Source organism: Vigna umbellata, chromosome 1 (assembly GCF_029865625.1).
Source record: "Vigna umbellata cultivar VRB3 chromosome 1, Vumbellata_1.0, whole genome shotgun sequence".
Taxonomy (NCBI): Eukaryota; Viridiplantae; Streptophyta; class Magnoliopsida; order Fabales; family Fabaceae; genus Vigna; species Vigna umbellata.
In genome coordinates, this window is record NC_142165.1 from 43364586 (window position 1) to 43649369 (window position 284784).

General features: G+C 31.9%; 31 protein-coding genes, 2 non-coding genes and 1 pseudogene across 49 annotated transcripts; 21 read left to right on the forward strand and 13 right to left on the reverse strand.

Moving 5' to 3' along the window:
- Positions 1 to 6869: 6869 nt before the first annotated feature.
- Positions 6870 to 16410, forward strand: LOC148205454 (Peptidase M1 family protein). Its single transcript, XM_088103259.1, has 32 exons — positions 6870 to 7051; positions 7787 to 7867; positions 7982 to 8026; positions 8191 to 8331; positions 8421 to 8496; positions 8624 to 8700; positions 9012 to 9125; positions 9253 to 9327; positions 9426 to 9533; positions 9620 to 9832; positions 9947 to 10008; positions 10145 to 10172; positions 10259 to 10345; positions 10697 to 10722; positions 10942 to 11005; positions 11110 to 11190; positions 11359 to 11406; positions 11529 to 11547; positions 11710 to 11714; positions 11813 to 11824; positions 11905 to 11961; positions 12052 to 12161; positions 12238 to 12318; positions 12439 to 12622; positions 14208 to 14356; positions 14443 to 14581; positions 14679 to 14825; positions 14924 to 15005; positions 15081 to 15256; positions 15510 to 15737; positions 15849 to 15920; positions 16018 to 16410. The coding sequence occupies exons 1-32, from the start codon at positions 6974 to 6976 to the stop codon at positions 16096 to 16098; spliced, it is 2946 nt and encodes a 981-aa protein (XP_087959385.1). The 5' UTR covers positions 6870 to 6973; the 3' UTR covers positions 16099 to 16410.
- Positions 16411 to 22484: 6074 nt separating this feature from the next.
- LOC124821567 (hydroxyproline-rich glycoprotein family protein) lies at positions 22485 to 25146 on the forward strand. The gene is made up of 2 exons (XM_047293474.2): positions 22485 to 22828; positions 23589 to 25146. The coding sequence occupies exons 1-2, from the start codon at positions 22718 to 22720 to the stop codon at positions 24843 to 24845; spliced, it is 1368 nt and encodes a 455-aa protein (XP_047149430.1). The 5' UTR covers positions 22485 to 22717; the 3' UTR covers positions 24846 to 25146.
- Positions 25147 to 30153: 5007 nt separating this feature from the next.
- Positions 30154 to 32164, forward strand: LOC148205455 (BTB/POZ domain-containing protein At5g41330-like). The gene has a single exon (XM_088103260.1). The coding sequence runs from the start codon at positions 30490 to 30492 to the stop codon at positions 31864 to 31866; it is 1377 nt and encodes a 458-aa protein (XP_087959386.1). The 5' UTR covers positions 30154 to 30489; the 3' UTR covers positions 31867 to 32164.
- Positions 32165 to 53129: 20965 nt separating this feature from the next.
- Positions 53130 to 55260, forward strand: CYP86A7 (cytochrome P450, family 86, subfamily A, polypeptide 7). The gene has a single exon (XM_047304310.2). The coding sequence runs from the start codon at positions 53537 to 53539 to the stop codon at positions 55118 to 55120; it is 1584 nt and encodes a 527-aa protein (XP_047160266.1). The 5' UTR covers positions 53130 to 53536; the 3' UTR covers positions 55121 to 55260.
- A 16703-nt stretch (positions 55261 to 71963) lies between these two features.
- On the forward strand, positions 71964 to 80646 carry YDA (Protein kinase superfamily protein). The gene is made up of 13 exons (XM_047304311.2): positions 71964 to 72131; positions 72222 to 72352; positions 73515 to 74225; positions 74325 to 75047; positions 75487 to 75574; positions 75801 to 75863; positions 76122 to 76282; positions 77036 to 77111; positions 77612 to 77671; positions 77762 to 77869; positions 78021 to 78257; positions 78369 to 78460; positions 78761 to 80646. Exons 3-13 carry the CDS (start codon positions 73666 to 73668, stop codon positions 80262 to 80264), a joined length of 3672 nt encoding a protein of 1223 aa, XP_047160267.1. The 5' UTR covers positions 71964 to 72131; positions 72222 to 72352; positions 73515 to 73665; the 3' UTR covers positions 80265 to 80646.
- Positions 80647 to 81350: 704 nt separating this feature from the next.
- On the reverse strand, positions 81351 to 84329 carry LOC148205456 (NAD(P)-binding Rossmann-fold superfamily protein). The gene is made up of 8 exons (XM_088103261.1): positions 84164 to 84329; positions 83395 to 83626; positions 83028 to 83107; positions 82716 to 82869; positions 82479 to 82557; positions 82198 to 82282; positions 81846 to 81892; positions 81351 to 81736 (listed from the first exon to the last, which is right to left on the reverse strand). The coding sequence occupies exons 1-8, from the start codon at positions 84267 to 84269 to the stop codon at positions 81572 to 81574; spliced, it is 948 nt and encodes a 315-aa protein (XP_087959387.1). The 5' UTR covers positions 84270 to 84329; the 3' UTR covers positions 81351 to 81571.
- Positions 84330 to 87111: 2782 nt separating this feature from the next.
- Positions 87112 to 88593, reverse strand: LOC124830556 (putative aquaporin PIP1-2). The gene is made up of 4 exons (XM_047304316.2): positions 88157 to 88593; positions 87723 to 88021; positions 87488 to 87628; positions 87112 to 87406 (listed from the first exon to the last, which is right to left on the reverse strand). Exons 1-4 carry the CDS (start codon positions 88482 to 88484, stop codon positions 87311 to 87313), a joined length of 864 nt encoding a protein of 287 aa, XP_047160272.1. The 5' UTR covers positions 88485 to 88593; the 3' UTR covers positions 87112 to 87310.
- An 8226-nt stretch (positions 88594 to 96819) lies between these two features.
- On the reverse strand, positions 96820 to 100738 carry MURE (ALBINO OR PALE-GREEN 13). Its single transcript, XM_047304324.2, has 5 exons — positions 98903 to 100738; positions 98571 to 98687; positions 98306 to 98481; positions 97233 to 97378; positions 96820 to 97098 (listed from the first exon to the last, which is right to left on the reverse strand). The coding sequence occupies exons 1-5, from the start codon at positions 100713 to 100715 to the stop codon at positions 97080 to 97082; spliced, it is 2271 nt and encodes a 756-aa protein (XP_047160280.2). The 5' UTR covers positions 100716 to 100738; the 3' UTR covers positions 96820 to 97079.
- Positions 100739 to 100884: 146 nt separating this feature from the next.
- On the forward strand, positions 100885 to 105369 carry LOC124830560 (uncharacterized). Of its 4 annotated transcripts, none has more exons than XM_088103262.1 (7): positions 100885 to 101623; positions 102058 to 102249; positions 102415 to 102488; positions 103172 to 104177; positions 104269 to 104345; positions 104454 to 104637; positions 104727 to 105369. In XM_088103262.1, the coding sequence occupies exons 2-7, from the start codon at positions 102120 to 102122 to the stop codon at positions 105290 to 105292; spliced, it is 2037 nt and encodes a 678-aa protein (XP_087959388.1). In that variant the 5' UTR covers positions 100885 to 101623; positions 102058 to 102119; the 3' UTR covers positions 105293 to 105369. The 4 variants fall into 4 exon arrangements, with proteins under 4 accessions (XP_087959388.1, XP_047160273.2, XP_087959389.1 ...); XM_047304317.2 differs by having other exon boundaries at positions 104272 to 104345; XM_088103263.1 differs by having other exon boundaries at positions 102421 to 102488.
- A 2157-nt stretch (positions 105370 to 107526) lies between these two features.
- On the reverse strand, positions 107527 to 110591 carry LOC124830562 (GMP synthase (glutamine-hydrolyzing), putative / glutamine amidotransferase). The gene is made up of 5 exons (XM_047304321.2): positions 109825 to 110591; positions 108912 to 109538; positions 108689 to 108820; positions 108420 to 108595; positions 107527 to 107905 (listed from the first exon to the last, which is right to left on the reverse strand). Exons 1-5 carry the CDS (start codon positions 110368 to 110370, stop codon positions 107782 to 107784), a joined length of 1605 nt encoding a protein of 534 aa, XP_047160277.1. The 5' UTR covers positions 110371 to 110591; the 3' UTR covers positions 107527 to 107781.
- Positions 110592 to 111585: 994 nt separating this feature from the next.
- Positions 111586 to 113916, forward strand: LOC124830564 (pre-mRNA-splicing factor ATP-dependent RNA helicase DEAH1 pseudogene; annotated as a pseudogene).
- A 4561-nt stretch (positions 113917 to 118477) lies between these two features.
- On the reverse strand, positions 118478 to 122828 carry EGL3 (basic helix-loop-helix (bHLH) DNA-binding superfamily protein). Its single transcript, XM_047304323.2, has 8 exons — positions 122193 to 122828; positions 121590 to 121844; positions 121354 to 121450; positions 121167 to 121181; positions 120727 to 120783; positions 119786 to 120631; positions 119265 to 119705; positions 118478 to 119145 (listed from the first exon to the last, which is right to left on the reverse strand). Exons 1-8 carry the CDS (start codon positions 122288 to 122290, stop codon positions 119074 to 119076), a joined length of 1881 nt encoding a protein of 626 aa, XP_047160279.1. The 5' UTR covers positions 122291 to 122828; the 3' UTR covers positions 118478 to 119073.
- Positions 122829 to 127329: 4501 nt separating this feature from the next.
- Positions 127330 to 129014, reverse strand: LOC124830566 (uncharacterized). Of its 2 annotated transcripts, none has more exons than XR_015783264.1 (5): positions 128620 to 129014; positions 128485 to 128533; positions 128028 to 128324; positions 127846 to 127938; positions 127330 to 127711 (listed from the first exon to the last, which is right to left on the reverse strand). XR_015783264.1 is itself a non-coding variant. In XM_088103265.1 (5 exons), the coding sequence occupies exons 1-4, from the start codon at positions 128912 to 128914 to the stop codon at positions 127872 to 127874; spliced, it is 456 nt and encodes a 151-aa protein (XP_087959391.1). In that variant the 5' UTR covers positions 128915 to 129009; the 3' UTR covers positions 127330 to 127711; positions 127846 to 127871. The 2 variants fall into 2 exon arrangements, 1 of the variants encoding a protein (XP_087959391.1); XM_088103265.1 differs by having other exon boundaries at positions 128280 to 128324; positions 128620 to 129009.
- Positions 129015 to 134253: 5239 nt separating this feature from the next.
- Positions 134254 to 143167, forward strand: LOC124835150 (P-loop nucleoside triphosphate hydrolases superfamily protein with CH (Calponin Homology) domain-containing protein). Of its 2 annotated transcripts, none has more exons than XM_047310039.2 (22): positions 134254 to 134634; positions 135099 to 135205; positions 135309 to 135466; positions 135639 to 135737; positions 136111 to 136306; positions 136508 to 136632; positions 136813 to 136896; positions 137016 to 137099; positions 137195 to 137287; positions 137388 to 137417; positions 138746 to 139099; positions 139180 to 139261; positions 139349 to 139444; positions 139549 to 139728; positions 139813 to 139919; positions 139997 to 140175; positions 140448 to 140612; positions 140702 to 140955; positions 141083 to 141246; positions 141470 to 142029; positions 142587 to 142693; positions 142826 to 143167. In XM_047310039.2, the coding sequence occupies exons 2-22, from the start codon at positions 135139 to 135141 to the stop codon at positions 142885 to 142887; spliced, it is 3246 nt and encodes a 1081-aa protein (XP_047165995.1). In that variant the 5' UTR covers positions 134254 to 134634; positions 135099 to 135138; the 3' UTR covers positions 142888 to 143167. The 2 variants fall into 2 exon arrangements, with proteins under 2 accessions (XP_047165995.1, XP_047165997.1); XM_047310041.2 differs by having other exon boundaries at positions 134255 to 134634; positions 135099 to 135184.
- Positions 143168 to 144136: 969 nt separating this feature from the next.
- On the forward strand, positions 144137 to 144210 carry TRNAV-CAC (transfer RNA valine (anticodon CAC)). Its single transcript has one exon. It is a non-coding gene; the product is annotated as a tRNA-Val (tRNA).
- Positions 144211 to 144389: 179 nt separating this feature from the next.
- On the forward strand, positions 144390 to 149062 carry LOC124835162 (Mitochondrial substrate carrier family protein). Of its 2 annotated transcripts, XM_088103266.1 has the most exons (10): positions 144392 to 144549; positions 144655 to 144701; positions 145099 to 146384; positions 146522 to 146640; positions 147029 to 147153; positions 147390 to 147489; positions 147842 to 147907; positions 147995 to 148078; positions 148348 to 148433; positions 148586 to 149062. In XM_088103266.1, exons 3-10 carry the CDS (start codon positions 145163 to 145165, stop codon positions 148746 to 148748), a joined length of 1965 nt encoding a protein of 654 aa, XP_087959392.1. In that variant the 5' UTR covers positions 144392 to 144549; positions 144655 to 144701; positions 145099 to 145162; the 3' UTR covers positions 148749 to 149062. The 2 variants fall into 2 exon arrangements, 1 of the variants encoding a protein (XP_087959392.1); XR_015783265.1 differs by lacking the exon at positions 148586 to 149062 and having other exon boundaries at positions 144390 to 144549; positions 144655 to 146384; positions 147999 to 148078.
- Positions 149063 to 150210: 1148 nt separating this feature from the next.
- Positions 150211 to 155178, reverse strand: LOC124835166 (bromo-adjacent domain protein, putative (DUF3527)). Of its 2 annotated transcripts, none has more exons than XM_047310059.2 (3): positions 154569 to 155178; positions 151926 to 153765; positions 150211 to 151018 (listed from the first exon to the last, which is right to left on the reverse strand). In XM_047310059.2, exons 2-3 carry the CDS (start codon positions 153747 to 153749, stop codon positions 150692 to 150694), a joined length of 2151 nt encoding a protein of 716 aa, XP_047166015.2. In that variant the 5' UTR covers positions 153750 to 153765; positions 154569 to 155178; the 3' UTR covers positions 150211 to 150691. The 2 variants fall into 2 exon arrangements, with proteins under 2 accessions (XP_047166015.2, XP_047166016.2); XM_047310060.2 differs by lacking the exon at positions 154569 to 155178 and adding an exon at positions 153912 to 154518.
- A 3753-nt stretch (positions 155179 to 158931) lies between these two features.
- On the reverse strand, positions 158932 to 166496 carry LOC124835164 (bromo-adjacent homology (BAH) domain-containing protein). 3 transcript variants are annotated; one of them, XM_088103268.1, is made up of 8 exons: positions 165986 to 166492; positions 165378 to 165440; positions 164047 to 164817; positions 163768 to 163902; positions 161389 to 161472; positions 159690 to 159749; positions 159513 to 159599; positions 158932 to 159420 (listed from the first exon to the last, which is right to left on the reverse strand). In XM_088103268.1, the coding sequence occupies exons 1-8, from the start codon at positions 166349 to 166351 to the stop codon at positions 159139 to 159141; spliced, it is 1848 nt and encodes a 615-aa protein (XP_087959394.1). In that variant the 5' UTR covers positions 166352 to 166492; the 3' UTR covers positions 158932 to 159138. The 3 variants fall into 3 exon arrangements, with proteins under 3 accessions (XP_087959394.1, XP_087959395.1, XP_087959393.1); XM_088103269.1 differs by having other exon boundaries at positions 164047 to 164802; positions 165986 to 166491; XM_088103267.1 differs by having other exon boundaries at positions 163768 to 164802; positions 165986 to 166496.
- A 5262-nt stretch (positions 166497 to 171758) lies between these two features.
- Positions 171759 to 173614, forward strand: LOC124835163 (Haloacid dehalogenase-like hydrolase (HAD) superfamily protein). The gene is made up of 2 exons (XM_047310057.2): positions 171759 to 171916; positions 172113 to 173614. Exon 2 carries the CDS (start codon positions 172319 to 172321, stop codon positions 173453 to 173455), a length of 1137 nt encoding a protein of 378 aa, XP_047166013.1. The 5' UTR covers positions 171759 to 171916; positions 172113 to 172318; the 3' UTR covers positions 173456 to 173614.
- A 6225-nt stretch (positions 173615 to 179839) lies between these two features.
- On the forward strand, positions 179840 to 187518 carry GSH1 (glutamate-cysteine ligase). The gene is made up of 15 exons (XM_047310048.2): positions 179840 to 180369; positions 181280 to 181430; positions 181561 to 181668; positions 181923 to 182015; positions 183044 to 183127; positions 183260 to 183328; positions 183406 to 183476; positions 183562 to 183630; positions 184734 to 184827; positions 184970 to 185059; positions 185154 to 185234; positions 186018 to 186110; positions 186683 to 186763; positions 186841 to 186910; positions 187150 to 187518. The coding sequence occupies exons 1-15, from the start codon at positions 180086 to 180088 to the stop codon at positions 187236 to 187238; spliced, it is 1527 nt and encodes a 508-aa protein (XP_047166004.2). The 5' UTR covers positions 179840 to 180085; the 3' UTR covers positions 187239 to 187518.
- A 2143-nt stretch (positions 187519 to 189661) lies between these two features.
- Positions 189662 to 191968, forward strand: LOC124835153 (tubulin beta-1 chain). Its single transcript, XM_088103271.1, has 3 exons — positions 189662 to 190076; positions 190524 to 190793; positions 191065 to 191968. The coding sequence occupies exons 1-3, from the start codon at positions 189683 to 189685 to the stop codon at positions 191739 to 191741; spliced, it is 1341 nt and encodes a 446-aa protein (XP_087959397.1). The 5' UTR covers positions 189662 to 189682; the 3' UTR covers positions 191742 to 191968.
- Positions 191969 to 192309: 341 nt separating this feature from the next.
- TRNAC-GCA (transfer RNA cysteine (anticodon GCA)) lies at positions 192310 to 192381 on the forward strand. Its single transcript has one exon. It is a non-coding gene; the product is annotated as a tRNA-Cys (tRNA).
- Positions 192382 to 192668: 287 nt separating this feature from the next.
- Positions 192669 to 205683, reverse strand: LOC124835155 (serine/threonine-protein kinase BSK7-like). 3 transcript variants are annotated; one of them, XM_088103273.1, is made up of 12 exons: positions 205583 to 205683; positions 205316 to 205380; positions 204794 to 204888; positions 204489 to 204712; positions 202537 to 202672; positions 202113 to 202246; positions 201473 to 201578; positions 200511 to 200596; positions 199361 to 199549; positions 195711 to 195863; positions 194508 to 194621; positions 192669 to 193411 (listed from the first exon to the last, which is right to left on the reverse strand). In XM_088103273.1, the coding sequence occupies exons 3-12, from the start codon at positions 204879 to 204881 to the stop codon at positions 193169 to 193171; spliced, it is 1473 nt and encodes a 490-aa protein (XP_087959399.1). In that variant the 5' UTR covers positions 204882 to 204888; positions 205316 to 205380; positions 205583 to 205683; the 3' UTR covers positions 192669 to 193168. The 3 variants fall into 3 exon arrangements, with proteins under 3 accessions (XP_087959399.1, XP_087959398.1, XP_087959400.1); XM_088103272.1 differs by having other exon boundaries at positions 205316 to 205372; positions 205583 to 205662; XM_088103274.1 differs by having other exon boundaries at positions 205316 to 205433; positions 205583 to 205598.
- Positions 205684 to 209046: 3363 nt separating this feature from the next.
- Positions 209047 to 213626, forward strand: LOC124835158 (AT-hook motif nuclear-localized protein 5-like). Its single transcript, XM_047310050.2, has 5 exons — positions 209047 to 210178; positions 210904 to 210971; positions 211538 to 211669; positions 211765 to 211923; positions 213110 to 213626. The coding sequence occupies exons 1-5, from the start codon at positions 209707 to 209709 to the stop codon at positions 213347 to 213349; spliced, it is 1071 nt and encodes a 356-aa protein (XP_047166006.1). The 5' UTR covers positions 209047 to 209706; the 3' UTR covers positions 213350 to 213626.
- A 979-nt stretch (positions 213627 to 214605) lies between these two features.
- LOC124835169 (putative glutathione peroxidase 8) lies at positions 214606 to 217600 on the reverse strand. 3 transcript variants are annotated; one of them, XM_047310065.2, is made up of 6 exons: positions 216372 to 217600; positions 216052 to 216128; positions 215862 to 215923; positions 215550 to 215668; positions 215001 to 215168; positions 214606 to 214911 (listed from the first exon to the last, which is right to left on the reverse strand). In XM_047310065.2, exons 1-6 carry the CDS (start codon positions 216423 to 216425, stop codon positions 214876 to 214878), a joined length of 516 nt encoding a protein of 171 aa, XP_047166021.1. In that variant the 5' UTR covers positions 216426 to 217600; the 3' UTR covers positions 214606 to 214875. The 3 variants fall into 3 exon arrangements, with proteins under 3 accessions (XP_047166021.1, XP_087959404.1, XP_047166019.1); XM_088103278.1 differs by having other exon boundaries at positions 215001 to 215120; positions 216052 to 216131; XM_047310063.2 differs by having other exon boundaries at positions 216052 to 216131.
- Positions 217601 to 217742: 142 nt separating this feature from the next.
- On the reverse strand, positions 217743 to 219832 carry LOC124835156 (putative phospholipid hydroperoxide glutathione peroxidase). 2 transcript variants are annotated; one of them, XM_047310049.2, is made up of 6 exons: positions 219508 to 219827; positions 219344 to 219420; positions 219096 to 219157; positions 218736 to 218854; positions 218047 to 218214; positions 217743 to 217956 (listed from the first exon to the last, which is right to left on the reverse strand). In XM_047310049.2, the coding sequence occupies exons 1-6, from the start codon at positions 219757 to 219759 to the stop codon at positions 217927 to 217929; spliced, it is 708 nt and encodes a 235-aa protein (XP_047166005.1). In that variant the 5' UTR covers positions 219760 to 219827; the 3' UTR covers positions 217743 to 217926. The 2 variants fall into 2 exon arrangements, with proteins under 2 accessions (XP_047166005.1, XP_087959403.1); XM_088103277.1 differs by lacking the exon at positions 217743 to 217956 and having other exon boundaries at positions 217984 to 218214; positions 219508 to 219832.
- Positions 219833 to 220784: 952 nt separating this feature from the next.
- Positions 220785 to 223770, forward strand: LOC124835165 (glutathione S-transferase T1-like). Of its 2 annotated transcripts, XM_088103276.1 has the most exons (8): positions 220785 to 220903; positions 220991 to 221064; positions 221153 to 221213; positions 221375 to 221428; positions 221945 to 222024; positions 222600 to 222805; positions 223145 to 223384; positions 223471 to 223770. In XM_088103276.1, the coding sequence occupies exons 1-7, from the start codon at positions 220839 to 220841 to the stop codon at positions 223355 to 223357; spliced, it is 753 nt and encodes a 250-aa protein (XP_087959402.1). In that variant the 5' UTR covers positions 220785 to 220838; the 3' UTR covers positions 223358 to 223384; positions 223471 to 223770. The 2 variants fall into 2 exon arrangements, with proteins under 2 accessions (XP_087959402.1, XP_087959401.1); XM_088103275.1 differs by having other exon boundaries at positions 223145 to 223770.
- A 469-nt stretch (positions 223771 to 224239) lies between these two features.
- On the forward strand, positions 224240 to 227196 carry LOC124835149 (glutathione S-transferase T1-like). Its single transcript, XM_047310038.2, has 7 exons — positions 224240 to 224583; positions 224704 to 224777; positions 225371 to 225431; positions 225620 to 225673; positions 226139 to 226218; positions 226419 to 226624; positions 226771 to 227196. The coding sequence occupies exons 1-7, from the start codon at positions 224510 to 224512 to the stop codon at positions 226981 to 226983; spliced, it is 762 nt and encodes a 253-aa protein (XP_047165994.2). The 5' UTR covers positions 224240 to 224509; the 3' UTR covers positions 226984 to 227196.
- A 194-nt stretch (positions 227197 to 227390) lies between these two features.
- LOC124835147 (putative copper-transporting ATPase HMA5) lies at positions 227391 to 236318 on the reverse strand. Its single transcript, XM_088103279.1, has 6 exons — positions 235966 to 236318; positions 229944 to 231335; positions 229195 to 229449; positions 228890 to 229012; positions 228331 to 228807; positions 227391 to 228003 (listed from the first exon to the last, which is right to left on the reverse strand). The coding sequence occupies exons 1-6, from the start codon at positions 236254 to 236256 to the stop codon at positions 227587 to 227589; spliced, it is 2955 nt and encodes a 984-aa protein (XP_087959405.1). The 5' UTR covers positions 236257 to 236318; the 3' UTR covers positions 227391 to 227586.
- Positions 236319 to 244541: 8223 nt separating this feature from the next.
- On the forward strand, positions 244542 to 247377 carry SR (serine racemase). 2 transcript variants are annotated; one of them, XM_047310061.2, is made up of 7 exons: positions 244542 to 244665; positions 245236 to 245426; positions 245583 to 245669; positions 245746 to 245976; positions 246522 to 246595; positions 246696 to 246882; positions 247035 to 247377. In XM_047310061.2, exons 2-7 carry the CDS (start codon positions 245251 to 245253, stop codon positions 247285 to 247287), a joined length of 1008 nt encoding a protein of 335 aa, XP_047166017.1. In that variant the 5' UTR covers positions 244542 to 244665; positions 245236 to 245250; the 3' UTR covers positions 247288 to 247377. The 2 variants fall into 2 exon arrangements, with proteins under 2 accessions (XP_047166017.1, XP_087959406.1); XM_088103280.1 differs by having other exon boundaries at positions 244569 to 244665; positions 245132 to 245426.
- A 252-nt stretch (positions 247378 to 247629) lies between these two features.
- On the forward strand, positions 247630 to 250085 carry LOC124835159 (actin-depolymerizing factor 7-like). The gene is made up of 3 exons (XM_047310052.2): positions 247630 to 248611; positions 249111 to 249370; positions 249546 to 250085. Exons 1-3 carry the CDS (start codon positions 248609 to 248611, stop codon positions 249694 to 249696), a joined length of 414 nt encoding a protein of 137 aa, XP_047166008.1. The 5' UTR covers positions 247630 to 248608; the 3' UTR covers positions 249697 to 250085.
- Positions 250086 to 252103: 2018 nt separating this feature from the next.
- Positions 252104 to 255203, forward strand: LOC124835151 (RNA-binding NOB1-like protein). Its single transcript, XM_047310043.2, has 5 exons — positions 252104 to 252504; positions 252641 to 253778; positions 254004 to 254172; positions 254584 to 254703; positions 254843 to 255203. The coding sequence occupies exons 1-5, from the start codon at positions 252186 to 252188 to the stop codon at positions 254990 to 254992; spliced, it is 1896 nt and encodes a 631-aa protein (XP_047165999.2). The 5' UTR covers positions 252104 to 252185; the 3' UTR covers positions 254993 to 255203.
- A 1394-nt stretch (positions 255204 to 256597) lies between these two features.
- On the reverse strand, positions 256598 to 260746 carry LOC148205457 (putative LRR receptor-like serine/threonine-protein kinase At1g63430). Its single transcript, XM_088103281.1, has 13 exons — positions 260122 to 260746; positions 259735 to 259873; positions 259495 to 259566; positions 259223 to 259366; positions 258995 to 259144; positions 258782 to 258898; positions 258639 to 258703; positions 258225 to 258476; positions 257935 to 258140; positions 257697 to 257832; positions 257463 to 257620; positions 257170 to 257385; positions 256598 to 257079 (listed from the first exon to the last, which is right to left on the reverse strand). Exons 1-13 carry the CDS (start codon positions 260207 to 260209, stop codon positions 256834 to 256836), a joined length of 1989 nt encoding a protein of 662 aa, XP_087959407.1. The 5' UTR covers positions 260210 to 260746; the 3' UTR covers positions 256598 to 256833.
- A 9589-nt stretch (positions 260747 to 270335) lies between these two features.
- On the forward strand, positions 270336 to 271464 carry LOC124848358 (protein LURP-one-related 4). The gene is made up of 3 exons (XM_047326013.2): positions 270336 to 270626; positions 270761 to 270982; positions 271102 to 271464. Exons 1-3 carry the CDS (start codon positions 270396 to 270398, stop codon positions 271234 to 271236), a joined length of 588 nt encoding a protein of 195 aa, XP_047181969.1. The 5' UTR covers positions 270336 to 270395; the 3' UTR covers positions 271237 to 271464.
- Positions 271465 to 284784: the final 13320 nt, after the last annotated feature.

The following is a 284784-nucleotide window of genomic DNA, read 5'->3' on the forward strand; positions in this document are numbered from 1 at the left end:
GTTGGCTGTTCCTTCTTTCCAAAAGCATCATAGATTTAGGACTTGTTTAAATAATAAATTAATTTAAGGCTAATTTAATTGATGAATTAATGTTTATTGCATAAGTATTTGTGTACAAGTTTACAATAGAATAAGAATTCGAATTAAACTTTTTCTTTTATATAAGTTATAAGTAAAAGGTTACCTAAAGTCTGGGCTTAGATCAGTATCTCAATAAATACGTATAAAAAAGTTAAATAAGATTTTTTTTCCCATGAATTAACTTTAATTTATCAATACTTCATGGAAGTTCTTTTCATTTTCTTCAAAGAATTTTAAACTTGTAAATAAATTAATTTTTATTTATATGAAAATGTACTTTATTTATACTGCATCAATAACTATTAGTTGATAAAAACTTTCAAATAAAGTGATGTGGTAATTATTTCATAAATCGCTGAAAACATTGAAAAAATAAGATGGGTAAGGAAATAAGTTAGCCCATTCAAGACCAGGTATATTTTAAATATTTTGAATAAGTGAGTTCTATAAAATATATAGTTACTTTTTTATATCAAGTCATAGGGGCATATGTGTATCAAAAAAATTGTCAAGATTTACTTCTGTATTTAACGGGGAAACATTTCCGATAATTATTATTTATATTTTTATTAAATAAAAAGTACACATATTTAATTGCTTGAAAATATAAAATAAAAAATTAATTAACAATGTCATTTGTTTCTTTACTTTCAATATATACAAAATAATTTTTAAACATAAATATGTGTGAGAAGAATTAAGAAAATAGGTGAATGATCGGAGCAGCAGAAAAGGACAGTGTGGTATTGACTTACAGCAAATTTGATTAGGGCATTTCAACATCACTCCAAAACGCTCTTTTTAAGGGATGGCGATGGGAAGCATATGCCCCCATGTGAGACCATTAACAAAACTTTGTCGTTTTAACGGCTCCCATTCAGACACATTCTGCTAACTAAAAGACAAAAATAGTTTGAATTTTAGGGCACTTCAAATTCTTAGCATCAAAAGCTGTGTCCCCACAATCTTTTATGTGTGCCAGAAAGGAAGGGCACAATTTCATCATTAATGGACCCAACACACTCAAACCAAATCATCTTCTTCACAACATCAATCATCTTCATTGCTTTTCAAAATGAAAACCAGTTTAAAATACTAACGGTACTGGCATACCAGTTCAATTATGTGCTAAATGTAGTTTATCTTTTATTTTTGTAATTACCCATTTTTCAATGTATATATACAACATTTATTAAGTATGAATATATTTATTCAATAAAATAAAATATTAAGATTGATTGATTTACATGATGATAACATAATAACATATTTTCTCAGAATTGTTTGGACATGCTTTTTCATACTTTAGTTATTATAAATAATGCACTATTTAGTTACAGTTATTTTCTCTTAAACTTAATTCTTTTTTCATAATTTTTTATAAATCAAAACTGATTTATAGATAAGTTAAACAAAATTTTAAATTTACACGTGTGTGTAAAAAACAATATAAAATAGAGTAGATTAATTTTTTTTCTATTTTTTAGTGGTTTAATATTTTGAAATACATGAATAAAAAATAATCTAAAGTGAATCTTTATTTAGTTATGATGATTGTGATATGTTTAAATTTGTTATACGATGTTTGTGTAAATAATTAGATTATTATGCGAAAACTAAAACTATGAGTAGTCTTGAGTTAAGAATTTTTGCATTACTTAAAACTATTAATATATTGAATTGAATTTTTACATTAAGTGGAAATTGTATCTCTGAAACTTATTGGTTACAATAGGATTAGGATTGTCCAATTTACTCTACCTGAGGTCTGTTTTGAATTAAAATAACACATTTTGAACTAAGAAAGGGGTTGAATTACTTGGATAGGCAAATTGGATAATATATTCTAGTTAAATCATAATCAGATTTACTAATATGGGTTAGACAATGTCATATAATCGTTAAGCGTAAAGCAAAAAAGTGAAGTAAGTTCTAATGGTTAGAATGTAGATCGTTAGGCACTCACTTGACAATGAGTTTTAATTGTCTAGGGCGATTGTGTTACTTTGGGTTGGACGCTCACTTGAAAATAAGCTTTAGAGGAGTGGTTGTTATGTCCAATGGAGGTCGCTGAGGGCCATCTAAAATTAAATTATAGGGAGCTCTAAAGACTCAAGGGAATGGGTGCCAAGGAGGTTTGATCAGGTGTTGCTCTTTGAATTAGATAATTTACACAATTTAGATTATCTTAATCATGTTTAATGTGTTGATTTATTGATATAAATGAATGAAATAATATGAAAAGTACGATGCATGCATGTATGTGTAGAAATTTCCAAGGAGGAAGTATCATGCTGATATTGAGTTTAAGGGTGTATTGAATGATGATTCTAAAGTTTGTTATAGAATCCAACTCACATAAAGAAATATATCTAGTTGTGAGACTATAGTAAGTTTTGGTATGAAAGAGTATCATTCTAACAAGTCATAGTGAATTAATCTTGTTATAGTGATGAGGACACATGTCTGAATTATTTGGGAGAGTAGATCCTAGGTAGTATTACAAAAAATATACTAAGTATTCACAAGACGGATGTACAATCTATGATTCTACTTAATACACGTGTCTTATAAATATAGAATCAAGTGTCAATAGGTCATTGTGGATATTGTCTTGTAAACATTTAATTGTTAATTAAAAATATTTTATTATTGTATTAATGAAAATTAATTTCATTATGATATGATAAACTTTTATTACTATGAATTATTACAATTACACTAACTTATCCTTTTTTTTGTTTAATCTATAATTTTTTAATTGTATGATACGTAGAGTAAAAAATGATACATATAAGAATAGTAAACAATAGAGAGATTGTTAGTAGATACTTTAAAACTTTAGTTTTTCCATATTATATATATATATATATATATATATATATATATATATATATATATATATAATAAACATATATTTTGATCCAGTCCTATCTGTAAATACTTTCATTCTGAAGAATACTTTTTAAATTCTATTTTAGAAATATTGAAAGTTTATATAATATGTAAATAAATTTAATAGTTATGCTTAATATCTTAACTGTTCTTATTAGTAGAATTATACGTTGTTGTATTTGCATGAAAAGGAAAAAAATAAGTTTATTTTACCGTTTGAGTGTAAAATATTTCTAAGAGTGGTTGTTTTAGATAATCAGCAGCATATTAAAATTAGAATTGAAATTATTCTAACTACTTGATTTATATTTTGCAAATTTATATCATGGATGATACTGTGTTAGTATTTTTAGATTCGTGGTTTACATATAGTGTAATGTGTCGGCATTTGGAATATATTTAGTATGTGATGTGAAAAAATGATGATAACATATGAGTGCCTAAAAGTTGCATGAGATTAATTAATATGAAGATTATTTGATGCAATGTTATTTGTCACAATATGGATAAGGAATTACCATAATTACTTCTAAGCAACCCTTTGAGTGAATAAATACTGAAATCAAATGTTAATATTTGATAAACTTGTCTTGCGAATAGTTACGATAACGTTTAATCTTATATAAAGTGATAATTTTTTTTATAGTTATAATATTAATTATTACGTTTGAAATTTTAGATCACTTACCAATCCTTTTTTATATATTAATTGTATTGGATTGTTAGAAGTCATGCATTAATGAGTGTGCAAGCACAGGATGGTTTTAAAGACCAACATAAACTCTCTCTCTATATATATAATGGATGAATCTTTTAATAAGTGATTTTGAGATATTACTATTTAGTTACGTATATATATTGTTTTATATTTATATACCTATATATGTCATATTTTATATTAAAAGTTTCATAACATTTTGAAGGAAGTGTTATTAATATGAGGAATTTTTTACAAATTAATTAATATATAAATAAATAATTTTAATTTATGAAAATTAGAATATGATTTTATTTTTCTAAAAAACCTTACAAAGAGACTCGTCCAAAATATGATTTATATTTTATCAATCATTATAGGTTTTGAAGCTTAATAATATCATAATTTGACTTGGACGTTGACCAAACAATGTTGGGGTCAAAGATATGATGGGACATGTTTGTTGGGAGTGTTTCATACATTGAGTCAACATACTTTTTGTGTTAATGGCCATACAATGAAATATGTTCATAAAGAATTGAGTTAACGAGGAAAAGAACTATTGAAAAAGCCAAGAAAAACCATTTCACATCTTTTGTGACACATAAGCGCGAATCACTGCTGAATTCACGTTATGAAACTAAAAAAGTTAGTCTCACAACTTTTTTCGTCAACAGGTGAAAGTAACACAAAGTAAAGGGAACATCATTAATGTTTTATAGAGATAAAACCCGTTTTTTAATGAAGATGTCGAAATAAATATGGACACTTACATATGCTTTGGGCCTTATACAACATGTAGTTTTTCTTGATGGAGTTTGTGTTTTAACACATCTACATTGTGATAAAATTAAATTACTGTTATATAACATTTCTTTCTTCGGATGGACTCAAAAACAAAACCTTATTTTAAGAAATTTATACGTATTACCACTTATATCAATTATCAAGAAACAACTGTTAATATAACACGCTAGTTTATATTAGAAAAATCAAATTCAAATAAATTATGTTTACTTTTTACTAAATAACTTTGCTTAATTCTTAATGCAATCATTTTATATTTTGCTTTGAACTTTTGTGTCATTGAATTATTTTAAATCTGCACAAGCATTTTAAAAAGAGAAAGTCTCGTTATTTTTGTTTGACAGTGCATTTTCAGGATCTGTTTTTATTTATTTTATCATCTCAGAAAGAAAAACTTTGAAAATTTTTATTTTTTAATATAATCTATAATTCTGTTCTATACCAGTCATGGAGTTCCTCGGATTTTTTTCCCTTCTTTTCCCTTTTATTGCAATGCATGTTGCAAAGCTGAGGACTATTGGGCTATATGATACATATTGGGACATTTCTTCCTGCACCCACCTTTTGTCTTCATGCATCCCCTAACTTTAAAATTCCACTTTTGCCCTTATGAAATATTATTAAAATAAAGAAGAATTATAAGAAGATGTATAACTTTGTTTTATGACTTTCGTAGTTCTCCAATAAGGTGTGGCGGTTGGGAGTGTTTAGTGTTTGGGTTTTTTAAATTTAAATTCAGATTTGATAATTCAAAATGCATTATCAAATCTGAAAGTATATATATCGGATTCAGCAATCTAGAAATTTGAAGTTGAAATTTTATTTTAAAAAACTCATGCAAGAAGGTATCACATGTATTTTGAAAATCTTGTTCTAAAAATTTTAATTTAAAAGGTTCAAACCAAAATTATTTTTATATGTTTCAAAAACCCATTCTATAAATCTTATTTTAAAAGTTTTTTTATGAAAATAATGCTATAAATTTTTTGAAAAACTTATTTTGAAAGATTTCCAGAACAAGTAATTTTAAAAGTTATTTTTACAAAAATAAAATAAAATAATAGTTTTAAGAATTATGTTTTTTATTATCGGCATTTTAATATAAAGCTTAAAGTTGCACGAAGAAAAAACCCGGTTTCAAAGTACGACCACGAGGTTAATCTTAATAAAGCTTATTAATGGACAACAAGAAATGAAAAAAACAAAACTAAATGCCAATGACTTAACACGTAAACATCAATTATGCACACGTATTATTTAATATATTTGATCATTTAAAGATAATTTTATTAATATACAAACAAACAAACACAAGAGAAAGTTATTTTTCCTGAAAATAAAGTACAAAAAAAGTATGCGACAGAACTCAAAATAAATAAAAATATATTTTTTAGTTAGATAAATAAAATAAAAATATTACTTTTGGTTAAAACTGTCTACTGTTTCCTTCTATAAAAAAATAATATTATTTGTTAAAATTATGTAAATATTTTTATTTACAATTTAATAATCTTGTTTACAAAATATTAGTTTTTGTTTTTTTTTTCTAATTTGCATGTTTAAAAAAACGCAGCACCAACAATATGTTCACAAGAATAAATAGTATGGATATAAAATAATAATAAAATCCTGAATGAAATTCAGTTTAACATTGCGAACAAAACGGAAGCAAGTTACGTTATTCACAATGATTAAATTTAAATTTACAAAAAAGTTTCGAAAAAAACTCACAATAACAACTGTATATTATTATTATAAATTAGAATAACAACAGCATATCAACCGTTTCACAAGCTCATTAAGTTAATACAATATACAATATACAATATCAATACAAGTTTGAAAAAAATAATAATACAACAGCATACTATTAATTAACATTATTAAGGAAATCAGCATACTATTTAATTTAAGAGAAAAACAAACACTGTTAAAAATTATTTTACTAGTAAAAAAATGGTAACCAATGAAAGCGAAGCAACACCAATTAACATTATAATGTAAATAAATCTATACTTTACTTCTTCTCAGAGCTTATCCATCGAGTATATATTCTAATTACATTTGATACGATTAAGTTTTCAATTAATTAATTAAATTCGAATAAAAATAATAAATAATTACTTCAATATCTTCCGTTCTCTATTTATTCTTGTTCCATCGATCTTGTTTCTTCGTCGTTCATTGCACTTTCATCGCAGAACTGGTGAGGTGAAGCTCAAACATCATCGTTTCTGCAATTGAGCCATATTTATTTATTTATTTATTTATTTTTATTTACTCAAGATATTTCGCATCAGTTTATCCAATCACTTTACGTGGTTTTGTTATTTTTGTTTTTGAATTCTGATGTCCATAATTCAAAATCACCCCTTCTTATCCCCATCCGCTTATAAGAACGAGAAATCACGGTGATCTAGGGTTTAAAAGGGTTGTCTTTTTTGTTTTTGTTTTTGTGGAAATTCATAACTCTCAATTAGGGGTTCGCGATAAATGGCACGGTTGGTTCTGCCATCGAAGAGATTGTCTCTTTCGAGGAACACTCTACTGGGTTTGATCTCCCCTGCTCCTGTGATTATCCATACATACACCTTTTAACTTTGTTTTTTGTTCTGATTCTACGTATCCGTCACCACCATGCCTCCATGTGCAATTCTTGTTTCTGGAATAACGAAAATCTTTCAGAGAAATGGATTTTTGGTCGTAGGAACTTGTGTTGTTTCTCCTGTCGTATTATCATTATTATTATTATTATTATTATTATTATTATTTTTAACTCAATATAGAAGACTCTTTGTTATACGTATGGCAGTTGTTACGCAAACTTTTTTTTTTCGTGCGTGCTTTGTTTATTTCCTACACTTGTTCACTTTTTTCATTACTCCAATCCCTGAATGACATGATGTCTTTTTTAGCCTGCATTTTTGAAAGTTGGATTTGATGTTGAGTAGTTTCTGAACTCGAGTTATAGCTTCTAGTGTACCTGCACGTATCAAATGCTAAGTGAATATAAATAATCATATCTTATTACAAATGGGTTAAACAAATTAAGTCATGTTAGTTTTTTAAGAAGTTATGTAAAAATTAAAATACTTTAAATTTTGACTATACACGAAGGTTGTCTTATCTGATTTTGCTCTTACTGTTCTTCTTAATGACTTTCTTACTTGATAAATTCTCCCTGTATGGAGATTTCTTGTCTGTGTTTTATTTTTTAAAAAATTTCAATTGAGAATAACACGTTGAATGTTGCAATATTGCTTACTCCTCTGTGGATTATGATGATTATTACCACCTTCTTTGCAGCTTCAGCTTAATTGCGGTGTTGGTTATTTTCAGAATACAGCAAAAAGGAGCATCCGTTACAAGCATTGCGTTGCTTCGGAGGTTTCTTTCCTTCTTTTTGCAGCTCCATACACTATGAAAAGTATCTTTAAAAAAAAATAATGCTCTCATTTAATGTTTCATGTGAATGTAATACTGTTGACATGGATTTTGCAGGTTAATTTCCAAAAGAAGTATTCCCCATTATATACTTCATTACCAGTAAGTTTAATTTGTGTTGGAACTTCCTTCTTTTGTAGTTTATTTAGTTGCATTTTTAAAGATGTTTGTTTTTACCGTATGTCTATGGATTCTTTCGGACTCAACGTTGATGTACAATCTGCTTATTTGGTTACCTGATCTTGTTTGTTCTTATTCTGTTTCAGAGGGTCAAGCAAGTAAGTAAGAGGCTAATTTGTGCTGTTGCCACAGAGGATTTACCAAAGCAAGTTGAAGAATCTAATATGGAGACACCAAAGGAAATATTCTTAAAGGATTATAAGAGGCCTGATTACTACTTTGACAATGTAAGTTTACAGGAGTTTTCATTCATGTTGTTGCTACTTTTAAAATTTTATTGATTCCTTTGTTCATGTGTTGCATGTAACTATTACAGGTGGATCTAGAATTTTCCTTGGGAGAGGAGAAGACAATAGTTAGTTCTAAAATATCTGTGTATCCTCGCATTGAAGGTAGATAATTATGTTTCCTTGTGACGAACTTGTATCTTGTTGAATCTACCGAGTTATTCTGTCCAAGTAATTTACCAGTTTTCATATTTATTTAACTCACTCCTAATTGCTCTATTTTGTGCACCAGGTTCTTCCTCCCCTCTAGTTTTAGATGGAGAAGATGTATCTTTAGTTTCAGTTCAGCTGAATGGAAAGGCTTTGAAGGTATATGTTGTGTGTGTGTGTACACAATCACCTGCTGACTTTCAATGCCATCTTGCAAGTTTTTCAGACACTGAAATTCATATGATTACAGCTGATTTTAATTTTGTGTAATGAACGTCACATTTATGCTTCCTTGTTAAAACCTTAGTTGTTTTTCACTTCCGGAAAAACTTTATATTTGTGCTTCCTAGTCAAAACCATAGTTTTTACTTTCAGAAACATTTTGTATTGGTAGTTATGTTATGGGTTGGGTTTAGATTGTTGTGTTACTCTTGTAACTTTGTTAATAATTCTGTTTCATTCATCTGTAGGAGGAAGATTATCATTTGGATGCACGGCATCTCACAATCCTATCACCTCCTAGTGGTAAATATGATCTTGAAATTGTCACTAAGATCTGTCCACAGAAAAATACATCATTAGAGGTTAATGAAAATTCTCCTTGTTGTATGGTTTATTTCTTTATTTCATTGCTATTTTTCCTCTTTTATCACCATAATTTGGGGCTTGAGGGGAGGAAGCTGTGTTGACTATGAATTTGATTTCCTGTAGGGACTTTACAAATCATCTGGGAATTTCTGTACTCAATGTGAGGCTGAAGGTTTCCGTAAAATTACATTTTATCAGGTTGTCATCTTAAGGCAATCAATATGATAAACTGTTTGTATATTAACTCATAAAATTAAGTTTTTCACATGAAACTAATGGATTCTACCTTCCAACAGGATCGACCTGACATAATGGCAAAATATACCGTTCGAATTGAGGCTGATAAATCGCTGTATCCAGTGTTGTTGTCTAATGGAAACCTGGTTGAGCATGGTGACCTAGAGGTAATGTTATCTTGTAATGCATAGCTGTGGAGGCTATCTAGACTGTTAGTATACTGTTTATGGACAATATTTATGCTACACGGCAGGGCGGGAGGCATTACACTGTTTGGGTGGACCCCTTCAAGAAACCTTGTTACCTGTTTGCCTTAGTTGCCGGACAATTAGAGAGCAGAGATGACATATTTACTACCCGTTCAGGGCGGAATGTGGTCCTTAGGATATGGACACCTAAAGAAGATGTCCCTAAGACTGCACATGCTATGTATGCTCTGAAAGCAGCTATGAAGTGGGATGAAGATGTATGTCCTTGTTTAGTTTTAAATCATTTAATCAGATGGTCTACTTATGGTCACAATATACATTGTTTGGAATACTGAAGAATTTTTCTGTCTTGTCATATGCTTTCTGAACAGGTTTTTGGACTTGAATATGACCTGGATCTCTTCAATGTTGTTGCTGTCCCAGATTTTAACATGTAATTTCCATCTACCAGTTTTTAAGATTTCAATGATGTGACCCTGCCTACATTGTATATAATGAGATAAGATGAGATAGCATGAAATGTTAGAGTGCAGAAAAGTAATATGGTATACTTGTTTTGTGTTGGACAGGGGAGCAATGGAGAACAAGAGCTTGAATGTTAGACCCCTACTTGTCAGCTTTTCTTTGTTGGTCATCTGTGTTCTCTTCTGACATTTACATAATTTTTTTCTTCTTATCATCAGATTTTCAATTCAAAGCTTGTATTGGCCTCTCCAGAGACTGCTACTGATGCAGATTATGCTGCAATATTGGGGGTTATTGGACATGAGGTTTGTAACTATTAGATATTATAATTTTTGAAGAGTTACTTTTCCAAATATAATTTTCTTGATGGTGTCCAGAGCTTATTTCTTAATTGTGACTAGAGCTTATTTCTAAAACTATTAGATATTATAATTTTTGAAGAGTTACTTTTCCAAATGTAATTTTCTTGATGGTGTCCAGAGCTTATTTCTTAATTGTGACTAGAGCTTATTTCTAAAACTATTAGATATTATAATTTTTGAAGAGTTACTTTTCTAAAACTAATTTTATTAATTGTGTGCATAGTTTATCTTGTAATTGTGACTATAGAATATTTCTTAATTATGACTGGAGCTTATCTGCTGTCTATTTTGCAGTATTTCCACAACTGGACTGGCAACAGGTGGTGTTATCCACTATAGATCTTGTTATCCTTTCTTGTTATTTTTATGCTCTTTTTATTCCCATTCATAGAATGTCCCAAAACTTTTTCCTGCTAAGTTCTATTTCAATTTATTGTAATCCTGGGTTTTTTCAGCACATTTGTCTATTATATGTTTATTTCTTTTCATTGCCATGGGTGTGTAACACTTGAATTAAGCATTTCATTTAATAATATCAGAGTGACTTGTCGAGACTGGTTCCAGCTTAGCCTGAAAGAAGGTCTCACTGTTTTTCGGGATCAGGCAAGCCTCCATTCCCCAGTTTCCCATGTTTCGATTTAGACAATGCAATGCTTTTCTTCTGTTAGATTTTTTTTTTCTCAATGCAATGTATTGATAATTGGCAGGAATTTTCATCTGATATGGGAAGTCGAACTGTAAAGCGAATTGCTGATGTTTCTAATCTTAGAAATTACCAGTTTCCACAGGTTACTTTTTCCTTTTGTGTATGATTATTTCTGAGTTCTACAGCGACGTTTTTCTGACTGTTCCTCTCATTTTATCTATATAATTTATCTTATTTACTATTCTTTTAATGTTAAATACCATGATGTCAGGTGTAGTATGTATTCTGATATTTTTAACTAATTTTTCAGGATGCCGGTCCCATGGCCCATCCAGTGCGACCACATTCTTATATCAAGGTTAGAATATGGAAATCATTTCCCCTCATCTTTTGTCTCCAAAAATATATTTTGCCCTCATTCCCCTTACTATACGTGCTTTTAAGTATGTGTTCATATTTTTTTTTTCTCTATGTTGACAGATGGACAACTTCTACACAGGCATGCCATATTTTCAGAACTTAAATAATTGAGACAATATCGTATTTGAAAATTTTACTATATTATGTAATAATTTGTTGTGCTCTACTGATTTATCTATCATTTTGCCAACACATGTGGACTAATTTCTGATGTGGCCCTATTGTCTATGTCAAAATATAGTTACGGTATGTTTCAGATTCTTTGGTTGACACTTTTTTGTCTCTATTTTTTCTTTCTTATTAAGCTATTGAATTGTTTATAATGGTGTCGTTCTTTTCTGCAGGTCTATGAAAAGGTTTGACCATAATCACTACAGTTTTTAGTCCCTCTACATCCTTCTGTGTGGCATTTTGTTCTTATGATCCTATGTAACAGGGGGCTGAAGTTGTCAGAATGTACAAAACCTTATTAGGAAGTCAAGGGTTCCGAAAAGTAAGAATGTTTATCTAATGCCTATATCAACCGTGTTACCTGCTATGTCTTAATTTAAAGTTCAACTCTTACAAACTCCGCATATTTCAGGGCATGGATCTTTATTTCAAGAGACATGATGGTCATGCTGTAACATGTGAAGATTTTTTCTTTGCCATGCGGGATGCAAATGATGCTGATTTTGCAAATTTCTCGTTATGGTGTGTATTTATGGCATCATTTTTTCCTCACTGCTATCTTATACTAGTTTGTATTAACTTACGAGCAAATGTTCAGGTATTCTCAAGCTGGGACCCCTGTTGTCAAAGTAAGCACTTCTTATAATTCAGAAGCACATACTTTTTCTTTGAAGATTAGGTACACAAACAAAACTTCAACTTTTGGTTTCTCCTTTTTGATTGAGTGATTTAAAGGTATACCAGCCTTGGATTTTATTTGTGGTTGTCTTTAGTATGTTTGATGAGGACATTTTTGCAGCCAAGAGATACCACCTACTCCAGGACAAGCGGTTAAGGAACCCATGTTCATTCCTGTTGCAGTGGGTTTGCTTGATTCCACCGGCAAGGACCTTCCTCTTTTAAATCTTTATCACAACGGGACTCTGCAATCTGTTTCAAACAATGTTCAACCAGTCTGCACTACAGTCCTTAGAGTCACCAAGGTTATATTTATAACTTCTGTCTCGTGTTTATTTGAACTTTGTAAGTCATTTTTTAAAACCAGACCTGCACGAAACTAGTTTAGACACTGGTCCAAGGATTAATGATTTAACAGTGGTAGAATCAGTATTAATTAAATAGTCATTGAAATAATATTAAATGAGTACAAGAAATTTGTAACAACAAAATCTAAATAAAACATCATTATGCAGTCTTAAGATTCAAAGTATATATAAAACTCCAAATGAAATATATCATGATAGTTAAGTTTAAATTTTAATAAAATACATCAATGGCCAGTTATAATAACCCAGTTTACATGTAGAATACAAAATAAAATGACAGATTAATATAAATGAGTAAAAGTAAATTAATTTTATAAAATTGATATAGTAATTTATACCTAGTTGTAATCTTCTTCAAAACATATATTAAATTAAAAATTGAAAGAAAATTAAGTCGTTTTTCTTTATGTTTAAAACATATGATATTAAATTAAAAATCATCTCAAAAACGTTCCAACTTGTTCTCAGAACTGGTTGGCTGGTTCTCAAAATCATCCGTATTTTTCTGAGTTCATGGACTGGTTACCTGGCTGGTTTCCAATCACACTGGCCAAACTGTGGTTTTAAGGTAACTATACCTGTCAGGCAGGTTTTTGACATGTACTCTGTAGCAGGTGGATAATATACAATTGCAATTGCCACCCTTCTTCTCTTTCCTCTCTTCAAGGGAAATAAGTACTGTTTGAAGGTGACTTCATTGGTTACTACAATCTTGAACTTCTTTAAGGTTGAGGAAGTTCTAATGATTTGCATTATTCTTAATTTTACACCTGTCAGAATTTTTTTAATTTCAGAATATGTAGGTTTATTCCGTCCAGAACTGAAATATTAAAGCAATTTTCAGTGGAGTTTCCCTGGAAATCCTACCCATTGCAAACTGTTTTAGGATGGGAATGTTGGGGATGGAAGTTGTGGCTTGGTTTACGTCACCGGAAATATTTTCTACTTTATAGTCTTTGATGGACTCCACATTTTTCAAAATTTTCTGTATCTATATTATCAGTTTTTTTTGCTACCCTAAAAAGGCTTATGAAAATATATTTCAAGCTAACAATTTTTTCCCAAAAGTGAGTCAAATCAGTCAATGAGTCCAAGCACTGACCTTTTTCCTCTTTTAATGAACAAATTCATTTGTCCAGTCATCTCCTCCTCGTGCCAAATTGTAGCGTTCTCATCGTTCTTCCATTCTTTAAAATTTACAAATGTTTTTATCCTGCGTTTTCTCCACTGAAGTTTTCTGGATCCATTACCTTGTTTAGTTAAATTATGAACATATAGTTATTATGACAACAGATATACTACAAAGTAAAAGTGTCATTTGTTTCATTACATAGTACGTGCATACATGTTAAATAACTGGGTTGAAGAAAAATGGCACTGAAATTGTAATAATGGATATATCTACCTAATATTGTTGCATAACTTATGTCCCAGTAGCCGTAGGTTTTTGTTGAAATGCGGAGCATGGGTAAGCTTTTTGATATTCGTGACTAACTGATAATTTTATTTGTATCTGGTGTAGAAAGAGGAAGAATTTATATTCACTGATATATTTGAGAAGCCTGTTCCTTCTTTGTTAAGGGGATACAGTGCTCCTGTTCGTCTGGAATCTGATCTCACTGAGAGCGACCTGTTTTTCCTGCTAGCTAATGATTCTGATGAATTCAACCGGTTTGTCTCCTCTGAAGTTGCAATTTATTCTTTTTTATTTGATAGCTCGATGGGAATTTGTTAAATGGCTGATTCAAATGATTCAGTTGGGAAGCTGGACAAGTTTTGGCACGGAAGTTGATGCTTAACTTGGTGGATGATTTTCAACATAACAAACCATTGGTTTTGAATCCCAACTTTGTTGTTGGGTTCAAACGTATTCTATGTGACTTAAGTCTGGACAAAGTATGCTTAGCACAATATTTTCTTTGTAATATTCTTTGTTGATTGGTTTTTGTCATATTATTTCACTAATTGAACTTTATGCTCTTTTATCATCTAGGAATTTGTGGCAAAGGCAATAACTCTGCCCGGGGTAGGAGAAATAATGGACATGATGGATGTTGCAGATCCAGATGCTGTTCATGCTGTTCGTACTTTCATCAGGAAACAGCTAGCCAGTGAACTGAGATCAGAGTTCCACACAACAGTATGACTTGCTGTCTGAAGCAGTCTAGAATTTTAAAATATTTTTCTTCATTCTACGAATCTCCCCAATAACAGCTATGGTTATTTACCTTTTTACAGGTATTATATAATAGGAGCTCAGAAGATTATGTCTTTGATCACCCAAACTTGGCCAGGCGTGCTCTGAAGAATATTGCTCTTGGTATACATTTCTCTTGCTACATACTAGTTTACAGTTACATGGATGATTGCAGCAAGATCATTTTCTTTTTTGTAGCTTATCTTGGATGCCTCGAGGAACAAGAATTCACCGAGCTTGCAATTCAAGAGTACAAAACTGCCACTAACATGACTGAACAATTCGCCGCTTTGGTTGCCATAGCCCAGACACCCGGTAAAACCCGTGATGATTTTCTAGCTGATTTTTACGGAAAGTGGAAGCATGATTTCTTGGTAAATATCTCGATCGTTATGACTATTTTTGGAATTAAGTTTTTGTTTTCTCCATTCGTTGGCTATCTCCTATGTGTGTTATAAACCTTAACGTCCTGGCTGGATTAAACTTAAGATGCTAACGATTTTCATACCAACCATTATTTGCGAAAGGCATAGTGCTTTCTTCATTAACATCTGTTTTTACCTATCTACTATACAATCTCTCAAGTTATATGTGTGCATATGTCTCTCAAGTTGCTTACCTTTCCAGGTGGTGAACAAATGGTTTGCTCTGCAATCATCGTCTGATATTCCTGGTAATGTCGAGAATGTGCGGAAACTGCTAGACCACCCAGCATTTGACCTGCGCAATCCCAACAAAGTGTACTCTCTCATTGGAGGTTTCTGTGGGTCTCCGGTGAACTTTCACGCGAAGGATGGATCAGGCTACAAGTTTTTGGGAGAAATTGTGCTGCTACTAGACAAGCTAAATCCTCAGGTCATTTCACATTATCCTTCTTTTTAAGTTACATATTAGTTCGTTTGTGTGTATTATTGCTTCATGATCCTTATGTTGTATTTGACAATTTATTGGTTTGGAGGAATGCAGGTTGCCTCAAGAATGGTGTCAGCCTTCTCAAGATGGAAGCGTTATGACGAAAGCAGACAAAGTCTTGCGAAGGTAATAAACTTTTATTATTTTTTCACATTAGCTCATCTTCTCTTTTTATTGAATTGTCTCTGTATTAGCTTTGGTGAAAAAATATGGCGTTTTTCAGGCTCAATTGGAGAATATCGTGTCTAGTAATGGACTGTCGGAGAATGTGTATGAGATAGCCTCGAAAAGCTTAGCTGTTTGAGTGTGACTGACACGAAGAAAACAGCCAAGCTATCTTTTAGACGGTTATGGTGTATTTGTGGCGAAAGCAATTGTTACAACGATCTCTATCCTGTGCAAGCTTTGGCGCAACAACGGGCGCTTCTCTTTTTGCATGCACCTCTTAACTTGGGATGACCTCTAATATCGATTTTCATAGGACTTTAGTGCTTTACGCCATAATAAAATGTGAACTAATTGATCTTGGTACTTAAAAACGATTGTTTGGATATGATTATACCGTCTTTTTACTTTTTGATTATATTGATAATTTTATTAGAAAATATTGGTGCGACTGATTGTGTGTTATTTGTTTCTTCAAACTATTTTAAAAACGGAAGTCTGAAAAAACACTGCATTTTGCATTATTTTTTTACCAATGTACGACTGCAATAACACCATTTGTACCTTCCTTCTAACCTGATCCTATATTTCAGACCTAATTTGAGTACATAGGATGTACGACAAACATTTATAAAAGATAGATGCTTGGTTTGTGTACATAAGTGTATTAGTTAGCTGTATACGTTGTCGCATTCTGATATCTGTAATCGACTTTAACTGTGAGAAAGTCAAAACAGTTAGTTTTTTTAATATCTACATCTCCATCTAAGTATCTTCTCTCCATAAATAAGACTGGTGGCTGAAAGCAAATTACGACATTTGTCGCCATTACTGGCATACATTTAGAGAAATTGTCATTCTTGAAGTTTTACTCACTCTCCATAACATAAAATTTGATAAAACTATCAAGTCAGATGAGAACTGAAATTTGATAGCTAATAATTGAAATTTGTTGAACTAGCTTATTATATTAGTAAAATTACCAAGTAGCTGATAAAATAAAATATTAAAATAGTATGCTAATGTCAACTTTTATATAATTTGAATTTATTGCTGAATATATATCTTGGAAGTATTTATAATTCTAGTTCTAATGAATTTCATTTTTTTTTAATTTTTACAGTCAAAGATAAAATAGAATAAAAAGTATTGTATGCTTAGGTGGATATCATACTTTCATACGGATAGATACTTCGTATGAATATCATAGTTACCCCAAAAAGATACTTTTATTGTATTAGTCAATATAATAATTGTAATATAAAATTACCATAAAACTAATTATTATCTATCATTATCAATTTTAACAATTTCTATCTTATATTTAAAATTTACTTATTTTAGTAAAAATAAAAAATTAATATAATTAAAGGTAATAAAAAATACAGAGTTAGAATCTAGTGTTTAAAAAAAATATTATTTAATATCTTTATATGAACCTTGTATATCAACCATTCCTGCTAAGTTTAAACAAATTTGTCAGCTACTAAATAAAGATATAAATGTTATGCTAAATATAGCTTTAAAGACCACTTTTGAATAAGTATGGAGAAAATGATAAGATTGAAATTTGTTAAAATTGTGAGAAGATAGTGACACTTAACAGTATTTATTAGAGCTATTTTGGTCATATTAAACAATTTAGTATTTTCCTATGTTACAAATTGTGTTTATATTACTATTTATACAATTTATTTATTTTATATAAATTTTTTTACATATATCTTCGAGTTAGATGAGTTTGTATTACTTCTAGAATTTGCCCGTATTAAAATTGGTATTTCTAAAAAAAATCAATATTTTTAATATTCTACCCTTAATAAATACTTAGACTAGGATAATTAAATATCAATATGGTTAATTGGAGAATAATAAATTTATCGTTAGCACCAAATTTCATTAATTAACACATAATACGTTATGTAAATTGTCATTGTTTCACTCAATCCTATAAATTAACTAGTTTACACACTACTAAAAAAAAGCTAATGAGCTTAATCCAAACAATTCTTTGAAGAAATTTACTCTGTGAAACACTTTCAAGAATGTTGTTCTGCATTAATATTATACAGAAGAATAACTGCTTTGTAATCTTAATTAAGCGTAATTAAAAATTTGAGACTATATTTTCGGCTTCTTAATTGTATAATAAATTAGCTAGGAAAGGTTTATGGTTGTATTGTATGAAAATGGTATTTGTAATTGTTTGGATTTGTATAAGTCAAAGAAAAAAGGTGGGGTCATAAAGAAAATTAAGTAGCACAATGATAAAATTGATATCTGTCCAATGATGAAAAAGGTGTCCCCATTTATCTAACAAGATTGCTATCTAAACTTAGATTAATTATAGCCTCAAAAAGTCTTCAGTTTAATTGTTATTTCAGTTGCCCTAAGACACAAGCAAAAGGGAAAAGAATCTATCTATGACTTTTATTATTATTCCTACCCCACTCTTTTCAACCTTTCTTCCTCATATCATACCAACAACTACTACCAACACCAATTCAAGCAATAAAAAAAATTAATTAATTAATTACATTTAGACTATAATCACATGCTGGCAAAATGACAATCACCATGTTTCATGGCATCAAAACATGACAACCTAGGCAACATAGCCCTTCACAATTTTCTTCTTATAGTGTATTGTCTTATAATCCAATTATAGGAACTGATAATTTACCCGGAATAGGATGAAAAAGGAAGGTAAAATACTTTCATTTCCTTTAACTATTTCTTTTTCTTCAAGAAAAGACAAAAGAAAAGAAAAAGAGTAGTGATGGATAAATGTAGGAGTATTTTATTCTCATTCTTAAAATAAATATTTATTCTCATTTTTGTTTTCATAGTGATGGTTTATGATATTTTTGTCTTATCCCTATTATAATTGAGAATTGAGAATGAGTATATTTGTATCCATGTTCATAGTCGTCTATTCAATATTTCAAATATTAATTAAATACTTTTCTTTTATAAAATAAAAATTACAAGAAATAAAATATAATATTATAAATGTTTATTATCAAAATTATATGAAGAAAAATATAATTATATAATATCTAATAAGAGTATCAAATATTAGTGTGATATAAAGATCATATAATTATAAAAAATAAATAAAAATGATTAAAATTGTGTCTTAAAATAATTTACACAAACTAATAATAATAAAAAATTAATATAAGTTTGCTAAATTACTTAATAAATCATAAATAATTTAGTAATTTAAAATAAAAATATAAAAACAAAAACTAGTATTGACATGAGAATGGTAGAAGTGTTGAAGTGGTTTAATCTGATTCATATAAGTTGACTTACAACTAATTAAACTAAAAATGAGTCTGTTTAACTAATTTCTTTTTATGAATCAAAATTTTTATGATCAAGCTAAATTCATTACACCTTGGTGATTTAATAAGTTTGACTCACTTAAATATATTTTATTATTTCTTTATATTTTATATATTTATTGGACTACCATCAAACTAAATAGACTTGACCTACTTTTCTTTTACAACAATATAATCAAATTGTTTATTTATTTTACTAAATACTATTATAAATTTATTAATTAAAAATTATAATATTAACTTATATAATTTAACAAACAAATAAATTAAATATTTAAACAGTTTAAATATAGGGCATACCTATTACAAAAATTAAAATGTAAATAAATTTTTTATAATGTTTATGATTAAATATATATTTATATTTACATAATTTAAACAACTTTTTAACATAGGGAATACCTGATCCCTTTTAACTAATACAAGTGCTAACAAACACTTTATTTTCACTAAAATAATTAAGATGCAAAATAAATTAATTATATCTTTAATAAGCCTATTTCCTAACTAATATAAACTCACCCATCATACTAATTTTCCAAAGATATTAAAAGAGGTTTTACTTAAATGTAGATAACAAATATGTACATGAATCAAATACAAATAAATCAAATACAAATATAATCAATGGAGAAATATTAAAATGGTTAAATTAAAATTTGATGAGACCTGTGAGATAATTTATAAATTATATACTTGGTTTTATAATCACGCTAATTTATCTTTTTTTAGTGTTTGATTGTGATTTATCTACCTACAATGATTGTGTGTTATATATGAGTAGAAGATAGTGTAGATAGAAGGGACGTGAAACAATGAAAGATTATTGATTCTATGTTAGTGAATATTTGTTGTATAGATAAATTATTTTTGTATTTTATAGATCTTATGTGTTAAAGTAATGAAAATGTAGGATTTTTTGTTTTAAAAACGATATCTACACTTAAATGCAGATGTTTTCAGTACCCTCTAATCAATTTCCTAATTAAAAAAGTATATTGTCTTGTTAAAAATAAATTGTACCTATCTGATCCAATAAACATGCTAAAGAATGAGATGGAACAAGATTCAATAACTCTCATTATCTTGGGTTAGTCCCAAAATATATCTATTAGAGAAATATTCCTATATTAACGGTAATCGTAACCAATTTTGTCAATTTGATATTATTGTTATTATTTATGATAAGATATCATGTCATTATTATTAGCTATTTGAAGTAAGTGTTTATTTTACTCATTTTTTATGTCACTTTACCCATTTTATAACATAAGCTCAATACCTAAAAATCTTATAAATACATATAATATTCTGTAGAGAATACTCAATCATTCTCATACGCATTCACAATATCTGAATTTTGTTACTGAATTAAAGAGTCTTTTACAGATAAATATTCTTTCGTGTTTCAATCCTAAGGAAAATATGTCAAAAACTTTAAAATCACAAAGATCTTGCAACATGTCAAAAAGGTCCATGTTTAGGATCTATAAAAACAAAAATTGATTAAGAAAATTATTTATAGTGATGCTTAAAATAAATATATTTTAAAAAAATATTTTTTGCAAAAGATATATATTTTAAATTATTCAAATAATTTTATTTTCATTATAATTTTTTAATTAGACTCCTTGTTCACAGGGAGAAATTCTATTTCTGAAGAGTTGAATTCTTAACAATAAATAGTATCACATAATTTTGTTATAAGAAAGTTGAACTCTTGATGAAGTTTATTTTGAAAAAGAAAAAATCTAAAACGAAGTGCAGAACATGTAGACATAGGGTAATAATTAAAAAGCTTAGGATTACTTTTGGGAGGCAAAAAACAAAAGCAATCACATGTCATAGCTTTGCCTTTTCGTTACAAACCTAGTAGTGACCACACTGTTTCTCAAACCATTTCACTTTATTTACTTATATAATTCGAGCATTTTTCTTTTGGATAAGCTCTAATTTTTTCTTTTTATACATCAAATAAATTGATTATTTAAGTTTTCTGTTATCCATGTGAGTTTAATATTTAATATTCATAAACATGACACGTTAGAGATCTGATTTTTCTTCCCGTTGGTTTTGTCAAACATAAAGATGAAAATTAAAAAGAAAATAAATAAAAAATCATTACTCGTGGCAACACAAGAGTGGAGTGAAAAGACTACAGTTCTAGAAATTATCCTTTTAGCTAAAAACCCACTTTCCAAAACGGGGGAGTTGTTTCATGCTTTGTATTTTCCAAGCATGTTAGTTCAACCACACACCCAAATTTCAACCTCGTAGACAACTCAAATTCACATAAAATACCTTTTTTTCATGCATTTCCTAAAGACAAAACACCAACATATTCACAGCTAAAATATTTCTTATCTTTTCAAAATATCAACTTTTCTTAACACTTGTATAACCCATATTAACTTAAGAAAATTAAAGAATTTGTCTCCTAGATAAACTAATTTATTATGCTCTACTCTATCTAACTTCAACCCAACTATTTTTGATGAAAAATACTCTTGTATCGGTATCAAAATAGCCACCGAAAACTTGACCCCATATTTCTGATGAGAGAATTAAAGAAAGACTAAAAGGGTACGCTAATGATGATATAAAAAAGGCTTAACGAAGAAAAAGAGAATGAAAAGATTTGAGTTAGGATCATAAAGATGTTTAGGGCCTGAATTTGAGGGAGAATAATTAATAATATTATCCCATCGTGAAATGAGTGATAAATAAATAAATAAAAAAATGGAGATTGAGCATTCGTGCAAGTAATTTGAAAGTGGTGGCTGGGCTGGTAAAAGAGGGAAAAGGGAGAAGAAGATTGGGCCCACACGAGCTATGGTGGTCCCACATTGGTAAGCTGGGCCCACAGAGGTGAGTGGGATGGTGCTGCGCACGAAACCAAAGTCATCCAGAAAATGGGTGTGCACACGTGCACTCCCGCTAACGTAAACAACCACTCCTCTCTCTCTCTCTCTCTCTCTCCATCAACAACACCAATTATTTATTTATATTTAACAAATAATAAAATCAGTTTCTACAATTAACCCATATTAGGTGATACTTTTGAATTACTTATTGAATTTATTTGCATGTATAAAATTATATAAGAAAATGTGAAGGGTAGTTTGGTAAAAAAGAAAAAGAAGCATAAATAAAAAAGCAAGAACTGGGTCTTCGTTAATCACATGAGGAGTAAGTCATTGCCGTGTTTGACCTCAACTCATAACAGCGTTGTACTCATACACGACACAAATACACGCCAACGCAACTCACGCCTCAACACAACACCACACCACAACACATAAACTCAGATTTGATTCTCCACTATCATATCATAACCCCTTCGTCTCTCATGCTTCCAACGCCCTTCTTTTCTCACCCCAACATTTTTCTCATCGCTCACAGACAGACATGAGAGGGATTCGTGCGACTGATGCTGACAACACTTTCGACACTATTAACGCTGCTGCTTTTGCCATAGCCTCTGCTTCCCACGACCGCCTTTCTCAACCTCCTACCCAGGTATTCCCATCTTTCTCTTTTTTTTTTCACACTTCTTTCGCTTTCGATCATTTTCATTCTTTTTGCCATACCCTTCTGCTTCTCTGGGCTCCTTTTTCTTCAGGTTTGCTATGGCTTCGGTTTTTTGTTGAACGGCAAGCTGTTTGGATGAGTGTATTTTATAATTGATTGATCTTTTTTCCGAAAGAAGAGATCTTTTTTTTTTTCCTTTCCCCTTGTGCACGAGCAAATAAAGTAGCAAACTTTTCGTTTTCGAGAGAGTAAGGTCGTGCAGAAGAAAAAATAATAATAATTGAACAATGTTCGGATTTTCCTGTGCTTGGTCTTTGCCTTCTGTAATACCAAAGCGTGTGAAGTTGGAACTCCTCGGTTTTTCTCACTGTGAATGCTTTTGGTTGATATCAGTCGTTTTCTTGACGAGTTAGTACTGATACTTTGGAATAGTTTTTGTTTTGTTTTTAATTGTGGAAGTCTTCTATCTGGAAGCGGAGTTTTTTACTTGCACAGTTTAGAGAAATGAAAAAAATAAAAATAACAAAATAAGTTATGAATTGAAAATTCAGTATGATTGTTTGGCTTTCTCGTTTTCTTTTGGTATTTTTCAATAACGGGATTAATGAACACCGAAATTATTTGGGAGGATCGAAATCCTGTCACTTTTATTTACTGAATGAATTTCCAATTGATGGTGTTTGCCCTGATTTATACGTATGAGAGTTGTTTGATTCCTTACGTTTAATTGAGGTATTTTTGGTTGCAGAAGAAAGGATGGGGAAGCTGGTTGAGCAAAATTGGGTGTTTTGGATATCAAAGAAACAGAAAGCGCATTGGACATGCGATCCTTGTTCCAGAAACAGCCACCAATGGAGCTGATCCTGCCGGAGCTGTCAGTTCAACACAAGCAGCAAGCATAACACTCCCCTTCGCCGCCCCTCCGTCATCTCCGGTATCTTTCTTTCAATCAGAACCTCCCTCAACCGCACACTCACCGGTTGGTAAAATCTCCCACACTTGTATCTCTGCCAGCATGTACTCTCCTGGTGGTCCTGCTTCGATCTTTGCCATTGGCCCTTTTGCTCATGAAACCCAATTAGTATCACCACCTGTTTTCTCGGCTTCATCCACCGCTCCTTTCACCCCACCTCCCGAATCTGTCCACTTGACCACCCCTTCTTCGCCGGAGGTTCCATTTGCTCAGCTTCTTGACCCCAACAACAGGAATTCCGACACCTTTCACCGCTTCCAAATATCTCACTACGACTTCCAGTCCTATCAGTTTCACCCCGGAAGTCCAGTTGGTCAACTCATATCACCCAGATCCGCCATCTCTGCCTCCGGCGCCTCATCGCCGCTCCCTGACTCTGAAATTAATGCCACTCTCTCCCATATTCTTGATTTCCAAAGACCAGACCCTCCCAAGCTTCTCGGCATTGATAAACTTTCTGCTTATGAAAACAGGAAGTCAAACCAAGGTTCCGGCTCGCTCACCCCTGATGCTGCAAGGTCCACAGCTCAACCCGGTTTTCTTTCAAATCATTGGGTTTCTGAGATCAAAATGTCCCCACGTCCAAGCAACAATCGGGTTAATGAGATCAGTATAAATCATAGAGTTTCATTTGATATATCTGCCCAGAAAGTCTTGGAATCTCTGGAAAACAACCCAGCAGCATCGGCGTGGACTAAGGTCGTGTCGAAATTGAAAAACGATTCTCCAACAGCAGCAGAAAAAGAAGATAATTTTGGAGAAACCGGGTCCAACGAGAAACAAGTCCTTGCTGAAACTCACAGTGATCAACCGCTGGAAACTAATTTGAGTGGAGATGATGCAAGAGTTCACGAGAAGGATCAGTCTTTAACTTGTGCTAAAGAATTCAATTTTGATAAAGCAGATGGAGGGGATTCTCTTGCTCCCAATATAGTTGCTGACTGGTGGGCTAATGAGAAAGTTGCAGGGAAGGAGAGAGGGGCCACCAAAGATTGGACCTTTTTCCCAATGATTCAACCTGGTGTCAGCTAACCATTAAAGACTCACACAATGATTCACGAATTTGGCATTGGTTTTTTATTTTGTGCCATGATATGCTTGACAGAACCCAACAGCACACACACATGCTAGATTGAATCATAGTAAATTAAGATTTGCAAGTCTAACACAGTGATGGGGTTCTTTTTTGAATCTAATGGCCCCGAAAAAAATAATGGTAGTTTGCTTAATATATGTTGTAGTTTTTACCAAGTTTGTGTTAGAAATAGCTGTACATTTTTAGCATATGTACCCTCTACGATTATATATATGTAATATAGTTGACTAATGATCATGATTGTTGGATTGTATGAATACACCAAACTTGAAACATTGGTCCAAGGTTAAAATTCGTGCGTGGGAATTCAACCTTCTAGTTAACTGGAACCTTGAAAAGTGGATGTTCATGAGAGACCTTTCACTTTCCAACGTCATCAAATGTTGGTAACATTTGTATTGTTATTAGATTTCAGACAGATTGTAAAAATTCAGCATAGTTAAATACAGGATTAACTCTGATCGAACTGATTAAAAATTGGAAGATGGATTCCCTCATTTGGACTATGATGTTCTTGAGTAAAAGACACGTTTCCTAAAATAAACAGAATCTTTGTTTGGTTTCCTTCAAAACTGAGACTTGTATATTACTCTCTCGAATGGACTAATTGTTAAATTTATTAACTTCATTGGACCTCAAGAGAATTTATTTCCCACAATAGATCACTTCACTCTGTTCATGTAGGGAATTCCTTTTCTGAGAGACGAATTCTGATGAAGAAATTTATCTGTGTTGTGCATTTTGCTGCAACTAGAACTCGGCTTCATGGGAGACCAATTCTAAGTAGCTGTTTTCTTTTAAGAAATTAAATAATTTTAAGAAAATGTTTCTTTATTAAATTTTTTTAATTGTATATTGATTTATTAAAAATAATTTATTATAAATTTGAAATTTCGATGTAACATTGAAATTAAAAAATATATTTAATTTAATATTTATAAATATGTTAGGAATAAAAGATTCGAAGAATAAAAATAATAAATAAGATAATTTGAATATATTTTAATTCTGGTAATCGGAAAATTATGATAATAATATTACTGAAATTATGGGTGTTTTTTTTGTAAAATTAAATTTGAGAGATGTATATTTATTTGATTAAAATAATTTATCTAAAAAATTTGGTCAAATAAATTAGAAAAATAAAATTAAATAATGATATGATTGTAGGTGAAATTATTTGAAAAGTGTCAGAACCATTAAAAACGCACCCAAAACCCCTCTGAACGGACGCCAGATGTCAAGCAATGAGATTCAAAAATCAGATAGTGGAATGCAGGTGTCAGTAGTTGAGCGGATGTCCGTTTTAAACAAAACTGAGTTTTTGGAAAGTTGCGTCACACTCTCTGCATGCACATTCTTCTCCAAAACCCTGATCTTTCAAATTCTCCTCCTTCTCTCTAAAAAGTTCTTCCTTCTTCCTACCGAAACTCACCATTTCTCTACTCCGATCTCCGTTCAGGCACTGTAGGAGCACTCTCGGCGACCCAAGCTTCAATTTGAACCGAACAGTTTCGAGTTCTGAAACTGGTAAGTTTCCTTGTCCTTAGCCATTCGTTCTCTGGTACATGCAAACGAAGTACCGGTTGCATGTTGTTATCCTGTCTGAACCACTTTTGGTTTTTGGCTGTTTGGTTAGTTTAAAAAGTGGTGGAACGTAAGGGTAGAAGGAATTTCAGTCACGCAAAACGTATTCTGTCTTTAGGACGTTCGTTCACGCTCAGAGGTAAGGGAAGCTTATCTAATTTAATTGTATGTTCGTTGCTCGTTCGTTGATAATGAATGTATGTTGCTGAGTGGTTGAATGTATATGAAGTATGAATGCTGATATGATTGTTTATGTGGAATATGATTAATTAATATGATATGGATTGTACGAAGTATGCAAATTGATTATGATATGAATTTATAAAGTTATGAAATTATGTATTGAGAAATGAGTTGAAGATAAATGAGTTCTGGATATGAATTTCCCTATGATAGTGTACGTTCGTCATTGAACGGTCATTGACCGTTCGGTAATATTAGTAACCTTGGTTAAAATTGGATTCTTTCATTTGGAAAGAATCCTAATTGAGGACGAGCGCCTTCGTGTGGTAATACTATGCTTGAGCGTTCGGCCAAGCGTAGTTGCATCTGAGTATTTGGTGATAAACTTAAATTTTGTAAATATATGTATTTGTATATTTTAGTTATTTTAAACACAATTCCAATAGTATCTTAGTATATTTATTAATCTTTCTATTATAAGTTTAGTAGTGCTCGGTCTCACCAACTCTCGAAATGAGTAGTGCTCGGTCTTATACCAAGCGCTTGTACTCGTTTATGGTTTTATCTATCTTGATGAAATAGCATTCGTCCAACTTCAGTAGAATTTCCCTTTACCGTGTTCGGTCATTGACTGGCATTAGGTTTATGTATGTGAATTCTTCTAAAGTGTGGTTCTTTAAACGTCTTGACGTGTCTACATTCATTGGTTCCGGCCTAGAGCCTCAGTACTTGATATGTTCTTTGAGTGTTGGTTTGAGCTCACTAGAGTCAGTTCATTTAACTGATTCATGTTGTAAGTAACGTTCGTCATATATTATATAATTATACTCGGTTTCTTCCTCAATCTGACAGTAACCCTCTCGGTCTTATTCTATTCTGGAACGGAAGACTTCTCTATTTCGTTCCTAGTGTTCATCCTCGTTCTGAGTGAGGACTGAACGTTCGATATTTGATGTTCTTAAAATCGGTGAACAAAGATGAAATTAAAATGATGGATAATGAAAGATGAAGAGAATATGAGATAGATGAAATATTGTGGATTTTGAACGAGCGTTCCGGAGAGAAACGACTCATGAATGAATATTGGAATTTGTAAAGTATGAATGTGGTAATGCTAAGCTAGCGGTTCATCCTGATGTTGCGTGAGTACTCGTCCTCACGTAGAGGAGGGTAGGTCATGTGTGGGAACGGCAGAAGGTCCTAGTCCTTAGGGGTACTTTGGACAGATAAGACTAACCTCGGGTGGCAGCTGTTGAGGGCATCCCAGTTACTACATCACCTGGGTGCACGAACGTCGTAGCTACACAGATTTCATACAGTCCGGACAGTCAGTCTAGTAGTAGGCCTTGCTTGAAACGTATGTTGAAATGTATCTTATGTGTTTGAATGTGAGAAATGTATGTTTTTACTTGAATTAAATTACATAAGCTTACCATGTGTTTTTCCTATGTTGTCTGGTTTTGTACGTCCGTCCTTGTCGTTGCAATGATCATCCGTGTGGATGTGAGCAGAAGGAGACGAGCTGCTGGAAGAGGCACTGGAAGAAGAAAATTTGGTAGAAGTAGAAGTGAAGACCGAACAGTAGGACGTCCGGTCAGTAGTTTAGTTTAATTGTAAGGTGGTCGATCGATCACCTTCTCCCTTTCGTTTTGTATGATCGTCCGATGTTTTTTTTTGTAAATCGTTCGGTCAAAATTTCTTATCTTGCACAGTTTAAGTTTGTAGCTCTTTGTAAGGCCATTTGGCCATAACCGTACGTTCTCTTTAGTGTAAGACTGATTTGTATTATTATTAAATGTGATTATTCTATTATATAGTTTTAAACTGTATTTTTGGGATGTTACAAAAAGAAATCCGATGCAAAGTTAAGAAATTAAGAATATGATTATGTAAAACATTTTAGAAAGAAATATGATTATTTCTCTCTTCTTCTTCACTCCTTGATGACTTTTTTTCTTTTCTCATCAAAGACACTCACAACTTTTATTTCTATGTCTCCTACTTTGTCCCATCCTAAAAATCTTATGAAAAAGTTGCCTAATTTTAAATTATATAATGGGATGGCAACCCATAATTAAATATACTATTTTTTTTTTCAATTAAGTCAAAGTGAGTCTAGGTGAACCATGTGACATAAATAACTTCTAACAAACTATTGGGATAATGGATTTTAAAACTAAGTTTAAGATGTTTTTAATTGAAATACCAAAATTATAATGAGATTGGTGTTAAAAAAAATTGTTTGTACCATACCCAGTAGTCTCACATCGTTTAGAATCGAGGTCAAGCATAGTTTAAATACTTTTTTCTCTATCCATCTTTCGAGACGTCTTTTAAAAATAAAACTATGACAAACAATACTCCAAAATAGACAATACTTGGATATATAGATAAGTCTTCCACTAAGGATGACCAATCATTCTTATGCCTCTACCGATAATACTTTTTTACTTTCTGAAATACCTTTTAAGGATAAAATCATAATTGAAATTTCAATCTCTAAATCGAACAACATCTCATATATATATATATATATATATATATATATATATATATATATATATATATTAATTGATTCTAATAATCACTCAACTAACTTTACATCATAATAAGAGTTATATTAATTTGAATTTAAAGTTGTATATGCCTTGTTTTAAACTGGATTTGGTTTGATTGTACACAAAATTAAAATCAAATACACTACCACTTAGGTTCATTTGAATTGTGAAGGGAGTATAACGAGGAACAGTAAAAGGCCCAGCACATTCTTCCTCACAGGCCTAAGTGAGCAACTTCAGGTCCAGTTCAGACAAAACTTACCTTTTTCCTAGATGTTTCCATCTTCTAGTTCTGGTGTGCACGCCTGACCATCACATCTTTTATCTTTTTGAAAATCACAAATACATTTTTATATTTAAAAGGTCAATCCTAGACTGAGCAAAGTATCGATACTTTTTTTTACAGAAGCAAGGTATCAAAACATAACATTATATTAAACGTGTCTTTTTATTAGTTTTGTATACATTAAAAAAACATTTCTTCACTAAGGACCCAGTTGCTTTCAAACATAAATAACATATCTAGAAATTAAACTGACTAACCAATATTGGAAACAAGGTTGATCTTTTGTTTCTGTATCTTCTTACTAATCTCCGAGCCATAAGGTCGTAAAAATTCGATCTGCTGACTAAAACTAGTTTGATGGAAAATCTTTAAACATTATATTTATTAGTTTATCAATAATGTTAGGTGGTCAAATAGTCAAACAAACTCTCCTTCGTAAAACAAACTTAAAAATAGTCGAAATCCTAAGGGCACCAAATTTGACCCAGCCGTTGAAATTTAAAAAAACGTGCAACAACGGCCAGTAGTAGAGTAGAAAGATCCTGGCCGCAGTTCTCTGAATATATTACCTTTATTATAGTCTCTCGTCAAAATCCAAACGGTCCATGTTGGGCGGCGAAAGATAGCAATAATATAATGTTTTCATCTAAAAAGAAAGTGTAAGAAAAACACGTTGGCAATGATGCAATGCAATTATGCAAATCTAGAAGAGTGGACAATCTTTGATTGACCCACCCCGAGACTTTTGGGCATTTCTCCTTCTAGAGTCCCACCCGATCCTATACTTAAGCCACACCAAAAGCCACCATTTCTCTTGTGTCAACCATCATAATATATATATATATAACCCCTCATTTTTCTCCATCTACCAAACATCCTCGTTCCATTTCCTAACTCCAATAACACCACAAACTCCTCTTCTCTCTTTCATTCTACGTTATTCGCATCAAAACAACAGCAACAAAAATGCCACCTTTTGCAGGTTCTGAACCAGCTGGCTTCCCCAAGCCCGATTCCAACATAGTTTCCATCGACGTCGGAGGCCAACTCTTCCAAACCACCAAACAGACACTAACCTCGGCTGGTCCCAAAACCTTCTTCTCCAGAATTGCGGAGTCTTCAGGAATCTACGCGCCCTTCATAGACAGAGACCCGGAAATCTTTTCGCTCCTTCTCTCTCTCCTCCGCACCGGAAACCTTCCCTCAAAGGCCAAAGCTTTCGATCTCCAAGACCTAATTATTGAGTCCAAATTCTACGGCATCGAAAGCCTCCTCATCAATTCCCTCTCTAACCCTTCTCAATTGGAACCCTTCAACCTCCAAAAATCCCTCCTATTGCCCCTCAACGGCCGCGACTCCCCCTCCGCCCTCGCCGCCGACGCAGCCTGCGGTGCCCTCCACGTCGCGCACGGCAGCAAGATCACCTCCTTCGACTGGTCCCTCCGCCGCAAGGCCACCGTCCTCACCCACTTCACAGCCGTCGACTCCCTCCTGGCGCTCTCACCAACACTGGTTGCCGCCGGCGCCAACGACTTCTCCGGCCTCCAGATCCTGGACCTCGAGAACGGCCGCGTCAAGGAAACCCTAAACTGGGAAAACGTCACCAAATCCGGGTCCACCGTCCAAGCCATCGGATCCTCCTCGGAAAACATGTTCGTCAGCTTCGAATCCTCGCGCCGAAACTCCAATTCCATAATGGTTTACGATTTGCATTCTCTAACCCCCGTCACCGAGATCGGTCACAACGAAATCTTCGGCGCAGACATCGATTCGGCAATTCCCGCGACGAAGTTGCAGTGGATTGAGGGTTACAATCTGTTGATGGCCTCTGGGTCCCACAGCGGTCCCTCCGGCGTTTCCGGTAACATACGGTTGTGGGATGTTCGATCCGGAAACGTTGTGTGGGAAATTTCTGAGAAGGTGGATTGTTTCGCTGACGTGGCGGTTTGCGATCCGTTGTCGGTAATTTTTAAGGTTGGGGTGAATTCGGGCGAAGCTTCTTACGTGGACATGCGGAATTTGAGCACCGAGAGCGCGTGGGTTTGTCTTGGGGATAAAAGAAAGGTTACGAACAGTGGGAAAAAGGAAGGGATTGGGTCGAAAATCGAAACGCAGGGGAATCAAGTGTTTTGCACCAAGGGTGGTGACGTGGAGCTCTGGTCTGAGGTTATCATGGGTGGTGGCAATGGTGGAAGGATATTCAAGAAGAACTTGATGGGTAGAATGAGGGACATGGGTGGTGCAAAGATCACAAATTTGGCCTTTGGAGGAAGCACCATGTTCTTGACCAGAAAGGATCAACAATGTGTTGAGGTCTGGCAGAGTTCTTCCAGGGAATTTTGATGCTCAATCCACTTTCTTTCTATTCTTTTCTTTCTTCGATATTCAATTTAGTCTAGTTACATTCAAAAGAGAAGAGAAAGATTTTTTTTTTTTTTTTTTTAATTTATTGGTGAAAAAATATTGTAAATAAACCCTGCCTTGTACATTCTTCATGTTTGGTGAGATGCCTACCACCTACCAATTTGACAAATTGTGTCAATTATTTCTATGTTTGTTTGACATTTCTATTTTGTAAAGTATTCAAGATTGGTTTAGTGAGCGACATATATCAATAGAGCCGTCTACGATGATTGATTCATGTGCCTTACTTTTGATATTCTCTAATTCTCTGTGGTCAGTTTTTGTTTAGGAAACTATCAATTCCAAGATAGTTTGGTCATACATTTTAGAGTGTGTATTTCAAAATATAAAATATTATATTTTTAGTTTAGAATGTATATATATTTTAGAATGTATAATCTTTTATGAAATGCAAACTAAAATTATGGAACTACAGAAAGAAATGGCCTTGTAAACATAAAATGAGGGAATTGGGTCTTTTCACTTCAAGACCCATGTCCAAATATTGGTTAATACTATTCTATAAAAACGAAAATTGGATATATTTACAGAAATATGTATATATATTAGAAATAGTAATTGATTTTTATCGAATAGACTGAAATTATATCTTTTCGTGGAATTTACGTGAACTATAAAATATATGCTGAAAAAAATTGTGTATAGTTATATGACTTCAAATCTTGCACCAAAAAAACACTAATAATTAGTTCATTGTTTTGTGTATTATTATATTTTCGGAGAAAAAAAATATAAGCAAAAAGAGAAGGTATAAAATCCTTGTCGCGAAATTAAGTCTTTAGAGATGAAACATTATAGAAGTTTAAGGAGCAAACATAAAAATTGAAGTTCGTTGAAACACTATCTAGTATTCAATTTTGTTTTAAATATTTATAGACATGTATTATGTAAAACAATATATAATTGAATTCAAAATAAAATAAGTGTCTCTTCTTAAATTTAGAATTTACTTATATGACCTATCAATTTTTCATGTTACTAAGAGCTTTCTTAATTTTACAAAAAAATGATATATACTGTCTTAGAACTCTGCCAAAATAAAATAAGTTATGTCATGTAATATTTTTTGGTAAACGGTAATTAATAATAATCTAGAAATAACTGAAACCTATAAAAACCAGAAAAAAATGGAAATAAGATAAAAAAAAAGATCAAAACTATAAAAAAAAAAACACGGGAACAACAGAAAATGAATACTGGTTGGTATGTATCATAATGTTTAAAAATCTCAATCTTTTATATAGTGTTTAAGTTTTGTCTCGTTGAGAAAGATTGATAAATAACTTTTGGTTACAAATTAATTATAAAGAAAATAAATAAACTGATTTCTTCATAAATATTATCATGTGTGACTTCTAAAATTACAATGGAAAATTATAAAGAAAGAATATTAAAAACAGGCATACTAAAAAAATGTATTTAACGAAAACTATTATCCTATCTACAAAGTAATTTCGCGTCCGAATGCACACGTTTGAATATACTAAGTAGTAAACAATGTAATATATGAAGTAAAAATATTTTTAACATTTAATGCATCTACACATTATGGATTAATTTCAAAACTTTTAATAAAATACATAATTTTATATTACTTTATTCAGGCGCTCAATTATTTAAACTTATTGGTTTAAAACTTTTTCTTGATTGTAGTATACATCAGAAAAAAAAATACTTTTTATTTCTTTCGTATTATTTATTTCTAATATATTCAAAATTAGAGAACAGTAAATGATGCAAAAAAAAGTGCATATTAAAATTATATGGAAAAGTTTTAAGGATGTAGAAATATATTTTTTATGAGAAATAGGTTAAAGAGGGATGGTTAGGCGTTATTTATCAAAAGTGATTTGGGCTTTTATTTTATTGAATTTTGGGCTCTGAATGATGAAACAAAACCCGAGAATGGGAGTAGGTTTAATAAAATAAGGGTGCCAATAGAAAGGGTAAGAATAAGATAATGTTGATTGTTTTACTCTTCACCTCCATGATGAATGCACTTCCAATTTTTCTTTTTAATTTTCAAACTCTTCCTGCAATTCAAAAATCCCTACACCTCATCTTTTGTGTTTTACTGATTTTTAAAAAACTTTTTCTTCGTTAAATTTCAAAAATCCAATAAATACTTTTTTATTTTTTTATCAAATTTTAAAATTTGATAAGATTTTTCATTTTGTTTATCGTATTTTGAAATTCGATAAAATATTTAAAAATATCTTTTGAAATTTAATAAGAGATGTGAAGTTATTTTTGAAAATTGAAAGTGATACGATGAAATAATTAAAAGTGTAGGTGAAACAACAGATAATATTTGTATGTAAATTTTTGCATGCTTAATAATTTTTTTTTAAACCGAAATGAATTGTTAAATGGTTGTACGAGATTGACATTAAATACTACACTTTTAGATTTGACGAAACAATTTTATTTTTTACCTTTCTTATATAATGATTTTAATTATTTTTTGGGACAAAATGTGTAATAATCTGAAAAGGGATTCATAAGAAATATATTATATTTTGAGTAATCATTGAGAATTTTTTACCTTTCTTACATAATGATTTTTCGTATGTTTTCTAAAATATCCAACAAACAGAGAATGTGTTAAATTGTTAGGCTATTGTCATTCCTAAAACAACCGCAGTAAAGTTTTTATTTTTTTTATTTTTAATATTGAATATTTTGATTTGTCTTGATATTTTGTGTATTAATATATCTGTGTCACTGCACCAAGGATTAGTGGCAATTGTCATGTCATTTAAGGGATGACGGAACAATCATTCTATTTCTTTTTATAAAATTTATTTCTATAACTCATAAAATAGATAAAAGACTAATTGTGTTGTACTAAAAAATGACACTGTAATGAAATTCTTTACTGACGTGATAAATAATATTATTAATTGATGTTGAAAAGCTACAAATGTTGACGGATCAGAACTTTATTAACTAAGATCAATTAAAATATTAATTAGGAAATTCAAAACAAAAATTAAGGATATGTTAAATAGAGCCTATTAATTGAGTTATTAAAATGATCACAACCACTTGGTGAACCCATGTTTAGATTTCTATAAATCATCTTAAAATAATATTGGTTCAAAAAATCATTAAACGATAGTAAGTAGTAAAAGATGTTACTTTTTAAGATATTATTAGAGTGAATTTTTGTAATCTAAATTATTTTTATATATTTTTGAAGTTTTAAAACTAATTGTTTATTGCTTTTTTCACTGTTAGAATTCAAGATTCAGGAGAAATTGTGTATAGATTAAGATTAAGATTGTTCGATAAGGTAAATTTTCACTTTCCTATAATTGGTTATATCGTTTTTTTTTTAGTTTGTGGAGTTTTATCCTGTATATTATATCAATTAATTAAAAAAAACTTTTTAGTAATTTGAATAAGTGGAAGTGTTAATTATATAGATTAAAGTTTATACTTTAAAGTTTACAAGTGTTATTTTTTAACAAATCATTTTAAAGTAAGGAAATTCAATATAGTGAATTGGTTACATACGTGAAATATTATAAGTTTGATTGGAGTTTTTATGAATTGGGGTCATCGGGAGTATTGATGATTAGTTTGGGTTTATTTTATTTTTATTTTTAATGTAAAACACTTTATTTCAGTGTTTAAAATATTTAAAAGGACTATGTACGTTAAATATTGGTTATGTGTCAATTATGATGTTTTGTATGTATATCTTAAGATATCAAATATGATGTTTGCAGACGATAGAAGAAAAATACTAATAACTAACATTTGTTGATCAAACAAAAATAAAAACCTTCTTTATTTAATAGAGATGAAACGATAGAAGAAAATCTATTTTTATCACCTTTATTATTAATAACATTTCCTATTTTATTCATAAAAATTAAATTTGATTATTCTAATATCTCTACCGTAATCATAAATTATATCCTTTTAGGAAAGGTATTTTGTTGATTTCATGATAATTGAGTTTTGTTACTTGTAATAACCCATAATACATTTAAACTAAAAGATAAAAATATTATATATTTAAAACGACATTAACTTTCATTCTTTTTAGGAATTTGAGGATAAGGTAAAATTTATTCTTGTGGATTTGACAATCATCTCAATATAATTTTTAACTAACTCTTTATAAAAAGTTAGTGGATAATTTTTTTTATTTAATTTGGAATGTTAATTTGGCTATACGCTACATAAAGAAACAAATGAACTAAAAAAAGGTAAGTCGAAATTAATGAGTTAGGAAAACATCTATCCTCATGTGTTCACTTGTAGCTGTGTGGCATAGAAAGAATGAATAATCAATCTCAATTTAGGTGAAGCATCTTTTACGAGGTCTATGTCTTGCTAGCATGGTACATAGTGCTTGTGCAATAGAGGATGATAGTTAAAATAGAATAATGATATTTTGATAACATTTTTTTGACACCATTTTAACATTGTTTATGTGTCATTTTGTGATTGGTCTAAAATTACTCCACAATTAATAATAATAATCATCAACATCAACATAAACCAATCACAGAACGACACATGTTAAAAAAGGGACAACACACACATACACATAGATATCTCCACAGTGATAAAATATTATCTGCTTTGAGCCAAGCCCTCACAGATTTACTGTTGGTATCACTCCAGAATATCTCTTATCAATGGAGGTATATTATGTGTATATAAACTCATATTCATCTCTTATTTTATCCGATGTGAGACTTTGTTTGTACGCAACACAAGTATCATTATCCGTTAAAATATGGACTAATTAAAGGTGAACTTTGCAATTGTCTTAAATTTACTTACATAAAATTAAAACATTTTTCAATCCTTCTTTGAAAAGGGTGTGCACATGCAAAAATGATACGGCCTTGAACTTAACTGAGATATTGAAAGAAGGAGACCTCTAAAATAAAAATAGTTAAAAAGTAGAAGTAGAATTTTATAAAGTATCTCAATTATTTTATTTAAAAAGTAGAATTATAAATAGAAAAATTAAGCATTTGTTTAAAATGCATGTGTTTATTTTGAGTCGTTTTTTAATAATTAAAAATCTGGGAGCATTAATTTGATTAAAAAGAATGGTAAAGTGCATAGAGTGTAGTAGCTATGGAGAGTGGAGACCAATGCATGTGGCTTTCATCTCTGCTTTTCTTTGCTGTCTAAAGCCTCCACCAAAGTCGTGTATGGGTCCGTAAGACATTAATCTAATTGTGCTCTTGTAATTTCTGGGTCCAACTATCCAATAATAATAATAATAATAAATCCGAAGTTGTTGGGAATTACTGTATGAGTAGTGAAAACATTAAGTATAACAAGAATAATGTAACATGATTGTTCCTTATTCTTTCATTGTCAAATGTCGTGGACTTTTAAAGAGAGGTAAAAAACAACTAAACAAAATTCAAACGCTCTTCAAAACTGAAACGACAATTTCTGGGCATCTCTCACCCTCTAACTGCTCCCATCACTGTACTTTAATGCATTATCCATTGTCAAACTTAAATGGTTAGGTTTGGTTACTGTATTATGAAAAATTTTAAAACCTAATATACAAAGTTTTTGTGTCTGAGAAAATAATGTGGGCATGCAGCAAACACCGTCCTAAAATACAAGGTAGTAGTTTGGTTGGGTGGGCCCAGATTGTGAAAACTCTCAATCTTGTCCATAACAACCTAAACACCATTATTTTGGCCTTCCCATTAATGCTACATTGCTATTCAGCGCAAAGAATTTATTACTAAATGTAGTGATTTTTATTCACAATCACAAACAGGGCATTCACTGCATAGCCACTTATAACCATTTTATCGGCAACCGTTGCTGTATATTTAATTTTTCCAGCTTCTTAATTCTCACAAAACTCCATAATCCCTGTCTACGTCTTCCTAGTACAATGAACTTCTGATTTAACCCCATACAACAACCAAAATAACTTGTTAACTTTATTTTATTCACTTTTAAGCTTACAAATAAGCTCATAGCTTCATCTATTCCATTTGCAATTTCTTTTTTTCATTATACCAATTTAAAGATTGTAACCTATTTTTTATTATTAGAAATTATGTTTGATAATCACATGTAAATTAATTATATATTATAACACCAGTGTAAAATAAGGTTTCAACGTCTCGCTTTCAATATTAGAATATAAACGTTAAAAATGACTGGTAACACTCTTATAAATAGGTGTTCGATTTAGACATCAAAATTTATTCTTTTTCGACTCATGCTCATTAGACGTCAAAATTCTCAAATTTCGACGTCATATTGGATAATTTTCACAAAAAGCTTTGGCGCTAAGGTGAAAATGTATTTATGTATGACGTCAAATGTCTTAGTTTCATACATCAAAAAGTTATAAGACGTTAGAATATTACTTTTTAGACGTTATATATTAGTGAATTCATAAAAAATTTGGACAGGAGCTTAAAAATTCATTCACTTTATCTTTGCTCTAAACCCTCTTCTGTGCTCAAACCCTTCTTGGACGAAGCTTTTGACGACCAACGTATGTAATCTTTCTTTCATTTATACAAATGTAAATGCACGTTGATTAACTACTTTAGGTATGATTTTCTTTCCTTTTGACTAATTGGTTTCGTGCACAAGTACTCTTTGAAGCATAGGCGTGTTCTCCTTTCTTCCTCACTGATGACAACACTTTATTTCGGTGAATCCCCCTTCAACAAGGTTAATTTTCAATTTTAAGAAGGTTGAACTTGTTGGTATAATTGATATTGATTTTGTTGAACTTGTTTGTTGTTCATACGAAGTATACATCCAAACTTAGGATAAAATTGAGAGTATATTTAAAACAACTCCAAATGACTTGAAATATGTTCAAAGCACCACAATATCATTAAAAGCCCCCACAAAAAAGTTTTAGACCAAAATTCAAAGTCTAAATATGTAAAATATTTTTGCAAAGTTTGGAAAAAATAAAATAAATTAACGAAAAATAAAAAATAGTCTTTTTTGAAAATCTAGAAGGAACAATTGGCTCTACATAATTGAAAATTTTTTTCTACCCCAAATACATCTATAATACTACCAAATCGATCAACCAAAGCAAAAATTATGGTCATTTAAAAAACTGTCGCAATTGATTTTTCAAATAAGTTTTAAACTTCACACAAACCCAAAATTAGGACTCCTCGATCTTTTCCCCCTAAAATAAGGGTTCTAAGGAATCATAAAAAGAAATTACAACCAAAAAGTTTCACTATACCTATCAAAACCAAAAATCACAAGCTAATAATCAATATACACTATTATTAACTATATCATTAACTTGTGATAACTTTTATTTATAGTTCATATAAATTGTGAATGTTTTGGATATATAAAATGCTAAAGTTGTCCTACATTCACTAGTTTTTTGCTTTTCAAGTTTGATAAAGTTGTAAAAATGAATAACAGTTTATTAAAAAAAACAAAGTTGATTAATGTCACAAAATGACAACAAAAGACGTTGAATGACGTCGAAACATATTCGACATTATTCAACAATTTGTTTTGCTTTTTAATGTCAATTAATGTCTCTCACTATGACATTAGTATTTTTCTAAACATTAAAAAATAACATACGCTCAAAACCTTTTATTCTTGTACTAGTGTAAGTGTATAATTTGATTTCAATAACATTATACTTTTAAGATAAGACATTTCATATCTAATAATCCAAACAAGATAATCCAAAGTATATTTTAAATACACTATCCACTCTACCTTTAGCTTTCTTACAATAAGAACAAACATAATTAAAATGATGGAAAAGTATTATATTTCATTATTAATTTAAATTGATCTTAATTTTTTTAATCACTCGACTTAATTTAATAGTAGTATTTTTTTTCTTGTAAAATGAATGTTAATAAAATAAATTAGAACTGTACACAAATTAAATTATTTTAAAAATATATTTATTCTTTAAATACATGTATCTTTATGAAATGTTATCAACAAATGAAATTTAAATATTATTTTGAGTTTTATATATTAATCACTTTATAATTAATTAATCTTAAATTTAAATTAATATTTAGTTTTATAACAATTAAATCAATAATATTTTTGATTTGTAACTTATTACATTTTGTAATTAATTTAAAGAATTCCCTATTACATCAATAAAATTTATTATAAAATTTTTCATTCTTTGTAGTTAATTTCCCTTAATATAAAGAATATCACTTCTCGCTCTCTTTCTCCCTCCTTTTCTTATCTTTTCATTCCCACCACGGTTTACTGAATATGCATTATGAAAAAAAACATGGATATATATATATATATATATATATATATATATATATATATATATATATATATATATATTTGTAGAAAGTAATTGTGGAGACTAAATACCTTTGATATGACAAAAATGCATAAGAAGTGTTAGCTGAAAATGAATATAAATAATGGGTTGAGATGGATGAGGACATAGGAATATGTTAAATCTCTCACTATTATTTTCCTTACTTGTTAGCTTTATACATTTATACATTTCTAGGTGGCAAATATAAATCCCTATTATTTTAGATTTTAAATGACGTTGGAAAAAATATATATGTCAAGCATTTTTAGTGGAGTAAAAAAAAGTAACAACTTAGTTTGACCTGTGTATTTAAATGAAATTTAAACCCATAATTTTGATTTCATTATTTCGATTAGATTTCATTCAATTTTCAATTCGCATTTATAATTAATAATGTTCGAGAATAAAAATAATATATCAATACTTATATATATAAACACGTTTAATTTTTATTAATAATATAAGGGTTTGTAAAATTAATAAAGGGGTCTTTGGGCCTTATGTGGGACAGTCAGACTCATCAGATCAAAGGTACATGACCTTAGCAAGAATCTTTCTCCTAAGTCAGTTTGTTCTGCTTTCTCTCTAAAATACCACCCTCGTTCAATTTTTGAATAAGTGGTGCTCAAATGTTCACCGCGTCAGTGGCTCCGTAACGGATCGAACGAGTTCTTGTTCCAACCGGTAAGTCACATTCTCTTTTTCTCCACCGTTTCTAGCACCTAGGGCATTGCTATTTTACTAAATGCATGCCACTAAGAGTGTTCTATTTCAAATTTGTGGTAATTTCTAGCCTAAAAAGCTAATTCTATCACCATTGGGTGATTTATAGGATGTCTTTGAATTTTGCTGTGAGGAGCACTATTTAGATCATCCCTGTCAAGTAAACTGTGAAGTTTTCGAGGTAAGGGGAGCTAATTATTTTTGTATGAATTTATTTTATACAAAATATATGCAGGTTGAATGTTGAACTAGTGTGTTCTTGTGAAGCTATTCTGCGATGGTAATTTTTATTGGATAATTATAACTGAAAATGTGGAATTGTGCTTAAATAATTTATGCTTTGGTGTTGAACTGGTACATGTGGCAATTATGTTTGTAAGTGTCTCTCTTGAAATTAATCTGTTTTGGTTGAAATTGTTCTGGTTGGAGGGTTTGGAGTAAAGGCTCTGTGATACAATATATATGGGCAGTTATTGTTTAAGGCTAGTGTGAGGGGAAGGGTGATATATATAATTGGGCATTTGATGTCTAGAATAGGACAGTTTTAATAACTTAGATAATTAAATCATAACTTGTTAAAAGCCTTTCTTTGTTGGTAGGATAGAGGGGACTTAAAAACCAGAGTTGGCACATCCCTGATCATAGAGCAGTCCTGGCCTGGTCGAGTACGTTGTGACTAGTCATATGTGCTAGCGTCGAATGTGAGTCTCCGGTGACCAATCGGGAGAAAGTAAGATCTCTAATATGATGAAAATTAGACAAGTAGTTTACCAAATAAGAATCATGATACATATATATATATATATATATATATATATATATATATATATATATATATATATATAAATTGTTATAAATTGTTATCATAATATATATATATATATATATATGAACATAAACTTGTGCATGGAGGGATCTCACTCATTTTTCTTCTTCTATTTGGATTGATTGATGTTGTTTGACTGCCAGGATGTATGTATGGTGTTGTTGAGTGGTTGTAAAGCATATGAATGTCAACTACAATGATGTAATTGAGTATGAAGTGGACATCTCAGAGAGATAATTGAAAGTGATGTGTGGGGTGTTGTTGTTGTTTTGTATAACTGTATGGAGCTTTGAACTGGTATGTCTATCCCTACACTCGAAGCACTGTTCATGCTCAAATAGAGGAGAGCAGTGTAAGTGGTGAGAGTAGAGGGAGTTTCTCGTCAATAGTCTTAGAGTTTAGACATAGACAGATGGGGGATTTACATTGCATAGTGTTGGGGAGTGTCAACTGAACTATGCAATGAGTCGTGTGAGTGGTTGAGTCATGGTTTAAAGTGGTATGCCTTGATTGTTCTTTATATGTAGCTAAGCACAATGATATTTATTGATTGAACTATATGATTACTATTTATTTATCTAGCTCACCCTTGCTTCTTTGTTGTGTGCTGCTTGTGTATGTTTTCCTTTGCTATGATTATCCACTTGGATGGGAGCAGATGTTGCTGAGGAGGTTCTCTTGGAGCAAGAGTTGGAGGATGTTGATGATGCAGTATAGTATTTTTAGGATTTCTAAATTTAAGTCGGTGTTATTTTGCAGTACTTTAAACTGTTTAAGTTTTAAGTTTTGTCCTTTTGTGGATGACTGTAATATCACTACTGAACTACTATTCTATTCTACTCTGACTGTTCTCTTTATTGGAATGTGGACGATTCTCTTTACTGGAATGTGGACGCCCATGTTATATATGTTATATATTGTGGTTATTATATATTTGGGATGCCACAAATAACAAATTTACAACATAAATTAATATAATAAATATAACAAAATCACATACATTTAAATTATTATTTTTTTATCAAACCTTAAACTCATGATAATTGAATTAAAATTAAAATTTTAAAAATATTATTATTATCACAAGAGAGGTATAAGATAAATAAGTTACAATTAAAACTTAATTACAAAAAAAGTAAAGAAATTTCATTTTATATTTGTTTAAAAACGATAAGTTAAAAAAAACATTTAGAAATTTTGATGAATGAATTTTTGAATAAACTGATGCGACAGATCTATATACAGGAAAGGAAGATCGGTAGCAATGAAGGGTTAATGAATGAAATACAATAACATTCAGTCAAATCAGTTTAAAAAGAAGTTGAATATAAAACACAATTTTCAAAATGGTTTTAGATACCATGTGTTTTAAAAAATTAAAAGTATCATAAGGTATTTTTTTAGTTAAACATATTTTTGTCTGTTAGTGATTTTTTTTTTAAATTTGATTTAATTTAACCTTTTAACTTAAAAAGATATATAAATTTAGCTTTTTCAACTAAAATTTATTAAGTTTATTTACGTTTGTCATCTAAAATTGAAGCAGAAATATGTAAATCACCATAAACAATTTAAATGTTTTTATCAAATACATTTAAAATATTAAATAAGTTTAACAAATTTTGATTAAAACGATTAAATTTATCAATTTTTAAAGTTAAAAAATTGAATTGAACCAAAATTTCAAAAGAAAACTAATTACAAATTCTCTTCTTAAACAAGTAGTTGTGGTTGTTAGTTTATTGGGTTGAGGTAGTATGAAGTTTTTAGTTGTGATAAAACTTTGTAAGAAAAAAGGGGTTTGTTGGAATAAGAAGGAAGGACACATTGCCTGAAGTTCCACAGAGATGAAGATACAGTGTGAAAAATTTATTTCGAATATTAGTAGACCATGTAAATTGTTATTCTTAAGGTATCTTAGAAATGTTTTGAATGTTTGATAAGGAGTTAAGGTTGTACTTATATTTATTGTGGTTTTCTTTACCCATGAATTTTCTTTGATATTGCAGGAGGAGATGTCCATCATGTGGTAATCCTATACTTTTTGGTATTCTTTTTTATCTCTTTTCTGTTTTATATAAATGTTGAAATAATCTTATTTTTTTCTTTTCAATATATTTGTTGTTAAAAAAAAGTTATCTAATAAATAATGTAATATAATTATAAATTAAATTTGGCATCATATCTATTTTCAAATTTAATGTTGAGTCTCCTTTTTCTATCTGCTACCTTGCAATCTAGATTACTTCTATCGTCTTTTTTTCTTTCTTATGCGCTAAAAACCACACTATTCCTTCTACTTTTTTCTCGTCTCTATTAAAAGATATATTATTTTTGTTGCTTACTCTTTTTTACTTTGCCCTCAAAATCGTCATTGTAATTTCATATTCTGTTTCTCGTCACTATGTTTTCTCCACACTTTGTCAATGATTTTCAAGCGGAATACAATTTTCAATAATTATTTGTCACTTGCATTGATGTATTAGTTGATAAAGAAATAATAAGATAAATTTAAGCTGTTATACAACTATATTATACAACTATATTATATATTATGATTAGATAAATGGAAGATTGATATCATATTAATTATTTTCATAATACCTATGTTAACCGTCTTTTGGTGAATAGAAACATTTGTATATTTTTGGTTCGTAAGTCGGAAATAAGGCGACATAATGCTTAACCAACTTGAGTCCAATGACCCTTCGCTTCCATACATGTCAGCTTCGGTCTGGGGGTTGTGGTTCGTGTGTCAGCTTGCAATATTAGTTACGAGGAGTGGATCATTTAGCATGTCTTCTTAGTTTCCAAATACACTCATCACTGGTTTGCTTACTCAAGCGAACCTCACAAAGGCATTACCGCCATGTTGTTCCTCTCTTTTCCGTTTTTTTTTCTATTTTCTTTTTTAGAATTTAGGTGAAGTGAAAGTTGGAATTGAAGGTGAAAAGTTAGTGGTAAGGTTGAAAAGAAGAACGTAGGGTGTTATGATGGGGAGATGGCGTAAAGATGTGAGACATTGATGGTTTGGAAGATGAATTTATGATGTGTTAGCCAAAGACCGTCCGAGTGTCGATCGTAGGTTACTTTGAGTCATTCTTAATCAAGTAGGTCAAGATCAAAGGCCAATCAAGACAGCCAAGGTGAAATGTTAGTCGGATTGACCAAGATCGAACGTCAATCGAGCTAGAATAAGTCGCAAATTGACTTGAATCGGTCTAAATCGATAATCAATCTGATTTGGTCCGTGGGATTGAGTCAATCTCGACCGAAGGTAGACTTATGTCAACCCTATTTATCCTTGGCTGACTGGATCAAGATTGAAATATCGGTTTGAGTAATTCCAGATTGAGGGTTGACTTGAGTCGTACCTGTGGAGGGTCTGCCAGAGTCATCCCCGGTTAAGGGTCAACCCAAGTCATTCCAGACCAATAAGTGCACTCAAGTCAGTAAGCTCCAATGGCCTTAATATTGAGTGTTGGTTTTCACCGTTGAATGCTTTAAAATTAGAAAGCTTCAGGGGATTGCCAACATTGAGTGCTAGTTTGGACATTGAGCGCTCCCTTGATCGTGAGTCTCTATGCATACTAGCGCTGATTGTGCCCTAGTATCGCTAAGCGCCAGCCTGTATTGTGTTATGATTTGGTGTTTTTCAACATATATGCTTTTTGTGATCTTTTGATTTATATCATGTCATTATTGGTGTGATTCGATATTGAAATGGTACGATTGATGGTGATGTGGGGACTCTCGAGAAAGGAAATCCTATTTGATGTAATTAAGTAATGTTTGCATTAATGTAAGAAGTTAGTACTAAAGGTTTATCCTGTACTCTAGAAACCATTCAGACTCATAAAATGTGTTATGTGGTGAGAATGGCTTAGTCTAGGAGCTTTACCTTGGTAAAGGAAGTGAAATGACTAACCTTGTGTGTGGTTGTAGGGTGAAACCCATTTACCGCTCTATAGAGCAATAAAGGCCACTACACGTGCAAACACCAACAAGAATGATTATATGACATTGTGTGATGTGGTGTGTTTGAATTGTTGAATTAAAATTTTATTATATATATATATATATATATATATATATATATATATATGGTTTGCTAATTTATGTAACTTCTTAAAGTGTACTAAATTTTAGTTAACAAGAAAATTTCTATTTATAAAAAAAGACATATTTTAAACACAGAGGTATTTTAATAATTTTTATTTTAATTTAAAATAAAAAAAATCTGAAATTATTTAAATTTTTTTAACCTTATGTCAGACCTCGTTAAACGCACCCAAAACCCTCCTGTCAGAATCATTAAAACGCACCCAAAATCCCTCTGAACGGACGTCAGGTGTCAAGCAACGAGGATCAGAAATCAGATAATGGGATGCAGGTGTCAGAAGAAGAGCGGACGCTCGTTTTGACGTGGGAAGAAAATGATTTTCTGAAATTTCCGTCCCACTCTCTTCTGAATGCACCCTTCTTCCCAGACTCTGAACTTCTCAATTTCTCCTCCTTCTCTCTAAAAGTTCTTCCTTCTCTCTACTAAAACTCATCAATTCTTTACTCCGATCTCCGTTCAGGCACCGTAGGAATACTCCCGGCGTCCCAAGCTTCAAATTGAACTGAACAGTTTCGAGTTCTAAAACTGGTAAGTTTTCTTGTCTTTAGCCGTCCGTTCTCTAGAACATGCAACTTAAGTTCTGGTTGCATGTTGTCATCTTGCCTGAACCAATCCTGGTTTCTGTTATTTGTTTTAGTTTGAAGAGTTGGTTGAGCGTTGAGGGTAGAAGAAATTGTAGTCAGGCAAACCATACTTCTGCCTCTAGGACGATCGTTCACGCTAGAGGTAAGGGAAGCTTATCTAATTTAATTGTATGTTCGTTTATACGTTCATTGATAATGAATGCATGTTGCTGAGTGGTTGAATGTATATAAAGTATGAATGCTGATATGCTTGCTTATATGGAATATGATTATTTACTATGATATGGATTGTATGAAGTATGAAAATTGATTATGATATGAATTTATAAAGTTATGAAATTATGTATTAAGACATAAGTTGAAGAAAAATGAGTCCTGGATATGAAATTTCCTTTGATAGTGTACGTTCGTCATTGAACGGTCATTGACCGTTCGGTAATACTAGTAACCTTGGTTAAAATTGGATCCTTTCATTTGGAAAGAATCCTAGTTGAGGACGAGCGTCTTCGTGTGGTAATACTATGCTTGAGCGTTCATCCAAGCGTAGTTGTATCTGAGTATTCTGTGATAAACTTAAATTTTGTAAATATATGTATTTGTATATTTTAGTTATTCTTAAACACTATTCGAATAATATCTTATTATATTTATTAATCTTTCTATTATAAGTTTAGTAGTGCTCGGTCTTACACCAAATGCTCGTACTGAGTATTGTTCGGTCTTACACCAAGCGCTCGTACTATTTTCTTTTATAATATATTTCGATGAAAATAACGTTCGTCCAACTTCCATAGATTTTTCTCTCCACCGTGCTCAGTCATTGACTGGCATTCAGTTTTCGTGATGCTAAACTTAAATAAGCTAATTTTTCATAAGCGTTTGGGTCCCTAAGGTGAATCCTTCTAAGTATTATTCTCTGAATGTCTTGAGGTGTCTACACCCATTGATTCCGGCTTAGTGCCTTAGTGCTTGACACGGTCCTTTTCGGTGTTCAGTTGGAACTCTCAAGAGTCAGTTCATCTAATTGGCTCACTTGGTATATAACGTTCGTTCTAGTCGTTCTTGTGATATATAGTTGTAGTCGGTTTCTTTCTCAAACTGACAGTGACCTCTTGGTCTTATCCTATTCTGGAACTAGAGACTTCACTGTCTCGTTCCCAGTGTTCGTCCTCGTTCTGAGTGAGGATTGAACGTTCGGTATCTGGTGTCCTTGAAAATCTTTAAACAAAGATGAAACTAAGATGATTGATAATGAAAGATGAAGAGAATATGAAATGAATGAAATGTGTTGGATTATGAACGAGCGTTCTGGGGAGGAACGACTCATGAATGAATATTGGAATTTGTAAAGTATGAATGTGGTTATGCTAAGCTAGCGGTTCATCCTGATGTTCCGTGAGTACTCGTCCTCACGTAAAGGAGGGTAGGTCATGTGTGGGAACGGCAGGAGGTCCTAGTCCTTAGGGGTACTTTGGACAGATAGGACTAACCTCGGGGTGGCAGCTGATGAGGACATTCCAGTTACTACATCACCCGGGTGCACGAACGTCGTAGCTACACAGATTTCATATTGTCCGGACAGTCAGTCTAGTAATAGGCCTTGCTTGAAACGTATGTTGAAATGTATTTGATGTGTTTGAATATGCGAAATGTATGTGTATACTTGAATTAAATTACATAAGCTTACCCTGTATTTCCTGTGTTGTTTGGTTTTGTACGTCCGTCCTTGTCGTTGCAATGATCATCTGTGTGGATATGAGCAGAAGGAGACGAGCTGCTGGAAGAGGCGCTGGAAGAGGCGCTGGAAGAAGAAAATTTGGTAGAAGTAGAAGTTAAGACCGAACAATAGAATGTTCGGTTAGTAATTTAGTTTTCGTAGTAAGGTGGTCGTTCGATCACCCTCTCTTTTGATTATATTTGACCGTTCGGTAGTTCCTTTTGTAAACCGTTCGGTCAGACTTGTACTGCTGTATAGTTTAATTGTAACTCTTTATGTAAGGCCGTTCGGCCATAACCGTGCGCCCTTTTTAATTTTAAGACTGATCTGAATTATTATTAAATGTAATCATTCTATCATATAGTTTATCTGTATTTTTGGGATGTTACACCTTATAACTTAAAATTCATAATATACGAGAGTATTTTTTTTTAACTAAAATTTGATACACTTTAAAAAATTATATAAGTTAACAAATAAATATATATATATATATATATAATTTTTTTACAAATTAATTTATTCTTCTATGTGGTTTTGTTTTTTTCTTTTATCATCATTATCTTATTTGGTATAAGCAAAAGGATGATGAAGGTTAGAAAAATCTCTAAAGAATAAGAAACCAACTATTGGAGTTATTGGAGTTATGGATGTTTTAGAAATATAAATGGTTACTTTCTATATAGGCTTTTGTTAGTTTAATGTAATTATATAAATATCATATTTCTTGTGTCCTTAGAAAATTGTATTAATATTATTTATAATTTAGATTATCTATTTTTAATATTATTATGAAATAACTTATTTTATTAATTTTATGTTACTTAGATATTATATATTAAATTTGTGTGATTATAATTAATTTAGTTAAAAATATATTATTTACAACAAGAAGTTTAAATTTCACTTATATTAAAAAAAGTAGATATCTATAATGCATAAAGCGTTTATTTGTTCAACTAAATTTAAATATAACAAGCACTCTTTTAAAAATCAAAGTTCAAGAGACACGTGCCCAGAGTTAACGGAATATAGCATTCCATGGTAATAGATGTGCTTTTTGGGGCAAATAAATGTTTCTGTCGGTTATCTTAATTTCAACACAATCACGTGAGACCAAGGAAACTAAAATTTTAGACTCTGCAAAGGCGAAAAATAATGGATTATGTCACATGAAATATTTAATTTTTTTAAGTAAAAAATATCATCCTTTTAATATCTTTAAAAAATAAAATAAAAATTCAATCATTTAACCACACTAATTCAGTATCCATAATTTTTTTTAACAAAAAAAAAAGCCCACATATACTTCATGACAACTGGTACAATCTTCCACATTTTTGTTAACCCAAAATAATGCATTAATAGTTTTCTCAACCAATATTATTCACTTTTATTTCCTTCATTAAATGCTAGAATTAAAGGCTAAGCAACACTTTATAGAATTAGTGGGTGAGAACTTTCCTTCAAGAAAGACTATCAATTTATTAATTTATTTTGGTATAACAATAGTAACACATTGTTTGAATCTAATATGTGGACTACATGTTTTGATGTCTATGCAAGTGTGATGTTGATTTATTTTTCAAATTAAAATATAAATTTTCCTTTGTCCTTAACTAGTAGGATTTTTTTTAAAGAGTATTCCTTTTTTATAAAACTTATTTGTAATTATCTCTGTACTAACTATATGTTTTACTAAAATAATTTAAATTATTTCAGTAAAAAATAATAAATGTTACAAATTCTCTCTTTTTCTCTCTTATAGAAAATGAAAATTGACGAATTTAATTTTCAAAATTAAAACCCTCATCACTATTATTATCTATCCGTGCATTAATTATTTAAAGGTAATTTAAAAATTATTACAATTACAAATAAATATATCGTTATTGGTTAAATTAATTAAGTTTGTTAATACATGTAAATGTCGCGATGTGTTATATTTATGGATTATTAGGTGATATTATTATTATTATTATTATTATAAAATTATGGTGCTTTTAGCTAATAGCATGAATTGAAAATGTGTGATTAATAATTAAATCGTTGAAATTAACATCATAGTTAGTTGTGAAGGTCCATACTTATTAATTGTAAAGAACTTTGTTGCCAATATAATAGAAATGTTTTTAATGCATCTTAAGTTTACTGTTAGAATTATTAATATTTTTTAGGATTTTGTGAGACTTACAAGATTTATTGGTTGTGCTTTTTTTCATAAAAAGTTTATTTAAAAAATCAAACAAAATGTAAAAGATTATAGTAACAATTGTATTTTTTATATATTTATGTTACCCAAATAGAATAGTTAACACTATTATAGTGAGTTAAACATTGTTTTGTGAGTCGCAGGTAATGTTTAATAAACTTATTAAAGATTCTACAACGAATATACGTCAAACGTAAAAGTTTATTTGTTTTCTTTTTTTCTAAATTCTTTATATGTTGAAATTATAAAAGTTATTATTATTCTTGAGCATTCTCATGAAGTTAGTTTTAGACATATTTAGTTGGAGAATGATTGCGTTGTGTTATATAAGGCTTTTTTTTCTTTCTATTTCTTAATTTGTTGTTTGGTCTCTTAGAGGAAAATAAAGAATAAGTTCGAAAATATGTAAAAGAATTTAAATAATTGTTCAGTTAATTTGACTTCATTATCATTAGAAAATAAAATTCATTATAAATAATACATTATTATATTATTTATATAATTGCTTATGATTTTTTCCGTAAACTTTATCTTCAGAGTCTTTAGCTTTATTTTTAAGAAAGTTTGCTTTGTGCATACATTTGTTAAGTTGCCTATTATTTTTTTTTTCTATTTTTTAATAACTATTTTTAATGTAATGTCAAATTGTATGTTTTGATATGTCAGCTAACTAAAATGCCCTCGTAAACAATAATATCTAAAATAGAATTTATAATAAAAACGTTAGTATGAATGCATTGTTATTTGTTTTTTAAATGGAAAAACGTTTACATTAAGGATTGTATTTTTGAAAATAGAGATATAGTTTGGCTTCTTTCTTCTACCATTAGCAAGTAATGAGCATGTGCTATAAAGAAATTTGTGCTCATTTTATTTATAGATCGAAAGAGAGGGGGAGGGCCCTGCTTGTACAAAAATTAAATAAAAAAATAAAAAACAATAAAAATTCTTAATAAAATCAAATTGTTAACTAATATCTTATATCAGTTTAACTGTTTTTTCTTTCATAATAATTATAATAGCTAATCCTTTAATCATCAGATAAGAAAATAGTGTATGGTAAGACATAAGAAGGTGTGTAATAGAAATAATTTGATCTAATAATTAAATAAGAAGGTGTGTAATAGTAATAATTAAATACTCACATATTTCTCAATTTTCATAAAATTCCCGCATTCCTTTCTATTTGTCTTGAATTTGAAAATATATATTTTTTATTTCTCTTGTTTAGAATTTTAATAAGACATTTTAGGTTTCTTTTGTATTAAACTTCAGAGATATGGATAAAAGAGAAAACTATAGAATAAAAAAATGATTATATTTATTGATTCGTGCAAAATAACATTAAAAGATGCATAAAAAAGATACAGAGAAACATTTTTTTGTGGAAGTTGTATAAGATTATTCAAGACTTAAATCTAAAACTCTTGTGGTGATGTGCTGTTATAATATATGTCCTCTCACACAACCAAGAGTAGCATGGTAAAAATAGGCTTGACCTAATTTTTGAAAGTTTCATAGAAGAGGTCAAACTAAACTAAAAAAATTGTAACCTAAAATAGACCGAACATTGTTCTGAAATCCGTTAAAAGAAAGGTATAACTAATACTTAGATCCTATCTCACTTTACTTTTTCTTAAAATTAATTTCAAAGCATCACACCTCAACCAACCATAGTAATAAATTGATACTTTGATTGCTATAGATAACTGATCTTATTTGCAATAATTTTTTTTTCAATAATTATTATTTGTGATTTATCTTCCATAAGACGAGGGATGTAATCTACACTAACATTTTCTTAATAATCACCGTATAGAAATGTACTCTGACATTTTAAAATAAATAAAGTAATACCATTTTAGTATATATTATAAGTCATTCTATCCTTTTGAGAACTGTACTCAAGAGACCGAGTCCAGTTTTTTTACGTAATTTATTGTACTATGCCCTAGAATGTTTTCAAAATACATTATCTTTTGTATATTAAAGTAAAGAAGGTTTTTAATATACTTGAAAACATAAAAAATCCATATACATCAATGTGTTTTAAAAACACAATGGAGGGTAGCAAAAAAAGCTTAACATGACCTGCATATTACAGCACCGTGACGAAGGAGCAGAGATGCATTCAAACTTCCCTAAGAGTATATATATCGATGATCTTGTCAAACATTCAAGAGGATTAATGTAACATAAAGAAAGAGAGGTGTTATAACGTAATATTTTAAAACAATAAAAAAGTGAGAATAACAAAAACAAGGATTGTTCGTGTAATTTCTCAAACGTAGAAGGATAGAAAGTGTAGTTTATTCCAATATGTAGACACTGTTTTGGTATATATCGGAGCATAGATAGGAAATATATGAAAAGGGAAAAAATGAAGAAAAATAATAGAGATAATAAGTGATATATATGAGAAAAAGAAAAAGTAAATTTAAAGCGAGTAGTTTTGTTAATTTCTTAGATTGCGTAGCAAATGTGAAGCTAATAAGAGGTGTATTTTTTGTTAGGGAAAATGATAAAAAAGCGTATTAAAAAAGAAAAGTTAATAAAAAAAAAGAAAAAAACCATAAAAAGAATCCTATAGGAGTAGTGAAAAAAGGAAAAGAAAGAAAGAAGTGTGTTAAGTGTTAATAAACTCAACGACCTCGGTGGGCATTAATGAGGGTGGATTGAGAAGGCAATGGAGTCTACGGGTGAGGGAAGAAAATGAAGGATGAGAGATTGAAAAGATCAACTACAGCCAGCATCTCCACTCCTTATTAATTGTCCCACTTTCAACTTCACTACTATAAAACACTTTTTTCTCTCCTTCACCTTTCCCTCACACACAAACGTCTCTCTCATCTTCTTCTTCAACCCTTCTTCTTCTTCCCTCACACCCACTGTTCTTCATATTGCATGGAACACAGTTTCTGAATATCCCTCACTTCACTACACACCTTTCCTTTGCTTACATTGAACTCGTATATACATACACATGCATGCATTTCAAGGGTCTCCGGTGAAAGAGGGTGAGAATAGAAGATTAGAAGAATAGAATAAAGGTGGTTTTTTTATTTTTTGGGAGGAGGGTCCCTCGTTCACATGGAGGCATCGACGGCTTTAATGTTCCTATCTGCAATAGCGGCCTATTTAATATGGTTCACCTTCGTAACTCGCTCCCTCAAAGGTCCACGTGTCTGGCCCCTATTAGGCAGCCTCCCCGGTCTCATCCAACATGCCAACCGCATGCATGACTGGATTGCTGACAACCTACGCGCCTGCGGCGGCACCTACCAAACCTGCATCTGCGCCCTCCCCTTCCTCGCACGCAAACAGTGCCTCGTCACTGTCACCTGCGACCCCAAGAACCTCGAGCACATCCTCAAGCTCCGCTTCGACAACTACCCCAAGGGCCCCACCTGGCAGTCGGCCTTCCATGATTTGCTCGGTCAGGGCATCTTCAACTCCGACGGTGACACCTGGCTCTTTCAGCGCAAAACAGCAGCGCTCGAATTCACCACGCGCACCCTGCGCCAGGCCATGGCGCGTTGGGTCAACCGAGCCATTAAGCACAGGTTCTGTCCCATCCTGGCCGCGGCTCAGCAAGAGAACAAATCGGTGGATCTCCAAGACCTCTTGCTTCGCCTCACTTTCGACAACATATGCGGCTTGGCTTTCGGGCAGGACCCTCAGACTCTGGCCGTTGGGCTCCCTGACAACGCTTTCTCTATTTCCTTTGACAGCGCCACCGAAGCCACTTTACAACGCTTCATTCTGCCGGAGATTCTTTGGAAGCTCAAGCGATGGCTCCGCCTCGGCATGGAAGTGAGCCTTAGCCGAAGCCTCAAACACATCGACCAGTATCTCTCCAGCATCATCAAGAACCGTAAACTCGAACTCGTCAACGGCACTGGCTCCCACCACGACGACCTCTTGTCTCGTTTCATGAGGAAAAAGGAAATCTACTCGGACGAGTTCCTCCAGCACGTGGCACTCAACTTCATCCTGGCCGGACGCGATACGTCATCGGTGGCCCTCAGCTGGTTCTTCTGGCTCTGTATCAAGAATCCGCACGTGGAGGAAAACATCCTTCGAGAACTCTGCACTGTTCTGCTCTCCACTCGTGGAGAAGATATCTCAACCTGGCTGGAAGAACCTCTCGTGTTCGACGAGGTAGACCGTCTCGTCTATCTCAAAGCTGCCTTGTCCGAGACCCTGCGACTTTACCCTTCCGTCCCCGAAGACTCCAAACATGTGGTTGAGGACGATGTTCTCCCCAACGGAACTTTCGTTCCGGCGGGGTCCTCCGTGACGTATTCGATTTACTCCGTTGGGAGGATGAAGTTCGTATGGGGAGAGGATTGCCTCGAGTTCAAGCCAGAGCGGTGGCTCTCTCCCGAAGGAGACAGAATTCAGGTTCAAGACTCTTATAAGTTTGTTTCCTTCAATGCGGGACCGAGGCTTTGTTTGGGGAAGGACCTGGCTTACTTGCAGATGAAGTCCATCGCGGCGGCGGTGCTGCTCCGCCACCGCCTCGCAGTCGCGGCGGGCCACCGCGTGGAGCAGAAGATGTCGCTCACGCTCTTCATGAAGTACGGTCTGAAGGTGAACGTGTGCCCTAGGGATCTGAAACCGGTGCTGGAAAAGATAAAAAAGACCGAGGGTGTCGATGTCGGTCAAAAGTGACTTTCATTTGCTTAATTAAACAGATATATACATCATCAGTTTAAATAAAGCAATAATTACGCTTTATAATATAAGAATTTTATATTATTATCATTATTATTACTACTTAATATCGAATGATGATGTGTCGTTTCGTTTCATTTGTGTTGATTAGCTTAATTTACCCTTTCTGTTATATAGATAGAATTTCCCTTTCCTCATAAGCTTCATTTCTCATTTCATCTTGTACGATTTTGATAAAAAAAAGTTAATGCTGCGCTGCCTAAACCAATGTTAATTTGCTCTGTAATTTACAGTACTATAATCTGTTCGTAAATATTAAAGGTTTTTCGGTGATACCAATGTACTTTTTGCTTACCTTTGATGGTAGCGTACTTGCGTAATTAAAGACTTATGTAGTCTTTGTCACGATATATAGTTCGTAACTGCACATTTCTAGAACTGGGATGTCTGGATTTGTGGCGATGCTTGCTTGTGATGCATATACTGTTTTTTCAACTACAAAACAGACAAAGTTATAGGATTGCACGTGAGTTGGTATACTAAGGTTTGGTGTAAAGCAGAAAAACGGTGCACTTTAGTTGCATTTAATTACAATTTTTGCTTAGATTTTGTTCTTGTTTGTATCCCTCGAATGTAAAGTCCCAAAACCAAAAATCTAATATACATTATACATACATATCACAATTATAATAAATATAAACATGTTTAATAAACCAAAAATAGAGCAAGTAATTATAAATACCTAAATTTTACAAACCAATAATATATCCACATACACAATATTTAAATTCTTTAAATCAAGAATTCTCCTTTAGTACTAATTCAAAGCACTACAATAACATGTTGCTCTCACAATCACAAATCTATCTATTGATCTCCCTGTCGCCTCCACTTAAGGCTCCATAAATAGATTAAATTAGATTAGAAAACTTTTGAAAGACATGTCTTCTCTCATAATTTAACTATCTCTTAGTTAAATAATCATTTTTCATTTATTATATGCAATGAAATCTTGGACAACCCACTTCATGATATACAAATTGAGTTAATAATCAATATCATTATGTACATTTACCTACACAGTTATATAAATTTTGTCACACAGAAAATGTTATAACACGTTATATTAAAGCGATATTTCTTAGAAAAGAAAATTAGTTAATCAGTCTCATTTATCACCCAAATGTTTATATTTTTTACGTTCTTTTGATACTTTAGTGACATTGTTATAAAAAGGATAAATTTTCAGTATTTATTTCTCACTAGAACTACTACTTATATGCTTGAACATAGAGCAACTACTCGGTCAAATAACAATATTAAATATCATTGTTTGAGTGCTGTTTAAGAGACAAATCCATCACTTCAACGAGATGTGCATAAGAATATAATTCAAAAAAGTTAGTCAATTAAAAAAAATTAAACATGTCAATTCAACCCAACATCATATTAAATTTAGTTCTAACACCAAAAAAATAATCTAATTGGTTTAAATTGTCTACTTCTACTCAAACCTAATATTAAATATTAGAATTGAACATTAATAGACAACCAAATTAATCAATTGTCAATCCAAAAGAAAATAATCACTTGAACTAAATTGATATTCTTCCTATTATATAATACTTTATTAACTCGAAACCAAAATAATAACTATCATCTCTAATTATATAATTTAAAAAATTGCTGAAAGCAAATCAAGTTAATTAAATTACAGTAATTCATTTTAACTTGAAATTACTTATTTTTAAGTAATTTTTAAAAAGAGGAAATTGTAAAAGATATCCTAAGTTTTTTCTTAAAAAAATTGATTAAAAAAAATAAAATACATCATTAAAAATCTATATCGACATAAATTTATCTTTTTACATCAAATGATACATGTGGCAATAAATCATAAATGCAAACAAAAGAAAAACACGACTTGAGAACCTGGGATAAAAGATTTACTCAAACGAAAAGTATGACATTATAAGTTTTATCTGATTTTTATCACCTTCTAAATAATGGTTTCGAAAGAGAAAAGAAATGATAACCTAATTTCTCAAAAACTTTAAGATAAATAGATTTTTAAATTTAGAAAAAGATTTTCTTCAAATAAAAAATAATTGTAAATAACCTCATAACTTAAAATAATTAAAATATTTATTCTTTATTTATTTTAAACTTTCTGGTTCATATTTATAAAAATATGACATTACATCAATATAAACATATTTTTCATCAAATTTGTTTATGATTTAGTTTCCGAATTAAATATAATTCAAATAAAATTATTAATTTGACATTATCAATTAGTTAATAATTACTTATTTAAATTGAAACTTGATGAATTGCATTTAGTTTGTTTTTGGATTTTTCTCAATTTAATTTTATTCAGCACTTAAAGAATGTACTGGGTTGAATAAGATGCATGAGTAGTATAAAATGTTGACACGTGTTCAGTTTATTAATGAAAAGAAAAAATATTGACTCAGTTAAAGATATAGACAACTTTAGAAATTTAGTTTTTAACCTTTTGAATTCATTCATTTTAATTTTTACAAAAAGTATTACTAAATGTTTATGTTCTTTTAGAGAAATATTTTTAGTTTAATCATGTTGGTATTTTATTTTATTTTTATGGAAAAGCAATGAATCAAACCGATTCAAATTGATATTAATACTATTTGTTTAGTTTGTATTGGCTAAAAATAAAATAAAAACTACAACCTAATAAATTCAATTTAGTTATAATATGTTATTTCAAACATATGTGTACGCCTACGATAAATGTTACTTCAAACAATGGTGTTTTTTTTTTCAAATACGAGAATGAGTATTTCTAGTTGGAAATGTTAATGTTTGGAAATAAATGATTGTCAACTTTGTGCATAATGATAAAGATGAGTTACCGTTATCTTTAGCAGCATTCCACTTATGTTGTACTTATCCCTTGTTTGCATCACAGCATGGAAGGAGCAAACATGGATATTTGCAGAAAGACATTGATCTCTCTTTGTTTATATATATATATATATATATATATATATATATATATATATATATATATATATATATATATATATATATATATATATAAAATAAAAGAATATGTTGAATGTGGATATGATCCGTCATATCTTCACATAGTTCATTACTTAATATTTTATTCATTATTTATGTTTTAATAATCATAATGATAAATGTATTAAAATATACTAAAATAATAAATAAAAAAATGAATATTTTAATAATTAAAAGATAATCTCAATTTCTTACACATTTTAACTTTCATTTAATCTAAACAATAATTTTCATTTTCTCTTTGTAATCTTCCACTTTCCACCTGATCCAAACAATTCGGGAGTCTTCCTAAATGTGTTTCTTTCAATAAATTTGTGTATGTTTAAACTAGGGAATGGAAATTCGAGAAGAGAAAAAAAAAATATTGTGGGTATGTCAAGTTTTTAAAATATTTTTCAGGTCATCCATATCATAACATTATTAGTAGCGTCATATTTTTGTATCGGTATCGATAAAAGAAAATATTGTAAAAGCAAATTCTTTAAAGAATATATTATATATTAATATTTCAAAAAATTTGAGAGCATATATAAATGTACATTTCTAAAACAAGTACGGTGTCATGTTCCACCATGTTCGCGTATCACTATCATCAATTAATATTTTTAATATTTTCTCATAGTATGTTACAAATATTAAATAAAATGAAGCTTATATTTTTCTTAATTTGGAACGTATTTATCCAACTTGTACATATTCTGAACACCAAACTGAGTATGAAATCAAGTTTTAATATTAAATAATCCATTTGCCTTGTTACAATTAAAAAAAAACTATAATCTTTGATTTTATTAACTATTTTATGATTTTAGTTTTTGTAAATTGTTATTTGTTAAGGATTTATTATACTATTTTATTTATTTGCTCTAAACTCGATTTCACATTAACAGATTCTTAGTTGTAAGAATTGGTTGAGAAACTGTTGATGAAAATTGAGAGCAGAAAAGCTTCCTATAACATGAACATTTGAAAAGAAATGCAATGGACGTGTTCCTATAACATGAACATGGTTGATGTCATTGAGATGAGTTGTTCAAAGAAGATATTGTGAAGCAAATCAACACAGTGTTTGTTATCTTCAGAAAGCATAAATAAATCTTACCCTAACTAGATGGTTTAGGTTACCATAACTGCTCACAAGCCCTAAAAATCTCAGAAAGTGATTCAACACTTTGATATATTGGATCATATACACTCTATCTATCACATTTCCAATAATGGAATATATATATATATTATAAACGTAATTAAGATATTGTCAAATGGTGTCATTTGATGTGTTAATATTATATATATATTTTTTAATTTTTTCTAACTTGCAAGGTTTTTTCACAAGAGTAAATAAATTATAGGATTTGATGCTTTTGGTTTCCAAGACTCTTAACTAAATTTGTGTTTGTGATTATGTATTAGCGAATTCTAAGGCTACAAAACATTATGTATGTTTTTTCGTGAAGAAAATGTGATGTCGCTTCATAATTTCATAAGAGTGTAAATCAATTTTATCTAAAACTAAACCAATCTAATGAAATATTATATGAAAGTACAAATATTATATGAAAGTACAAATACTTCTTGGTTAAAGAAAATTAAGGGTTTAAATGTAGCTTTTTTTTCTCACATTTAAGTAATATTGTTTTTTTTTAAAGAAAACAATCTTGTAAGACTAGATGACTCGATATTTTTTCATTATTTTTCCTTTTTCTTTCTTGTTTTTTCTTATGATTTCTCACACCCCTCTCTCTCTCTCTCTCTCTTATGAAATTTATTTATTTTTTTTTTTGCCATGAAAAATATCCTATTAACAAAAAGGTAACTGAATATGGAGATTTATATCTTATCAAAATTTGATTTGAAGTGATTTTCTTTCTAAAACTTTTCTACTTAATCATTTGATTTTATTAATAAATATTCCAAAGCTTTATATATGTTTTGTTAATAGAAAAATGTTATTTTCTTAACCAATGACATTCCCTTAGGTTTTTAGACGTTTGCTATTTTTTTAACAAAATTTTTGCTATTACATGAAACACGAAAAATTGTCAACAGGAAAAATTATTTGAATTTGATTCTAAATTACGAAGTGCTGTTAATACCAGAAATGATTGGTTTTATATTTTGAATTTTTTGAATTGGATTATTAACGAATGTGTTTTCATTTATTTTAAACAATTTATTGTTTAGATGGTTAATTTGAGTGATACTTTTTATTCCCATAATAAATTTGATAATTTCACTTAGCGGATGAAAATTCCCTCAACTAATTTCAACGTCAAAACAATAAAATAATTTTTTACTCAGAGAATTACGTCTAATTTAAAAAAAAAATTGTTTTGTTTTAAATGTATGTTTGATTTGAGTTATATGATTTGAAATTATTATAAACGTTTGTGCATATTTATTTAAACACGAGTGTTGAAATGACTTCAACCATTTCATTATTATATTGTGAAATGATGATACATATTTGGAATGTGGTGTCGAGTTCATTTGTTGTTTGAAATTATCTTTCTTTTACTTTTAGCTCACATAAACGAAGATAGTAATAAAAAATTAAGGAAGAGTTCTTGTATCAATGTTACACATGCTTAATTGTATGATTATGGATAAAGTTTTAAAATTTAGAAAGATACACTTAATATAAATATATTAAATTGTCTCTCTTTAGTAAGATACACTTAATATAAATATATTAAATATAATATAGATATCACGTCTTAATACGGCATCCAAAAGTTGATGGTATTGATTCTAGTTCATCTTACTTCCCAACAAGCCACTATAAAATACGGCATTTATTACGTCTAATCATCTCCACAAATTGCGTCACAAGCTCTGCATTTATATAGACCATCCAAGCCATTTTCAAACCAAATAAATAAAATACTATATTCCTCGTATAAATATTTTATTTATTTATTTACTATTTGTAATCTGTGTATTATGAAATGTGTACACAAGTAATTAAAAAAGGAATAATCTGAAGAATCAACTATAATATAAATTGATGTTGTTTTGATTTCATTATGAGATTTTATGTTTAATTACTTTATATTTTAAATTTTTTTTTTTTTTTATTCTAGTATTGGTTAGATTTAAACTTCATTTTTTAAAAACAATTAAATGTGTTCGGTAATCTTATTTTAATTATAAAAGAAACAGTTTGTTAAGTGGTCCATAGCCTTCATGGATTTTGGGGTTGTGATTTAGCGAAAATATTTAACTGCAGACTAACTGTGTCTACTATTTTTAGTGCAGATTCTTGTAGATACATCTTATATGCACATTTTTACTTAGTATAATAATACTTTAAAAACATTTTTTTACATTTTAAATAATTTATTTATCTTTCTGTAATTGGTTTAGGTTGGTGTTTATGATTATTATGATGGATTGTGAAGTAATTTTGGATCAATCAAAGAATAACACGTAAATAATGTTAAAATATTGTGAAAAAAATGTTATCAAAGTATCATTATCCTTCTACTTATTATCATATATTAATTACAAAGAGGTATTCTTTTGGAACATATTTCAAAAACATTAACTTTTATGATAAAATAAAAAAATGAAACAAACTTCTTCATTTCATTTTCTTTTAGTTTTTTTCTGATCAAAAAGTGTTTTTTAGCACAAAATAATTCATTAAAACATGTCACCCAATATAAGTGAACAGTCAAAATGATCAAACCCTCACCAACATATATTGCACAACTATTGTTGTTTTACAAAGAATATGAATTTAATAATATTATTGGTGCTGTATCATGCTGTTAATTAGAATTTCATGTTAATAAATTGTTTGATACATTTATTTTTTTCTTTTAAGCTCTTCAACATTCAATATTGTATTATTAAAAGGAAAAACTAAATGGTATATAATTGTTTTCCGTGAAACAGCTTAGACGTGGTTGTTGGATCTTCTCACTAACACAAAATCAGTGGAGTGTTTTATCCTACACCTTCAACATCTCATTTGTACCTTCAAAAATTTCATTTTTAACTTTCTGACATCCTGCACTTTCAACATTTTTATAAACTTCATTTTTAACTTTCTTTTTTTCTTATTAAAGACATTTTAATAAATATTCTTTTACTTTTTTCTCCTTCTCATTAAAGACACTCTACACCACCTTAATAATAATTCTAATTTAATTTAAAATTTAAATATTATTTAATATAATTTTATATTTTAATAATTATTAAAATATGATTTATATTATAATAACAGCTATATTAAATAATAAAAATAAAATAAAAATAAAATAATAATAATAATAATATAAAATTTAACTTAATATATTCAAATATATTAAATTACATTAAAATATTAAAATAAATTAAACAATTATTAAATTATAAATAAATAAAATAAATTTCAAAAACTTGTTATCGAAAATCAGTTTTGTTTTTTATTTAAAATTTAATCAATATTTAATTTAATTAAAAATTATAGCATTATTTATTATATTTTTATATTTTAATAATTATTAAAATATAATTTATATTTTTATAATATTTTTATCAAAAAATAAAAATAATAACAACTAAAATAAGAGTAAAAATAATGAAAATAAAAATAATATTAAAAATCAAATTTAATATATTTAAACATACTAAATTATATTAAAATATTAGATTAAATTAAATAATTATTAAAATTTAAATAAAAATAAAAATAATTATTAAAATTTATTTATCGGATATATCCGATCATAAATTTATCGGATTTCTATATCCGAGTAACATATGTTTTTAAAATTTTGTTTTTTATTTAAATTTTAATAATTATTTAATTTAATTTAATGTTTTGATACAATTTAATATATTTAAATATATTAAATGTGATTTTTAATATTATTTTTATTTCATGGTTACTCTTATTTTTATTTTTTAATAAAACTATTATAAAAATATAAATCATATTTTAATAATTATTAAAAAATAAAAATATAAAATAATATTATAATTTTTAATTAAATTAAATTTTGATTAAATTTTAAATAAAAAACAAAACTGATTTTGGTATGTGATAAACAAATTTTTAAAATTTTTTGTTTTTATTTAAAATTTAATAATTATTTAACTTATTTTAATATTTTAATATAATTTAATATATTTGAATATATTAAATCAAATTTTATACTATTTTTTTTAATATTACTATTATTATAATATAAATCATATTTTAATAATTATTAAAATATAAAATTATATTAAATAATACTTAAATTTTAAATTAAATTATATTATTATTAAGGTGGTGTAGAATGTCTTACTAAAGAGAATAAAATAAAATGATATTTATTAAAGTTTCTTTAATAGGAAAGAGATGAAAATAAAAAAATATTTATTAAATTGGGAATGAAACTTTTAAAAAAGTTGGATGTGCAGGATAAAATGTTGAAAGTGTAAGATGAAACACTCAAACCAGTGTTACAAAAATTGAGTTGGGCCTGCAAGGCTATTCAACCATCTCTTTCTTTTCATATCCTACCTTACTTTCCAACTATTATTATTACTATTATTACTTCTATTAATATTTTTGCTTTTTAATTTATTTTAAATATTTAATAATAATAACATTAATAATAATAAACATAATCATAATCATAATCATAACTATAACCATAATCATAATCATAACGATAACTATAACCATAATCTTAATAATAGCAATAACCATAACTATAACAATATTTAGTTTAATATAATATTTTAATTAATATATATTAATATTTTAATACTTTAAAATATTATTTATTAAACTATAACAAGTAAAAGACGTTTAATTTTTTTAAAAAAAAAGTAAAAGAGTTATAAAAATGAATATTAGATTTAGAAATTCGTTAGAAGTTTTATTGAATTTTGATATATAGTGATCTTTTAATTGAATTTTGAAATTTAATTAAAAATTCAACAAATTTTAAAATTTTGTAATTTTTTTAATCGAATTTTAAAATTTAATTAGTTATGATATAAGATGATTTCTAATTGGATTTCAAAATCCATTAACTTTGTTTATGGGTTTGACCTTCAATTTGTTTTCAAAGTTTTCAAAATGCAACAAAATCAAACTACACAAACTTATACATATGATAAAGATAAACACGACCACTAGCAGGACCACCAACAAAATTCAACCAACAGGAACACGAAGAGTAATAGGAGATCATGAGGACCACCACAATCAAGAACAACGAAGGAAACCAGAAAATGAAGGAACTTAACTTAAGAGTGTGGAGTTCCATAAATATATTAAATGAAGAATTAAATTATATATATATATATATTTTTTCATTTCATGAAGGATAAAATGATATATTTGGAGGTGTATGAAGAAGTGTTAGAGATGCAGAGATGGAGAAGCAACACGTAATTCAATTAGCCATTAATCACCCAATTTTGTCTAGAAAATATATAATGTTTTGGTGGCACTTTCTTCAGGTCCATAATTTCTCCATGCACCCATAATTAAAAAAAACATTATAATGTCTTTAATTCCTTTATTATTTTTTAATTTGAGCTTTCATGAGTATTAAATGAACATTGTAGTTTATATGATTTAGAAAACAAAGTTATGTTTTTAAAACGGTTCATGATTATAAGGTTGATAACTCCATAAAATAATTGTTACAAATTAAAAGTATCAATATTGTCAATATTATGTAGATCACTTTGATTGATGTTTTTTTTTCAAAGTTTTTGAAGTTTTTATTTTATTTTATATTTATAACTTTTTTTTCTTAATTTATGTTAAACGAAATTATTTTTAAGTTATAAAATGTTAAGTTAGTCAAATCTAATTAAGATAACAACGAGATGTACTCATTTAAGTTTAGGTTAAATTTTTTCTTATTAGTGTTAAGTCAAGTCGAGTTGGTCTAGGTCTAATTTGAGTCAAGTAAGTCAAGCCAAGTTGGTCGAACCTAGGTCAAGTAATGTTGGTCTGATGCAAAGTCAAGTTGAACTTAGACCGAGCTGAGATGACTTGAACCTTGGTTAAGCCAAGTCGTTTTGGACTAGTTGAGCCAAGTTGGGTCGAGTCCATATTTTAGTTGAGTGTAGACAAGTTCATATTCTTTTAGGTTCAGGTCAACCCACTTAGTTGGATCGATGAAGACTAGGTAGGGCCTAACTCGATGAATATTAGGTTTGGGTCAAGTTGAGACTATTTGAGCCTATGTCGAGTCGATTTGGCCCAAGTGAGCTAAATCTAGCAAAGTCGGTCTAGGTCAAGGTCGAGATGAGTTGATGAAAGCATAATTCGAGCGAAGTTAGTCCTAGATTAATCAAGTTAAGCCACATTTAGTGTAGTAAGGAAGGATCCACTTTCATCTAAGTTGGGGAAGATCCACATTAGTCGAGTTGAATTATGCCTAAGAATCCTAAATTGATCTAGACTAGGCCAATCCTAACTTGATGAAGTCCAAGTCAAGTTGGGTTGAGTCGAGACTGTCTGAGTCCAGGTTGAAATAAGTCGACCTAGGCACATTATAGTTAAGTCGACCCAAGCCGAGGTTGGGTTGAGTTGAGGTGGATTAATAATATTTAAGGTTAACAAAGTTGGATTAGACTCAGGTGGGTCCTATTCCAATCAAGACCAGGTCGGGCCTAACCTATTTTAACACCAAGTCAACTCAAGTTTAGGTCAAATTGAATTGGTCTTTGTCCAAGTTGAACCAAGTTTGTCTCATCATAAATCGAGCTGAGTTAAGCGTAGATTAAGTTGAGTTGGTATGGATTAATGTCATTTGAGGTTAATAAAGTTGGGCTAAACTCAGGTGGGACCTATTCCAATCAAGACTAGGTCAGGCCTAACCTATTTAAGACCAAGTCAAGTTAAGTCTAGGTCAAATTGAATTAGTCTTTGCCCATGTTGAACCAAGTTTGTTTCATCATAAATCGGGCTGAATCGACCTAGGTAGAAGTCGAGTCGAGTTGACTTAAGCTCCATCGAGTCATCTTGGTTCGAGCGAGGCAAGTTGACTCAAGTCCAAGTCAAACCAAGTCTAGTTTACGATGAATTTAGGTTAAGTTGGACCCATGTGGACCAAGAGAAATGTGGTTAGGTTTGACCAAATCAAGTAAAATAAGATCAGGTTTGGCCAAGTTGAGTTAGGTCGAGACATTTGGTCAGGATCATGTCAAAATAAGTTTGATCGAATCTATATCAGGTTGAGCAAAGTCTACCCAAACTATGGACGAATCCAAAAGTTCAAGAAAGGAAGTCAAAAGGAAATAACAATTAATAAAAAAAATAAATCATAATACATAAATACATGATACTTTGTATTTAAGTTATGCACGTTGTTCCTTCATGTCATAAAATTTATTAATGATAAAATTTGTATCAAACTTCTCAACAATCATTCTCTCAAAGTAGGTAATAAAAAATCAACTAAAAATTCATCTTTCATCTTGTTTCTTAGTCTATTTTTCACAATCTTCATAACTGAAAAAGATCTCCTAGTTGTAGCAGTTGAAACAAGGTCAAATATTTCACTGTTTTGACCAATCTTTAACAAAACTCAATTTTTTTTATAGATTTCTCATTTTAGAATGAAATGGAACATCAAGGTCATGATGTTAAGCTTGTACTCTTAGATGCACTTTTTTAGTTTTGTATAATCACTCGGATAAAATTTCATTGTCAATTCACAAATTTTCTCTACATTGAATGATATCTAAAGCCCTTTTGGATCTAAAGTTGCACTGAAAGTAAGTAACTCCACCATATTATCACAAAATCTACTATTAAGCTCCTGTAATTAGTATCAAGTGTAGCAATAACAAATTAATACAATAATAATGTTCAACTATAATGTTATCAACATTTTTTCAAGCTCGACCTCTTTTAGGAATATACAAGGTAGTTATCTCAAGAATATATGACTTTTAGAATAAGAAAAGTTTTAAATTCTTACTTTTTTATGTGACTTTTTTTTTAAATTAAGTAATCCGATTACTCTAATAAAATTCTATAATTTCATTTTATGTCCAAATGTGTTACCAAACAACATATTTTGTTATAAAGCAATATTTTTTTTTGGTATTATTTTTCCTCTTAATATGTCTTATCCAAACACAAGGTTGTCCTTTTTTTATTATTCTTTTTACATGTTATTCTACTATGTTATTAACTTAAAATACTAAATTGGAAAGCAATTAAGAGGTTGAGAGAAAAGGAAAAGTAAACACAAAAAAACAGAGAGAACTTATTCATTAAAAGGCTATCTCCATTTACAACGTCTTCATTTATTCTTCCTCTTTTTGTTTAATTCCATGTTATTCAATACTATGAATAGGTAAATTTGTATTCATTAGGACTAAATATGATCACTAAACTTTTTTATATAATTTGATTATATTTATATGTAGTTTTATATTTTTCTTTTTCATAGATGATGTTTAATCTTTATGATTATTGATTATTATTGTAATATCCAAAAAATAATAACAATTTATACAATTGGACCTTGATCCTCAAGATTAATGATATATCATCACTTGGTTTAATTACTCTCTAAGTTTATTGACCTTACCGAGTTCATATTACTACAACCACATATGTCTTCTTTTGTCCATGTATTATCATATAATCATTATAGAATGATAAAACCAACCAAACATAAAACAAGAAAAAACAAGTATAATGCACAAAAAAACATAAAGTAAGGGAATTAATATTTTTTTTTATGTTGAAGTCCAAATTTGTGTGTGATTTATGTAAATTAATGAACTAAATGGTTTATTAATTGGCTTGTAATTTGTGATGCATTAACTGAATTGGTTGATAACTTATACATATGTGTTTCTAAAATTGTGAAATGTGATATGGGCTTTATGATGATTTGTTTGAGTATAATATGAAATCTTGAAGTGTAATGTTATCAAATTGGTTTAGTGATGTTAATTGAAGATGTTTTGAGTAAAAATACACTTATTCAAGAATTGAAGAAGCAAAAATTTCCTCAATGCCAAAACATTAACAAAATTGAGTACTCAACGTCCTGGAGCTAAGATATTCCTTGACAAAGTTGTGCTCAACGCTAGTACAACACCACTCAAAGCTTTATCAATTGATAGAAAGTACGTTTTGTGATTTCAAGTGAACTTAGACCTGATCAATTACTCAAATTGGTACTTCTTTCGTAGTGAATTGGTTCAAAAGAGTTTTTACACATTAAAACTGGTACCAATTTATTCAATTGTTCAGATTCTAAGTTCCTTAGTCACACAAACACAAACAACAATCAAACACAAAACAATCATCCAAATCATACAAATTAATTAAGTCATACACATAAGTCAAATTCATCATAAGCAAAACATGAAATTTATCAAACTCCCGCACCAAAGTAACTTAGCTTCCCTTAATTTTGACAAGTATACAAACAACTTAAAATCCTTATAACACTCCCAAACGCATAGGAAACCTTATTTGTCCAGGAACAACATAAGCATGATCAGGATATGTCATCAAAATCATATATCAATAGAAAAACTTATAGATGACTCTAAAGAAACATGCAAACAAAATTTTACCCACTATAAAGGAATAACCAATTTGAATATAAGAAAATATAGGAAACTAACTTACATAAACTAAAAGATTGATCTGTCAAAAATTGAGAATTCAGTATAATGACCACTAAAACGGTTCTTAATATTCAAATAAATAAACAAGAAGTTAAATAATTTAGAGAGGGAAAAGAGTTTTAGTGAAAAAATTATTAAAAGATACATATTTTTAACTAATAAAATTTGTTTATAAAAGAACTCTATTTATACTTTAAATTTTTAATATTAATATAATTAAATCTTCTAATTTTACACTATTAATTTTAAAAAAATAGTTTTCTAAATTCTTACACGTCATTAATATACAGAAAGATTTTTCTAATACATTTATAAAAAAATAATTTTTTTAATTTAAATTAGAGACTATATAATATATAAATAATTGTTACGTTGCTTAATAAATATTTGTTCAGCACAGTTAATTTATTTCTTATTTATAACTATTTTTTGTTTCAAGTCTTTTCATGTTAATTGAAGATAGAAAATTTCAAAATAACCAGATTTAGTGGTTAAATATTACTGTTAATTTCACATCACAAAGATGCATTTCTTATTTATAACTATTTTTTTTTCAAGTCTTTTTAAATTCATGTTAATTGAAGATGGAAAATTTCAAAACAAAATCCAATAACCAGATTTAATCGTTAGATATTAAAAGCATCTTAGTTTTGCTATCAATTTAAATCGATCAATTTAAATACTTTAAAAGCTCAGTCACACTGCCACATATAAATCTTCATTTTCCAATGCAGTGGAAATTTAATGCTATCTTTTAAAAAATTGTATTCTCGAAGTCAGTTTAAATTCAAATTAGCTATACAGTTACTATTACTATTATTATTATTATTATTATTATTATGAATAATGTTATAAAAAATAGATTATTTAATATAAATGATTTGTTATAATATTTTTTTATAGTTTAATTGTAACGTTTACTTAAATAATTTTAATTATAATTTTATTTAGTAAGAATTTTTATTTTATTTTTGAAAATGGTGTTTATAAAATATTTAAATATTAAGACGTGTTTTGAAATGAAAGATTATTGTGTGATTGTTTTTCGCCATGATAAAATTGTTGTTCCTTTTTAAAAACCTTTTAAAGTATTTTGTAGGGTGATATTATTAACAGAAAACAAACAAAAGCTTTACAATATTACCTTTAGAAGAAAAAGACAAAATCCAATGAAAAATGAGAAGATAAAATGTTTCATTAAACAATTCTATTACGAGAATAAAATGAAATATATAAAAATAGAATAAAATATTTTTTCTAATAATATAAAAATATTCTGATCTAGTTTTTAGAATATTTTTTTTTGTTATTTTTTGTGTGTGTTATTTTAATATTTGGAAGTAAAGAAAATGTTAAAAAAATGGAAAATAAGAAAATCTTACCATAGTGAAACAATAAAAATTACAAATTTGTGTTTTTTTTATTGATCCATCCCAGCTAAACAAAACAAAGAAATAAAAATATGTTAGCAAATGACTTTTCCTATAAAGAGGCAATGACAATAAATCATGCAAAAGTTAATATTGTGTTTTGGTGTATAAAACTCAAATCATGTGAGATTTTTTTTTTAACTTTTTAATTTGAATTTGCTATAAATTTGAATTAAGATGCACATTATAACACAATAATAGAGTGAATATAATTAGTTAATTATATATAAACTGTATTAATTACTTGTAGTTACTTTACAGTAAATATAAATTATCAATAAGATAAATTCATTTTATCCCTGTCTACTTTGGGGAAAAAATATGATTAACATGTTACTTAACTAAGTGAAAGTTAATTAAATTAAAAATTGAGATGTTGAATCACATTAATATCAAGAATAGTTCACCTAAATGGCTAACAAATTCTATGAACTAAGTCATTTATCATTTTTAAGATTTCTCAATTAGTTAAAAAAAGAATTCTATATATAACAATACAAACAGTATTGTATAAACTAATTATAGGGGTGAAATGAATTAATTAATTTATTTGGTAACATTAATATTACCATTAATGTAATATATATTATAAATACTTTAAATTCTTTTGTTCTATTTTTCATCCTATTATTAACCTATGAAACTTCATTTAAAAGTATTTTTATAGTAAAAAAAGTGCAACTTATCATTTGAAGAGATTGCATAAAAGGTTAACATTAATGCATATAAAAATCAAATTTTAAAATGGTGCTCATAGAAGGAATTAAAAGCAATAAACAGAGAAATACATTGAACACTATTGTCATGTTAATATTTAAATATATTAAATATTAAATATTCATTAAATATTACTACTTATTAGTATGCTTCAACATTAATTAATATATTGAATATATTATGCTCAATATTGAATAATATAACTATTAAAGATTAAATATATTCAGTGTATTAGTATTCCATAATTATAATATTATTTTAATATTTTAGTACGAAACGTTGTTATTATATTATAAAAAATACTCTGAATATTTGTTGTATAATTTTTAGTGTACGCGTGCTTTTAATATTTAGGAAGAATCCAGTTTTACCTTTCCAAGAAAAAAAATCATTTTAATTTTAAATTTGTTCAAGAAATGCTATTTTAATCTCTCAAAAATTTACCATTTAAAAACTAGAAACAGTTTTGGAAAATCTTTTTGGTTATGTTTAAAGATCAAAAAATAATTTTAAAAATTTGAGAAAATAAAAATAATCAACACACTTTTACATTTTCTTTATTTTTTTAATTTCATTTGGATTTAAAACATTGTTTACATGTTTAAAAAAGGAAAAAAAAGTGAGAGTATTCAAAAGGAATTAAAAGAGAAAAGGAAAAAAAAAGAAGGAAAAAATCCTCTTAATCAGTAGGTCACAGATAATATTAAATAAATAATTGATTATGCATAAGTTGCCGTTAAATACTGCCGAATAAAGATTCGGTGTGTTAGGATACAATATAATACCATGATAGCGCCTAATGCCGGATACCCCAACCGTAAGATGGCACCATATGTAATTCATCTTTCGAGTGTATCTATATCAGAGTATTTAACGGTGAGATAGCTACTAGGAGGTGGTTCCCACAAGTTTATGCACAGTATTGAATCATTTAATAAAGTTTTAAAAATTAATAAATCATTAATTATTATTATTATTTAATTAGTTTCTCACACTGCACTTACGTTTGGACAATAACACTAAACTGAAAGTACCTTGTTTTGTGCCTGTTTTTCGCTCTTATTCTTGCAAGTTCCCATGGCTTTTCTCTGACTCTTTAACTTCGCCTTACTGTGTCTGTGATGAACGGACACCTCGAGGTTCTTATTTTCGGCAAATGTCGATGCTCTGGCACTGAAGAAACGTATCACTGAGTAAGTGTAGGGTTACAGTGTTTCGTTCTTTGTTTAATTTATTGTGCTGGTTTGAATAATTTGTGTGTTTTGAAACCTATCATTGTGCAGAATCGTTTGCATGTTTCTTTCTGGAATTTGAACTAGTTGAGCTTCGGTTGCTATTTTCTGTCTAGGAATTGGAGCTCATTCTCGTTTGGTGTTGGTTTGTTGCTGATTAGTTGCTGCTGGTGGCATTGCTGGTGCGTGCGATTTTGAGTCAATTTCTTTGTGAATAGCATTGTGTATGTTGTCATTTTACAGTTGGTTGAACTAGTGGATCTGATTGAAGGACACTACGGCTCTGTCACTGGTTCTTTTCGATTCATTGGGCTGATTTTATGTTCATGTGCAATGTTGTTTGTCAGTTGTGTCCGTTCAGAGTTTAATTATGATATCTGGTTTGAATACAAAACTGAAAGAGAGAGAATGAATGAAATGTACTTGATAAACTCTGTCTGTGTGCTGGCTAGTTTGTTCTTAAGAAAGAAAAGATTGATAAATTGATGATTGTATCTAAGAAACTGGTATGTGGCTTTTGTTGACATAAACTTAAGTAAATTTTGATGAAGATACCTAGGTTTTTTTGTTATTAATCATGAATGTCATTAATTCATGCAATTTTTACCATTTTTATGAATTTACATATATATTATACATTATATAAACTGTATAAATTATTTTAAATTGTGGCTGTTCTGCAATCCTGTTAAAGTATTTTAGGGTCTGGTATCTGAGAACCACTATCCAGAATTTAAAACACGGGGTCAATTATACCTAATTGAACCTTGTCTAGTGGTTTCATGTGATCCATGTAGACAACCTCACAGTGGAATAAGACTTTTGTTGCTGCTGCTGCTGCACCTTGCCTAATTATAGAACTCAGTTGCTACACTATCTTCATTACTTCATTGTCAGTGGTTCACTTTTTTTAAGTTCTGAGTATATAATGATACAACTGTCTTCATAGAACAAGTTAGGGCCGTGGCTTCTGGTTTTTTTAGGGACACTTTGGCACTCTATGACAAATTTACAACTCAGTAGAACTTAATTGATCCGATACTTGTGTTGTCTTCAATTTCCTAAAATCATCATATTATCATCTCGCCTTCTAATTTTCAACCTGACAATGTTCCTGGGTTCCTTGAATTTCAGTTTGGAATGTGAAAGCATCTGTAATGTATGTTGTCATGTAATAGGTTTCAGCAAGTGCCACAGACTACTACAACATAGATCAAAATATTTTCAAAATAGATTATCAATTACCTGTTCTCATTTACTTCTGTAAAGCCTTTTGGTGTGGATGATTTATTTTTTTAAATGTTTATTTTTTGAGAACGAACTAAGATTGGAAGTCTTTTACAGATTGTTATGGTGTGACACTTCAGAGGAACCCCAATTGAGTTAATTGTATTACAAACATTTGTGCTGTAATGCTAAATGTGAATTTACACCCAGAATTTGCAAATAGCTTCTGCCCTGCCCCTCTGCGTGTTTGGCAAGCTTTTCCTAAGACATGCGGTCGTGGTGGGGAAAGTCTTCTTCCAAAGAGGCGAAAAGGAAGGAAAACAAGGAAAGTATTATTCACACCATACAGCGGAAATTAAAGAATGCTTCCGAAGAGAAATGCAATAATAAATCTGAAAGATCAAGGAGATATCGTGATGATGCCATCTCCAAAAAGGGATCTAGATCTCTTGTACCTTCAAGATCACCATCACCCTCTACACATGTATCCCGATGTCAAAGTTTTGCAGAAAGGCCTCTCTCTCAACCACTTCCATTACCAGGGTCACATCTTTCGGATGCCATTGGTGCAAATGCTGGGGTTATTTTAACATCAAAACTTGATAGAGCCATAAACTCAAAGCCATCTCTATATTTTCCCCTTCCAATACCTGGTTTTGTTTCAAACAAGGAAGACGCTACTGATATGGAAGGAGAAATAGCCACTGCATCTGTTTCTAGTGAAAGCTCAGTTGATAGTGGCAACTCATTTGATTCGCCGCATTTTGTTAGCCCTCTGGCTTCTGATTGTGAAAATGGAAACCGAGCAACCATTAATAGTTCTTTCAGGTTATTTTGTTTCCTTCTAGATACATTTATTTTAAATTCTTTCCGTTTATTTACCTTTTCTTTTTGTTTGTTACTAAATTTATTTCTATTTTCCTGAAGTCTGGTGCACAAGAACCAACCACTTATTACTATACAAAGAAACTCAAGAACATTCTCAAAACCAAGTCCTCAGTTGTGCAATAATAAGCCATTGTCTACCTCACCAAGAGGGGTTCCATTATATCTGCAAAATCTGCAAGTGGCTCGCCCAGGTGGTTTGTGTAGTGCTCCAGGTAGTTCAATATCAAGTCCTAGAAATCCAACGGGAGCTTTTGGTCCTGAACAAATGTTGAACTCTGAATTACAGACAAGAAAGCCTTATCCAGATATAGCTTCTGGGCACTCCTATAGTCTGGTTTCAGGCCGTAATTCTAGCCATATTTCAGTTGGTGGGGATCTTTCGGGACAGATGATTTTGCCTCAAAACAGGTGTAGCCCTGAGTGTTCTCCAATAGTTAGTCCCAGAATGACAAGCCCTGGTCCCAGTTCCAGGATACAGAGTGGTACTGTGACCCCTCTGCATCCCAAAGCTGGAGGAACTGCAGCAGAAGCACATACAAGACGCCTTGACGATGTGAAGCAAAAGAATCATCAGTTACCACTTCCTCCAATAACAGTTACTAAGCCGTGTCCATTTTCTCCAACCTATTCTGCATCAACAACTCCTTCAGCCCCTCGTAGTCCTGCCGGATCAGAAACTTCGATAAGCACAGGTTCGCGCTGGAAAAAAGGACAGTTGCTTGGAAGGGGAACATTTGGACATGTATATCTTGGTTTTAACAGGTCCGTATCAAGTGTATGAATTTTTATTTTTATTTTTGTGTTCACCTTCTCTTTAAATTATGACACGTGGTACATATGGTCGTTTTTTCCGTATTTTGTTTTTGTAATAAAAATTTGGGAGTAATATGTAAAATTTGGGTAGGGCGTAAGTACCAAGGGAGGAGTAGTACAGCGGTACCAACTTACCCAGGTGCCTGCCAGATGTATTCTGCTGTTGGACCAATAATCACTGTATGCGTCATTCAGGAATTCTTAATCAAGCAGATTGTGTTTGAATATGCATTTCTCCACTTTTTACATCACCCTCATTCGTTAATATGTCAGCACTGGTCCTGTTTGAAAGTTGATATTCGTTGTTGTTCATGCTTTGTGTTTTTTTCTGCATTAAATTCTTTCAACTCTTTAATTGTGACGTAGTTCAACTTTTGATGTTCTATAGAGAAAGTGGTGAGATGTGTGCGATGAAGGAGGTAACCCTTTTTTCAGATGATGCTAAATCAAGGGAAAGTGCACAGCAACTTGGCCAAGTAAGCGTTCTTTCGTAGATTCGGTGTAATACCCTTCTATGATCCATTTTGCATGTCTTATACTTGCCTTTCCTTTGGAATGGTTAAAATTATGACGTAAGGAAAAAATTATTTCCTTTCCTCAGTTGTGCTTACTTGTTTAAACAGTTGAACAAGGTGTAATTGTGAATTAATGACATTTTATAATCATAGCGATGAATATTCACATACGTGATGGCATTTGCAGGAAATTGCAATGCTTAGTCGGTTGCGGCATCCAAATATTGTTCAGTATTATGGATCTGAGACGGTATTTATTGAATCTTTGACTTTATACAGTAAATGATTTCACTTTCGGAATCTGCTTGCATAAATCAAGACTTCCACGTTTGCACAAATCAGTTGTTGTAATTGCTTGTATGTTTTGAGAAACACGATTAAATTTCTTCTTAACTGCAATTGCAGCTACTACTGTAATTTAGTGCTTCACATGCTGTCAAACTATTGACTATCAATTGTCAAGTTCCGAATGCATTTACTGCTTTATGAAAATTTTATGCCTAAACAGATCGATGACAGACTTTATGTATACTTGGAGTATGTCTCCGGTGGGTCAATCTATAAGCTGGTTAAGGAATATGGCCAGTTAGGTGAAATTGCAATTCGCAATTATACTCGACAAATTTTGTTAGGCCTCGCATATTTACACGCCAAGAACACTGTTCACAGGTGAGTTTTATACATATTGTACTTGAAGTCTTCTCATATAATTTTCAATCATTGTAGTCAATAGCTCACTGTAGCGGAGTAGCTCGGCAGAGTGGACTTGAGCTGCTATGGGATTGAAATAGAATAGCGGTTTTCAAATAGCAGTTGTTGCAGCCGCTAGTGTCTTTTCATGTTCTATAGTGGCGCACCCGTGATAAAAACCCATTTTACCTGAGCTTAGATTTTTGGGGTAAAACTGTTATTTCTTTCCTATTTTCTAGTTCATTTTTTGCTTTAGAAAGTAATAGGGTTTGAAATCCTTCTTCCTTGACCATTCCATAAAAAAGTTACCTTTGTTTTAGTATTTGTTCCTTCACACTTTATGGCAATGTCGTTTATGTCTCCCGCTCTTTCTTCTCATTTTTCATTCTACTAATTTGTTATTTTTCTATTAATTTATTGTATGCATAAAACTCCAAATAAAATTATAAAGAAATTCATGATAAGTAACAGGTCAGAAGATTGCACATCAATCTAGGAAGCAGTATAGTAATAAATAAATAAAATGACATGAATTTCTTTATTTAGTTTATATTATTAATTTTAAAAACATCTACCTTACAGCTAGCCCGCCCGCTATAGTGTTTTCAAAGGTGGCTACTATGCGCCAGTCTCCTAGACTAATAACTGCGGTTTCAATTCGTATCTATTGTTTTAATTATGTTATGATCTGTGAAATGATTTCCCCTGGTCTGATCACTAAATTCTGATCAGGGACATTAAGGGAGCAAACATATTGGTGGACCCTAATGGGCGGATAAAATTGGCAGATTTTGGGATGGCAAAGCATGTAAGAGCATTTAAATGTTTTATTGTGCAACATCTATGACTTTGTAAGAGCATTTAAATGTTTTATTGCGCAGAAGCATTTAAATGTTTTATTGCGCAGACTTGAGCTTATCATTTCATCACAATGGGTTTTACTAGCCAGGCCAACCTACTTAATGTGCCATGTTTGGTAGGTTGGGTTTACACATTGGAACCTATCAAGTGCAAGGACCCGCCTCTCATAATCAGTGGCTTTTGATAGGTTGAGTTGACCCATCTAGTGCAAGATCCACACCCTAAACTCATCCCATTCACTATATTGGAAAAATGTGTTTTAATTTTTTTATTTATTTAGGTGACTTGGCCTATCAAAAACCTAACCCATCATAAAATGAGTGCACTAACTTTCCTAACTGTTCCAAAAAATAGGGGCCCACCTATCCTGCCCCGTTCATTTGGCGGGAGGGCAACCTGCTTTGCCATCTTTCTAACTTGATATTTCCTATCTTGAATGGTTTGCAGATAAGTGGTCCATCTTGTCCATTTTCTTTCAAAGGAAGTCCTTACTGGATGGCACCTGAGGTCAGGATGATTTCTTGATTCATGTAAACTTTTGTCACTGGTCTTATGGTGTAGTCTATACTTATCCGTGTTACTGCCTTAAATATGTAGGTTATAAAAAATTCAAATGGTTGTAATCTTGCGGTTGATATATGGAGTCTGGGATGCACTGTTTTGGAGATGGCGACAACAAAACCTCCTTGGAGCCAATATGAAGGGGTGAGTTTGTAGACAGACTAAAAGCATCTTGAATCATTTGAAATGTATTTTCGGACACAAAGGATTCTTGGTTGGAAACTTGGAGCACATGCTTGTCTAGGAACATTGATTGCTTAACTTGTTTCTGTTGTTTTACACCACATATTTCAAGGTTGCTGCTATGTTTAAGATTGGGAACAGCAAGGAACTTCCGACAATTCCAGATCATCTTTCAGAAGATGGAAAAGATTTTGTAAGGCTTTGTTTGCAAAGGAATCCTCAAAATCGTCCCTCGGCTGCTCAACTTCTAGAGCATTCATTTGTTAAAAATGCTATGCTGGAAAGATCTATTTTATCTGCCGCTCCTTCAGAAGATCCTACTGCTATAATAAATGCAGTGAGATCTCTGGTATGTCATTTCATACAATCATCTTTTGTCAAGCTGCATTACTTTTTTCAGTTTGTGCATGGCTACGTTGTCTGTTAGTTCTTACGATTCGTCGCTTTTAATTTCTTTTAGGTCGTTGGACCTGCAAAACGTAATTCATGCTTAGACTCAGAAGTAGCCGGGACCAATCCGCCTAGAAACTTGAAAGCGGGTTCTGGATCAAGGTCTCTTTCAAACTCAAATGGCACACCCTTAAGCATGGGAAAGATCACGATAAAAAATACAACAGTCTTCTTTGTGCATATGAATATTTGTAGCTGTACATGTATTCAAAAGCTAGGAACCTGCATAACTTTAGCACTTATTTTAGGCAAGTAGCTTTATAGTTAAGTTGACAAGGAAAGGTGGTGGATAAAGACTCTGATGCCATATTGGTCGAATTTATGCTCTTTTTATTTATTTTATTTTACGTACTTTGATTTGAAAGAGAAGGTACTAACTTTTTTTGTGCCCTTTGTTTCCAGTGATCCTCATACACCAAGAGAGATCTCTTGTCCCATCTCTCCCTCTTTTCCTTATAAATCATTGCATACAAGTGGAAGGATGTCGCCTCCAATATCTAGCCCTCGTACTGCATCAGGCTCATCTTCGCCCCTAACCAGTGGCGGCGGTGCTATTCCATATCATCAGACAAAACAATCAATAATCTCCCATGAAGTTTCGGGGATGATACAAAAGTCCCATCATGGTGTTATTCCAATATCTAGCCCTCGTACTGCATCTGGCTCATCTTCTCCCCTAACCAGTAGCGGCGGTGCTATTCCATATCATCAGACAAAGCAATCAATAATCTCTCATGAAGTTTCGGGTATGATCCAAAAGTCCCATCATGGTGTTATTCCAATATCTAGCCCTCGTACTGCGTCTGGCACATCTTCACCACTAACCAGTGGCGGTGGTGCAATTCCATTTCATCAGTCAAAGCAACAACTATTCTCACATGAAGTTGTGGGTATGAGCCAAAAGTCTCAGAATGGTGCCATTCCAATTTCTAGCCCTCGTACTGCATCTAGCTCTTCTTCACCACTAACCGGCGGTGGAGGCGCTGATCCATTTCATCAGACAAAGCAACCACTATTCTCACACGAAGTTTTGAGTACGATCCAAAAGTCTCAGAATGGTGCTATTCCAATATCTGGCCCTCGTACTGCATCCGGCACATATTCGCCACTAACCAGCGGTGGAGGCGCTGTTCCATTTCATCAGACAAAGCATCCACTATTCTCACATGAAGTTTCCGGTGTGATTCAAAGGTCTCAGAATGGTTGTGTTCCAATATCTAGCCCTCCAACTCCATCTGGCTCATCTTCGCCACTAACCTGTGGGGGAGGAGCTATTCCGTTTCATCAGACAAAGCAGCCACTGTTCTCACATGAAGTTGTGGGTATGACACAAAAGTCTCAGAATGGTGCCATTCCAATATCTAGCCCTCGTACTGCGTCTGGCTCATCTTCACCACTGACCAGTGGCGGCGGTGCTATTCCATTTCATCAGACAAAGCCACAACTATTCTCAAATGAACTTGTGGGTATGATCCAAAAGTCTCTGGATGGTGCTATTCCAACGGCTAGCCATCGTACTGCATCTGGCTCATCGCCTCTGACCAGTGGTGGCAGTGCTATTCCATATCTTCAGACAAGGCAATCACAAATATCACATGAAGTTGTTGGCATGAACCAAAATCCTCAGCATGGTTTGTATTCATTTGGAAATACCCCTCGTCAGGGTTCTCAGCATGCGCAGTTTGGGAGAAACTTGCAAACTACACATGCTTGCCGGGATGTAGGTTCATCTAACAATAATCATTCTAGGAGGGCTGTCCAGGGAGACCCAATAGAATTTCGCGATGGGAAATCATATTTGGCTGATTGCGTGTCACAACAGCTGTTGAGGGATTATGTACGGCTACATGCATGCCTGGATCGTAAACCCGATCCCCCAAATCCTGATCGCGCGAATGGCTTATGATCTGCATTCAGTGCTCAGATGATAGGCATTAAAATTTTGAAGGTTAGAGCATTCGGTTAGTGTAATAGCATAATCATGTAGTGCATTTGGGTAAATCGTAAATCTCAATTTTGTTCGGAGTTCAAAATCGAATACCGTCTGAAGTCTGCGTCTCCTTGGAGGCGCAACATTCAGTCTTAGCCTTGCGTTAAAACATTTTTTGACCCTCTTAAGGAAATGTAAATTACTAACGTAAGTGCTGTCATTTCGCGTTTTATCATCATCCTAGGCCTAGCTGAAAATGGTGGTGGACGCCAAAGCGTATATAAACAGATGCCTATTGTAAATATTGGAGAAAAACGTTATATATTTATTTAACAGTTTCCTCCTGTAATTGTTTGTCTCTTCGTTGGTTGGTTTCTTCAACTCATTTGGCGTTATATCTACACTGAATTTTATCAGCATATGCCTGCTTAACTACCGAAAATTGCTCTGCGGGCTTAACTGCCGAAAACGTCGCAGCAACTTAAATTTTACTTGTAATAGCAATTTAAATACACTGAATTTTATCAGCATGGTGTTAGAAGCATAATTTTGGACCAATTTAAATTTAAAATTTATCTTATCATGCTTTTACTTCCTGAACAATTCAATCGGGTGTACATAAATTAATGAGGCTACTTATTCAAAAGTTGCTTGAGAACTTGGTAGCTTTTAATCCAAGAGAGGGGAATGGAAAGTAACTTTTTAGTTTTAACTAAATACAATAAAAAAAATAGTAGAATATTAAGATGTGAAAAGAAAATATTCGTCCCTTTTCTCAAGGTTGAGAGAAATCGGTGTGAAAGAAAAGTAGATATTTAAAATGTGATATAATAGTTCAAAATAATTTGAAATGTGTAATTTAAAAAAAAAATGAAGACATTTCTAATATAATAACAGTCACAATCCATATTTTCTTGACACCCTTGCCAACCAAGGTAACGTTATGTTCTAGTTTTATCCTCTTTACCAAACACTAAGATTTGCCCAGTCGTAAAAGGCATGGCAAATGTGGTAATACTATGGCGATTGCATTGATACAATTTCCTAAATCCCAAGCACATATACCTCCAAGTAACGATTTTGATATCAATGTAACGGAGTACTTGAACTGCTCAAGTTTGATTACAGTGCTTGATTTTCACCAGTAACGATCTCAAAGCAATAATGGTAGTCTGAGATGTAATTTACTTAAAACGTTCAATAGTAAGCTTACGCCACTAACAGATTTCTTATTCTCTGAAATTTCACTTCCTCTAGTTCAGTCCAGTCAAACAAACCTTAAGCTACTTTGGATTAGTCAGACTTGAGCTGAATTCCCATAGTTTTTTTGCCAGCTCTGAATCTTTAGCCAGAGAGGTTGGGTCGGCCTTATTGCAATCCATAAAGTATTCACCAGATACTCCCTTCACTTGTGGATGCAACGCCACGTAACACTGAGTTGCAGCTCCCTATAAACATGCCCCAACAATTCAATTATCAAAACACTGGCGTAACATATTAAGATTAACAGCATATCAGCACACACTGTTGTAGATATATTTTGTATGTACTAAATACCTGTTGAACATTTTTAAGGAAGTACTTGCCCACCATATTAGCAAGGGCTGCATAAACCAAGTACTATACATGAATGAAAGTTCAAATGGTTATGGAAGGAATTTTGTACAAGAATCACCAGCTATAACATCTGTTTTGCTTCTCTTTATGACCCTTTTAGTGTGTGTGTGTGTGTGTGTATATATATATATATATATATATATATATATGCATAGAACGGTAAGCATATTTATATGGATTATTTAGATCAGTCATATAACTATGTCTAATATTTGTTAAACCGGTATCAGACCTATTTCCAAATTCAAGGATACTAATAAACACATTAATTGAATGGCATATAGATACTAACCATTAACATAACCATGGTATCGCAAAATATTTGTAACAATTGATCCAGGATGAAGGGAGTTGACAGTTATTTCCACTCCTTCTTCCTGAACAAAGGAAACATGCTAGGGTTACATCAAACTAAAACCAACTAGTTCACCGATTAGTCAAAAGACCAAAAGGATTGAAAACTCCATTACTGAAGCAGGCTATTTACAAACATAGAACACTAAATGTTGCAGTAAATAAAGTGGAACCAATGAAATTCCATAAATTAGAGGTGACTTTTAATGAATATAATACCTTCAAGCGCCTTGCAAGCTCCTTTGCATGCAGAATGTTAGCAAGTTTTGACTGTCCATAAGAAAAATAACTGTTGTACCTGATAAAAATCAGATAGAGGTGGAAGTTATGCAATTTTGGGAACTCAACATTGGACATGAATAGTATACATTTATTATGATTTGTTTTATAGCAAGAGCTTTGTAGCAAACGAGGAAAAGGTTTGCCATTGATTTATCATTCCAATCAGATTGTTACCCTGATTCATCATTGATCTTATCAAACAAAATTCCTTCACGGTATGCAAATCTGTGTGCCTCTGATGATATAATAACTATCCTTCCTTCCTGTTTGCATTCTCGTACTGTTTTTTTCATTGTTTCTAATAAAAGATTTGTCAAGAGAAAATGACCTACAAAATAGTATTAAAAATTAATCTTCAAAACATTTTTGAAAATTATACGACAACACCCAACTTTAAGTTATATATGATGATTCACAAAGACATTTAGCAGAAATGAAGTTAGAGAAATCCCACATATTATGTGAAGTAAACATATAATATAATACCTAAATGATTGGTTGCAAACTGCAATTCAATATTGTCTTGGGAAAGCAAGAATGGAGTTGCCATCACCCCTGCATTGTTACTTCAAGGGAAAGAAAGAATATTATTTCTTTCAACTTTTAAATAAGCAAAAGATTATGATTTGTCTCAACTTTAAGTGTGCAATCAACACAAAGATAAGGAAGTAATTTTACAGGTATAGTCTATCAACAATGTCAAACAAGAGAGTATAAAGTTGGCAAAAACATCTTTCCAGAAAGATATGAGCATAATAAAAAGTCATCAATCATTCACATTCAACCACGTGAAGCCAAACAGACAAAACATTACCCAAGTTATCTTAAAACAACTAGAGTTAAGATCTCTTACATTAGAATATTGAGTGAAAGACCAGATGAGTTAAAATCTGCTGCAAATTTCCTTACAGATGCCATAGAGCTTAGATCTAACTCCATAACATCAATTTTAGCCGAGGGAATTTCCTCAAGAACAGTTTCTTTGACATTCTTACCACTTTCCACATTCCTTACTGCCATGACAACATGGACACCACGGGATGCAAGAACCCGGGTGGTCTCCAGGCCAAGACCACTTGATGCTCCTGAAAATGGACTACGTAAGTACTGAATCATGATACTTAAAACCAGAGAAATAACTAAGCCTCCCATCTAAATCAAATAGCAAGTTATATGAATCTCATTTCTTCAACAATTCAGAACAACTAGTCACCATCAGAACCAAAGAAAGTTAAACAATCTTGTGCTGTATGGTATACCAGATAATGTAACATATCATTTTCTTAAGAGATCACAAGTGTTGGGTCTTCGATGAGGCTATTCTCATACAAAGCTTCGATAAAATGCTACCATTGAAACAAGCCATAAGTGATGCATCATTAAACTACAACACAACATAAGAAAATATAACACTGTCAACTTTCAATTCATTTCATCCCACAAAAGGGTTTCAAGTGGACCAAGACGTTCTCGATCAGACAAAGATAAAAATGTTGACTTGCTTCAAGTGGAAAAGCCTTTCATACAAACACACACGCCCGAATTTTCTCAGCACCCAGAAACACAAAACATAATATTTTTATGCAAAGAAAATAAAAAAAATAAAAAAAGGGAAGAAAAACCTGTGACAATGGCGGTGAGAGCGGTTCCATCAATCCCTTGAGTGACTTGTTCGGCTGTGGAAGAGGCTGAGAACCCCGACGCCCCTTTCCAACCCAGAAACCACATTTTTACTTTCTCACACCAAACAAGTCAAAACACAAATCACTTTGTGTTTCGATTTCTGTATAAAACTTACACATACTCACCCAATAGTTTCACCGATAATATATTAACGGAAAATACTAAAAATAATTACAATTAATTCTTCATATTTTTTCAAATCATAATTAACTTTCTCTCCGTTATGTAAAAAATTGTGATGATATAATATTTTTAAATAAAGGGATAAATTTGTGTAAATTTTCAACAAGTTGAAGACTTGTAACATCTTCGTTGGAATTAGTTATATAAATTCCCTTATCAATAAAAATAATATTTAATGTAAGTAAGTATTTTGCTGAGATTTTTAATGACAATTTAATGTGATTAATATTATTTTTAATTTTCGGCGACATATATATACGTTCTTTCAGTATCAGGATTTACATCTCTTAAAAAAATCAAGCTTTGGTTCAACTAAGTTTTTAAACAAACTAAAGCAATAATTAGTATTGTGGATCATTCTGACCATGTGGCGTTGATATATACTTTTAGTTTATTTATTTATTTTAAAATAAAATTTATGACTAAAACGAAGTTGAAATCATTAACTTAACTTTTACCTTAATGATTGGTTTTAATAATTTTAAAAAATTAAAATGTATGATATTTAAATAATTTATAATCATTTTTTTATTTTTTAAATATTTGTTTGGATAAAGTAATTAAAATATTTTATATTTTATTCTTTTTGTTAGATAATTACACTATTCTTTCAAGATAAAACTTTATTGTAAAATATGTATTTTAAAATTAAAGTTTACAAAAAAATACTAGTTCAACTTTAAATATTCAACTAATATTAAATTCTTAAGTTTTTTCAATATTTATCCATAACCATTAATAATGATATTTTTTGGTAACTATTAAGTAACTGATTTTTTTAATACACATTCATTGTTTATTTTATGCTTGTCAATATAAACTATACTTATATATAAAAAATTTGACATTCTCAGATACCAAGAACAGACCTTCCTATGTTTAGGACTCACAATCGCCTTTTTAATAACAACATAGGTAGATAATTAACTTTCCTTTGTTTTTAAGACATTTTGTTTGAACAAATTAATTAAAATATTTTACATCTTAATTTATTTTTGTTAGAAAGTAATTGTATTTCTCTTTTAAGATAAAATTTTATTTTAAAATTAAAATTTACAAAAAATATTAGTTCAAAATTAAATATTCAAATAATATGTAATAATTTAAATTTTTCTTCAATATGTGTATATATTAAGAGAGAGAAACTAGTTGGGAGCTTGAATAATTTTTCTTCAATAATTTAAATTTAAACCCTAAACTAGTTGGGAAATTTTAATTTTCTTCTTTTTTAAGTGAATCTTAAATTTTATTGTTTTAATTATTTGAAAAACCTTATAATTTTTAAATTTCAATTTTCTTTTATTTTTTTTCATTTAAACAACTCATTTTATTCTAAAAAGTTTCAGATAAACCAACTAAACGAACTGTTTTAAAATGTGTCGACCAAATACACTATTATATTATTTTCAAAATAAAAAGTAAAGAATTTTTGAACTTGATTTTTATTTTAAAAAAAAGTCCATCTGTTTTCAATAACCCCAACATTTGCATATACTGTGGTAGTACAAGTTTTATTATTTAAAAGGTTTAATCCTTTAGTACATCTCTATTTATGTACGAATGTCTCAATTGGGTCCTCGTTTTTTAAAGTGTATCAAAATGGTCCTTAATTTTGAAAATTCATATCAATTGAGTCCTTTCCGTTAAGTTGGCTGGACGGCGTTAAAAAAATTCATGAGTGGATGCTGAGATGACGAACGAACGCTCGTCCACCAGCGAACGAACGCTCGTCCACCAGAGAACGAACGCTCGTCCACCAGAAAACGAACGCTCGTCGACCTATTATTGCTGGACGACCGTTCGTTCCACACTGGACGACAGTTCGTTCGGTGGTCGACGAGCGTTCGTTCACTGATGGACGAGCGTTCGTCCGCTGGTGGACGAGCGTCCGTACGTCCTCTCAGCATCCACTCATCAATTTTTTTAACGCCGTCCAGCCAACTTAACGGAAAGGACTCAATTGATATGAATTTTCAAAATTAAGGACCATTTTGATACACTTTAAAAAACGAGGACCCAATTGAGACATTCGTACATAAATAGGGATGTACTAAAGGATTAAACCTATTTAAAATTATCAAATCTAATTGAAGCATTACAATTTATTACTTCTAGAGCAATTATCATTATGAAATATACTTTCACGGTCAGAATTTACTTTCTTTGGAAATGTAAATTGAAAACGAATAAACGATAGTTAAACTAAAAGTAATTAAAATGCGTGAAATATAAAGTGTATGGAAAAGTATACGAAAGTCATTGAAGAAACATATTGGATGTGCAAATGGGCACAAAAATGTAAATGAAGCTGGAAAGTTAAAGTGCTTCAAAAGTAAAAAGCTTGAATGGAAAAATGATTTCTTGAAAGGATAAAGGTTGAAATGAAAGATGCTCAAAGCAAATAATGAACAACTTTGATTGAAGTTACCAATCCTAACTACCAATAACTTAGACAAATTTATTGTCATAACTTTCAAGCATCATCATGATTAACCGTCTTCAATATGTACCATTTTTCAATCTTCAAAACCATAGTATTGTCAAACTTAAAATAGTTTGAACTTTCATATATTTTTAAACTTAATTTCAACATAGTATGGTCAAAACAGCATTGTGCGGATCTGCATTTTGAGCAGACATTCTTAAAGTCCTCTAACATTGTCGAGACCCTTAATAATATATATATTCTACTGAGAGAGTATGATAACAAAAGGAGCAATCCATTAAAATAAAAGAATAGATAAAAGAGGTGGCTTCAGAGTGTGAGAAATACCATGTCATAATTTACATCCATAAAGGATTAATTAACACAAAAAGATTCACATGATGAAATTGGAAATTAAGCAGACAGCAGACACATAAACAACAATTAAATGAAGCAAGCACGTGGAAGAATGAAGAGCCTAAGCTCTTGCCTTGAAAGGAATGGCTCGGATAACTATCTGGTGATACAAAGCAGCAAGAGCAGCTCCAATGAAAGGTCCAACCCAGAAAATCCACTGTAAAAAAACCACAGAATAAAAAATTAATATCAGAACAAAATTTAAAATCTTGAAAAATTATGCAAGAAAGGAACGTACTTGGTCATCCCATGCATGGTCCCTGTTGTAGATAATGGCTGCTCCAAGACTCCTAGCAGGGTTAATTCCAGTTCCTGTGATGGGAATGGTGGCCAAGTGGACCAAGAACACAGCAAATCCGATGGGAAGTGGAGCCAAAATCTGCAATTGTATACATCATACCATAAAATTAACCACATTCAAGCCAAATTGGGTTCAAACAATTGAATGCATGCAGTGTAAAGAGCAATCATACAGGAACGTGAGAGTCTCTGGCGTTTCTCTTGGCATCAGTTGCAGAGAAAACGGTGTAGACAAGAACAAAAGTGCCAACAATCTCAGCTCCAAGTCCATCACCCTTGGTGTATCCAGAGTTCACAAAATTAGCTCCACCTTTGAACAACTCATACCTACCATTACCCTCAAAGCCCTTCACCACACCGGCTCCACAGATGGCTCCAAGACACTGCATGATGATGTAGAACACCGCCCTTGTGAGGGACAACTTCCTTGCCAAAAACAGACCAAAGGTCACAGCTGGGTTGATGTGTCCCCCTGCAACCACAACAAGTGCAGATCTGCCTCAGTTCCATATCTCACAACAAAACTTTGGAATTGAGCTAGATCCAAATCTTTGAGAAAACGAGAAAAGTAGCATAGGAAAAGCAAAAGGAGAAAAGGGTATGATACCTGAAATTCCAGCAGTGCAGTAGACAAGGGCAAAGATCATGCCACCGAAGGACCAAGCAATGCCTTGAATGCCAACAGAGGAGCACTTGGAAGAGGACCTGTTCACACCCATGACAGTTAAGATGGTTATGTAGAGGAACAAGAAGGTGGCGACAAACTCGGCAATCCCAGCTCTGTAGAAAGACCATGATTTCAGCTCACCGGGCTCAAACAATGGAGCCGGCGGTGGCTCCTTGTAGTCCTTGTCACCCTGTGCCGCCGTACCCAACGGCTGCCTCTCCGAGAACTTGTTTGCTCCAACCTTAACATCTTCCTCTTTATTCTCCATTCTCTCTCTGCAACAACAACCACCACACCCTTTCCTTTCTTTGCTTAATCTCTCTCTCTTCCAAATTCAATAAGCTAGCTAGGGTTCCATTCCATCACTTCCTTTATATAGTGGAAGAAGGAAACTCAAAACTCCACTCTCCAGGTAATAATTACTATCTTATATATATTATATTATTATAAAGTAATTAAAAGCTTCGAGTGTGGCTGTTTTTTTGTTTTTAGCAAAGGCTGTTAATTATGTTTTGGTTTTGATTATAGATAGTACTTCTAGGATTAAAAAACCAATAATACGTGGTTAAGGTCCTAACATGGTGATGTGCATGATTATTTAAAGGGAAAATCATTTTTTATGGAAAGTGTATAAAAGAATGTGAGCAGTACAGACTTGTCTTCTCATCCTCTGCAGACCCTTAACATTTTTGTCTTTTTAATGTTTTAACGTGTAAATATGTAAAACTGAAACTTCGTATTAGTTATACTGATTTCATAATTAACATTTAATCACATTATAAGCAGTATAACAGTTTGGATGTTATCGAGAACGATTACGTTAATTTATTTATTATTAACAAAATACGTGTATATTTGAAACATAATCATATGATGCATGTCACTAAACAAGGTGGTTGGTTTTGAAGTGTGGTTGAAGTTGAACTTTTCTGTGAGTTGCAATTAACGGTAGGGAAACGAGAGCCACAGGATTGAAAAATAGATCGGAGGGATAAGAAGAAATGGCCGTTTGGTTACCGTTGAGATAGTGACGGGCACATGGAAATATAGATAAGTGTTCTGTGGTCGTTATCAAACTGTGGTTCCCAGTTACTGTTGTTACTGTTACTGTTGCTCAAAAGGTGTTTCTCTCCTATTAAAGTGATTCCTCTGCCCGTGATTCTTCCATTAATCAAAAGCTAGTTTCAGTTCTGTCAATTAAAATCTACCTGTAATCGAATAAAATAAAATGGCATTAGATTAATTTAATAAGACCCAATCATAGTTCAACATACCCCACTTCATTATCACGTCGACAATAAAATAAGAAAATAAACAAAATATTGTAATTGATTTATGAAATAAAATTATGTAATAAAACGTTTAATCTTTTAGTTTCTAAGTTTATAATCATATACTTTTTTCTTTTATTTAAAAATGCTTAATCTGCTTTTGGTTCCTTTTAACCACTCCGCCACCCCTAACCTTAATTTAGATTCGTTTTTATTTATTAATATGAAATGATATGTTTCAAAAAATTAAAAGCTGTTCTTAATATATTTTGTAATCGTAAAAACAATTACTATAATTTGCATATGTAGCTGTAAATGAATCATATATACTAGAATAGCAAACGTTCAACCTGCTTACTGAAATAATTTTTTAAAATATACTATTTAAGTTTAATTTGCAATGGCTTAGTTGATGTCGATCACATCACTTCTAAACGAAAACAGAGCATTCTCATTCTAGAAAAGTTTATATGTAATGGAAAATTTTCGTGAATCACTCAGAGGTAATTTAATAGGTTTTTTCCATTTTGATCTCTTTCTTATTAGAATCCTCAATTGAGTCATTAAAAGTGATAATTTAAATCAATGGAGCCCCTCCTGTTAATTTTATTTAACGAGATTAAATTTGTGCACAGATTAAAAGTTTTTGTCACATCACTCATACTATGTAAGAGTAATCTTTTCTAACAGCAGAAACCTAATTACCCTAGTGAACGTCGCGCCGCTGCAAAGCCTTCAGTCTCACCGTCACCACCTTGCTACGCTGCAACCGTGAAGCCATCGTGAGAACATTATTATCGTCTTTGCTGCACCGCCACCTTCTTCACGCATCCATCATCTCGCGCCTCAATGTTGAAGGAGTTTAATGGTCTACGATGGTAACCCACGGTGCCACATTCGTCACTGTGAGGCCACCAGGACTGCCATTGCCAGCTGAGGAGGAACAAAAACGCCAGCCAAGGTGGCGCCAAAGGCGTTAATCGCAATCTCGTCGAGGTGGTACGACACCACCACTCCTCCGACCCTAAGCGACACCACGTCGACGTCGTGGGCCACGACAATGTCGAACGCGGCGAGAATGAAACCAAGATACTGTCCAGGGGAGAAACAATAGTAGCCCAGAGTTCCCATTTGAATCAGAAAAATTTTGCTGTTGGCACAAGGAAGAGATAGCTTGCTGAAGATAAGCTTGAGTTTGCAGTCGAGATTGTGGTGAAGTTGATTCTCTTGATTATTTCCAAGAATCTGTTGATGTTATGGCTGTTGCTACATCTGGACCTGCACAAAAGCAGCTATCCTGTTTGGAAAATTCTGCGATTGTTGAAATTAAAGTATGGAAGCAGAATGCTGTTTGGAAGGATCCAAACCCCTCATCTCCTAAACAGCAGCAGCTGCTTGATACATATCTGTTTGGAAGGATCCAAACCCCTTCAACTCCAAGGTATCATTTTTCGTTTACCTTTGGTTCCAATTTTTTAATTGATTCACGTTAAAGAGGATATCTTTTTTTAAAATTAGCATTAGTTAGAGAAAATTATAACAAAGAACGATAATAGGTATGGTAAGAGATTTGGAACCAATGTGAGTGAATTAAAATACATATTAGAAGAAAAAAGTTAACTGTTTTTGTTGAGAATGTCTTGAAGAAGAACAATTCTGTGCGTTTTGATTTCAATGTTAAATGGGGTTGTTGGGTTTGTTTAGGATAGAGAATTTATGGGCGGATCAGTTTGATCTGAATGTTAAATGGTTCTTCTAGTGCTTCTGACAATGTTTTTGGTGGCTCTTTTGATGTGGTGAATTCCATGGTCTTTGAGAATCCTCTTCAATCTAAAATGGGTGTCAGGAATTGCTCCAATCTCTTGAGGCAAAAGAGCTCCCCTGCAGGATTTTTCTCCATTGAAAAAGGTTTCTGTTGTTGGGAAACATAATTTTTCTTCATTTACCCACATAAATATTAAATTATTACATTTTACCAAATTTCAGGTCTCACCATGCCAAGTTTCAACTCTCACCATGTCATGTCTTGAAAATAGACACATCAACCTTCCACTCGTGCACAAATTTAACCCCGTTAAGTAAATTTAACAGCAAGAGCTCAATTGATTCAAATTAACACTTTTAAGGACTCAATTTGGAGATTCTAATAAGAAGAATATCAAAATGAGAAAACCCCACATAAATAGGACAACTAAAGGATTTAAACCAATTTAATAAGTACAATTTCTTTTTAAGTGTGATTAGAAATAAAATAAAGTTAACTACGTCAATTGTTTAATAAGATTAATGATTAGCCTTTTTCTTTTTGTTATAAAGTGATTGTTGTGTTTCAAATTTTAATTATAATTACAAAAATATTATTGTCAAAAACATCTTATTCAAAATAAATGCACATTTCTGAAAAGAACACTACACTTATAACGTGTTTCAAAGAGAAAATCAACAACAGTAAATTTAATTTATTATATAAAAATGTGTTATACAAAACCATTTTACGAGTAAAATTAAAAAATATATATATATTGAGTATTATATAAAACTGAAAATTTATAAATTCATTGTTTCAATGTTTTGAATTGGAAATTGTGTTTTTTCTTTTGTATGAGTTGGATTAATGTTTTATCAATGTTGTGTCTCTTTAATGATATTTTCTTGTAATACTTATATACTTTCTTTAAATTGAAATTAATGTAAATATATTATGTATAAGTTATACTTATATCTTCATAATGATATTTTTTTGAAAATATTATATATATCTTTTCACATTATATATATATATTATATATATTGTTTCATTTGTTTAGCCATTTTTAATTTTTTACTCTAAAGTTAAACATTAACAAAGTTAGAATCATCATCTACGACTTTATTAAACACATTAAAATATTGTATTGTTAATCACTAAAGTTTCTTCTTTGGAATGATAACGTTTTAGAATGAGGTGACCTTATTCTGTAATGATATAATATTTCTTGTTTTAGTATTTTTATATCACCATATGAGAACAAAGTTTATAACGAAAATTCAAAACAAACAAAACCTTAAATACAAATATTCAATCTAACGGTTTCGATATCAATTTTATTGAAATAACATTATTAAAATTAATTATTACACGAGATAATTTATTTATTTTATAGTTTTTAGCTTTATCATATACATTGTCTTTAAAAAAATTAAAGAACAGAATAAAAACATTTAAGTTTAATTACACATAAATAAAACTATTAAATATACCAAAATAACAACCTAAAAAGTCCTATTTAGGAAAGTTAGAAGGGTATTAGAAAATGGAGGAATAACTTGGTTGATAATCTAGACACATGTGGATGTAATTTGTTTATTGATATTGAATGGTTTTAGGGATTCTTGTCTTTGATCTTACATTTTGTATTATATGGAAGAAGTTGAAAAATGAAAGTATGTTGTTTGAAATATTAGAGAAATCGGATGTGGTGGACCTAATATTAACTGTGTGGAGTATGATAACATGTATTCAAAAAGCAGAGTGGGCCCTCTCATCAACCTTTTATGTTTCTTGTGCACAACAGCTCATACCTCAAACATACCTCGTTGGACCTGCTTCTCACACATGACCATTAACTCCACATTTTTAAACATTTTTATTTATTTATTTACAATTTCGTTATTATTTCAATTTTTAATTCTTTTATCTTCACTTTTATAAAATTCATATCGAAAACACTCTGTCCGTATGTAAACAATTTCTTTAACAATATAACAAATTATAAGTATTTTATCAGACGTCATGAAAAGCAGTGGATGTATCATATGAAAACTCAGTGATCCATATGGGTCGATTTTTGTTTCTTGCACTTGTTATATGATTGTTAATAACTCTTGTCTTTATATATTTCGACTGTCATTGAGAATTTCATCTTGAATATTAACTATTTTCTTGTGATTATATTCTAAATTTCAAAGTTTACTTTTAGATATTAGTTTGGTATATGATTTTATTATAGTAAATATTTTAAAATGAAATTAATAAAATAATACATTCTATGATGAGAGGATGAAAAGAGGTTGATAGTTATCCAACACAAGAATTTGGGCTGTGGTAGATGTGTGGGTAAGTGGGGACAGTTGATAGAAGTAGTTGGTAATGACTCCAAAACATTATTTAGAACCAAATTATGTCACTACTACACTCTTCATATTATCCCTTTCTTTACTTTCCTTTTCTTTTCCATTTCATCATGATGTTGGATGTGATGTGCACATGCATGCTCTTTCCCATTTCTTCTTTCTCCACCAAATCCCACAATTATTATCTCATCCATTCATCATTTAAACAACAAAAACACTTTATATATACTCATTTTCCACCTCATTTTTCTCTTATTATGACATTTTTCATTTTTCTCACATTTATCAACCTTCTCTCTTACACTTATAAACTCCTTCAAATATGCTGTGTATTGATTTTTTTAATAACTATTCAAATTATTTCACTAAATTTAACTTAAAAGCAGGAATAATGCATGGTATCATGGTTTGGAAATGCCCATTTGTTAACTATAGTATCATGTCATAGGTCTCACATTCACTATTAATAAAGTCAATTTTTAAATATATATATATATTTCACCTTACAAGTTAGTTTTATAAAATTAAATTAAATTTAAATTCTATTTCTTAAAAAAACTTATTAAAAGTAAAAAATGAAAAGTAGGAGGAATAATATTTGTAAGTTAAGCTTTAAATGATTTTTCTTTAATTTCAAAATAATTTGTTTTCAAGAGAACTATAAATTACGAATATCAATGAACTTTCCTTCTAAGACTTATTCCTTTTGTATCTATATGCATGTATGACATTTTTATTACAAAACTTTACTTTACAAATTAATTTTGTAAAGTTAAATTAAGTTTAAAGTTAATTTCTTAATAAAAAATACTTGTTAAAAGTAAATAAAAAGTAAGAAAAAAATCTTTGTAAGTTAAGTTTCAAAATTACTTTTCTTTAATTTTAAAATAATTTGTTTTCATTGTCTAAATAATAGAATTATCAAAGTTAATAACAAATAAGGTAAATATAAATCAATTCTCATGAAAGACATAGACAATCATCACAATAAAAAACATCATTCATACAATGAATACATCAAAATTATACAAAAATCAACAAAACTATGAATTACGAATATTAAACTTTCGTTGTAAATAATGAATTTCCTCTATGTACATGCATGTATAGTGTTTCTAACTATTGTGAGAAACATAGGTTTGTCATTGCTCAACACAAGTATTGCCTATAAAATATGAGGATATGATACAAATAAAAGGAGAAACCAAACTTCAAGATCGATCAATCAATAAGTGAGAAAAAAAAGGTTAATTTCGAATTGGATACCTCAAAAGTAAAAACGTTCATTTCAGATTCTATAACATGAAAAGTATTTTCAAATGATGTGATTTGGAATTCACAATGTTATTTTAATATAGAATATAACACCTAAACTTTTAATTTATGAAACGTGAGAAACTTTTGAGAAACTTTTTTAATGGCTTAATGTGGAATCTTTTCATAAAAGATTTTTTTTTTTAAGGTTTAATTAGTAATTTGATTCATATATTTAGTTCTTTAATTGGTTATAGTTTTTATATTTATTCTTTTACTCAATTAGATCCTTATTTTTTTTTAAAAAGATTCAACGTGGTTTCTTCATTAAATTAGTATTAGTACTATTTAAAAGTGTCATATGTTAAAATCTAAATCTATTACTTGTCAAAAATTGAGTCATTTTCTATTTTGAAATTATCTAATTTTGACACATATAACGTGTATAGTAAAAGATAACTTAGATTTTGACATATGATACATTCAAAGTAAAAGATGAATTAGATTTTAATATCTATGAGACTCATGAATTTTAAAATATGACACTTCCAAACGATATCAATATTAATTTAACATAAATGACTACATTAAATTCTTTTAAAAAAATAAAAACCCAATTGAAACTTTTTTAAAGAATAGAAACTCCCTAGAATAAAAAAAGGGACAAAAATGAATAAAAAGCCTAATTAAGCATTTCTTTATAAGCTTAATTAGTAGCTTAATCCATATAATTTACTTTGGTTCCTATATTTTTTTATCCAATATTTTTTAAATAAAGTCAAATTGATTCTTCAATACATTTGAAAATGTTACATGTTAAAATTTGAAAAATGTCGATGTGTCAAAATCGAAAAAAATGTCATGTTTCAAACAGTTTGGATATGTCACGTGTCAAAATCTGAAATGTACACATATTAAAAGAGATAGTTCTAAGGTAAAATATGACTCAAATTTTGACACATAACATCTTTCAAACAATATTAAAATCAATTTAATGAAATAAACGAAATTAACTATATTTACAATATATTAAGAATAAATTATATGACTAAATATATGTAAATTATTGATTAAGTCTTTTTTATATTTCCTACACTCTCGTTGGGGTGCATCAAAAAGCGATTGGGTGGAGTACCAAAGTGTCTCTTACTCATATTCAAATAGACTTTTCAAAATACATGAAAAAGAGGTATTTTGAAAAGCTGCGGAGAGAAATGAATGTGAAGTAGTATGTGTAAGAAAGCAGTGGTAATGGATATTGGAGCCCAATAGTTATGGTCTGGTTCTTAGGAGATTATGATTTTTCTGACTTTTTGTATTTATTTATATGATCAGGATATTATTGCAACGCTCTGTTAAGAATCTATGTGATTCGTAAGTTGTTTTACCTTTCAATGAATGGTTTATTGATGCACAGTCAAGATTAAGTTCAACCCCAGTTTTTGTAGAGTTACACTAAATATTCTTAAAATTCTGTAAACTACTTTTTGTAGTTTTTTAATCTTTACACCTATTTCTTCTTAATTGTTTTAAAAATATTTTATCAATATTCTTTATACATTACACTATCCCGTTTGTTATTTGAAAAACATTGCAGTGTATATTAGTATAAGAAAGGTTATTAAAAATATTTATATAATTTTATAGAAATCTCGAAGATAACTAATGTAATTTACTTCCTTGTTTAATTGTATACTTAAAAATATATTATAATATGTGAATATCTGTAAATACAGGTGAGGTATGAAAAAATTAATATTAATTTAATTATTTAAAAATTGTTTACTCAACAAAAAATATTAAACACACATTTAAAATTCTAAAAAAAATGATTAATAAAAAATGTTTTAATAGTTTCTAATATTTTGTTAAGTCTAAAGTATAAATTTTACTTGGAATAGAAATTAGAGGATGTATGTAAAAAAACAAGGTAGGAAGAAAAATGGCCGTGAACAGTTGTAAAAAGATAAGAAAGAGGAAGCTAGCTAATGCATTACTCTTGATAATTTAGGTAGAAGACGTAGAATTACAGTGGAAAAGGGAAAAAGAGACTATGACTACATTTGTATAAACAAAATTAAACAGTTGAATAAACTAACTGTACTAAGCGCACCGTGCAATTTTTTGGCTGGAATTTGAAGGCTATTTATTTCGGGCTTGTGCTTTCCAGCTTTTTGCCCTTTTCTGCAAACTTGCTAGAATTGCAGCCAGAAAACAACCCATTATCAATGGCTCTCTGGTAACCTGAAACAGTAACGAGACAAAAAACGAAATAAACATGTGAATTTTTTTGTTTAAGGTGTGGTCTTCGACATTTGACAATAACCAGCTTTGTCAAGTAACAAATGGGCATAGAAGCATAAAACACTCAACATTACCTCCATGGAAATTCACTTGTATCTATTCCAGCTTGGTGAAGCTCATCAACATATTGCAATGCCTCTCGGCACTCTTCTCGATCGTCAAAAAACTCCTTCTTATCACCTTCTATTTGATATGCTTCATGGCCTTTGCCAGTAACCACCTGCACCATGCATATAAAAGTATAAACTTGTTGCACGCATCACACGACCAACGAATTGACAATTCATTGTTTACGTTAACCTTTGGTGCATTATTTCAATTTATTTAAGATATGGTATTCTTTAAGATTTAATTCAAAAAGATGTCAAAACAAGAGTCTACAGGTTACTAAACTCCGCTCAGTATTTTATTTTTTCAGACAGTGAATCTAAATCTTACATAGAATACGTTATCAAAGTAGACTGACAGCTAAAAGGAAGTTTTCTCAATTCAAAAAGCACAAATCATTGAGAAAGGTTAGCTTGGTTTGGGCCGTTATACTAGGATGGGGTTGTATCAATGGCAAGTAAGAAATAAAAGGGGAAGATTAGTAAAGACTTCGATCAATGCAAGGCTACCGAAATGTCAAACTAGAATTCCTACATGTGTACCGGAACCGAGTCTTCACTTCATTGAATCACTAATTGGGATGTTCGGTTTACAGGAGGAAACTATGATAGACGGACATAAAAATGATGAATGGAAAATAGATAAGAAATAACATTGAAGCTAGATGTTGAAGGGTAATTCATCCACATGCAAGATAAGGATTGTTGTTTTGGATCATGGCAAGTAGTTATTCTATGTTTCTTCACTGTTTAAATTTAAGCCTCTCCCTATTTATTCTCTCTTAATCAGCATATTTGACTATAGTTTTTCTTTCTTGTTGGTTTTCTATGTTGCCTCCTAAGAAAAATCTGCTTCGTAGAAATATCACTTTGATATAAATCTTAATATTATCCAAAAAAATAAAATAAACAACTAAAAAACCTTTTTGCAGTAACAAACACCAAAATACTTTCAAATAAGTGACTTATGAGACATCACAACGAAGCTCAATTCTACAACAGAGGGTGAAAAATAATAGCATAGAACTCCGTTAACTTACAACCACATCGCCCTCCTCTCCCATTGCAACCGCGGCTCGCACAGCTACCCTCCTAATGTCATGGAGAAAAAGTCTATGACCATTTGGAAGAGGTGGATAATAGTCATTTTCTCCATATTTGAGGTAGTCTTGCATTGACCATCCTACCCCAGATAGCATATCATCCAATATATCCACTGGAAACAAAGACAAAAAGTATGTCTAATTAATTAAAGCATACACTAATATTCCTACATTGCCTATATTCAATGTTCAAAATACATACAAGGGTCTTCATTTTTGGGATTGTCAGATGTGAGCATGGTCACTTCACTTTTATCTGTTGCTATCTTGGTCATCGCAGGTCTCTTACCCCTGTCACCCTCACCACGGCATCCAATGACTTCAAAATGAACAAGGAATCGTGAGATGCGCAATAAAGAGAGTATATTTCAATAAAATAATCCAAGTCTTCGAAATCAAGGGCATGTGAAGAAGTATGCAGTTTTAATGTTCCAAAAGAAAAATGCTTTGGTACAGTTTCTTCAGGTCCAAAACAAAATTATAAAGGAAAATTTCCACAGCAATAAACGAAACAGTAACACAACACAAACATACCCGTTATGATCCTGCGAGGTCCTAGCTCTCTTACAGAATCAAGCAATCTAGACAATGAATCAGGAGTACTGGCATGGTCCACTATCACCCCAAACGCCTGTTCCTCATCAATCAATTCACACCTCCCAGGAACCGCATCGACCTCTTCAATTCCTCTAACAATGTCCTCTAAGGGCGCCCCAACAGCAATCCCAACCGCTACAGCTGCAAGAATGTTGTAAATATTATGCTTCCCAAGCAAACCTGAAGAAATCTCCAGTATCCCTGTGGGAGTATTAACCAACACCTGAGTCTCAAACAGAGAAAGTTCAAACTTCAATGGATGCACATCAGCATCCTTATTCTCCATCGCAAACGTCACAACAGGAACCTCCTGGCTCCCCTGCGACACAAAAAAGGGCGCGTTCAGATCATCAATGTTAACAACCTTCCTATGCCTCTCAGGATCCACCATTCTCGAGAACAACTTAGCCTGCGCATTTCTGTCGCCCTCCTTGTCCTGACTCAAGTTTGTGAAAACAGCGATATCAAAATCAACCTCATCATACTTTCCTTCCTCCAGGCCATGAGAACCTGCCTCCATGACCACCGCCTCAGTCCCGTTGTGAATCATCTTCGCCATCAAATTCTGAACCAAAACAGCATCCAACGCCGCGCTACCTAACTCCAACTTATTATCCCCGTGGACAAAAGAGGCAACCGAGTTCAACATCCCAGTGCGTAGTCCCATGGATTCATACAAACTTTTAATCAAACAAGTGGCGGTCGTTTTTCCATAAGTCCCAGTTATCCCAATCACGGCCATTTTAGTGGAAGGATGTTTATAAAACGACGCAGCCAGAGCAGGAAGAACAGCATTAGTATCTTCCACAATAACTAAAGCCTTACACCCCAAAGTATCCTCAATATCAACCTCTTTACTAGCCACAACCGCAACCGCACCTCTCTTATCAGCCTCGGAAAGAAACAAATGTCCATCGGTTTTACGCCCAACGCAACACACAAACAAATCACCGGAATTAACAATCCGCGAATCGTGCTGAATTCCGGTGATTTCGACTTCTAAATCACCGGAAACCGACACCGGCACGACCTTACTCTCATCTAAAAGCTCCGCCAAACTCATCTTGAACTTTCCGTCTACAATTCTAACCTTGCTTTTCCCGTAACTGTCAAAATCCAATTCAAACGGAGATTCACTCAAGCTTCCGTTACCATTACCATTACCGGTGAGTCCCTGGAGCCGTTCAATTTCCTCCAAATCGCCGAGCTCATCCGCCTGAAGTTCATCCACGGCGGCTGCAGCGGCCAGCTGGTCCTGTTTGGGGGGATTCGGCTCGAGAAGGCCTTGGGAGACGAACTCCTTACGCTTGAGCGCGATGGCTTTGTCGATATCCCCGAAGAGGTCGTCGCCAGAGGTGTCGAAGTCGACGTTATCGGGGGCGTCTTCGACGTCGGCGATGGCGGCGAGGTACGTGGCCTGGTTGTTCTTGTAGTCTTCCTCTTCGATCTGGCGCGCGCGTTCCGCTTGCTGCTGAATTTGTTGGAAGGTGGAGAAGCCATGGGAGGAGTCCTCGGCAGCCTCCGGTGGGTCGTCGTCACCTGGGCTTGGGTAGAACCTCCCATCAGGCCCAATGGCCCTAACCAATGGACATAAAATTGAAGAGCGAAAGAAGAGTGTGAAGTCAGAAGGTCTACGAAAGTGTTGGAACTTCACGACAGTGGATGTAGTAGTAGTTGCAGTTGCAGTTGCAGTTGCAGGTGTAGGAGTTGGAGAAAGCAAGTGCGAAACACGAAGAAATGATAACGCCATCAAAGGGAGTGGCACTCGCGACAACGCTCAAGGGGTTTCTTTGGGTTTTAGAATTTTTTTTTGTGCGGACTCACATCGGGCCTAAATGCAGTTTTCTCTTCCTTGGGCTCGGCCCAAATTTCATTTACGTCTTTCTCTGTTGTTGTTATATGAGATGTGTGATGTTATGCATAGTGAAAATAAAAGATAATCTCATAATAAGTGAGTGCGGGACCAAAGGCAGAAGCATGAAGGGTTGACAGTGGTAGCAAGACAAGGAACAGGGGCCAGGGTGTTCCCTCCTAACACATGAATGAAAGCAACACGTCTACTCCAGCAAAAGGGAAGATTCCTTTAAACGACACCGTTTTCGGTACTCAGACAGCTCCATTCAACAATACAACCCCGAAAGGAGGACCAACATCATATTTTGATGGCTACTAATACCAATTTTCCGTTAATGGACTTTGTATGGTCATATAATCACATTCCTTCAACCTTAAACATGTAGTCAGAAGTTCATTCTCTGAACATATGTATATCAAAGTCCACCCTTTAGTGAATCGCAGTACTCTGAGACACTGACACTCAGACAATGAAAGACATGCAAAGGAGGGTGCATTTGGATTTGTCATTGCAATTGCATAGAAGTGGTGGACATGTCGAGAAAGGTTTCAGATAACGAAACAAAAGCAAGCCAAGTTGCCTTCAACCAAAAGCTTTCCTCCACCACTAATTATTTTACAATTTACTAGTCACTGTCTTAGTATTTGGTGTTCCAATCAGATTCCTTTTCACTATTTACACACACACACACATTCACTTTCCCTGTGTTTTTTCGTTTCACACTTCCACTTTCCACTCTAGATCTACATTATCATGCTCTTGTTTAAGCTCTGGGAGGACGTGCATTTGGGTATTACAACCAGGTATGTATCTCTCACCTTTGATTCATATATCCTTACAGTCACAATGTTTACCTTAACTAAGCCAAAAAAGAAGAAGACTTTAGGAATTAAATGACTCTGATCTTCACGTATTTTGTTTTACGAACCGACAAAGTGGATTATTTTTCATTCTTATATTTCAATTTTGTTCGGTGATTGGTGAATATGCAAATTCTCAATTGGTTATAGATCAATATATAGGTATACTTGTTTAGTTCTAGAAAGTATGATCATTCGATTGTAAAAATGAACTCTTCCTAGTCTAAATTTTTTTGTGGGGTTTGAAACTGATTATCAGTTAGTACTTTGGATTCTGGTGTTTGTAACTGTCTTTTGGATGACATTCTGAAGCTGAACATAACTCGTTACTTCTCAATTACAAGGATTAACCTTTCCTTATTTCTGTGCTTGCATAGACTTGGTGTTTTTCCCATTAAATTTGACTAGAAGATCGCAGATAAAAGCTTTCCTCCTTATCATGGCGAAAAGATCTCCTACTCGGGTTAACCAAACGTACGAGACAGGTTGTACGTGGCGAATGTTTAGAATCTTTAATTTTCGTGAAAGTCGTTCCGACAGAAGATTGCATTTGAATGCTCATGCTAATGGTAAGATATTTCTTTGTCTGGCATTGAAAAGGGTAAAAGAAACTACGGTACGATTTTAAAATGAAGTTTTTTGGGCCAACGTGTGCCTTCATTTCCCATTTTTTATTTTGCTTAAACCTTACATATAAAAAATCAATTGTAAGTTTTCTGCATCTTTTTTCCAAGCCGCAGAAAATGGAAAATCCAGAAGTAACTCAGGTGCGGCCAGCACAGTTGATGAGAAGTGCCTTCAAATTGGTGTAAGTTCTGATCAAACACACTTCCTTTTCTAAGAAGAGCCCTTGCTTTTAAGATTCTACTTAAAAAAATGTATCTTTCCAGCATGATGCTTTTACCCTTTTATCACTATTTTACCTCTTTTCTCACCTGTTTACGTGTTCTTTAAGTTGCTCGTGATACTGTACTGATCACCTGTAGTGTGTTTATATCTCATTGCTCATCAAGTGTACTTGTTATTTCAATTTAAACGTCTAGGAAGTTTGTTAACCATATCTCGTGTACAGAGAGGAAGGCATCTTCCTTGACATTAGCCATCTTATTTTGTTCTGACATTTTACTCTTTTTCTTTTACTTCCCTTTTTTTTTTTATCTCAAATTCATTAGTATAGGGGTAGAGTGTTTAGGACTTTGTAACGTGAAGAAATCTTTTAATAGTGTATCACTTAAAATCTTGAAGGCCATAAAAAATTTTGCACTGTGATGATGGCCGGAAGACATACCTTCAGCCTTGGTCTAAAAAATTAGTGTCCTGTTCTAATGATCTGGTGACTATGAAGAAGAAAAATCCATACATTATGAACCTAGATTTTTTTTAAGGTTTAAAATTGTCTCGTATAGATCGCCAGATTCGGCAAAAAGTGTTACCATGCATTCCTCTCATAATGGAGAGCACAATAGCACTGACAGAGAATTGTAATTATAGGTGAGTCCCAGAAGAAGAGATTACATCTGTAGAAGTATCAACAGCATGGTGAATGATCAGGTAGAAGATTGGGAAAATGAAGTAAAAAAGATGATTGTTGATCACAGATTTGTCAATACACATTATCAAGGCAAAGATGGAGCAGGCTGCCAGCCTAATCAAATCCTGGATGCTTTACAGATTTTATATACAAACAAGGAACTTTTCATTAAACTTCTGCAAGATCCAAACTCTTTGTTAGTAAAACAGATTCAGGAATTACAGAGTTCTCAAGTGAAAGAACCATGCCAGCATGCAAGGCAGAAAATGATGAGTAGATTAAATAAGCCTCAAAATACTGATGCTACACAATGTGCAAAACCTTTTAGTTCCTCTGATAGATCTGATTTGAGGTCAAACAGAATAGTAGTTTTGAAGCCTGGCACTGTTAATGTGGAAAATTCTGAAGAAACAAGCTTTGTTAGCCCTCCACATTCGCCTAATAGCTTCAGTTCTAATGCACAAAATACTAGGCTTTCACATTTTCCCTTCAGTTGTATAAAGAGAAAATTGAAGCATGTTATGAAAGTAAGGAGACAAGAACAGCAGTTGAAGACAGCTGATGGAATACCAACTAGACTTTCCTCCAGTTCAAAGGGCCTGGGAGATGGAAAAAAAGTAAAAGAATTGGAAATTTCTGAAAGAAACTCACCAATTCATGCCCTTAGTAATACTGGAAAATGGTTGAATTCATATCATGATTTGAAGAAGAAGAGGGAGAACATTATCATGTTCAAGGATTCTGCGTTATCTATGGGGCAGGAAGCAGCTTCTTTTGGTGAAAGTTGCAGTAAGAATACTTCAGTTAGCCCTCGTGAAGAAAATATATTGAAAATGCACGTTGAAAGTAGGAAGAGTCGGTCTCAGATGTTGAACTGTGGAATTGAGGAAAATTTTGAAGAAGACATTAATCTTAAAAATAGTGTTCTTAGCCACAATCTCCATGCATATTATGATATTCCCAAAGGTATGCCCTATATAATAAATATTTGTCTCATCTACCACCTATGCAATCCATCATTTCTTTAGTATGGTCTAATGAGAGATTTTTTTTGAAGCAGATGGCAGATACATGGACAGTCCTACTCAGATCATCGACATGAATAATATAATCAGAGGAAGTGGATCCTTTCTGGTAAATAGTTTTGGACATTCACTCTCACTGTGAAGTGACGTAGAAATCTGAATTATTCCTGTCATTTTTTTATCCTTAATGTGAATGATGAAATTTGACGTTTATTAGGATTTGCGTCCAGAGATCCAGACGTTGTCTTTTTCATCAGATGTTTCATCAAGCCAATCCTGTCAGAGAACAGATAATATTGTAAACATGGGAAACAAAGTTGAACATCCTAATAATGAATCTTTTGATGAACATTTTATTAAGGATGATGTTACCATACTTCCAATCACAATCATTCAACCAGGTATATACGGTTTTAAAGCTGAACATACTTAAATTTATTTTTCTTGTCTCCTATTGTCAAACCAAGTTGACAGTTTAGGATATTCACAGATGAGTCACCAGAAAAGAGAATGCATGAAAAAATTGAAGAGAACCATTTTGAAGACCTTTTAAGACTCTCTTTTGATTCAATGAACGATTTAGTCTCCTCCAAGGACGACATCATAGACTATGTAAGGGAAATTCTGCATGCTTTCAACCTTACTCTGAAGAGATCATCTGACCAATTGCTGGATCCATCCACCTTTGAACTGAAGGAAAAACCTAGCCTACTTTCTGGTGGAACAATCTTGCATGACTGTGTCATAGAATGTTTCATGCAGGTATACCAGAATAGTGGTTTCCCACTTCACGTTGGAAACGTCCAAGCGTATGTTTTGAAGAAACTTGTGGTTAAAGAGATCACTGGACTCGTTAACTTGCACTGTCACTCTCATCCATCAACTTTAACGTTAGAACAGCTTGTTGAAAAGGACTTGGCAAGACGTGGTTCGTGGCTAAATATCCAACTTGATTCAGAAGATATTGCAGTAGAGCTGGAGAAACATGTTCTTGAAAAACTGGTATTGGAAATTGCGTCTGAGATGAATTACCAGAAACATGACACATTGCATTAAACCTATCTGTACTTAATCGTTGGATGATAATTAATAAAAAATTACATTAGCATCAATGCAATAATACATTTTTCATACATCTAGGTTCATTCTTTAACTACATGAATCTGAATCAATGTTGGCTGTATTTTTATTTGAACTTAATATTAATAAGTAAATACAGTAAAAATCTATGATATAAGATTCAACTCATATACAATAAGGTGGGTCCTATGTTAAAAAGTTAATTCTCTTTCTTACAATATATTCATTTCCTTCATTTATAATGTTTATGAGAATTATTTCTTATTTCTTATTTCTTTTTCTTTTCCATCATATATTTCTTTTATCTTCTTCCTAAGTGTAGCCTCTTTATGAAAATTATTGCATTTTACAAAGAATAGAAACTGTAAAGGTATTGTTGCTTAAAATGTTTGTTAAAAAATTGTATGTTTTAGTATATATATTTGTTTACTGATTTATGAAAATTTTAATTGAAAATTGATTTTCTTCTTTGTTTATTCTGCTCTTATCAATATTCTCTCTTTTTTAACATCATATCCACTCATTTCCTTCACTTATAATGTTTATGAAAATTACTTTTTAACTTTTTCTTTTCTTTCCCTTCATATATTGTTCTCTTTTATTCTTCGTAAGTGTGGTCTATTTATTAAAATTATATAGTTTGTTAGCAAACAATAGAAATTGAAAAGAAATTGTTGTTTAAAATGTTTATTCAAAAAATTGGTATATGTTTTAGTATATATGTATTCCCTAATATCTGAAAATGTTAATTGGAAATTGATTTCATCTTTGTTTATTCAGTTCTTATCAATAATCTCTCTTTCTTAACAACATAGAGTCATTTTCTTCACTTATAATGTTTACGAAAATTATTTCTTATTTATTTTTATTAAAATCCTGTTTTGATCCTCTAATTTATTTGAAAAAATTAATTAGATTCCATAATTTTTATTTGGTGTAGTTAAGTCTTCTAACTTTTAAAAATGATTCAATTAGGTCTTTTTCGATAAATTGTCCTTAACATTTATTTATTATTTTTTCAGTTTTTATTTTTATTTTTTCACTTGTTAAGACATTGTCATACAAGATAACAGTGGTATTAATGTCACACGTCATATGATAATGTCTTTATTCAATTTAGTTGTGATATTTAAAATTTTGTTTCAGTTGATTCTATTTTTTTTTTAAATAAACCAATGTTCCTTTTCAAGTTACAACTAAATTAGTAATTAAATCTATATATTATTTATATGTACATGTTAAAATAGTTTTTTTGAAATTTATACATAAATCACACTACCTAAATATTTAAAATAGTTTTAGTTTTTTTTTACACTTTTAATTTCAATAAAAAAATCCCTATTTTAAACTTATAATTTTTAAAAACATTAAAAATGTAAATGTAAAGTGATACTATAATTTTTAAATAAGTTAATAAAAATGTAAAATATATTGAGTAAAAATTAAAAGTGTAATTTTACATTTATATTTTTAATATTTTCAAAAAAATTATAAATTTAAAGTAGGTATTTTTTAAAATTTAAATTAAAAAATAAAATTAATTTGAATATTTAGGTGGAATGATTTAATGTATACATTTCAAAAAATTATATATATATATATATATATATATATATATATATATATATATATATATATATATATACAAAGTGTTTGTATTTTACATTTTTTTCCATCACTTTTGCATTTTTAGATCATCAAACCTTTGTATTTTTGCTTTACATTTATTTTAAGTAGTCTAACCTTTATTTGAAATATACTTTTATATTCATATTAACTTTCTAAATTTATAAACCATTTTTCCCATAACTAAATTATTAACTTAAAAAATATTTATTAATTCTACTTAAAACTTAATTATAAACTGGAAAATGTCCATTTTTTTTTCAATCTCTAAATTTCTTTTAATACAATACATATTTACTAACTCAATAAACACACAAAGAACTAACATCAAGCCAAATTGTTCACACAAATTTTAAACTAGTTAATTACTAAAATAATCCATAAAATTTATAAAAACTACTGTTACATCAAAAGTGTAGTTTTATTTTTAATGTTCTGAAAACAAAATATACCATACTTGGTGACTGCTTATAAAAATATAAAAGATTGTCAATTTTGTTAGCACGACAATCATAGAGAATAATGAGAAACTTATCAGAGTTCGAATACATCCTGAAAATGCTAACATCCAACCTCCAATCCCATGTTTCAAAAACTACATCAATAAAATTGATTCATGGGGGCAAAAAATCATTACAATGTAATAATTTAGGTTATTGTCCTCTAAACTCCTATTCCAATCACAGTCACAACAATCATATCAATTCCACTAGAAATTCCCGCTCCCATAACATCCCTCCAAACTAAGATAATCAAATAAGAAAATAGTCACAGCCTTAGCGCATATACAACTTGATAATGCCTCACAACTTTTGTAAAATAAAAACCATAAATGCTAATTATTCCCATTCAATTGTTGATGGTGGCTTTGAGGTAATGTCTTGCACAACACGGTTTACACCACGAACACCATTACAAATCTTTCTGGCTACGTCGTCAAGGAACTTGTGCTCAAAGTAGTACCTGAAATTTGTTTCATCATGCAGTTACAGCAAAAGATTATTTGAAGTCAATAGGATAATTTTAAAAAACTTGAAGATCGTGATATCACATAATGAAATGATATGCTGACACTACTTTATCTGAAATCATTCAATTTTTTCTTCTCTACTTATAAGCAATTAAAATTCTGGGATAGGAATGGATGTTCTTGAACTCCTGTTACCTTCCCGTGTCAAATAACATACCACCGCAACAATATTGAAAAAGCAGAATATCATGTCATATAATGGGAAGCACATCATATGCCTAACAAACTTTATTTGTTCCATTCAATAGTTTACCAGAAGCATGTTCAACCAACAATTGGTAATTTAGTACACAATTAAATGAGAATAAAAAATAAGGCTACGGAGCACGGGAGAACCAAATATATTTTTCGCATGTACATTAGCCGATGGAGCACATTCATAATTAATAAGGGAAATATAAAAAAGTTACGCAGTACCATAGCCAAACAGTAGAGTTCAAATCTTACCAGTCTGCAGTCATTCCATCTTGACTTGTAACAGCTCTAAGAGCAACAACATGGGAGTGTGTTCTTTGATCACCTTGAACACCAACTGATCGAACAGGCAAGAAAACTGCAAAAGCTTGCCATATTGAATCATAGAGCCCAGCGTCCTTGATTGATTGGATGAAGATCTCATCAACCTGAAAAACAATTTTCAAAGGTAAACACCAAAGGGTAATCGTCAATCAACACTAAAAGTATACACAAGCACAAAAAATAAAAAATTCATATACCTGCCGGAGAATATCTAAAGCATTTCCTTCAGTCACGTCACCCAAAACTCTCACAGCAAGACCAGGCCCAGGGAATGGATGGCGTTTTAGAAATGCCTCAGGAACATTCAAGATCTTCCCTAATTGACGAACCTAAATTCACACGAACAGAAAAAATGTATTACATAACATGAGAATCCAAGCCATTCAAACAAGCCAGTTGATCAAAAGTCAAAAGTAAGACCTCATCCTTGAATAGTAGCTTAAGCGGTTCAATAAGCTTCAATTTCATGTCCTTCGGAAGACCTCCAACATTATGATGACTTTTAATGGTATGGGAGTGGGTTCTCCCAGTCCCAGGTGGAGGGCAAGATTCAATTACATCCGGATACAACGTCCCTTGAACCAAGTAAGCCGGCTTCTTTCCCAGCTTAGCTTCAAGCTCCTGAGCAAATGCATCAAAAATACAAATAAACTCCTTCCCAATAATCTTCCTCTTGGTCTCCGGATCCGTCACACCTTTCAACTTCGTAAGAAACTGATCCACGGCATCAACACACACAACTGGCAGATGAAGATCCTTCTCGAAGGTCTCCATCACACGCTCCCTCTCCTTATACCTAAGCAGCCCATTATCCACAAACACGCAATGAAGCCTACCGCCAATAGCCTTATGCACAAGCGTTGCAGCAACAGTGGAATCCACACCACCAGACAAAGCACATATGACATGCTCATCAGGCCCCACCGTCTCATTAATCACCTTTATCTCCTCCTCCATCACATCCTCCATGTTCCACCCTGCTTCCACGCCACAGACATCAAACAGAAAATGCCGCAAGGTTTCCATTCCTTCCTCTGTATGCGTCACCTACACAAGAAAACACCCAAAATTAATCCCTAACGAACACCACATAAGATTAAAATAGCCAAAATACGTCGTTTAGTGACCAGAATATCTCAATTTTTTTCCTGCAAAAATCTTGACGTAGTTCATATTACTTTAGAAACCACAGATAGCTTTCATTGAAGATTATGATATGATGCTAAAGTTAAGACGACAAAACACTCTCTCCAAAATCAAATGATTTGAAACCAAAATTAGAGGGGCAAGAATCATATTCTATCCAATTGAAAGTATGTTTCCGAAAAACTACCTCAGGATGATACTGGAGGCCATAGAACTTAGCGGAGGGATTTTCGATGGCAGCGACAGCGCCCTGGTCGCTGCGGGCGATGACGTGGAAGCCATCGGGGAGCGTGACAGCCTCGTCGCCGTGGCTCATCCAAACGACCTGTCGTTTACCAACTTTCCCGGACGGGAAGAGCGCGGAGGGTTTGTCCACGCAGATTTCCATGCGGCCGTACTCCTGCTTGTGTCCGACTCGGACGTCGCCGCCGAGGCGCTGGACGAGGAGTTGGAGACCGTAGCAGATGCCGAGGACAACGACGCCATGGGAGCGGGCCCAGGAAAGGAAGCCATCGGGGAAGGAGGGGGAGTCGGGGGTGTGAACAGAGTGGGGACCACCGGAGAGAATGACGACGGAGGGGTTGAGGTCGGTGATGGTGGCGAGGGAGGAGGTGCCGGAGATGCAGAGAGAGAAGACGGAGAGACTACGGATTCGGCGAGTGATGAGGTGCGTGTATTGGGAACCGTAATCGAGGATGAGAACAAGGTCAGATTTCACGTTTTTGGGGTCCATTTTTTGGGATTCTGACGGTGGCTGCTCAAAACTCACAAGTGAATTACAAAATCCTAGTTAGGGTTTATGGTGTTGACAGTGGTGACAGGTCAGGGTTTATGTCCACAACACTACTACTACACTTAGAACGTGTTTGGTTACTCGTTAAATTATCACTTCCTTTTGCGTCGAACGCTAACCAAATCGTGCGTGTCTCTGGTTTCAGGACTCGCAACCAAACACACCTTTAGTTTTGAAAACTGAGTAAACGTGACGCTTTATTTATTAGTAATTACTGTCACTAACTGGCATTAGGGTTTTAGCTCTGGCGGGAACCACTCAATTTATTTTTGTTGATTTTTTTCTTCTCTTTGCAATCAGTTTCTGCCACTTCACCAACCTTTTTTCCTGTACAGTAATATTTCTTCTTCCCACAATATAAAAAAACCAATGTTTCAATTTGTGATGCATTATTAATTGTTTATTCTAGTTTTTTAATCTCATATAAATTAATTTTCCATAAATAATCTATCTAAATATAAATATTTTAAAAGTATATTATTTAAATAAATTGATTGAAGTAGAGAGAATATAATGAATGGTTTGTAATTAACGAATTTTATTCATATTTTAATGATCATATATAAATTCTCACTTTTTAATTTGACTGCGACACAAAAGGGCTTTAAATTTGCATTTATATAAGAAATAAATATTGTTGCTCGAAAAATGCAAAAAAAGTATAGCTATCATACTCCTTTACAGTATAAGTTCACTCACTTTCTTAGCACATTATAAAAAAAACCGTCACATCACATTATTATATTAACGTTATTATTACCCTTTTACTATTATATTACGTATATAACATCATACGTATTTGGGGTACGTATTTGTCTTACTGATATATTTTATTAATATTTTTAATTTAAAATACAAAATTTAATCTTCAGATCGAATTGTGTAAGTTTTGATTTAGTTTGTATATCTTGCAATCTAAAAAATATTTTTGTGGAAAATAAAAATATTTATGTTTTATTATTATCTTTATATATTAAAGATATATAATCAGATGTAGTTATGATTTAATTAACAGAGTTTGTAATTTATAGATATTTTAGAAAAAGATAAAAGTATTTATATTTTATTATTATTTTTGTAGTTTTTGAGATATATGATTTATAACAAATCTTTATAAATTTGAAAGCACATAGACTTAATCACAAGAATTTTCTAGCTTAAATAGTTAACTTGAATCATATTATTTATTTTTTATTTGTTTTTCGGATTTAGTGCAGGCAACTTTTTACTACAGCAGTCTTTGTTTTTCGGTTCAGAGCAGTCAGCATTTTGCAGGAACAGGTAAAAATAGTAATTTTGTCCATCGTTCTTGCTGGATTTGGAAAGATCTAGGGTTAGGGTTTTCTCAAATTGGGGCTTTTGTTGTTTTGTTGAATTTCTTTTAGGAAATTTCAATTCATTGAACAATTAGGATTCTCCTGTTTGATTACGTTGAATTAGAGATCTTAATTGTCCGATTCAGCCCTGCATATAATTTGAAGGAGACTAGGTTAAGTGACAATGGGGGGTGATGATGGTCTGGAGTTCGGGATCCCATTAATGGATACTCATGATGCATTTGCGGAAGAAATTTACTCAAGAGTTCCTCGCCAATCATCTGGTTTAAATCAATATCAGAAACAAGAGAGAGAAGTTTGTAATGTTGGCCAGGAAGCAGAAGTCTTACACAATTTTGAAGGGTGATGACGATAGTGACGATGAATCTGTGGATAAATCTTCAGTAACTACTACTTCATCTAGAAGGTCTGACAATCATAAAAAAAGACGTTTAAGGAAGAAAATTGAAGTTCAAGATGACCAAGACGATGAGATGATTTTGAGAAAGGAAAGTGAGAGACAAGTGAAGAGAAGAACTTCCCCTGATGATGATAATGATTCTGAGTTTGAAGAAGAGAGGTTGAAAGATCAAAGAGAGAAGGAGGAATTAGAGCAGCATATGACTGAACATAAAATTATCACGAAAGGAGGAAGAAGAGGCAATTCGAAGATCTCGTGTCGCAGAGCAGGATGATATTCAAGATTTGAGAAAGGTTTCAAGAGGCAAGAATACTTAAAGAAAAGGGAGGAAAAGAAATTACGAGAACTGAGAGGTGATATAGAAGATGAGCAATATTTGTTTGGAGGCGTGAAGCTTTCAGAAGCAGAATATCATGAACTGAGGTACAAGAAAGAGATATATGACCTTGTGAAGAAGGGCACAGAGGAGGCTGACAATGTGAATGACTATGGAATGCCAGAAACTTATGACGAGGAAGGTGGTGTTAATCAGTAGAAGAGATGTTAGGTGGCTATGCAGCGTTACAGGGATCCAAATGCTGAGGATAAAATGAATCCATTTCTTGAACAAGAGGCTTGGGAGGAAAATCAAATTGGAAAGGCAATGCTGAGGTTTGGTTTAAAAAGTAAAAAACAAGTCTGTGATTATTATCAGTATGTGTTTGAGGACCCGATTGATTTTGTCAAGGCACAGTAATGGATGGAGATAAATTTGATTATGAAAAGTCCAGAGCAAAGTCAGCTCTGGAGGCACTTCAGGAGGAAAGGAAAAAGCTACCCATGTACCACTATCGGGATAAATTGCTCCAAGCTGTTCATGATCACCAGGTACTTGTAATTGTTGGAGAAACTGTTTCTGGAAAGGCAACACAGATCCCCCTATATCTTCATGAAGTTGGTTACCAAAGCATGGAATGATTGCATGTACTCAGCCACGGCGTGTTGCAGCTATGAGTGTTGCTGAAATACAGCAAACTAACCTTGCAAATGTAGTTTTGACTTTAAAAAGTCTTGGTATTCATGACTTGTTGAACTTTGATTTTATGGATCCTCCCCTGTTGAGGCCTTATTAAAAGCTTTGGATCTTCTATTTGCATTAAGTGCATTAAATAATCTGGGTGAGTTAACCGAGGTCGGTAGAAGGATGGCAGAGTTCCCGCTTGATCCTATGTTGTAAAAAATGATAGTGGCTTCAGAAAAGTTCAAGTGTTCGGATGATATCATTTCAATTGCTGCTATGCTTTCTGTTGGAAACTCAATATTTTACCGTCCAAAGGATAAACAAGTACATGCAGACAATGCAAGGATGAATTGTTACACGGGAAATATCGGAGACCATATTGCATTGCTAAAGGTCTACAATTCGTGGAAGGAGACCAATTATTCAACGCAATGGTGTTATGAAAATTATATACAGGCAAGGAGTGTGAAACAGACTAGGGATATCCGTACATGGTGAGAAATTGTAGTTGTTGGAATTTGTTTTTTTATAGATAATGATACTTTTATTTGACAAACATTTTAACACTATACGTAGACAAATATTGTCAAAAGTATCATTATTTTTTTTATATGTTGAATTTTGGTGGTGGATGGTGATCTGGTGTAATTATATGAGAAGACAGACTGTCACTGATATCGGTGGTGTTTTATTGGTGTTCAGAGTGTTGTTTGATTGGAGGGTTCTTTAAAAATATTAACATTGTTGGAGGATTGTGTGGTGGGGTGTACAATTTAAAATTATTGGAATCCGGAACTAAATGAGTGATTAAATAGACTGAAATGATTGGATAGAAAAAAAAAAGGAGATTCATTAAAAATACTGTGGTTTCACAAAACAAAAATAAAATAGTTAAGTTTCTATATTATAATCTTAAACATAACTTTAATTTTTTGTCTGCAATATTTGTAAAAGTAAACTCATTTGTAAAATATTTTGTTTGGTCATTCAACTTAAATTAGATTTTAGTTTAAATTGAGTATAACTAAGTTGGTATCAAATGGAATTATGTATGTCTAAACCATATCAACATTAAGATAACTACGGATATGTAAAGATTTAAAAGATTGTTTAGGCTATAAATGATTTAATAAATTATATTTAATTATTTTATTATTAAAAAGTCATAGATATTAATATTATAGTTGTTTACTTTATTATTAATTTGGAGATAAATTCTTAGTTTTTTTTATGAATAAATTATGAATATTATTTAATAGACATAATTATTTATGGTCAGTATTTGATGAACAAAATTATAGAAATTAGTTAATAAACATAATTATTCACATTACTTGATAGACATGGTTATGAACTTTATTTGATAAATATAATTACGAATATTGATGGAAATATTGAGAGGACCTAAAACTTATTTGTGATTATAGTTGGGAGGACCTAAAACACTATTGGTATGTAATTTTATTGAAGAAATATAAGACCCAAAACGAGAATACATATATATAAAATATACTAATTATACTTTATAATATAAGAAAATTATAAGAAAAATTTCTAATAAATTAAATATAAAAATTAATCTTAATTAACTTAAATTAAATATTTTTATTTTATTTTCTTGAAGAAAAATAAATTAAATATAAAAAATTACTTAAATATAAAAATCAAATAAATTAAACTATTTTATTTAAATAAAATAAATAAAACATGACACGAATAAAAAATAATAATTAAAATACAATGAATTATATATTTTTAAAATAATATTAACTTATTAGATATTTAATATTATGTTGTGTTTTTAATTTTAGTATAATTATTGTAAAATTTATTTTAATATTTAATATATTTTTCTTAGGTAAAATTCAATTTATGTTTTTAATAATTTTTATATGTAATAAAACTTTAGTTCATCGTTAAAAAATAGATTCATATTATAAAATTGTAATTTTATGTTCTGTAATTTAAAAATGAAATAAAATAAAAATATATAAGTAATCTCAAATAAAAAAGTACACAATATACTAAACCATACACTAAATTCAAATTTAATTTGAAAAAGATTGTTATTCAAATAGAAAAAATTAATTCAAATAATTTAATAAAATATATTTAAATTATTAAATAAAAAAAGTTTTCAAAGGCTTTTTCATTTAGTCCTTCCATTTCTTTTTCTATATACAACTTCACTTGTCAAACTTCAACGTGTCCACTTGTGAGCTCTCTTCCAACAATCAAGATATAGGATAATGATACTTTGATAACATTTTTTTACAATAATTTAACATCATTTACGTGTCATTATGTGATTAGTCCAAAATTACTCTATAATCAATAATAATAATTATAAATATCATTTAAACTTTGTCTCCATCCATTTTATGATTTAGATATTTTAAATGATCGAAAGAATTGTCTATTTAGAAAATGAGTTAAATTGATGTGTAATCCATGAATAAAAATAAGTTTCTTGTATTGTATTTTTTTATTTATATATAACCCAATTAATTTGCAGAATTCATCCATCACATTTTTGTATTATATTTTTAGTTGTTTTAAATTATGTTTAAGAAAACGAGACATGTAACTTATTATTTTATGTTAGTTTTCTTTATATTTTACATGTCGCATTTTAGTAATTTTTTCTACTCACTTAAGTATCAATCACAATCAAAACAACAGAGGAAGAGACATTATTCAACAATCATATTAAAGTTATACGTTATAAAAAAAATATTTTTTTATCAATGTGTATATTCAACTTTAAATATTATAAAAAGAAATACATTATTAAGTAGAAAAGTCTAACCTAAAATAGTAATAAATAACTCTTACCCAGTAATATACATCGGTTTTGTGTATTTAACTATGAAACTTGACTATAATTTTATAAATGATTCAAATTAAAACCCTACTCAAGCAATAGCCCGTTATTAGTATATTAAAATTTAATTTAGTTATTTTGGTTACATTTTTTAAGTAATTTCGTACACAGTTTGATAGTATAATATCGAAATATTTTAACAGTATTTTTTTTTTCAGAGAAATAAATATATTGCATATTGTGACGAAAAATGAAAGATAAATGTTTGGAAATTATTTGATATAATAGAAAATGGTGAATTTTGTTTACGTTAAGAGTGTACACGTGTAGGATTATTAAATCTAAGTCAGAAAATTTGGCTAATCTGTGTTAACTGAGTGGGTTGTTGAATGAGTGCACTCGCTTATTTTAAGCTGAATTCCAAATTGGCGGCCCAAAATCTAATAATATTATTAATGAAGTTTTTTTTTTATGTGAAAGATAGTTCAGGACTTTATGGTTATTTATATTAATTATTTCCGTTTAAAATACAGTCATTTTTTTTCTAACATTTCTTACTTTTCTTTTACAAAAGTATTACCGTGTTCAACTAAATAACATGTATTAAATTTTCGTTTTTGTTAATTTTACTTTTAACATCGTTAATGGGTAACTAACATTGTTATTAGTTTTCAATTAAAAATCATTCATTAATGGTAAACTTAATTTACTTGTGTACAAAATTTATTAAATAATGAGAGTAAATATAATTAGATGGTAAAATATCTTTTTAACCACTAAATATTTTTAAAATAATTTATATAATTACATTAAATTAAATATTTACAGTTATTTTGGACAATAGTTAACGAATTAGAGTTTAGATAGAATTTCAAAAAGTTATCGTGATTATTATTAATTATTTATACTGTATTCATTATAAAAAATAATTTGTAATTTTTTTTTTGAATGGTTATATAGCTGTTGATGTATAAGATGATTTAGGCAAAAACGTGGTGTTTTTTTTTTTTTAAATTATTGAAATGGAATATATTTAAAAAAAATACAAAAAAGAACAAGTCATACTAAGATAACATAATTTTGCTTTGAAAAAATTGTATTAAAATTACATAATTTTAGTTTAAACTATTTTTAAAGTTGAAATCATGATAAATTAACATAATTAGAGTTAAAAGTATTTTTAGTTAAAATTGTACAACTTTGACATGACTTATTCACGTTAAAACCATGTTAGTTTTACACAACTTATTTATTTTTCTAAAACTTATTTATTAGTTACATCATCTCATTTTTTTTTTATAAATTATGTATAATTTTCAATGGATACATTACCTTATTTAATTTCAATCAAATTATTCAAATACTCAATATAATTTTCATAAAATCAACAATCCATCAATATAAAGATAGCTTCAAATTAATCAACTACATACTAAAAGGATTTATATAATCTATGTCGTCTACGTAACACATTCACTTTACCTGTTTAAATACGAACAACAAAATTCATCACGAAAACACATATTACAATTAAAAAGTAGCCACAAAAAGTATTGCGGGGAAAGCTGAAGAGTCTATTTATAATAATATAACTTTTTATTTATTTATTTTTTAATTAAATTGCATATAAAAATTCATTATAGACATTAAAAAGATTAATTTTAAATGCATGGATTTCTTAAATTACTGTGTTTCCACATAAGTTCTTCAAAATTTGTACTAACCATATTAGCTTTTCAATAAATTTAAACAGTGTCATCATATTATTATTTCTTATAAACTTAATCATCATGTTAGTCTATAAAAAAAATAGTTTATCTATCAACACCGTCGCTCAGCATTCTAAAATTAAAGTCTAAATTAGTAGTTAAAAACGTACGTATCGGGGAATATAATTTACTAAACTAAATCATTAGAAATTAATTTAATTGTGAAAATTTTCAAAGATTGAAGAAACAACAAAAAAAATAAAATTAAAGGCCTAATTTGATAATCAAAGTTTACTTAGTGACACAAGCATCAAATCTAAATTGACGATTTACTCTTAAAATAATACATTTGGCCAAATAAAATTGAAATGCAGGTGGCTCCACCACCCCTTTTTATGATCTGTTCAAGCGTGGATCCGTCAAAATCCAGCAAAGTTCTTCTTTAATCTCTGAATATTAAAAAGCATAAACAAGATTACTGTAAACTTAATTTGTCAGAGACTAAGTGTGATTAGGGAATAAACAAATAAAAATGAATGAAGTGGTTGGTGAAAACATGAACTCAGTCAATTTATTATATCCACTGGTTGGTTATAGTATTTTATTATAAAGAAGAGAGTCTATATCCCTTGAATCCTTCTACTATTTCATCACCCTCTGCAAGTTTGAGTGTCTAATCAGAAATGGGAGGAAAATCACTAAAAGCAATGCTATCACATGTTAATAAGGTGGAAAGTGAAAGATGATAAAGAAATTAATAATAAACATAAACAGTGATTTAATAGAAAAAGACCTTCACCTGTTAAAATATTATTAATCTGTCGGCAATTCTACTTTTCAAGTTTGTTCTAGTTTTAGTAGGATACAAGTTGAGCATGTGTGAATCTCTATACATTTCTTGGATCACAGAAGATGTAGATTCGCTGTGACTGAGAAATCCATAAACAAATTCTGAATTACTGATTCATGGTAGAAATAGTTGTTCCTTTTAGTTAGAACACTAAGAAAATTATCTAAGTTGTTGGTTCATTTTCAACTTTAAGCATGGCTCTGAAGGCTATCATAATTAACAATGGACCTCTCTCTCTCTATCGGTATTTAGTCATTGGTCAACCAGTGTGATGCCATACGAGCTAATGACAGTACATGAATCTAGTCAGCTAAGCCTACCTAACCATTTACAAGTGCCAAAAAGTCCACGTTGCATCACCATGAGTTAAGGTATAGCCGAAAGAGTGAGACCGCATCTTCCTTTCGTGGAAAATCTTCAAAAAGATATTCTATTTTGACTCCTTTGATCTCATGAATTCTGTATGCAGTGGCAAGAGCTGAATTGAACACCACCATGGTTTAAGGTGAAGAGAAAAAAAAAATCAGAACTTCGAAGCCACTTTTTGAAGTGCTTGTTTGATTCTTTTGGTTGTTGCAATAGTTGCTCCTGTGAGCTGAAAATAGAAGGATGACCAATTTTAGAAAAAGGCAATTTAGGTGCATAAGAAAAGATCATTTCGTAGCTAGTTATGCTCTCCTGAATGCATAATAGTATAAAACCAGAAGTGCTCACCACAGATTTAATGGTCAGATAAAGATTTCCATCAGCCTCTGTTGACTGAACCGAATTAAAATCTATACTGAGACTATTAACTGCTTCCATAATTTCTAGTAGCTTTCCTGCTCTTGCGGGGCACTTCATTTCGATCACAATTTCATTGTCACTAGTTCTCACAGTAATATCATTAGCATAACTTCCTTTTAAAGCATCTGAATTAATCTCTTTTCCTGTCTCATCCACGCCACAGACCTTTCTCTTTTTTACAACTGATTTCTTTCCGTTGTTGTTTTTGCTAAAATAATGATCAGAAGTCCTTTCTACCATATCTTGAGGTGATCTTCTAGTCCCCGGCTCCATATTTGCTATCCCTCTTTGAACTTCCAACTCTTTTATCCTTCTCTCAAGCTTTTTAAGGTATTCAATTGCATCATCAAGTATTGAAACTTTGTCATCCTGAAAAAATTGTACACTTCATTAATTTCAGCAATAAGTGACAATCAAGCAAATAAATGCACCAGTGAAATATACATTACCTTACTGATTGAAGGGACCATTGACCTAAGGGTTAAAAACCTTTCATTTAGTTTTGCTCTTCTCCTTCTTTCTGACATTACGTGGTTCATGCCAATTTCATCAGTCTCTAGTCTCATTCCCTCCTTATAGTCATTTTCTTCTTGAGATTCATGCAGACCATCCATGTGCATTTGAGGAACTTCAAACAATACCTTCTTCAATAACTTCTGTGAAGTTCCTGATCTTGGCCATTGGCAATCCGTTGCCCTTTCTGGCCTCCAACAAACAAAGCTTGATTCCTGATGAAACTTTTGTGAATGCATTTTCATGAGTAACTGATCAGAGGTTTTTAAAAGGTCAGATAGAACTCTCTGATAATGCCAATCATCACCTCGAGGATCTACTAGCGTCATTTTTGGGTTGTTGCACTTTTGAATATCTCGGGCAAAAGGGTCAGAAGGGTTGTTACACTTGGGTGAAGAAGGAATATTCTCAGGACTGGCAAAAGTTTGTGAGATACAGTCGCTGGAATTCATGGAGTTATGGACACAGTTACTTATCTCATCATCCATAACTTGCCAGCTTTGGACTTGAGAAGTGCCACTGGTTATCCTTTCAACCATGAAAGTTTCATCCAGTGGTTGATTGGCTTGGAATGCATTTGAACTACCATCAGGAGAGGTTTTGCTGGCTATTTCGTACCCAATTTCTGGAATTGATTCAACATTATTATCAAATGCTACATAAGCAAGATCTTCCTGGTTCCTTGATTTCAATGCAGTTCCTGACTTAATAGGATCGTTGACATGAAAATTATTCAAGAAAGAAGTCTTGATCCGCTCGATTAGACTGAAATCTTCTGAGACCTTCACACGAAGAACAAGTTTCAGTAACATGATTATTTTGGTGAATAACAAAACAGTAATATTAGTTAATGATAGATGAAGGTGAAAAAACTTACATGTTCAGTGGTACCTAGCTCGATAACTCCTTCCATAACCGGAAAACACACGACCGTCTGAAAGTTGAGATTAAGGAAACAAATTACACAGTGCATTGATTAGTCTTTGCCTACTAAATTTGGCACAAATTAGTTTCAAAGTCTTATATTTGGAATCCTAGTTACTTGTGTTGAAGAAAACTACGTGCATGGAACAAGTAACAATTTTAGAGAGTAAACTACAGGTTTACTTCTATGCTTTGAAACTATAACAGATAGATACCGTTGCAGCAGTGCCTGGATCAAACACTGTAGAGTGGTTTCAAAAGGAAAATCTATTCTGAGTTCTAACAAATCTAAATTTCTCTACATCATATTTGATGGCACTCAACTAACTGAAAATTACACATAAAAGATTATAAAAACAAGGACGATTAAGTAAATAAAAAACAAGATAGTACCTCGATGGATGCACTCTGAGCATGAGAGAATTGCCACAGGTTTATTCATGGAACAAAAACCAAACAAAGAAGAAAATTCAGATCATCTGTCATTTCAAGCATGGTAGACAGCCAGAGTGCAAGAATTCAAGATTTAACCAAAAGCAGAAGAATGACAGAACGAGTGAAATCAAGAAAATGAATCCACCTTTGCGAGCAGAGAACGACTAAAAACTTTACAGTCAGCGGAATGCGCATTGTTGAGCCAAATGGATTGACCCTTTGCCAGAACTCTTCCTGGTAACCTACCAGAACACGAAGATTTGAATAACTAAGATTCACTAACCCTTGAGATTATAAATCAGTAAAACACCCGATTTTGGGAACATATCTTGATGATCCAAATCTTGAAAGAAAGAAAAATAGGGGAGATTTACTATTTACCCTTGGCCAATGTTGAATACGAAGGACATGCAAACCAAGTAATACCACTCAGCATCTGTGAGATCTTCTGGGGACAGTGCTGCCGAAGGCCGTTTGCTTTGTGGGGTGATTTCTGTAGTTTTGAGGGATTTGAATAGCTCTCGCAGCTGCTCACTCCTCTGCAACCCTATTTGGTCAGAATTAAGTTCCACCCCTTGACTTGTTTTCCTTGTCTTAATGTCTCCATTGTAATACCCTTCCCCCCATCTCAATACCCTGTGAGAAACAAAAAATTGAATACCACCCCCAAACCAAATGCCTCACAAGCAATAATACAAGAAAATGCAAACAGTAGATTCAGAATTTCAAATTGCCATTTAGTCAACCATACACCATAGATGAGAAAACATGGACAGGTTACAATTGTTTGTTTATTTACTTATTATCTTGTATTAACATAACCCAAACTACACAGGAAAAAGATGCATCCTATCCTGAGGCTCAATCATGGCAAATTTTGTATGTATTGGAGAAAGCAAAATATCGAAGAAGGAGAAAGATCAAAGTCAAACAATTGAAAATAGAACAGAGTAGGCAAATATGAATAGAATAGTTGGTTGGTACCCTGGTTGGGTGGTTGAATCAGTCCAGAGAATTGCATAGCTCCATTGGATGCTTCTCACAGACAAAGCAAGTTGTTTCTTCATGTTCTCTGGCACCATGTTTTCTGGCTTTGCAGAGTAGACACAACTTGTCTCATACAGATTAAAATTACTGAACGAACACCACACAAAAAATCTGCAGTATTATGTGATAAGATGGCTAAAGAAAGAGAAGTTTGTTTGTTAGACTTGTCTACCTCTCTCTCTCTCTATCTATCTATCTATCTATCTCTTGATTTATTTACTTCCTTGCCATGACCCTTGTTCCCTGACTAGAAAACCTTGTCATAATATTCAACTATTAAAAACAAAACAAGCAGGGTGTATGATGGGAGTTGAATATGAGAGAAGAGCAAATCCACAGTACATTGGGTAGGAAATTCTGAGGGTTTAAACAACACCACAAGTAATTGATTTTAACATGGGACTGCTAATGTTGTCCCTACATTCCCGTCAATGGTAATCATTTTTCTGATAAAGATTTCACTGTGCTATCCGATTTAAACGATAAATAGATTTGCACTATATTCAATCCATAAATAGCTTTTTTTAAGTCTGATTTTGTAGAAAGAACACTAATTATTAGGATCTAAGCACTTATAAAGAGCCAAATTACAAATACATACCAACAACCAAGAGAAATAGATAATTGAAGTCAAAGACACCAAACATGTAGTCCGCAAGTAGGGTTTGTTGGAGTGCCACAAGATAGGTAGATGGTAGTACTGTGCCTCAAAAAGTGCGGTGTTGCAGATGTTGACTCGAGAAAGAGAGAGTGACCATGGCAGTGTTGCTATTATTATGCACACAAAAATGTGCACAAGAAACTCAGACTTTATGTTATGATATGACTGAATTTTTAATTAAGACAATCCCACGTTCATTGTTTTATATAAGTTTAATTATGTTTTAACTGTCTTATAAATTTGGATTATTTTCGGCCGACTTTTTATCAATTTATTATTCAAAATGTTTATATTTCTAAATTGAATTTGTATTTATTGATTTTTATGTTAATTGGGTAAAATAATTATCCTAATTATTTGTTCATTTGTACGTTGCAGATTTGATGTTAGGAGTCAATTCTGGTGGAAACCGAATCGGTTCTTCCCTATTTACAAGAAGAAGGATATATTGTGGGTGATGATAGAATCGATTCTAGGATTGTTTAGAACAGATTCGAAACATAATTTGTATATGTAATTACGTATATCTCAAATCCATACACATAATTTGCATATCACACGTTGCACACACATCTAGCAATCAATTTATTCTATAAATGTGATTAATAACTTCTATTACTTGGATTGAAGTGTGTTTTTAAGCAAATCTTTTTTTTAGGCTTTCAGAAATCCAAAATATTTCTTATAAACTCCCAAAATCAAATCCTTGATTATCAACATTTCTTATAAATGTAATTTGAGTCCAGTTCCTCGTATATAATTTTTATAACATGATTTTGATTTTAACTATCGTGTATAATTTTTGTTTAAAAATTAACCCAGTTCCTCGTAGAAACACACGTGATAATATATTACAAACTTAATTTAAACCCAAAACAATTGATTACAAACCTAAAGATCGTATCAATTAAAATATATAAATCTTTTTAAATGATATATATAAGAAGAAAAAATTAACATTAATAAATAAAATTACATATAACATAGTCATAAAAAGATAGAGCAAGTATAATCTCTCTTAACATTGATGTTAATTATAAAAAGGATTTTAGTCCTAATGTCAAAAAAGTTGAAAATAAAAATTATGATAAAAAAACAAATGAAAAATGTAAAAGATATGCATAAAAATAGTTAACCAGATAATAATTCTTTAAATCATAAAAAAAAATATTTAAAAATATAATTTGTTAGTAATTTGAATTCTATAATAAAGAAAATTCATAATTAAAATCTAGAGATAATTTTTTTATATTTATAAACAAATTATCAAAATTATCTTATTCTTAAAAATATATTATGTAGGAATATTATTTTCATGAACGTATTTAGTTGATATTTAGTAATTTAGAATTTAAATAAAGAAATGGAAACAAATAAAATACGCATAAGAGATATATTAAAAATTAAGTAACCCAGATGTTTAATAAACGATACTCTTCTTTTCCCATTCTTCTAATAAGCAAACCTAACTTAAGAAGTAAAATATCATTTTCACGTGCTAATTTAATATTGTTGAATTTTCAACCAAACCCACACAATGAAACTGTTTGAAAAATCACCCAAAGACTTGTACCACTGTGATACGTCTGCGTCTAGTGGGATTTTGAAAAATAAAATAACATATTATGTTATAAACTTGTAACCAAATTTGTTTATTTTTCACTATTTTTAATACAATCCATATTTTTAATTTGATTTTATTAATCAATACTTTATACTATTTATTCATGTTCGTATTTATTAATTTATCCCATTGCGCAAAATCTTAAATCAAAGGAAAAAAATATCCATTTTCTTTGTAAACCATACCATACATCCACAATAACAGTAATGCATACTACTTTTCAATCCTTATTTTTTTTTTCTTGTCATTATCTCTTATTATCTCATGTTTATATTTATAAATTTTGAAATGTCTAAGAAAATAATTTTACATAGTGTCGAGTTTAATTCATAATTTTTTTATTAAAATTAATGTATAAGAAAATAATTTCAAGTATATCCATAACAAAAATAGAAATAAAATCATTAGTACCTTAAATATTTAACAAAATTATTATAATGCAAAAAACAGTAATAATGATTAATGTTATTTAAATTTTAAAAATGATAATTAAATAAAAACATAATTCAAAAGAGATGTAAAAAAGGAATACATGGTCAGAACATGCACTTGATTTGAATAACAATTTGGCATTTATGTTAGAAAATTTCTAACCCCAAAATGACACCCAACATTGATTTATAAGATGACTACACGTGTCTTTTTATGTTAAATTTATATCTAACTATGATGTCGAAAAGTGTATTCATTCAGCCTTATCGTTCAAACGGTGGAGAACTACTTCTCAATATTCTCAATAACACGTCAAAGATCTTCATTAAACGTTTTTCTAAATTCTGTTTTTCTTGATATCTTCATGTTGGACGATCTCTTCAAATATTTCCCGTTACTGGTAAATTGGAATTTTCGTTTATTTGAATAGTACTCTTTTTACACTGTTATGTTTTCATCTGTCTAAAAGATAAAACTACTATCTTTAATGTCACTTATTGTTCTAGTTTTTTCATCGTCGCTCTTTGTTCATGTTACATAACTTAGAAATTATCTTTATAAAAGGAATCATTTTTAGATTTTGTAGTGTCAATGGTGAATCTTGATGAATAATTTTGAAACACCAAAATAATACAATCAAAATATCTTCAATCATTATCATTAATAAAAATAAATAAATAATTAAGTATTAATATTATGCTTTAAAATAAGTGAAGAAATTGAATGTGTTGTTTTCACCATCTTCATGTGACTTATATATATATATATATATTTTGTAAGTATACTTCTTTAAAAAATTGAAACTAAAAAATAAACTATCAAAATATAATTAAATATTAAGAAACATAATTATTAGAAAAAAATATGATGACACTCAAGTCACGGTTAAAATTAGATTATGAAAAAAAAATATATTGGTTAATTTTTTTAATATTCGTAAAAACATATTATACAAAAGACTCGTGAAATAAAAAAATATATATATGAAACTAATATTTTATATCAATTAAAACATGAGAGAGTTACAATTTTTTCTTTATGACGGAATGAAATATGTATGAAATAAAAGGAAAAATAATAAATTTGTGTGTAACTTTTTTTTCTCATAAAAATAAAAAAGAATATGAGAAAGAGTAAAGATAAAAAAACTAATAACTAAATCAATACCAGAGAGAGAAAATAAAGAAAATCTTAATACGTTTTTATTATTTATTATGTTTAATTTTATATTTTTTTATTTATTAACATTAAATGACGTGTTTTATAAAAAAAAATTAAAAATCTACATGATTGAATTCTCATAAATCTTAGATTTTTTTTTTACAATATGATTCGTTAACTTTGAAGCTACAATTGAAGGTAAGATGAATACCAACTTCACATTTTGGAGACCAGCTTCTATATGATTAGTACCATCTTGCACGATAAAAGAAATTTGAGTAGTTAGATTCTTTAGTGGAATTATCTCATGGGAAGAACACCAAGCATTCCTCCAATCATCGAATGTTTTAGTGTTGTAAAAGTTAGCCACGAGTGTGCAAGTTGGATATTCATCTTTTTTTTACATCACGGCCTTCAATTTTTACATTTAAAGTTTTTATAGTAATTCCAAACCTCCTAAATTGGAAGGTCTCTTCAACTGTTATTTATCTATAAAAAAAAAACTTTGCTTAGTTCAACATGAAGACTCCGGAAATCAGTAAGGAATCCAAACCAAACATAGGCGCTTAGAAAACGTTACATAAAATACCATTTCAAAAACATAAACTACAACCACTAAAACGTCTCTTTTATTGATTAATTCTATTTTAATCGAACAAGCTTGACACTAAATTATTTGTCTACACTTTGTTGCACGATGACTCTATGTTTCATTACATCCCCTCCATCTGTCTATCCAACAACTTTTATATCGTTTAAACAATGTGCACCTATAATTTCCTCACACATAATGATTAACATAGGGTTTTTCAGGAAATAAAACACTGTATTACATCACATTGGGTTCCTATTAATGTTTTCACCCATCTTTTAGCATCATTTACCCACTTTTACCATATATAAGTTATATACCAATCATAGTTGTCTATCCTGATTCAGAAGATTTAGATGCAGTTGGGCATTCCTGGAATTCGCACGAGATATGGAAAATTGCTCAAGTTGTTTTGAAGGATTGGAATTCAACACTTGCTCAAGTGATAAAGGGTTCAAAATATTCATTTTCATGTTTGCCAGCACAACGTATAGAATCCCGGACCAGTCGGTCAAAAGGTCGTATTCTTACACACGCCAGACATTCCATTTTTCTTTTTTCTTTACTTTTATACCTTTTTTCTTTCAGCTAGTGTGCCATCATGTAAAACAAGAGTAAAGGCAGTTTATCTTATCCCATATCCCAAAGAGGCATAGAATGTTTTTATACCATTTCAGAACAAGATGAAGAACCAAAATATGCTACTCTAGACTGTACTTACTTTCATTTCTGTCCTGAATACAAACTATTAACAGCACCAGTGATAATGACAAAGGCACATACATAAAATCATCACGTCTAAAACTTCAAACATACTGAGCACTGGAAAAATCTTGTGACACACTAGAGGAAAGTCTTGTGTTTTTTTTTGTCAGCACTAGAGGAAAATTTTGTGACACGAGGAACAATATTGTAGACTCTCTATCTCTTGTTTACTGGGGAAAAAGGAGGAAACTTCACCGCTTCTCAACCCTCTATCTTAACAACTGCCAGAAGAGAAAAATATTCTTTTGCTTTATTTGCACTGAAACACTATCTCAGCATAACCATGAAATGAAAAATATATAGATTAGGCATTCCACATTCTTTCAAGAGTTAGTTATGGGAAATAGAAATGAACCTTGTACAGGACTGAATCCCAATGTATCAGGGGAATTGAAGAAGCTTGTTAACAGCTGAGTCCAGAGAATCTACGTGCCTTCTTAGGGTTTTTCTTCGAATCATTGAGGATTCAATTAAAAACTAAGATCAAAGAAGGATGAAAAAGAACAATAGTCAACAATTTCAAGTGTTCCTACTTACTAATCACACAAGTCTTTGTCTCAAGCAGCAAATAAAGCTCCTCCAGAGAGAACGCCTCTAAAATGCACAAAGGTTCACCATTGAATCAAAGTGGAGTATGTTAACATGGTACTAAGCACACCATGGCTTACACAATAGATTCTTTCGGCATGTTCGGAAACATTTATTGGGTGACAGTGTATATTCTTTATATCAAAAATACGAAGGAGAGCGTAAAACAAATTAGCAGCAAATAGCAAAGCAATAGGATACAGATGAGCAGCGAGTCCATCAACAGTCTTCATCTCTTCATTCAATCTGCACCCCCACAAAATATGATAACGATGATTATAATGAATAAGTAACTAAACAACTTAATCACCGGGCTTCATTGTTTATTTTAGTTTCTGTCACGTGATCTATCCGTTTTCCAACAATTTCAATATAGACAGTTAATAAGTATATTTAATAAAAATACCTGAGACAGGAATTTATATAGCGATTCCCCTTGTTTGCTGCATCAAGCACTGCAAATCCACAAATATAAACGTTTATTACGATTTTATTATGTTTCCAATTTGAATTAATGTTTATGGATGAGAAATTGTGGAACCGGATTCCTGAAGGCGACCGGTGGCATCGGTGAAGCACTGCATGTGGTGGAGCGAGGTGGCGGTGGATTCGGAGAGCGCCAAACGGAGGGAGGCGAAGAGAGAAGTGAAACTCTGAGCGATGGCCAGTGAGTCGCGCTCCACAACTTCGATCGCTCTGAAAATTTCGCTTTGATTGTTGAATGCGACGCCGTCGGAGATTGGGGTTTCTCCTTCTGGATTGGGAGGATCCAAGGAGGAACCACCACCACCCTCGCGTACTTCTTCTCTATCGCACGGTTCGCTATGCTGCTCCATCTCAATTGATACAACAAACTAGTTGGTTACGACCCAGGTGAATTTCTTTGTGTCCCTCTAAGTTCTCAATCACTCTCACAAACCACACTAACTAGAAAACCTAGCTCCTGTTCTTAATATTTTCGATTAATGCTAATTGTTATATCATATTTTATAAAAATGAGTTAAATATGTATTTAATTCTTAAATAATTATATTTTAATTATATTTTAAACTTTTATAATAGTTAATTTTCAAATAAAATAACAAATAATAAACATATTAATATAAAAATAATAAAAATTATTATAAAAAATAAATTTTAATTTAATAAAATAAAATATGACGATATATATAATTAAAAAATTAATAATAAATAATTAAAATTTTAAGGACTAAAGTTACGGATAAAACATTAGAGACCAATTTGTAAATTATAAAACTAAAATTGCAGCTAAGTCTAAAATTATTTTTATTCTTTTTCACTAAATTTCAATTGACCACACAGAATAATTTTAAGTTTTATACCAACATGTTACCATTTGCTTCATTGAAGCTCTGAAGCAAAATTTTCTTAAGAAAAATCTCAATGACGTTTCATCTAAACCTCTAACCCTCTCATTCTGCACCTCCAAATTCTATAAATATCCTCGTAATTAATGAGTTTGTTCAAGTGATTATGCAAAACATAGAATCGGATTTCCATATCCGATTCATAGCTTTTGATTGTTGGGTTTGCAATATTTCGCAGGCGTTATTTTCATTCTCGTTCTTCCAAAACCCGATAATGTTAGAGCTTCTCAAATTTGTCCCTAGTTTTCTCTGTGTCAGATTTCACCTTCAAAACATATTGGTGGTTACGGACGTGCAATGCAATCTGACCACTTCTTCATTCTTCCCAGACTTTGCAGATGCATGAGACCCATCGCGTTTATTTTTCTTTTTTAGGTTTCCACAATTTTCCATAATACCTGTTTTTTGTGTGAAATTATTGTTTGGATTTTATGTTGAAAGAAAATTTGAATTTTTCTTTATGGGTTTTTTTTTTCTCTCTTTTTAGGAAAAAACTTAGATACAGCTCCGTAGTTGTTTTTGGCACTATTTTCTTCAATCATAATAAGGGAATTGAAATTTTATCTTGATAATTTTAGTGATTAAAAGGTGAACATAGTTAATGGAGATAAAACTCCAATTGTGATGAGTACTTATGAAGAAGAAGATGAAGTTACGCTGACGAAACTGTGGTGACTGTGTGTGACTGGAAGCAGTGGAACGAGAGTGTGCTGAGAATCTGAGACCCGATGCTAGTTTTTCAAATGCACAATAAATAATAACTGACAAACTGCTTTATTAAAGAATTTTGACCAACTTTTTCGTTTTAATAAATATTAAAAATGTTTTAAATATGGGTAATTTCGACATTGTGTAAAACTTTAGAGGTGTAGATGAAAGGATTGGAGGCGAGGATGAAACCCCAAAATCTCAAATTGTAATAGATCTTCTATGGGAATTTCTTCATGCACCCCATGTTTTTTTCTATACTTCCATATTTTTCAAATTTTTTATTATACCCATGCTCTAATTATTGTTTTGGCAATTCGTAGATATTTTGAATTATATAATCGAGTTTCAAAAATATTATTTTATTATACAATTTAAAATATAAATTTGTATTCTAAATTATAAAATTCATAATATAAATCTACTGATTATATAATCCGTAATATAAATTTGAAATATAATTCAAAATATAAAATACATTCCAAATTATATAATTTATATTACAAATTTAAATTTCAAATGTACAATTCGTAATACAAATTTGAAAAATAATTTAAAAGGTAAATTATGTTTTATATAATCTGTAATGCAAATTACATTTCCAATTCTACGATCCATAATGTTTGAATTCTACAATCCATAATGTTTAATATTATCAACCGCCTTAAGACACTATATGTAATCATATACCACTGTTGTCCTTGAGTCTTGGAAGTTTATATTATTATTGAATGATTTTTGTCTATAGTATTACTTGTCTGAAGTGAATATAGAAACCAGTATGTATATATTATAATTTATAATTATTAGACTACAAAATGAATTATAGTAAGATTTTTCTTCATGGCTTGCAAATCTTTTATTTTGTATCTCTCCATTGCTTTGATTTCATTACTTACACGTAATCAATAGATTCAATCTCTCCCAAGAAAGTAAAATTTTACTTCATTATATTCAATGAACATTTATAGTATATTATTGTAACATCTCGTATAAACATAATAAAAAGATAAATATCGATCCTTTGTTATTGTTAAAAAAATCATATTAGAACACCTTAGATAAATATATTTCTGTGATGCTGAGTTTTTTATTATTATAATTATAATGATGTTTCTTTTAGCTCCCACTAATTAACAAAACAATCTATAGCTCTTAACTTCAAACATATATAGTAGTTAGTATAACAGCAAGTGCAATATGTATGTAACATTAAAAAAATATAAAATGTTAATAATATCAACTTTAAAATCAATTATATACTTTATTCTTTGTTGCATAAAAAGGAACGATGTGTTGCTATGTAACTCTTAAAATAATAAATTATTTAACCTTTACTTATTGTATATACTGAATTAAAATAAGTGTATAAATATTTAAGTAATTTCTCAATGTCTCTTATAAAAAATAAAAAATGTATTTCTGTAATACTAATATCAATTATTTATTTGAGTATTCAACATAACACTATAAAGGCAAGAGACTTCATTTATTTGTGATTAGACTTTCATTTATCTTATCTTACTCCACCATCTACAATTAAATTAAAGTCAAACGTTTATAGTCAACACCATTAATGTAAAAAATCAATTGACAATAATACATAAACATGTTAGGTAGAGATTCATAAACAACTTCATGAAAATTTAGAAAAATGGTAACAATGAGAAAGTAAGAGAATAAATTTACAAAAAGATAATGACATGACAATTTTCAATTATTTAAACATCGCTCTTTTATTCTCATCAATGAAAATATTTAGAGGTGTATATTAAGATTCTAAAAACAAATTAAAACATAAAATTTAAAAAAATAAACAATAAATATAAAAAAATTCAAAATAATCATCAAATAGTCAAACTACTGACATTTTCATATTGATCAAATTTAACAAAAATATGGCTGTAGAGTGTTATTTTTATAAAAAAAAACTTTGAATTTAATTAGAAAGAATTCCATACACATGATTGTATTGTCTTTCATGAAATAAAAAATATCTCTACAATAATAATAGACAAATGACAACTTTGACATAATTTTCTTTACCATACTGTCAATATTATTGTCTACAAACTTATAAGTGACATGTTTTTATTAATAAGAAAAAATTTATTACAACACATTGATGAAAAAATGACGCATATAGTTTAAGAACTTTTTCACATGAATCTAAAATATGATTTTTTTTCTTTTCATTTTGGACAGACGCTCTCAAAATTAATAATGCCAAATTATGTAAATATTTATACAATAATTTTTAGATAAATAAGGTACATATTTAGTTAACTAAAGTTTATTTCAAAATTTTCAACTTGGGTCACGATGTAATGTCTTATTTTATCTATTATTAATCTTCACCAAAATTCAATCCATTTCTCATCAAATCATCCAGAAAGTAAGTAATTTCCATATCAATTAAATGGCCAAAGTAATCATTAAATAGTATCAATTATATTTCTATTATCAAAATCAATGAAATTAATTGCTATTAATTAATTTAACGTTGATTATAGATAGGAGGTAATGTGGATTTATTTTCTTTTGATAAAACTGAAACAAAGCTTGATGGAGTTTGTTTGTGTAGTCATGGCATAACTTTGAGGGATTCTTACAACTTTTCAATTTGCAGCTTTATTGGCTGTAGAACTCATTGCTAAGAAACTGGTCAAAGACATCATTATGTAGATATCCTAAATATAATTAACTTCGAATTTTATTAATGTCCTCCTAGTTAATAAAAAATTATATAAAATATATGCATACCAAGTTACAATATTAAAAAAAATTTAAAATATCAATTTATTATTCAAAATCAAATTATAATATTTGATATACTCATAATCGTTTTTCTTGATATACTCTGTCCTTGTTACTTTCTTTTCCTAGAGAAAACTTCCCACTGTTTATAAAAAATTATTCTCTTAATTTTCTTTCGAAAACAATTTTATCCACACATATTAAAAGTTATAATCAATAATTATCTTAGTTTGTTTTCAAAAATATTTAAAAAAAAATATACATTTTCTAGAAGTTTATCTTTTGTTCCTGTTAATATATAGAAAAAAAAATCAAACAAACATGTCATATATATTATCATCTATCACATTCAAAATGTCACAGAATTTTGCTTTTAATGAAAGCAAATATATCCACCATAAATAAATTTAATTAACATATATGAATTGATTTTTAACACTCGATCATGCAATTTGTGAACTTAGTTATAAAGCACAAAATGTGACTATGAGGTTATCTTTAAGGTTTGTACAAATTCTAAGGTTCAGAATATATGTTTAACTTTTCATAAGGGAAAAATAATTTATTTATAAATTATATATTAAAATATTGCCTGCAAGATTTTTAAAATTATATTTTTAATTTAGACATAAGTTAGAAAAACATTTTTTACGTTATACTTTTGTTTGACAAATCCAAAATTTTATTTATTAAACGCACATCAATCAGTCTGGTTTACTATGTAGTAAAAAAATTATTCATATTGGAGTTTAGACATGTATAATATATTTTGAAATAAAATTATTTGATAAATAATTTTTATAAAAATTTAATGGTTAGGTGTTACATTACATCCTATATTATCTGAAGAGTCACTAATGCATCATTATTACATCTGATTAAGGAGTTATTTTGGAATTACAGTAATTAAATTACAATTTGTAATTAGTTTTAAAAAAGCATAAAAGAAATAAGAATTATAAAATACACATCCAACTTTTGTTATTGTATGTAACAAATCCAACCCAATCATTTTCCTCACATTGTTGTCTTTGCAACAGTTATCTACATTTTTCTAAAAAAATTATAATCTCATTAAAATAATAGATTCAGACACCTTTGGCCAAAAGCAAGTGGTGGGTTAATTAAGAATTAAGATATTAGTTTTATAACAATTTATTGTTTAAATAATTGAGATTAGTTTAAATTAAGAAAGAGAAAGAGGCCGGCGGGAATTGCATTCGAGAATGAGGTCGGATAGCGTCAAAATCAGAAAATTGCAAAAAGAAAGCACTCTTTTGTTATTATTTAACATTGGAAGGGTAGTTAAAATCTTAAAGATTCAAATTTCTCTATTTGGCTTGTAATCCAATTCAATTCACACTTTCCCAAATTTTACAAAATTCCAGGTCCTCACACTGTCATTTGAAAACAACACAACAAAGAAAAAAAAAAAAAAGAGAGAAAAGGCTATGCCCATTGCTTCAACTCAACTTCCCTTCAACACTCTTTCACTGTCTCTACCACCTAAATCCTTTTCTTCCTTTTCTTAACCCCAAATTTTTCATTTCCGTACCACAATTTCCCTGTGATTCTCCTCGATCTGTAACCTCTCTCATTGCTGTTTCATCCACATTGCAATATTTGTGTCTATTTTGTTGGATTCAATTTCTGTTTTCCGAAGAACGAGCTCGTCTTTTTCCCTCATTGCTTTCTCGAGATAGGTTCGTGCCGATCTGTTCCTCTTAATCTTTGTTTTTTCTTATTTCGTTGTGTAATTAATTCAGAAAATATCAATATTAGTTATAATAATAATAATAATAATAAGTGTGTTAGCTAATTTTGGAGCTTCGATGGTGAGTTCAGTGTGTCAAATTTAGTTCTCCTTTTCTTTTCCGTGATTGCAGTTCCTAAGGAAATCGTTTGGACCTTGATAACACACCTTTTATTCACGGAATGCAGTACCCTTGTTGTACTGGAGTTAGAATAGATTGTTTATTGCAGCTGATATCAACCCTAATTCTTAATCTTTTACTGCAAAGAGTGTGTTGTTGCCATCATTGTCCTTCTCTGATGTTATTGGTTAAAAATTGGATGAATTGATGTTCGGTTTTTTGGTTAATTTTTTCTCATGTGATGAGGTTTCAGCTTGTTTGGACTATTAACATTATGTGTTGTGGCCTTGTAGGTGCTATTGATAAAGGGGACGAGGAGGGTCCAAATCGAGTATGCAGTGGGAGCAGGAGGGGTGGGGGAAAGGGGGAATTAACAACGGTAATGGGTTTCATCGTGCAGGTGTTAAACAAATAGGAGTTCCGATGACTTCTCTATAATGATACATTTGTTTGAATTTTTTGTTCACCTCGCCTTTACAACACTGATTTTGATATGGATTCAGGTAGTCAGCAGCTTCCGTCACTGGTGAAGTGGATAAATGCTGTGCTTCCTAACTTTAATCTGCCTTTAGATACTTCGGAGGACGAGTTGAGGGCACGGTTGAGGGATGGATCTGTGTTATGCAGCATTTTGGATAATCTGGTTCCTGGTTCGGTGAAGGTAGGAGTGTCCTTATTTCTGTTATATACTTTGTGTTATGTTTTTTTTGTGTGTGTGTGATTTTTTTTTATGTTTAATAGTCTCTGTTTTCTAATGTGCAGACATTAAGTTAGAGAGCTTGTTTACTTTTGTCCTCTTTCTTCTAAGCTAAGGCATTCACTTTTGACTTCAGGGAAATGGTTCTTTGAATGAGCTAATCAGTGTGAAAAGGTTTCTGGTAGCTTTGGATGAATTGGGATTGTCTGGATTTGAATTGTCAGACCTACAGCAGGTATAAGAAGTTCTGTTATGCGATGTACTTTGAGATATTGTCATTTATATATTTGAATTTAATTGGCTGTCCTTGACTCTAGATGGGTTGGCTAGATAAATACCTTATTTGTCTTTACATAGGAAATAGAAGGTTTGTTTCATCTTTGTTTGTCGCATAATGAAGGAGATTCACTGAACAATTTGATTGTGATATCTACTATTTTATGGTTGAGGTTATGTATACTTCAGTTTCTTTTTTTAATGCTGAAACTGGACTTTGTGTATTAAAATAAGCTGGTTGGCTCCAAATATGATTCTCAATTTCCATTTTTCTTTACTAAACTCGGCAAGTTTTGTCGTAGTAATTTAATGAGGCCTGAGAATGTATGCAGGGATCCATGGTGCCTGTGTTGCAGTGTCTTGAAACTCTAAAAACTCATTTTTCTTATAATGCTGCACGAGAAAATATCCAAAGTTGTTCTAGAAAGAGGTGGGACCAATCAAATCTAATGTCCTCAGAGGAAAGTGACAGTTGCCTCAAGGATGCTTCAAAATTTCAACATGCTTTTGATGGTTCTGTTGGTTCAGGTATTGTGATAAATTAAAAAAGTGCCCTGCTCTTGGTAGATGATTACATGTTTGAATATTCTTAGGAGTACAAAGATGCCATGTGATCCATGTATATGGCGTCACCTAATGTAACAAGGATTGGTTGTTGTTTAGATATTTTTGTTTCTATATCTTTTTAAACATTTTATTTATGTTTTAGCATTTATTTTCTTTATCCAGATGGAATTGCATCCGTAGATCACACTGGAATAAAGTCTAATGAACTGTTCCACTTGAAGAAAGGGTTGCATGTAGATTATTCTGATGCCAACTTTAATGAAGTATTGAAATTAAACAATTTGGATGTGAGTGATGAGATAATTTGTCTCTATCAACTTTCCCTTTCTTTTTTCTCATACATTAAATGATTTCACATTTATAATTATTTGAATAATATTCTCCCTTTCTCCCTGTGTGTAATGATTCCCTTTGGTTACTGCTGTTAACGCATGTGACCCTAATACATAACGAAATTTTTCTTGCAGAGTGTCTCAACTCAATTGCTTTTTAATATAGGAAAAAGGATCCTAAGTGATATATTTGAAAGGAAAAATGGAGATGTACCTCAGGTAACTGGACATAATACTTCTACAATAAGTAATAGAAAGTGCTATTACATTGTTCATGCAAAATTAAATTTGATTATGTCTCAGAAATAGATGAATTTTTCATTTTTATATATTTCTAGGCTCATCGTGCTGCATGCTTGTTGAGGAAAATTCTGCAAGTAATTGAGTTGCGCTTTTCGAATCAAGCTGAAAGCATGAAAAATGTAAAGTTACATTTCTTTTCACATTTCCACTGTAGAATATCAGGTTTTTTAGTTGTTCTTGATAATGACCATTTAACTATGTTGCATACCTGAAGCAAAACTATCATTTCAAAGCTCGTGAGGGAAAATATCAAACAAGAATACATGCACTTGAGACCTTGGCAGTAGGGACAACTGAAGAGAATGAGGTATTTTTTGTTGTTGATTGATTCGGGGCAATGCCTTACTGTTCTTTTATATTTTTGCTATCTGCTAATTTTATTTTAAAGCTGCCTCCACTTTCTGCAGATTCTTTCAAGTTGGGTTCAGCAATTGAAGGTGCAAACTTATCTCAAGCCTTATCTTTGAATTCAAAATAACCAAACAACCTAGCAATATAAATCGTTGTTTTTGTTAAATTTACACACTACTTGTGTTGTCATTATTGTTATTGCGTTTACTCACACACACATATAGGGGAATCAAATTACACCAATTATTACGCCCTCAATTCCTTTATATGGAATGAGTTTTATTGATCCAATCATTGAAATATAATTGTATATTACCTTGTTTGTTTGTGTCAATTTTGTGAAAATTGAACATCAATAAGATCACAATCAAATTATTCATATTTTTAATGTTTTAAAGGTATATATTATATCAATTTTGATGTATATGGATGATGTATCAAATAATTTGGCTTAATAATAAAATTTGTGGATATGACCCCCACGAAAGGAACTTTCAATCCAACAGTAGGTTGAGATAAAATTATCCAATTTGAAGAAATTGAATGGTATAATAGTTGACATGATTTACACTAATGCAACTCACTCACCTCTGTCTCCTTATGTGTGTGTTGTGTACATATACGATGAGATATCAAGTTACTGAATTTACTTCCATCAACGAAATTGTTTGCATGCATTAATTTTTGTTAATCCAACTATTGAATTTGGATGTTAACTCAACGATCATGCATACCAAATTTTTGGTAAATCAGACTTTTGTAGTTATCTGATATAAAGATAAAATGTACTTATAGTTTAAAAAAATATTATACAATAGATTGATTTTATTTAATTAAACATTAAATAATTTTTAAGATTTTATAGAAAGGTATGAGCTTGATCTACAAAATAAAATATTTTTAATTAACAGTTGAGTTAATAAAATTTAAAATATAGACGTGATTATTGAAGAGAGGAACCTGATCTCTCTCCCGATTTATCTATCTACAGACATACACATGTATGCACATACGCATTTCTTGAATTTAAGAAGATCAAGTGATTGGTTGGCTCATTTATGTTTGCATTCTAGAGTAAAGTTCTTGATTTGGGTGAATAACTAATAGTTGCCATTCCTTAAATAGTCTAAAATGATAAGTATGTCACTTATATTGCTCAGACACAGATATACACTTGTCTCCTATGTTTTATGCAGGTAAAAAGGGTTAAATGTGTGATTATTACCTATAGTGAAGTGTGCATCTTTTGAAGTAGTGTTCCCTTTCATCACAGTGAAAAGAATAAAAGAAGTGACTGGGTTTATGTATAAATGTATTTATAGGCTTTAGAGATTTCAAAACATGTAGCTTTTCCAATTAGAAATGTGATTTCTGTTGATTACTACTAACTGGCTGCAATCATTTCTATCTTCAGTACGATTTGCAGGCTGAACAAACTAAATTTGAGGAGAAGAAGAGACTTGAAGAGCAAGATTTTTCTCATTTAAAGAAAGAAAAAGTTCGTAGTGAAATTGAAATTTCTGCATTGAAGCAAGATTTGGAAATAGCCAAAAGAACACATGAAAAACATGTTTCAGAGTTAGAATTACTTGTTACTGAATCTAAAGCTGAATATGAAAAAAGGATAGAGGAACTTAAGCTTCATCTTGCAGATGCAAGAAAGCAAGTGAAGGAACTAGAGGCATTTTCAGAATCCAGATTTTTGAATTGGAAGAATAAAGAACATAGCTATCAAACTATCGTAAATTTCCAATTTGGAGTTTTCCAGGTTTGCTTCTTTGTATTGCTTTTCTCTAAGGCTGTCAATTATTTTTCATGTGCTATACCGTATAGTTTGATGCTTTATAGGAGCTGAGAGCATCCATGAAGTCTGTCAAAGATGATGTAATAAAAACAAAAAGAAGCTACTTAGAGGAATTCAAGTACTTTGGTAGGGTACAATGCTTAACTTTTCATGATTTATTGTTGCTTATAATGGATTAGATGTATTTACAATTTACAAGATGTGTATATGTAGGAACCAAGTTGAAAGGTCTAGCTGAGGCTGCTGAAAATTATCATGTAGTTCTAGCAGAAAATAGGAAATTGTATAATGAAGTTCAAGATTTGAAAGGTAATACACGGTGCTTATATTTTCAGGTTGTGAACTTTTGAGCCCCTGTTTGATTGATAGTCTGATTTATTTTTCGTTTTGTTTCTAAATCATTTTATGGATAGGTAATATAAGGGTGTATTGTCGTATTAGACCATTTCTTCCAGGGCAAAATCAAAGCCATACAACAATTGAGTTTGTTGGGGATGATGGAGAACTCGTTGTTAGCAATCCTCTTAAACATGGAAAGGAAAATCGTAAACTATTTAAATTTAACAAGGTTTTTGGTCAAGCAACAAGTCAAGGTACTGCATTTTTTTCATTTGTATTTCACATTGTTATTACTTGATTGTAAAGTTCAACTTATTCATCAATTATTCTTTTTGTAGAGGAAGTATTCAAGGACACTCAACCACTGATTCGATCTGTTCTTGATGGGTACAATGTTTGTATATTTGCCTATGGTCAAACTGGTTCAGGAAAGACATATACAATGGTATGAATTAAATTTGTTTGATACTTTATTTATGTCATGTATCTAGCTACTTTACTCAGTAGTTGCTTTTCTACTAGAGCGGACCTGGCCTATCATCAAAATCAGATTGGGGAGTCAACTATCGGGCACTTCATGATCTTTTCCATATCTCCCAGACTAGGAGAAGCTCTATTGTTTATGAAGTTGGAGTTCAAATGGTTGAAATTTATAACGAACAAGTTCGTGATTTACTATCAAGCAATGGTCCTCAAAAGAGATATCCTTTTCCTTTGTCTATTGTATATTGCCAGACCCACCACAATAATGGAAGTCTTGTGCACTGGGCTTTCCTTTTTATTATTAGTTACGTTACTCTTTATATTGATAATTAAGCTTGCATTCTTATTCATGTATTGTCATATTAATATTATTCATTTATTTACTTCATGCATTTATGTTTTCTATCATCTACAACTGTGGTTATGTTTAGACATAACAATGTTTATCATCCATTTACAAAATGAAGTATTGTTTCCTTGACTTGCACACACTCGGGATTTGGAATACTGCCCAACCAAATGGGTTGGCTGTTCCTGATGCAAGTATGCATTCTGTAAATTCTATGGCAGATGTCCTTGAGTTGATGAATACTGGGTTGATGAATCGAGCAACTAGTGCAACAGCCTTGAATGAAAGAAGTAGTCGATCACACAGGTTGTATCCACAATTTTAAGATTTTTTTTATTATCAATTTTCCAATTGTGAAGACACAAAACTCATTTTATTTTGAAATCACGTGATAGTGTTCTCTCTGTTCATGTCCGAGGAACGGATTTGAAGACCAACACACTGTTGCGTGGATGTCTGCATCTTGTAGATCTTGCAGGAAGTGAAAGAGTGGACCGCTCTGAAGCAACTGGAGATAGGCTGAAGGAGGCTCAACATATAAATAAATCACTATCTGCACTTGGAGATGTGATATTTGCCCTATCACAAAAGAATTCACATGTGCCATATAGAAATAGTAAATTGACCCAACTTCTTCAGAGTTCGTTAGGTAAATGTTGCCATTGTTGGAATTAACTTACAGTTTTATGTTTAATTTCATTTGTTTGAGTTGATCTAAGTATATTATTTTCATGGCTTGCTGAATTGCAATAGCTTTTGCCCTTTTTATTTTATAGGCGGTCAAGCAAAAACCCTTATGTTTGTTCAGCTTAATCCTGATGTTGCTTCATTTTCTGAAACTGTAAGCACCTTGAAGTTTGCTGAAAGGGTTTCTGGCGTTGAGTTAGGCGCTGCTCGTAGCAACAAAGAGGGAAGGGATGTGAGAGAACTTATGGAGCAGGTTTATTCTATTTATCATTTGCATTGTACATAGCTTAGTTGATGGAAGTGAAGTCAATGTCACGTTATCAGAAAAATACCAGATGTTAGGAGTTTGGATTTTAGTTATTAGTCTGTTTTTAGACTTATGACCTATCGTTATTCAGGTTATCACTCTTGTGTAGCTTGAGCTGATTGTAATATCATTTATAAATTCACACTGACGTTGTATGTTATTCTTGCAGTTGGTATCTCTCAAGGATGTTATTGGAAGGAAGGATGAAGAGATTGAGCAGTTACAGTTGCTCAAAGCAAATCAAAATGGTGCAAAGAATGGCATGATCTCAGTTAGACACAGGTCATCATCTCCAAGGAGACTCTCCGTAGGGACTCCCCGAAATAGCACAAGACGTTCGGGAATGAGCAGCCTTAGAGTGAATGGAAAGGCAGCTTCTGACATGGATAACTGCTCAGAATACAGTGATAAGCATTCTGAAGCTGGTTCTCATCAATCAATGGATGATTTCAGGAACAAGTCCAGCTCCCTTCGGTTGAAATTAGCCAGAGATGATATCAGTCAAAATTTCAATGAGGACACTGACCTATTAAGATTTGGAGATGCAGATTCGGAGGAGAGATTAAGTGACATATCTGATGGTGGTCTTTCAATGGGAACCGAAACCGAAGGCTCAATCAGTAGTATTGTGGAGTATACACTTTTCCCTGAACTCGAGAAGGCAGCTGAAGCGACACCAGTGAAGGACAGCAACAAAATCATTAATTTTCCAGCTGAAAGCACAGAAAAGTCAGTTCTCTCCTCCCTCTTTTAAAAATTTATGAGGCACATATTCTATCGTAATATGCAATGGTGAGAATAATACAAAAATGATTGCTCTACAATGTATGCCCTTTCATTTGAAGGTGTGCATAAATAATTTGATGAACAAATTACCCTTTTGAAATCCTTGATCATTCCGAAAAATACTATCAAGAATGTATTGAAAAACTTCTATATTACACATTCTAAATAAATAAGCGGTGAGAATTTTGATAATAAATCATCTGAAACAGTGTCAAACATTTTAATAATGCATTTTAGAATAGGATCAAATATCTTTCGAAATGTACTTTCCAGAATTTTCTAAAATAAACATAAACATTATTTATACATTCCTTATGATGCATTTCGGAAAAGAATATATTCTAGAATTCTAGATATCTAAAATAAAGATAATGGCAAAATTAAAAATATTGGAAGTTTGGAGGTGCAGAAAAGAAAATTAAAATCAAGTTACTTGCGTAGGAGCTGTTACCAATCCTATTTAAATTGGATCGGATCTCAATTTGTTTGATTGAATGCAGGCCAATTATGCCATCCAGAATTCCTAAAGCTGCTCAAGCCTCACAAAAAATGCGGACAATACCTTCTAGGCTATCATTAAGCAAAACCTCCTCGAAGGCTCCGTCAAGTATGTATATTCAATTAACCTACCCTTTTATTCTGCTATGTCTAATATTTTACTCTCACATCCCTATTTAAATTGATCTGAAACCCAATCTCCCTTGGCATTGCTGCTTCTTATTTACTGTATTGCATGTAGGTGTTAGAAAACCCATTGCCAGTAGCTCTTCTTCGGCGAAGCCCCTTAAACGTTGGCAATAGTTAGGATGCATCTTGGATGCTGTAGAGTGCTTATTTTTAACATAGCTATAGGAGCTTTTTATTTATGTTAGGTGCTCATTCTAATTACACTGTACTCAAGGCTCAAGGTTCAGCTCATTTCAGCAGCTTCAATCTGTTATTGAACGAGGCGATTTGCAAACTCTAGCTTGTAATCAGTTTGTATGTAAAAAAGCACCATGGCCTTTTTATGCCATGTTACTGAATCTGCTGTATTTACAACTTCACATTCAGTAATGTTATCTGCCATGTTGTATATGTAGCAGAAGATGGGAAAATGTGAAAAGTTCATCAAGCATTAAAACATTCCATTTGAAACCACTAACTGGAATGGTTAAAATTGAGTCACAGTTTAGGTGTTAGGTTTTGCCTCAAAAAAATAAACTGGAGATGTAAATTGAACAATTTTCTCATCTTTGTAATTTGTTGATAAAGATGTTTTATATGTTTAACTTATAATGGATTTGATTGGAATCTACAAATCTCTACTGGTCAAAATCATATTTTAAATTTTTAAACTTCTGAAATCGAGGCATTTAAATGGTCTACATTTGTTTTACGGTTACCATACATATAATTTATTATTTTTAATTGAGTTTAATGACCATGTATTATGAATACAAATTTTTTTACACCAATCGAAACACTCTTGTTAACCTTCTTGAGTAAGTAAAAGGTCAATAAATAAGTAAGTGTAATTATTTGAACAAATTTCTCCCGCTAAGGAACTTCTAACAAAATAAAAAAGCAAACTAGTTTTTTCCTATAATTTAAAATTACTTTGAAGATTATTTTATATAACTTCTTTAAATTTCTAATTTTTACTTGTGCATAAACTAATTTAATTAAGGAGAAAAAAAATAAGAATTTGTACAAGATAACTTTTATAAATTGACTTATCCATTTAGTTAATTTTAAATTATGAAAACTCTTTTCATGTATTTTTCCTATAACAAATTGTTGTAAATAAGTTTATCCAGGCATACATTATTATACTGTAAATTGTTTACACTACCAATACATAACCTATTATTTTTCCTTTTATGTGTTTATTCAATATATTAATCCGCAATTCACCAGGGTTTCTGCCAGGTGGAATAAAATAGAATGTTAAGAGCAGTGAAAGATTTTAGTAATTTAAGTCTCATTGCTTCACCCAAAAAAAAACTCTAAAAGTAAACTAAATAATAAGTAATAAAATATGAATTCAAGCTTGACAGACAACAAAGCTGTCTGGGTGGTGTAGTTGGTTATCACGCTAGTCTCACACACTAGAGGTCCCCGGTTCGAACCCGGGCTCAGACATTTCTTATCTTACTTTTATCATTCTAAAAACTCACTAATAAATAAATAAATTGAAACATAAATTACTTTCTATCAGTCTAAAATTAAAAGTATGGCCATTTAATTACAATTGGTGTTATAACTTTATTTACTTTTTTTAATGAATCAATGTAAAAAAAAGATAGAGAAGGAGGTGGTGAAGAGATAAGAGTAAGAGAATAAAAAGATAAACAAAATTTCTGCACAGAAAACAAATTGGGCACGCCTTGAATTGTTCAGCTTCAGCTGCTTAAACCCTTTCTTCGAAAAAATGAATTTCAGAGATTCTTCTACTTCTCACCCACCATCGCTTTCATCAAGGTTTCACTTTTCAGTCTCCGTCAACTTTCACTCTCAGCTCTCTCTCTATTTCTCTCTCATTTTTTCCGATAAATTAATTCGTTGTCTAATTTTCTTCTTGTGCAGAGTTCCTCATTCAATTAGCTCAATTAATGTTCCCACTTTTGATTCGGGTGCCATTCTCTTCATTTCTATATCCTCACACAAATGAGAAAATAAAAATTAACAGTTAAAAAGACTGCTGTTTAGTGTTTCTCAAATTGTCTCTCGTGTTCCATGTGTGTATCATAACCATAACTCAAGCTTGACCAACGAGGTTCTTGTTATGAAATTCCCAAGAAAAACAAGTGGGGAAGGTTCAAGATTGGAACTTCGTCAGTCAATCCTTAGTCATAGGTTCTGAAATTACGATACTTCTTGGCTCTTTCGATTTAGTTAGAGATTGTGTGACTGAGAGCTAAGTGTTTGTATAATTGACACTTGACAGTTAATATAGTTTGCAGTTCATGGTGTTATCGACATTTGGCTGTTAACGTAGTTTGTTGATAGTTACTGTAGTTTCATTCACAGGCCCTTTCTATCCAGTTATTTTTGGGCTATCTGATTCTTGAAGGGGACAAAGGATTTTAGGAATATGTCTGAAAGCAATAAATCACCCAAAAATGATCATCAGTCCATAAAATATTGGCGGATTCAACAGGCAGGAGCGTCCACTCAGACGGATCTTTCGGGTGTAGATTATTCGCCTTCTCTTTCCAAGAACGAGAGTAAGCAACAGTATGGAAGTTGTCAACCGAAGTCCCCTCAGATACTGAGCACAGCTCAGCTCATCTCTGCAATTGGTCAGGTATGCGATTCTGCAAGTCAATCGCTTTCGGTTTTACTCCCAAAGGAAAATTTGAATCAGGATGATAACGGATTCTCAAAAGAGAAACTTCTGGATAACATTGGAGAGAGAAAGAATAACCTGGTATATACTTCGAATGGCACTAAATTCTATCCTCTTACCGTGGGTGCTGCAAAGATTGTGCGGGAAAGATTGGATTTTCCTAAGGTAATGCAGAAGATATTAGTGTTTGAATCTCCTAATGAAAGTCAAGATTATATCCATTCTTTATTCCAGAGGTTTTTAAAGGCTAGTGATAAAATAACAAATAAAGACTGTAAAAGAATGAAACTTGCGAGGGAGGAAATGTCATTTAAATCTGGAAATGTATATCGGTGGGCATGTAGAAATGCTGTCGAGATGCTAAATTGTCAAATGAATGTTACCCGGCTTGAGAACCTGGAAGCTAATTCCTCAGTTTCTGGCGGTGGCATTTCCTTACATACAAGCACCCCTGCATTGGCAAACGAGGAGAGGGATGTGTGCAATTCAATCACACACCAAAGTAAATCATTGACCAATGCTGCAATTCCGAACACAAGAATAGTTAGCCCTCTGTGTTCTGGCTATTTTCTGCAAGCTGTACCCCATGCTAAGGCAGAAGTTGGTGATTGTCAGAAACTTTCTTGTAGTATCTATGCGGACTGTCACATTGACAGTTTAGCTTCATGTACTAGTGCTTCTGAGCAGTGCCAACATGGCATTGATGAAAATGAATCACTGGAAGTCCAAGAAAGGCATTTGTTGGATATAACTAATGATGAACCTAAGCTTCAGACTTTCTCTGCAACCCATCCGAAGCCTGGTAATTCCCAAGCCAAGCCAGAACATGCTTTTTCTGGGGCGTTAGCTGGTGTATGTGTCAGCCTTTGTCTGCATCCTGTTGACACAATTAAGACAGTTATTCAATCATGCCGTGCTGAACACCGGTCCATCTTTTACATTGGCAAATCAATTGTTTCTGATAGAGGTTTGTTCTTAAGAGAAATAACTTCTTTTTAGGTATCTGTGTAGCTTATATGTATCATTTCATCTAGATTAACTTTCCCTCTTGAATTAAATCTCCCACTAGATGGCTTCTTCACACAGATGATGGACTAATTTCAGGTTTGCTTGGACTATATCGTGGAATTACCACAAATATTGCATCTTCAGCTCCAATTTCTGCAGTTTATACCTTTTCCTATGAATCAGTCAAAGCAGCTTTGCTTCCTTATCTTCCAAAGGTAGCTCATCTTTCTCTATATTCTACTCATTTAAGTGGAGTTGTTTGAAGTAAGTTACCCTTGCTGTCTTGTGCTTTGCTTTTTCTTGATTCCCTTATTTCTTCACGTGCTACCATCTAGGTGGAAGAAACTGCAAGCTAAACTTGTAAATGTTGTAAAAGATCTTATTCGTTATTTGTAATAGGGAAACTTGTAATTAGGACTTTTTTTCAGATTTCCTTTTTGTTTACTTATTTTCCTTCGATTATAAATAAAGATTGAATGTGTGGAGCAATCAAATGATTCCTGTAATCCCTTTTTAAATTTATCAGTGTCAAACATCAATGAGTCGTTCTTATTTTTAAATGTTTATTGGCATGAATGAGGTTTCAACCATCTTTTTCTGCAGGAGTATCATTCTTTTGCCCATTGTGTAGGAGGTGGTTGTGCAAGCATTGCCACATCTTTCATTTTTACTCCTAGTGATCGAATAAAGCAGCAGATGCAAGTTCGTTCTCATTATCGCAACTGTTGGTATGCCTTGGTTTTTTGTAATATCATCACCTTTCTTGACATAGAACTGCTTGCTTTGAGTACCCCCTGCTTTATATATTTGAGCATTTCAAATATGTGTGCCCTGTTGTTCAGAGATGCTTGTTATGTCTGTGCATAGGCTCATGGGTTCAAACTTTAACTGGAACTTTTCCCTGTAAGACCTGTATAAATTGTATTAAGTTTACTTGCTGGGTCTTTTGAGTATATCTGTGCAGGGATGCATTGGTTGGAGTTATCAGAAATGGGGGTTTTACCTCCCTATATGCAGGTTGGATAGCTGTACTATGCCGGAATGTTCCACATTCAATTATCAAGGTCAGTTGGTGTTTTCATATCTGATGCACATTTACCAAAGAAGCTGATACAGACAGCCTTTTATCACCACCAAGGAGGAAGGAGGTTGTTTGCATGAGGTTTTGGTAGCGCATGTCCTAAAGCCCTTACTGAAAATTCATCATTCTCCTTCCTGGCTCTCAACTTTTACCCTGATACTAAAGATTCATTATTCCCATGAGGATTTTCATCTCTTTCTTCGAGGCTGTTGTGATTATTGACGTTTTCTTCTCAAATCCCCTTTGCTAATATTACTTAGTCTTTTATGATTGGTTTTCCAAGTGCTTCAGAAACCATGGTTTTATTTATTACTATTTTCTGTGACCAATTGTAGTTTTACACATATGAAAGTTTGAAGGAAGTGATGCCACCAAGTGTTCAACCCAACACATTTCAAACTGTGAGCTAATATTTGTTCCTTGCTCTTAACCATCATTTATTTGCTCACTGATGAATGTGACTTGGGTTCTTTTATGAATTTTTGTAGTTAGTATGTGGAGGATTAGCTGGATCTACTGCTGCTTTATTCACAACTCCTTTTGATGTGATCAAGACTAGATTACAGACACAGGTTTGTTATAAGCAAAACCTTCAATTGTATAAATTCTTTTTGGTACTACTGAAGTAGAATCTGGTACAACGATCTAATTAGTTGCTGATGATAACCTTTCTTAACTCTAGGCTGATATTGTTTATCATGCTATTCTTGTAATATGATTTCTGTTTGTTATTTTTCAAATTTTATTTTAAAAAGTATAATATCTGTTATTCTTTTTTCTTGGTTGACGAATATCATTATACTATTAATTCATGATTCTGATCAAAGTGAGTGCACTGCAGATTCCTGGATCTGCAACCCAATACGATAGTGTGCTCCACGCCCTCCAAAAAATTAGTAAGGGTGAAGGTGTGAAAGGCTTGTACAGGTAATAATATCTTGTGTCTTGCCACTGTCATTTAGTTCAGAAGAAAACATCTTTATAGGAGCCACTGATTATTTACCTTCCTGGGATCTCTGTTCAAATGCAAATTGCACCATGACATTTTTTGTTTCTGTGCTTTGTATGGCTGTCATCAGGGGGTTGATTCCACGGTTGATTATGTACATGACGCAAGGATCACTGTTTTTTGCTTCATATGAATTTTTCAAGAGGGCATTTTCTCTGGAAGCATCACATCTCACTGATTTATGCGTCCAGGCCAATGACAGAGATGCTGAGAGAGAGAAAACTAGGAAGTAACAAGTTAGGGTGTTCCAGCGGCAGCTTCCCCAAATGTTGATAGTTTGTATTCTTGGTAACTAGATATAGTGTAAAAAAAGTCTGTCTGATTGTGCCACAAGCAGTAATGTTGTTTAATATACTGTATATTTGAAGATCTTGTGTTGTGTAGTATCATCATACATATGAAGAATTGACAAAATGTTTTTCTAGTTTTCAATCTCAAACACAAACCAGTCATGTAGAATATCTTAGTTTCTTTCAATTCCCTGTTTCCTTGAATGTGAACAATTTTAGTATTCTTCGAGGGTTAATATGGTCTATTTTTATTTTTATGATTTTTGGATTGTATAGTTTGAGAAAATGTATTGAATTGTATAATTTAAAATATATTTTTGGATTCTGAAATATATTTCTAAATTATGGATTACATAATTTAGAATATATTTTCAAATATGAAAATACATTTTAGATTTTGTAACTTAGAAATGTATTTTAAATTGTATGATTTCAAAACATAAGTTAAATTATATAATTTAATATATATTTTTAAATTACAAAACGGTGCAATTTAAAATATATTTATGACTTTGAAATTTTACAATCTAGAATATATTTTTAAATTATGGTGAATTTTTTCAATTATGCATTGCGAAATGTTTTCAACTGGGTGGACAATTTGGACTTTCCATGCATATATGGATGGGCAAAAAGAAACTATGGGAATATTGAATGCATTATGAATTGTTTAGTGTGAAAAAGGTATTATGTATTGCACAAGTTGCTATATATTTTCAGATCCGAAAATACTTTTTCAAAATTTATTACGAATTACACAATATACAATGCATTTCTTAATCTAAAAATTAAAAATATATTTCAAAATATCCAAAATACATTATAATGTATTATATAATCCAAAATACATTTCTAATTATCCAATCTAAAATATTTTCTACTCTAAACAAATTATCTTTTGCCTACATCTATCAGAAAGATTGGAATAAATAACCTAATCTTTTCCCCTTTTATTTAGGGCACTTATTTCAGGGGCTTAACATGCTTAAGAAGATTGGGAACATAGCTTAAAGGGAGTCATCTTACATTTTTAATAATTAATATTTTAAAGAGAATGTTGAAATTCAATTTAAAAATTATATAAACATAGACTCATCATAAGGGATAAACAGTTAAACTGAGAACAGTAAAAAGAATAAATATTAAAGGAAAAATTTGACATTTTTAGATGATACTTTTTTACTAACCAGCAAAAATAATGTTAAACATTCATAATACAAAGAAAATAATATTAAAAATGTTTAATTGAGAGAGGAAGATGAATGAAAATCACAAATTTCAAATTATGTATTATAATTTATATATTGAAGTAAGCATTAAAAGGATACTGATTAAAAAATAACAAAATTTATTTAAAAAGATTTGCAAGGCTTATTGCCTACCAAAGCAGAAGTATCATTACTAGTTATTCCAAGCCACTTTCCACCGTTTATATAAATTTCTAAGTCTTATCAAAATAGATACAAAGAAAAAAGAGAGAAAGGATTGCTATGCTATCTCCTACTGAGTGTAAAGTATTCCCTCCACCATTCTAACTATCCCACACAATATGAACAATTCTTGGTTTCTATCCTACTTCACTGGAACAAAACATCTTATTACAAAGAATGATTTTGACAACTCTAACGTGCCATCATCCCCATTGCACTTTCTCTCAGTATTAAACAGATTCTGCATGCAGGCACTGTGCCTGGTAAAAAAAGCTTCACATTGATGCAAACATCCTCACTAAGATCCTCTGCACACTTCCAAGATCATGACATACTGTGTTTTCCCAACCATGGTACAAACATGGTATCAGAATCCATGTCAGTAGCATGTAATCAAACACACTACAAATGTGTTTTCCACATAATCACTACAGCAGGGTAGGTCAGGTGTGCTCTTTATACACGTGCAATAGGAGAAAAGGGTGGGTTCAGCACATAGGATCGAGGAGCTACTTTTGGATTCTTGCAACGAGTTTTCTTCTCAGTTGTGACTGATTTGAAAATAAAATCTGCATCCTCCTCAAGAAGCATTTTCAGTGAACTGCATTGAGATGACTGCTGGTTTTTCTCATGCCCTCCACTGCTGGAGGCCGAAGTTCCATGCAAAATGGCAACACAGATTGAGAATGCTTGTAAAGCAGATAACTGTGCATGAAAATCAACAGCATAATGCCCCTCTTCAATTCTTGTCATGCTGAAGGTAGGACTGCTTCCTTTTGCTCCCTGTGCACCAAAAGGTCAAATATGTATTAGAAAAACAATAACAATGTCGTAACAAAGAAAGTTAAGACTGTCACACTAAAAAGAAAGCAGAGAAAGCTGTAATAAGAAAGTTTTAATCAAAATCCTTTATATAGATGCATGTCTCATGGAATTAATTCATTGTTCAATCCAACGATTAATTCTTTTCCTGTATACCCCCTTGCTTTTATGAATCCTATCTTTATATCAAATGGTTGCTAAACAAAAATAACTGAAAGAGTTCTAATTTTTTAAGCTAATTCGAGGAATCTTTCAACTACTGGGACATACACTGTGCACTGGATTGTGTTAACTTATCTGAAGTATATTCTTTTTGGGTGGAAAAAATGCACAGAAGGTATAAGAAAGACAAAGTGCAACCATAGACAGGGCTTATCCCACCAGATTGAAAAAATAAAAGATAAAGCAAATCTCTAAAAGTAATGAATAAAGAGACTATTTTTGCAGAAGAGCATGTTCATGTGATTTGATCAGCATATTTGAAAAGTAGGTGCAACCCATCTCTAAGAAGAGGTTGATTAAATGTCTCAATGGAATGTTATGAAGACAATATTTCCTTGACCATTTATTGTCAATGAAATAGTGTTGGCCATTTCTGAACTCTTTCAAATTCAGCCAGAAAGGTTATTGCATTAGGATTTAGTAGAAATATGGAACAAAACCAATCACCATCTTCTAACTGATTGGTGCAATGAATAGCTACACAAGAAAGTGGAATCCATTCTGGGAACTGGAATGTAAATATGCACTAGTCTTCCTATTAGGTAGGGCCTGAGAGCCTTAAGCACCAAATCTCCCTTTACTATTTCATATGTTTTCAATTTTCAAGTCTCTTCAAAGAAACAAGAGTGTGAAACTCAACTTTTACCTGAACAAAAAGTTCCAACGGTTGATGTTCCTCAAAAAGTGGGCAGTCCTCAGCAAATTGAATACTAGGATTGCCTAAAAGAATAAGGGGACAGGCCATGTCCCAACCACCACAGTCACAACCTCCACCGTGTCGCAATCGATCAAGTAACGATGACGGTCCCTGGCTTTCAGCATTTGGCAAACCATGATTACCAGTTGGTATTACCACCTTCACCTGTTCCTGGATTTTGCTGTGATGAAGACTCTTTTTATCTATTTCGGCAGATAGATCTCTTATGTTGGAATGTTCTTTACCACTCATTATGTCCCCTCTTTTGTACTTCAAGCTTTCTCTCTTGGAAAACGGAATTTGCAAGACAATGGCAGCAATTTCAAGGTTTGAATGGCATTCTGCGGATGAGCAAGGAAAAGAACTTAAATCATTAAATTCAACATTGCTCAGTGGAGATTTGTCTTGAGGTTTGTTTTTGACTGCACGGTTCTCATCCAACCCCATAGTTTCTTCTTTCCATCCAATATGGGAAGCTTTCAGAGTTTTTGAAGCATCTGGTTCACTGAAAGACTTCTTCTCATGCGAAACGCTTTGTCTTGAGTGTGTAAAATCGTATAACACAAATTCTGACACCATAGAGTTGTCAAATACTTTGCCTTCTAGTTCAGAACATAAATTACCTGAAACTAGCATCTGTGCAACTGTTGAGGAATCTTTGTCAAAATCATGGTATCCCAACCCAGTAGCATTGCTCTTCTTTCTATTATCAATGGAATGAAAGGTATATACCCAGTTGAAAGCATTACCTGTTCTCCATGTCTTGGCCACAAACACATCTTCAGGGCACTTCACCTTGAACTCAAAAAACGGCACTCCATGTTTATTTTCGAACTTGAGATTGCCATGCAGGTGAACTGGTGAAGAAGCTATACCTGAATACTGGATTTCTCTGTTGATAAACTCAGAAATGATATCAGAATGCTTTCCTGTTTTGGACAAGTCATTTAACAGTGATTTCTGATAAGTCCTATTTCTTGCAATGTTTGCTTTCTCGTTTGATTTGATATCATTACTCTCCGGTACCTGACTCACTGGACTTCTCAGTGATTTTGACTTTGTGAAGTGATTCAGCCTTTTCCTGCTATGGATGAATTGGACTTTTGGACTTGCGCTTGATGAGCAATCACTTCCCAATGGAGATGGCAAGTGAGAGACTTCTGCCTTAGCCGAGAATGACTTTTGAAGCGAGTAGACTGTGTCCTTTTCAACACAACAATTGCCATTGATTACAGAATCAGCAACTTTATCACTTCTGGGCTTCAAATTTGTAGAATCTCTCCCTCGTGCTGTGGTAGAGTTCTTATTTTTAACATCTGAATTTATACAAATTTCAATAAAGCTATCTGGAGATCTAACCCCAGAACCTTCATCATCTGAACCACACAACGAATCAACAATGCTACCTGTGAAGGAGGCATCACTTCTCCTTGAAATTTCTATCTTTTTCCTTCCCTCTACCATGGTGCCCATTTTCTTTCTGCTTTTCACTTCTTCTGAACTCCGATACATGGAAGTGGGCCTGGTTTCTATATTACCTTCCAATCCATGAGGTTTAGTGAGATGATTCTTACACGAAGAACTGCGGAAGCGAGCAAATTTGATCTCAGCAAAGCCCTCCTTGAGAGTAAAAAATTCATCTTTTCCAGAGGGTTTCCCTTTCTTTGATATCTTCTTCACATTCACACAGTATTGATGAGATGGAAGAACAGTATTTGGACTCAGACCCACTGAAGACTTGTCATCAAGATCCAGCTCCAACTCTTGTCCCATTGATGAATCCAAAGACCTGCAATATCATCAAGAAAAAAAAAACATATATTAGTTTGTGCAATGCAACACACTCAAACAGAACAAAGTCCACTTTACAAAGTTGACAAAATGCAGCATGGAACCTATCATCTAACAAAATTTAAATCTGATGTCTACAATTACCGGGAATACAAGGGAGATCTTCCATTGAGGAAATTAAAAAAAGGGCCATAGCATCCATTGAGGAGTGCATATAAATTACAACAAAACTTCGGCTATAATAATCAACAACGTGTTCAGCTCCAAAAATTTCAATTCAGGAGATGAAAAATAACAATTGACGCAGGAAGATATTGCATAAAGCAAATTGTTGATTGCAATTAAGAAGCGGTATCAGACAGTCTAAACACTGTAGAACACTTTTCTACATTCTCATTAAAACATGCTATTTTGCAATGACAATAGTGACCTTGCGAACAACCATTATTGTAAAGGCCACGTCTCAACAGTGCCCTAGAAAATAATTGGTTCTAGTTAGATTATAAAAAAGAAGTATAATAAAAAAGAACAATATTGATTCCAAGCACCGAAAAAGAAACGCCTTGTGATCTGTTGGGTGCCAAATAATTGCAAAAGGAAAAGGAAAAAGCTGGAAAGAACACTGTATGATCTCCATAACACCCAAATGTGAGTAAAGTGACACGGATGAGTGTTGCACAAAACTTGATTAAAAACAATAATAAAGTACACAATGATTATGATACCAAACCAAAACAAGGAGAAACGCAAAGAAAGAGGGAATTTTTTTAAAATAAATAAAAAAGGGGGAAAAGGGCATACTAGAGTAGATCTTGGAGAAGTAAACTGAAGAAAAAGGAGAGAACCCACGAAGCAGCTTCAATGCAGAATCATAAATCTCTAAACTTGAGCATAAAGGGTGCAGGAGAACAACTCATGAAACCAACCCATTTGATCAAAGAGTCAAAAGTACCGGGCCATTGTGTTTTTTTGTGACTCAAAATTGGTATCCACAAAAGGCACAAGTGGGTTGTAGACACCAGAGGCAAGCTAGCACACAACACAACAGAAGGAGCAGTGAAACATGGTAAATGGTGCCAAAAAGCTTTGTTAGAAACAGTACCGGAAGCTACACTTGCAAGAGAGAGAAGCAATGAACTCTCTCTCTCTCTCTCTCTCACATCCAAGATAAATATGTAACAAAGAGAGAGAAACCACAGCAAGCTACTGCATACTATAGTTACTACCACAAGGTTAATGCACATGATGACCCTACTAAAACAAAGCCATGCTCTTGAAGCACCATCATAAGAAGCTGGTTTTATTTTTTGGATTTCTTTAGTATTTAATATTGTTTGTGTCCCACTGGACAAGTGATCTAAGCAAAGCAAGCGAGCAACCCGAGAAAGAATCGAGAGTGGCCTCGTGAGATGACAAATGAGACCATCGAGGAACGACCTTTGGCTTTAGTATTCAGTGCAGAAAGAGAAGGGTGACATTGGAATTTCATGCAGTAAGTAGTCTTACAACAGTAACAGTGACACTTTGAGGTGATTTTCTGAAACATAACATTATCTTATGTTTTCGGGAATGGCAGATAGATATAACATTAACTTATCAAGAACGGAATCCCACAATCATCGAATAATTAAATGGGTGTATCGTGCATTTACAATGATAATAAATAGTGAGAGATTTAACAATAAACAGCAATAATGTTGAGAATCAGATCTGCAGTTTTGCTATGGTAAATTTATTGGCAATAATATATAGCCTTCTTGTTATTTCCCTATCGGGCAAGGCAAGTAATTGTATGAGTAAAGGAGTTGAAAGATGTTTGGCCAAAACTCAGATTAAAGTGTTGTGTCGTAAATATGTTGTATGAAGATTTTCTATATAAAGGGTGATTTGTTGCTTTTCACATCTTGTAGAAAAATTTGCATGGCAGGAAGAGGAAGGGTAGAAGTGTAAATTGGAGTGAGATGAATAAGGACAAAGGGAAAAGCTTTATTTAATTATTATTTATGGCATAGGGGTGGGAGGTGGTCAAAGACAACGAAGGGTCTTTGCATGTGATTGGATTTGGCGGAGAAGAACCCAAATTCAATGACTCACATCAAACTCACGGAATCTTGGACTCTTTGTTTCATGCTTTTACCATTTGGGTTTTTCATGTTATCGTCACAAAATTTCTGTTTTTCTTAAAATTTAAGGAGAGCAAACAACACTTCATGAAAATTCTCAAAAACTATACTTCTATAAGAATGTTGAGTGTAGCATGCTTTTTTTTAAAAAAAAAAAATTGGTATTTTCATTATCAATAAAAAAAAGTAAATAAAAAATTAATTTATACACTTTAACGAAAGAAAGTTTCTTTTACTTAAAAAAAAGTGTGTACTAAATTCAAAAATTAGAAAAAAAAATGTAAAAGGATTATCTTTACATAAAATGATCTTATGTAAAAAAAAAAAAGTAGAGTTCGATCGATATTGATATAATACACTTTCTTTTTGGAATGTTTTCAGCTGTTATAATATGTTTTACCATTATGAATTTTAATGGTGTTTTTTAATAATGTAATTGATGGTTATTATATACTAAGACAATAAAGAATATAAAAGTATGATTTCAAGGTGAGAAAAAAATAAGTATTAATTTGATAGAATGTTAGTGTGAATTATAAGGTTAAAAAAATAATAAGATATCATAATAGTAATAATAGAAATAATAATAAAAGGTAACAGTAGTGATGATAAGGATCGCAATAAAATGGTAATTAATGACAAATAAAATTAATAATAATAAAAAGATGTTACATAACTATTAGAGGTAATAAATATATCTTTTTACATTGGTGTTTTCAAATTCCTTCTTAGGCAAAAATTCCCACATTAATTAGAATAAATATATAAATAATATTTGTTGTTTTTAATTGAATACAAAGTCAAGAATGAAATATGTACATATTCATCCGTATGTTAATATCAATATTCATCGTAGTTATTTAAATAAGTAAATATTTATAGTTTATTAGATCACACATAATATAATATATATATATATATATATATATATATATATATATATATATATATATATATATATATCATTACGTTTAAAATGTCTCTAACATCTTACTAAATTAATTGAATTATAATAAAAAACTTAACTATCAAATCTCTATTTAATCTCAAAATCAAACCCAAAATTCAAAATCTAATCCATAAAATAACTCGATTATAAATAGAATTCAAATATCTCAAATACATTATTCCAAAATAAATCTCTCTCCACTAAAACCTCAACACATCTCTTAATTGTTGTGCATCTCTACCTACATCTATTTTTATCATACATATGCTCCCTATAAAAATACAATCATCACCATCACACACAAATAAATAAGAGTAATTTAACATACAAGCAATCAACTTTACTATCACAATTCACAACTAAACAATATAAAAAAGATAATTACATCAACCAACATTTTAACTCGATCCATGATCATGTCCTAACTCAAAACATGTCATCAAAGCAATAATGCAACCACTCGTGATCTCACACACTAGTGAAATAAGGCATTGACTTATACAAAGTTGTCTCATAAACTATTTTCACAACTGTTACATATTCTCATAAAGTTTTCAGTCTTTCGTTCTCAAATAATTAAACAAATATCAGGTTTTCAACTACAACATGCATGTAACAGACTAACTAGTCTCTCACCACAAAAACTATAACTTCATATTACTCCTAAAGTTTTATGAATAGAATTCACTTTTCAATGGTCTCTAAAAGAGATTTAGAGACGAAGTTTACCAACTATACCAACACACAAAGTTTACCAGTCATTCGCTTGACTTCTACGGAACTAAAACTTCTCCTACTCACCAAAAAATTTACACCAAAAATCTTATGGACGGAATCTACTTTCCCCCTCTCCTTCAAAACAAAGTCCTCATATTCCACTTTCCACCATTTCTTACCCAAGAAATCCCCCTACCTACAAACCACACATTTCTATCCTTTGAAATGTTCCATTCCAAAACATATAAAGAAAAAAAAAAACTACACATATCCATATTACATATCTCACATGCAATATACCTAAAACATAACCTTGACATATATAACATGCATTTTGAATAACTAAAACACAATTTAACCATATCATTTTACTCAAGACTACTTTCTCTATCCTCAGAAACACTATGCATAGTGATAGATTTTTCAGGTTTTCGTACATACTATTTATACATCTCAGCTTTATACCACTTGAGATTAATATAACCTCAAGAAAAATTTAGTATTATTTCAAGAAAAGTAATTAATCTAAAAATTAAATTAATTTCATTAATGCTAATTGACTTTAAAATACATATTTAATTTTATATTTTATATTTCAAAATACTTTTAACTTATATTTATTTATTTTTAAATAGTCCAATAACTTGATATAATGTCGAAGACATGAAAATCATAAGTGATAAATACGAATTAGATTAAACCAACACCTTTTTACTACTTTACTTATCAGTCGAGACAGACTGCCTATTTTGGCACCAACAACCAATGGTGATTGTGGCGATATCGATGAAATTAAGGATTATGAGAATAAAAATTATAATGATAATGATATAATATAGTAGTAAAGAATGGTGAATGAGTGACAAGCACATGATGGTGGTTGCTAAAAAAAATATAATAATAATAATAAATATGAGAAGTTAAAAGGAATAAAGAACTTCACGATCAACCATAACCTATAATATTAAGGATGATAACAATAAAGATAATTTACAAGTGGGGTTGCGAGGCTTGTAATAGTGTTAGAAGAATAGTGTGGTATGAAAGGTTGAGTTTATGTGTTATTTAATTTAACTCTTAATTATTTGGAAAGTCACAAAGTGAAAAGGGTGACTTCACTCCATTGGCTTGCTAGTTGCTTCCATTCTCTTTATTCACCTTCCTTCTCAACTTCAAATGTCCGGTAATATCACTCTTCTTCATATATTATTCCAGATAACCACTTCTTTTTCATTCCATCTGCTATACTTTCATAGTTTTACATCAAAACTTTCTTGTTTTCTCATCTCCAATGAAGCTTTATACAGTCATTGTTCAACAATGTTCAACGCTGCTATACAATATGAAACGTGAAACATCATCACACCCAATAAGATGTTCGAGGACAATAACTATGATAAATGGCTATAGTAGCACTCTACATAAGCATTTACATGTACTTAAGCTGTACAGATAAACAATGGCTCTATTTATTAGATAACCAATGGCTCTATTTAAGGCGAAGTATATACAATCTTTTGCTACCATCAGTACCATAAAAATTCTAAAACTAGCTATAGCATAGAATAACCATTCCTAGTCACTAGTCAACCTGTTTTGAAGCTTGGACGTTTTCATCTTTCCTAGACTTGCCAAACGATTTCTGGGAATCCAAAACTGGCATATATGCTTCACTTGTTTTCTTAAATATGTCATTCTTTTCAGATTCACGGGGACTAACCAGCTTCTTCTCAACATCTTCAAATTTTGCAGTGGCCCATGGCGCTGTACCTACACTTCTTTTTGAATCTGATGCATCTAAAGTCAGGTCAGACACTTCATCACGGGAGGCAAACCAGGAATGACCACAGGCAATACATTCCAGCTGCACAAGCAGAGCAACAATCAAGCAAATCTATGTAACGCATAGGAGATGGTTTTGAAATTTCAGATTTCAGTTGAACATGATGCGCAAACCTGATATCGATCACCATGGCCTGCGTGGATTATATCCCTCAAGCCCACCTTACACTCACTGCATCTACGGCATCGAGCACCCGTCATCTGTTTCCCATATAGAGTAAAGCTAACAGTCAACATATATCTCTACACAATTTAACAAATTATAATATTTTGGCATGAAATGAAAGTGACCTGCATTTGTTGTGACTCATCAGGCTCTTTCTTGTTTGTTTCCTCCGCAGTCAAACCCTCCTAGAATTCAAACATTCAGTGAATAACCAAATAAGCTATAGAATCATCAGTCAGAATAATCTAAACAAAATAAGCTTTACGAAATTGAGTCAGTTGTAATAAATGGTGATTTATCGGCTGTACCGTTAAAAAGAGAACTCGAGACTTCAAACACTTCTAAGCATTGTTATAAAACGAATAATATTTTTAAGGACATTCAATTAAATTAATAAAAACACTGTAATTGTTGTAGAATGTAGCAACTACTTCCTACTAAACCATGTACTTCCTATAAAGCAGAATCCGCACACAAATCGTAACCACATACAAAAACACAACTGGGACCAAAATTTACAAGTTCATGGTTTCATGAACATCAAAACAAAATTTCCAGTTAATTTAGGACTTTAATGTAGACCAAAGCATATTTTGCCCATCACTGCACAATTAAATAAATAACAGATATATTAGTTATTTAAAAGAACTGCTGACATTCAATAAGATGATATTTTTTTCAAATCAATTCAGTCCCTAAGAAATGTTATTTCTGACAGAAGCCCCTCTCCAAATCTTCTCCAATACACTAATGGAAGAAAACATGAAGACAATAACTCCTCCAACCAAATGGGATCCCATCTCCGCGACAAAGTTCAAACCATATCAACATTTCTCAACACCAAAACTGCTCCTTTCAGTAGCATGCTACTAAGCCAAATAATACCTTGACGACATCAGGAGCATGCAATCAGTAGAATTCAACCAAAGAACCAAATCTGTGAATAGATATTTATTTGTTGACATTCCATGATAGATATTTTCTTCAGTGCTAGCCACCCATCATAGCTGTCCAGCTCTTCTTCTACTCTGACAACCACCTCCTGATGGTGCCACTCGCTTCCGTCAGTCTTCCTGGTCTATGCCCTCACCATGTCTGGTTGAATGTGTTGGTGTCACCTCTCAATCTGGCTGCTCTGGTTACTCCCCATGATCCCAAATCCACTTTCAAACTGATTCACAGACTCCACAATGAACAGAACTCCCAGCTGAGCACATGCCAATCCATACACACTCAACCAGTAACCCCTTCCCATATTTATACAAAACAACGGGTAATGAACATCACTAATTTCTACATGAAAAAATGGCACTATAAAGCCATGAAAATTTGAAAGACACGGTGGAGGGGAGGTTTGGGTTGTTCTGGAACATTCGCACTAATGTAGACCATAAGGAAAACTACAATATTACCAGCTTAAAATTAAATTAATACGAAACGAGCAACAAACAATTCTCAGCCCAAAAGTGGACAAGAGCACTTGTTGATTATAAATGTGTAAAACAAAGGCACCTGGTACTGTATTTATCACCAAATGATCAAACACAACCAATGTTAGAGTGATTTAACTCAAGAAGGGTGCCCCATGTAATACAAAGAAAACAAATCAACAGGTCAAATGCAGGGTGATTAACATTGCTCAAGAACATAAGGATAGGTTTTCACCAAGGATGTGTTAAATAGGTATAATATGCTGAAGACTAAAAGAATCACAAGAAGCCGCTGGTTTAATTCAGAAAATAATAAGATAAAATCTACAGAATAAATTCATCATAAGAGCACACAACAGAAAATTGTCACCGAAGGAAAATAGAAAAAAAATACCTTCAATTCATTGGGAGTCATATTCAATATTTTAGAAGGTTCCAACTCTCCATTTAATAGACGGCGTGCTAGGATTGCATTGTTCTGCCAAAAGGAAAAAAGCAAATATAAGTAAATCATTATCACTACAGAATTAAATAATATAAGAAAATATTCATATTAATGTCAAGTCAAAAAAAAAAGCTCCAGAGCAGTGGTAGTTATAATGAATTTATTTAGGCATTATGTTAGGCACCCAGATCGTTATAGATAAGATTAATATTATTTAATGTTTATACTGAATTTGGTTCACTCAAAAGAAAAGCATCTGTTACAGTATAGAAGTAGGAAATGAAGATGAAAAGTGGCTAAGGATGGAGAAGAGCTCCTTGCAAGATGGAAGACGAAGTAAAAACGGAAAAATCCCTTTCCTGAGGAAGAACTAACTTCTTCACTCAGCCTAACCATAAACCTCTCAAATTTTTTTGCCCTTCCTCTGCATATACCCATTCACTTCTGCCTAATGTATGATTCTCATATCCCCCTCTCCACTTTCTCAGGCCAGAAGTCCTTTATGTCGTTCTCCTCTTCTCTTTCCCCTCCCCTTTTTCCTCTTGCCACTTCTTTTATATTTTTTTCATACACCCCGATTTCTTCAGCCCCTTCTATTCTTTGACCCCTCTTTTCCCTCTCCCTCTGTATGCTAGTATTATGTCATTAGTAATTAACAAAATATAATTATTGTTAGGCAAGCCATTTTTTCTTTTCTCTCTCCATTATAAGAATACATACTGCAATAAGCATATTATAAGTAATTTAGTTTATTTTGTTTCAATTAAACAATCCTGCTCAAATACAAAAATCAACAAAATTTGAATGGGATTCTTGTAAGCTCACAAGAGTTGAAAGTGTGCCCAAAATTAGTATATTTTTGTTTTCATGATAAATTATTTATAAAAATTCAGAAAGAAAGGTAGTTTCAGGATTACAGACAATATATTTAATTTATACAATTCAGTTTTTCACATTATTATCACATTAAAGAATTTTACTTTTAACTTCTCTCATTTTCCCAAACATCTAGTATATGTAATGAGCGTCTAAAAGCTATTTTAAGCTGAAGAGATAGAGAAGGGAGGTAAGCATCCCTCCACTTACTTAGCCCACCTCCTTGATCTGTTCTAGGTCTTTCATCAGAGTAAGTTACTTATAGTAAGTTTTGCAAAATTCATTTTAGTTGAAGGCGATTGCAAATTACTTCCGCATCCACCTTCAACATTTTTTTTTTCCAAAATACCCTGTTTCAGGAAATTAATTTCTGAAATTTATTCTGGTAGTGAGCCAGAAATTAATATCCAAACTGTGATAATACATTCCAGAAACTAACTTCCAGAACTGTTAAAATTATAACTTATTCCAGAAATTAACCCCCATAAGTGTTAAACTAATGGCAAATGGTATTTACCCAAAAAAGGTTTTGGCATGAAATTTGGCAGGCTTATACAGAAAAGGGAATAAGTTTTGTAATAAAAACAAAATAAAAAGAACAATTTATGAGATTATACCATAAAGAGCCTTCCCAAAGCTTGCTCAGCAAGCCTAATTTCATGTTAAAACTCCACACTATTATGAAGAAAAAAACACATTTAGATATGACTCATGGGATTTAAGTAAAAGTAACGGAATATTGTAATCCAGGGTGCTGATGAGCTGAAATAATGGAGAGAAGAAGTTTGCATCCGCTGAGCAGTGTGGAGAAAAGGAAAAGATGCTTTGGTAGGGAAACAATGGCATTTTATAATCAAACAAAAAAAGTCATAACACGTTCCCACTTCCCTCCCATACCATCCAAAATTTGGTGGGTAGGGGGGGAATGAAGGTAAGCAGTAGAATTTCATGGAAAGAGTTTTATTGGGTTCCATGCCATGCTACCCTTTTTTCCACAATCCAAACAATGGAATATGATTGCATCTCCTCCTTTAATCCAAACATCTTGCTAAACTAAACTTTACGTAATTGAAAACTGGGAAAAATAACATCATAACATAAATAATTTTTAGTGCATTAAAAACTACTGGACAGAATTACAAATATGAAAATATGTTAATTACATCAAAAAAAGAGAAAATAAAGCAGTTTAAACATAATTGCAATTTCAAAATTACAATCAATAACTCATCAGTGATAGCATAAGGAATATATGACAAAGAAAAGATTGTCAACATTCTATCACACATTCTATATCTTAGAAATTATTTTTTAATAATACTATAATCAAAATATCCATAGAAGAAAAAAAAAGTCCAATAATGTAGCAGCAATATATTTTTTTAATCATTTAAGTGCATCATTTAAAAACGTTTCAAGTTAACAATCCATATCAGAAGAGAAGCTTCTAACCTTGAGATTAAATACTAATTGCCGTAGCTTTTGATTATATTTCTGATAATCTGATGAAAAGGTATCATGCGATGCTTTTTCTAGAGCAACTACAGCTGGAACAGCAACATCTGGCCAGATAAAAGACTTGGAACTCTGTAGAGTGAAAAAAAAGTAAATGCTGGAATCCTTATAACCCTCAACTAGCAAAGAAAAGGGAAATAAATAGAAGGAGATGAGAAAACAAGCAATCCCACACAAGAAATCATCACCAAAACAATTTAGCATATCACCATGTACCTGTTGAGCCTTGTCTTTACATTCATTTGCTACTTCTGAACTTTTGTCATTGTTCCCGTTGTTGACTGCATCAGAATTGTCATTTACTTTGTCTTCCTTCTTTGCGCTGTCATCGGAGTTAAATATGAATTGAACACTTTGAAGCAACTTCTCCAAACATTTGTCACGATGAGTATCTCCAGTTAGAGCATTAAAATCCACTAGTATACGATAATGTTCTGAAGCATTATTTGCACAACTCCCCGGTGTTTCAGGTTTCAGAGATTGGTCACTCTTACGAGATGTTTCCTCCTCTTTTGAAACATCGAGAGGTGAAATGCTCTTTTTCCTCGAGATTCTTTTATTTTTCATCAGATCTTCCTGTTCAGCAACAGGTTCTTCAGGCTCGATATCATGCAGTTCACCCAAACGTTGAAGAGTTTTCTGAACAAGTTCATCAATTTCTTGCTGTTTATTGTCCTCATAGTCCTTATCAGTTAGCTTCCAGAGTTTCCTTTCTACTGTGTCATACACCTTTTGCACAATAAACCCAGGATGCAGCTTACGAATTGGAAGCTGTTTGTGTATGGGAACAAAATGCACCACACACTTATGCATAACAGATTCTGCAGGTACATCATCACGGTGGAAACTATAAAACAGCTCCCTTGTATCACGTGATTGCCAGCTGCCACCACCTTTCCTTTCAGCTTCCTCAGGTCGATAGAACCACTGGCCTGTGACCATCATGCTGCCATTTATGGATTGCGTAATGTCCTTAAAAAGCAACCCCTAAATTAGAAGGTTAAGAGAGAGAAAAAATCTATAACTACATTTTGTAGAAAAAGAAAAGATAACACCATCCTCTCCTCTCCCACAAGACAGAGGACAAAAATCAACGGCATTACCAGACCTTAAAACATCAATGCAGCTCAACTTCTCAGCAAGATTCAATGCATACAACATGAAAAAAAAAAAAACAAAAAAAAAAAACTGGTAAACTAGTTACCAAAACTCAAAATAAAAAGGTAACACAATGTGCTAACTCCAGCACAAGCCTGGAATTTCCAATAAGGGAACAAAATGGGAATGCAAAAATATGATATTATACACATAATAAAGAAACATGAATTTATTATTAATGAGCAGGAAATTGTTATTTGTATTCCATGTACTACTGACAGAATTTATTACATTTTCGCCAATGCATGGTGACATACCTTGATGATCACCAAAATCCAGTACATTATGTCAAGGCAGATTGCCAAATGTCATAACATCTTAATGTTCCCAGACATTCGAAAATTATTGTCATCTTAAAGCAAAAGTATATATTTGACAAAAAAAGTTACCTTAATAATTGCCACATAAGGCTTTTGGTCTTTGTCTTCAGGTGTGAGAAGTATAGGATCTTCCTGCAGAAAAAGCGTTATCAAAACACACGAATACAACACATTTCTTTTCTTACAATGTCTTCAGCACCCACTTTCACAAATCAACCATCAACCTAAAAAACAATGCACAAGCCACCTTCATAGCTGAAACGTCTGCACTTCTCACTCTGTTGCCAGAAAATACGAAGAGTGGGCTTTGGAAAGATTATGTAAATTACACTGCCACTGGATTTAGAATAAGCATTAACTAATTTTTTTCCTTAAAATGCAGTAATGCACTGCTAGTGACAACTACTGTGTTGTAATTACTTGATTCAAGTTGCAGAAATCAAAGCCCTTAGAAATAACACAAGGATGATGATATATAGACACTCTTATACATCATACACTTATTTCTCTTTCCTCTCTTCTCACTCTCTAGGTGTCATCTAGCGCATTGATTATTTTCCATAACACAATCATACACGTGAGCCCTAGCAACAGAAAAATTAATTTGAAACTAGGCATTCAAATCAAATAGTCTATACTATTTTCCTCAAATTCCTAGTGAAAAAAAAAATGAATACCAGCGTGTATTGGTTTCCGTCGTACTCAAAAGAATCAAAATGTTTTTTCCGGCCTCTCCCCTTTCCAGAAACCCTAATTGGTTCACCGATGGGTTTAGCGTCTTCCTGCGGCGGTTCCTCTTCTTCGTTAGATCTTCCGTCCTGCTTGTCTCTGATCTTTCTCTTCTTGTTCTTATCTTCCTCCTTTTCGCTCTCCTTCTCCACTTCATCATCTTCCTCCTCTTCTTCCTGGAGCTTCATCCTCTTCCTCTTGCGCTGCTGCTTCAACCGGTTCTCGGAGGCACTGTCGGTGGATTGCTGCTTCGGCGGAGGCGTTTCGTCCTCCTCGTCGCTGGTTGCTACCTGAGTGAAGCGTCTGTTCCCCATTCTTACACCCACCGCCACTGTGATACCAGAATTAGGATTTTGTTGAAATGTCTGAAACTAAGTGAAGAACTTTGCAATTTGTCTCCAACCTGTTAAAAATGTAAAGAGTTTTATACTTTCTTATTTATCTAAAGTTCCAAGTTCTTCACGAATTTAGGGTACATTAAGGAATACAACCTTCTAGTCTTAGGGTAACTAGACAAAATATCAAAATCAATTCAAAAAGTTATTAATTTCAGATTAAGGAATACATTGTTGTTTGAGACTTTTGATTGCATAACTTTTAAGATGTGTTGATATGATGCAAATGGAGGCTAACTATTTTATGAAAAACATTAAATACTTGTAAATTTTTTAACTGATATAAAGGTTTAAATTATACAAACAAACAACATTATAATAATTACATAAAACAAAGTGTTATTGGGGGTAAATTCACTTTAAAATAAGATTAACATTCTATCAAATAATAATTAACTAACAAATAACTCTTAAAAGTTAAAGTTTTTTAAATATTTATAATTGCTACAGTCACTAATTAAAAATAATAAAAAGTAAACAAATTATTATAAGCATTAATATTCATGGGAATTTCTTTACCTTTTAGTTTTTACAATCAATGATTCATGTTATCAACAATGGATTAGAAAATGGATCCAATGATTCATTTTATGAACAATCAATTGAGGAACCCAACTAATTCATTGTCTACAATTTCATGTCTTTCATGTTGTATATAACTCCTATTATTTTTTAAACTTTTAAAATTTAGTTTCATATATTTTATAATTTTTATTATTATAATCTAAACCATATTTTGTATTATTCTTCGGTTATTTATTGTTATTATTACAACTCTTTTTTAATTAATAAAAAAAATCTAAAGTGGAGTAGGTTACATTCAAAAATCATGAACTCCTAGTCATTCGTATTTGTAAGTAAATGATTCAAATTCATTGGAATATTATTGTTGTAATTGATTAATGGAAAATATGTAGATAAAATGTTCTTTAATACTAAAACATCTAAAAAAATATACAAAAGTGTTATAGAAACTTTTTTATGTCTTTACAAAACATATAATGATTTTAATTCCAAATTCATTAATATGATATTAGATCAATAGGGTATTTCACTAAAAAAATATAGCATAATTTTATTTGGTATTGTTGTGTGATTTTGTCTTCAAAATATTGATAAATTAAGAGATAATGATATTTAAAAACTATTATTGATATATTTAATTATATTTTAACATGTGTAAACAAACATGTTGTGAAAACTCAATCAAATAAATTATTTACTCTCTTTTTTTTATCTATAAGAAAGTTAGAATGAGTTAACTCAATTTATAAAACTAATTCATCATTGAGTTAATAAAATAACTGAATTTTGTTTATTTTGATACAAGACATGAATTTTTAAATCCAACTAAAACCACTGATGAATTGGTTTACTTTATTTAAAAGAATATAAACAACAGTGACATTTTTATTATTTTATACACATGTGTACATATCTTATATAATTAAATATTTAAATAGTTAATAGAAAAGTTTAGTTTTTCAATTAAGTTTCTTAAATATTAAAGCAATTAAAACAATTTATAAATTTAAAATGGACTCGCTTCACTTAATTGATCCAAAATCAATTTTAACGTCTAATTTCATATCTTAGCTATGAATAATATAGTGTAGGGTGACACTTATTTCTAACTTTTTAACTTAAGATCCATGTATCACAATTAAACAAAAATAAATAAAAATAAAGATATTGTAGTATTTGGTTTTAGAGTCATTCTTCTCGTTGACTAGTCTAATGGTGTAGATGAATAGTGGTGTTTTTGGTAACAACATATACTCAACCTTAAAAATAACGTGATTAGACTAATGATTATAAGGAAGGTGTTGTGCATGTGCTTATACGACATTTTGTATAATTTCCAAAGCAACAAGAACAATTCTCAATACACTCTTTCTCTGCGATGGAACAGTATTTCCATTGTTATGCCTCTATTGTAGAGAAAAAAGAGAAAGAACAATGGTCACGATTCCTCAATTGTGTTGGTCTTTTCATATGTAAGGTTTATTGCATTCTCACCTTACAAAAGAAAGATATTTCATGTAGAAGTAGTGATCATATCTTTAGTTGGAGTTGAAGAATTTTTCATTATCGTATGATAAAATAATAAATGAATGTCACTTTGCTTCACTAGAGATGGCACAATCATAAATATCCACCAAATGTGATATGCTTTTATATAAATATTATTGTAAGTTGAAGAGACTCTTAAAAGTCTCATATCAACTAAAGATAAAACAATTTCATAGTATATAAGTGTGTTCAAACCTCACCATATAAACTAGTTTTGTGAGGTTGAGTTAGACTTAAAGTTCATTTTTTAACATGATATTAAAGATATGAGTTAAAGTCCTGTCTCACCCATTAATGCCTACTCTCACATTCGAGATGTATATACACCTGCGTCAAGGGGTGTGTTGGAAGCCCCCACATTGACTATAAATAAGGTAACGACTAACCGTTGAAACTTGTAATATATAATTTTTGCGATGCAGGTGAATGATTTTGGTGTTGAGATGAAAAGCCTTTCATGGTGGCACGTGGTATTATCTCGAGCTTTTTTTGCACAAGTATGGCATATTTGCCAACAAATTACATAAATGTGCAAGTCAAAAAGAAAATAAATGAAGTCGTTAAGAGTCATGACCATTAAATTATGCACCCATTACATATCAATAACAAATGAAAAATTAAACCCTTTAATTAATTGTGCAAACTCCAAGACCTTGTAGAACATACTAGATTGATCACTGGGAAAAATGTAGGTCAAAGGTATTTGACCTTTCTCTTATGATGACCCATTTATGTAATATTTGTCAGTTACTCTTTATTAAATTTCAATGTTTTTAATTTGACCCTTCATCAAATTAAACTATTGTTTATGATCTTTATGCAATTAATCTTTTATGACATATATGCTATTGGTTATAGATTTAAATTAATTGTATAATTTTAATAAATTGGCTAATAAATTTAATGATCCTAACACATTTAATTGTTATATATATATATATATATCCTTGACAACATCACTTTTTGTTTTCTAACTTGTTCCTTTACGTAATTTATGAGCAAATTTGTCCCACTCATTTAAAAAAAAAAAAACATTGTCTTGCACTTGGGATGGAGAAATGCATAGTGTTTGGATTCAACATGGGAATGATGGGATTTAATGGGATTTAAGATTATTTAGATGCATGCATGGTGGAGAAATGCTTCCAATATATTAATGCATGTATGATGACTCAAAATTTGCTTAATATTATTATCACAAAAATAATATTTTTACAAAAACAAGCATAACTCACTCCACATGCATTTACATTTGGAGATAGTTTTAACGTATGTTTATTATCAATCGATAATTGTAAACATATAAAAGTCACATAATGAGTAGTTAACACACTTAACACGAATATATGTAAGACTCATTTTCAATTTTGGGGAGGGCCAAAAACCCTTAGTTAGTTTTGGGTTTTTATACATCAATGAGACATTTTTTATTTATAATTACCAAAATGGAAACTTCACTAAAAAATTACCAGGCATAAGACAGGTCGTGTTGGTCTCCCATAACTTCTAAAGTGAAGTCATATGACATGAAGATGACTTCTTAATAAAATTTGAAAAAACTTAAATCGTGCAACAACTTAATAACTTCTCATGAGAATTTTTTAACTAAAATTATCAGACAACAACTTCCAATGTAAAAGTAAGTCATCAGGTGTAGCGATTTCCAACGTTGTCTTTCATAAGAAGAAAGTTGTATGAATGTGTATGATAGAATTATTAAGTGTATAGTTGGTGTTTGAGATGAATAATGAATGACATTTAGTGTGATGAGAAAGAGAGTAGTAAAAACAAAAAGTAATTCTGAAAAAGTAAATATTATATTATGATTTTTTTTACTTTGTTTATAACGTTAGTGTCACAAATAATACTAGTAAATATACCGAACATGCATGACATAAAAACAAAAGAAATTCACATTTGTATCATAGAAAAGAAAAAGAAAATGTTTTTTTATATTAGTTACACCATTTGAACTTTTATTTTTAGAAATATTTCAGTCATTAAAAAGAAATAATTTTTATATTTACAAGAAGAAAGAAATTAAAAAATAAAACAATCAATGTAAGTGGGTGTAAAAATTTATTAAGTATCCAAATATTACTATGAAGAAAAAAAGTGGAAAGATGAAGTGTGAGGAATGAGAAGTTTTGACACTCCTGAAATGCGAAAAATAGGTTTGAATATTAAAAATGAGCAGCAAAGTAAAATGATTTAATTGGACCACCATTGACACATAAATTGAATCAGAAGTTAGAAAAATATGTATATAATCCTGTCAACTATAATATTTAAAGTCAACTGTGCCTAAATTTGTTAACATATCCTTTTGTTTGACTATGTTATTATATGATTAGGCATAATATCATTAATTCACCTTTGGATTTTGGTTGAAGGACTGATCAAACATATAATTAAACTATATTAGTTAAATATTTTGTTTCAATATATTTTATATTTTATATAATTTTCATCATTTATCTATTATATTTTAATACTATAAAATATGCATTATTATGTACATTTTAATATTACAAATTCATATATAAATAATTATGCATATTCAAATTATACACATATATAAACACAACCAGCACGTGTTGAACGTGTAAACTAGAAAAAGCACACATGTATGAATACTTGTCGATTTGACTATTGGATCCGTGGGAGTTAGTCTTCAAAGTTTATAAAATTATAATAAAAAAATTTAAACCACTAGGGAATTAGAATAAATATATGGTAAAGCTGAATTGAGATGTAAAAAATATATTATATGTGAAAATGTGGAGATATTTTCTTCACTTATCACATTAAATGTGCTTAAAATATTGGAGTTATAAAAATATTTAATATACTTAATGTTAAATGTTTAGATTCAATTTAATAATTATTTTACAAAATAATTATTTTCAAGTGATCCCTATTTATGTCCAGGAGGTTTGAACCCATTTTTAGTTCTTCCAAAGTTGAAAATTATTCAGATAGGTAGTTGAGTGTCGTAACGGAAAACACTGTTTCAGCAAGTGTAGTAAATGCGTTTATAAGATTGTTTAATTGAAGAAAAAAAAAGGTAATGATATGACCACCATCGGTTACCCAATAGTTTAACGTGACTTCATCTTGTGACGAAACGTGTCCCAATGATCACCGAAGGTTTTGCCAGCGTGGATGGTTTCTTCTTCAATATTCGGGTACCGTGTGTGCGTGCTTTCTCTCTATATCTCTTCTTCGCCCAACTTGTCTGATTTATAAACCACACTTGCTTAAAAATCAGAATCAAATTCAGAAAACAAAAATAAAAATAGAAAAAGGAAACGTATAGAAAAAGCTTCTCCGAAAATTTGGCAAAAGAGAAGAAAAGAGATTCACGTTGGTTCATTCTCATTCCCCCGTTTCGCTTCCTTTCTCTTTCAGGTTTCTTCTTCTTCATTCTCTTTTCTCTTTCCAACGCTCTAACTGATTTCTTTACATTCTTTCTTTTCTTTTTTCTTGTTCGCTTTTATGCCTTCACTTTCCACTGTTGTGCGCATTTTATTTTTGTTTATTTATTTATATTCTGGTTAGCTATTTTTGAGATTAGAGTAATTTGTGTGCTTTTTTTTTCGTGAAGGCCATTTTTTTCTTGACGATAAAGTTGCGATTGTACGGGTGTCGTTTTGCCCAAGATGATGTCGTTTTCTGGAATATAGTAATCTGGGTCTGGGAATCTGGATTGAAGTTCTTTCTTCAGCATTGGTTACTTTTGAACTCTGTCAATTTGATAATTGGTTGGTCCCCTCGTTTTTGCGGAACTCAATTCAATTAGGTAAGTGAAAAATGGTCGAATCAATTGCCGCAACTTCACTCCTTGGCCACCGTCCAATTTTTGGTGGAATTTTGGCCAGGGATGTATCTGTTAAACGAAAATCTTTGAATTCTTGTCGGCTGCCAACAACCGAGTTTCTTGGTTGTGGAAGGATTGTGGTTTCTTTGACTTTGCCTAAATCTGATAAGCAAGATAGGGTTATGTTCTCATCAATTAAGGCCTTGGCTGTGGAGTTAACAAGAGAAGCACATGCTTACAGGGAAGAGAAATTGCCCAATAGAGATAATAGCAGGATTGATAGTGGATTTGATCAAAGGCCTGATTCGTGGCCTCCGGCTAATAGAGCCGATAACCCCTCCCTCCGGAATCCGTTGCTCCGGCATGAGAGGATGGGGTGTGGTTGGTTGGGTGCGATATTTGAGTGGGAGGGAGTTCTTGTTGAGGACAATCCTGATTTAGAGAAGCAGGCTTGGCTGGCACTCTCCCAGGAAGAAGGCAAACCTTCTCCTCCTGCTTTTATCCTCAAGAGAGTAGAAGGCATGAAGAATGAACAGGCAATTTCAGAAGTTCTGTGTTGGTCGAGGGATCCGGCGCAATTAAGAAGAATGGCTAATAGAAAGGAAGAAATCTACCAAGCTTTACAGGGTGGGATATATAGGTTCATGTCTGGTTCCAAGGAATTTGTTAGTGTTTTAATGCATTATAAGATACCAATGGCATTGGTTTCCACGCGTCCTAGGAAGGCTATTGAGTCTGCTATAGGGGAGATCGGGATTGAGGACAATTTCAGTGTTGTTGTGGCGGCAGAGGATGTTCACAGGGGAAAGCCCGATCCTGAAATGTTTGTTTATGCTGCACAGCTTTTGAACTTAATACCTGAGAGGTGCATTGTGTTTGGAAACTCCAATCTAACAGTGGAGGCTGCACACGAAGCGCGGATGAAATGTGTGGCTGTTGCTAGTAAGCATCCTGTCTATGAGCTTGGGGCTGCAGACTTGGTTGTCAGGCGTCTGGACGAGCTTTCTGTGGTTGATTTGAAGAATCTCGCAGACATTGAAATGACTGAATTTGGGTCTCCAGAGCCTGAGGTGGAGCTGGAGATGGAAGAAGATTATGACCCATCATCAGCTGATGACAATTTCTGGTAAATCCTATAAATGTACAGTTGATTGAACTTCATCTGATTGTTGATGATACTAGTTACAGGTTAGTTACTTGTGTATATGGTAAACAGAATAAATGGGGGGAAAATTATAAGTGATCTGCATTGAACATTGATGTTTACTAATGAATTTTCTTTTCATATACACTCACGAGATTTTCGTATTTGGTTAACTGTTTTTTCCATTTTTCCAATCGTGAGATTGAATACAGATGGCCTCAGAAAGTTTAGGCCACTTCAAGGTTTGGTCCAAGAAGTTTGTCACCTTCAAATAAGAATTATTGTAAGGAATGCAAATGAGGTTTTGTGTTATACCTAAAATGCCTAATAGGTTCCTCATCAGTGACTTAATTTTAACCTGTTTTCAACTGCGTCTTCGACTAAAATTTATCATGGCGACGGCTCTGTTTGTGGGGAATTGAAGTATACTAAGCCCAATATGTAAATCTTGACAAAGGGATATAAATGTTAGTCATAATGCAATATTTTGGAGGTAGGGGGATTGAGATTTTTTGACAAAGGGAACACACACTATTTCGAAAGTAGCTGTTATTTTTTTATCAAAGGAATAGAATGCTTGAAGGGGGCCACCTTCATTTTGGTCTGTGGCTTGGACTTGTTGATACTAAAGTAGTAAAATTTCTAATGTATAATTTGAGTCCTTTAGCAAAATATGAACCCACTTTCTTTTAAGACACCAATTATTTATAAACCAGGTCACTATTACAATGAATGCGTTTCTTTCAAATGTAATGTGGTTTTCCATGTTCATGATTCGAAACTAACTTAGACACCTTTTGTTTTAGCACCTAAGTTAACTTTGAAAAAGATCGGGATGAGACTTTTGAAACTAATTTTAATATCTTTGTCAGGAAATACTTAATTTTCACTTAAAATCTAACAAAAATGTAGCAGGAGAATTGCGTAATTTATTTGTAATCCATTGATTGGGATATTTCTAAAGTTGGCATTTTGGTATTTCTAGAGTTGGTACAGTGATAGTGAGAATTTAAAGCAAAATGCAATAGTCAATTAATTATATTGAAATATAAATTATTTATGATTTTATTTTTAATGGACAATTATGGATTAAAAAAGGTTAAGAAGCAAGCTTTGTAATTTTACCCAATCTAATACAAATTGATTCAAACAAATGTGCTTAGAGATAATTTGTGTTACGGTGGGACTGTGATAGATTTCGTGATCAGATATTCATTTTTAGAGAAAAAAAAACCATCTTTATTTTCATATCCAAACTATCAAATTTTTGTTTCATCAAATAGATATATATTTGTACTCTTACCTGTTTTCGTTAATTATTTTTATAAAATAATAAAAAATTACGCATAATATTATTAAATATTCAATATCAAAAGTAAATATTTTAGTTTCTTCAATATAAATTTTTTTATAAAAAATTATAATTATATACATTTCAATTTAAAATGTTAAATAAAATTGCATGAGAATTAAAACATTTATTAAATTTGCAAACGTTAATAAAACTTAGTTATGAAATTTAAAAATATTTTTTAAAAAGTATAAAAGGAAAAAAATATTTAGATTAAAAAGTATTTTAAATGTTTCTTTACTTCAATTTTTTAAATTCGAATGAAAATTCTTTTTTTACACACTAATAAAAGTTATAATACATCACCCAAAATCATACAAAGAATAAATATTAAACTAATAGTAATTGAAATTTAACATACATCTTTCATCTTTTGAACTTTAGATAATGATAAACAATATTCATGACATTTATGTTAAATTATTATATTATAGTAAATAAAAATTATTTATATAATTATACTGATAAAATTACACTTATGACAATTGTAACATCCCAATTAGTAGTAAAAAACACTAAATAAAACATTATAAAATTGATAACTACAAAACATATACAATATTAGTACCGTTATCCACCGTCATAACCATAGTAATATAATATGTACACATCCAATGATAACTATAAGAGTTTATCAGAAAGAAAATACTCCCATACACAATAATTAACTATTATGTCACTTCCTTTATGTCCATCATAGACAAATAATCACCTATCTTAACATTTGCTAACACCCTACAGTGATCATATAAAAAATATAGTGAAACACAAAAGAGTAAATGATAATCTAATGTGCACTGGATTTGACCTAAAACAATCACAATATATCAATTTATCAATTAAACATATATAACGTATCATAAATCAGTTATTCGCACAAAGTATTAATATTAGACTCAATCATCTAGATGATGCCTTTGATATAGGGCTTCAGTATAGGTGTGCACTTATAGCAGTATTTATGCTATCAAAGTCATAAACCCACAAGTTATCATCCTACTACTTACAATGTTAGTCCATTTCACACCCGGGAAAAAAAGTTTAGGGTTAGGACCTCCTGCCACTCTTTCCTCCAGCCCATTCATTTCTACATGACTTGAATGATTGGTAGTATATCAAGATATCTCATTTCTGAAGAATAACCTTGTGAGACCTTCACACTACTTAAACACCAACAACCAACAAAAAATTTGTTTTTCTATTTTAGAAATAGTGTGACGGGTTAGGGGCAAGTAGGTGTGTCTTCTAATTGACTGTGGATGTAACTCAAAATGAATGTCCATGTAAACCAAAATTTTTCATGCTTTTACTCTATCTTTTGTCTTTCCTTTTATGTCTAGTAAAGTCCTAATGACACTATCACTTATAATTTGTTCAACGTACATCACATATATACAATGTCACACGTCAAATTTACACCAATATGGAAGATTAAAAAATGTTGATGGTTTCTTCCAAATGTTTTTTCTTAGTGGTCTTATTCTTCTTTAGTGTACATGACAAATCTTGATGAAGTCGGAGATGGTGGAGAAGTCATCATTGGCGATGAAGAAAGGAGAAATCGCACCGCTAGCTTGGGGTTTCAAAACACAGTCCATGAACAAAAGCATTGGTGAAAGCGAAAGAAAATAACCCCAAGACATCCAAGCATCATGCATTTGCGTTAAATGAAAGAAAACTCATCTTTGGTTGTGGTCGCATGAGTCACCCCAACTATTAGGAGGTCTGGGATGGGAGAGTGAAGAAATAGTAAAAGAGAGATGCTCTCATACTGTTTTTTTATTTTATTTTCTAATCAACATATGTCATTGATGATTGTGGGGGTCGAAGTCAATTAAGCCATTGGGGGGTCAAAATCTAAAGAGTACATGAAAATGATTTTCATGCTATATTTTTTAATGTTTTAAAATATCATTAGATGTCTATCCCCCGATAACGTAACGTCTAATAAGACATAATGTTGACTCCCATGGATATAACGTTTAAAGAGTACATAAAAGATAATTTTGAAATAATTTTTTTATTATTTTAAATATCATTAGACGTCTACTTCCAATAATAACATTTAGGGCTTGTTCTTTTGAGTAGATTTGAGGGAATGAATTTGAGGGGATTTGAGAGGAATTGAAGATACTTTTTTTTGTCGTTTTTTTGAGCGAATTTGGAAGTAAATGAAAGTGAATTTGAAAATAATTTTTTTTTAATTTGTCACGTCAATATAATTCTATATTAATTGTCACACATTTTATTTTCAAATTCACTCTCATTTACCTCCAAATTCGCTCAAAAAAACGATAAAAAAAATTATCTTCAAATACTCTCAAATCTCATCAAATCCACTCCCTCAAATTCACTCAAAAGAACAAGACCTTAATAGATATGACATTTAAAAGATATAAAAAAAATATTTTTAATTACAAACTTTTTGTTATTTTAAATATCATTACACGTTAATCTCTAATAAACTCACATCTAATTTAAACATGACATCGATCCTTCCATAATCCAACATCAAGCTCTTTCTTGTAAAGAAAACCATCAATCACTTTTAACACTGACTCTCTTTTTTTTTCTAAACTGACATTTTTTTAATATAAACGTTATAAGTGCATTCTATATTAATGACTATCCGCATTCAATACAGTGCAAAAATCAAGAATTCGTGTTACCTATATAACTTCTTAAATACTAAAAGCACATAAATCATATCATTCAGAAACCACTTTAATTAAAGAAAATCTAAAATTTGTGCTTAACACATGCTTAAACTAATAACAGTCACGCTTCTTTCATACATTGTATCATCACCAAAGTTGACCGAGAATTATAATTTCTATGCAAATTTAACTCTAATCTTAAAGTCATTTTTATCAAACAGGACTTATTCTGAACAAATTCCTGCTTCATGAACACAACTTATTAATTTAAATGTCCATTCTCATAATTTGAAAATAAATTTTGACCGCTTTGATAATTTCTCCCTCACGTGTGTCCAAGATGAATGGTTAAAAGTCATTAACTTCGAACCTAGCCAAATGCTTTTCCAGTCAACTCAAGTTATCGGTTATAGTGCATGAACTTTGGAATTAGTGCTCAAACATAATAATTATTTTTAGGTCAAATATTATTTGTAGTTTTAAACTTTGTTTGTTTTCAGTTTTAATACAATCAACAATCTCAATTTAACCATTTACAATTTCAATAAATTATTACACTATTACAGAAAAACACGTTTAAAACAGATTGATAAAAACAACTGGCGTGTTTTTAATATTTGAATTAAACCGAAAAAAAAATCTAAATGAAAAACATATGCAAGTAAAACAACTCTGTTAACCTATTAATTAAAATAAACTGTAAAAATAATAATATTATATTAAGATTTTTAAAATTTAGTAGTTAAAAAAGTTAAAAATAACACTTAGTCTTAATTTTATTCTATTCTTTCATAGCACCCCCTAATGATGATTATATGAAAGTGGGAAATGAGATTCACCCAAGAAAAGCAATTAGACTATTTAAAATGACAATGATTCTGGGTACTCAAAATGTCACAATTTTTGCTTGCGTGTGTGCACACGTAAAAACCCATTCTATTTTTCTATATTCTATATTGTTGACTTGAAATGATCAAGAACTAACCAAAATTGTTTTGTCCGCCATACTCTATTAATAGGATCAAGATAACAATTTCTGAAAAAAAAAATACATATCTTACACTATTTTTTGCTTTTCTTTACTTAAAAAAAATCCCATACTATAACTTAAAACCATAATATTTTAATTATATTTATTTTTTAACTTGAAATTTTAATACATATTATTATATTATTAAAGGAGTTATCAAATGAGTATATATTTGAGAATTTAATATATATTTAAGAATATGACACTTGAGAGAGATATCTTATCACTATTCATTCTTTATATACATTTAACAGATTAATTCCATTACTTTAGTATAATGGGAAATAAATAACAATGTTATTTTTTTAATAATTCATTTTTTAAATTATATCGATTTTGATAATTTTAAAATATACTATTTTTTTTTCAATCAGACATAAACATTAAAAAATTATAACTAAAATAATGTTCAATTTTTTATTTATTTCCAGAGACTATTTTTTTCAATTAGAAAAAAGCCAAAAATACTCAAAATTTCAAACTCTTGGAATATAACTAAATCCCTCTCTGTATTATATAATAACACGAAATAATTGCAAGTATATAAAAAAAAGTATGTACGAATTTAAAAAAAGACCATGAGATATTATGTAGGTGCCATGATCACCAAATTTAACTATATTTTCCTTTTCTATTATAAAGCAACTGATATTTATATTAAAATTATACCATAAAAGGCTAAACAAATCTTCTTCCCAATTTGCACCAATTAAGTTTTTTTTTTCAATCACTATTATTATTTTTAAACGGGGATTATAATCTACTTACTCACGAATAATATCGATAACTTAATAAGAAAACCCTGATATTGTTGAATACCTTGTAAGTAAAAAAGGGAAATATATATATATATATATATATATATATATATATATATATATATATATATATATATATATGTTTAAATGGAGAGAATAAGAATGATGTGGCATCCATGGAAGAGATTGTGCTTCACTACTTTATTGTCTAAATCATTATACCATGCTCAAGCCTCGTGACCCTTTTGCTCACTCACAACAATTCGAATCATAGAATAAACTTTATAAGTTATAACTATATATATTATTTATAAAATTATAATAGTACTACTTTCTTGTCTTATGCTCCCTAAAACAAATATCTCCTCGTGATTCACCTCTAAATTTCCGCCCATTACTTTTTTTTACATAATATAATAATTTGATTATCTTAAATTACTGTAGTTTGATTTTATTTAAAAATGGAGAAATAGTTTATGTTTTAAATATTTGAATAATATTGTTTGGAAGAATAATGTTATTTTAGAGAGTATAGTGCGTAATGCATATTAAGTAGAGGAGAGTGGTGGTGTGGTGGTAATATATTGCTTCCATTTTGATTCGAAGAGAGAAATAGAAGAGATAGCTACGAAGCTAAGCTTCTCCAAGCTGTGACCCACCGACTGTACCAGAGAAACACTTTCCTCCACTCTCTCTTCTCTTCTTCTTTCTTTCTTCCACTGCTAACAGTCAATTCCTCAACCCTAATAACCGTTTTCCTCGCTGTTCTCTCTCCCGATTTCTAACATTCCTCCGCCTTTCGCTCCTTCCGGCCACCGCCATGGCAGTCGTTTCGCGAACTACCACCACCTACTCCTACAGCCACTTATCCCGACGACACTTCGATAGGGAAACCAAAGCCTCTGCTGCCAACACTTTGTCATGCTCTGCCTGGGTTTCTGCTAAGAAGCCTTCTCCGACGCAGAGGATTGCCACACGTGGGGGAAGAGTGATTGTTGCTGCTAGCCCTCCCACTGAAGATGCCGTGGTTGTCACGGACCCACTCACCAAGCAGGATCTTGTGGACTATCTTGCCTCGGGTTGCAAGCCCAGGGAAAACTGGAGGTGTCCTTTTCTTGTTTTGCCATTCGGCCTTTCTTTAACACGTGTTTTGCTACATGATTGTTTTGTTTTGATGTGCTTCTTTCTCTTTTCTTGTTTGGTTTAAGAGTATTAATCATGCTCCTTTTCATATCACTTTTTTTTTTTTTACTTTCCACATGGTCCACGCATTAAAGCTAACAACCAAGAACTAATTTGTGTATGGCCGCCCCAGCATTATTCTAACATGCAAAAAATTCAGCACTTCGGTAATGGATTCTGTTGCAGTAGAATTGAGATGATTATTAATTAGACTCCTTTGTAAGCTGATACAACTGCGCTGACTTGGTTTATGGTTCTAATGTAGTAAGTCTTGTTTTTTGTCCTGGTTTCATTTTCTATTTCAGCAACAATGTGACTATTGCTGGTCCCCCGATAGAATACGGGTTACAACGTAGAGAATGTAAGTATCTGTGACCGTAATTGCAACTGTAACACGGAGGTTTTTGCGGTCCAGCTACTGCCATTGCCTCTGACAACTTCCACATTTGTCTGTAATTATCTGCAATATCAAGGATCACCATAAAACTGCAACAATAACCACAATCACAATCACAACTATCATTTTAAACCCTTGGTTTTGACAATTATAAATGAAAGAAAAATAAAAATAAAAATGCTTCAATTGCTGGAGCAGTCATCCACACTGGACCAATGCTCAAATAGACAGAGGAAAAACATTTTCCCCTGGTCTCGTGTTTGTTTATTACGAGGAGACCTTTATCTTTATATTTTCTTTTCTTGTTTGTGATTTTAGTTAAGTTTATATAGCACCTCACTAATTTTCTTGAAGGTTTAAAATTTGAGGTGTCTGTGATGTTGATGACTACTTTGTATGTCTATAAGTGGTTAATTCCTTTATCTTGTCTAGCAGAATAGGTACTGAACACGAGAAGTTTGGTTTTGAGTTTGGAAGTTTGCGTCCTATGAAGTATGAGCAAATAGCAGAATTATTGAATGGAATCGCTGAGAGATTTGACTGGGATAAAATAATGGAAGGTGATAAAATTATTGGACTCAAACAGGTTAGTTAAATTTTGAATGAACAAGAATGTCAAACATTTCTTGGGCAATTACAGTTTAATTCATTTGTTTAAATTGCATGCATTGTTACAGTTGAAGATTTGAATTTTTTTTGTGCTTTATGTGAACCAGGGAAAGCAGAGCATATCATTGGAGCCCGGTGGTCAGTTTGAACTTAGTGGAGCCCCCCTTGAAACCTTGCACCAGACTTGTGCTGAAGTTAATTCCCACCTTTATCAGGTAGGCCACATGTTCTTGTGAGGGAGATCTGTTGTTTTGCTGTTAGCAAAATAAATGTGTGATTTTCTGTGGAATCATTATTTTTTTGGATAAATATGTATACCATTGTGGGTGTGGTCTTTTATCTTTTTAAGTTGTGACGTGATAGATAGCTAAATTTAATGCTAGTTTTGTGTGTTTGATGTTTCTGTTATCTGATGAGTGGTCCTATTTCTTTCAGATCTGTAATTATTTCCATATACTTGTGTTTATAGGTTAAAGCTGTAGCTGAGGAAATGGGAATTGGATTTTTGGGAATTGGTTTCCAGCCAAAGTGGGGAATCAAAGACATACCTGTAATGCCAAAGGTAGTACTTTTCTTTCAACCCCTATTTAAATTTCTTGAAATGTTGAACAGATACTAATATCTCAGCATAAAAATCTTCCTCAGATGTCACTTCCTGACTGCATCAGTTATTACTTTGCCAAGCTAATAAAAGAAAGATGTCATCCTATGTTACACCAATACTTCAGTTTGTGTCACGTATGAGTATTCAGTCCTCTAGGATACTTGACCAATACTTTTATGATGACAATAATTTATAATTTTTTGTGTCAATGTCTAATAAATGTGATTTTAAGTTGGATGTGAACAATGCAATTGTATATTTATCAAGTTTTAGGAATTTTTATACATTTTTCAATGTGTATATATATCGTATCATGTTATTTTCAGAATGAGTGTATTGCCATATCGGACATGTATTGTCTGATACACATATGTATCAGTGCATCATAGGCACCATCTCATTTTAGTTGTCTTTTCATGAATTTGGTTGGGTTTCCTGATTTCAGGTTACATAGCTGTCAAATTTCAGTCATACCTATTCACTATCTATCATAGTTGTTAAATAACAGTTATGATAGGGCCTTAAAGGAATTATGGGAAGTTTCGTTGCCCCCTGCCACTTGCCTCCTGCTTTGTGCTGCTTTCTGCCATTTCACATTTTGTGGCTTTCATAATGGATTTGGACCTTTTTTAGGCAAATTGTTTTAAAACCTTTCTTCATTCTTCTGCTTGCGTGGGCCAATTGTAGCCCTTCTCCCTGTACCATCAGCTGCCAGTTCCAACTCTGATGACCCAAACTGTGGCAACCTTAAAGCTCTTCTTTCCATTTTATTTTAATTTCTTATCTCTCACTCTTGTATTTCGTCTCTGTGCTAAACCTTGTTTTTCAATGTTCTATCCCTGTTGGTGGTTTTTTTATTTATTTTTATTTGTTATATGAGAAGTTCTGTCAGCGGGTCCTATTCTTTGTTTTAACTGAAAATGAGACAGTTTATTCTTGACCTTTGGTTGTTCAATCACCTACTTTCTGACTATGTGTTGCCACAGGGAAGATATGATATTATGAGGAATTACATGCCTAAAGTTGGTTCTCTGGGGCTTGACATGATGTTCAGGACATGCACTGTACAGGTATATATGTGATGATTTTCAAGATTGCTTTTAACAAAGTCATCCTAATTTAAATTTGTTAAAACAGTATCTTTTGACACAATGTAAGCTGCTCTGATGCTGGATAGTAATTTTTTTTTTTTAATTTTATAGGTCAATCTGGACTTTAGTTCAGAAGCAGACATGATCAGGAAATTTCGTGCTGGCCTTGCTCTACAGCCTGTAAGTAATATTCACATTTTTTTGTTAGGGAATTTGGTCAGTGCAGTGTGGTGTAATCAGTGTTATCTTTATGACAGATAGCAACGGCTCTTTTTGCGAATTCAGCTTTTAAAGAGGGAAAGCCAAATGGTTTTGTCAGCATGAGAAGGTACATAGAAGTTTTCATGCAGTCATTTCCTTTCACACTCTGCCTTGTAAAGGTGCCTTAACCATTTGTCATATGATCGGAACAGCCATATTTGGACCGATACTGACAAGGACCGCACAGGCATGCTGCCTTTTGTCTTTGATGATTCTTTTGGGTAAGATATTTTCCAAACCTTTCTAATTCTAGGCTTCATTTAATACTTTGATGTTATAAGAAGCATTGAAAAGAGAACTTTTTATCTTTTTGCTGATTTTCTTATCCTTCTTATTGGCTTCCAAAATACATGTATTGGGAAATATACCCGTAGGGCATTTAAACTTGAGATATAAGATTCCGATCCCTAAAACTATTTTTTACCAGATATTAAAGGAGAGTTCGGGTGTGATGAAATTGAGGGTCACTGTTCTACTTAAGTAGGATACTGTGAATTTTTAACACTTTTGCCTCTGAAGTTCTTCTGCTACCGTGATAGGTTTGGTACCATTTACAAAAGAAGGAAAAGATAAGATAGTTAGTACAGCTGTAATTAAATTGCTGTAACAGACTCTAATATAGTTCTATCATACCATTATATCCACACCGTCCAACTCATTCCTTGATGATTTTCTTCTATGACCTTTTTTTAACTTAGGGTTTGGCCGAAATTCAAGGGGTTAAAAAACTGAATGATGTACTTAAATACAAAATTCAAGGACTACTGTTTTTTTTTTCTTATAAGAAAAAGGACTACCATGATGACTACATCAAGACTGAAGAATATGAAGAAAAAATCAGTATGCATAGAGCATAATTTGTTGTTTTAGTGATGTTTGCTGAATTTACATGGGTATTTTGAGTAAGATAGAACAGAACATTTCATAGAGAATTTAGAGATCAGAATTTCTTTATTATTCAAAACAATGCAGTATACAGTTTCTCGGTATCTTCGGTATCTATATACTCTTGATAGACTATTGGAGATGTATTCTAGGCTATAATTAATTTAGTGCCACTCCCTAGGCACCAATACCCATGAATAATAAATGCATATATCATTTATTCTGGACCATACTATTCTTTATGTGCATTAACTATTAACATTTCCAACAATGCTGGATTTATCATGATAGTTATTTTCTGTAATATTTATTTGAACTACGATAATTATTGTATTACGTAATCTCATCTAACGTTCTGAATTACTTTTTCTTACAATTTTATCAATTGCATTTCCTGTGATGATTTGGTTAATTTTTTTCTCCTATTTTTTGATTGCAGGTTTGAGCAGTATGTTGATTATGCTCTTGATGTTCCTATGTATTTTGTCTACCGGAAACACAGATATATTGATTGTACTGGAAAGACCTTCAGGGTTCCCATCTATCCTTACTGTTATTGTAATTTAAGGCTATTTATTGTAGATATGCCATTCTTTGTCGCAGAACACGCTTTCCTTAACCACAGTGCATGTAATCTTGAATTTTCAATGTAAAAAATTGATTTTTTAATTGCAGGACTTCTTGGATGGAAGACTTCCTTGTATTCCTGGGGAATTACCAACTCTCAATGATTGGGAAAATCACTTGACAACTATATTTCCTGAGGTTAGATTTTGTAGGTTTGACAATATAATATTTCTTTGCAATGGATTTGCAGTATTTTCCTAGTTGCGTTATTATAAATCATTTTTCTTTCCAGGTCAGGCTGAAGAGGTATTTGGAGATGAGAGGTGCTGATGGAGGCCCTTGGAGAAGGTTATGTGCATTACCAGCACTTTGGGTGAGTGGCCTTTTTCTTAGCTGTCAATTATGTTTGTAGTCACTTGGCCTTTGACATTTGGAAGTTCATTGCATTATTTGTCCAGCACTCACGGTAAAAAATGATGTCACTGAGTGTAGATGCTAGCATGTTGAAGTTCGAGCTGTAACTTAGCATTTAGCTTATTCATGGAGGTGCTATGTGTGCAACAATTTAACGTTTATTGTCTTCAAAAGGCAAAATGGAATAATGCTTTTAATAATACATTTTGGAATTTCTGTGGAGGAAGTCACAGATGGCGAATTACTTATTGTTAGTGCTATCTTATTTGAGGTATTATCTGCTTTTGAAGCTTAGACATGACTTTGTCATGATTTTCTTCGTAAGTTAAGGGAGTAGGTAGTGTATATTATAAACTATAATTGGTTTTCATAGGTAACTTGTTCCAGTATGTCCAGAAGCCCTACATTGGTATTAGAGTCTATGGTATACACGTTAAAAGGGCCAGTGACCATGTTATATATGTATCAAGGCCAATAATACTGGATTTGAGGAAGTGTATTGGGAAAAACCCAAATCCCACATAATCTATCTATAGTGTTAAAATGCAGTATATAAAAAAAGGGAACCGTTCTCATCTTACACCTTACAAATCAATTTTGTAGGGATAAATTATACCTAAACCCACTTTCTATGATATTTTTAGTTGCTCAAATTTTTGCTTGCATGCTCTTCACTTAACATAATGAACTGCTTCAATAAAATATTGAGTGACAAGCTGACTGTAATTTTTCTGATTGTCAGGTAGGGTTATTGTACGATGATGCTTCTCTACAAAGTGTTTTAGATTTGACAGCTGATTGGACCCCAGAAGAAAGACTGATGTTAAGGAATAAGGTAGCATCCTTTATACCACTATTTTCTATTTTCATTTGTATTGCTATTATCCAACCCGGATGCCCAAGTTGTTAAGTTCAGTCTCAGAAATATTTTATTAATCTCCGACATGTTCTCTCATGCACAATATCTCTGGGATGGAAGCGTGGACTAACCCTTGTGGTGAAATATATTTAGAAGTAGGGGATAAGTGAGAACCGAAATCTTGTCTTGATCATTTGATCAAAGTGGCCTTGGATCCTTGCCTAGTTATTTTATGAGAGGTGTGACCGGAAAGTTCCATAAAAAAGGGAGCTGTTTTACTTGTTGCAAATTCTATTGAATTTCAGAGAACTAGATGTCAATCAGAACCTAGTTTCTTCTCTGATTTAAGTCTCCTCCCCTCTCACACACATGCACACTAACACACGGGTATACCTCAATGCCTAGAGATTTTCTTCTAATTTCTTCACGAGGATTGATATATATGTCAACCCAGGGGTCAGCGAATGATTCTTACTATTGTACAGTTTATATTTCAGCAATGACTATTTTCGTACTATGTCTATACTAACCACTGGAGTCTATGGCAGGTTCCCGTAACTGGTCTAAAAACACCATTCCGAGATGGTTTGCTGAAGCATGTTGCGGAAGATGTTCTACAGTTGGCAAAGGTAAAAGCCTAAAAGGTGTCATTATTTGTGTTATTGCTGTTGTTTTCAATGTTGCTAAGGACATTTGGCCTCCACAGGATGGCTTGGAGAGAAGAGGCTTCAAGGAATCGGGATTTTTGAATGAGGTAGCCGAGGTGGTTAGAACAGGTAATGTTTAATTTATAGGGTATATAATACTGTAATCATGCAAGTTTAAGCCAATTTTAAGAGCGCTTTTTTCATATACAGACCCGAGTTTTATTTCTACATCTTGAAATAGAATTTCTTTGTATAGACCACTGCATCGTGAAATAGATTATCTTTACTATGCCATCATTGTTTTTTATTTTCATGAAAGGTTTTCTCTGTTTTACTTGGTTTTTGAGTAATGATCTTTGTATTGGCAGGCGTCACTCCAGCTGAGAGGCTTTTGGAATTGTATCATGGAAAGTGGGAGCAATCCGTAGATCATGTGTTTGAGGAATTGCTTTATTAAAGGTGTATTATCTTCCAAATGTCAGTGGAAGACTAATTGTGTAATCTTTTGGTTATAGTCCTGGCTATCTCATTTGAGCTCTCCATTTAGATATAGGAAATAATGTATTTGTAATTTTTGCCATGAGGCTTCTCATATACCTTTCTTGGAAACACGATCTGATCTCGCTGACATTTAATTTATGTCACGAATTTGAAAATCCATCAGCATAGTCATCATTTTAACAAGAACATCAATAGATCAAATGTTTGTGGTAGATATTCAATAACCTTTATTTCTAGACTATGACTCATTCAGTTACTATCTTTTTAAGTTATTTGGTCACTATTTTCCATCATTGTTTAAACGTTCACTAATCTATGCTCCATTTGAAAGATATATCTCAACCAACCAAAATACTAACTCCATGTTTTTTGTGACAAGTGATTACAAGTCATCGGCCATGTTGCATGCTCTTGCGTAAGTAGTTCTTACTTCTAAATCATGATACCTATCATGAACAGTTGTTTAGCAATTAACATGGAACACTACAGAATAGCCTTCTGAATGTGAACGTGAATATCTTGAAACTCAACTAGTTGGAGAATGAGGGGACTGGGTAGAGGTGGGTGATTGCTGTGGATAGAACATTCTATCTGTCATCTGAAGCCTGATTTCATTTAATCAGAATTGATGGGCTACCTTATTAGCTCAATCCACTCACTTGAAAACCATATATTCAACAGCATAACTCTATCTCTTTAAACCTCTCCTCTAATGCCACTGTTCTTGAATTTGATTTATTTTTACACAATATAACACCCTGATGAAAATTATACTATATTCATTTTCTTTCGTTTAGTCATCAATGAAAAATGGATCATTCCTATTACAATTTTTTTTTAAAAGCAAGATTTTGAAGAGTAATTAGAAGTGAACATTATTTTTTATCTTATCCTTTTTTTATTTATCATCAATTTAAATGTGAAAACAATGATTACAAAAAGATTGTTTTGCATATTTGATTATAACAAAAAATGATTAAGTCAACAATTGTTTATTAAATTACTCTTCAGAAATAATTCAGTCTACAAACTCATAGTATGTCGCAATCAACAGATAATGCAACCACCAGATATTGGCTGAATTAGCAACCACCTTAAATCCTGTGTATGGTAGCTGTATGAGATGATATCATACATTCACAATCATTCCTATCACATTTCTTTCTCTCTTGTTTTATTAAATTACGGATCAAAATTTTCTCCGCAGTAGTAAATTTAATATAAACTGGAATACAAGTAGCACGTATGAAGACACGGATTTTTAATACACAAAATACGCATACTTTTATCTTATCTTATTATTATTAAATGCTCAAATTAACGTAATTAATGTTATCGATTACAATTCTCATTTACAGTTTCTAATTGGGAAAAGAAAGGTAAACAATCTCTCCACCAGCTGGTGTTATTCCATGAATAAAGATGACAGTGAATGGAAAATGCTGATTATTATTTATAATAGGAATTGGGTTTCCCAGACCAATACCTAACTATTCTCTGTCAACATGCTTAGGTATTTATATGAACATACACCTTTTAATTTTTTTAGTGGATAACCGACAAGAGAACTTAAACCCTAATAAAAAAGCTTGAAAACAAGAAGTAAAACTTCCAAATTATTACATGGTCCGAAGTCATGATTTCAACGACATTTTTCTCAACAATTTCTCTTAATTAGTTCTAACAGATATGGGGGAGAAAAATGATAGAAAGAGATGGCATTTCTTCCCCCAATAACATTTATTAACATGTCTAAAAGAAATATTAAAAATCAATAACATGTTACATAAGAATAGAGATGAATGGAGGCTACAACATACTTGATCGTATTTCATGATGACAAGACTACAACAAACCTAAAAGTTCAGAGAATATGTATGTAGCAAACTGTTTGGAAAAAAAAAATACATTAATGAGTCTAAGTCCAGATAGAGAGGACAAAATTAAATATTATATATAATATCTCCTTTTAATGAAGGTCTGAGTGAGAAAGGAGGTGAGATGAGAGAGTAAAAGCATGGTAAGCAAAGAAGGAATGGAGAATTATTGGAAGTAGTAATTGACAGATGGGATATCAAGTGGTAGGAAGGAGTGATGATTCAGATATTTTGCTTAGCTAGCATGAGGCCATAATAGCACAACAATCATGCAATGCAAGTTCTTGTCCCTTTCCACGTCCAGCTCATTACACTACTTGGAGTAAGACACAGCCCCTTCCCAACAAACCCACATGAACCTATTAATTCAACTTCCATTCATTTTTATTTTCATGTTGACACTAAGAAATTCAAGTACCATTTTTATAAATCTTATCATCCCCTTTTGCCTTGTCCCTACAAAAGGACCAGCCCCTCTTCCTCTTCCCTTCTCAACTTCTGCTGCATCACTACCCTCTTCAATATGAGAGAAATCCTCCATGTTCAAGCTGGCCAATGTGGCAACCAAATCGGAGGCAAGTTTTGGGAGGTGATGTGTGATGAACATGGCATAGATGCCACTGGAAATTACATAGGGGATTCTCATCTTCAACTTGAGAGGGTTAACGTCTACTACAATGAAGCTAGTGGAGGACGCTATGTTCCTCGAGCTGTGCTTATGGACCTTGAACCGGGCACCATGGACAGCTTGCGATCCGGTCCTTATGGGAAAATTTTCAGGCCTGATAACTTTGTCTTTGGTCAAAACGGAGCTGGAAACAACTGGGCCAAGGGGCATTACACTGAGGGAGCAGAGCTTATTGATTCTGTTCTTGATGTTGTTCGTAAAGAAGCTGAGAACTGTGACTGCTTGCAGGGTACTACTTCCTTAGCTGATTCAAGTTCTTAGTAAATTGATAAATTGTATGTTCATTCCTTCATGCATGTCCTTTGTCACTGACAAACTCTAGATTCAGATCCTTGCACAATTTTCATGTTTATCATACTAGAATCACAGCTTCACCTTAGGAACATGTTTTATTACTGGGATTACAAAAGAAAATTTTAATTCTGGTTTAAAGATAGCACTAGAATCTCTTAAAATGGAAATTGTGTACTTTTACTCTGAGCGTGTTTTGATCTGTCCCACAATCAAAATCAGACTTTTAGTTGACAACGTATTCTTAAATGCAATGTTCACATTTATGAAACTCTAATTCTGATAGAAAAAAAGGGATTTCATACAAGTTTTGTACCTTTTGAAAGTGTGGATTTGTTTATGGTTTTATGTATATGAAAAATTGTTTGTTTGATGATATTGGCAGGGTTTCAAATTTGTCACTCACTGGGAGGTGGAACTGGGTCTGGAATGGGTACTTTACTGATCTCAAAGATCAGAGAAGAGTATCCAGATAGGATGATGTTGACATTCTCAGTGTTCCCTTCTCCTAAGGTCTCTGACACAGTGGTTGAACCCTACAATGCCACTCTCTCTGTTCACCAACTGGTTGAGAATGCAGATGAATGCATGGTCCTTGACAATGAAGCACTCTATGATATCTGTTTCCGAACACTAAAGCTCACAAATCCAAGTTGTAAGTGTGATCATCACCCTAATCCCACTCTTTTAACACATTTCTAATCATCATTTATTAACTCCAATAAAGTAAAATTCACCTTAATGAATAATGAAAACGCCAGAGCATGTCTTGTGTTGGAGCAGAGCACTTCAAAATTAGCAATCTCATCCTGAGATTAATTTAGATTAGCTTAAAAAAAAACATTTTCATTATCAGTGATGTTTTCTTAGCTTCTCTTCAATGCGTGTGTTTATGTTGGTGAAATGACATGAAAGAATGCATGCAGTTGGTGATCTGAACCATTTGATCTCAACAACAATGAGCGGAGTAACGTGCTGCCTCCGCTTCCCCGGCCAACTCAACTCCGACCTCCGGAAGCTGGCCGTGAACCTCATCCCCTTCCCGCGGCTCCACTTCTTCATGGTGGGTTTCGCGCCGCTAACCTCCCGCGGCTCCCAGCAGTACCGCTCCCTCACGATCCCGGAGCTGACCCAGCAGATGTGGGACGCGCGCAACATGATGTGCGCCGCCGACCCTCGGCACGGCCGCTACCTGACGGCGTCGGCGATGTTCCGTGGGAAGATGAGCACGAAGGAGGTGGACCAGCAGATGATAAACGTGCAGAACAAGAACTCGTCGTACTTCGTGGAGTGGATTCCCAACAACGTGAAGTCGAGCGTGTGCGACATTCCCCCCACCGGCCTCTCCATGTCCTCCACCTTCATGGGCAACTCCACCTCCATCCAGGAGATGTTCCGGCGCGTCTCCGATCAGTTCACCGTCATGTTCAAGAGAAAGGCTTTCTTGCATTGGTACACCGCGGAGGGCATGGACGAGATGGAGTTCACTGAGGCTGAGAGCAACATGAACGACTTGGTAGCTGAGTACCAGCAGTATCAAGACGCTGCCGCCATGGAAGAAGGAGAGGTTGACGAGGACGAAGAAGATGACCTGGCTGCATGAGAATGACATCATCTGCGAGAAACACATGTAACACTGTTTCACATGGGACTAGTCGAAAACTACGTGTGATGCCAACTATCTAATAATTTCTCTTCCTTATTCATGTAACGAAATTCATGTGTGAAGACTCTTTGTATATGGAAGGGAAGGGTGTGTTACATATTTGTATAGTTATTATGGTTTGATTATTTGCAATTTGAGGATTTTGCTTTGCTGTTTTTGTTTCTCATTGCTTTTAATTGTTCTGGGTTTTGTTTTTCTTGTTTGTTGTCAATGTTAATGCTTTCACATAGTTTTTGTTTTCTATTTTATTCTCCTCCTCACCTTTTCTATCATCTCCATGCCAATAATTGATGTGCCAGTTGTATTACACGTGGAAAAAGTCTCCTTAAGGTTTTTCAAGTTCATGCTAAATTAACATGTAAATTATTTAACACCCAAATTAATTATTATTTAAAGGGAATTTCGCATAAATTGGAATGGAACAAGAATTGTTTATTCAATATTGGTTATAAAGTAACGATACTATACTTTAATTATATTAAAAATGTGAAACATAACAACGGAAGGGTCCATAGCTCAGTGGTAGAGCATTTGACTGCAGATCAAGAGGTCACCGGTTCGAACCCGGTTGGGCCCTTTTAACTATTTTTTTGTTATGGTAAATCATATTAAAGTGATGCTGATTCCATAACAGTTAATTTTGCTGAACAAAAAATAGTTCTTTGTGCATGGCTTGAACATTCCCAAGTTTATTTAAATCTAATCACATTTTCATCCGTTTGTTAACATCCAACCCCGTATGGAAAAAGGATTAAAACCTACCTTATTCATCGTCAAACAATATCAAAAGAAGAAAAATTTGATGAGGTTTAGTAGGTAAAAAACCAAGATAAAGAGGCAAGGAGATGATTGTAGAAAAGAAAATAATATTAAAAGAATTTATTAGATGCAAAATCAATATCAATATAACATACAAAAACAACATATTTCATGTTGACACGGTAGCCATAACCAATTGTTCTGTACATTAAATTACAAGCACACCAACAACATCTGCTGTTTACTCAACAAATGCTGACATACAGTGACAGGTGATCCTTACCTTTACAAACACAACTCTCTCCCAAAAGTTCCTCAAATTCTTCCCATCATCATCTTTATACTGACATAGCTGACTAAACAACAAAAAGAGAACCCTAATGCAAATAGATAGTGTATATCTCTGGTGACTCTAGTCTGTGCAAAAGAATGCTTCTAGGCAACCAATGAACCAGTGATGCACAAGTATAATAAACCACTCTATTCCATGCAATACAATTTGTCCGATTAGGAACTGGGGGGCCCTGTAACATTGAGAAACCAGCACTTGTTCTATGCAAGTTATCTTCACGAACAAGAAAGCAAGGTTTGGCCAAAGAACTCCATTAATTTGTGCTCCTTTTACTTTCAAGAGAGGAACCTTCTTTAAGTGCCATTTGGGCATCATTCTCCTTGCCCATTGCTAAAAGTGCAACAGCTTGTAAATAAAACGCAATATACCAAACGGGTGATATTACTTGGGCTTGCATTGCATCATTAAGTGCTTCATCAGCCATGTTGCTCATAAGATAACATAAACTACGACGTGCATAAACCGTTGGAGAAACCATTGTTCCAACATCAATGAACTGCATTACACAACAAATCTATCAGTGCCACATCATAACATAACTGCTCCAACATATATAATCAATATAGGCTATTAATAAACAGAAGTAGTCATTCACATTATGTCTTTATTTTGTGTATGAATCAGATCTAGTCTTGCAAGATTGAAAAATGTACTTTATAACATTCCAATATTTGAATTGTATCACTTTCTATCCTAGTTCAGAAAGGAAAATTATAGTTTCATATAATGAATTTAACATTTCAAACTGATTTCATCCTCTTATAACGCCCGCCAAGTCAGAAAGGGACACCGAGTGATTTCATACAGCTTAATTTCCCTTTTGATTCCTCTACTTTCTCTATCTTGCAAAGTTCAACACCAATTCTTTTGGCTTAATTTATCTCTCCAGTACCAATTGTACAATTTTGGTTCATATGTTAGCTTAACACTCAATGTTTAACAAAAATGGTGACATGACACTCTAATGCCATGGCACATTAGCACAATAATCATGTTGACGTGACTCTGCACTGTACTGCTACATTATTATTTTTGTTAAATATCGGGTGTTAAGCTGGATAATCCAACACACTCTTTATTAAAATCAGCATAATTACAGTCAATTCATTGATATGATCCGTTAAACTCACGGATTCCCGTGGACTTCAAACTGCAACATTTTAGACAGAAAAGCTACATAACTAACCAAGAATTGAAGAAAAAGGAATTTGATTTAATTTGATGGATTTTATTCTATAAATTCTAATTTGGTCAATTTTATTTGGATATATTTTGTCTAAACAAAACAAAGTAAAAATAAATAAATTTCTTTTAAATTAATAGATTTTTCAGTTTTTGGAATAATTATTTGGACCCAAGACAGGTCTGTTTATCCACAGGCTTTTACGGACTAGACTAAACCTAAAAAAAAAAAAACATTTGTTTTGACCTAACTTATCCATCCCTAAAAATAACTCAACTAAAATATAGGGGATCAAATTAACAAAAATAATATAGAGGAGCAAAATTCATGAAATTGAGAAACCAGGACGACACCAAAAGTGAAACTAAGTTTACTCTTCAATATAACCAAGAGCCAAGAAATTATTAACCTGCGTATAGCCATCAATTGCCGTTTTAAAATCCTTATGCCGAAAAGCAGCATCCCCTTTCTTCTTTGAGTCCAACGTTTCCTGCATCTGGTTCGTCCACATTTGGAATGAAAGCTGCTTGATAGAAATCAGTGGACAACAAAATCAGTCAACCAGCACGGAAAAACAAGTTAATACAATAGAAAACAAGTCAAGATTAGACCAACATGTTTTAACTAAGTGTGCAAACAAAAAAATGAAGTTCATAAGTGAAAAACTCAATGTAGCACTAAGTCTTCTTATGTTGTCTTCCATTTCCCACTAAGTATAAAATATGACAGACCAAGTACAGCATAAAATATTCCCTTCCCTTTCCCACTAAAGATTAAACTACAAAAGTGTCAAACAAAGGACCCAACAAATTACGAAGACCAACAATGAATTATGTCAGAGTCGACCATAAAACAAACAACAATAAAAGCCTTGTCTCACTGAGGTTGGCACATGGATTGCAAGACACCATTGGATTCAATTAAAGAAAAATACTCAAAGTGATTGGGCTGATTTGTTTGTTTATTTAAAAAAAATGCTTTTATAATAATAAGCAGTTATGATTCTTTTTATGTTTTGTCTAATATGCTTAGTTTAAAAATAATATGCTTAGTTCAATAAGCAAATCTTATCTGTTTCTTAAATAAGTGATTTTAAAAAAAAAAAAACATATTTGAAAAAATTTAATTTAAATTTAAACAAACTAATCCATTATTCACCACAAGGTTAACAATTTCTGCTAACGTCCTTCTTAGGTTCCTTACCCTTTTTACACGGTTCAAAACCATGCATTGTATGTTCCATGTAGCTGCTAACAGTAATCTTCCTCACACAAACTTCTTAACCAAGTTTGTCACATTCTCCAATCTATGACACATTAATATCTCCTCATATATTATAATCTGGAATAACATCCTTTCTTGTGCAGCCACACATTCATTTTAACCTTCTCATTTTTGCTACATTCACATTTTTTTCGTTTCTTTAAAGCCAAACATTCAACACCATTAATTATAACTGGATATATAGTAATTTGATAAAACATTCTTTTTGAGCTTGGCAGTTACTTTGTGATCACGACTAATCATTGATACTTCACAATAAAAACACAGTTCAATGAAAATGAATAATAAACCAATGGCTCAGGTTCTACAGTTTAGATATCAAACAAACCTCAGTTGCTGCACCCTCATCGTCTTTATACCCCATTTTCTCCATCACCTCATGCAGGGCAGTAAGATCCATTCGTAGACAAGCTTCTCCTAGAGGTGTAAGGGGAAAAGTAGCTGCACCATCTGGTATACCCATCAGTACATGAGAAGAAGCCTACAAAAGAAAAAACATCGATTATCAATTCCAACAATAAAAAAATATGGTCCAAGTGTCTTATGATTCTATTAAAATATCATGACTAACCAATTCATTGTTATTTTCTTTTTTTTACATTCCTTTGACCAATTCTCAACAAAGAAATTAGAAAGTTAAATATCCTAAAATTTATTTATCTATTTACAACATATAAAATTTGAAGCCCTAAGTGTCATAATTACATCTGTGACTCTGCTCCGTTCGATTGTTACATCAATGATGTTTTAAATTCTCCATTCCTTTGTTGAGACATCCATCTCTATTTAATTCTCACATCAGCAATTTGCTTGGTTCCACATCCATCTTTATGTTACTTAAAACATGCTAGTATCTACACCGGTAATGTATGATCATTTTTTCTTCATGGCTGATTTGTGCTTTTGAGTTCCACACCCATCAACAATTAGATTTAGAAGCTCATGGCACCTATACAACATGCAACGTTCGACCCTAGTTATTAAATTAAAAAGGGATTAAGGAGTACTATTAGTTGCATATTATTTGGTTATTGCACTACCAACTTTTCATGTTACTGGAACTGGAGTTTTACACTGACACTCCTTTTTATACACTCTATTCAGAATCGCGTCCAGGATGACCTGGAGGTTATGGGTCATTCATTTAGGGGCATACAGAGAGGACTTGTCGTCATTCTCTCTCGTATGGTTTGTACAGAAGCATAGGTCTTGTTAGAATAACTACTGTTATATATTATCATTAACGCTTGTCTGCTAGACCATTAATGAGTCGTACCTAGTTCTGTACCTAGAGGTCTAGTGCAGACTCTTGATGTTCTATGTACTCTTGTGTTTTCAATATATATAGAAGATAATGAGAGGGATCTGTTAAGCCCTCAAGAATATATTTTATCAGTTTTAATCTCAAGTTGGTATCAAAGCAGGTTCATCCTGCTCTGGTTTCTGTCCTGGGTTGTCCACCAGCATTGTCATTGTTGTTCGCATATGTCCGGTGCCCTTTGCCGTTGTCCGCGGTTGTCTTGTCACTATCTGCAGCTGTCAACTGCAGTTTGAAGCTCTTCAACTTGGTTCTTTGCCATCTCGCATCTATCCGCCGCTGTTCGCCGTCACTGTTCCGTCCTGCGACCGCTGGAACTGGTTCGTCTCTTCACGCGACGACCACCCTCACCGGTGCCGGAGTCTGATTCTCCTCCACGCTCCGCCACGCGCAGCTTCTTTGTGCACTACGAACAGGCGCGTACTGTTCACGCGCCGCCCTCTGCCCGTCGGAAAGTCACCGTGACACCTCCATAGCTGTCGCCTGAGCCTCCTCTCTCTGTTCTGACCCTCAAAACCTTACTTCAGTGAAGTCCAGAAGCTCCCCTTGAAGAAAACTCTAAGAAACCCTCTAGGGTTTTCTGGTTCCTCATTGTCGCGCTTTTCCTTCTCCTATTTTTATCAAGAATGGCGTCTGGAAGTGTTCTTTCTTTCTCTGGAAGTCCCTCAATTACTTCCGAAAAGCTAAACGGAAAGAATTACCTGTCTTGGTCTGCTGCCGTGGAAATGTGGTTCCTCAGTAAAGGACATTATGACCACCTTGAGCAGGATGGAAGCCAAGTACCTTCTGAAAAAGCTGAACAATGGAAACAAGCAGATTTCCAATTGTGTGCCCTATTGTGGCAATCTCTGGAACCCCGACTTTTGATATCTCTTAGAGCCTTCAAAACGTGTCACTCTTTTTGGAAGAAAGCTCAAAGCATTTATGCTAATGATATTCAACGTCTCTATGAAGTTTTAAATTGTCACATCAATGATGTTTTAAATTCTCCATTCCTTTGTTGAGACATCCATCTCTATTTAATTCTCACATCAGCAATTTGCTTGGTTCCACATCCATCTTTATGTTACTTAAAACATGCTAGTATCTACACCGGCAATGTATGATCATTTTTCCTTCATGGCTGATTTGTGCTTTCGAGTTCCACATCCATCAACAATTAGATTTAGAAGCTCAACACCCATCAACAATTAGATTTAGAAGCTCATGGCACCTATACAACATGCAACGTTCGACCCTAGTTATTAAATTAAAAAGGGATTAAAGGAGTACTATTAGTTGCATATTATTTGGTTATTGCACTACCAAATTTTCATGTTACTGGAACTGGAGTTTTACACTGACACTCATTTTTATACACTCTATTCAGAATCGCGTCCAAGATGACCTGGAGGTTATGGGTCATTCATTTAGGGCATACAGAGAGGTCTTGGCATCATTCTCTCTCGTATGGTTTGTACAGAAGCATAGGTCTAAATGGTCACAGAATATTTGATTGATATCATTAAAGTTGTTAATTGTCCTACAGCCACAATAATTCGTACAGAAGCACTTCCTATGTTTTCCATTTTCAGATTTAAAATGGCAGGATAAGCTTGAATTTTAGGGTGGGTTGTACTGCTAGTTCAGAAGGGAAAATAAATTAGGGACAGTTAGCCATGTGGGATTACTTAGATACAGGGGATGAAGTACAAAGTAGGGGAGAATAAGGATGGAGGGGCATTTGAATTGTATAGATTCAGATTCAGGTATTAGCTCCATTATAGGAAGGGGAAACCCTTTGTGAAAGGGAGATTCTTGGAAAAGAAACCTCAGTTGTTCTGTTATTTTCAATCAAGAGATAAGATAAACTTCTTTATCTATTTTCTATTCTGGGTTTTTTGCATCGTTCCATAGCCTTTTTTCCATAGTTATGTTGTGGAATATCAACTCGAAGAGTTACAGAAAGGTAGGATATTGAACAAAGAAGAATCCCGAACTCGATTTTATTACAGAAAGAAGATGCATGAAGAGTTTGAATGAAATCAATAGTCAAAAAGGAGTTATTTACAACAGTAGCCGTTATTTTCTTGTATAACTGCTGAAAAACTAACTCCCTCCCACGTGGCACCCCAACTAACTACAAATAAACAGCACCCCAACAAACAACTAACAAACAATTTCATAGGAACTTCTAAATTAAGGACTTGGAATTTATCTCTTCTGAGATTTATAGTTAAGACGTTTTCCATTTTCTCATTTAAAATTATTATATTGATCACTATAAATCTTTTATGAGGAATACTTCAATGTGTTTTTCATTGAATTCCTGAATCTTACGAATCAGTAAGATTTACAATTCATAGTTCAACAATTAGGTTTATGTCCAGAATTTGGTCGGAATATTATTACTAAGACAGATATGGCTTGCAAAATATAAATCAGTCTCCAAGGTTATTTTAACTGGTATATATCAACTACATGTTACCCTTTTATATGAACCTTTATATAATAATATTTAGCAGAGAAAGTAAGAAACATCAGTCAAAAAGCAAATTAAAATCCTAGAAAAACCACTCTTCAAGCATTATGCTATAGTTTATCTTCATTTAAAATTATTAAGTCCAGCTATCCTTGTGCTCATACAGTAAATTATTCTGCCCACTTCCAAAACAGCTAACCTCAGAATCCTTCTGTAGAGGTATTAGAGCAGCAACCAGTGACTTTGGATTAGGACGCTCTCGTGGTTCAGATTGCAAACATAGTGAGGCCAGACGCACTAATTCAGTCCCATCATCATTTGTAAGCTCCCCTTCTAAGCAAGAGTCTGATAGCATCTGAAGGTTCTTGTCTCTAATTAGGTCAAGGGCCTGCAAAAATTATGAACGTAAGTGTGTATGCTTTGAAGGAGATTATTTTGGGGATTTTTTTTTTCCAAAAAGTTGACAAGTAGTAAATTTTTCTTCAAAATAAGTCAAACTTAAAACACGCTAAATGCTAGATGCACAACAAAATTTAAATAAAAATCAATACAGAAGCTTAGCGCTTAAGAAAATAAAAACTACCATTCACAGGCACAGGAACCCTTTGTTTGTCCAAAAAAATAGATAAGTTAAAATTCTCAAACAGGGCACTTCTTACTTGATTTTATAGCTTAGGTAGAATAAATCAACTAAATGAAAAGGCTCAAAAAGAGAAAGAAGATAGACAACATTAGGGAACAGAGCATACTTGGAAGCACAAATTCAGTTTCCTGATGATTTGAAAAATTGTTTAGTGCCCTACATTTGAAAATTGTTCAGTCCCATGATCATCGAAAAATTGTAGAGTCCCTAGATCATTTGAAATATGATCAGTTACCTGATCCTTTGAAAACTGTCTAGTCACCAGATCATTTGAAAATTTCCCTTATAAACAAGAGTCAGATAGCATCTCGGGGTTCCTGATTCTAACCAGGTCGCAAATACTATGAAAGGAAGTGTATGTTTTGGAAGTGATTATCTTGAGATTTATTTTTTCAGAAATTTTCAAAAAGTTTACAATAATAGGTTATTAAACACTTTAAATGTTAGATGCACAACAAAATCTAAATCTAAATCAATACAAAATCATTAGTCCTTGTCCAAAGAAAAACCACCATATTCTATCACAAGAGCCTCAAGTTAGTCCAAAAAAATGTGCAATTCAAAAATCTCAACGGAGTACTTAATTTTAGCTAGAACAAGGAGAAGAAAATAATGATCAAAAGAAAGATAAATTAAGAAGATGGACAACACTATAGGACAGGCCACAGTAAGTATGGTTAACTTTGAATCAAGTAAAGAAACTTACATGGCTTGGAGGAATATGTTTTCCACTGAGAAGGTCAAGCAAAAGTGTGCCAAAGCTATAAGTTACACTCTCTGGAGTGACTCTGCCTGCAAGACCAGGGAATAGGAGGGTAAACACAATGCCATTATATACTTATATTTATTACTTAAGAATATATGATATGAAATGAATATAATAATTAAACCATCATCACATCATATGAAAAAAATTGTTTTTATATTTGGGGGAGATGAGATTATATAATCCACTCAAGGCAAATTCACAGATCAAAATAAAGAAAAAACTCAGGGCACACTAAAGTTTGAAATATATCACAATAAAAACAACTATATCAACATGTTAATTAGCCATGACACTAATAATCCCCCAAATTTGCTCAAATATCACCCACGACAATATGAAGATGAATGTCCACAGAAATAAGTCAGTAATTGGATTAAAAGTTTATGAAGAGAAGCATGAAAGTATAAAATTGATCTAAAAACAAAATTTGCAGAAGAGCCGGTATGACTAGATAGTTTCACATTCTTGACCAATGAATTCTTCTTGACAGAGAATAAGAAAACACTAATGATAATGACAGTAGTCCAGGTCCAGGAGTAAAATTGCCATAGGTATCATCTGATAACATTTCAGCTCCATGGATATCATCACATTAGGTACTAATTACTTGAGCTCCAAGAGAGAAACTACTTTTACACAACATATGAACACTTTCCATAAAAATTGAACAGACAAGTAGGTTTTGGTTCAAGTAGAACAGCCAAAGAAAGGTGAAAGTAATGACAACTGAAACTCAATTATCATATCTGAAACAACTGTGATGAAAGAAGAAATGCCAATTATCATAACTAAAAAGTCTTAATAAGAATGGTACTAAAGTTATATCTCCAAGTACAGACAGAGAATATCAAGTAACAATCATTTTGTGATGAAAAATATTATCTTGTTTGATATGGTACCTGTCCTGAGATATTCAGGTGGAGTAAACGCCAAATTCGTACTATAACTTTTTCCATCTCGACTATTTTTCATCAAACCAAAGCATGAAAGTCTAGGATTGTAGTCCTGAATAACAAGTGGGGAAAGAAAAAGATAGTCAACATTTACTCTTCAGGCTAAGAACACAAATCATTCCATTTAATTGCCCTTTAATAATGTAAATAGGAACTTACTATCCACCCAGTCTTTACCCTCTGAGACAATGAAGAATTGAACAAAGATCAACTCTATAAGGTTCTAATAAACTTATGATATTATTTCAAATTCTTCAAAAACAACATATTTATATATTTACCGCATTCCAATGTTTTTTTTTCAATTATTTTGAAATAATATTCAGGAGTGTGAAATATAAATTTTTTAAAACAAGAACAAAATAAGTATTAATTTTCTGCTTGTTAAGGGGAATGAATTGTCAGTATTAAATGACGTTGATTAACTTCTAATGTATAGAATATCGTTTTATCAACTGTGATAAAGCTTTCCAGGATTACACCATATTCTGTGCTGGATAGCACTTCCTGAGGATGAAGACAGTTAACATACTGCATGTTCTGAGGACCAAAAAGGTCATGTCACAGATGAAGGAAATAAACTTACATCATCATAAAGAACTCTGTAGGCATTTAGATCATGATATAGTGCACGTCCTTTGCTGGTACAGTACTCCAGAGCTTGGGCAAGGAACAATGCAACTCTCATTCGCATTGCCCATCGCATGGGCTGATTTTCCCCTAAAAAGTTGAGTAAAATGTTGCTAAGAAAGCATCACCAAACCATAAAGAGGATGCGAGCATGAAGTAATGGCAACAAAAAAACACAGCTACAGTTCACCAGGAAGAATTGAACAAATAAAAGAGTTATGGCAATGAATTGCCTTCCTGGCAAACAGATTTTAAAGAATCATGACAAGGGGGCATTCTTAATTCCACCAGGTTGCTTTCAGCCAATGGCTTGATGAGAGTTTTATTTAGAGCCCAAACAAGTGAATGGAAAAAATATTAGTTGTCAACTATGCACTTACAATGGAATAAATGTTTTGCCAAAGTATCATTGGGCATATATTCTGCAACGAGTAACCTCTCGTCACCTTCACAGCAACAACCAAGCAGATTTACCAGTCGTTGGTTCCTCAGCTGACCAACAGCCCTGGCCTCCTCCTGAAGTGGGAAAAGAAGGTTCTTTAATGAGCTGATAATGAATACTAAATAACATGCTTAAGTGAACAAAGAAAACCACATCTAATCAGATGCAAAAGAATTTGTGAAAACAGTGGATAATTTTCAACTGGTATTACAAGTAGAAAGGATGAAATATGAAAATGCTGAACTGCAAGAAAAAGCATTCCGTTTCACAGCAAATAAACCAAAGCACACTTAAGCTGGACTACCTTACATTTGTTTATCTAACACAAAAAAATGCAAAAGAAAAAAAAACAGTAGCACTTACAAAACTAACCAATGATTCCACTGAACAGGTGACCCTGATAGGACCTATGTGTCCTCAATGGGACAAGAATGAGGTAAAACCAAAAAAAATAAATAAATAGATGACAAATGTGCACGACCCAGAGTAATGACGAATTCAGCAGTTAAAAGTGGAAAAAAGAAGAAGGATAAACCAAACAGATTGCAGCATTATTAAAATGTAAAAGCACACAAGAAAACTTTAACGTGCACTTAAAATAACAAATCTAGAAGGACATGCCTGCTCATCATGGACATCTAACCAGGTTGACTAATTGAAACCTTTTGAAGCACAACATTTAAACAATTTAAAACACTTAAACTGGACCTATTATATTTATTCATCCTATATAACGAAATGATAAGCTGATAAAATCTTTGTCTGCGGTAGGAAAACAGTGAGGTAAAAACAGACATAACAATTGATTTAGCCATTATAAATGACAAAAGTTCTGTAAATCCAACTTGAGAATCACAACTCTATAAACATCTACAGTGTTGGAACCATGTTAACTGAAGTTAATGCAAGAAAACAACATCAAACACACGCATAAAACAAATTATTATGAAAGTGAAATTTAAGTCTAACTCAACATCACAAAACTAGTTTGGTAAGATAAGGTTTTCACCCATCAATATATTATAATTTGGTCATATTTCTAAACAATGTGAGATTTCAAACATATTCCCCCAAGCAAAGGACATCGAACATTCCAACCAAAAACATCAAGCATGGGAATACAGGGGAGCCCACCAACAGGTGGCAAGATAAGTCCAACAAATCTCACTATAATAAGCTTTGGTTAGCTTTAATAGCATCCGATGAAATTGAACTTTAAATCTACCTTAATCTCACAAAATTAGCTTGATAAGGTGAAATTTGAACTCTTTTGTATATTATAATTTCACCATATCTCTAAATCTCACAAAATTAGCTTGATAAGGTGAGATTTGAACTCTTTTGTATACTTCAATTTCACCATATCTCTAAATGTGACATCAATTAAAGATATGGCCAAATTATATAATATAGATGGATAAAAACCTCACCTTATAAAACCAATTTTGTATTAAGTTAGGCTTAAATTTCACTTTCTTAAGATAGTATAAGAGTCATTAAGAGTCTATCCTAATATATCATTGACGTGGGAGTGTATTAGAGATCCTACGTCAGCCAAATTTATGGTCAAATTATATTATATAGGTAAGTCCAAATTTCACCTTGATAAACCTATTTTGTGAAATTGATTTAGACTTATTTCACTAATTAGTCATCCCCCTAATTCCCATAGCATATAGGAACTCTGTCCGGCGGAGGAAAAGAGCAGACAAAAACCAACAAAAAGAAATTAATAGAGACATGCGCAAGAAACAACAATTGATTCAGTTGTTAAAAATAACAAAAGTTTGGTAAAACCAACAAGATAATTGCATCACTATAAAAAGCATAAACATACAAAAAAGTTAGTACTTATAATGAACATGTAAAGTAACAATGATGCGTGCTTACCAAAAATGGCTGCGCTTCAGGCCAAGCATTTCTGTTGAACCGTTTGACTGCAATTCGCATTTGATTATCAAGTCTCCCTTTATAGACCACATTTGGAGCTTTTTCTCCATGCTCAGAAACTATATTTTCAACAGCAAATCCTGATGTAGCCCTCCTAAGCTGATCAATGGTGAATTCATGAAACCGTGGCAACTCAATGCCCTCAACAGCATTGTCTTCGTTTTCTGAACATCAAATATAAACACAGAAACAGCAATTACTCTCAGAGCATTAAGAACAGAAACTAGGCACATCCAAACACTTACCACCGTCAACCTGATCCTCAGGAGCCGGATGACCATCCTCCTCTGTACCCATGCAGCATGCTGTGTACTTAGAAAAGTCACAACCCATCCCAACCCTGTAACTCAGAGGAAAATTCCAGTTAGACCACAAACTTTCCAATTACCCAAAAGCCCCTTTTAGCTTAAAACCGTATTAAGCTCCCAACCTAACACCATCTTCAACTGCATACCATATCACTCATAGGATTACGTTGGAACAAGTTCGGTAGGCCTTCACTTACCAAAATTGAATCTCTTTATTTTCAACACTCAAAAAACCCTTTTAAATTAAGAGAACAAAAACCCCCCCACAACAAGCAGTTTCTGTACGGAGCTCGTCACAAATTCACAATTGAATGTCACCTGGGACCATGCTTAGCTCGGTTGGGAGAACCCAATAACAGTTAAGAGTGAAAAAAGGACAGAAACTACCCAATAAGGAAATTATCAAAAAACAAGCATTACAATAACGCATATCCAGCATATGCGGCTAAAAAAACAAACCTTTCTGTCAGCAGCAAATCAGAGCAGTCCTGGTCAATCAACTTTAACGGTGCCTCCCTGAATTTCTAACGAAAAGCAATCAAATCAGCCAAAAGACGAGCTCCAAAACATTTATTTGCTAGAAAAAACTAAAAATGCATTAGAAGAAGACGAAATTGAAGCAGCAAGCAATGAAGCAAAGAATTTCTTTAAGCAAAATCAGAGATCAGAAAGAAACACGAAGAGGAATTGACTAAGAAAAAGCGATAAGAAGCATTGACGAAGCACCTCAGCAAGCGCAGGGATTCCAAACAGTCAAAACTATGAAAGACAGGGAAAGTGAAAGGACTTTGGTTGCTAGTTCTCATCTTTCACACCTTATATATGTATATACTGTGTTTTAATATTATTTGTATTCTCTATAATAAATACCTTCGTTAATAAGGGAATAAAAAAGGTTAAGTCAAAACTCAACTTCGTCAATCAAACTTAGGAGTCACCAACTACATTAATCAACTACTAATCTAGCTTTAGCCACAAGTTGTGTTGCAAATGGGTCTCATTAGCTTTTTATTTTTATATTATCTCAGTTTTTTAGACTTTGCGTGTACCCTTAGATTGTTCATAATTTATGTTATTTAAATTTGTAAAATTAAAAAATTACTCAAGAATTACAATAAATTAAAAAAATATATGTACCAAAACCAAAACAAATAATTTGTATCTGTAGACGTAAAAACTAAAAAGACAAATAAGTGATTAAATTTCTATGGTTGATCTCAAAACCTGTTTTACAATTATTTTTAAACAAGTTAACAAGATATTCCAGAACATATTAAAAGTTGTGGATTTATATCTAGGCTAATGAATTTGACCCTTTGAAAAAGTATATAATCATGAATCGAGTGAGTCATAAATTTTCAAACAGCAACTTAAATTATTTATACATGTAGTTATCACCTTTCAGTGCTTTCATGCCTAACAAGAAAAATGGATTGAGTATATTTTTCTTTTTATTTCTACAAGTGAAAACACATGCCTTAAGAGCGCACGTGTGTATATTTTTGTGATAATAAAAAATAATAAAATTATTATTTTTATTATTATAACAACATTGAACTAACTTTTTAACTTTATCATAAATAATTTTATTTTGTAGATAGTTTTATAATTAAAATATTAAATTAAAAAATAGTAATTGAATTTTAAAAAATCATTTAAAAAGTAAACTTAATAAAATAGTTACTTTAATTTTAAAAAAATATTTATTTAAAAAGTAAAAGTGAAAAAAGAATGTAAATACAATAAATGATTTTTTTATATATATTGATATAGATATGTCAATAAAATAAAAAATTCCGCTTAATTGTACCACACCATCATTTAACAAAATAAATATAACACCGAAAAAAGCAAATATGTGTATTTTAAACACCAAAAATATTATAGATAAAATAAAAATTAATTATATTTTAATAATCTTTTATCATACTGTTAAGGTTTTTTTATTTTGTCTCCTTGTTTTTAATGAATTTTTACTATTTTAAATAATATACCTGTACTAATATTTTAATAAATTAATATAATTGTCTTTAAAGCATGTTTCATTGTGAAAATATCATACACACTTTTTTTAAAAAAAAAACATATATATGTGGCTATTTTGTTTTTTGGAGTTGTAGACGGTGTTTGTTTGAAGTTTATATAAGATAAGATGCAAGCCATACAACAAAAATTTATTACAAGACAAAAATAATATTCAAATCTATGAAACTATTTTGTGAAGCTTGTTTATTTAACTATTTTTTTAAAGTTTAGACAAAACTTAAAATAGAGGTGTTAGTATAAGCAAATATGTCCATTGTTTTGAATCGAAATAAATATAATAAATATCTTGTCAACTTTTGTTATCGTTATAGCAAATTTATATTTGCAGTCTTTTTAACAGTTTTTTTATAGTATGTCATGAGAGGCAATTAAATAATTATTGACAAATTTAAAAGTAATTACATGAATTCTCTAATTTGAAAACAAACATTATGTTTTCCTCGAAAATTAACAATAAAAAAAAACTTTACGATCAAAGATAGAATCCTAAATTATTTTTATTACTCTATCAAATTAGTTGTTTTACATCTTATTTTAATTTGTTATAAATTCTCACAACAATCAATAAGTTTTTTTCTTAAATCAATCTATTATATTTTACATCGCTTTAATTAATCTATTAACTAATCTCAAGAGTTGTCTAACATTAAAATTAAATCTCAAACTTTCCATGGTATACGAGTATTGACTTATATCAACTCATCGTATATTCAATAATCAAAGCCTCTTTTAATTAACCAGAACAAAATATTCAAGTCAATTAATATTACCAATCACCCAATTTGTATTGTATTCTTCTTCTTCTTCTTTTAACATGGGCTTGTACTGTATGACTAAAAAAACATCAATTTATTCATTAATTTAGTCATAATTTGATCACAATTACAATGCGAGACGAGCAGAAAAGGAATACATTTTAACTATAGGAACAGGACACAAGAAAAGGGAAAAGTTAAATTATAAAATAATGTTTAATATATTTTAGCCCAAAAACTAATTTTGTATAGTTATTTAAATGAATTTAAAATTTTGCAGGTAATTATGACTTTGTCTGATTACTTGGATATTTTATTAGGATGTGTTTGTGTTTGGTAGAGAGAAAAGAAAAAGATATGATAAATAAGAATTAAAAAGTGTTTGTAGAATGGGAATGAATGGTATAGCTTATTTGTGAATAGTCCAATTGTGAATTTATGAGATGGTCAATAATGGCTACGCTTTATTGCTTTGAAATTTCAAAAAAGACCACAAATGTTTTACCTTTAAACAAAACTATTCTCGTACGACTAAGAGATTCACTAATCATGATTATTGATGTCTAATCTAACATTGAACTCGGCTGATTCAACAAATTAAGAGAAGATATTAAAATTAGTAAAAGACAGAACAGAAGACAATCAAAATTTAAATAAAAAATAAAAAATCGTTAAAACCACAAAAGAGGACCTTTAATTAAGAAATTATGTATGGGAAATAATTATATTTCCTTCTCAATAAAACCTCTACCATTTTCTTTATTGTCATCCGTTTTTATTTATTTATTCCATCGACACTGTTGTTCATGCTTCCTATCGACAAATTGATATAATTATATAAGATTATATGTATGGCAAAATTAATATTTTTTATGCATATATAATATACATAAATTACATTATTATTTATGAAAATAGTAATAATTTAAAATAAAATAAAATTTAATGTAAATAAAGTTCTTAAAGTAGACTATATTTCTTGACCGGCAGATTGTCTACATTTTTTACAGAAGTTTGTTATTAATAGACACTCCATATCAATAATATTTAAAAAAAATATTTTTAATACTTAACAAACTAAAATTGAAATTGAAAACTACTAACAAAGCAAGAACTGAATTTAGATTAAGTACATGCATCTTGTTTGTGAGTAAAAAATATCGTTTATAGCGGTTAAAAGACTTTATGCTCTGCCCTCTGAAGCAAGGGCTGAGTACCCTATGAAGCAATGGCAGTCAGAGAAAGGACAAGAGGTTTTGGTACTTTGGTAGGGCACACTTACCCTCCAATGCCCACATTTTCTGCCGTCCCTGTTAGTCTTCTTTTCTTGTCATGTTTCCTTTTTTTTTTTTCTCTCTCTTTATCTCTCTGCCTTCTTGGTCATGCTCACAACACAATTAACTGTCAAAGCCTCTTTTTTTTACCCCCTTTATACACCCATATGTTTCACTCACACTTCTCCACTTCACTACCCCACTTTCTTTCAAAAGCTCACATTTTTATTCATCTTTCCCCTTCTCAACTCCCAACTCTCACCCATTTGTCCTTTTCCCCCTTTCCCCCCTGCATTCTTCTGTCAAAACCCTAGATATCAAATCTGGGCTTTTGTTTTCTTAGTCAGTTCAGACAGGTCCTTGAACTGCCAGCTTGCAAGTCTGAGTTTTCTGTCCGGAATCCAAACTTCTGGTGTTCCTACATTATTTTATAGACAGAACACAATTTTCCCTTATGTGCTTTCTCATGGATTTTCTGTGGTGACAGTGTCTTGAGTTCCTTTCAAATGGGTAGGGTATTTTTTTTTATAGAGGGGATATTTTAGATTCATCTAAGTAATTAAAACCCTTGTTCCATCACACACTTTGCCTTGAACCTGATACCTGTATCTGTAGAACTGCGTGTTTTAGATCATTTTATCTTTTTAGGGCTTAAAGTCCTATTTTTTCATCATTGTCTGTGTCTTTTCACTTTTAGCATTTTCGCCTATTTTTTAGTATAAGAAGTTAGGTTTTGGAGAGTTTTGGCGTAGTTGCACAGGTAGCAAGTAAATGCATGGATGGGAGAGAGGTTATGTCATTTTCTGGTGGCTCACCTTCATATTACATGCATAGAGGAGGGGTTGGAGGGTCTGGTTCTGGAAATCTTAGTGGGGGAGGGGAGTTCCAAGCTGCCCCTGGGTTCAGACCTTTGTCAAACCCTGCCATTCAAGCTGAGCCAAATTCAAGGGGTCAGGGAGGTGGTTCTGTAGGGTCTAGCTCCATATTTTCTGTGGAGCCTCCTCACGGTCGTGCCAATTTTAACCATGACATCGGCATTGGCAGTGGGGCACCTTCAAGTGAGCCTGTTAAGAAGAAAAGAGGGAGACCCCGTAAATATGGTCCTGATGGAACAGTTTCTTTGAGATTGTCTCCAATGTCTGCCCCCGCTAACTCCACCCAGGGTGGAAGTGCAACCACCCTTTCTCAGAAAAAGGGAAGAGGGCGCCCACCTGGATCTGGAAGGAAGCAACAATTAGCTGCATTAGGTGTGTTTGTGTGGAGATCTTCATTTCTTGTTTATAGTATTTGCAATACGGTTAATGATCTCTAGATTTACTGTTTAGTATTTGACTATTTGTGCTCAGATTTTGGGTGCAGCAGTAGATGCTTTAATTTTTTGATAAATTTTGTGGTCAGTTTTATGTTGTTAAATTTCATTTATTGAATCGTTATTTGCAACTCAACAGTAAGAGGTGGATGATGGCTGTGCTCTGGTCTGGTATTGCTGAAATGTATTTTAAAAAGCATTATTTTTTTGTTGCTGTTATTTTCTATTTCTAGATGCATTATACTGGTTTTTTCCGTTTCTTTATTCTCCTAGTTATTTTTTATTATTTTGCAGTGTATCGTGCCTGATTACTGACATTCTATTTTTCTTGTGATATGATCTCCCGTTATTCTTAAATTCCTCTTTCAAAATTTCTGGAATGGAAGTGAATGTAACGATGAAAGGATTTCCTGGAGACGTAATTGCTTAATGTTGTCATCATCGTGATTTCTGACGTTTATCATGTGTAGTCACTGTCCGCAGTAGTTTACATTTATGGATTATAAATTAAAATAAAAAAATTAGATGATAAGTTTTACACTTTTAACTTTTTTTGTTTTGGTAGTAACTAATAGTATTAACAAGCTATATTTTTGTCTTTAGTTTACTTATTTTCTTGAAAGTGGCTGGATCTTTAACATCTTTTTGTTTATTGTATTGCAGGTGAATGGATGAATAGTTCAGCAGGCTTGGCCTTTTCACCTCATGTTGTCACTATAGGAGTTGGGGAGGTATTAACACTGTTCATACACCATACCGATATTCATATTTATTTTGTTCTCTTTCTTCATCCTGAACACGAAAAATGTTGTTGAGGGCATTGTATGTCTTAGAGCGGATGGATTTTTTCTTAAATGCTTCCTCTTATGGGCTAATTTTGTAGTGACTCTAAACTCTTTGTTGTAATTGATATAAACACAGGAAAAAAAACTTGCTCAATTTAGAAAATTTACTTTATGTGATTTGAAGACTTGTCGTCAATAGTCCATAATTCACACAGATCTAAAAAGCATGCAATCCAAATGAATGGTTTATATGATTGGAAATCATTGAAAGTACACATGGAGGGATTTTTAGTGACTGGGTTTATCATAATAAATATAAAACTTCTATTTAAAGATGCTTGTTGAATACATGTAATACTGATGATTGATGATGCTACTTGATATAAACATCTAATTTGGTTTTCAAATAATAACTGTACCTACTGTATTCTTCATGAAACTCTTCAAGATTTTATTTTTATCAATGCATATTATTTAGAATTTCCTTGAACAATCAATTTTCATTGCTGCAGGACATTGTGGCCAAGTTATTATTGTTATCTCAACAGAGACCAAGGGCTCTTTGTGTTTTGTCAGGCACTGGAACAGTTTCTTCAGTCACTCTACGACAGCCTGCTTCTACCAATGCCAGTGTAACTTTTGAGGTTAAAGCACTAAATAGTACTGCTTAAAGTGCCTATTGCCTAAGGTCGTTCTTATGATGTACTGGGAAACTTATTCTATTTTCTAAATTTTACAGGGACGATTCCAAATATTATGCTTGTCTGGTTCTTACTTGGTTGCTGAAGATGGTGGACCCTCCAATAGAACTGGTGGCATTAGTGTTTCACTTTCTAGTCCTGATGGTCATGTTATTGGTGGTGGTGTTGCTGTGCTTATTGCTGGAAGCCCAGTGCAGGTATCTTGATTCTTCTAAAGCCTGCAGTATGTTTGTAGCATGATTATCAGTATCGAATGATTAGTGTGATACAATGCTTGGCAATACAGATTGTGGGTTGTATTGTATCAAATGTGTTTTAATCACACATGAATCACGTAAATTGCAAATGAATTGTCTTGCATGCAAATTGTGTGATTCCTCTGCAGCATGTTGCAATACCTCGCTTTCAAAGACCATTGCATTGCAACTGGCCGAAGCAATGTTTTTTGGCAATCAGAATTACAAAAAAAATGGTTTTTGCAATCAGAATTACAAAAATATGGGCACTGGGGTGGGCAAATCTCACTGTACTGCATATCTGTGACCTCTGTTTCATTTAAGCTGCACTAGCTGCTTGTGGACCAAGAAGGGAGATGACCCACAACTCTGAAGTTAAATGACAGTGTTCTGCCTTTTATTTTTAGTAGGAAAAAAATTATATTTTATTTCCATGACAAACTTCACTAAGTTTCAATTTTTTACTTCAGGCTGTAAGTTCATCTATTGGATCCTTTTATTCATATAGAGCTTTATAATATCTTTTAATAAAAAATATAGAGAAAACAAAAGGGTAAAATCTATATTTGATTATAGTCAAGATTTATTTTCTAATTTAAATTCTAATTATGTTATTTTGGAAATTATAATATAAATTATTTTGAAATGTCACTTTATTACCTATTTAACTTCACAAAGCTATTTATGTGTGTATTGATTTCTTTTGTTAAATGGCTCAAAGAATTATGCTTATTATTGATCTGAATCTTACAATTCTCAATTCCATATCGATTTGCCATTCAGAAAATGGACCTTCCAATTTATGATCTGTATCCTAATTCAACCACCATACTTGGATTGGAAGTTCTGGTTGTTATCAACTTTGCTTAATTGCTTTTTCACACTGTTAAGGCTGAAACAATATGACAAAACAAGAATTTGCTTTGAACGGTTGGGACAATATATATTAGAGCTAGCGAGATCGGGATGCTCACAAAAACAGTTTTGATGTAGCTTAGGCCTGTTCATAATACTATAGTTTCCTTTCAGCATCGGGAGTGTGTAGGGACTATATGCTTCTGAATTTCTGTATCAAAAAACCGAAACAACATCATAATCCTGAAATCTAAAAGGTAGATAGATGAATGAAAGGGTTGGCTTGGTACAGGTGGTATTGTGCAGCTTTGTGTATGGTGGCTCAAAGACCAAGCCTAAACAAGGGCTCACTATCACAAATGAAAGTGGTGAGCACCCTCAGCATAATGACAAGATGGCTACACCAGCCAGTACTCCACCTGGTCATAATCAAAACTACCTCCCTTCTGGTTCACACATTTGGCCTGGATCTCAACCGGCAGAGCTGAAAAACACGCAAACCCACACTGGCATTGACTTGACTCGTGGCTGAGGATTTCTCTCGGAAGGAATGATAGAGTTTTGTATATAACTGTTGTACATGAACTTGAGTTTGCGAGCATTGTGACTGTGTTTGTTATCCCCTTCTGTTGGGTGAGAGGTTTGCACTAACACATGCTGCAACAAAATGATTTATTAGTGATTAAGTGATGATTCTTGGCATATCCCGAAAAAATGTCTGTTGAAACGTTCATGATATTTGCACATGTTTGGTCGACAATTACATTAGTACCTTTGGGAATTTGAATGCAATTGTGGGTTTAGATGGATGACTTGACAAGTTATCAAATAAAAGACTTTTTTTTGAACCCTTTCTACTTTTAACCAAAGCAAAATTCATTGGGATGCATGCCTCCCCGAGTTGAATTTGATGAGTTCTGGGATCCCTTGATGATAATGGTTCACATTACTCCAATTGCTGAGTGGACTGAGCTCAATTATTTGCCTGTCCTTGGCCCTGGTATTTAATATCTCTGCACACTGCAGCGTAATAAACTGAACAGAACATAATTGTGACTGAGCTGGACCTAAATCCTCCTCACTGGTATGTTATGTTAGCAAGAATACTGCTTAGAAATGTTTCAGATTTTTTTCAAGGAAAAAGATAAATGAAGTTTTTATTTATAATTTGTTAAAATAAATAAATAAAATAATAAATTAGTGTATACAAAATGTTGGGTTGTGTATTCTTGTTATTATTAAAGCTTCATTTAACAATACAGTTTTGTTTGGTTTTATTAGTTAAAATAATTTGAAGGGAACAGTTTGTACATGTTGAGAAGACAAAGAGCCTTATTTGCCTGGTCAAAACTACTATGCAAACCGGGTCTTTGATTACTCTTTTTGGTTGTGATGAGAAATCCTTTTGCATACTACATTCCACGCTTTTGCTCAAACAAACAGACCTTGAATATCCTCATTGAAATGAATAATCACGTGCTTATGTAATAACAATAAGTTGAATCATAGGAAATAAGATGTAATTAGTCCTAAATGTTTTGTCAACAAATGTTAATATTTTGTTGATGAGAGTTCAATCCATAACTTTTTTCACCTTCCCTTCTAAACTTACCAAATCCATCTTATATCTCTTAAATGTTCGTGATGAGAGTTAAATCCAGTATCTCTCCCTCTCTTCTCTTCCACTTTATCACTGTGCCACCTTATTGCAATTAGCCCTATTTGCCTTGGAGGTTTTACTAAGTACTGTTATTTATGGTCAATGAGTTTCTCAATGAATTACTCAAGTATGAAAATAAAGTTATATGAATTTTTCTTCAAGCAACCTTATACAACTTTTTCATATTTTGGCATATTATTATGTCTTAGATTTATGGTCCCATAATCCCAACTAAGCACAACCAAACCAGACATCATGTTATCAATGGGAATAAACAAATCTTGTTCAGATGATAAAACACCTTTATGCACAAAATCAGATTTTTCAAGGGTAACATAACAATGTCAATACTAGATCCTTTGACGTTCATCACACCCTCTCCTCCCAGCTGAATCCTTTCATTCAGACAAACCAAGTAGCTTACGGATGTCTCGCTGCCAAAAAATAATGCCATAAGAATTAGAGGCAGCACAAACCATCTGATTTATAGAATATTAACATACAGAGAGAATGCAACTTTTACCTCAAGGCTAAGAGGAGATGTGGTGGGATAATAGCGATCTACCACTTGCCCATCCTTGTCAACTAGAAACTTGGCAAAGTTCCACTGAATATCATCCCCAAATATTCCCCACTTACCTGACTTCAAGAATTTATATAAAGGAGCAGAATTGTCCCCATTCACTTCAATCTAGCAGAGTGACAGAGAGGTGAACATATATACAGTATGTCGGATTTCTTCAAAAAATTTGGAAGTTCACAGATGCAGAGTCTAAAAAAGATGAAAATGTTTATTTGACCTTCTTTTCCACACACGAGGAAGTTTAATATTGACAATAGATGACAAAGAAAAATGGACCTCATGTCGCAATAAACAGAAATCTCACTCAGGGCAGTGACAAACATTAACCAAATTGCAGACGCACAAAATCCATACTATTTAATCTTCAGCACAAGTATCACAAAAGAGTTGGAATTTGAAATAGAATATCTGAATAAAATTAATTGGCACTTGAGAGGGCTCAAACTTGGTGATTAAATGCGAGCTTTCCAAGCTAGTATGTTCATCTACCTTATCAAAGATGGGAAATTCAGATTTAAAGCGAGTGCAGACAAACTCCTTAATTTGATCATTGCTTCCAGGTTCTTCCTCCCCAAATTGATTACATGGAAATGCCAGAATCTCCAGCCCTAATGAAGCCATCAAACTCCGTCAAATCTATTAATAATAAAAACCATACTCGGAAAATAATAAAACGAAACACTCAGCTTCGTACAGTAAAGCATCACAATATCAATCTCCACAGGCACAAATCATAGAGCCAACCTGAATTTTGCAGAACTGAAGTACATAAAATCATGGAAGCGTTATATAACTACAAACCTTTGTCTTTGTACTTCTCATATAGTTGATTCAACTCCACATAATTTGAGTTGGTCATGCCACTGCCTCAACAATACCAACCAAAACAAGAACTATAAATATTCTCACGTGATCAGAAAGAATAATCATCGATATGAGGGGGGAAAATTCCCGACGATGAAATATATAATAGCAAAGAGGGATAGCATACCATTTGGAAGCAACATTAACAATGACCAATACCTTTCCTTTGTAAGTGACAAGATCAACATCATCACCTTTAGTATCCTGCTAGTGAACGCAAAAACTCGCAAATCTTAATCATACTTGCTTACATACACATACACATACACATGCAAGGATTAAAATGACGGTTTTATGATTTTGAGAATAAGATTAAGTGATACTAAAGATTTTAAACCTAATTTAGCAACAGAATAGTAATCTTAAATAAATAAAAACAAGATTGTTATAGAAGAAACAGTTGCGAGTTAAGGTTACAGTGAAAGCAAAGAGAGATAAAGTACAAACCTTGACAGTAAAATCGTATACTGAGTTTGGATGGTTGGTGGGTTGAGTGGCCATGGTGTGGTGAAGGTCGCAAAGAGAAGGCAACAGCTCCGATCAGAGAATGAAGAAGCCGATGAGTTTGGAACCCAACCCAACCAATACCACACTCAGCGTGGTTGAAAACTTGTGTGGAATAATTTTCTACTTCACTTTTTCTGAGTTTTAATCCTTTTCTCCGTCTCAAATTCGTCATAGATTCTTTGTTATTTGACAATTTTAGAAAAATAACCGAGAATCTAATTTATTTTATTTTTAGATCGGTTAATGAGCGATTGACTTCTCTAATTTATCAGTTTAATTTATTTTAATCCTTCTATCATTTTTGTGTTTAATTTAGTCTCTATTTAAAAAAAAACAATTTGATCATTTATATTAAGTTGATATATTTTTTATGTTATCTTTAGCTTCTTCTTTTTTTTTAAATTTCGTTCTTGACTAGGTTACCTCGAGAAGAATATTTTCACGTGTGGCCTTCTTTATCAACGCACAAGGAACTTTTCTTCCCCATTCTCCTTCTCCATGCGCAAGCCACCACGATCGGAATCCAGTGCCTCACCGCCGCCCGTCATCTTGCCGGTCTGAGCTTTCGACGACGACACAATTGGAGTCGAAGTGCTTGTCGTGTCAACAACGTTAGTCACCTCCTATTTTCTTGCGCGAAAACATCAAATCCAGCCACCGTGTCTTGATCTTTGTCGAGCCCCACCTACAGCTGTTGCTAATCGTGACCGGGGACAACGTCAGTGCTACCATCGTCGTTCCCTTCCACCACTGCGCGACTTCACCTTCTATCCTTACCCGTTATTTATTTTAATTTTTTTTCGATTGATTAGTCTGTGTTGTTGGAATGTTGGAAGGGGAGGTGGAAAAGTAGAAGGCGTGTGATGGAGAGAGGTCCCTGTTGCAGTGGTGTGTGAATGGGGAAGAAGACAGAGTTTTGTGATGTCTGTTTTATGTGTAAAATTGGTGCAGAGGAAGAAAATGAAAGTGATGATGGCGAGTTTGATCAAACATGGGATTGCAGAAGAAGAGGGTTGGAGTGGTAGTGAAATTGGTAGCGGAGTCTGAGAATTGGGTTGGTTGAAGCTAGGGAAAATGTCTTTAAAGTTGCATAACCCCAAGCAATCCCTTGACAGAAAAAAATTTAATTTTAATTCAATAAAACGTCTACAAAATTTACGGACAACATTTTAACGCAGTTGAATCAAGGACTAAATTACTACTTTTGAAAGTATGATTGAAAATCATTACAAATTTTGACATATTGACATAGGACAAAATCATATTTAATTCTAAAATTAATAATTTAATGATAATGATACGAGAGCAATGTAATAGAAAGCTTAAGTTTAAGTGGATAATGTCATGGTTATGAACATAATATGAGGTACAAGAGCAACTGTTTCAGTATATGTAAGACAGACAGGAAAGTGCAACAACATCTGCAACACTTTTCTTATTTATAATTATGTTCTAATCTCTACTCATTTATTGACAGATGCAGTCATCCATAGCTTCAAGCATCCAACAACTTCAACAAGTCCTTCTGCAGATATCAGAAAAAGAAGCATTTTTAGTGTAAAAGTATCAGATAAGTATAGGCCAAATTATTGGTGCATAATACTATTTGTCTTACCTCAATACTCAGAGGAGAAGTTGTGGGTGCATAGCGATCAACAACCTTCCCCTCCTTATCAACAAGGAACTTGGAGAAGTTCCATTTGATATTATCCCCGAAGAGTCCACCTTTGCTTGATTTTAGATACTTGTAGAGTGGATCAGCACTGTCACCATTCACATCAACCTATATTAAATGCAAAAGAACAATGGTCTCAGTATAAGGTTAACAGTACAGTGAATACTTAGACACAGGAAAGTGAAGTATATTCAAACAAGAATTAGTTTCCCCTAGTCTGAAATTTATCTTATTTTCTTAGTACTGCGTGGTGGGATATTAACACCACATCAAGGAAGAATCCATTCATCTCTACTTTAATGGTTAATATATTAAAGCATTACACAACCAGGACTAAAACTGGGGGAAATCTTGAAAGGATTCACTGCTCTCCTAATCGTCTCTGATTTTCAGGGAGAGTTAATTTCAGAACTCATTAAGAACATGTTCAAGGGAATCCAATTGGAGATTAGAGGTGAACAGAAAGAATACGCTAACTTGTGAGTCAAACAAGATTTAAGCTAAAGCCCAAAAAGATTGGTAATAGAAGAGCTAATCCCAAGAATACAGACAGAGCATGAAATTGATTTTTATACACAGGAATGAAATCAGTCAGTGGGAAATGAGAATAAGCAAAATTTTTGTTTTACCTTGTTAAAAACGGGAAACTCAGCCTTGAAGCGAGTACAGACAAACTCTTGTATCTGTTCATTAGATCCAGGCTCCTGTGCCCCAAACTGATTGCATGGGAATGCTAGAATCTCCAGACCTAAACAAAGAAGATCAAGGTTTTTGAGAATGAAGACATGGGTTTGTTATTGCAACCAGTTCAATATGAATAGAACAAAATATGTAGATTAAAACAAAATGAATTTGCCATGCTACAGAGATAACATTGACACTACCACAGCATAAGATAACAGTTAACACAACAATGAAAGGGACAACAAGAAACAAACAAACAGCAGGACACCATCGCAGCAGCACGATAACAGAAGACAAAAACAAACCTTTTTGTTTGTACTTCTCGTATAACTGACTCAGCTCTGTGTAATTCGAATTAGTCAAGCCACTGCATCAAACATTAAAACAAAATTAAGGGCGAAATCCTCCAATTCTAGACCCACATGACTAGCTGTGCCAATTTAGGGTAAAATCAGAGAACATAACAAAAAACATTCTTGATCAAAATGAAAATCGGTAAACTTCAATTTAAATTAAACAAAGAAAACGAGAAAAATCAAAATAGGAGAGGTACCATTGTGAGGCAACGTTGACAATTATAAGGACCTTCCCTTTGTAGTCACCGAGATTAATATCATTTCCCTTAGCATCCTGAAAAAAGAATAAAGAAAAGGGTTAACCTAAAATCTAAAAAGTTTACGCACTAAGCAAACGATGAAAAAGAAGCAAGATTTGTACTTTAACGTTGAAATCGTGGACTGATTTGGCGCTTGAGGTGGCCATAGTGTGATCGGTTCTAAAGGAGGAGAACAAAGAGGTGGACGAGGTTGAAGGAAGCGGTTTGAAATAAGCGTGCAAAACAGGGCGGAAGAGGGTAGGGTTGGAGAGAAATCGAAGAGAGGAGGAAGAAGAAGAAGAGGAGGTGGAAGAAGCTAATCTTATAGCAGTTGTTGTGTGGATGAAGATGCGAGTGGTTGAAGAAGAAAGCATTGGTAAATAAGTGTAATTTATAGCGTCTTTATTCCGCGTAGAGCGACACCTTCCTTCTTGGTTCTTCTTATTCTCGTAGCTGGGTCCAGTACCAGGATTTCATGGTTCTATTATTATGTGAACGTCAACCACTTATCTGGTTGTGTCTGATGACGGCATCGGTGACGGTGAGGAGGTAAACGTTTAACACGTGGACGCACATGCACACTTTCTTTAAAATTTAATATTGATTATTATACAATCCTATTTGCCAACTATTTATTTATGTCATTTTTTTATATGCAGGCAAGCTTCCTCTTTATTAAAATAAACATATTATAAATTTTATTATCTATTTTTTTATTGTTTTTTAATAATATTAACGTCAAACTTCCCTTTTCCCAAACATGGCAAAAGAGTAAAAAAATAAATAAAAATTATCATTCTTAGTTTTTAATAAGAATTAAAAACTGATTCTCTTTATTTCGAAATACACAAAATTTGAAAGACACTCATTCCACCTCTCTTTCGGATCAAAATTTTCAGAAGGCTGTGATGGGAAGAAGGAAGAAATTTGACCGGTGGTGCAGGAAGAAACACCCGAAGGCTTGACACTCAAAAGCCCAATAAGGCCCAAATAATTTGCAAAAAAGTGAAGTAGAAAAAAAAATAGAGGATGAATAAAGATTAGGTTTAATAGGTTCGGAGGTCCCTATATTTGTGGGTTCGTTTCAATTGGGTCCTCCAATTTTGAAAGTGATCAATTTGACCCCTAATTTAACAAAATTAAGTCAATAATACCATTTCCGTTAAATGCAATGGACGGCATTAACTTTTTAAACATGTGATATGTTGAAGCATCCTTCAAATAAAACTGTGCAACCTGCAAATAAAATGATGCCTCAACATGCCACATGTTTACAAAGTTAACGACGTCCATTACATTTAACGGAAAGGGTATTATTGACTCAATTTTATTAAATTAGGGACCAAATTAATCACTTTCAAAATTGGAGGACCCAGTTGAAACAAAACCAGAAATATAAGATAACGTGAACGGTGTTGAGTGCTTAAGCAACTGTGAGAGAAAGAAAGAAAAGATGAAGCTGAAGGTTTATGCAGATCGCATGTCGCAGCCATCCCGTGCGATTCTCATATTCTGCAAGTATTTCTATTTCCCTTATTATATTTTCTTTTTCTTTTTTTACTTCTTGTTGTCTTCTTCTGGTATTTGAATACGGTCTCCGTGCAGAGTGAATGGAATAGATTTTGAGGAGATCAAAGTCGATTTATCCAAACGTCAGCACTTATCTCCCGAATACCAAGGTATCAGTCAATTGTCGATTTTTGTTTTCTTGGAAAACAGTATCTATACTCTCTCTCTCGTCTTTAATTTTGTTGGATCTTCCTTCAGCAATTAACCCTTTAAGGAAAGTCCCTGCAATTGTTGACGGAAGGTTCAAGCTATTTGAGAGGTACTTCAGTTTCAAAATTTCATGTTTGATGCGATTCTTCAAATTTCATTGTGTTATTGGTTTGGTTTGGTGCTGGTTACAGTTACCAAAACATTCCGTGCTTATGGAGTGTGGAATTATCTTCATTTTTGTTAAAGGGTGTGTTGTTTTCTTCTTTGCAGTCATGCAATTCTCATATATCTTGCATCTGCGTTTCCGGGAGTTGCAGACCATTGGTTAGTTACTATTATTGTCTTCTCCCTCTTTATACATTTAACTGTGAAATTAAGATATGTGGATGTACAGAAGCAGGGAAAGGTGTTGGGTTGTTTGTGTTTCGTTGGCTAAGTGCTGCATGTGTTTCGCAGTTTGTATGTGATAAGGGATCGTATGGTTTTACGGAGGGGAAGGGAAGGAAATGAAAGAGAGGGATTTTGATTTTATATTTTGTTTGGTTAAGAGGAGGGGAGGAGAGGGGAAGTGATCCTTTCTTGTTTGGTTTACAAAGAGAGAGGGTAATGATTTTAAATATTAAGTTACTTTTATGTCCTATTAGTTTTGAATTTCAAAACATAAATAGTTATTTTTGTCAATAGAATTGAAATCATACTGCAATAATTACCTTTCTGTATGCTTGTCATTGATACAGCAGGTTCCTGTCTGTTGTGTTTATATTGATCCCCTTGCTGTGGACACACACTTCTGTTGACTTTTTTTTTTCTTAGCAAGTTTTGTTTTGTTCATTCCGGTAGGTACCCAGCCGATCTTTCCAGGAGAGCAAGAATTCACTCCGTGTTAGATTGGCATCATCAGAATTTGCGGCGTGGGGCAGGTGCATCATAGCTCAAAAAGAAGCCTTTAGCTTTTTGTTGTTGTCTTGCTTGCATGTGAAACTAGTATGAAAATTAATGTTATTTCATGACTTCTTATCATGCTGGCCTACTTTAACTAATCTCAATGTAAAAAAATCAAAACTTGGTTTCATGTTTTGCTTGCTTTCTTGATCAGATAGCTTTATGTTATAGCACTTTTGAAGATTTTTTTCTTTTTCCATTTGCAAAGAGGGAAGTTGAATAGAGTTAAAAACATAGCTGGAAGATAATAGTGAAGCTTCAGAAAAATATGCTCAAATGCCTTACTCTGGACAATTTAATTAGTTGTAGAAGGCCATATATCTTACTCCGATGCTTTGTATCAATGGCAAAGTAATTTGAATTACAGTTTGTTTAGTTCTGGTAATGCATGTATTTAAGTTGATTTATAGTTTATTCTTGTACATGTACATGTTGAAGCCATGCTTTGCAAATATTTCCTTTGAGCACAGGTGAAGGTGCTGTTTTTTGTTTGTATGCAAAACCATTCCTGCTTCGTTTCTTTTAATGACATATCTTCTTGATTTTATTCCAGCTGGATTTGTTCTAAATACTGTACTAGCGCCAATGTTGGGTCTACCACTGAACCAACAAGCAGCTGCTGAAGCTGAGAAAATTTTGATTTCATCTTTGACAAAAATAGAAAACATTTGGCTTAAGGGGAACGGAAAGTACTTGCTTGGTGGCTTACGCCCATCCATAGCAGATCTCAGTCTGGTTTGCGAAATTATGCAATTAGAGGTAAATGGTGAAGTTCATCTAAATTAGGAATCATCACTAATTATGTCATGACTTCGGTAAATGGGGATAGATTTATTTTTCTATTAAGCTTTTTTCTTGAGTTTGAAGAAAATAAATTGTCGACCTCTTTCTCGTTTAGTTTATGTTTTATGATTGAGAAGTTCAGAAACATACAGGTGTGGTCAGACATGTTTGGTTTCGTTAAGATAAGGAAACAGTTTACTTTTCATGTCTGTCTAATTAAGAACTGTTTACTTAGAAATGTGACACGCATGACAGAATGTTGATCCCCTCATCTTGAGGAATTGCGATATTGACTTTTTTTTTTTTTGGTTGCAGCTTTTAAATGGGAAGGACCGTGATCGTATCCTTGGCCCGCACAAGAAAGTACAGCAGTGGATAGAGAGCACAAGAAATGCAACGATACCCCACTTTGAAGAAGTTCATAAAATCCTCTATAGGCTCAAAACGAAGCTTTCTGAACAGCAGTCTAATCAGGCAGATAGCGTAATGGAATCTAGGATTCGAACCCCACTGACTTCAAAAATGTGACCAAACAACCTTGACGGACAACTTTAGGTGATGCATATACATATGTTGATTGAAACATCAAAGATGATGATGTTTTTGTCTGTACTAAGACCACCTTAATATATGTTGGATAGGTAATAAATGTCACTGCCATTTGAAGATACAATCGTGCCTCCTAAATGCAGATTTGGCGTTACACTTATTAGGGTATGTTTGGAAACATGTTATAACTCGGTTGAATGGAAAATTTACAGTTTTTGATGCTCAAACTGAGAAGGAAGTGGAGTGTTAGGTCCATGTTCAGTTCAACTGAACAGAAATGTAAACAGATACCTGATCTATCTGTTATTTACTTTTGCTGTGTACAATATTTTCAAGGAGTTGGTAAATTGCTGTAGAGCTATATGAATTGTACAAATATGCTTATCGAATCACTATACTGACCTCAATCCTTGAATTGTAAAATATAATTTTGTATGCATTATCCAATGGCACTGGCGTGGAAGTACGTCATTGCGTGATAAAGTCTATTATATTTCTCAATTTATTTTTATATAAATTTCTCACTAATAAAATGTCTTATGATAAAATAATAACTAATATAAAGTTGGAGACTCTGGATGCAGAGAAGGTACGTAGTTCTTTATTAATAAAGAGCAGGAGTCCAATTTTCGACTATTTGGTTAAGGATTGTTATTAATGTTGTTGTAGATTTAGTAAAACCACTGTTGATTAGTTTTACAATCTTAAAAAAAAAAAGACAGGATAAGAGAATTATATTATAGTGTATATTTTAAGAATTTTTAATACAAAGCTAAAAGAGCATTTGGGAGTGGATATTTTTTATATTTCTAATAAAATTTCTCGGAGACCCTTTTAAATTTTTCTACGAAACAATATCTTCCTTAAAAAAACTGAAAGCCTTATCTAATTTACGGTTTGTTTTTGGTTTCGTTGAACAGGTTTATCCAAACGGATAAAAACTGTTCCTTACAAGAATTCCATAAATATATTAGTTTATGGATTTTAAAGTTTGACTGTAAGAAGGTATTTTTGGTAAGTGTGTAATGAGGCAAATGAAGCAATGCAAAGAACAAGATAGAAGATAGTCAAAGCGGTGCTTTCCTGACTGCAGTGCTTCCCTGACTGCAGTGCTTCCCAAACTTGTAATCGATGATGATGGAAAAGCTGAAGGTGTTTGCGGATCGAATGTCCCAGCCTTCTCGAGCAGTTCTCTTATTCTGCAGGTTAATAGTTCTTCATACTTTGCACACACCGCTAAACAAAACCTTGATCTGTTATTTACTTATATTATGATATGATTATGATGAACTAAACACTATTATCATAATCTTTGTGTTAAAAAGGTTGAACGGAATTGACATCGAGGAGATCAAAGTAGACATTTCCAAAGGCCACCACCTCTCTTCTGAATTCAGAGGTATCTATAGTGATATCCCTCTAATCTAGGACGTTAAATAAGCATATGCACTTTATAAGTATTTACATTCACCAACAACTCTGCCCTTAACAAACTCTTGGTTCCTAAGTATAAGATTCAGTCATTTAATTCATAATTAAGAAAAAAGGTTAGTTTAGTTAACACACTAAATTTGTCGTCTTCTTTTTCTTTTCTCTTAAATTCACCTTTGTCATTATTTTTTGTCTCTCTTTCAAATATCTGCTAAAACAATCTCTGATTGATTTTAATTAAGAGTGTTTTAGTTAAAAATATTCAGTATGTGATACATTATTGGTCTAGTCCTAAAAAGAAATAAGTATCATTTCTTATTTTGGTCTTATAATAGGAAGGAAGGGAGTATAATTATATGTTGTGGTATTTTGTCATGGCACTCCCTAAGTAATGGATAGAAAATTTAACAGTGTATATTCCATTTAAGTTCAATTGAAGGAGTATGATATGAATGGTTCCAAAAAAGGAGGGCAAAGATCTGGTGCTTTTGTTTTGCAGGGTTGGTGCAAAATTAGTGGTCTATTCTTCTGTTAATCTGTTATGTATTTTATTTTTTGCAGAAGTAAACCCTCTGCAGAAAGTTCCGGCTATTGTTCATGGAAGCTTCAACCTCTCCGAGAGGTAATCTCTGATAAGGCCCTTGTCTTCTAACCCACCTCTATGATATTAATGATTATTTTACGCATTATTGTACTGGTCACATTATGCCTATCTAGTTGACTTTAATGAGGATGGAGTATCTAAGATTTGAATATTTTATTTGTTGATTTTACTATGTGTTCTTAATAAACCTCGTTTTGTTTTGGCAGCCACGCAATCATTGTCTATCTTAATTCTGCTTTTCCTGGAATTTCTGACCATTGGTTAGTAGATTCTTTTCTTTTGCTTCTGAAGTCCCTTCCTGATCTACCTGGTTGTTTTAAAGAAATACTTCGATGTTCTTTAAATCAGAGTTAGAATGTTTCACTACGCAGTAGTTCAACATGATTTTATTTTTTAAGTGTAGTTGAACATACATGATTACAAACGGCCTAATCATGACCTGGGTTGCTTATTGTTAATGCTCTTGTTTCTCACTTTTGGATATGTTAGAGATCTCATATCAATTAGAAATATAATCAAGTTATAGTACATAAGTGTAAATTTACTTTATTAGTTGGTATAAGTTGAATTAAGCTTAAATATGTAAAAAGAAAATGTATTGAATTTAAATTCAATTCTGTGCTACCTGGAGATACATTTTCTACAATCTAAACTAATCATACTTGTCATGCTTTAAAAGTTTAGAAAATTTGCATATAAATATTATCCTCATGATGATGTATCAGGTACCCAAGCGATATTTTCAGGAGAGCAAAAATTAACTCGGTAATGGATTGGCATCACTCTAATTTACGACATGGAACAGGTACATATAACAATACATATTCCGTCGTTTTTGCTTTAAAAGCAACATCTGATCGAAGAATAGATTTTACCATTTCTGCAAGCGATATGTTAAATCATATGTTTCTAGCCTGAGAACATCTTTGTTTTGTCCTATTTTTCGAGAACTGGCATGTTTCTTGTAAACTATGACTAACTGGTAGAAGCACGACCTTTTTGCAGTGAACTACGTAGTAAATACTGTACTAGGACCAGCAACTGGCCGTCCACTTAATCCAAAAGCAGCTGCTGAAGCAGAAAAAGTGCTATTTTCTTCTTTATCAAAGCTAGAGGATATTTGGCTCAATGGAGATGGACGCTTCCTGCTTGGTGGCTCTCAGCCATCTATAGCAGATCTCAGCATGGTTTGTGAACTTATGCAACTTGAGGTAACTGTATGTGACTTGTAATTATTGGTGCTGCATTCAACCAAATTGGCTGAATGTCTTGAAATCTTCAGTTGAATTAGAATTTTGATTGGTATCATAATTTCATTTTACATGAATTTTGGAAAATTAAACTGTGATGAACTTAGGTTTTGGATGAGAAGAATCGCAGTCGTATATTATCCCCATACAAGAAAGTTCTTCAGTGGATTGATGATACAAGAGCTGCAACAAATCCTCACTTTGAAGAAGTGCATAATATCCTTTATAGAGCTAAAAAGAAATTTGAACAGCAGCGTTCAAGGGTAGCTGAAACTTGGACTGAGCCTAGCGACAAGAGAGGTGGACATTCAAAGATGTGACAGACATGCCTTCAACTTTGCTTCAACACTGACAACATAGTCATAGCCTTTTTTCTTTGTTGGCTTGAAGAAATTTACATCTTCCTACAAAAACAAGAATGTTAGACCACCATAAGATTTTGTCGAGTAGTGTTGTACGCTTTGACTGCATATCCTGGTTCTATTTTCACTCTTAACCAAATTAGTCAATAATTGTGTATGTTCATTTTTTAAGGTTGTTGTGCTTTTATTTAGTGGTCTGCTATTCACATAAAATAAAAGAACAAACTACTATTTTGTTCGTGTTGAGCATTGGATAAGTCTTGGATGTTTGGAATGATATATCTTCCCATGTGATAATATAAATGTACTGAAATAAACCCACCATTTTAATTCCTGTAATTTTTGCGGGTGCAAATATCATTACTTAAAGGATTTTCATTGCGCACATTATTCCAACACCAGAATTATTTTACATGCAAACATCATGCAAGCAATATTTACAACTTCTGACAAGTGACAACTGTCCAAGGTTCTTGATACATATAACTGAACAAGTCCACCACATACTATAGTAGAGCTAACACAAGATCATGCATGAGTTCTTCTGTGCCATATTTTACATCACTCAATGCTTATGCCCCGTATCTCAAGATTGTTCAACTTCTTGGGTCTCCTATAATACTTCAACAGTAAAGAACAGCAAACTACACTGACAGAAGACGCAGCCATGGCAGCCCCGGCAACCCACGGTGGCAACCGAAATCGTGTAGAGGGAAAAAGAGCTCCAGCAGCAATTGGAATTCCAAGCAGATTATAGCCCAAAGCCCATATGTAGTTGAGACGGATACGAGAAAACGTTTTTCTGGAAAGATCAATGGCAGTTATGACATCCTCCAAATTGCTCTTCATCAGGACAATATCAGCAGCTTCAATAGCAATGTCTGTACCAGCACCAATTGCCATCCCTACATCTGCTGCCACAAGTGCTGGTGAATCATTGATACCATCCCCCACCATAGCCACCTTGTGCCCAGAAGCCTAAACAAGAAAAGGTTGCTCAATATGTTAACCACAGGTAATACATGTCAGAGATGTGATTTATATACACTTTCACCGTAGGGTATTAGACATCTAATTGGAATTTAGCTTAACATCACATCATGTTAGTGAATAAGATAACATGGTAAAGTTGGGAAATCTTATTAGATAGTTATGTAAATAGAATAATATGGTAAATCGGTAAAATCTTTTCAGATATTAATGTATAATTAAATATTCATGTCTAAACCTTGGAACCATTGCTTTATGATTGGATCAGCTCCCACCGTTAGGAGAGGAAAAGATGCAAAATTTTAAACCAAGCACCTGCAAGTTCTTCACTTGCTCAGCCTTCTGCTCAGGTTTGGCTTCAGCAATAACAGTTTCAATTCCAACTTCCTTTGCTATAGAATTGGCAGTTCCCCAATTGTCCCCAGTCACCATGATGCTCCTGACTTTCATAGACTTGAGAATGGAAATGACTTCTTGTGCAGCTGGTTTCAATGGATCAGATACTGCTAAAATCCCAACAACTTCCCTATTTATAGACACTATAATTCCAGTTTGAGCCATTGCTTCCGCTTCTGCCAGTATCTCTTCAGCATCAATAGGAAGTGCAACATTGTGGTCCGCCATCAAGGTCTTGTTACCCACAAGTATTTCCTTATTTCTAACCATGGCCTTAACTCCATGTCCAGCAATCGACACAAAATCCCGTGCCTCTGGCCAAATGGGGTTCTCTTCATCTCTCAGTCTTTTAGCATACTCTACAGCAGCCTTCGCCAGCGGATGCTCACTATTCACCTGACATAGGAAATCATACAATGAATGTTTTATTGCAATAATTCATGGATAAGCATGTGAAACTCAATAATTGTATGCCTACCTCAGCTGCTGCCACAAGTTCATAGAATTCTCGGAGTACCATATTTGTAAACAACTTTGTATTTACTACCACAGGCTTCCCGATAGTGAGAGTACCTGTCTTGTCAAATACAACGCAGTTCACCTACAAGGCAAACCATATACACATTCAAATGTTGTATAAATCCCACCCTTATTACGTTTACATAAGTTGTGTCTATGCTCAAATAAGAAGAAAGACAACCTACGAAGTTCATGTTAACTTCACCAACATTTACAAAGCAAATACTGAACTTGAGGACCTGTACTTTAATGTCAAGTGCTGACCTTATGTGCATTTTCTAATGCTTGACCTCCTTTGATAAGTATTCCCTGAGATGCACCTACTCCAGTGCCAACCATGACTGCAGTCGGTGTTGCTAAACCTAAAGCACATGGACAGGCTATGACCATGACAGAAATCCCGAATTGCAAAGAAAGCTGAAAGCTATCCATAGAAGATGGTATCCAGGACTTGGGGTAAGCACGAACTCTTCCAGCTATAAACCAGGCAAGCCAAGTTGAAAATGACATTAAAATAACCTGCTCAAACAAACCCCTTTGAAGTAAGTACTACACAGACATAAGGATTCAATTTTAAGAGATAAAACCTAGAAAACATAAATGAAACAAAGAAACAATCTATCAAACAAAAAGAACCTGCCGGAATAAAAATAAATACCAAGATTTGTTATAAGCTTTGATACCATGTTAGGATTTATCTTAAAATCAATTGACATCATTTGAAATTATTCAAAAGATACATAAATTGCATACAAATAATTGAGGAAGACGACACTAGACTTTCTTCTAACATCTTCAAGCTGAATGAATGTTTCTCATCATCAAGTGAATCCCATTTAATAAGAATCTTAAACACTACACCATGAAACTTTGCCTATAGCTATACAAGAAAACTTTGCCTAATTAATGAAAGAAAACAGCTAGTACATCAGTTATTTAAATCCGTTAAGTAAATATTGTAGAGAGATTATTGGAGAATCAACATGGAAGAAACAAATTTAGCAAATCCCTACCATAGGCACAAAGTATTTGGAAATGCGGTCAGCAAACTTCTGCACAGGAGCCTTGGCCATCTGTGCTGACTCAACAAGTCTGACAATCTGAGCAAGGGCACTCTCTGATCCCACCCATGTAGCCTTAATGTGCAACACTCCATTTTCATTCACAGTTCCTCCAATAACAGTATCCCCTTTCCTCTTTGCCACAGGACGTGCCTCACCTGTTATCATGCTCTCATTCACGTGGCTCTGACCCCAAATGACCAATCCATCGGAAGCCACTTTTGCACCGGGAATGATCTTAATAACATCATTCTTCTGAATCAACCTGCTATCAATTTCCTCCTCACCAACAACATTTCCTTCACTATCCAACGTCAACAATATAGCAGTGTCAGGTGTCAAGTTCATGAGCTTGGCAATTGCATCGGATGTCTTCCCCTTGGCCAAAACCTCAAGGTACTTCCCTAGCAAAATAAACGAAATAAGCATAGCACTGGTCTCAAAGAAATCAGTACCCTTGAAACCATCAGATGTAGCAGCTCTCAGCACAGAATACACTGAGTAAAAGTACGCTGTATTTGTCCCCAGGGCAATCAAAACATCCATGTTGGGAGAGCCAAGGCGTAATGCTTTGTAAGCACCAGAGTAAAATCTCCTCCCTATAACAAACTGCACTGGTGTAGAAAGCACCCATCTTATGATCTCCCCCACTGTAAGCATTTTAACAACTTTGGCATCTAGTCCATTCTTAATTCCAGGGATATACATAAACACCATGGAGGTTAGAAACACAGGAATAGTAAACACCAAACTCCACAAGAAGGATCTATAGTATTGCTTGATTTCCTCCCTCCTATGACTATTCCTTTTCCCTCCTTCTTCCGGGAAAATCATTGCCTTGAAACGCCTAGACCCAGTTTCCTGAATCACGTTAATGAAATTTCTTGGTCCTGTCAAGTCTGGTTTATAAGAAAGAGACACTTTGTTCAACAAAGGGTGTGTTTCTACACCTTCGACCCCAGGAAGTGCTTGAAGAGAACTTTCAATTATTCTCATGGAACGACCCGTCCTTACTCCCTCAACCTGAAGGTCTATTCTGCTCATGTCTTCACCTGTGCTTATAAGCGTGGCTTGAAAACCAGTGTTTTCTACTGCTTCCAAGATTTGGTTGTAGGTGACAACGTTTGGAGTGTAGTGAACTTCAGCTTCCTCAGTTGCAAGGGCCACTTGAGCTTTCACCACTCCTTGGATTGCTTGAAGTGCAGTTTCGACAGTGGAGGAACACGACGTGCATGTCATTCCTTGGACACGTATGCGGCATATCTGTATAGATGTCTCGTTATCTTCTCTGATTAATGCCGCTTGGAATCCAGCATCTTCAATGGCCTCGCGAATGCTCTCTTCCTGAGAAGAAAACGCATGGAGACATCAAGAAAAAACACTGCCAATCATTGAATTATACTGAAACCTCTGTTAGAAGCGGTTTAATGTTTTATACCATGTATGTATTTAGATTCTTTTTACGATGATATGTATAGTTTGTCTACGAAAAGAAAACATAGAAAATACAGGACCGAATTTAGTTTAAAAAAATATAGTTTATTAGTAACGAAATTAATGACCTTTTTTTAAAGTTAGGGAGTGGTTTAATGAATAAATTTCCAATAGAAAGAAACATTTATTGAATAAAAACAATATATTAATATATTATTATAACTCAACTCAATGGCAAAATAATTTTAGAATAATTAACCTCCATTTGAATTAATTGCTTTATCTCAATCCATATACCATCTCACATATGTAAAAAAGTAAAATAAAATCTTCAAATTTATATTTGATTAATTGTTAAGTATTAATTTGAGTAATTAAATTCTTATTAAGTATGATTAGATAATTTGCACAAAAAAGAAGTTTAAATATTTCAATTTGCGGATTTAATTCTTAAACGAGTGTATTTTATTAAATATACTGAATTTATTTAATAAAATTAATATTTTTTTCTTTTAAATATACCAAATTTGGTCTATTTAATAAATTTGGCGTACTAAGAAGTATATTATAACTCATATTAAATATCTGTTATATTTCATAAGTTTGTTTCAAAAATGTTTTATTAATTTAAATGTAATATTTGATATATAGCATGACATTTTGATTTACAAAACAAATTGTATAAGTAAAGTTCGTCCATAAACAAATAAATAAATTTGTAAAAGAATAAATAAAAAATATATATATGATAGGAAGTCACACACAAAGACGCGTGAAGAGTTTGAGAAGGGGTGTGACAAAATGTGAAATGGATGAAAGAGGTTATAGAGTGAGTTAAAATCATAAAAATTATAATATCAATTTTTTAAAGTTAATATTTTTATTTTAAAATAATTCATTGTTGTCATAGATAATTCAAAATTGAAAAAAAAAAACAATTTTTAAGTTATTTTGATTAACTTATGGAAATGTTAATGACTTAAATTAATGTTGGGGATAAATTATATTTCTTTTTCCGCCAAAGTTCTCATTAGATTACATGTTACTTTAAGAAAGTTGAAAAATATTACAGTTATATTATTGGGGAAAAAAATAATTGAAAACCGATATAGTGATAGATATCTTAGTAACTGATTTTAAATTTCAAAATTAATCGCCAAATCACTCATTATCTATACATTTTTAACTTTATATAAAGATAGAGTGCATCTATTTGGTATCTCTTGTTTTTTTTTTTAATTTTATTATTTTAATTACTATTTTTAAATTTAAATAATTATTCATAATAAAAAAAACTATTTTTTAGTTTTATCATTCTACTTACTATTTTCCTGAATTTAAATAATTATTTATTATAAAATAATTATTTACTTTTTTTATTATTTTAATAACTACTCTTCAAATTTAAATAATTATTTATAATATTATTTACTTAATATTATTTATAATATATTTTATTCCAATAATCAAAATCTATTTTATCTATAGTTATATCTATAACTATATATTTATAATTACATAAACTTTTTATTTTTTAATTTTACTCTTTTATTACTACTTTTTAAATTTAAATAATTTATAAATATTTAATTACACTAGTATATATAAAGAGGATATCTCTTTTCATATAAATTAATTTTTTTTCTCATTTAACCTTTATGATATAATTATTAACGAATTTTTTTAAAAGTAATTACTATCTTAAAATATTTTGTATGAAATTGTTACGTGTTTCTCTTTTTTATTGTGTCTTTATTATATTTATATTTTCTACTATTAACATGTTAACAAGTACTTTTTATTATTTTTCTCTTATATATTAATTTAATTAATTTATACAAATTGTTAATTTATAATACAATACAAATATTTAAAAAAAGATACAGAGATACACCCCACAATGTCTATCTTAACTCTAATTTCTATTAAATTGATTAGTATTTCAGCCATTAGATCCATCCCTACCAACATTAATCAATTACTAATTGCTTCCATCAGCAGATTAGTCATTATCAAATGAGTCATTTCCTTTTTTACTAGATTGACCACAACCATTAGTTACAAAATTAATCTTTATTGTCATTCACTAAACTAATAATTATTTTTATTACTAAATTAGTTATTGATTTTCATTATTAAACTAGTTAATATTTTCTATTACAATACTAATCACTAAGCCTCAATTACTAATGTTACTTAATATCAATGTATTATTATTTTAGAATTAAATTTGTTTTTTTCAAACTATTATATTTTTTTTTCATTCTTAAATTAAATTATAAAAATATTTAGTTTCTACATCATATCAAAATCAAATAAATTATTTTTCTCAACCAACAAGGCTGTATTTATAATCGTCTATAAAGTTGTGACGTGAAAAAACACTATTATATTTCATTTTAAAAATTCGTTAATGACATGTGAAACACTTTACATGTTGTTGGTAAAAAATATTTTTTTACTCGACTTTCAGCTAAATATTTTACAATTTAATTTAAGAATAAAAAACAATTTTTTTATAATAATTTATAAGAGGATGAGGAAAAAATCAAATTTAACACTTAATTTCATTACTCACCAAACTTATCTATTTAGTAACAAAGATTTTAATTTATTTGTTGAATTTCCTATAATAAATATTTACAAACAATTGCCTTAGCAACATTTTATAAATTGAAACATGCGAAAACATACAAATATAACAAAAAAAATCATCACAGACCCGTAACATTATTATTTTTCTTTCAACCAAACACCTTTGTTTTCTAAACTTATTATTGTATTAAACATTATAGGATATTAAAGCAGGTCAGCTCGATTTATTGTTAGTGTGTCAAAAACAGAACGAAATGAACTAACATGTCACAGTAAAATAAGTAAAAAATCTTATTTAACCACCAAAAGCGGGCAAACTAATTAACGAGCCAGTCTGCCAACTTTTTCTTTCAGACTTTGTTTTTCTTTTTTTTATGTTTTTAATATATATATATATATATATATATATATATATATATATATATATATATATATATATATCAAAAATACATTTAACTATATAATTTTTTTAAGTGTTTAGGTAATTGATTGATGTCTCTAATATGATTAGTTAAAATAATTATTACTTTTATATGTTAAATTATTTTATTATAATTAATAATTAAAACTTAATTTATAATTATTATTAATTTAAAATATATATTATTATTCAACTAATATAATATAAAAAAATTAAATAATTTTTTTATTTTAATTTTTAATTAAAAGTAGCAAAGAAACATATTAAGAAAACTTAGGAATGGCAAAATTATCTGTGTTAACAATGGTGCAGTGGATGTGGTTGGTATAGGTGGAATGCAATATCATATTATCTGTATCCATATATATATATATATATATATATATATATATATATATATATATATATATATATATATATATATATATATATATATATATATATATATATATATATATATATATATATATATATATATATATATATTCACGTATATTTATTACTTATAAAAAAATTAAAATTAAAATTTAATTTATATTTTATTAAATTTAATTTAATTAAAATTAAAATTTAATTTATATTTTATTATGTTAAATGTAATTAAAATTTAATTTGAATTTAATTTAATTTATATTATTCTTTTAGATTTTATTTTAAAAATTTATAAAGTATTTTTTTTAAATATCTACAAATGTTCATGGATACTTACAAATCATAAAAAACACACTAATCTTTTTCAAACTAGCAATCAACAAATAACATAACAAATAATAAATTAGATTTTTTTTTTTCAAGTTGATAAGGGCTAGATAGTGTCAAATCCCCTAAAAATCCCAACAAAAGTAGAGTAACAAATCGAAAAATTCAACCAAGACCAATTTGCAAATAAAAACCCACTTTACTGTTACTAAAACACCATAAAATATTTATAACCTATAAAATTACTTCTATGAGCATATTTTAATTAGATTTAGAAATTAACTAATTACCATATTTACGTCCAAGAGCATTTTCATTAAAGAAATCATTCTATGATGTCTAGATCTTTTGAATTTTAATTTTTTTTTATAATTTTTATTTTAAGAATTTTAAAAGATTCATATTCTTATTAATGTTTTATTTGGTTGATTTTTTTATTCGTATAATGAGACTTTTAAACTTATTTGTTATGTCACGTTAACCTATTATAACACTCAAATATTTGTCTTTTAACAGACTATATAATTCCAATAAATGAATATATTTTGCTTGTCAACACTTTTAACTTGTAAGATCAATCACCCAATTCAGTTATACCAAAACCAAATTCCGTAAGCAAGAAATGAAAACATGAATTAAAAGTAATTCAATGGAATCTACATTTGAAAGCAACAGAAAAGGAAAAAATACGACAGTGAAAGGTGTAATATGCAAGGTTTTCAAAAACAGCCAAAAAAGAAAGATGCATACACAGTGATCGATTGAAGATGAGTGCAATGTTCTTGAATAATTAATTCGAAAATCAGCATAATAATAATTACGTACATTGACAAAGGATGGATAGAAGAGGATTTGTGCACGATTGTTGAGAACATCGACAACAGCTTGGCGAATTCCGGGAAGACGTTTGACGGCTTTCTCGACGGAAGCAGCACAGGCGGAACAAGTCATTCCGGTGACTGAGAAAACCGCTTTCAGCAAAACGTTGCTGCTTCCTTCTTCTTCCGTCACACCTTTCGGATATCTCGGCATCGATGGATAGTGAGAACGAGGCGAAAGGTTACCCGAACCCTCATTCTTCCGCAAGCAAGCTAACGCTAAAAATTTACTTCCCATTTCCAACACCACCCAAACACAATCTACCTCTCCGCCTTTTATGCTTCCATTTTTCTCTTTCCCCATCCATTTTTTTATTTTATTTTCTTATAATCACTACACTCCTTTGATGTCGATTGAAATTCAAAAATATGTCACGGAATCTCTTTCTCGTTAATTCTATAAAACCTAAAAAAATATTAATATTTCTTATATGTTATTCAACACTTTTTTTAATTTTATTATATTATATATCTAATAATCTCATGATATTTAGAAGTTGAGGTGAAATGCAATTTAGATTTTTTTTTTCTTTCATCTTTCAAAAAGATAAGTCAAAATCGAAATGAAATTTTAGTCTTTATAACAAATAATATTATATATATATATATATATATATATATAGACCTTAACAATATTATTAAAGATTAAAACAATACTTAATTAAACATATATGGTTTGATTAGTATATGTCATGACCATAAAATATTTAATTTTTATTTCATTTCCAGTGCATAGGTCACCAAGAAAATGAAATAAATAGGTAATTAAACGGAATGAGCATTGATCTATATACGACTTTTACTCACGAATTCGTTTTTTTATGTATGCAAATGCAGACATCCAAGGTTCCATGTGGGTCTGTGCGTACGGGACTTCGTCAATGATGGGCTTGAAAATTTATTTTTCTATTTAATTCATTATAAAATATCGCTGTATTGTTGTTATTATTTAAATTTTTAGTAATTCATGAAAAATTTAATTTAATTATTTTTTATTTATTGGTCCAGTTTTATGAATAAAAAGTAAAATGAACATTTATTTGTAAATTTTATATCATAATTTACTATATTTTTAACATACACCAAATATAAAATATGAGAGTTTTAACATACATTTAATTTACTATATTTTTTCAAAACAATCCATCATCGTTAAAAATTTACCTCTCTTTACATATGAGAGTTTCACCCTTTACTTAAATTGTCCATATTATCCGCAAGGTTTATTTATGCTCATGCGTTCTATTTTCTCATTATTGTGGATAATTAATGTTCCGCCTAAGATGACATTATAGTCTAGGAAGTTGCACAAAATGCTTTAGGTCAAGTTTAAGTCAACCGAAACTAGATGTCTATAATAGACATTTAAACATTTATTAGGTAGAAATTAAAGTAATATTATTTAATAAAAATTAACATAAGACATATATACATATGATTTTGTAATAAGTTTTAAAAGTTAGTTTATGTCTAAAATTTTAATATATTTTAGTCACTTAGATAAATATAATCTTTTAATTTAAGGATGTTAATTTTTTGTGTGATAAACTGTCTTTCGTACCCATATTTAAGTTAGAATTACTCAAATATTACAAAGAACCAAGAAATATCACTTTACGTGTAAAATAATAATATAATTGAGTTATAATGACTATATTAATTTATTTTAAAAGTCTGACAATCAAATTGTATCAAAATTCTAGACAATAACAAATTCAAATCTTACTTTAGGAACTAAAAACATATTTAACCTTTTAAATAATTATATTTATCAAAAAATAAATTAAAAGATTCTAATTAATAGTTTATTTCAAAGGTTTAGTAATAATTAAAAATTATATTTCTTAATATTATAAATTTTGTTTTATATTCACTAAATTCATTTTTTAGTATAACTTCAAATGGTTTAAACTTGTGACTTTAATAAGATAAAAAAAAAAGAGTAAAACTAACAAACTAATTCTCTTTAAATATATTACCAATGTATTTATATTATCATTCGATAAGTCTAGAAATATATATACTATATGTATATTGATTAGACAAGTCTAACAACAAAATGACAAAAAACATCATATAAAAATAACTTCTATTTAAAATATTAAACTTATTTTTTATACTATTTTTTTCATTTTCAATTCTATCATTTGTGATTTCTAATTACTTAGTTATTTAATAAAATAAAATTTAGAAAAATATATTTTACTTTTTATTTCTTAAAATAATATTGTTTAAAAAATAATATATTTTATTGATAATACAAAATTGTTTACACTATAATACAAAATAAATTGTAATGTAATAATTTTGTCTTAAACAAATTATATTTTCTTTTCTATTTTAATTTATAACATAAATATTCTTATTATTGATTATTTTTCATATTTTTAGTATGTATATAAAATTGACATAAGGTTTTAAATAATTATATTTGTAATAGAAAAAGTTGAAATATTGTGCTTAATAGTTCCTTTCAAATGTTTAAATTAGATATTTGTAATAACAAAATCACACTTCTTAGTATTGTAGTAACAAATTATTCATATATTTAGTAAATGACTTTAAAATTAAACAAGTATTTTCACACACAATTAGACAAATCTACTAATAAACTTTTTCGTTTTCTACTTAGATGAATCATACAATACACATTAGACGAGTCTTTTTATACATTGATTAGATGAGTATAACAAAAAAAATTACATAAGTTTAACAACAAACATTAGACAAGTCTGTCTACATACTGATATAACAAAAAGTATTAAATGAGTCATTTTATGCATTGATTATATGAGTATAAAAATATATATTATTAGATGAATATGTCCAAATACTGGTTAAACGAGTCTCGTAACACACATTAGACGAGTTTGTCCATACATTAATTACACTAGTCTTAACAATATAGTTAGACGAGTTTGTTTATACACATATGAAATTAATCTACTAATGCACATTAGATCACTTTATCCATTATATGATTAGGCAAGTGTTGGAATATATATTATACAAGTTTGTTCATATGTTAATTGGACGAGTTTTATAATTTATTGAACGATTTTATCAATACATTGATTAAATGAGTCTAACAATTCACATCACTCTATTCATACAATAATTTATATTTTAACTGATTCAATTTTACGTACTTTTCATATTTCTTGTACTTTTAAAGAATCTACTATATTTTTTTGCATGTATTTTATTATTTATATTTTTACAAAGTCTGGTATTTATATTTTTATAAACATATTAATTTTTAAAATTTTAAATTATTTCTAAAATTAATTCTATTCAAAACTTAATTATAAATTTAAAAATATTTATTATAATTTTTTTTAAATAAACATACAAACCAACGTCAATCTATTCCAAACTAGGAGTTTAAAACTAATTTTCACATAAATATTACATCAAAGATGAAAAGATATTATAAAAAAAATCCAAGGTCACATTAACATAAATGTCAGGTAATAAAACAATTTAGCCATTGTTTAACACTTAGAAAAACCTAAAATGTGTTTGGACGCAATTTTTGTCCAAGTACATAATCACATTTTAATCCTTTGTGTAATGTTACTTCAAATTCCATGTAATAAAACTATTTATCATTTTAAAAAAATGAAAATGAAGTTGCTAAATATCGACAAAACATAATTTCTTTTATAAAACTATTTTTTTTTTGTAAATAAAATATCTTGTCAATATTGCTCTCTACAGCAATTATACTGAAGAAATTAACATTTTTTTTCTTTTTTTTCTTCAAGGAAACCAATTGTCCGGATTTAGTAAACGATTTTGTTCAAGTTTTATGTTTTTTTAAAGAGCAACAGCGTTTAGTTAAATTTATTATTTTATGAAATATTTTCAGTGTTATTTAAAATTATTTATAATAGTATTTAAAAATAAATATTATTAACATCATTATACCATAATTTTATTTTTTAGATTACCAATATTCTGCTAACATGGACATAAATGATAACCTGTGTTCGTTAGTAAAGAGATTCAAAGTTTTAATCATTATGATGTCGTTAATAAATAACAAAAATAATTGACATTTTTATTTAAGTTATAAATTACTGACTCTGTTTTAAAATAAGTATTAAGTTTGTTTTACAAAGACGAATAAAAATAGCAAATAACTTTATAAGTGAAACGATTTCATTCAACTATCTTTATTAGTTATTCTTTATCCTAGATTCTATCGCGTTAATTATTTATTTGAAGAAATATTAGAATAAAAGAAAATCAAATCTCTCATTAACAATCTAAAATATCACTTAAGTTTATTATTTTTCGGTGCTAAAACGGTATTTCACAAAACATTTTGAAAAAACATTAGTATGTTTCCGAATTAAATTTGCAAATTTTAAATTTTAATCTTATATTAAAAATTTCTAAATGTAATTCAAATACCAATACTATTAAGAGTGAGATTAATTATGTTTTTAGTTTTTTAACTTTTAGTAAAAGTTAAAATTAATTTATCTTGAAAACTTTAGATTAATTTAATTTAATTTTTAAAACTATGTGGATTGATTTCTTTTAATCAAATTTTATTAAATATTTTATAATTGTATTTGAATTGTTTATACTATTTAACACATTTTAACTATAATATTAATTTTTGATAAGAAAAGATGCAGAGAAAAAATATTTTTTAAACTAATATATATTTTAATTTAATAAAAAATGAAATAGAAAAATAGATTTTATGCATAAACTTTCTTTGATTTAAATCTTAAAAATATTATGTAGTCTTATATTATATTTTTTTTCATGTCTAAACAAAGGGAAAACGTTGGTCATGACGTTTCGTTGACTATATGATAAATCTATTTCAGCAGAGAACGAAAAGAACAGACGAAAAACAAAATAAATAATTTGTGTTCAGAGTAAACGAGGTTGTTTTGTAATTTAGTAGTTAACACTGAGTGTTGAATAACTTTATAACACCGTACACAATGTAAAACATTATTCATGCTCCACAGCCTTTACATCATACCTAAGTTTAATACTAATTCTGTCATTAACTAGCTCCTAATTCATGGCTTACACGTAAAACTCACAACGTTAATTAAAAAAGAAGAATGATAACAGCAAGAGCAAGCCTTTGTTACGAGTTGTACCTTCCCGCGACCTTATACTCCATACATTCCCTTTTTTATTTTTATTTTTTTTTTCAAATATCCATATATGTATATATTATCCTTCAAGCTTAGGTAGCTTTCACCATTACCTCAGTACTTAAATTCATCATTTTTTAAATATTTAATTAGTAATTAAATTTTTATACTTACATTTTTTAATTCTTTTGCCCTTTATATTTATTTTTGTTTTTCATTTTATAAAAAACTCAAAGTGATCATTTCGTTATTGTTTGAAAGTGTTATGTCAAAATCTAGATTGGTTATATTTTAAAATTTATATAATCTTTTACAAATTGACTCAATTGATTCGACTGAATCATTTGTTTAGATTGTTTTGAATTGTGATGCATATGAACTAATTTGGTGTTAGTTAACTTGATAGTAAGTAGTGCAAATTTAAAGTATTTGTTAGTGTTTGAATAGATTGAATGATTGAATTATGAAATTGTAGTATATGAGTTATAAAGTTGGTTTAATGATACTGTTTAAGATGCTTAAAATCAAAGAACACTCGTTGAATTAAGTTAGAAGGGGTAAAGTAGTTAAATATATGTTGAACCATTTTAAACACAAAGAAATGAAAATACGATGTTTATCATGATATTGAGCGAAACTTGGAGACCGTTGGGTGCCACTCTGATAAAGAGCTCCACAGTTTTTGGCATTGGACGCCACTCTAGTTTTGCTAAGTGATAATGATAAGTTTTACCATTATCTAAGCATCCTTTTAGTGGTAAAATCAACTCTTCTCTAGCTTGAATCTTGCTTAATCCTCTCTTTTATCTTATTTTTATAAATAATTGTGTTTAAGGCTACTTTGATGTAATTTCATCACTAATCCCCTTTTTTTGTAGCTAATGTTGTGTTTGGAAGAACCGCCACCAAGGTATAGAGTTAAACTAGCCATAGAAGAAAGGGAATCTGCACGAAATAGGAGAAATAATTGACGCAGAAAGCTTGGCGCTGAGCGCCCAGACCTGACACTGAGTGCCACCCCTTAATGATGAAGAATTGTTGATTTCAGTGACCAGGGTTCTGAGCGCCCAACCCCAGCACTAAGCGCCCATTTTCCAGAAACTACGGCACTGAGTGCCTACACCGAGTGTTTCTCTTTTATGAAGGCCAAATGTCAAAACCAGAAAGCAAGGCGCTGAGCGCTCATATCCTAGCATAGACCGTTGTCGATGCTGACTTGGCAGATCTGTTCTATTTAACTCTGAAATGTGAAGGGCTTGGGGTCTTTGGTGCACATGGAGGCTGTGAGGAGCTTGTGGAAACATCTTCTTCTTCTTCTCTAGGTCTCCTTCTTCTTTCATCTTCCATGTTTGTAATCTCTAAGGTTCTCCATGGAAATGGAGAACCAAACTCATCTTGTTGGGGGTAGATATAGCCTCTGAATTCTTGTGTAATTGATAAAGGATTTGATTATATATATGCATTTTCCTTCATTTGCTAGTTTCTTGTTTTCATTCTTAATGCTTGCATGTAATGAAATGTTCATGACTTGATTTGTGGTTCATGGGGCACGAGGACGTATTTTGAGTTAGATTTGAAACAAGAGGCCTAGTGGGTGCATGGATTCTAGGGATGAAACGTGATTCATTGGTTGTCTTAAGATCCTAGTTCTTAATGCGGATTTTTCTTATTAATTGATCATAAGATTGATTGTTAATAGGGGATCTAGGCTCTTTCACCTAAGGGATTGAGGTTAGAGTAATTTTTTGGGTTGACATTAGTTAATTGATGGAGAAGAGATGAAATTGTGTATACACAATAGTGAAATAGGTGAAACCTAGCCTTTGAAATTTCAATTCATACCATTTCTAGTCTATTCCATTTCTAAGTGCCTTCAAACACTAAAGTCCAATCTTTTGTTTGTAAATTGATGTGTTGTTCATGAGTCTAAACGAGTTGTCAATTGTACAATTCTCTAGTACTACGAGTCTCTTGGAAAAACGATACTCAATCTTACCATTTTTATATTACTTGAACGATTGGATGCACTTGCCGAAACCACGCAACACTGAGCATACTCAAGTCCAGGGCATCGGGGGTTTTTAGCATCGAGCTTTGTCCAAATATCGTTGGGTGCTTACTTCACAATGAGCTTTGATGGGTTGGAACATTGGACACTATAGATACCGTTGGACGCTCCTTTCACAGAGGGCTCCAAGGGAATTAGTGTTGGACATTGGTGGAGTGGCACTGCGCGTGGGGTTTAACATTGAGTGTATTGTTTGCTTTTCAGGTTCTGAAATGTATTATTAGTAATGTTTTGTGAAATATGATTATTATCTTATGCATTATGATATTAATGAAAGTGATTGTAAGGATAATTGCTTTAATTTTGTAAGTATAATATAAGTATTGAGTATAAGTTTTAAGAACAAGGCACCTTAACTCTACTAAACTAACATACTCAAGAGAGAATAAATTATCCTTTCACATTACATCCAATCATTCACAATAAATTATATTAAATATTTATAATTAATATAATTTATTTTAGTTTTTATCAACTTTCATCACTTAAATATCTTTCTCTATAAGAGAGTAGTAAATAATAGAGTTATGACAATTTTGTCAAGAAATTCATATTCAATATGCATCATAAAATCATGCACAAGATAATATTTCCTCTCTAAAAAAAACTACATTCACATCACATATACTTTTAATCAACAATCTTGATAGATTATGGATATTAATGTGACTTTACTCGCCTATCACATATATTATTGGTAGATTATAACTAATGGTTTGACTCTACTTTACCTCTCAAACATATTTTCCATAAGTTATAGTTAATGACTTGACTATACTAGCCTCCCACACATATTTTCTTTTTAAAATATCAGTTCACTAGATTTCATAGCAAAATCTCTTCCTTAACAAGCATAGATAAAGTGTAGAAATTTCAAAAACTTAAGCTTGTCAATTGATCATACTCATTGCTCAACAAGCTACTCCTTAGAAGTATTTTCACTAGTTCCATATGAGTCTTTGATTTTTTATTAAATTAATTTTTTCTGAACTTTTATTAATTTTTTTTATCATAACTAGACGCTTTCACTTTTACATGATGTAATACATATAAAACTCATATAAAAAATGTCTATGATACAATGTCAACCTAGGATTTTTTTTTTTGAAGACTATTAAACTAAATATTATTTATCTTTCTTAAAAGAATGTTTTGAGAAAATAAAATTACAAAATCTTAACCTAAAACCTCACTCTTTCTATAAAATTTCAAAACATTGATTTTAAATTCTACAAAATATTTACAGGAGCCAAAATGAAAAGAATCACTTATTCTACCCAAATTTAAAACAGACTCAAGCATGTGATTAATGTCTTGAAAATTTTAAAAAGAAAACAAAACAAAAAATAGCAAATGACGCAAAAATATTTGGGCGGAGATATTAAAAGGTTGGGAAGTGGAAATGAGAATGAGGAGGAGCAGGAGAGCCACCAACCAGAACTGCTCGATAGTAAGTTTCGGATTTCGAACCTCTTTTCTCTTTTCATTTCAGTTTCAGAATCTCTTTTCTGAAGATTCTAGTGCTTCACTTTTCAAACATAAAAGATTCCCCTTGTCAGATTCTTATAAACATTCAACGATGTACCAGTGTTTTTCATCCATGTTTGTACCAATTTTCCCCACACTTCAATTGCCCCACTCTATTATGGAAATTTTTAGTTTGAGAGATCATAAGAAAATTATCTGGTATTGAGTATAATCTCCTCTTTTTTTCGTACAGATTTGAGATCAATAGGCTTAGAAAAATTTAGATGAGCTGGGTCTCTAGCATTTGTAACTTTTTTGACACTGTAACTCACTCAAATGGAGGTTAATATGTCGAGTTACCTACAATATATGGAAATGATGTTGTTTGGTAATAGTGGGACACATTGCTACAACTGTTTGATGGTGTGCTTGACTGTTTGTTTGGATAGTTAACTCACTTTCACTGGGAAAGGCGAGCATTGATGGGTTGGTGTTAAACTCTGTTTCTAACAAGGATAGAAGTACACACTGATCTGTCTTTGTTGACTTTCAGAGACCAGTTACTTAGATGGAAGAAGAGGGCAAAATAACAAAAGGAAAATATGCTGCTGATATTTCCTCCATAAGAGAAGCACAAGATCGAATCAAATCATTGGTTCATAAAACTCCGCTTCTGTCCTCCACCTCGCTGAATGTTTTGTCAGGAAGGCAGCTCTACTTTAAGTGTGAATGTTTACAAAAGGGGTGAGAAGTGGATATTTTATGAATTGCACAGAATTTTGGATTTTATTTTTTATTTTTTTTCGGAGTTAATGGTGTACTTTACAATCCCTCTTAATTTTGTATAAGTGAAGAAGAAAAGATGATGACATACTTTCTCTTGTATTCCATGGCCATCAGGGGAGCTTTTAAATTTAGAGGTGCCTGCAATGCTGTGTTCTCTCTCAATGATGAAGATGCTTCTAAAGGGGTTGTAACACACAGCAGGTTTGATAGTAAACATAGATTTCTTTTTTCTAATCAGAATCTGTCTAGCTCTTCTGATCGTGTTCTACAAAATCAGTGGAAACCATGCTGCAGCATTGGCTTTGGCCGCTAAACTACGGGGGATCCCTTCATATATTGTTATTCCAAAAAATGCCCCAACTTGCAAAGTTGAGAATGTAAAGCGGTATGGTGGTCAGATTGTCTGGTCTGAGCCCTCTGTTCAATCCAGGGAAGAAGTTGCAAACAAAGTGTGGCAAGAAACTGGTGCTATCTTTATACATCCGTATAATGATGGACGCATATTAAGGTACAAGTACAATGTTGATGATTGTATAATTTGTTTCTGTCTAGATGCCCTGCCATTCAACTCTTTTGGGGGATAAACTGGGAGTGTACCCATTCTTTTCATAGGAATTTACCAATTAGATCATGTACCATTTGGCCAATCTTTTTCCAGTTCTTAAAAGAAGAAGCTCCTTCAATTGGCATCTTTGTATTGAAGTTTTTTTTTCTTGTCTTCTTTCAGTTATCGCTTCTCTGGATTTGTGTTTGAACTAACTTGTTCTTTTTAAAGAAAATCCATAAAAATCTGGGCCAAATGCAACCTAAGTGCTGCTTTGAGCTTTATTTATTTCTACAGGCCTAGCTATAATTCATTGACACTTGAGCATCTCTTCTGATATTCTTTTGTCGTTATTTTTATTTCTCACCTCACTTCTGAATGATTGCTAAGCTGTTAGATAAATCTGTTCCATTCAACATAAGAAACTTGATATATTACGTAGGCTCATGCTTTAGGAACTTGTGACTTGCAAACAGTTGCACTTCTAACATATTGCATTGTTGTTGCAGTGGCCAGGGTACCATATCCCTGGAGATTCTGGAGCAAGCCCCACATTTAGATACGCTAGTGGTACCCATAAGTGGTTTGTTCACTTTTTTACAGTCAAGCTGTCAACCAAATGCTGTAAAATTTGCATTAATTTGAACATCTGCTTCTTGGTTTGTCAACTAATGAAAATGCAGGTGGTGGTTTGATATCTGGAATAGCATTGGCTGCCAAGTCTGTCAACCCAGCTATTCGTATTTTAGCTGCTGAACCTAAAGGAGCTGATGATGCCGCCCAATCTAAAGCAGCTGGGAGGATAATAAGATTGCCTGAGACAGATACTATAGCTGACGGTCTTCGAGCATTTCTTGGAGATTTCACTTGGTAAAAAATTCTTTAGTAATTAAGATAGTAAACTGAAAATAAAGTTTTGGCTCCTTTTTTGTTCTCTGTCATAAATTTTCTTCAATTTACTATTATTTTACAGAGGAACTCTCTTGATTTGTTGTGCTTGTTACCATTTTATGATGGAACAGGCCTGTAGTACGAGATCTTGTTGAGGACATTATAACTGTTGAAGACAGTGAAATAATCAAAGCTATGAAACTGTGTTTTGAAATTCTTAAGGTTGTTGTAGAACCAAGTGGAGCAATTGGCCTTGCTGCTGTTCTATCCGATACCTTCCAGAATAATCCTTCTTGGAAGGAATGCAACCACATAGGAATAGTACTTTCAGGAGGCAATGTTGATCTTGCTGTGCTTTGGGATTCTTTGAAGAAAGGGAAATGATCTCTACTTTGCTTTATGTGGACCTTCATTGCTCTAAATATGAGTGTAAAAGCGATCTAGTTTTTATGATAAGTCTTTTCCATTGCTTCAGGTTACCTTGTTGGGATTGAAACTCTGATTTTGTGAAGAATGATTTAAAGAGTCGTTCATTCGAAGGAGTATTCAATTGAGATTTCAAAAGACTTTTTTACATTAAAAAATAATGTGGATTTTAAAAGATTTGTAAAAGGGTAATGATTTTATTTTACTTTAAAATACTTTTATCGTTAGAATTTTGTAATTTGGGTTTGAAAGGATTTATAAATATGAAATTGTGAGATTTGAAAAGATTTTATCATATTACAAGAATTTAAGTGATTTCATATATTTTAAAATATAAATCATCTTTTCATCTTTATTTTCTTTTTGGAAGAATGCATTTTTACATAATATTTTAGTGGTAGATAGTGTTGATATTAGAGTAAACTATCAAAGATGCAAACATTTGATATTAGACTAGTAAGTTATTATTAAAAATAAGAAATGATTTTATTATTTGCTATACATTGTCTTAAGTAGATAGAATGTTTACGCATAAGCATTTCTGCAAGAGAAAAATAACAAAAAAAAAAATGTAAAATTCTTTCATAGAGAGTCTGTCTAATTTTGCAGTCTATATTTAGGTTAGTCTTAACTCATGGAATGTTCCTCTCATTGTTTTCATTTTTTTTTCTCCCAAAAGTTTTTAAGGAAAAAGTCATTTAAATAGACTTCTAAATTACTTTCATGTCTAATAAGAATTTTGTAACACCCTAATACATTCCAACATTCTAATTCTTTCCCTATTAAAGTGTGCAATTGAGTTAAAATACTAAAATAAATTAAAAGGAAAGATCAAATAAAGAATTTGGTCAATTAATTTAAATTCTGTCACATACAAAAAAGGGATATGAATTATTTCATCAATTGATTTTAGGATTTATTTTTTTACATTACTAGAAACTGTGATTTCCCATTTGCCGTTAACAAAAAATTGAAAGAATACATAGATAGAATACAGAAGAAAGAAACTAACGTGAAAAGATAAAAATAAACTTGTGGCGGAAGAAAAAATTACAACAGATTTATCCATTAATTTCTCCCTGAAGTTCTAATTTTCAGATGCTATCTTAGTCTTCTAAAAATTGCACCTCTCATTGTGCAAAATAAAAGGCTCTTTGTTCGTTATTTTCTCTGCATACTAGTCATTGGGTCTATCGTTCTCATTTTCCAATCTCCGTTGCTCGAATCACTTTCCTTTCATTCACATTTCGCAGGGCGCTTCTTTCTCATTGCTGGCAAAATGGTATGCGTTCTTTGTCCCTTCTTTCTCTATGTTGCACACTTGTTGACCATGTTTTGTTGATAATCTTGAAGATAAATTCCATTTTCTTACCTTTTCATCTTTTGGAAAAAAAAAAAATATGGACTATAACCTTTGGATGCACCATCTTAAAAGAGCAACACTATGGTAACATATTTAAAAGAATTTGGATGATTTTGCATTTACCCACATTAAATTCAAGTGTTTCTTCATGTCTGATGTGATTCTAAGAAGCTGATAGTTTTAGTTTTTCGTTCAAAATGGAATCTTTTGCCTCTTGGTTAAAATGATGTGTTATCATACCCTGTAACTGTAACCTAAAGATGATAGCTAGCAAGCCATTTTCCCACCTAGCTTTTCATCTGTGAAAGTTATAGAAGTTGCACGGCTTTTCAAAATTCAATTTTTTATTTCCACTTGAGGATGAAGAATGTATAACAATCATTGAATCTAAAATTCGGGACATGAAATTTTGGGGTAGGCAAATGCAGCGTCCGGAATGGCTGTGCATGATGATTGCAAACTGAAGTTTCAAGAGCTTAAATCAAAAAGGAGTTACAGGTATATTGTGTTTAAAATCGAAGAACAGCAAGTGGTGGTTGAGAAATTAGGAGGCCCCACGGCAAGTTATGAGGACTTTATGGCCTGTTTTCCACCAAATGAATGTCGTTATGCTGTCTATGATTTTGACTTCACAACTAATGAGAACTGCCAAAAAAGCAAGATCTTCTTCGTTGCATGGTACTCAATTTATATACAATTTGCCTTTGATTTCATAGTTCTGGCTGAACAATATGTGAAATTACAATGTAGTGTGTATACTATTGCTTGGTTCATTTTGTGAAGAAACAACTTATGTATATCATTGCAAATTAAGACAATCTGAAACACCAGCTTAATCAATCCTTGTGTGCAGGTCACCAGATTCCTCAAAGGTGAGGATGAAGATGGTGTACGCAAGTTCTAAGGATAGATTCAAGAGGGAATTGGATGGCATTCAAGTCGATATGCAAGCAACTGATCCAAGTGAGATGAGCTTGGACCTTGTTAAAGCACGAGCCATGTAATTGGCCTTCTTCATCATTGTTATTATCTCTTCTATGTTATGGATTAATTCCCAACTATTTTGCAACCTTGGGAGCCATCTTTCTTTGCCTATTATAGCTTGGATTCAACAGCAATCACAAATCCAAAATGACATGCATATGCATCATTCTTCCATGTACTCGACCCTTGTTCAGTTTTCTAGCGATCTTGGATTTCTGGCTTCTTTGAAAAGCCATGTGTAGTGGTGGGTTCAAGATCAGTAGCATGCATTTATTATATATCTTAAGTAGGTTGGTTATTCTCATACCAAGTTCCCGGTCTGACCACTTGGTTTTTCACTTAATGAAGGTGTTTGTGCAGAAGCTACTGAAGAATGATGGCACTGATATGTGTCTCATGTTTCTCCTTTTTTCTGTTCTTGTTAACTATTATGTTTCTTCATTTTCTTTATCTCTTGTTTTTGGAAGTACTATAATGGTATATATAGTACGATACAGATAATGATGATATACATATCTTTTAATTTGCTGCTATATATCATCTTCTCACGTCTCAGATGACAAAATTAGTTTTTATATCACCATTCAATGCTCAAAAATCAGAACTAACAAGTACATAAATGTAATACAATAATAATTATTGTATTATTAATAGAGCTCATGTCTACAAGATATGATAGTATGAACAAGTCTTATTATACCACTTTTATTTTATATTAAACAAATTATATGAAAGAATTACACCTCCTTAATAAGTAACAACACCCTCTTCGTTAACTTTGGTCTAAAAAAGTTTGAAAAATAATGAATTTATTAATGACATTGAAGAGTGGAGCACTCCATAATCCTCAATTTTCACCATTGTTCTTTGCAATTAATATGGTCAAGGTCTTCACTGCATTGTTTAAAGTCTAAGTTATTGTTATGTCTAACGGGATGTTATTTGTAAAAGGTATTTTGATATCAAAGTCAGATCAACTTAGATAAATAACAATGAATGTTATAATTAATGTGTAACTACGATCTAAACTAGAATAATCATGTTTTAATCATAAGTTAATTAGTTTTAAGGTTGATCTGATTTGATAATGTTTAGACCGATTTGATGTATAACTATACAGTTTGTTAGGTGATTGTCCAGGTTCAACATCGTCATCCAGATGGTTTAATTGATCATTCAATCTGATGTATAGTCATATTGTCAATTAAGTAACTATCCAAACTTAATAACCTTATCCTATGTGGTAATTGACTATTCAGACGATAATTGACCAGATAATCATACTATATATTATCTATCCAAAAGGACTATCTTTAATATTTTCATAAATTTTTTTTTAATGTACATCAATCCAATAATAAATAAGAATTCAACTAAATACACAATGTTATACAATAATAATTACAATAATTATTATTTATATTTTTATTAAAATAAATTTTTTGAAGAACCTAAAATTTGATTTTTATAATTCAATGATCTAATTTATTCTGTGATAGATTTTAATCAATAATATACTCAAACAAAAGCATAATTTTAATATTTAATTCTCATGTAAAGTTAATGAAATTAACTGTCTATCAATCATACAGTAGTATAAGTGAGTTTATCTTGTATCACTTTTGCTTTATTCATAAACAAGTTACATGGAATAATTACACCCTTCACAACACCCTAATTACTAACTTCGGTCTAAAAAAAGTTTCATATTGAAGCACTCCACACTCTTTAATCTTCACTGTCGCTCTCTATAATAAAACAAGACATTTATTTTTATGTTACAAACATAGGAAAGATAATTATAATTTATGTCAATATTTTTTTTTATTGAGATTGTATATATGACATGTTTGCATTACAAAATAGAAAGTTAAAAATTAATATATATTTTTAGTTCTTAGTCACTTTTTGTTTTCTTTTAAATTTTAAATTAATATTGATAGTAATGCATTTAAAAAATGTTTTAACCACCTTTCTTTTTTCAAATGCTTTATACTTAAATATTTTCAAATTGGACATGGTAAAAAGGAAAATAAATATACAATATGACATTTAATAATTACAATATAAAATCAAAATAATTTGTCATATAAAAGATTTATAACATAGGTAGAATTTTTAATAATATTTAGGAAAATCTGCCCACAACAAGTATTTTAAAATTATAAGGGTTAAAAATTAATTTTAAATATAAGAAGCAAAGACTAAAAATACATTTAATAAAATTAATTATTTCTTTTATTTCACAATATTTTTTTGAAGAATTTATTCACGATAACTTTTTTTATATAAACTAACAGAGTTGAAGGTTTTAAATATAAAAAAACAAACTGTTAAATTACATTCTTATAAATATAACAATTACTTAATTATAGTATTATTTGGAACATAATTTAAAATATTTAATAAAAACAGTACACCCTTTCTCTGTTGTAGCGTCTAGGGTTTAGAGATCAAAATACACTCACCCCTTGTCTTGCGCGCGCCTCTCTCTCTTTCTCTGCATCGCATGGAGGAACCTCCAACTTCAGTTCCGGCGACAGCTTCATGCTGGAGCAACGTGGTGAAGAAGCAGCCACCTCCACCACCGCAGCACAACGTTCCAGTTTTGGTGGAAACCACCGAATCTTCCAATGCCATCGCCGTCGCCGTTGTGGACGCCAACGCGATAATCGAATCCGGCGAAAAGCTCCATGGCCTCGCCGACAAGTTCATCTCCATCCCTGAAGTTATGGAGGAAATCCGTGACCCCGTTTCCCGCCACAAACTCTCTTTCCTCCCCTTCTCCATTCAAACCATGGAACCCTCCCCGGAATCCATCAATAAAGGTATTCTTAATTTTACCTAACCTCGGACTTTAAAGCTTGCTTGTTAATTACTATACTATTTCATGTTTCTTGTTTTTTTTTGCTTCAAATTATGTGTTCGAAATTTGGACTTTTAATGTAAATATTCCTTTTGTAGTTGTCAAATTTGCTAGGGCTACTGGTGACCTACAAACTCTATCTGATGTTGATATCAAGCTCATAGCTCTGACTTACACGTTGGAGGCTCAGATTCATGGGACCAAAAATCTCAGGGATGCCCCTCCCCCTGTGCAGACGTTGAATGTGAAGAGGTTGCCAGAGAAGGACATGCCGGGGTGGGGTTCTAACGTGCCTAATTTACAAGAGTGGGAGGCGTTGGAACAGGCGGAAGACTCTTTGAATTCCAATTCGAAAATACTTCCTTTGCAGGATCTGAACTTGAACATTGTTTCTCCTGATGATCACTCTGTGGACGGTTCTGTGGAGAGGACGAGTGAAGCTGATTCGGGGATTCAGGACGGCGGTGAGGATGGTTTTACGAAGCCTAGGAGATTCACGCCTAAGAAAAAGGAGATAAAAATTGAGGGGAAAACAATGGTGGCTGATGGAGTCGATGCGTCGCAGGGCGAGTTTGATGACAATGCTGGTGATTGGATGCCGGCTGTCAGTCGGAGTACTCACAGGAGATACTTGAGAAGGAAAGCTAGACGTGAGTATCATGAGTCTATATCGAGCACTCAAGATGAACAAGATTTGGAAGGAAAGGATGATATTGTTGGTGAGGATGTTAGTGTTTTAAATCAGCAAGTTCATGAACGAGATCCTGAACAAGTTGAAAATGCTGTGTCTGAGAATAATGAGGTGGTAAAAGAGAACAAAGACAATGAAAGTATATATGAGATTCTCCACCAAATGAGACTGGAGGAAGGTTCTCTTGAAGTTCTTGATGAGGAAAATAAGCCAAGTTTATCTTCCGAAGAACTCCAGTCAGACAATACTGGATTGGTGGAAACAGTACCTGATGGCAATGCAGATGTGGTCACTAAACCACGGGACAGTGGGATAGATACAGTTGATAGCCAATCAGATCACTTGGAAATTGCAAGCCAGGCCAGTGTAGCTGCTGACTTTTCATATGCTGATGACGATGGTAGTGAGCAAAGTTGGATGGTTAGATCTTTGTCTGAATCAAGCGTAGCATGTGTAACCGGTGACTTTGCAATGCAAAACGTTCTTCTCCAAATGGGTTTGCGCTTACGGGCACCCGGAGGAACGCAGATACACCAGCTGCACAGGTAATTTTAGGTAGCTTCAACAATATTGGACACCTATCTTTGCTATGTGAAAGAAAATTTCGAATGCATATTCAACCTAGATGTTTCATTCAACATTTTGTTACATTATTATTATATAATGACATGCGTTTACTATTTCTAGTCTATATATTTTCATTCTACACAGTATGCAGCATGATAGCAAAATTGTAATGTGTTCTTATCTTTTAATCATTTCCATTCCAGATGGATACTCAAGTGCCATGCCTGTTATACTGTGACTGCTGAGATTGGTAGAATTTTCTGTCCAAAGTGTGGAAATGGCGGCACACTAAGAAAGGTTGCTGTCACAGTTAATGAAAATGGAATAGTAGTTGCAGGCCGCCGACCACGGGTTACATTACGTGGCACAAAGGTGAGCAGTGTGTGTTTGGTTAATTTTCCTATGTTCTTCAGGTTGCTAGTCTTTTTCAATATAGAAGGTGCGCTGCGGTAGACGTTTTGTGCACTAGTTTGGGGTTATTTGCTTTTTGTAGTGTTGACATTTTAACTAGATAACTTGATTCATCAATGGCATGAGTAATAAATAGTAGGTTTGGAATAAGAGTATGATGCATATGATACCTTTCTTGTGGATATGTAAGACTTAATAGGAAATTTTATCCCACGTATTCTGGTTGATAGATGTTGATTTTAATTTGTAGAATAACGTTTGTCAAGAATTATTCTATAAGTTACTGGCAATGCCATTTCACCAGATGATATGTTTAGAATCCTTGATACACACATTTATTCCTTTATGACTTTTACCTGACTTGATGTGCAGTTTTCATTGCCTTTACCCCAAGGTGGACGGGCTGCAGCTACAAAGAACCCCATTCTCCGTGAAGACCAACTTCCTCAAAGGGTACTTTATCCCAAAACGAAGAAGAAAACCAGCAAACAGGTTCTGTGTATTTCTGTGTATTTAACTACTGATATATCTAATTGATTAATGTCCCATGGGAATGTCGTATTCTTTCATGTTTGTCCCCCAGTCAAATTAATTTCACATTAACCTGAACTTACTTAATTACCCTGTATAGGATGATGACTTATTTACACCAGACAGTGTCTTCAGCCACCACACTGATAAGAAAGCTCCTTTCCAGCCTCCTATAAGGAAAGCAATGGCAGTTTTCGGTGGAAGGAGAAATCCAAATGACAATCACTACTCACGCTCCAAGCATAAATAGCGGATCTCGCCAATTTTGACTTACTTTTATCCCCTAAATTTTGTTTTTATTGCTCGAATTTGATTGAAAGTTAGTTGGAAATTTGTTGGGTTATGAAAAACATATATAAGTGGGTCTCATTGTCTCTACATATCTAGCTGTCTATGATCTAGTTTAGCTGTCATGGGAATGAATGAATTAATTTCATGAGAATGAATTTCAGTTTTGCATCGTTTGTGGTACAACAGCAGTTTTTTGGTTTTCATTTGTGAATGTCGTATAATTTTTCATTTGTGTATCGAAATAAGTGCATTCTCATTTAGATCTATTATTATTTCAAGTGATAAATATGATTTTAATTTATAAATTTGAGTGCAAAATGATATATTAATCTATTTCAAGTTTTGATATATTTTTGTTTTAAACTAAAAAAATAATGGATATATTCCTTTTAGTTTAATAATATTAAATTTTTTAGATCTGAGTTTTTATGTTCAGATTTGAGTTGAAATGCATTATATCAATAGTTAAAAAGATTGTATTTATTTATTTTTAAATTTTGTAAATTAAAATGAATTAAAGATTGAAATAAAAAATAATTTTAATTTTATGTTCAAAGTTTAGGGACTGATTAATTCTTATTTTAAATAAAGAGTTTTATGTAAGTGAAATTCGTTAAGCATAATGAATGTACAAATATAAATCAATTGTCTTTAGTCTTTTAATTTCCAAGTTAGTGTTTTGGTGATATTTAAACTTTTTTTAATTTTTAGAATGATATCATTTATGTTAACATAAATTTAATAAACAAAAGTAGTGATTTTAGATATTGAAAAAATGACAATATACAAAATGTTCAATAGAATTGAAATCGAGATATACCCATTTTATGAAATAAAAATAATAATTTGTATTTTATAAAGAGATAAAAATGAAGACAATCAATATTGTTAATTTTCAAAGTGAATGTAACAAAAAGAAAACAAGTTACTTTTTTTTGTCTGAACAGTACATGAATTGTACATGTCTAATTTCTGGTATGCATTCAAAGTGGCGTCAACCATCCTGTCACTAAAATTAATATTAGGATGTTAATAATTTTTAGGCTCTGGCCACTGGTCCTTTTCTGAGAAACAGACGTACGATGGATCTAGACATTAAGATTCAAAGTTCCACACAATGATGCGTCTGTCTCTAACACAATCCTTGACTCTACCGCAATATCTTATCCGGAAATGTCATGCAGTTCACTCTTCAACCATCTCCAACAACCAATTTAATATTATACTTAAGTTCATTCTAAAATAATTGGTATTACTTTATTTAAATAATTAGGCAAATTAAAATCAGAATCCATGTTTGATGCATTTAAAAAATATTTAGGAAACTTTGTGCTAAGTGCAGAGAGATTCCAACAGCTGCAAAGGAATATTTCAAGCATCCAAAAATCTTAATGATGCGTTTGCTTTAAGAATCATGTTTGATCGTTGGCTCACATCAATCATGCATTACCCAGAGGCCATACAACTGTCCTTTTCATATGTTCAGATGAACATGTTTGATAGAATGGTAGACGCTTAAAGGTAGACTTTGTGCTTAGCAGACAAAAGCCTCAACATAAAAAAGAGAGAAGTAAAGACAGTTGTCCAATTCCATTGATTTATCAATTTCCATGTGTCAACCACCGCTATACAAGGTTACCTCACGATGCACATTCCCTTTTTTGTGAACAATCATTTACAGGTGAGAAACAAAACTAAATAGATAAAAAAGGAAAATTTAAAGTTAGAAATGCATTATGGTTATAGGTCTGCTTCAGTAGCAGTGTGTAGTGTGTGGTTAGTTGAGTATTATTGAGTGAATTATGATGAAAGGGCTAGCTCAGCCCAAGCCAGAGATGATGCCTTTAGCTCCACATTTATCGATGTGTCTATTCTGCTCTCCAACATGATGCATAATTCACGCATTGATGGACGTACAGAGGGATCAGGACTGATGCAAAGAGTTATCACCTCACATATTGCTTTCAGGTCTTCATATCTAAAATGCTTCAACTCAGGAGCCACCACATATGACATTACTTCTGGCATTTCAAGATAGTCCCTGGCCTGCAACACACGAGTTTAACATTCAACATTTGATGCTTTACGTGATGATTCCATAGAAAAATCAATCCAATTTTTTGGGAAGTTTCTTACCCAATCCACCAAGTACCCTTTGTCCTTGCAGTATGGAGGTCTTCCACTGATTATCTCCAGTAGAAGTACACCAAAAGCATATATGTTTCCTTTGGGGTCAACATGGCGTGCTTCAAGGGAGTTTGGTAGAACACAAACAGCTCCTTGGCTGCTAACTGAACCAGAATTTTTTTCTGATCTTTCAAGAACTGTCTTCCAACTCTCAAAATCCACCAGCTGAAATTTAAGGTTCATTGAGTAAGATATTCAGCAAAATCATAATTATAACTTAAACTAGATGCATGCACACACACCTTAGGGGAAAAATCTTCTGTAAGGTAAACAGCATTGGAATTCAACTCTGAGATGGTGAATGCTGGCTCAATTTCATTGTGCAAATACTTGAGTCCACGTGCAATGCCAATGATAATTTTCATACGCCGTGTCCATGACAACTGGCACCCTTCTCCATCTGCAATTATGATTTCATTCATGTTTTAAGGAACTGAAACAAAAAGACATGCACACGAGCAAGAACTGTGACTTACAACAATGTAGGTGATCATAAAGTGTTCCGTTTGATGCATATTCAAAAACCAGCATCCTTGTAAATGGAATGCTCTCTCTGCAATATCCTAGCAGTTTTCCTGCGTTATCATGATCTAACCTTGCCAAGTCTGCCACCTGAAATGCATCGATAGCAGAAAAATTTAATGAGTAGTTTCATCATTTTTCTCTCAATTCTTGCACACTGTAAGCATGACATGAGTGTTCCATTTCATTTACCTCTCTTTGAAAATAGAGCTCAAGGTATCCCGTCCAATTTTCTTCCTTGATGCAGAGGGAGATTACAGCAATCTCGGGTCCACCTTTCATCGTACCCTTGTACACCACGCTATCTGGTGAGGACCCAATTATGTTGCTGAAGTCTTCACAGGCCACTTCAAGATCCTGTCTGCTATACCTCGTCACATCCTTCAACATCTCCGAGTCTGCTCATTGATAGAGTTAATTGTTCAAAACATCTATACAAAATATCAGTAGTAATCACATAACAGGAAGCAAAGAAACCAAACCTATATGTATTGCCAGATAATCTTTTCCGCTTCCAGATTTTTTCCAAGGTATGATGATAGATGATTTGTTGTTACACCTTTGAATTGCAGTGAGAATACCAATAACAAAGAGAGAACCAACCATAGTTCCCGTCACTATTTCTAGAGCCAAAAGCCAAGCAGGTTTCGATGTTTCTTGATGCTTGGTTACATGTTTGGTAGCAGATTCGGACTTTGGGTTCACTACTGGACCGCTTTGGGCAGGTGAAGCACCTAGATGTAAAACAAACAAGGAACAGCTATTATAGGTAATGTGTATATCGTAGCAAAAGGGATCAAATGCATACGTGATTCACAAAAGTTTGAGTTATCCATTATTCCATTCTCAAAACATGGGTTCATGTTTAGATGCAAAAAATATTATGTCATACATACCGCATTGCACCAAAGTCCTCTGTTTTATGTCTTTGATATGGAAACAATTTCCTTGAAAGCTTGATCTGCATGATGGATTTTACCTTTTCTGAGAAAGGAGGTTTGACTAAAATGCCAACTTAACGAGAAGATCAAAAGTATACCTCGGAAGATACTTCAAGCATTTGGGTATGCTGCCAACGAAAAAGTTATATGAAAAATCTGCTACTTTTAACTGAGATGAACGACAGAAGGCAGTTAAATTCACACCTGAGGCATACCTGAATAGGAATAACGAGTCAGTTTGAGATCCAAATTTTAATGGTGCAACGTATCCCTAAACAAACTAGACTGGTTTTTCAAAAATATTTACTCACTTCCCATGCATATTTGAAGAAAAATTTGAACTGCTACCACCAGGAAGAGATCCTTGAAGCTTATTCCTGTCCAGTCGAAGTTCTTGAAGGTATTTCAAATTTCCTAGCTCCGGAGGTAGCCTACCAGTCAAACCGTTGGACTGCAGGTTTCTGCAAGAATACATGTTATTCAAAACACAAGTCCACAAAATAATTTGAGAGTCCAATTTTGGAATAAAGTCCTTTTACATTTTCATAAGTTGGGTCGAATTTCCAATCTCCGGAGGAATTGGTCCAGACAACTGATTCATTCCCAAATCCAACACCTTAAGAGATTTCAGCATGCCCAATTCTTTAGGTATTATTCCAATGAGATTGTTGCCATGTAAGATCCTGCAGCGATGAGAACCAAAAATTAGTCACAAACATGATATTGAAGTGCTATAAGTCAAGGTAATAACACCCAATCACTAACTAAGGTTTGGAGAATGATGAAAGGATTGCAGAAACAAGATACATACAGTTCTTGTATGTATGTGATTTTCCCAAATTCTGGAGCAAGAAAGCCCTTCAACGAAGCCCCTGATATATTACTGCAAAAAAGGGAATCCACTCTGTTGTATTAGGAATGTGCTAGCTCGGGAAAGTATGCCATTAATTTAACATCTCAGTCATGGTTGATGAAGCTCGTCCCATTGCAAGAGAGGACTAATAAGCAAAAGAAATGTACTACATGTTATAACGGATCCATGGTATCTTACAGCTTGATGACATGATCTCGCGTTGCAGTGCAAGAAACACCATTCCAGTCACAGGGATCTGACTCCAGAGTATTCCAGTTGGACAAAGCCTTATGTGGATCTTCATAAACAGCTTCTTTGAATCTTCTAAGTGCCGAAACTGAGAACAAAAACCAAATTCTACAACTCAAAAATATATTAAAAGAAACAGAGTAAATGCTTCATTATTGTGAATGTATACGGTAGTTAGCCAAGACAAGAATGCAAACCAATTAATCGATCTTAAAATTTCCAAGTTCACACAAGAACAAGAAATGGTAAATTTTGCTACGTGATCCAAACAGAAGTCAACACAGGTAAAAGCTCGAGATCTGAGAGAGAAAGTGAGTTCTCAGCCTTAACTCTTACCTTCATTATTTGAAGGCAACCCGACAGAAGCCACAAAAGAGAGCACTGAAACCAAACCAATCAACAACAATAAAGTACACAACTTCATGTTCTTCTCCCAAATTTTCTACACTATCTTGCTTCTGCTTCTTCTTCTTTTCTTCTTCTTCCTCGTTCGTTAGTCACTGCCAAGGTGGTCTTCCCAACAAAAGTGCAACTCAGCAAAAAAGAATGATGGTATGAAACTGAATTTCCCAGAACTTGCAGGGATTTATACCCAAAAGATAAAAGATACAAACTTGGCCAAGTTGAGAGGTTCAGAAAATGAACACTACTGATAGAGTTTTAAATGGTGGATTTGAGAGGTGTGAGGAAGAGGGTGACACTGACACTGGACTATACTAAAGTCTGAAGACAACCCAGAAGAGGATGAAACTTGGATTCAAAGAGAGTTTATCCAAGCTTGGATTTTGATGGCACTGAGTGAGGCCTATGAAAAAAAGAAGGACCTTTTTATTTTGAATTATGTTAAAAATGGCGGTTTGTGGATATCTTTAAGGTAAAAACTATTTTGTTTTTGTGCATTGTGTTCTTGGGACTTGGACTGTGCATTTCTCTCTTTCAAAATGCTATTGGCAGTGATTAGTGTTTCCCATAGGGAGGTGCTGATTGCTATGTAGGTCTTCTATGTCGTCACACGAGAACTTGGTATTCTCCTCCTTCCATTAAACCATCATTATCACTTCAATTTATCGCTCTCTTTTCTTTCAATCTCATTTGCCAATTCAAATAAGTTTCACACGCAGTTCAAAAATATACCAGGATGTTTCTTAAAAGAAACATTTTTCAAAAGATAAAAGTAAAAAAAAATGATAATTCTGCATATAAATAGAAAGTTAAATAATTAGGAATCTTCAAGTAAAACAACCCATTAATTAATTCATGTTGTACTTCTTTAAAAATAAAAAAGATAATACAATATTCAAATATGTATTTGAAGTAAAAATAAAATGGCGTTAGTTTGTTGTTTTGTGGTCGAGTTCTGGAGTGATGAGAATAGATATCATGATTTATTGTAACGAATAAATAAATAAAGACAAAAAAGGACATGAATTGACTTTTCGCACAACATAAATTTACTTCCCATACCCCCGTTTTTAAATCTCACATTCTCTAGTTAATAAAAATAGGTATTATTAATGAGTAGAGTATATGTGTTGTTTTATGAAAAATAAAACAGAAACAATAAAGATGTTTTATTTTTTAATAATTACTCTCATGTTTGTATACATTTAAACAAATTTGCATTCCTGGCATTAAAAGAAAAAATAAAACATTTTTATGGACTAAAATTAGTTTTAAATAAGTTAAAAATTAAAAATTGTATGAACATTTTAATGCATAACATAATTTTTAATTTATTAAAAAAAAAAATTTTATATTTTTTTTCTCATGGGCATTAAAGGAGAAATTTGTTTAAAAATGGGTGAAGAAAATGATAAATTTCAAACTAAATCACTTGTAATTTCCCCCACATTCAATTACCAAAATAATATACTAAAAGTACATATCATGTGATATCAATTTCTTAAACAACAAAATTATTTTTTGCATTAAGAGTCAATGTCACGAATGAACAACGATTGCGGAAAGTCAATTTTAATAAATATTTTTTATTAAGAATATCACTAATAAGCAAATCAATGATTTAAATTGTATGGTTGATGTTTAGTTAGGTGATATATATGATAAGCAAAAGTGCTTTTTGAAAAAGCAACGAAATGCTTCCAAAATTCCACGTTCACAGTTGTTCTCCATCTAAATCCATTATTAAAGCTAATGTCACGCGTCAAACTATATTTTTTAGTCATTTATATAACAATTCCCCTCCTACCCTATTTTTTTTCTTTCTATTTTCTTTTTTATCAATAATAAACCAATAAACTAAAAATTCATAATTAAATTTTCTAACATAAATTTATCAACCATCAACCATGTTACTAAATATTTCATAGAATAATACAAAGTTAACGAAATTAACATTATTGAAAATTAAGAAGAATATAGTTTTTTAATTTGAGTATGTTATTTTTATTTTGAAAGTTGTTAGTTAAAATGTAGTAAATTAAAAAGTAGGGTTGAAAAAAGAAGAAGTGGTTGGTGTTTTGTATTTGAAGAACTTAGGTAGATATATAGATAGAAAAGTAATGTTGATAGATAAAGGGGAAGGTTACTAAATAAGAAGAGCACTTGATTTGATTTTGACATTTTGTATTAATGGTGGTAAGAAAAAGACAAATGAAGATATTGTTTAAGTTGAAATGAACAGTGCTTCCAAGCAAGATCCTCTTTAAAGAGGTTGAGTATATTTAAAGAAAGGAACCTAATTAATAACATTGCACAATAGGACTCCTTCAAAACGCAGTTAAAGTTTCTTAAAATGCATTTGATGCTGGACATGTAGTTTCCTAATTAATAATAATGTTTTAGATAAGAATAATAATATTTTCACAATATTTTTCTTACAACATTTTAACATCATTTACGTGTCATTCTGTGATTGGTCAATGTTGGATGTTTATGATTATTATTATTGATTGTAAAGTAATTTTAGACTAATCATATAATTTGACACGTAAATAATATTAAAATGTTGTCAAAATAATATTGTCAAAGTATCATTATTTTTTTTTATAATGTGAGAAGGTTTTCTGGTTTATGTTTTGTGAAAGTTGCATCCTCAGACATTCATGTTCCAGGAAGCATTCCTTTCACCTGCCATGGAGAATCCCCCCATGTGCCTGCCTTTCATCAAGGCCCCCACATGCTTTTTCCTTCTTTTCTTTTTCTTTTACAAAATACTCTCTCTTCCATACCAAACACAAATTCCTCAAGTACTTCACTTTCCCTCTCTTCTTTCTTACCTCTCTTCATTTGGTTACATATTCCTATCCATATACCTTCTTTACCATTCTTTTTTCTCTTTGCTTTTGTGCCTTATAAAAAAATTTCAAGCTTCCCAAAATGTGCCTCCTTAATCAACATAAAGTAGAATGATTAGTTGAAAATCAACTTATAAATACTTAATTACATTGTTGATAATAACTACAAACAGAAAATATATATTAAAAAATGTTAACTACCTTGATGAATCATCCCATTGATGGAAATTAGTCTTAGAAACAACTAAAAAAAGTTAATCTATGATAAAAATATCACTAAGTGAAGTAATTAATTAAAGAACATAGTCTATTTTGTAAGACATAATAATATAATAGTTGGGTATGATTCTTAATGAACAAAGGTTGTTCTTATAGGAGATTATCGATCATGTTTGTCCGACACTAATTGAGTGAGCATATAATGTGTTGGGGATAGTGCTTATTAGTTGTTATTCTTATCGTGAGACCGATTTTGCTTTGCTTTGCTTTATTCCCTACCATCTTTTCTTTGCTAATATCCTTATAAGTTAGTTTATCTGTCTCATTCGTAATGAAAATTGATTCAAAAGCAAGTAATTGGAACTTTCCAAGTTTGGTTAGAGTTAGACACAGTTCGCTAAAGGAAAACCACTACGAAATTAGTGACCTTAGAAGTGCCTTAAGCCAATTATTTATAGGGTTTCAACTCCATATTTTCTCTCTTACTTTCAAATTTTCCATTGCTCCAACTTCTTTTAAAATTAGGGAAATCACATAACGCAGAATCTTTTACTCCATAATCACATCTAACTTCACGCTTAAGCATTCTTTCCTCCTTTTCTTTTTACTTTGCAGCGCCCCATAATTCAGCTTTGTTTACAAATTCCTATTACTTTAGGTTAAGATTTTATATTATAAGGTTTAGAAAAATTAAAGAAAATAAAGTTGAAGTATCACCAAAAAAATTATTTTTATTTTCATAGTTGTGAAAATATTTTATAACCATGAATATAAGAAGTGTTGGTTCAGAGGAGTTATTATTTCGATCATTAATTTGTTAGAACAAAATTGATAACCCTTATATTTTGTCTGTTAAACCCTTATTCACCTTAAGTATTCCACCATATTTTGAATCATTATCTTTTGTTTTTCTTTTTAATGTCCTGTGAGTGAAACTAAAATAAAATTTTATAGTAAAGTTTAAAGATCAATTTAATAACTTTTTATAAAAGTAAACGTAATAAAATTAGAAATAAAATAAACAGACCAAATTTTAATTAAATATTTTTTTATAATCTAAACTCAAAATTTTAATCAAGCTCATATAATTAATTAAAAATTAAAATATAAATGTAAATTTTATAAACTGGATTCCACTTTTTTTTAGGATATCATCGAAATAATAGAACGAAGGAGGAAAGGTATTATTACAGAAATATACATGGGCTCAGTATCAACATCAGCGTCACCACTACCTCCGCGATCATGGGCCCATCAAGCTATCAAGGTTTGTTGGGCTTATTTAATGTTTCGGTACACTATCAACCATCCAATGTTATCCAATCACGCAAATAAACCTAACAGAATTGGATATGGATTATTTTATTTTACTTAAAAAATACTATTGGAATTTACATATATAATCACATAATTATTCTATAAAGTATTATTATTTTTTATTTCAATATACTACTTATTTTTAAAATATTTACAACTTTTATCAGAAAATTAAAATTTTAATTCGTTATTAACAAAATGTTAAATATATTTCTATTTTTCGAACTATTGACCATGATACTTGTGGAGATTCCGTGTCCATGAAGACTTGAAACATGTTGAGTCAATAGAGATGAGTGAAGAGAGACTCTAACTCTATTAACTGTTTTTGCTAACATTTTATACCTTTTTTTTTATAAATTATAGAAATAAAATTACCACATAATATTATACAATTTTAATAAATAATTTAGAGACTAAAACATATTTAATTCTTAACAAAGATATTTTTTTAAAATTAAAAAATATTTTTTATTTCTTCCTCTCAATATCTTGTTTCATATTTAATGGGTAACCGTGGTGATTACATATAAAAATTACGTACATATATAATATTTTTTTATTACATTACTTTCCAATCCAAATCACATATTCTTTTAACTTTCTATTTTGCCTTTTTTTTTTTAATATCATCATTAGTAATGTATATATCTTTTCTTAAATGGGCCAAAACTGGACTCTATCGTCTGTCTGAGCCCAAGTCAAGGGAAACATAAATCTATCAATCTATCTATATGTATTAATTTAGCTTCTCATGTAGATTTTTTTTAGACCTTACATCAAGCGAACAAACAAAATTTTAAAAATAAATATACTTGATCGTGTTTTTACTAAAATATTATGAAATTTTTATCACTCATTTATACTAAAATATAATTTATAACAAAATAACTTTCTATGATAAATGACAAATAAATGGTAGGAGAGGAAAAGTACAAGACAAAATTTATAATATAATACAATCGAGTCAAACTTTTCATATTTTTTTTCCAAAATAGTTTTCTAAAAGCATGATAAACATTTTCTTATTATTCTAATATGAAAAAGATGTTAAAACTTAGAATTTTCTAAATTGTAGTATGTAAATATAAAATCTCTCAGTGATTTATTCATAAAAACACATACGATCATAGCTATTAAAACTCCTACGTATAACCATGTCCATCCCAATGTATATGGTATTATAAGTGTTAGGTGATGACATTAAAGAACTACGATTGTTGTACAAAATGTTAATGCACGTAATCTGAGTATGATAACATACGTATCATCAACTAAATATATTAATAAGCACAAGTTAGGTATTTGTGAGTTGTTTCATTTCTTTTCTTGAATAGGAAATTTAGAATAAAAAATGAAATAAGTAATAAATTTAAAACTAAAAAGAGTAAATGCTTTTAATTTTTTGTTGTCCAAGTGGTCTTAGCTATCAAATTCGAAACAAAGTTATGAAATATAATTAACATTGAAGAAAAAATAATTGAAAAGACAAAAAAACCATTATAAAATATTTTCACCTCTTTGTTTTATTTTATATTAAAATGTGCGCCTTTAATGGCTTACGCGTTTATAAAGATATAGAGCACATTTAAATATTATTACAAACAAATGACACAACATCAAATAATATAATTATTAACTTTTAAATACGAACTTGCCCTTTATCTGTTTTAAGAGGTTTTTAGTCTTTTAATCATGCTTAACTCATCCAATTAAATGAACTGACTTTTAATTTGTTTTTCATTTCACCAATAAAATTATTCAGTAAAAAACTTAATAATTAACTATTAATTTTGTATTTCATTTATTTACTGGTTTAATGTTTCACCTCCTATTTTTCTTATTATTTTTAGGTAATCCTTTTAGCCATTTTAACACACTTTCTTACGTGTTAATTTTAATAAAATATTTAATCTTAAAAAATTTAATTTATAATTGCTTAAAAATATGTTTAAAGATACAATTTCCTAAAAGTATATTTTAGCAACACAAAAGTAAGACGTACAAAATTATGCATGTGTTATTTGAAATGTGTTACTATTCATTGCTTTTGTTTAATTTAATGCCCATATTAGTTATCCTCTTAAATTCATTTATTTAGATAATCTAGTTTATGGCAACGGTATTTCATTTTGTAATTAGCAAATCCACTCCAGTTTATTAGTAAGACACAGAATTCAAATCTGTTTTGAAGTAGTCAAATACAAAGAGCACAGCTGATTGACAAGTTTTTTTTTCTAGTACTTTTGGTACGATGTTCCATCGCACTTCGTAGAACATGAAGTTTTGATAAAAACGTGTTAAATGAGAGACCAAGTATATATCAGCAGACCAGGTTATATATTATAAGACCCTAATTACATAACATTTTTTGTCCACTTTCATCTTCTCTTTATATATATCATCCAATCTTTGTTTTTTAAAAAAGCTTAACTAATCCTTATCTTATGATTTGGCATATAATTCCCTTTTCAGGCTGCGTGATAAAAATAATGTCTATTACTGGGGGCTTGCCAAATTAAACCATGGAACAATGAAATTTTTATCAATATTAATATATTATTTTTTTTATTAGCTAACTATATTATAAGTATGAAGTATTCGGTCATTTTGAAAATCCCGTAGTTGATTATTTTTAAGGGTGGTGACACACAAACACTCCGTTTTTTTTTCTCAACCTCTATCCAACTCCAATAAAATAACAATTTTACGTTAAAATATAGTAGAAAGTATTTTTTTTTTAATTGGGCATAGAAAAACGAAGAGAGGTACATGAAATTTTTCCTATTTTTAAAGAAATATTACGAAAATTTAAAATTATTTATTTATGATAATTGGGGTGTAATTAATGCATGGTGTTTGTTGATGTATATCTCTTAACAGGAAGAGAGTTTAATTTGTTGTTTGCTTCTACCACCATGTTATTATATATATATACATACACACGCAAAGACAGTTTCTTTCATCCATAGTGATATCCTTAATTTTCCTGAGGTTTCTATATAGCTTGGCTATTACTGTTTCTCTGTCTGTCTTTTCTGGAACTGCATTTCAAGACAACAATTGGCCAAAAGTTTATAACAACATCAAAGGTATGTGCATAGATAGATGATTCATGATGTGTGTATATATATATATATATATATATATATATATAGTATATTGGCTGTCTGAATTCATGTCAGTGTCATTGCCACCTAATATTGCCTGAGCTTCAAATCTGCAGTATATGATTTTCGACAGAAATTTTATTTCAATTAATTCATTTGTTAACAATACATTACATATAAAGACACATTTTGATTGATTCGGTCCAAGATGTTTCTGTACATACAAAACTCTATTAATTACATGCTTCGGAGCGGAGACATATCACATGTGCCTGTTTTATGGTTTATGTATTGAGTATGACGTTGTGCAAACAATACGCATTTAAACCAATCGCATTAATAAACAAAAAAGGACATCTTGAAAACGAAATAATAATTATTCTATCAATTCCATACTAATCCTGGTCAGAATTTGTGAGGAAAAAAAGGGTCGAGATTATCCAAGAAGTTAACGTTTAGATAAACTTTGCAAATCATCGTTAATATAAGATTTAAGGTTTAGAATTTAGAGTTTAAAGTTTAAGATTTATAATAAAAATTTAGATGTTAAATAACTTAATTTTATATTTTGCTACTTTCTATTATATATTTTTAAAGAGAATTTAACATAAAAACCTAATATTAATATCCAACTTATATAAAAAAAATTAACAATATTATAAGAAGTTTAACACAATCTTATAAAATTAATTTATATATATATATATATATATATATATATATATTAGATATGAATTTATATATATATATATATATATATATATATATATATATATATATATATATATATATATATAACATTATCTAATAGTAATTTGATGTGGAATAACATGATAAATCTATTAAATAAGAAATTTCATTAATAAAATAAGTTTCAAATATCTTAATATCATATTAGTATATAAATTTTAAGCTTAACTTAATTTTATAAAACTAAATTATAAAATAAAATTTGTATTAATTTATATATTATTAATTCATTTTATAATATAAAATCTCTAATAATATCACTTTTACCTCAAAAATTGTAGAAAACAAATTTATATCTAATTAAATATGAGATTACTCACCCCGATTCTCAATAATAAGTACTGAGCCATAATATTAACACTTAAAATTATGCAATAAAATACATAAACACGGGCAGAAAATATTAATTTTTTATCTAATATAATTGGTATTCCCTCCCGGCTTTATAGTATAATGATGTCTTAGAAAAAGTCAAACCCTTTCCTCCGACACCCTTTATAGCTCCATGAAGTTAAGTTGACGAAGCCAATTCAAGTTATAATGGTTATGATGCAAGCAGTGGCTTTTGGTTCAGTGCTAATAATAATAATGCATATTATGTGTACCTAATGACACCCATTTAGCTCCTAAAGTAAAAAGAGGTAGAATGGATAATCATTAATTATACTGTAGCCGATAACTATACAATAAAAAATAATTTATCTCCTGTGTTCGTGACATCAACTGCCACAGCCGTCCATTTTTTTAACAGATAACTACACAACCATTGTCTGCACTATAATGACATTTCAAAAGCGATTTTTAGTTTTAAATCCTATCTATAACTTTTGTCCCTCAAAGTTTTCAGCTAATGCCACCAAATAGAAAACCTTTTTCTGATAAGTGCATGCTGAGTTAATTGTATATAATAGTTTTCAAACGAAAGTCAGAACACATAAACTAACTCGTCTGCATTGAACACTGCCTCGTTGGCTGCTCCTTGCTATATTTTAATTTTCATGGTGTTTTCCACGCCCAATCCAATGCCTTAAACGTGCTCTAATGGAATATGACCACTCTCCATTTCGTCCTTACGTTCCTTCTCACTTCTTTCCTTATGTTCCTTTCTGTAACGTTTCTTCCTTTAGCTAACTCCACTTTACCGAATTTCTCAACCAATTACTTTCGTTTAAACTCAGCAAAAATGCTGTATTTAAGTTCCTAAATGATACTGATGTTTACCTTTTACATGTCAATGTTTTTTTTTCAAGAATCAACCGATGTTCTTTTAAAACACCAACTTATATTCCAAGACAGTATACGACAAAATAAATCGTTCACCTATTAGTTAAACCTATTGTATTAATGAGTATATTTGCTTATGATAGTGCTGATAAACAAAATTATAAAATATTTGATAAAAATGTATATCAGTAAGTTAATGCTTATTTTTTAAAGAATAAAACTCATGGCAGTGTTTCTGACACACATTCGCTTTTTGTGAAAATCTTGGCGAGTAGTTCAGAAGAATGTGACTGAGTGGAATGGAAAAGCTTTTCAACTTTATGTACTACAATCATGAGAAAAAGCTTCGTGCTTTCATATGTGTTTTCGGTTTTCCATTAGATTAAATTTAATCTAGAAAGGTAGATTAGTGCTTGATCCACATATATAGGATGATTATAACAGGCAAAACAAAGACATAAATAATATAGTAAATGTATATAGTGCCTGAGATGAAATTAAGGGGGTTAATTAATCCGGGGGTTTAATCCACATCATTGTTTTTTTTGCAGATATTGATTAAGTAATTATAAGTCGTTGAAGAAGTGGTGTTGTATATATTAAATAGAATTATCTCCAAAAGGTGCTTGAAAGAAAGTGGGGTCGGGTAGGCATATAAATAAGTTGCATAAGACCATTCCCTTATTCCACACCTTCACACAACACAGTCCTTCTCTCAATCAAACACTGCAAAATGGCTAAGGTTTACCCTCAGTTACCAACATCTCCTCAGACTCAGTGTCTCACATCCAAAAGAGAAACATACACTCTATGGTTGAAATCACTCGTCTTCCACTCCAATGGATGCACTGTCTATGACTCAAATGGTGACATCGTTTACAGAGTTGACAACTACGACAGAAAGGGTAGAAGAGAGGTTAATCTCATGGATCTACGAGGCAAAGTTCTCTGCACCATAAAGAAGGTACAAATCACTCAAATACCACACCCCATATGCCAAGAATGGCTTAAACCAAGCCATTGTTGCTATTTTTCGCCTTGTAAATCGTTCTACGAGATCTTAATGACTGACCTATTCCTTTGAACTGTATTTTGCAGAGATTACTAGCTCTTGGATGTTGGGAAGGACACAGATGCATCAGTTCAGATTTTGGCAGCCAGGAACAACCGTGGTTCCAAGTAAAAAGATGTAACCAAATGATCAAAGGGAAAGTAGCTTGCCAAGTTTCTGTGGGGTGCCAAAAGTACAGCATAGTAAGAATCGGAGGCAAAGCAGAAGCATTTAGGATCGTGAACACCGATGGACAAATAGTTGCCGAGGTAATTAATTAATTACCCCTCTATATGATTTTCCTAATCACACAAACACCCACATGATTAATTTAACCAATTACTTAAATTTGAAACTGGTATTGATGTTTCTTTTGGAAATTGTGCAGGCAAAGCAAAAACACTCACCCTCAGGTGTTGTACTGAGTAACGATGTTCTAACGTTGGATTTGGCTGCCGGCACGGATCATTCTCTCATAATGGCTTTGATCACAGTATATGGATTGATATGTGGTATAATGTAAAAGAGAGAAAACTGCCAGTTCGTCGATTTCAAACACACAATTCATTGGAGACTGATTCAGGATTGCTTGGCCTTTGTGACTGATCTAATGTTATTCCAAGTTCACTTTGTAAATTTTCTGAGTGACAAGTTTTGTAATCAGAATTATTTTCTTAGTTTGTATAGATAGTATATGTATGTAGACATATATTGTTTACAGAAGAAACACGATACGATTTGTTGTAGACTCCATGTTTGGAATTTGACCAAATGTTGTGTTTTTGATGTTGTGTTTTTACTGTCAGTGGTACTATAACATTAATTTATGTATAAAGTATTCCAGCTGCTAACGATAATAAAGTCGATAAGGTAGAGAAACTCACATCTCCACAAATGCGCCAACCACTAATTTGTAGCAATTGAATGAGCCCCACACGAAAAGAGAAGTGGCTCACCACCAAGCAAGTCCCTTGTACAACAACACTTTGATTAAGCTATAAGGACCAGACAGCACAGAGTGGGGTGCGTTTTGTCCTCCCTGCCCCTGTTCAAGATACGGGTGGATTTGGGCAGGTCAGGGACAAAAATGACATTTTCAATCCCTTTCCCATCAAGGTAAAACAATTCTGCCTTTCCATTCTTACGTTCCAATAATATCAAATCAGACTTATAACAAGTTATTTTTAATTTACATTTCATGCTTTTGATTTTGATAACTAGTTATATTGTAGAATAAAGTTATCTTCAATTATTAATTTTTTTCTTTTTAATTTATTCAAATTGTGGAGATGGTGTACATATAATTGCTTAAGAATAAATTTTTGCTCAGTGAGGATAACGTGTGAAATAAATATATTTTTTCAATATTTAAGGGATTTATTTAATATAATTTTTTAATTTCTTCTCTCATTAATTTAATCCTTATTTTATTTAAAAAGAGACAATATCCTCTCTTTTTTCATTATTAAATTTGTGTTAACATTACGTGATTATGCATTAATAACTTTGGACTTTTATAATGTTTTATTTTCTCTATTTTTTATCACTAGTGAAAAAAATCAGTGATATTTTTCTAATAAAAGTATGAATAGTAAAAAAAAAACTTATAATAAGTAGATGCGGTATAGAATTTGAAATTATATTCAAAACTTATCACAATAGATCAAAAAGACCTTTCATAATAAGTTTTTATTATGACGGTTAGTTCAATACCTATCATAATAAGTTGGACGCGATGACAAAATTGAAAATATATTTAAAAATATTATGACTATTAGTAAATCACATCTCATAGTATCTCTCAATCTCTGATTTTCCTCTTATTTCAATTCATTCACGCATCCTCTCTTCTCTTAATTCATTTATGTATTCTCTCTTCTTCTCTTCACAGACATTTCACATGGCATTGCCTCTATGTCGTCGACGTTATCGCCTTTCAACATTGTTGTCTCTCCACGTCGTCGCCTCCTAGACAACATTAACGGAAGACATTGTCAAAGTTATTTATGAACAAAATGAAATATTAGAAAATCTAAAAATCACCATTCAAAAAGTGTCAATGTTAGTTTAACCAAAAGACTCATTAATTTCTTTTAAATAAAATAAAGAGTAAATTGAAAACAAAACAAAAATTAAAAATCACATTAAACAAATTCTTCAAATACAATATAAAACTTATTAAACTTAAAAATAAAAATATAATACACAGTGGATAGATAAAGAAGTTTCGTATTATTTGTAGCATGTTTAAATTTTGTTTATCCAAAGAATAAAAATATTTGATGCAATGTATTAATAAGTAAAATTTTAATTAAATTTGAATGCAAAATTAAGAAATATATTAAAAAAAAAGTTTAATGGTGAATGCAAAGTAGAACATTAATCTATTTTCATCTATCTTCTAACTTTCTTAGTTATCTAGAAAACATGATGTGCTTAACATTTACTATATATTATACTTCTAAAAAGAGATATTTTTGTAATTTAAGATAAAGAATAATTCAATTCTATAAAATTAATGTTTAATTTAAATAATCAATATAAATTTTTTTAATAATATAAAAAGTATACCTAAGGAAATTGCAGTATAATTCAGTCTATTATACATTATATAAGAAGAGTAAAAAGAATTAAAAAATAATAATTGAAGGAGGAATAGAGATTGAGTTAGACAGGGAAGACTACCCAAAGTTTTTCAAAAACATACAAGGATTTCACGTTGTAAGTGTCTTGATTTATTGGCACCCTAAAAACAAGAAAGTTGAATTTAACATCTTTTTGAACCCTAACCACTGGGCAGGTGAATAATCGCTTTCAGTCCACAACACCTGCATTTCCCTTCTTCATTTCTTCCTTTATTCTGCAAAATTTAAGCTGTACATGCATACAGAAGCAGGGCAAAAAGACACACGTGTGGTCCCACATGCTTCAAAATATCAATCCCATTCCACACTGATCGTTATACCTCAGCACACCAATGTTGTTACTTCTTATCAAACACTACACGTGAGAGATTTATATTATGCATCAAATTCAACGTTATTAAACTAGGGTTTCTTTTCTCTTCCTTTGTGTTTATTCTAACAAATGCCCATTTTTAAAATAAAATCTATAGTTAATTGTATTGTTTCGTTATTCTCTGATTTGTTTTCCGCAGAACATGGGAAGTGCATATGCAGCATGTGTGACAGATTATGCCTCAAAGAACTACATCAACACAGCAGTTCTAATGCTTTCCCCTTTTCATTTGACGTATTGCTAATGCATATATAAGCATCAACATGTGTTTGTCCAGATAATGTTTCTTCTATTTCTGGTCGGAACACATCTGCATAACTGAACATCATTGAATTCTCTAAACAAATTAGTACAACATTAATGACATATAGTTAATGGAAACGACTTTAATGCTACAAATTCTGTCATTAGTAGGGAATTAAGAACTTATAATAACATGCGATTTTTGTTTTCAAAAAATTGCTGATAATTTTCACTTAATCATTATAAAGGTTTCGATTCCAAATCCATAAATGATATGATTAGAATTAATCATCTATATTCAAAGTATTATTTTTTTATGGCTAAAATTCTGCTATAATTTATCTTTAAAAAACGTCTTAAAAAGTGGTAAAAAAAATATTTATGGTGTACCATTTATCCTAATTCTTAAGTAAAGTAAAATTATGGTATGTGATAGTAAAAATAAAGTTTATACTCTTAAAAGATAATGTGGCTAATAGTGATAATGTTGTGTCCTCCCACTGTATGTAAAGTTTCAAGATTCCCTTTTTTTTTTTCATATCCAATAAATGACAAAGTAAAATAGACGGAAAAAAGCAATAACAATAAGCCAAACATCCACTGGCAATTGGATAGATTAATGGAATTTGGAAAACATATAACGCACGATGCTTGTTTCAAGTATTTTTTTATATGCATATATAAATAAAGAAATTTAAATATTCGTAGTTAGGAGAGTCACAAATCTCCATTTTTTTAATAATGTGATCAAATGGAATCTTTACTGATTCAACTGTGTACTATACGAAATAATTCATGAAATAAACAACTAATACTAAATAAAGCATGTCTAATGTGGGCGACTATATGATATATTATGATGTTTTTTTTGCAGTTGCCATCCTTCTACATACGGAGGCTTTTTTTTTCTTTTCTTTTCTTTTTTAGACGTCACATTAATGAAGTTTGATAAAGGAGTCTTTATCTGAAAAAAGATTCAGTGATTCAACATCCTACATGAGTGAAAGAAGGCGACAAGAAGAGAGAACAAGAGAAGCATAAAGGAATTGTTGTTCTATTTTTGGTTAGAGATTTTTGGTGTTACAATCGTGCTTCACGACATGCACATGGCTACATGGATAAGTGGATTTACGCTGTACATTGCTTACCAATGACAACCATGGAATTATGAGAACCTAGAAACTTATGATGTCAAATTCGTATGGCTATAGTCAATGCGACTGTGAGAGATATACACTGCATTAGCCACATAGGCACGTTTTTATTTAATGATACTATGTATAGTTTTTAAGATTACATCATTCGTATACTATATTTGCTCATAAACAAAATTCATATACCTATATTTATATAATTAACTTATGTTTTGATGTGACGATGATGAGTACGACATCATTATGAGGAGCAATTAAAAAAAAAATACAAAGTCTGGATAACAATCCTTGATCAGATATTGAAGCAAATACTCTGATAGATGTGAAACAAAAAAAAGATGGTTTTGAATATATGGGTTGAGAGAAATGATAATTATTAAAATTAATAAATTAAGCAATGAATAATGTTTTTTTTAGAAAAAAAGCACACAAATAATTGCAGCTAGAAAATAAGCTTATGAAAGTAAGAAAGTTGCTAAGATCGGGTTTCTATCAATTTCATAAAATTCCCAAAGTACGTTTTAATTTAATTCGATTTTTAACTGTTCGCCGGATTGAATAATTTATTGAAATCTAAATGCTTAAGAAAATAAGAATTTAATCTTAAGTATTCTTTTGCGACAATTTTTAATCTTATAGTTAAGAACTAAATGTCTTCTAGTGAAATTCAAGAGGACTAAGTCTCGATAATAAAAATTCATATCAGATATCCAATGGCCATATGATATTTATAAATAAAATAAATAAATAAATTCATTATAAATAAAATATTTATGGGTAGTGAAGTCGTAAAAAACATTCAACACTAAAACACAAGGAATAAACGTACAAAACAAAATTTTTATAAATAAATAAATTCAAGAAACACATTGAAATTCAAATGACTCTTACATTTAACAAGACATGAAGAAAATAAGAAGAAAATACAATATGAAAGAGAAAAGAAGTTTATAAATCCTTGAAGGGTTTTTTTTTTTCTCTCTTAGCAAGAGAGAGTAAAAAATAAACAAATATCTAACCATTTTGTTGATGTTTTATATGTGTGTTGGATGTCAAAAACAAAGAGGGAGAAAGCCCAATACGTTCTAACTTGAAATGAAAGCCGATTCCATTTTTTCTTAGGTTGCTTTTGTTGGTTTATCTCCAGGTTCCATTTTCCTTTTTTCTTTCATTTTTAATTTTATTTTTTATTATGTAATATAAATTATAAAAAGAAATAAATATTACATTTTTAAATTCTATTTTCTAGGTCTTTACAAATAACTACTCATTTCATAACAAAGTTAAATGATAATAATTCAATTAAAAAGTATAAAAATGTTAAATACCCAATATATCAACAAAATTTAATAGAAAATCAATTAAAAATATTCCTATCTGTGAAGGATTTAAAACTAAGTAGAAAAGTATTAAGGCCTAGAATTTTTCTACTTTTTGATAACTTTTTGGCAAGTATACCAAATCGTTCCAAGTAATATAGAGTAAGTTCAAAGTATCGTTCTCCCAAGGGACTTGTGCAACACATGACAATTCTTTCTTTTATAATTCAATTAGACATCAAAGTGTACAAAAAACACATGAAACTCTTTTTGGTATTTTTATCAAACAGTTGGTGTGCAAAGAATTTATATTTAAAGAAACTTCGTTGGAATTGGGTTTCATGAATCATATGAATATAAAACTCTGTTCAATATTTCATTACTTCATTCAAACATTCACATCAAGGCATACTAGTCCTAATCCCTTAGCAACTAGTTCTAAATTAATATATTAAAATGCTAATCCCTTAGTCAATTTAACATACAATTTGCATTAAGTCCGATGTTAAGAATGATCAAGTTATTGAGTCTATCCCTAGATCCCAATCACTTAATTGCTCTATCTACGTTCATGTTCAAAGTTACTTTCCAGTAATCAAAGACATTCAAATAACATTATATTTTCATACAATGATAATAAATTCAAGAAAGAGCATATGAACGAACAACGATATATTGAACAGGAAAATTACAGTGAGTTCATTACATCCAATCCCAACGAAAGAGAAATTTAACTACTCCTAATCATCTAAAACGTACACATTTGAAGCAATCCCTTGCAACAATGGTGTCTTGATGCCTTGGAGCAGTCTCTGGAAGTTCCTTAAGATGTTTTCGTTTCTTTCTTTTGTCTGGAACTTCTGTTCGAAGGGAATGTTTCTGTCGCTCTGTCACGTCTTTTAAAGCCACTTAAATTCATTAATTCGCTTAGCGCACATGTATTGGTGCGCTATGCGAATTTCCATTTCCTGGCAGTGCGAATTTTGGCTTTCGCTTTGCGAAAATTGGCTGACAAAATCTAAATAATACACCATTCCCTGTACAATATTTTACATAACAATCTACTACCTATTACAACTTTTCAATGAGGAACAACATGAATAATTACAAGATTGAGTTCATTTATAAGTATAAAAACAACTCTTTTTCACACTTATCAACTCCCCCAAACTTGAACTATTTCATGCCCTCATGAAATCACATAAGAAAATGAACATCACAACAGACATTTGACATTTTGATAAAATGACTCTGCACATCAGAATAATGTTATGCATTCCCAAAGATTTCAAACAAGTATGACATGGTGCATCACTCATAAAATCATCTGTGCATAGAATATGAACAACCAGATCAACATTTATCATTACTCACACTCAAGTGTTTGTCCTCACATGACAGTAGAATTGACATAGAACTTCCTCAGCTTTTGCATTTCATTTGATTCACACACTTCACACACTATTGGTTAAGTCCAAAGGGCTTTTCAGGTTAAGGCTTGGCTTAGCTAGAAAAATAATCATGGTTTTTCTTGGATTCAAAGACACCTAGTAAGAAGAGAACAACTTCAATTCCCAATCCAGTAATCAAATCCCAAAATATATCATTCATCATATACCATTTTCTTTCACAACTCAACCTTCTTTTTCATTTTGAGCTTTTTTTTTATCACATTTTTTTATTGATTTTTTTTTCTTCCCATAAACTTGAATTCAACCTTAACCTCTTGTAAAGCATAATAAATGTTCTCTTCTAAGGTGTAAGGTAGGATATCATCTAATAGGCTCAAGGTGAAAGGAAAAAAAATTTTCAAGGCTCAAAACCGTTCACAAATGAAACACAGTGTCTAAAGGTTGGCTATCTGGCCAAGTGGCTATATAATCAATAATAAATAGGGCCTTTTTCATCCTTAACCAAAACGTGTGTGTATACGTAGAATTAAAATCATGCAAAAACCAATTCCATATCTAGACAACTCAATATCTCTCAATCAATATATGCTCTCAACACTCACAGATCTGGTCATACATACTCACACACAAATAAAAATATATGAAGCACATTGCAACCACAGTCATATGTGTTATCATTTTCAAGAATCACATCGACTTAATCAAGACAATGCATAATCATTAAATCACAAAGTCACATGTCTTTACAACTAACACATAGTTCAAAACATATTACAAAACATAAATAACATAACTAAACATTGAAGATAACTCCATCTGCACCTGCACTTGCAAAAAGTAACATAGACAGAAGTGAAATAGAAAAATAAAATAAAAACACAAACAAAGAAATAAGGAAAAGAAGAAAAAAAAAATTACAGAACATGAGCACACCAACCAAACAACAATTCCAATATGCAAAATGATTGAAATGGATTTCCTAAATAACCTCACTCAGATCCCTCTTGTTGCAAGATCACTTAGTACTCCCCTTTCAGCTGTTGGAATCCCATCCCTAGGATCTTCCAACAACTAGAAACATCTGTAGGCAAACTGCATAAAGAAATTCAAACAAAAAGAGACATACAATTGGCAAAGAATTCCACTTTCCCTGTTTTCTGAAGTTAGAACACTCAGATCCCTCTTGTTGTGCCTACCTAAGTATGACAAACCCTCACCCAATCCCTTGGTGTAAGAAGTCCATCAAACTTGCCTTAAGTTCCAAAACAGTGAATCCAAACACACAACCCCATCCCTGGTGATTTGCACATCTAGTTTGATTTAGTTAGTTATGTTACTGAAATCTCATTCCTAAGAACTTTCAATAACAACATCAAGCTCTAAAGCGTACCCCGAGACAGGCATTAAGTTCAAACTAAATCAATGGAAAGTCTTAAAATACTAAAGCCAACTGCATACCCAACAACATTAAAAAGGAAAATTCACAACAAAGTCTAAAAGAGTCATAAATGCCCAAATTGCCTTGTGTTGGAACACAAGTCCCCGGCAACGGCGCCAAAAACTTGATAACTTTTTGGCAAGTATACCAAATCGTTCCAAGTAATATAGAGTAAGTTCAAAGTATCGTTCTCCCAAGGGACTTGTGCAACACATGACAATTCTTTCTTTTATAATTCAATTAGACATCAAAGTGTACAAAAAACACATGAAACTCTTTTTGGTATTTTTATCAAACAGTTGGTGTGCAAAGAATTTATATTTAAAGAAACTTCGTTGGAATTGGGTTTCATGAATCATATGAATATAAAACTCTGTTCAATATTTCATTACTTCATTCAAACATTCACATCAAGGCATACTAGTCCTAATCCCTTAGCAACTAGTTCTAAATTAATATATTAAAATGCTAATCCCTTAGTCAATTTAACATACAATTTGCATTAAGTCCGATGTTAAGAATGATCAAGTTATTGAGTCTATCCCTAGATCCCAATCACTTAATTGCTCTATCTACGTTCATGTTCAAAGTTACTTTCCAGTAATCAAAGAGATTCAAATAACATTATATTTTCATACAATGATAATAAATTCAAGAAAGAGCATATGAACGAACAACGATATATTGAACAGGAAAATTACAGTGAGTTCATTACATCCAATCCCAACGAAAGAGAAATTTAACTACTCCTAATCATCTAAAACGTACACATTTGAAGCAATCCCTTGCAACAATGGTGTCTTGATGCCTTGGAGCAGTCTCTGGAAGTTCCTTAAGATGTTTTCGTTTCTTTCTTTTGTCTGGAACTTCTGTTCGAAGGGAATGTTTCTGTCGCTCTGTCACGTCTTTTAAAGCCACTTAAATTCATTAATTCGCTTAGCGCACATGTATTGGTGCGCTATGCGAATTTCCATTTCCTGGCAGTGCGAATTTTGGCTTTCGCTTTGCGAAAATTGGCTGACAAAATCTAAATAATACACCATTCCCTGTACAATATTTTACATAACAATCTACTACCTATTACAACTTTTCAATGAGGAACAACATGAATAATTACAAGATTGAGTTCATTTATAAGTATAAAAACAACTCTTTTTCACACTTATCACTTTTTAAATTCGTTGAAAACTGCTTGATAATTTATGAACTGAAATATAGGCTGGTTTGTTATATAATATATGCATATCTAGTTAAAATATATAAAATTGTGTATATAAAATATTTAAGTTTAAGTTATTAAATGAATGATAAAGATCGGTTATTTCACTAAACAAACAAATCCAAGTTTAAATTTAGATTAAATTATACAAATGAGTAAACTCAAATTTTATAAATATATATTATTAAATTTTTTTGAATATCTCGAATGTATGAACTACTTACTCATCTCATACAAATAATAAAAACTCAATTATAAAATGTAACGCCCCCACAGATCACCACCAGGCTTTCCAGTGTGCTTTGTCCTCACTCGCACACTTTCCGGGAAAACTTCCCAGAAGGTCACCCATCCCAGAATTGCTCCAGGCTAAGCACGCTTAACCATGGAGTTCTTATGAGTCAGGCTACCGAAAAGCAAATGCATTTTGGTAATATGAGTAGTCAAATCAATTCCTTTAAGCTATCCTTCAACCGTATAGTCCCATACCTACACAGTCTCCAGATCCCTCTCATTCCGGTGTATGTTCGATTCATTCATGTACCCCTTCCACCGGAAGCCTTGCCAGGAGCCGCTCATTGTCTGTGCCCCCTGCACCATGCTCCCCGCACCGGCGTCACTCCCTGCCCTCGTCAGTGCCCGGGTGTCACATGCCCACCAACTTCCGCTTGGTTCGTCCTCGAACCACACCGTACTGGGAGAGGCTAGGCTCTGATACCATCTGTAACGCCCCGGCAACTCACAGGGACCATCGACTGCCCCCACAGATCACCACCAGGCTTTCCAGTGTGCTTTGTCCTCACTCGCACACTTTCCGGGAAAACTTCCCAGAAGGTCACCCATCCCAGAATTGCTCCAGGCTAAGCACGCTTAACCATGGAGTTCTTATGAGTCAGGCTACCGAAAAGCAAATGCATTTTGGTAATATGAGTAGTCAAATCAATTCCTTTAAGCTATCCTTCAACCGTATAGTCCCATACCTACACAGTCTCCAGATCCCTCTCATTCCGGTGTATGTTCGATTCATTCATGTACCCCTTCCACCGGAAGCCTTGCCAGGAGCCGCTCATTGTCTGTGCCCCCTGCACCATGCTCCCCGCACCGGCGTCACTCCCTGCCCTCGTCAGTGCCCGGGTGTCACATGCCCACCAACTTCCGCTTGGTTCGTCCTCGAACCACACCGTACTGGGAGAGGCTAGGCTCTGATACCATCTGTAACGCCCCGGCAACTCACAGGGACCATCGACTGCCCCCACAGATCACCACCAGGCTTTCCAGTGTGCTTTGTCCTCACTCGCACACTTTCCGGGAAAACTTCCCAGAAGGTCACCCATCCCAGAATTGCTCCAGGCTAAGCACGCTTAACCTGGGAGAAAGAGGAAGAGATGAAGAAGTCATATCCTCACTTGTTTTCTGGTAAGTCCTAATTTTCGAGGACGAAAATTCTTGTTGTTGGGGAGAATGTAAGGACTTGGATTTGAGTCAGCAAAAAGGGGATGACAAGTGGCAAAGGATGAGAGGTTGAGTACTTTAAAATAAAATTACATTAGTTTGGAAACAGTGGGTTTTAACTCATTCCTCTTGTCTGAGAAACCATTCCCCTTCCAGCAAGCTCTCTCCTCCTCCTACATCTTCTCCCTTTCCATCCTTCACACTGAACCATTAAAATCTTGATTAGGTGCTGCCCCAACGATCACAAAGTAGCGGGTGTTGCTCTTAGTCGGTCAATTTTCCCAAATCTGAACCGGTAAGAAAACCCCCTTTCTCATGTGCCCTAGGGTTGTAAGCATGTGATTGAACTTGGTGCATGCAACCCATTTCGTTTTCTTCCATAATCTAGCTTCTATTTGGTGCTAAGATTCGTTTTCTATCATCAATTGATGATTTATAGGTGATTCTAACCTTTTGAAAGTGCAAGCAAGTGGTCTAGGGTTTCTACTTGAGCTTGGTTGTCTACACTAGAGGTAAGGGGAGCTAGTTCTCTTTTTGATTTTACTGTATGACGTGATTACATAATGATTTTCAAATTGGTATGTTGTTGGAAGCATAATTTTGAATTTTGCTAACTTGAAATGCATGTATGAAAGTGTGAGTGCTACGTGAATGTGGTGATTGATGGATGTGAACTGTTTGGGATGATTTTGAGTGATGAATTATGTATGTTGGAACTGTTTTGGTGTGTAAAATTTGTTATGGTGTTGATAGGAAGGAAAATCAAGTGTCTTAGGGTCACTTTTTGGTCATTTTAGAGGAAGTGAGGTAGGGATTTTGAGTAAATGAAGGCTGCAGTGTTCCTGGACTGTTTGGGCAGCCTAGACAAGTCCATTGTGACTTGTTAGAAGCATAACAGTAGTTGAAAACAGGTTCCAAGTAGTGGAATCGAATTTGGGTCCCTAAGTTGTTGAAATTAGTGTTTTGGATGCTGAAAGTGAACTTTAATCACTTAAAAATGGTGGTAGAAATGTTTAGAATCATTTGGATAAGTTTAATTAAGTCTAAAATGAGAATTAAGAGTCTAAGAAGTTGGGAAAAGTGGTTAGAAATGGTTAAGGGAGGTTCTGTTACCATTCTGCAGAGTTCTGAGAATTCTGCAGAATTAATTTCTGCAGAACGCGCAAACTGAGCGTTCGTCCATGGCGGAGCTGAACGCTCGGCCATGCATGTGCTGAGTGACGTTCGGTCAAATGTTGGTTGGATGAACGTTCGGTCTTAGGAGATGATAGTAATAGCGTTCGTCCATGGGAATGTGTTAGTGATTAGCGTTCGTCCTTGTCTGGGGACGTTCGGTCAAAGGTTGGTGTGATTAGCGTTCGTCCTTGTCTGGGGACGTTCGGTCAAATGTTGGGGGATTAGCGTTCGTCCTTGAGCCGGTGTTAGTAATCAGTTAGCGTTCGGTCATGATGAGGCTTGATATTGAAGCGTTCGTCCTAGTTATAACAGCGTTCGTCCAAATTGGGTTCGTCCAAGTGCTTTTGGCGTTCGTCCAAATAGGGATCGTCCAAGATGTTAGGACGTTCGTCCAACAGGGTCCGTCCAAGGACTTTTGGGCGCTCGTCCAAGCAGTTCGTCCAAGCGGTTAGGACGTTCGTCCAAACAGGGTCCGTCCAAGGACTTTTGGGCGCTCGTCCAAGTAGTTCGTCCAATGGTGTTAGGACGTTCGTCCAAACAGTGTCCGCCCAAGGGCTTTTGGACGCTCGTCCAAACAGTGTTCGTCCAGTGATATTTTCTTTTGTGCTTTCTCTCATTCCAGTAAGCTTTGTTAATTAAATATTTCGGTTACAATTTATGAATGCATCTTCATGTGATCCAGATTGGTTGAAAGTGTATGATTATAAGTGGTTTATGATGTACATTGTTGATTCAAAAGGAATATTATGAGATTTAAAATGGTCGGATTAAATCGGAAATTTAGATCTCTCGGTGAGATCAGTTAGTGTATTGAATGAATGTAAGAGGCTTCCATATGGGGGGTTATCCCTAACACTCCAACGGTCTTTCATTCTCACTTAGAGAGGATCGACGCGTGTGGTGGGAGTAGTGGGAGGTCCTAGGGTAGACGCTATCACTGGAGGTCTATTCCGCGGTAACGGATTAGCCTTGTGTATGGTCGGGTGGAACCCCTCGGCAATGGCTTTGCAAAGCAGTAGAGGCCATCACAAGTGCACAACCCGCCCCAGCTCTACATACATTCTATGTCCGGACGTGTCTAGAGTCTTAACATGATAGGATACTTGTCTTGATGAGTGTTATTAAATAAATGCTTATGTTTATGATGACTTATGTGTATGGATATTCTGGTAAATGCTAGATTGGTTGAAAATGAATTGTATGATTGTTTGAGATCTAGCTCACCCTTGCATTTGTGTGTGTTGCATGTGTTTGATTTCCCTCTTGCGATGATCATCCAATCCTTTGGATGTGAGCAGTAGGTGATGATGTACCCTTGGAGCAAGCGTTGGAGAATGAGGAAGACCCAGCTCCTAGTGCTTAGGATTTCTTCTAGCTATGATGTTCAATAGCTTTTTATTTTGAAAAACTTCTAGCCTTCATTTTAGCATGATCTGTATTTTGGAGAATTATGAGCTTGTACTTATATTTTAAAGTTTTCCAGTCAGACTTGGATAACTGTACTCCTAATTCCATCTATTGCGTACTCCTAACTGTTTCTATTATTATAATTGATGCATTCTACGTATATACTTTGTTATATATTTTGGGATGTCACATTTATGGTATCAGAGCAGTTTTTATCCTTAAAGAACCTGTAG

Bases quoted from the DNA above. Each gene is read 5' to 3' on its own strand.
- LOC148205454 (XM_088103259.1), top strand. From the start codon at position 6,974: ATGGCACGGTTGGTTCTGCCATCGAAGAGATTGTCTCTTTCGAGGAAC. The intron at 9,534-9,619 runs GTAATGTTATCT...GCTACACGGCAG, and splicing joins TTGAGCATGGTGACCTAGAG to GGCGGGAGGCATTACACTGT. The intron at 12,623-14,207 runs GTTATATTTATA...TATCTGGTGTAG, and splicing joins CAGTCCTTAGAGTCACCAAG to AAAGAGGAAGAATTTATATT.
- LOC124821567 (XM_047293474.2), top strand. From the start codon at position 22,718: ATGAGAGGGATTCGTGCGACTGATGCTGACAACACTTTCGACACTATT. The intron at 22,829-23,588 runs GTATTCCCATCT...TTTTGGTTGCAG, and splicing joins TTTCTCAACCTCCTACCCAG to AAGAAAGGATGGGGAAGCTG.
- LOC148205455 (XM_088103260.1), top strand. From the start codon at position 30,490: ATGCCACCTTTTGCAGGTTCTGAACCAGCTGGCTTCCCCAAGCCCGAT.
- CYP86A7 (XM_047304310.2), top strand. From the start codon at position 53,537: ATGGAGGCATCGACGGCTTTAATGTTCCTATCTGCAATAGCGGCCTAT.
- YDA (XM_047304311.2), top strand. From the start codon at position 73,666: ATGCGGTCGTGGTGGGGAAAGTCTTCTTCCAAAGAGGCGAAAAGGAAG. The intron at 77,672-77,761 runs GTCAGGATGATT...TTAAATATGTAG, and splicing joins CTTACTGGATGGCACCTGAG to GTTATAAAAAATTCAAATGG. The intron at 78,461-78,760 runs GTCTCTTTCAAA...CTTTGTTTCCAG, and splicing joins AAAGCGGGTTCTGGATCAAG to TGATCCTCATACACCAAGAG.
- LOC148205456 (XM_088103261.1), bottom strand. From the start codon at position 84,269: ATGTGGTTTCTGGGTTGGAAAGGGGCGTCGGGGTTCTCAGCCTCTTCC. The intron at 82,870-83,027 runs GTATTATATTAT...ACTATTTTGTAG, and splicing joins GTTTGCAACCAATCATTTAG to GTCATTTTCTCTTGACAAAT. The intron at 81,737-81,845 runs GTATTTAGTACA...GCATGTTTATAG, and splicing joins TCCTTAAAAATGTTCAACAG to GGAGCTGCAACTCAGTGTTA.
- LOC124830556 (XM_047304316.2), bottom strand. From the start codon at position 88,484: ATGGAGAATAAAGAGGAAGATGTTAAGGTTGGAGCAAACAAGTTCTCG. The intron at 88,022-88,156 runs GTATCATACCCT...TTGTGGTTGCAG, and splicing joins CTGCACTGCTGGAATTTCAG to GGGGACACATCAACCCAGCT. The intron at 87,407-87,487 runs GTACGTTCCTTT...GTTTTTTTACAG, and splicing joins ACCATGCATGGGATGACCAA to TGGATTTTCTGGGTTGGACC.
- MURE (XM_047304324.2), bottom strand. From the start codon at position 100,715: ATGGCGTTATCATTTCTTCGTGTTTCGCACTTGCTTTCTCCAACTCCT. The intron at 98,688-98,902 runs GTATGTTTGTGT...TTCATTTTGAAG, and splicing joins ACCTCGCAGGATCATAACGG to TCATTGGATGCCGTGGTGAG. The intron at 97,379-98,305 runs GTAAGTTAACGG...TGCATGGTGCAG, and splicing joins GAGAGGAGGGCGATGTGGTT to GTGGTTACTGGCAAAGGCCA.
- LOC124830560 (XM_088103262.1), top strand. From the start codon at position 102,120: ATGGCGAAAAGATCTCCTACTCGGGTTAACCAAACGTACGAGACAGGT. The intron at 102,250-102,414 runs GTAAGATATTTC...CTTTTTTCCAAG, and splicing joins TTTGAATGCTCATGCTAATG to CCGCAGAAAATGGAAAATCC. The intron at 104,178-104,268 runs GTATGCCCTATA...TTTTTTTTGAAG, and splicing joins ATATTATGATATTCCCAAAG to CAGATGGCAGATACATGGAC.
- LOC124830562 (XM_047304321.2), bottom strand. From the start codon at position 110,370: ATGGACCCCAAAAACGTGAAATCTGACCTTGTTCTCATCCTCGATTAC. The intron at 108,596-108,688 runs GTATATGAATTT...ATTGTTTTTCAG, and splicing joins CTTTAGATATTCTCCGGCAG to GTTGATGAGATCTTCATCCA. The intron at 107,906-108,419 runs GTAAGATTTGAA...AACAAATTTCAG, and splicing joins GATGGAATGACTGCAGACTG to GTACTACTTTGAGCACAAGT.
- EGL3 (XM_047304323.2), bottom strand. From the start codon at position 122,290: ATGGTGCCAGAGAACATGAAGAAACAACTTGCTTTGTCTGTGAGAAGC. The intron at 120,632-120,726 runs GTAAGTTTTTTC...CTTCGTGTGAAG, and splicing joins AGCTAGGTACCACTGAACAT to GTCTCAGAAGATTTCAGTCT. The intron at 119,146-119,264 runs GTGAGCACTTCT...TTCTATTTTCAG, and splicing joins ATCTGACCATTAAATCTGTG to CTCACAGGAGCAACTATTGC.
- LOC124830566 (XM_088103265.1), bottom strand. From the start codon at position 128,914: ATGGAGCAGCATAGCGAACCGTGCGATAGAGAAGAAGTACGCGAGGGT. The intron at 128,534-128,619 runs GTTCCACAATTT...GTGGATTTGCAG, and splicing joins CGGTCGCCTTCAGGAATCCG to TGCTTGATGCAGCAAACAAG. The intron at 128,325-128,484 runs GTATTTTTATTA...GTGGGGGTGCAG, and splicing joins TATATAAATTCCTGTCTCAG to ATTGAATGAAGAGATGAAGA.
- LOC124835150 (XM_047310039.2), top strand. From the start codon at position 135,139: ATGCAGTGGGAGCAGGAGGGGTGGGGGAAAGGGGGAATTAACAACGGT. The intron at 140,176-140,447 runs ATATCCTTTTCC...TGACTTGCACAC, and splicing joins AGCAATGGTCCTCAAAAGAG to ACTCGGGATTTGGAATACTG. The intron at 140,956-141,082 runs GTAAATGTTGCC...TTTATTTTATAG, and splicing joins ACTTCTTCAGAGTTCGTTAG to GCGGTCAAGCAAAAACCCTT.
- LOC124835162 (XM_088103266.1), top strand. From the start codon at position 145,163: ATGTCTGAAAGCAATAAATCACCCAAAAATGATCATCAGTCCATAAAA. The intron at 146,385-146,521 runs GTTTGTTCTTAA...GACTAATTTCAG, and splicing joins ATCAATTGTTTCTGATAGAG to GTTTGCTTGGACTATATCGT. The intron at 147,490-147,841 runs GTCAGTTGGTGT...GACCAATTGTAG, and splicing joins TTCCACATTCAATTATCAAG to TTTTACACATATGAAAGTTT.
- LOC124835166 (XM_047310059.2), bottom strand. From the start codon at position 153,749: ATGGGACAAGAGTTGGAGCTGGATCTTGATGACAAGTCTTCAGTGGGT. The intron at 151,019-151,925 runs GTAAAAGTTGAG...TTTGGTGCACAG, and splicing joins CGTTGGAACTTTTTGTTCAG to GGAGCAAAAGGAAGCAGTCC.
- LOC124835164 (XM_088103267.1), bottom strand. From the start codon at position 166,351: ATGGGGAACAGACGCTTCACTCAGGTAGCAACCAGCGACGAGGAGGAC. The intron at 165,441-165,985 runs GTATTCATTTTT...CTTTTTCTGCAG, and splicing joins ACGGAAACCAATACACGCTG to GAAGATCCTATACTTCTCAC. The intron at 159,600-159,689 runs GTCACTTTCATT...TATGGGAAACAG, and splicing joins ATGAGTCACAACAAATGCAG to ATGACGGGTGCTCGATGCCG.
- LOC124835163 (XM_047310057.2), top strand. From the start codon at position 172,319: ATGGTCGAATCAATTGCCGCAACTTCACTCCTTGGCCACCGTCCAATT.
- GSH1 (XM_047310048.2), top strand. From the start codon at position 180,086: ATGGCAGTCGTTTCGCGAACTACCACCACCTACTCCTACAGCCACTTA. The intron at 183,128-183,259 runs GTATATATGTGA...TTAATTTTATAG, and splicing joins TCAGGACATGCACTGTACAG to GTCAATCTGGACTTTAGTTC. The intron at 185,235-186,017 runs GTGAGTGGCCTT...TCTGATTGTCAG, and splicing joins GTGCATTACCAGCACTTTGG to GTAGGGTTATTGTACGATGA.
- LOC124835153 (XM_088103271.1), top strand. From the start codon at position 189,683: ATGAGAGAAATCCTCCATGTTCAAGCTGGCCAATGTGGCAACCAAATC. The intron at 190,077-190,523 runs GTACTACTTCCT...TGATATTGGCAG, and splicing joins GAACTGTGACTGCTTGCAGG to GGTTTCAAATTTGTCACTCA. The intron at 190,794-191,064 runs GTAAGTGTGATC...GAATGCATGCAG, and splicing joins AAAGCTCACAAATCCAAGTT to TTGGTGATCTGAACCATTTG.
- LOC124835155 (XM_088103272.1), bottom strand. From the start codon at position 205,662: ATGAGAACTAGCAACCAAAGTCCTTTCACTTTCCCTGTCTTTCATAGT. The intron at 194,622-195,710 runs GTTTGTTTGATA...TCTATCAAGCAG, and splicing joins ATGAGGGTGCAGCAACTGAG to CTTTCATTCCAAATGTGGAC. The intron at 193,412-194,507 runs GTTAATAATTTC...TGTGTAATGCAG, and splicing joins CAATTGATGGCTATACGCAG to TTCATTGATGTTGGAACAAT.
- LOC124835158 (XM_047310050.2), top strand. From the start codon at position 209,707: ATGGATGGGAGAGAGGTTATGTCATTTTCTGGTGGCTCACCTTCATAT. The intron at 210,179-210,903 runs GTGTGTTTGTGT...ATTGTATTGCAG, and splicing joins GCAACAATTAGCTGCATTAG to GTGAATGGATGAATAGTTCA. The intron at 211,670-211,764 runs GTTAAAGCACTA...TAAATTTTACAG, and splicing joins ATGCCAGTGTAACTTTTGAG to GGACGATTCCAAATATTATG.
- LOC124835169 (XM_047310063.2), bottom strand. From the start codon at position 216,425: ATGGCCACTCAACCCACCAACCATCCAAACTCAGTATACGATTTTACT. The intron at 215,924-216,051 runs GTATGCTATCCC...TTGTTGAGGCAG, and splicing joins GTTAATGTTGCTTCCAAATG to TGGCATGACCAACTCAAATT. The intron at 215,669-215,861 runs GTTTGTAGTTAT...TGGCTTCATTAG, and splicing joins TGAGAAGTACAAAGACAAAG to GGCTGGAGATTCTGGCATTT.
- LOC124835156 (XM_088103277.1), bottom strand. From the start codon at position 219,759: ATGCTTTCTTCTTCAACCACTCGCATCTTCATCCACACAACAACTGCT. The intron at 219,421-219,507 runs GTACAAATCTTG...TTCTTTTTTCAG, and splicing joins TCCACGATTTCAACGTTAAA to GATGCTAAGGGAAATGATAT. The intron at 219,158-219,343 runs GTACCTCTCCTA...TGTTTGATGCAG, and splicing joins GTCAACGTTGCCTCACAATG to TGGCTTGACTAATTCGAATT.
- LOC124835165 (XM_088103275.1), top strand. From the start codon at position 220,839: ATGAAGCTGAAGGTTTATGCAGATCGCATGTCGCAGCCATCCCGTGCG. The intron at 221,065-221,152 runs GTATCAGTCAAT...ATCTTCCTTCAG, and splicing joins CTTATCTCCCGAATACCAAG to CAATTAACCCTTTAAGGAAA. The intron at 222,025-222,599 runs GTGCATCATAGC...ATTTTATTCCAG, and splicing joins GAATTTGCGGCGTGGGGCAG to CTGGATTTGTTCTAAATACT.
- LOC124835149 (XM_047310038.2), top strand. From the start codon at position 224,510: ATGATGATGGAAAAGCTGAAGGTGTTTGCGGATCGAATGTCCCAGCCT. The intron at 225,432-225,619 runs GTAATCTCTGAT...TTGTTTTGGCAG, and splicing joins AGCTTCAACCTCTCCGAGAG to CCACGCAATCATTGTCTATC. The intron at 226,219-226,418 runs GTACATATAACA...ACCTTTTTGCAG, and splicing joins TAATTTACGACATGGAACAG to TGAACTACGTAGTAAATACT.
- LOC124835147 (XM_088103279.1), bottom strand. From the start codon at position 236,256: ATGGGAAGTAAATTTTTAGCGTTAGCTTGCTTGCGGAAGAATGAGGGT. The intron at 229,450-229,943 runs GTAGGGATTTGC...TTGTTTGAGCAG, and splicing joins CCAAATACTTTGTGCCTATG to GTTATTTTAATGTCATTTTC. The intron at 229,013-229,194 runs GTCAGCACTTGA...TTTGCCTTGTAG, and splicing joins CATTAGAAAATGCACATAAG to GTGAACTGCGTTGTATTTGA.
- SR (XM_047310061.2), top strand. From the start codon at position 245,251: ATGGAAGAAGAGGGCAAAATAACAAAAGGAAAATATGCTGCTGATATT. The intron at 245,670-245,745 runs GTTTGATAGTAA...CTACAAAATCAG, and splicing joins GGGGTTGTAACACACAGCAG to TGGAAACCATGCTGCAGCAT. The intron at 246,883-247,034 runs GTAAAAAATTCT...ATGATGGAACAG, and splicing joins TTTCTTGGAGATTTCACTTG to GCCTGTAGTACGAGATCTTG.
- LOC124835159 (XM_047310052.2), top strand. The intron at 249,371-249,545 runs GTACTCAATTTA...CCTTGTGTGCAG, and splicing joins AAGATCTTCTTCGTTGCATG to GTCACCAGATTCCTCAAAGG.
- LOC124835151 (XM_047310043.2), top strand. From the start codon at position 252,186: ATGGAGGAACCTCCAACTTCAGTTCCGGCGACAGCTTCATGCTGGAGC. The intron at 252,505-252,640 runs GTATTCTTAATT...TTCCTTTTGTAG, and splicing joins CCCGGAATCCATCAATAAAG to TTGTCAAATTTGCTAGGGCT. The intron at 253,779-254,003 runs GTAATTTTAGGT...TTTCCATTCCAG, and splicing joins CAGATACACCAGCTGCACAG to ATGGATACTCAAGTGCCATG.
- LOC148205457 (XM_088103281.1), bottom strand. From the start codon at position 260,209: ATGAAGTTGTGTACTTTATTGTTGTTGATTGGTTTGGTTTCAGTGCTC. The intron at 258,899-258,994 runs GTGAGTAAATAT...ATTCCTATTCAG, and splicing joins TCTTCAAATATGCATGGGAA to GTATGCCTCAGGTGTGAATT. The intron at 258,704-258,781 runs GTATACTTTTGA...TCCATCATGCAG, and splicing joins TGCTTGAAGTATCTTCCGAG to ATCAAGCTTTCAAGGAAATT.
- LOC124848358 (XM_047326013.2), top strand. From the start codon at position 270,396: ATGGCTAAGGTTTACCCTCAGTTACCAACATCTCCTCAGACTCAGTGT. The intron at 270,627-270,760 runs GTACAAATCACT...TGTATTTTGCAG, and splicing joins TTCTCTGCACCATAAAGAAG to AGATTACTAGCTCTTGGATG. The intron at 270,983-271,101 runs GTAATTAATTAA...GAAATTGTGCAG, and splicing joins ATGGACAAATAGTTGCCGAG to GCAAAGCAAAAACACTCACC.